The 243,793-nt window shown below is 41.7% G+C and overlaps 7 protein-coding genes and 1 non-coding gene across 29 annotated transcripts; 7 read left to right on the plus strand and 1 right to left on the minus strand.

Moving 5' to 3' along the window:
• Nucleotides 1-6,256: 6,256 nt before the first annotated feature.
• On the minus strand, nucleotides 6,257-21,930 carry SCD (stearoyl-CoA desaturase). Its single transcript, XM_014865738.3, has 6 exons — nucleotides 20,866-21,930; nucleotides 20,055-20,337; nucleotides 16,290-16,420; nucleotides 14,595-14,800; nucleotides 12,884-13,116; nucleotides 6,257-10,356 (listed from the first exon to the last, which is right to left on the minus strand). The coding sequence occupies exons 1-6, from the start codon at nucleotides 20,890-20,892 to the stop codon at nucleotides 10,157-10,159; spliced, it is 1,080 nt and encodes a 359-aa protein (XP_014721224.1). The 5' UTR covers nucleotides 20,893-21,930; the 3' UTR covers nucleotides 6,257-10,156.
• A 21,495-nt stretch (nucleotides 21,931-43,425) lies between these two features.
• Nucleotides 43,426-96,397, plus strand: PKD2L1 (polycystin 2 like 1, transient receptor potential cation channel). Its single transcript, XM_044752615.2, has 17 exons — nucleotides 43,426-43,437; nucleotides 43,933-43,973; nucleotides 46,282-46,535; nucleotides 47,075-47,188; nucleotides 78,528-78,655; nucleotides 79,100-79,353; nucleotides 80,601-80,825; nucleotides 90,037-90,265; nucleotides 90,940-91,110; nucleotides 91,291-91,472; nucleotides 91,792-91,912; nucleotides 92,774-92,872; nucleotides 93,085-93,206; nucleotides 94,459-94,582; nucleotides 95,360-95,478; nucleotides 95,730-95,853; nucleotides 96,160-96,397. Exons 1-17 carry the CDS (start codon nucleotides 43,426-43,428, stop codon nucleotides 96,259-96,261), a joined length of 2,421 nt encoding a protein of 806 aa, XP_044608550.2. The 3' UTR covers nucleotides 96,262-96,397.
• Nucleotides 96,398-97,974: 1,577 nt separating this feature from the next.
• Nucleotides 97,975-104,674, plus strand: BLOC1S2 (biogenesis of lysosomal organelles complex 1 subunit 2). Its single transcript, XM_014865667.3, has 5 exons — nucleotides 97,975-98,309; nucleotides 98,673-98,789; nucleotides 101,890-102,009; nucleotides 102,716-102,820; nucleotides 104,186-104,674. Exons 1-5 carry the CDS (start codon nucleotides 98,213-98,215, stop codon nucleotides 104,215-104,217), a joined length of 471 nt encoding a protein of 156 aa, XP_014721153.1. The 5' UTR covers nucleotides 97,975-98,212; the 3' UTR covers nucleotides 104,218-104,674.
• A 2,400-nt stretch (nucleotides 104,675-107,074) lies between these two features.
• On the plus strand, nucleotides 107,075-133,762 carry CWF19L1 (CWF19 like cell cycle control factor 1). 14 transcript variants are annotated; one of them, XR_011494548.1, is made up of 15 exons: nucleotides 107,141-107,277; nucleotides 110,402-110,486; nucleotides 111,846-111,924; nucleotides 112,452-112,553; nucleotides 115,555-115,769; nucleotides 117,970-118,088; nucleotides 121,651-121,735; nucleotides 123,186-123,326; nucleotides 124,214-124,328; nucleotides 125,089-125,168; nucleotides 129,105-129,314; nucleotides 129,480-129,555; nucleotides 130,110-130,229; nucleotides 130,693-130,790; nucleotides 133,332-133,762. XR_011494548.1 is itself a non-coding variant. In XM_014865660.3 (14 exons), exons 1-14 carry the CDS (start codon nucleotides 107,255-107,257, stop codon nucleotides 133,474-133,476), a joined length of 1,617 nt encoding a protein of 538 aa, XP_014721146.2. In that variant the 5' UTR covers nucleotides 107,075-107,254; the 3' UTR covers nucleotides 133,477-133,762. The 14 variants fall into 14 exon arrangements, 13 of the variants coding, with proteins under 13 accessions (XP_014721146.2, XP_014721148.2, XP_044608506.1 ...); XM_014865660.3 differs by lacking the exon at nucleotides 129,480-129,555 and having other exon boundaries at nucleotides 107,075-107,277; XM_070485543.1 differs by lacking the exon at nucleotides 129,480-129,555 and having other exon boundaries at nucleotides 107,154-107,277; nucleotides 111,862-111,924.
• LOC123283643 (small nucleolar RNA SNORA12) lies at nucleotides 129,762-129,907 on the plus strand. Its single transcript, XR_006524319.1, has one exon. It is a non-coding gene; the product is annotated as a small nucleolar RNA SNORA12 (small nucleolar RNA).
• A 3,138-nt stretch (nucleotides 133,763-136,900) lies between the features above and the next one.
• CHUK (component of inhibitor of nuclear factor kappa B kinase complex) lies at nucleotides 136,901-173,206 on the plus strand. Of its 3 annotated transcripts, XR_011494415.1 has the most exons (22): nucleotides 136,912-137,097; nucleotides 141,086-141,180; nucleotides 143,146-143,260; nucleotides 144,156-144,225; nucleotides 145,052-145,140; nucleotides 146,336-146,425; nucleotides 146,565-146,689; nucleotides 146,851-146,958; nucleotides 147,557-147,692; nucleotides 152,404-152,598; nucleotides 153,580-153,682; nucleotides 156,552-156,675; nucleotides 157,077-157,228; nucleotides 158,901-158,962; nucleotides 160,265-160,374; nucleotides 161,072-161,121; nucleotides 167,775-167,871; nucleotides 168,165-168,312; nucleotides 168,867-169,000; nucleotides 169,603-169,837; nucleotides 171,219-171,318; nucleotides 172,063-173,206. XR_011494415.1 is itself a non-coding variant. In XM_014865658.3 (21 exons), exons 1-21 carry the CDS (start codon nucleotides 136,993-136,995, stop codon nucleotides 172,090-172,092), a joined length of 2,238 nt encoding a protein of 745 aa, XP_014721144.1. In that variant the 5' UTR covers nucleotides 136,901-136,992; the 3' UTR covers nucleotides 172,093-173,206. The 3 variants fall into 3 exon arrangements, 2 of the variants coding, with proteins under 2 accessions (XP_014721144.1, XP_014721145.1); XM_014865658.3 differs by lacking the exon at nucleotides 169,603-169,837 and having other exon boundaries at nucleotides 136,901-137,097; XM_014865659.3 differs by lacking the exon at nucleotides 169,603-169,837 and having other exon boundaries at nucleotides 168,867-168,983.
• A 2,992-nt stretch (nucleotides 173,207-176,198) lies between these two features.
• ERLIN1 (ER lipid raft associated 1) lies at nucleotides 176,199-210,830 on the plus strand. 7 transcript variants are annotated; one of them, XM_014865655.3, is made up of 12 exons: nucleotides 176,199-176,313; nucleotides 176,635-176,758; nucleotides 178,546-178,627; nucleotides 182,610-182,656; nucleotides 184,543-184,604; nucleotides 187,182-187,307; nucleotides 189,271-189,344; nucleotides 195,368-195,426; nucleotides 197,328-197,419; nucleotides 205,229-205,318; nucleotides 206,247-206,326; nucleotides 208,546-210,830. In XM_014865655.3, the coding sequence occupies exons 2-12, from the start codon at nucleotides 176,646-176,648 to the stop codon at nucleotides 208,765-208,767; spliced, it is 1,047 nt and encodes a 348-aa protein (XP_014721141.1). In that variant the 5' UTR covers nucleotides 176,199-176,313; nucleotides 176,635-176,645; the 3' UTR covers nucleotides 208,768-210,830. The 7 variants fall into 7 exon arrangements, with proteins under 7 accessions (XP_014721141.1, XP_044608591.1, XP_070341486.1 ...); XM_014865656.3 differs by having other exon boundaries at nucleotides 176,252-176,371; XM_014865657.3 differs by having other exon boundaries at nucleotides 176,256-176,496.
• Nucleotides 210,831-218,727: 7,897 nt separating this feature from the next.
• On the plus strand, nucleotides 218,728-243,464 carry LOC106846703 (cytochrome P450 2C23-like). The gene is made up of 9 exons (XM_014865653.3): nucleotides 218,728-218,955; nucleotides 223,986-224,148; nucleotides 230,044-230,193; nucleotides 230,809-230,969; nucleotides 231,464-231,640; nucleotides 236,656-236,797; nucleotides 237,762-237,949; nucleotides 241,436-241,577; nucleotides 242,856-243,464. Exons 1-9 carry the CDS (start codon nucleotides 218,773-218,775, stop codon nucleotides 243,035-243,037), a joined length of 1,488 nt encoding a protein of 495 aa, XP_014721139.1. The 5' UTR covers nucleotides 218,728-218,772; the 3' UTR covers nucleotides 243,038-243,464.
• The last annotated feature ends 329 nt before the right edge of the window (nucleotides 243,465-243,793 follow it).

Raw genomic sequence — 243,793 nt, forward strand, 5'->3', positions numbered from 1 at the left:
GGCTGGCAGCTTCCACATAGAGCTGCCTCCTTTCTGCACTCGGCTGTTTAAGTGGGTTTAATGGAATGCTCTGTGCGAGGACGGAGGTACCGGCGAGCGCTAGGAGGGTAGTTTTATCAGGTAACATAAATGGCTGTAGAGGGTGTGCCCCAGGTCGATAGGAGCCTGTCCTCGCCTGTTCCTGGTCACAGGATCTTATTTGTAGACAAGGCAGGAATGGTTGCACAGGATAAGGCCAGAGGGATCCCTGCTGCTCAGCTTGGCCTGAGGATAGTCTTTCCACCAGAGGTGCAACTTCTCCCACCCTCTGCTCCAGGGGAAAGGGGATTCTGGGACTGGCTTTCTCAGAAATAGGGAGAAGGAAAGGAACAAATGAGGCGTGTTAAGAATAAACGGTGACCCTCACACACTGCTGGTGGGCATGTAAAATACTGCAGCCACTGTGGAAAACAGTTTGGTGGTTCCACAAAAAGTTAAACATGGAATTGCCATATGTTCCAGCAACTGCACTCCTAGGTATAGACCCAAATGGACTGAAAAAAGGTTCTCAAATACTTCTACACCAGTGTTCACAGCAACACTATTCACAGTAGCCAAGAGGGGGAAATAACTCAAATGTTCATCAACAGATGAAGAGAAAAACCAGTTGTGGTATATACATTCAGGGAATATAATTCATTCAGCCAAAAAAAAAAAAGGAATGAAGTACTGCTACGTGCTACCATGTGGATGACCCTTGAAAGCTTTATGCTAAGAATAGGAAGCCACAGAAGGTCCCATATTGTAGGATTCCATGTATATGAAATATCCTGAACAGGTAGATCCCTAGAGACAGAAAGCAGACTGGTGGGTGCCAGGGGCTGGGGGCAGGGAGAAGATGGAGAGTGACTGTTTAACAAGTACAATGTCTCCTTTTGGGGTGATGAAAAGGTTTTGGAACCAGATAGAGGTCCTGGTTGCACAACATTGTGAATGGACTAAATGCCACCAAACGTTCACTTTAAAATGGTTAATTTTATGTTATGCAAATTTTAGTTCGATTAAATATCTGTATATATGTGAAACAAACAAACAAACAAACAAAAAGACTAAGGGGTGAATCCTTAACTGCCGACCAGAATGCTCTAAGAAGGGCATAGGACTACAGTAATGAGCAATTCTGTACCCTCTGTTGCCTTTCATTTTCACTCTCCTCTCATTACTTATTTCCTCTAGTGATTTACAAAGTTTTTGAAAGCCTGACATGGGCCTGGCTACTCACTGCCCCTATGGGAAATGGCCAGGAAGGAGAAGGCCCCTTTGGCCCCTCTGAGACAGCGCTAGCCCGGACCGGGAACCTCTGTGAGTCAGCACAGCAGACACTTGGCCTTTGTGAGCTCTCTGTGGCCTGGGTGTAGCAGGCTGGGCAGGACTGGGTGGGGGAGGGGCAGGCCTGGGTCTTGAAAAGAGGAAGGCTCTCCTCCAGCAACCCCAGTATAGAATCTCAGCTCCTTGGAGCCTGCAATTAAGGCCTGTGGCATTTGCCCCGAAGTCAGCATACAAGAATCAGCGCTTTGCTTGTAGCGTAGAAAGTTAACTACCGGTCACAGACTACCACTCCCTCCCTGTGACATTTCACACAGTTTGTCACAGAGACAGAATTTAAAACAAAACATGAGATCTTTCAATAATTTTATCAAGCACTGATTGTTTAGGTGCAGAGGACATTCTTAAAAGAAGATGCCCTTAAGGATCTCAAAATCTGACAAGAGAAGAGAGTGGAGTAGGGTTTAGAAAAGTAAGGAGGAAGTGTCAGGTATGTTTCCACGGTTTGAAAAGAGAACTTAAAACTCACGTGTGGTTGAATGTTAAAATGGGTCACGAGGTGGAGTGAGTTGGGTTCTTCTGGAACAAAGGATGTGCCTACAGTTTAACTTTGTATAAATTCAGCTTCCTGCATTGCAATGAGGCTTTGCCTCTGAGGATAACTCAGTTATCACCGGGCATATACTTGAATACATGAGAGATTACACACACTCTGGGCTTATCTAGTTTGTCATGTATTCCACACCCAATATAGAAAGTAGTTAATAACCATAGTTCTGGAGCTGGATCATGGCACCATTACTCACACTTTCACCACTTACTTTCTCTCCAAGTGAACTCAGTTATCTCATCAGTAAAATCGGGGTAATGATAGCATTGGCTTCCAATCCAATGAGACAATGCTCTGTCAAGCGCTCAGGACAGTGCTTGGCTAGAGTCAATGTTGTTGTGGTTGTTATTGCATCCACAGGTCTGGTGGACTCAGAACTTGGATTTCCTGCATTAAAATGTTGTTAGATTTGTGTTTATGCAGTGGCCTTAACCCCGTTTAACTAATGTAGAACATGGTATATAGATTTTTCCAAGGCGTTTGGTGTTGCAAGAATATCATCCCAGAGCCTCTTGTTTACAGCAGCTGCCTTTTCTCATGTGGCTGGTGTCTTTGTCTCCTTGTAGTTTGAGAACGGAGACCACATCACTATATAATTAAAGCATATGGAGTGCTTCTTTTCATTCTATTTGTATTTGAATCTCCGCTATTTACAATTAATGGTAAAAACATTAAAACAGAGGACAATTTTTTCTCACGCATTTTTTATTGAGATATAATTCATCTACCATAAAATCGCCCTTTAAAGTGTGTGATTCAGTGGTTTTACCATGTTCAGGGTTGTGCAACCATCACCATGATCTAACTTTAGAACATTTTCCTCCTCACCCAAAAAGCCCATACCCACTAGCAGTCACTTCTCATTACCTGCTCCCATCCCCTGGCAACCGCTAATCTGCTTTCTGTCTCTGGATTTGCCTGTTCTGGATGTTTCATATAAATGGAATGACACGATATGTGGTCTTTTGTGTCTGGCTTCCTTCCCTTAGAATGTTTTCCAAGTTCATCCATGTTGTGGACATACCAGTACTTCATTCTTTTTTGTGGCTGAATAATATTCCATTATATGGCTATACCACATTGTGTTTATCTAGTCATCTCTTGATGGACATTTGGGTTGTTTCTATCTCTTGGCTATTACATTATATAGTATATAATGCTGCTATGAACTTTCATGTGCAAGTTTCTGTGTGGACATATGTTTTCAATTCTCTTGGGTATATACCTAGGAGTGGAATTGCTGGGTCTTATGGTAACTCTAGGTTTTAACCTTTTAAGGAACTGCCAAACTATTTCCCAAAGCAGCTGCATAATTTTAGACTCCCCTCAGCAACGTATGAGGGTTCCGATTTCTCTACCTCCTCCTCAACACTTGTTATTAGCTATCTTTTTGATTGGAGCCATCCTAGTGAGTGTGAAGTGGTATCTCATCGTGGTTCTAATTGGCATTTCCTTGAGAACTAATAACATTAAGCATCTTTTCATATGCTTATTGGTCATTTGTGTATCTTCTTTGGAGAAATGTCTATTCAAATACTTTGGCTATTTTAAAATTGGGCTATTTATCTTTTTATTGTTAAGTTGTAAAAGTTCCTTTTATATTCTGTACTAATCTCTTATCAGATACATGATTTGAAAATATTTTCTCTCATTCTATGGGTTGTCTTTTTACTTTCTTAAATTTTTTTTTTTTCCTGCGGAATATTCACCCTGAGCTAACATCTGTGCCAATCTTCCTCTGTTTTGTATGTGGGTCACCACCACAACGTGGGTGCTGACGAGTGGTGTACGTCCATGCCCTCGAACTGGGCCCAGGCTGCCGAAGTGGAGCATGCTGAACTTAACCACTAGGCCATGGGGCTGGCCCCTTTACTTTCTTGATAGTATCTTTTAGAGCCTAAATTTTTAAATTTTGATGAAGTCCAATGTATTTTTTTCTTTTGTTGCTTACACTTTTGGTGTCATATGTAAGAAACCATTGCCTAGTCCAAGGTTATGGAGATTTACACCTCTGTGTTTTCCTAAGAGTTTTATAGTTTTAGTTGATCTATTTTGAGTTAATATTTGTATATGATGTGAGGTAGTGGGCCAACTTCATTCTTTTGCATGTGGATATCCAGTTGTCCAATACCATTTGTTGAAAAACTATTCTTTCCTTATTGAATTGTCTAGACATCTTTGTCAAAATCAATTGATGGGTTTATTTCTACATTCTCAGTTCTATTCCATCAATGTATATGTCTGTCCTTATGCCAGTACTACGCTGTCTTGATTACTGATGCTTTGAAGTAATTTTGAAATCAGGAAATGTGAGTCCTCCAACTTTGTGCTTCTTTTTCAGGTTTCTTTTGGCTATTCTGGGTCCCTTGAATTTTCAAATGAATTTTAGGATCAGCTTGTCAATTTCTGTAAAAAGATATGGCAGCTGGAATTTTGATAAGGGTTACATTGAATCTATAGATGAGTTTGGGGAGTATTACCAACTTAAGTCTCCCGATCCATAAACATCAGATTTCTTTCCATTTATTTAGGCCTTCTTTAATCTTTTTCAATAATATTTTGTAGCTTAAAATGTACCATTTTTATGCACTTCTCTTGTTAGATTTGTCCCTCTTTATCTATTCTTTTAGACGCTGTTATAAATGGAATTCTTTTCTAAACTTCGTTTGCATATTGTTCATTGCTAGTTTATAGAAATATAATTGATTTTTGTATGTTGATCTTGCATCCTGCAACTTTGCTGAATTTATTAGCTCTAAAGTTTTCTGTGTGAATTCTTTAGGATTTTTTTATATACAAAATCATGTCACCTGCATACAGAGAGAGTTTTACGTCTTCCTTTCCTGTCTGGATGCCTTTTATTTCATTTTCTACCCTGACGGACAGTTTTAGGAACTAGGCTGTTTCTTCCTTTAGGGAAGAGGGAGCAAACTGATGGCCACTGGACATCAGGAATTTTATTTCTATGCTCTTCTCCATTATTATCTTGTTACTTTTTATCTTTTTGTCCCATGGTTAAATCTTGATTATTAAATAGAGCCTTAACCTCTTTATACCTCCCTATACAAAGCATGGCAAAAACAAGGGTTCATTTATTTTGCCCCCCAGCTCTTGTTTTACAGCTCCCCCTTGCAGGTATGCTCACTACTTATTCCCGTTCTCTTTCAATCTTAAATTCAACTGAACCTATTGGTCAAGCTCTGAGAGCTCTCCCCTTTCCTCTTCCTTCTTGAAACTTTTGCAGATAAGAATAAGAAAACAGCCCCAGGAGAAAATAATATACAAAATACAAATTGTCTGGTGGAAGCATAGAAGTATATTTAATCCGAGGGAGGGCAGCCAGGCATAAGACAGGAGGAAATGAAAAGGAGCAGAGCTGAGTGAGGAACAATTGTTTAAAGTGGATGCCAGTTAATGGGAAACAAAGCAGAAACCTGCAAAGAGAGTGCAGTTATAGAACTGAAAAAATAGTCCAGCTTGAACATTTTAAATAAAACAGTGGGAACAGGGTGAAAAGCCAGATATTAATCGATGAAGAAAAGGCTGCCATCAACTTACATTACTGTCTGGCAAGACCTCAGTAAATATAGACCTGACTTTGGATGCTCAGATATCTTCCAAGAGAATCTTGCTTTTTGTCCAAGGTGAGGGCAACTTTACACTAGAAAGTGAAGTGAGCTGGTTCCAGGGAACTCTTAGAAACCTCACATTGTCAAGGTGGCCCCTGTGGAAGATGGAGTTTCTTCCAACTGTAAAAAGTCCACCTTCTCTTTTCCACATGAGGATTCTCAGTAAAGCCTTTCCTGCCTTCTGATCATGAGACCCTCTCTAGTCCAGGAATTTACAAATGTTCCCTGGGATTGTTTTTCCTATCTTTCCACTGTTGTTAATCAGCATCTTCAGAAAGCTCTTTTATTGCCAGGAGGGACTACATTTTGGAGGAATGACCTGGACTGAACAGCCTTGGGGGCAAGGTAAAGAACTGCTTTCTCAGAGTGTTTCTCCTGCTGCTCTCTTCCTCTCAGGATCTCTCTTGTGGGTCCATGTGACCATGTGACATACAAGAGACCTGGCATCTCCCCAGGGCCAGGGTGCCAGCTGGTGTAAATGTTTGATTTAATGGCAGCAGACTCCTGGTTTCCTGCTGCCAAGGCTGAGTTTAACCTAAAGTTACCCTTAGGAAGGGCAGGGCGGGTCACTGGGGTATGAGTCAGGCATGGGAGCTTTGACTTCTTTTTCACTCTTAAAGGTAGAGGAACAGGTCATAGATAGGGTGGTGGACCAGAGAGATAAGTCCCAGGAGACTGAATCACAGCCAAAAAACTCCCAGACAGAGTGCAATCAGATTCACTTCACTTTTATTATGAACAAACACAATCTCAGATCAGTATAACTAGCTTCAGAGTTGATATTAATAGAAATTATTCCAAAATTATTCTTAGGTCACAAATAACTACTATCCCACATAAAAAGGGAAAAATCCCACCCAATCAAGGAAAAAGTATCCTGTGTAAGCTTCCGTGACAAAGAGTTTATGCATTCTTGAATTTTGTCTGGCTGGTTATCCACCACTTATCCAATGGATTTACTCAATCTCTCAGAGAGAACCATATAGATTAATGATAGCATCCAAGACACATGGTTCATGGTGGACACAAGCTCGTGGTGGATACTGCTTCTATAAAAATACTCAGGACTTAAGAGAATTCCTCTGCTGAAGAATCCCAAAATGCTTTATAAAAAGCATTAGTCATGCCTCAAAACTGCCCTTTGAGGTAGGTCAGTATTATTATTCCCATTTTAACAGAAGGAAAACCGAGGCACATGATAGTTAAGTGACTTGCCCAGGGTCACATAGCAAGTCAGTGGCACAGTGGTAGGAGAGGCCCTGGCCTTAACCACCCACGTAACATTGACATCTTGCTTTCTTTAACCTTTCACGCTGACCCATTTGAGCTACACTTACAGAGAATACACTCAGGATACTAGCAAACCAAGGAGAAAAAGATTCCACTTAAAATGCTACAACCAGTTTTTAATCTAAAAAATTATAAATCAAATACATTCAAATTATTTCCACCCTCAATCAAATGTGGGCACTTAATAAAAACAGCCTGAAGTTTCCAAAATGAAGCCCAGAAGAGACTCCAGCAAATAGCTATACTGATAATTCTCCAGCCAGGGCCCCCTTTCTACCACCCACTTCTGTAGGCTCTCAGGTGCAAAGGAGCTCCACAGAGGGAGCAAGAGCAGGCTCATAGGCAACACCAATTCGGAAAGATGAAAGGCACCCACATAAGTTGTCAGCATATCCACAAAGCAAGGACTGTTAGAAATTCTGACTTATCAGATCTGAGTTTCTGGATCATTAGTGTATCAATTGAATTTGGCTTTGGAATCTTGAAGAGTGTTCCCTACTCAGCAGACATGCCCCTACCTACACATCCACACAAACCCTGGGGCCCTCAGCCTGCCGACCCCATCCAGTGTAGGGTCATGGTATGGATCAGATCCATGGAACACTATTAGAATAGAAAGATAAAGTCGTTTTTGCTCATAATTTATAAAGCAGGTATCTGATGACCTGTGGAATTAAAACTACCTGACAGGCATGTCCAAGGGGTAGGTACACAGGTCAACAGATCTAAACTACAGAGCTCTTCCACTGGATTCTTTTCTACTGAGAGCAACAGCTCAGAAGACAAGCATGCCTTTAGTGCAACCTAACCCCTGTAGCCTCTATTCAATTAATACAGGAAGAAAGGCCACCCCCCCTTCCACCACTGGGGCTCAACAGTGGACAGAGCATTTGGTATTGTGCATTTCCAGTCTGAATAGAGTAAAGCCAGGCTTCCACCCTGATGACTGAGGTACAGGGACAGGAATGGTCCAAGGTTCTCAAAACACTGATGTTGTCTTTTTTCATACCTCTTCTACACTATTGTCTGCCCCAGGCTGTGTGGTAGGGAATGCTGGTTAGTTTACTAAACAGAGACGCTGTTCAGCAAAGTTCATGGCATCTCAGATCCTAAGTCACAGCCAAAGCTCTGCAGTGTACCCTGGCTCCAGGGAACGGGGCCTCCTTCCGCATGAGGCACTTTGGGACCTGCCTTTGCTTCTTGTGCTTCCCAGTAAAGACTTGGCTCCCTCCTACTTCTACAAGCATTGCACTGTCAGTTGGGAGCACTGACTCAGGCTGGGCAGGCTGAGTGAGTAAGCAGAGGGCATCCAGCATGCTCTCTAGTTCTGACTCAGGCAAAGGAGATCAAAAACAAATCTTTTGCTCTGTGGCCGGCTCACCAGCACAACGCAAGCATTTGGCTTGGCTGTGCCTCACAAGTGAGAGCACCTGTGCCAGGGATGTTTCCAGTAGGCTTTGCCAGCCTTGTCTTGAGTCATCAGTGTGCCTGGGGAGCACAGGGGTGTAGGTGGAGAGACTCTGGAGGCCAAGTGAAAGTGGCAGCTAGCTCAACTTTATAAAGAGAAACAGTGGTTCAATGACCCTGAGCATTCTGTCTGCAGGAGAGGGAGTTGCCTGGACGATGGCAGTAGCCATCACTGCCTCTGAATACACACAAAGGAGGCTGCCTGTCCAGAGAAAGAAGAAAACACCAGGGAGGAGATAGAACCAGTAGGAGAAAAAGGGTAGAGCCAGGAATCAATAATCAGGGTAGTGAAGAGATTCCTACCTCACCCCCGCAGGCAGTCCTATACTTTAGACTAGATGCTAACAGAGAAGGAATGAGTGAAGGGGTTTGACACGGAGAAGGAGCCTTCTGGTTTTTACTCATTCCCAGCAGAAATTGGAATGAATGAACTTAACATCTAACTTGTTTGTGTAACCAGCTTCCATATTAGGACACCCAATAACTTACTCAGTAACCTCTGAATCCCCTGGCAATGTGTTCTCAGAGCCCTTCTTTTGTAAAGTTATCTCTTAGGAACTGCCTACAGACCCTGTCCCTCAACCTCTCCATCTCCTGACCAGCAGTGAGGGGAAAGTAAACAATCCATCTAATTCCTCCTCTTCCTCAAGCACCTCCTTTTCAGAGGGAAATACTCTAAGTGAAATATTTTAATATTCCAAGCAAAGTATATATGTATATATATTTTTAAATTTGACACAACTCCACCTCCTAAAATCCTTCCTTTTTTGGAAGGCAGCTATGCTCACCACTCTTCCCACCAAGGCATTCCTTTTTTGGATGTCTGGAAATGCTGCAGCCATCTTATTGCTATGACAGCAGCTGACCAATATCCTGAAGATGGCAGAGCAGAAAGATGAAAGAATTTTGATGATTCTGCGAGCTGCTAGATTCACCAATTCTGGAAACACCAACCTCAAGACTTCTTGTTATAGCAAATAAGAAATCTTCCTGTTATTAAAGGAAAAAAAAAAAAATCCTTCCCCACCAGAGACCACTTTTCCTACAAACTAAATGCTTCCTCTTTATCCCCAGCCTAAGCTATATTGGGACATTGAGATTTGCTTTTGTGTTCTACCCTTGCCAAGCTCCACGGCCATTCCCTACGCAGAGTCAGGAGAGAAAGGAAGCATGCTGTGCGGTGGGGCCTGAAGTCCTCAATAGGCAGGCAGCTGTGTGTCTGATCACAGCAGGAGCTTCTTGCCTTGTTTCCCACCTCACCCCATCCTTACTTAATAATACCATGCATGCTAACTCTCTCCCCTGACAATTTACCTGCCTTAGAAGCTTCGTGCCAAATAAAGTTATTTCTCCATTCCATCTAGCAAAAGCCTGGGCTGAAGATAATTAATAGGGGCCTTCCCAGAAGATTTTGTCGTATCTCTAGCTTGAGCCACCTACCTTGATGCTCAGGACAGCTCAAGGAAAGAGTTATCTGGGGCAAAGACCACTAGTTTTGGACTATAAAAAGGTAATCTAAGCTTTGGAAGCTGGATACCCACCAACGACTGGCCAGCTGCTTGCTTGGGAGGCACCGAGCGGGGAAGAGAAAGGAAGATGATAGGAACAAAGCAAAGAGAAGAACGATGGGGCTGGAAGAAAGAGAAGATACAAGAGGAAATAAGAATATCAGCTTAGCATCACAAAGGCAGGGTTGTTGGCTTTCAATACTTTTGCATTTTAAAAGAATACTGTACTGGAATGGGTTAACGTCATCACCTTTAGCATCCTGGTAGCATTATTCAGTAGTTAATAAACAGAACATTAAACCTCTGCCCAGCTGGCTCTTGGAAAAGGAATCTAACGGACCCAAAACTCAGCCACTCTTGTAGGTTTCATCTCCAGTTCTTTTAATCTTGGCCAAGATGGCAGCCTTGGATACTTTCTTCCGGTCATAAGCCAAACCGAGGACAGCCATGCAATCGATGAAGAATGTGGTAAAGTTGATGTGCCAGCGGTACTCACTGGCAGAGTAGTCATAGGGAAAGGAGTGGTGGTAGTTGTGGAAGCCCTCACCTAGAATAAAAGCAAGAAGAAAAGTTACGGCGCTACACTGTGGATTGCTGTCTTCCTGATCTTGGCACGTCAGTTACCTTAGCAAAGTACTTTAAACTTAGTAAAAACTTGCTGTTGTTGAATGAATCCAGTCTCTTCTACTCTGAACCAAATAGATTTCCCAAGAGGCATCTTAAGAAACAATCTGAAAGACCCTGGTCACCCATGGCTCTCTGGGGGCCTTTGTGGGAGGACTGCAGTTTCTCTCAGAGGATGACTAGAGAGAAAGAGCCATGTCTGGGAATGGATTTCAGGTTGGAAAACTCTGGAACTTTAATAAATATTGATCTGAGACCCTAAAGGCTCTGTGTGTATGTGTGCTTGCATCAGTTAGGGTGGGGAGAGGAGAGTCCAGAATGAAGAACTTTTGCTGTGTTTCTTATGAAGGTGAGCGAAGGAGTACACTTTTCCCCACTGCACTGGTACTGTCTTCTGAGGGTGGAAGGTACCAAGAGAACTGGGCAGCAACAGCCAGCAGTCAGAAGAATGGAGGCCCAGCCCAGGGCCTGAGTTCCTCAGCCACTGCTGGTTCAGTGTGGACTGCTCTGGCTTCAAATTCCTCGAGCTTGGACCCTGGTGTGGGGGGTGATGCTGATAAAACAGAAGCTCTCTGAGGGAAAAGGAATCAAAATGCTTAGATATTCCCTCTAACCTCTGAGATGAGCAGTTCACTTTGCTGGATAGAGGAAAGACCAAGAAACTCTGGATTCAGGATAATTTCTATAATGGGTAAAGCTCTGTCAGCTCCACAGACAGAGTTCTCCAACCCTTGGCAGAACTCATCTTTCTGAACTGCATTCAACAACAACCATCCTGACCCTTATGAGGCTGGGGAAAGTTGGGTAAAGAACAGCTAATAAAAGAGTGCGTTGAAATACAGGGCCAGTGGTGCAATGGATCATGCATCTGACTATGGGTCAGAAGAGTGCGTTGAGCCCTTTGAAGATAAAAGAACCCTAGTAGAGTAGTAATGATATTAATAACAAGCAAGTGAAGGGAGTCCTGCAAACTAAATGACACCATCCAGAGCACGGCAAAGTATGTCCTCTCTCTGCCAACACCTGATTATCCAATGTGAATTGAGTAGGAGGATGGCATATCCCCAAGGCGAAAGGTACTGACAGAGGATTGCTAATTTCCATAAGTGGCTTTTCTCTGTACAAGTACTACGCTTATCAGATTTAAAACTGAATCAGATACACACATAGCCAAGAGAGAAAAGAACAGGAGGAAGGTGAATGGGTTGAAGGACAAGACGTTGCAACCAGGGCGAGATAACAGCTCTGGAAAGGCTCAAGGGAGGAGATCAGCTCCGGCAGACAGAAGATGAGCATGTGACTGTGGGGGAGGTAATTCAAGAAGAAAAAGATTAGAATGGCCGGGGAGAGAGCTGCAGGAGAACAAAGGGTGAGGTGAGAAGGGAGCGGAGCAGCCAGGAAGGAGAAATGACTGAAACACAGTCAAACATTGGCAGCCACTCTGAACTGATGGTCACAAACAGGCTGGAGCTGGGAAGCCCACTATAGATCCATTGGCAGGAACAAGACAAATCTCATTCCAGAAATTTCCATTTCTATGAAAATCTCAGACTTCTACAGCCTAGGTGATTTGTTTCAAACATGGTTCAGAGTAAGAATGTGCACAGTGGTAGAAGGTGCCTGAAAGGAGGGGGAGACGCGTGAAAGTTAAGAGATGGGAAAATTGCCTTTAGTACAGATAGCAAAGATGGTCAGGGTTGAGAATATAAAGGAAGATTTTAACGAGAATAAAGTGAGTGTTAGGTCATGGTGCGCAGAAATATGTGGAGCGGTGAGGCTGCCTGCATGTACTGCATGAGCGATAGCACTGCTCGCTGGTGAGGAAGAAGATGCCACTGCGTCTGCTTAAGGAAAACTAATTCCAGATCTTCATCAAAGTCTACAGTTAGTTGAAGAGTGACAAAAAAAAAAGAGACAGATGGTAGAACCCTGTTGTCTTAGACTCTGCCTGTTGGGACCAGAAAGAGAGAGAGAAATAAATTTGGAAATAATCAGTGTTAGATCAGTGAGCAGGTACTTGGAACGAAAGTGTTTTATTGGGGGTTCCCTGAGCCACATTAGGAGTGCGGGTGTTCCTCACACAGAATAGAGGTGGAAGAGAGAAAAACAGGGGACAAAAAACAAGAGTGGTAGGTGGTAGTAAAGGGCCACCAACAGTTGCTTTGATGTCCTTCCTATTGGCATCACCAAGCAATAAGGCTTGGCGTACAACTCAAGTATGGCCCATCTGAATATAGTGAGGAGATAAAGGCATTGCTAGTTTTCACCCTTCCGTTTTTACGTAATACTTGTTGCCTGACTCTCAAAGACTTTCTTATATTGCCCCTTAGTTTTAGAGTGGGAACAGATAGAGGTCATAAAAACAGGTTAATCTGGTTTTTCTGGCTGCTAGCTTAATACGCTAACCAGCAGACCACTAGATGTGGTCTTGCTGTGGACTGCTGACTTACCCACAGCTCCCAGTGAAACCAGGATATTCTCTCGGGGGTTAATGGTCTTGTCGTAAGGACGATATCCGTAGAGGTGGGCAGCACTGTTCACCAGCCAAGTGACATTGAGCACAAGAGCGTAACGCAACAAAGTGGCGACAAATAAGCTGTGTGGAAAAGTTTCACCCCAGAAATACCAGGGCACAAGTGTGGGCAGGATGAAGCACAGCAACACGACACCGGGTTTGTAGTACCTGCACGGAGAGACGACAGGCTGAAGTCAACGGAGAGAGCTTTCAGAACTACCTGATTTTCCGCCATCACAGGGTTGGGCTGTCTTTTTCCTTCTACAATGAGTACAGTGTGGTAGACAACAGAGCAAGAGGGATTGGGATGGGAAATCTTTTGAGAATGTAGTATTATTATCTCACTTTTTAGTTGAGATCATGAGGGGTGAAATGACTTTTCTAGGATCATACCACGAGGAACGGGTGGAGCAAGGATTGGACTGCTTGTCTCCTGACTCTAAACCCATCGCTCTTTTTTACTATAGCATCATACCCTCTTGGTAAGACAGACGAGGTCCAAATTACAAAATAATAACTGAGTTGTCCTTCCCAGGCTGTTATTCCATTCTGCCTCCGGGCTCCGTTCTCTTTCCCGCCAGTGCTCTTTGCAGAATTGATGTTTAGGGTCTTGCCTCCATGTCCTGCCAGCCACCGTCTAATCCTTCCTCTTCTTCCTCAGAGGTACGGGGCCTTGAAGCCTGCAGGTCTCCGTCTCTCTGGAGGCCCTATCCCGTCCTTCATTCTCCCAAATGTAGACCAGGCCAATGTCTTTCTAAGGAAACTGATTTCCTACATCCCTTCAGCGGTCAAGTCTTATACTCTTATCTCATTGGTTTTCCCTGCATCCAACTCCTTTCCCTTCTCGCCACTGCTTTCCTAGCATGGAGTCTCATTACTTCCCAACTTGTGGCCCTGCCTCTCATCTCTTTGGATGATGGTTTCTTTCACCTGATCTGAGAACGACCTTTTAAAGCACACCTCTGACTATGCCACATTCCTGCTCAAAAAACTTTCAATGTTTCCTATTGCCTATCGAATTAAATCCTAAGACTGCTTTTAAGACTCCACAAGAATGGCATCAATCTCTGTTTCTTGTCTTACTGCCCACCACACCCTATACTTCGAGCAAAAGTACTCTGCTCCTAGGACGTGCTTCATGCTTTAGCTCATTCTCTTCTTTCTGTTTGCACAGTCCCTCCCCACACACACCTGTGAAAATCTCCATCCAACAGTGGATTCCAAAGCTTCTTTCTTCATAAGTCCTTCCTTGATGTTCCCCACTATGCAATCTCCCTCCCCATTGTGCCTCTCATTGGCACAGAAAATATTTTGCCTTGTATCATAGTTATTCAGATACTTGGCTTTTCCCTCCACCCAACAGGCTACAAACTATTGAAGGTAAGGACTATGACACATTCATCTTTGTATCCATGACTGTCTTAGGTCAATAAACATTTGTTGAATTTAATTGGTTTAATTAAAGATAGCTCAGAGAGAAAGAAAGAGCAATAGTCTATGGCTATGGGCTGTTAAAAATTAAGGTTTTAAATTATGATTTTGAACACGCAAACCCAGTAAGTTCTCAGCTTATGTTTCTAAGTCCCAGGAGAATAAAGGGGGCTCCCCAGACCCCAAGTGCCCAGCTCCATCATCACTTCACTCACCTCCTCTGGAACATCACCAGCTTCTCGGCTTTTAGGTCAGATAACTCTAGCAAAGCACCTTTCTCTTTGACTGCTGGGTGTTTGCGCACAAGCAGCCAACCCACGTGAGAGAAGAAAAAGCCACGTCGGGCATTGTGGGGATCAGCATCTGTTTCTGAAAACTTGTGGTGGACACGGTGATCTCGGGCCCATTCAAAAACGTCATTCTGGAGGGAGAGAGAAAGGAAATGGAGGCTTGAGGAGACACCCTCTTAAGGGAATTCCAATGGATAGGTAGCTTCAAGCGTCCAGGACTCTCAGCCCAACCTCACAAAACACCCAGGAGCCAGGGCTCCAAAGGAGGAGTCAGGGAGTTGCCTCCTCTCCCCTCAACTTGCCACTGAAGCTTAAGTGGGAAAGCAACTTAAAGTCCCAGGACCACATGAAGGCTGCCTCTTGAAGTTTATATGGCGGACAGAATAGAAGCAGATCACACAGAGCTCAGATAGTTTTATTAGGAAAGAACATTTCAATTCTTCAAGTAAGAAATGCTGGAAAAGGTCCTCATGGGATGCCTAACCCCTGGGCATGGAGAACATGAGGCAGGCAGCTTTGTGTCCTAGGGTCCTAGTCGTGGATGAAGCTGCAGGGAGCTCCATTCCAATGCCTCAGTAAAAGACACACAACTCAAGGCCAGGCATATAAAGCATGATCTTGACCACATTTCCAAATGACCTCTGGGTTCCTCTGGGACCGATTCCATCCCTTAAAGGACATGCCAATATCTTTTCTTTCCCTTTGCCCCACAGGGACATCAGGAGGCTTGAAGGTATAAAGTACTATAACACAGATGATATGCAACTGTGGGAAGTACCTGGGATCGTGCCATGAAAATGGAGACCAGTTTGGTTTTCTTCTTTTTGCTTCCTGCTCCAAGCTAAGCCCCACCCCAAATGCTATCCTTTGCTCATTGCTACCACTTAACTATGAATTCTTTTTCTCCAATTCCCTTCATTCTATCTCTGCTATAAACTTTCTGCCTCAATAAACCTCAGTACTTGACTTAGCCAGTCTGGCAGCCCAATATAGGACCCCAGTGTTGGTCTACTTAACCTCTCAGTGACATAATTTCTTCATCTTAAAATGGGGGAAATCATAGTACCTACCTCCTAAGACTCTCCTGAGGAATTAGGGAGGTACTCTGTGTCAAGTGCTTAGAACAGTGCCTGGCACATAGTCAGCACCATAAAAGTGTTTGCTCTTATTACCTGAAAGCAGCAGAGTTCATGAATCTGTGAAACATCAGCTTCAATCCCACTGTGGTCGAGTCCTAAGATATTCACCCAAAATAGTGAATTTATTGTCCATTGTCTGCCTAGGAAACCAAGGGCAGTTCCTGGCTTATGCACTGTGGCCCCTTGTGATGAAAGACCAAAACAGCCAGACTGCATGATAACAGAGGGACCTTAGGAGCAAAATAATCCTCTACATGGAAAGTATTTCCTATTTATCTCCTATTTCCCTTTTCCAGTGACTCAGAAGTCTCCTCATGCTTTGTGGACTTAAGCCCTGAGCCCGCACTTGAAGTGACCATAGTGGGAGGGGACAGTAAAATGGCCGTCCAGGTATTGCTGCTCTGCAGGCGCTGATCCCCATTCTGCCCCCGGATCATCGATAGAGTGGAGAAAAAAGAGCTGAGCAGAGCTGGCTTCTTACCTGGAAGGCCATCGTGTTGGCAATGATCAGGAAGAGCCGCAGGGGCAGCCGAGCTTTGTAAGTCCGGTGGCTCCACAGGCGATGCGCTCCTGCCGTTATGCCAAGGGCACTGGCGAAATAGTAGAAAGCCACTGCCAGGAGAAGACAGGTGGGGGAGTCACTAATCTGGGAAAGTGTTCACGTGACGTTCTCTAGTCTGCGTTCTTTAGGCTTCAGGGGAGGATCTGCTTTACCCTGAACTCCAGGGATACCCTGGTCTCTTAGGCCTCTTCGATTTTACCACTTGAAAAAGACCATTGCCTCTCATCCTCTCCACCTAGGAGCTGAAATAAGCTAAGGAGAGCCAGGAGCTTCAGAAAGGTAGGCTGCGGTAGAGGGCTCTCACCACCCAGCCAGTTGTCGTTTCTGATTGTGAGGGACGTTACTCCAGGTCCCACCTTCTTGGACCGTCAGCTAACCATCCGCAAGGTTTTAAGGACCACAGACTACTCCTGCAGAGCTCAGCACCCATAAGCAAGGGTGGTAGTCAAATATTTAACAGCCAGGCTGTCATTGGGCACTGACCAGTTCAAAGAGCCTTAGGCTCTAGGAAATACTCCGTGGGGCTTGGAACTGTGGCTTTTTTCCAACTGGTACAAAAGCATTTCAATATTTTAACAGGCAGTGTGGCCATATCAAGGGAAAATTCGCCCTGTACCTAAGACCTAACTATACAATGTCTTCAGCTTTGACAAGTTCCTGTGTCCCTCCTTTCCACGTCCCTGTCAGCCCATACTCCCTCCGGCAAGGCTAATTCTAGACAATGGCGGGATGTGCTCAGACCCGTCGGTGGAACACCCTGACATGTCCTGCCTTGCCTTCCTGGAAGCCCGCAGGCTCAGGAGGTGCCAGATCTAATCTCTAACCGGGAAGTGGGCTGAGGAGCGGGCTCCTTGTCCTCTATTCAGCAGCTCTAGGAGGCCGGGCTGAGGCCTTGGTAAAGCGGTGACTGTTGACAATGTTTCAATCCTAGGGAAACAGCTAGAAACAAAGGATCCTCAGTGGCCACAGAACTTAGTTGCAGTTGGAGGCACTACACATTGTAACAAATTGTCCTGTGTTCTTCTCCAGCCATAGACACCAGTTTCCTAACAGCCCCCTCCTCTGCCTACCCTGTCTTCCTCTTCCCTATCCTCTTCCTCTAAGGATCCCGAGGAGAGCCATGTGGCCAGAGTCTGTTCCAATGAGAGTTCTATCCGTAATGCCTCTGCACTGTGATTACAGCTCAGGTGACTTACTGGCCTCAAGTCATGTGGTGACATCTTCCCAGATGCAGTATCTGTCCATATCTGCACCTGGAAACATGACAGTTGAGCCATAGCCCATCAATCACCAGGAAGGAAGAAAAATGGCTTTGGGCATGAAAGCAGAAGTTCTCAGCTCAGAACCAAGGAAGCTCCTGAGGTTGTTTCATGCCACAGATGTCTCTGGCAAGGGGACTCAGAAAGCACACAATATTCTAGTGTTAACAGGGAATTGCGCAAAGAACCCAGGCACTCTGATGCCTTTTTCTATCAGCTCTTCCAAGTCTGTCACATGGGAGGCCTTCTGTCAGTTGGAGATTCATTCTCTATTAATGTCCAAATTGATGGGTAAGAAAATCTCATCGCTGTGGCCCTAAGAGACTTGAGAAGTTTTGTCCCCTGGCTCTCAGTGGTGCCAGAGATCTCTCTTCAACCTTCCCCTAAGGGCTCTTCTGAGAGGCTCTCAAAATTGCTCAGAGGCATGAGAAATGCTGGAATCACAACCAGTTGCTAACTTAACACTGTCCTTAGGAATAAAACAGGAAAAGGTGAAGCTAAGCTCCTAAACTCTGAAGGTGGAGCCTCTGATCCTCCCCCCACCTGTCTTGTTCCTTAAGACAGAGGAGTTCTGATAACCCCACATCAAGCTGATCATTCGGTCAGCTAAGCCATCCACCACAGGGCCTGGGGACAGGAGTAAAACAAGTCACCATCCAGTCTCTGGGTGCCTTGTTTCTCTGTCCAAAGGCACAGCACACACCCATGGGCAGGACATCAAAAAGGTATGGGTGAGCCTCGGTTTGGGGATAGCATTCTGCCCCTGCACTAGCAGCCAAGGGTGAGGAGCAAGCAGCTGCCGCCTGGCCAAACTCCACGCTTCACGAGGCCTACAGGGAGTACTGAGGCTGGGGGGGAGGGGGCCACTCGCAGGTGACAAAACTACCCATGACACTCGTCTATTTGGGAGAAGGGCTGGAGAGAGGAGCCCACAGCCTCCCTGGGGAATCCTTATCCCCGCTCTGGATTCTGCATGATGCAGCTGAGTTTTTGCTGGGTTCTCAGACAGGTGAGAGAACAGAGGAACTGACTTCCTGCACCTGGCTGCCCACAGCAACGACACACATGTAACCTAATGAGCACTAACTTTGTTGTAATCCTGAAAAAGTCCTGTTGTCCTCAGTTTGTACCAGGAAAAAATTGAGATCACAAGAGAGGAGGTCCACCCAGTTGCGTTTCTCCGTCTGTGGCACCAAAGGGATTTCCGAAGACAAAGCTCCAGGCACCAGATCCCACCACCTTTAGACCAAAGAGGTCCAGGGGGAATCAGCTAGAACTTGGCCTACCAGCTCTTCTTCATAACTACCCTCCAAGAGTGTAGCTGTCAGCACGCACCCCACACCTGAGACTGCTCTGAAAACCCTAAAGTTGTTTTCTGGAGAGGGAGTTCTGGCTCATCACCCTCAGAGAGTGGCAATGTGGGGCCCCTGGGGCTTTAGAGCTCCCTGTTCCCCCCTTCCCAAGCCAGGATTATGGTGGCAGAGGTGCAAATGCCTGCAAAGCGCATGTGTGTATCCAGGGGGCAGGGCCCTGCTATCAGCCCATACCCATGGATCCCTGAAAGAGCTGAGCTAAGGGCAGGCAAGGGACAAACTGGGGACTCTCTCCTTCACTGCAGCAGCTTCAAGCCCACGGCTGTTCAGGTCTCTCTTTTCTGGCCTGGCCTGGCTGTCCCTGGCAAGTAGAGACTTCTTGGCATCAGGAGAGAAGAGCTGGAGCAGGCTAGATGTGGAGTGAGACATGAAACATTTCTTCAACCATATTTCATTCTAAGGACATTTCATTGAGTGGCATGTACAGTTCCCTGGAGACCTACGTGGGGTCATAGGGTAGTACATCTGTGTAACTTTGGTTGTCCAGGAGCCTTCATCATTCTGTACAATAAGGGAGCCAAGGGTCAGGGCAGAATAATTTTGTGGATAAGCATCTCTCCATTCCTCCCTCTTCCACCAACTCTCTTCCGGAGCAGTTTCTCCAGCGAACCCACGACTGTGCTCAGCATGTCCCCCCTAAGCCACTGGTCTAGTCCCATGATCCCATGACTCCCAGGTAAGAGTCTTGATTCCCTGGGGGCTAGCAGGGCTGGGACAAGCTGACAAGCAAATGACTTGAAACAGAAAATCTCCTTCAGGCAACGCTGACTCTCTGACACAGGTCTACTCACTTCAAAGCCCAGAGCACATGGTTTCAGGGCTCCTTCCTCAACACCCAGATTAAAGGACCCTCAGAATTGACAGTCCTGCATCCCAATCCCCGCAGGCTGTGTTCCCAGCCCACTCAGCCTCTCAGGCCATGGCAGAGGAATGGCTAGGAAAACTTGGGCCCGGAGGGGCTCGTGGGTGCCTCTGCTCTATGTAAGATGCTACCTTATTAAAAGAGCGGAAGACCTGGGCTACTGGGTGAGGAGGACAAGGGGACCTCTTACCCCAGAGGTAGGTGTAGATCTTGCAGCTGGGGAACAGTAGGATCCCATACAGGGCTCCCACGTGTAGCAGAGACATAAGGATGATGTTTCTCCAAACATACTGAAACTTGGGCTTTGGGCCCTCCTTATCCCGGTAGCTCGGGTCATAGAGGTCTTCTTTCATTTCAGGGCGGATGTCTTCTTCCAAGTATGGGGAAGTCTTCTCCAACTTGCCTCCTCCATTCTGCAGGACCCTGGAGGGAGGCGCTGTGATGGTGGTGGTGGTAGTGTAGGAGCTAGAGATCTGGGGGGGAGAGGAAGCGGGAGTGAGGAGAGAGGAGGCTGGAGAGGACACGTGGAGATAGCAGGGGCCACTTCACTCCCCACTGAAGCTGGGGGAAGGGTGGAGTATGGGCAAAGACCCTGCCCGAATACCCAGGCTACCTGGGGGCTGTCTACCCCAGACGGCAGAGAGAGAAGTTCCCAGGAACTGTGCAGATAGACTGGGGAGGCGGGGGAAACCTCAAGGTGACGGAACAACGGGAAGAAGGAGTAAAACACTGGCACCCTTACCACCACACAAAGCAAAACCCACATGCACACATCAAGGTCTTGGCACGACCAGATTTTTCCTTAAAGCTTAAGAAACAAAAGTTGGGGAACCCAGTCCCCAAATTAAAATCCACATTCCCAACAAACGGAAGGCAGTACAACTCGCAAAACACGGCTATGTCCTCCGCGGTGCTCTCAACTCTCTCCCGCACCGAGTCATCGCGAAGCCCAGCCAGAGCCGGCGAGACCGCGGTCTGGGGGCCATTGCTGGGACGCTCACCTCCTCTTGCAGCAAATGGGCCGGCATCTGGGCTCTCTGAAGCTGGGATCACTTTCCCAGGGCTGAGGCTGCGGAGCAGAGTTCGGGACAGCCCGGACACAGGGAAGACTTCGGTCCCCAAGCCCGCTTTTGCGCGGGGATCCGCGGCGCTGCGGTCGGAAGCTTCCCTCGCGGTGTGCGCTGGATCTGTGTCCAGACCCGACCCGCTGTGCGGGATCTTCGCAGGCTGGGAATTTAAATACTAGAGCTGGAGTGGGTGACTGTGTCACGTATTTCCTCAGACCCCTTTTATCCGCTGCCAACAAGGGGCAAAGTGCACGGAGTTGGCTCGCCGTGGTGGCCCCGCAAGGGAGGGAGAGGGGAGGGGACAGAGAGGCGAGGCGTGCTGGAGCCGGAGACGCAAAAACTGGATGCTGCAGACACACAGCGGCTCCCCTGCCCCTGCCCCTGCCTCTGGGGAAATGCTAATGGGCTTCTGTAGACTCTGGCGCGTCATTGGCCAAAGGGAATTTGGTGCCACCTCGTCCTGCCGTTACCATTGGCTCGGCGCAATCTGCTGTTCCCTCTGCCGCGAGCTCCTCGCTCCCCCTCCCCTCCCTCTCTCCCGCTCGGCTTCTCTTCCACCGGACGCTGGGCCTGTGCCCGGCACTCTACGGCCTCGGAGGTGCTCGGGATCTGTCTCTCCGGAAGAGGGAGAGGACTCGGGCCGGGAATGGAGGCTGGGTCCCAGCCCAGGACTGGTCTCGGCGCTTTGCGAATGGATGGGCACTGGGGAAGTTTCGCAGGAAACCGTGGGGAAGCCACGGGGGCGATCACTAAGCACAACTCGGTCCTGCCTCCCCGTTCCCAGAGACGCGTGGGAGGGGAGACGTGCCTTCAAACCCGGGGTCGGGAACAAAGGGGCCTGATGAAGCCCCGCCTCCGTCCCCGGCGAGCGCTGGGGGCTTGGTCCCCTAAGGAACAATGGCTCTGCCTCGCCCACAGCTGCGCGGCGCTAACCTGAGCCCGCTGAACTCGCTGGGCCTCCCGGCGGGCGGTCGCGCACACGCACGTAGATCCTCCTATGTGTGGTCCTGCACGCGCGCACGAGGTTCAGCCGCTGGGCTCGCCCAGCGCGCGACGTTCACTGCCAGGCGCCACTGGGTGATCCCATGCCTATGCCCACTCCTCCAGAACGTGTGAGGGATGTTTTGGATATTCTTCAGATTGTCAGGTTGTAATTTTGGAATCTCCTTCATGGAAAAATGCAGGAAGCACAGACATGTACTTTCACCCAGAGGCAGGAGAAAGGATTGTACGTGGAACAAGAATAGCTAAGAAGCATTGAATTTATTACTGCAAGCCATTTCACAAGAATCATTTGTTTTATCCTTCCCGTGATCCTATGAAATAGGTAGTCCATTATTCCCTTTTAAAGGTGAGGCAAGTGAGATATGGAGAAATTAAAAAACTTGACTCTGGTCACGCAGCCAGTAAGTGGCAGAGCTACAAGTTGAGCCCAGAAATGTGATGCTAGAGCCCAAACTCTTAACCCTGCTCAGAACCAGGCATCCTCGACGTGCTCCGACCTCACCGACCTGTCTCTAATGCCCCCTGCTTTTCTGGGCCTGTGGGAGCCTCACCATGAGAGTAAGCTTGAAACCAGGCAGGCTATGCTTCCTCCCAGCCTCCTTCCACGTCTTTGCCTCCTCAAATACCATCCCAGGAACCTTCCTCTGGGAAGAGGAGAAGATAGAAACTTCTGTACCAACGATCAGCTTCTCAGGAAGGCAGGCACCTGGGATCGCCTGGGTGGAGGACTACGGAGCTCCCTTGTCGGCCACTGGTCTCAGGGTCAGTCCAACCCCCTGGCCAGTCACCAGGCACTTCCATTCCAGTCCTGGCTCCCTGTCCAGTGCAAAAATTTGGAATGGGACTAGATGTTTTCAGATATGGACAACTTGTCTCGTCATGGCTCAGAGGTGCCCTGCATGTGGAAGAGAAGTCTGCCCATGCTGCAGCTCTTCAGGGTCTCTCTACAATGTCGGATTTGCTTAATTCCTCTACCAACTGCGAGTTTACTCTTCAAGGGGGAAGATTCAGAGTTCCTTTTGGGGTGTGCCCTTAATTGTGATCAAAGGTAGCTCTACCACAGAGACCAGCTTTCTTTCTCTGTAACTGCCTGAGTATATTTGACCTTGTTTCCTCCAGATCCTGGACTTCATCAGGGAGCAATCTGAAAAATCAGGGTCCCCTGGAGACTGCCTTCCCCCTCACTCTTACTGCTGGTATTACTTAGTGCTGGCCAGGTGCTAGATCATTCATTTTTCTGCCAGAGAAAGGAGAGGGTTGCTAAGACAAAAATGTAGAGCTGGAGTATTTTATTTTTCTCTAAAGACAAGATGCTACCCTGTGGAGGAATATTTGGGAATTTAGGGAAGGTCTGGATTAGGGAGAAAGTTTTAGGGAGAAATGATCAGAGCTCATCTTGTTGATAACTACATAGAAAAGTGACTGGTTCCCTAGCTTGGGCTTCCTCCCTGAAATTCGTCCAGGGTGTGTCACGTGGCTATGAGAGTGTCACCCACTACATTAAAACTCTCAGTAGTTTTCTACTGCCCACAAAACATGGCTGCATGATAGGAGTAATATTATGGGGAAAGCATGAGCTTTGGTATCAAGAAGTATTAGGTCTTGGGGCCGGACCCCTGATATAGTGGCTGAGTTTGGGCACACTCTGCTTCAGTGGCCTGGGTTTGCAGGTCTGGATCCTGGTCTCAGACCTACACCGCTCATCAGCTGTGCTGTGGCAGAAAATCACATATAAAGTGGAGGAAAGATTGGCAGAAGTTAGCTCAGGGCTAATCTTCCTCAGCAAAAAAAAAAAGAAAAAACACCAAAAAACAAACACTTATTAGGTCAGTGGCAAATGAGAAGTTATAAATAAGTATGTGATCAATATTTGTATACAATGGAATTTATCTATTGATTAAAATCATTGATATTTTAGCATGTAAGAGGAAAGTACACAGTATGCTTAGAAGATGGAGATTGGAGCTATAAACCCTCCTCTAAGAAAAGGGGCACAAGATACCATCGCAGTTTTTAAACTTCATTCTGATTCTTCAACTCAAGAGAGTGAGAAGAAACAGACTCCCTTTAGCCACTTCAGGTAATAAGGCGTCAATAGCAAGAAGTCACAGAACACAGTTTCCCTGTTCCCTCAGTCCTTCTCAGGTGTTCCTGAATCTGGTTGTGATAGGCAAGGAATTGTTCATATTCAGCACAGGGTCAAGAAAGCAAATCTGTGCTTGGAAAGGCTCTGGTTTACCCCCATTTCACTGGGTGTCCTGGTATTCTAAGCCTGGAAATCCTCAGGTCCTCTGACTCAGCACAGCCAGGTAACATAATGGACCCAAAGGGATATTTCAATGCAACAATTTTCCGGAATTGTAATTGTCCCTCAGCCATGCCCTTGGGAAATTGTCGCTGCTTTTGACATGACCCTGATGAGAACCTAACTTAGAATTGAATGATACAGTGTTGGGTCTGTTTCAGCCACAGCTCTGTTCTCCTTTGTTAGCATAAAAATTTAGAGTTGCTTACACTGGAAAAAGAAAAAAAAAAAACCTACCTCAAATCCTCTGAGAATATTTTTACTCTATTTCCCTAACTGAAAATTTATTTCCCCTTGGAGCAGAGATCACCTCTACTCCTGACCCTGGTCACACTATGGCTGTCAAGTGACAATGGCCAAACCAATACACTGACGTGGGTTCTAAATGTATTTCTTGGTCAAGGGGCCCTAGGGCAACAAAAGAAACAAATTGTCCCAGCAATTATGACAGCAAAAAGTTAACAGCCTTTGTATACAAAGGGCTCATACAGACTGATAAACTTAATTGAAACTCAAAATGAGAAAGGAGCAAAGGAAACGAAAGGTGTTTCGTAAGAGAAGACATACGGACGGCAAACAAACTCTTGAAAAATGTTAAACTTTACTAAAGATTTGGTACAAAATAACAGTGATATGCAATTTGTCACTACCAAAGACCTAAGGATAAATTGATTCACAAACATATTCACCACAGCATTATTTGTAATATCAAAAGTTGGGGCCGGCTCCGTGGCCGAGTGGTTAAGTTCGCGCGCTCTGCTGCGGCGGCCCAGGGTTGGGATCCTGGGCGCGGACATGGCACCGCTCGTCAGGCTATGTTGAGGCGGCGTCCCACATCCCACAACTAGAAGGACCTGCAACTAAGATATACAACTGTGTACAGAGGGGGGTTTGGGGAGATAAAGCAGAAAAAAATGAAAAAGATTAGCAACAGTTGTTAGCCCAGGTGCCAATCCTTAAAAAAAAAAAAAGATTGGCAACAGTTGTTAGCCCAGGTGCCAATCTTTAAAAAAATTAAAAAATAATGTTACAATACATAGTATTACAAAAACTGTAAACTGTGATACAGTTTCATGCAGCCAACACCGATAAAAATATAATGTAAGAGGCGTTTCTAATGACGTGGGAAAATGTTCATGCTATAATGTTAACAAGATAGAACAAAAACATATATTTATGTGATCACAACTGTGTAAAACAATACTATAAAAGGGAGGAAAAAAAGAAGTAGTAGGCCAAGGTCTTTGTTCTGAAGTTAATTGAGACAATAGTTTACTTGGCTCTGTGAGCTTCAGTTTCATCATTTGCGTAATGGAGATAACAGTGTTTGTTTTGCAAATTTTTTGTGCATAGTAAATAAGGTATGAAGGTGATTAATACGCTATCGGACACATAGTATGTTACTATTAGAATATTTAAAGTGCTCTGTGATTTGACTCTGAACTTCCCGTTCCACTTTAATTCTCACTCCCTGCTTTGTATAATGTACAGCTCACCAAACTGCATTCTTGCTGATTTCTAAACATGCTGCATCTCCCCGACGTTTTCTCCCTGTCCCCTCTGCCTGTCAAAATATTACTCACTCTTCAAGGCCAAATTCAAGCTCCAGCCCTTCTGTAAAGCCTCTCCTGACCTTCACCACTGCTGGAAATGTTCTCTCTCTCACCTGGGGCCTCTGGAGAGCTTACCCTGTCATTTACGGACTTCTTCCACGGACTTAATAACTACCTCCATATATCTTATTTCTCTTATCAAACTGCAGGCTGCGGGAGATGGGGCCCCTGCTGCCTTCTTCCATGGGGCCTCGGAGGAGGTAATTGTACCGGAAACCTTTGACTTTGAGCTGGCTCCTAAGAGTAAGGGCAGTAACTGTGCATCTGGGTGGTACAGTGATATGGCGGCAGGAAACACTAAGGGGCTCGAGACTGTTGTTGTAGCCTAGGGGGCGAAATCTCTCAGATACAAACTAGAAATATCTTGGAAAACTAGGAATTGAAAGAAACCTCCCTAACCTGACAAAGAACATCTACAAAAAGCCTGCAGCTAATATTATACTTAATGGTAGTAAATCCCTTTTCCCTAAGGTAAAGGAACAGGCAAGCCGGTCTGCTCTTACCACTTCTATTCAACACTGTGCTAAAAATTCTGGGTAGTGCAATAGGCCTGAAAAATAAATGAAAGGCATAAAGATAGGAAAAGAAGAGGTAAAACTGCCATGATTTGCAGCAGACATAATTGTGTATATGGAAAATCCTATGGAAGCCATCAAAAAAAAAAAAAAAAAAGCCAAAATTGGTAAGTAAACTTGGAAAGGTCAAGGATACAAAATCAATATAAAAATTATTTTGTTCTATATATCATTAAAGAACAATTTGAGAATGAAATTTAAAATATACTGTTCGAAATAGCATCAAAAATATCACATACAGGGGCTGGCCCCGTGGCCAAATGGTTAAGTTTGTGCACTCCGCTGTGGCAGCCCAAGGTTTTGCTGGTTTGAATCCGGGGCGCGGACATGGCACCGCTCATCAAGCCATGCTGAGGCAGCATCCCACATGCCACAGCTAGAAGGACCCACAGCCGAAAATATACAACTATGTACCAGGGGGCTTTGGGGAGAAAAAGGGAAAATAAAATCTTTTAAAAAAGAAAATCACACACAGAGGAATAAATCTAACACAATTTTGCAAGTCTCCACATTGAGAACTACCAAAGCATTGCTAAGAGAAATTTAAAAATTCTTAAAGAAATGGAGATAAACTATGTTCTTGGATGGGAAGACCCCATATTGATCTACAGGTTAATTTAAGCCTTATAAAAATCCAACAGGTTTTCTTTTGAGGAAATAGACAAACTGATTCTAAAATTTAAATGAAAATGCAAAGGGTCTAGACTAGCTAAAAACAATCTTGAAAAAGAAGAACAAAATTGGAAGAATGAAACCATTTTATTTCAGGACTTACTATAAAGCTATAGCAGACAAGACAGTGTGGTGTGAGGAAAAGCAGACACAAATAGATCAATGAAACAAATTAGAAATTTCGGAAATGCACCAACACATATACGATTAACTGATTTTTTACAAAATTCCCAGGTCAGTACAATGTGGAGAGGAAAGTCTCTTTAACAAATGTTGCTAGAACAACTGGAAATCCATATAGAATAAATGAACCTCAACCTTTAGCTCACTCTATACCCCAAAGTTAATTTGAGAGGGATCATAGAGCTAAATGTAAAACCCACAACCATAAAGCTTATATATAAAACCAGAGGAAAGAATCTTTGCGACCTTGAGGTAGCCAAGGATCTTTGGACAGGACACAAAAAGCAATAATCACAAGAAAAAAATGGATAAATTAGACTTCATAAAAGTTAAAATTTTCTCCTATCAAAAGGAACAATTAAGAAAACAAATACATAAGCCTGAGAATGGGAACATAGCTTACAGCATGTAAAAAGATAAACTCAATAAAAACTGGCAGTAGATTTCAACGGACATTTCACAAAAGAAAATATAAAAGTGGCCAATAAGCACACAAAAAATTGTTCAGCTTTGCTAGCCTTAGATATTGACACCCAAAGCATAAGTAGCTAAAGAAAAAATAGATAAACTGGACTTCATCAAAATAAAAATTTTTGTGTTTCAGAGGATATTATCAAGAAAGTAAAAAGACCAGACACAGAATGAGAGAAAATGTTTGCATATCAAATATCTGATAAGGGACGTATATCTAGAACATGCAAAGAAGTCTTATAACTCAATAATAAAAAGACAAATAACCCAATTAAAAATTTAGTAGATATTTCTCCAAAGAAGATTCACAAAGCACATGAAAAGATGCTCAACATCTGTAGCCATCAGGGAAATGCAAGTTAAAACCAAAATAAAATACTTCATACCCATTAGGATGGCTATATATATATTTTTTAAAAACAGATAATAACAAGTGTTGGCGACGATATGGAGAAATTGGAACCCTCCTACACTGTTGGTGGGAATGTAACATGGTGCAGCCACTTCTGAAAACAGTTTGGCAGCTCCTTAAAAGGTTAAACATGGAGTTACCATCTGATCCAGCCATTCCACTCCCAGGTATATACCCAAGAGAAATGAAAACACAAACACATGTCCACACAAAAACTTGTACACAAGTATTCATAGCAACATTATTCATAATAGCCAAAAAGTGGAAACAACCCAAATATCCATCAACTGACTAATGGATAAATAAGATGTTCTCTATTTTTACCAAGGAATATTATTCAGTAATAAAAAAGAATGAAGCACTGGTATACAATGACATAAATGAACCTTGAAAATATAATGCTAAGTGAAAGAAGCCAGTCACAAAACACCACATATTGGGGCTGCCCCATGGCATACTGGTTAAGTTTGGCATGGTCTGCTTCGGCAGCCCAAGTTCATGGCTTCAGAGCCTGGGGCGGACCTATACCACCTGTCAGCCATGCTGTGGTGACAACCCACATATAGAGTGGAGGAAGATTGGCACAGATGTTAGCTCAGGGCTAATCTTCCTCAGAAAAAAAAAAGGCCACATATTGTATGATTCCATGTATATGGAATGTCCAGAATAGGGGACTCTATAGAGACAGAAAGTAGACTAGTGGTTGCCTAAGGCTTGGAGGAGGTCAGGGGGAGGTTGGGGGGGTTGGTGATGGCTAAGGAGTGCAGGGTTTCTTTTTGGGGTAATGAAAATGCTCTAAAATTGACTGTGATGATGGAGGCAGAACTTTGTGACTATAGTAAAAGCCACTGAATTGTACAATTTAAACAGATAAATTGCATGGTATATAAATTATATCTCAATAAAGCTATTTTTAAAAACTACAATGAGATACAGTACACACTTACTAGAATGACTAAGTTTAAAAAGACTGAGAATACTTTGAGCCAGCCCTAACAGCCTAGCAGTTAAAATTCGGTATGCTCTGCTTCAGCGACCGGGGCCTGGTTCCCGAGCCCCAAACCACACCACTCCTCTGTCAGTAGCTGTGCTGTGGCAGCAGCTCCCGTAGAAGAATTAGAAGAATTTACAGTTATACACAACTATGTCCTGGGGCTTTGCGGGGCCGGAGAGGAAGATAAAAGGAGGAAGATTGGCAGCAGGTGAATCTTCCCCTGCCAAAAAAAAAAAAAAAAAAAAAGAAAGAGCAAAGGCAAGGCCAGAGGGCAAGCACCACCTAGCTTTAAAAAAAAAAAAAGGCTGAGAACACTAAATGTTGGTGGGTGTGTGGAACAACTGAAACTCTCACACAATGCTAGTGGAAGCATGAAAGGGTACGACTATTTTGGAAACAGTTTGGCAGTTTCTTATAACCTTGAACATTTCTCTATCCTAAGATCCAGTAATTCTACTCCTAGAAATTTCCTCCCGTGAAGTTAAAATGGATGTCCACAAAAAGACTTGTACAAGAAAATTCATCACATCTTCATTCATCGTAGCCTCAAATGGGAGAAATTCCCAAAAGTTCACCAATAGAAGGACAGATAAACAATTTACGGATTATTCATACAACGGACACTCAGAATCGAAAAGAATGAACCACAAATACAGGCAAAAACATGTGTGATTCTCGAAAACATGCTCACCAAAGAAGACAGACACCAAAAGTACATACTGACTGATTCCCTTTAAAAGAAAGCCAGTAACAGGAAAAACTATAGTGAGAGAAGTCAGAACGTTGCCGCCCAGGAGAGGGGGTTTGATTTGGAAAGGGGTCCGACGGAAGATTTTTGGTGATTGAAATGTTCTCTTTCTTGTTTTGGGTGCTGGTTACTGAGTAGATACAGTTGTCAAGATTCATCAAACTGAACCCTTGTGATCTGCACATTTTACTGTATGCTAACTATACTTCAGCTTAACTAGGAAGGGTTGGGAGCCAGAATAGGAGCCCAGGAGAGGGAGTCCTAAAATTTACTTCATTCATTCCTTCCTCCCTTCATTCAAAATGTAATCAGTATTTCTCGAGCCCCTATCAGAGAGCAGGCACTGTCCTGGGAGCTGGGACACTGGTGAACAAGCTCCATGTTCTTGACTTCATGGAGCTTACATTCTGCTGGGAGAGACTATTAACAAAATAAACAGATTTGTAATGTCAGGTACAGAAGAAAAAGGGTAAGGGGATTTAGAGCAAATTGTTCTGCTAAATGCAGGAACTTTGGAGATTCTGGGCATCATCTTTGCTCAAGAAGAACCCAAAGTTCATTTCTTCTTTTTTTTTTTTCTTTTTTCCCTTTTTTTAAAATTGCTGTCCATTTGCTCTATAAGCGTGATACTTCAGTGTTTGTGCCTAATAATTTTCCTAGCTGAATTCTCACTTGGTAATGATTTTTCTGGCTCCCTTTTGGGTCATACACATTGTAATCAGGACTTGCTGCCATGGATGTTTCCAGGGCCGGACCCAGAGCAGGCAGAATCTCTCTCTGGTGAGAGGTTGGTTTCTAGACTGCAGGTAGTTGCAGGTGGGGGACAGCGTGGGGACAGAGCTCGCCGGAGGGGCCAGTGTCTCTTCACCTGGCCTTTCCTCCCTTCCTGACCTCTGCCGGGGGTGAAGGTCTTTCCTAGGAATTCCGAGCCCTGCCTCTTATTTGGTTTTGCTTCCCCTCAGAGTCCTGGCAGCTGAACCACCCCCAGCTGTTGCATTTATCTGACCTTCGTCTCACAGGAACACAGGTGGGAGGGAAGACAGTTTAGAGGATTTCTCTGCCTCTTCCCACAGCTGAGAGGGCAAAGATGTTGACTGTCCTGTCAAAATTTCCTTCTACCCACAAAGAAAGGACATGACCCCAAGCAGGTCACTGTTGCTTCTCCCTTTTCAACCTCCCTGGGGCTGTGAGTCGTTGTTGGCTGCAAAATGAGCATTCGCTTCTGTTGAGACAGTCCCTCCATTGATTTTGACTTGGCTTGGGAAAGTGTTTTGAAATGTATGGGCACACTCAGGGTGCTGGTTCTTCTGACAGTTATTAACCTCTCTCTGCTTCCCAGATTCACATGGAAGAGCCCAGAGCCCTGGGCATTATGTTACTGACGCTGTAGTGTGGCGGATCACATCACACTCTTTGTAGGTTTTAGTTTCTTTCCCTACGTTACAGTCAGCAAGAGGGTGACACCATAGCCCACGGTGCTCAGAAAATAATCTGACATGGGAGGATGGAAGATAACAAGATTCCAGAGCTTGTTTCTCTTCCAACTCTAGTCCCAGCTTCATCTCTGACTTAATGTTTTAATGCTTTGTGCCTCAGTTTCTCTTCTGTGAAATGGGGGCAAGCAGACGTAAAATATCGTGTATCTAGCTCTGATACCCCGAGTTCTGGTCTCCCAGGTAGTTGGGAAATGGCTGAGGGTCCCTGTGACAGGCTTTCTGCACACGAGTGACCTTTATCCCAGGAAATCATGTGATTCTCATGAATGCCTACTTATGACATGGACAGACCCTAGCCCTGGGGACAGTTTTGGCCTCCCTTTTGTCTTTTCTTGATGTGTTTAGGGAGAGGGAGCTTGGGGACACACACCTGGGATTATGGCACATTAGCCTGGAGGAAAAAAGAGGGAGATGGATTTGTAGCTCAGAGCTGGGGGCTGGTCAGTGGGTAACAGCTATCTTGAGGGTCTGTGACTCTCCTCTGCCAGAGGTGAAACAGGCGTTAGGAGATGGAGAGGGGAGATGTGTTTGTAAAGTTTCACGCAGCCTAGACAGCCCACCTGACGTTCCCTTCCTTTTGCCCTCTGGGCTCCCTGCAAGGAGAGGCCAGCGACGTCCATGAGGCTCTGAGCCTGGCAAGGCAAGGCTTACACAAAGACTGGCTGGGAGCCCCATAGTGCTCAGGGACCTCAGGACTGTCTCCTGCCCCAGCTGCCCTCAAACTCTATCCTTCCTTACTATCACTTTCCTCACTCTTCTATACTTCTTAACACAGGTCTAAGCCAAACTTTGGGTGTACATAAGTAAAGATAATATATTTTCTTGACCTAAATCCCTACTCCATGAGTGACAGAAACTAGACCAGTCGCCTCCCTCATGATTGACGGGTACTGAACCCAACTCTTCCCCCAGCCGCTCTTGCTTCAGCCCCTCCAGATGCTGAGATTAAAGTGTCAGTTTTCCCAAATAAACGAGCGCACTTAGGCAAGTTGTGATCCAACAAGCCCCATATATCTATCTATTCACATTGCCCATGCATCCTGGCATCAGGGCGAGAGGCCAGAGCTGTATAAACTGTCCACATAACCCTTTCTTCAGGCCTTCACATGGGACACAGGCAAAGTGGAGAAGGGACAGAAGCCAGCTCTCACCTCCGGCCCAGAGTTTGGTCCCAGCCAATTCTCTGTGCCGAGAGAAGATGGCAGTCGTCTCCTGGGAGGTAGGCTCCTCCCTGTCCCATGGTCCAAGCTGAGTCACAGGCAGCAGACAGCCAGGAGAGCTGGCATGAGTGGGCTCTCTTTCTCCTGCCCAGAGAGGGGATGAGGCTGGTCTGCTCTTCTGGAGCCTGTCTGGACACCACTGGCTTCTAGAGGAGATTGAATGAAGCAAGGGATGGGGCCCCCACACCTCCCTTCCAGGAGTGTACTGCTTTACTCATTCAGCAAACACTTCTGGAACACCACATGGCCCCAGGCACAGTGGTAAGGGCTGAGGCATAAGGAGGTCCTGACCTTGGGCCGTTCACCATAGTGGAGGAGATCCTTATGACTCTGGATGATGGAGCTTAGCACAAAGTGCTATGGACTCCAGAGGACAGGCACACACAAGACCAGCTTGGGAGAGTCAGGGAAGACTTCCTGGAGGAGATGGTAGTCTAAATCCCAAGAGGCCATTAGGGGTGGATGTGGAGAAGGGCAGTTGACAAGTTTAGAGGTCCAGAAGAGACTCTAAACTGATGTTCCTCTGACTGAGACCTTTGAACATGGCTCTTCCTGGGCCCCAGGCCAGAGAGATGGTTCTGTAGGTCTTCCGCTCAGTGACCCTGGTGGAGAAGAGGCCAGTGCACTTGTGCAGCCAGCTCCCTGTGTTACCAGACGTCCATGTCCACATTATCCAGGATCTAGCTCTCTCTCCAGCCCTTCTCCCCCAGGTTCTCCCCTGTTAAGCATGGAGCAGAGGGAGTGTGTGTGCCTGTGTGGGTGTGCGCATGTGCACACATGCTTGTGTGCACAGGCGTGTGTACCAGAGAAGGGACCTCTACCAGGTTATTGCTACCTCTCTCTGGGACCTGGAGGTATGTCATCAGATCAGATGGTTGGTGTGGCTGGGAACAGTTAATGCCTCGGGGCACAGCGTATGACCGGGGACTGATAGTCTAGGCAGGTGAGACCTGGGGACAAAGGTCTCAGGACCAGGGCCAGGGCCAGGGCCAGGGCCAGGGATTTCACTGACAGCCTGACTAGGTGAGTCCTAGGGACAGAGATCACAGACCAGGGCCAGGCTGGAGATTTCTGTGGTGCCTGACCCCCTGCAGGGGATCTTTCCCCAGCCTGGGAAGGCGGCCCCACACCCGAGCATTCCATCTAGGATGGACAGCAAAGAGGACAGGCAGATCCAGGCCCGGGGCCTCCACAAGCAAATGAGCTAAAGGGAAAGTCTTCCTTCTTCTTCTTTTTTTCTTTCTTTCTTTCTTTTTTTTTTTTTGATGAGGAAGATAGAGCCTGAGCCAATATGTGTTGCCAACCTTCCTGTTTTTGCTTGAGGAAGACTGTCACTGAGCTGACATCTGTGCCAATCTTCCTCTGTTTTGTATGTGGGACACAGCATGGCTTGATGAGAGGTGTATAGGTCCACATCCAGGATCCGAGCCCGTGAACCCCAGGCTGCCAAAGTGGAGCACATGAACTTAATCAGTATGCCACCGGGCCGGCCCCGGAAAGTCTTACCCTGACTCTGCTCTGAGCCAAAGTGGGGAGAGGAGCCCTGCCCCAGCCTTGCTTTTGTAGTCAGAGACGTATGCTCCTATTTACTGCCTGTCTTTGCTAAGAATGCCCTGAAGGAGGTCACAGCTGTTTTCCAGAATTCCAAACAAGGGCCTCCATCTCTCCCACAGGGGAAAGGTACGGGACATTAGCCATTCCTAGCCCCTCAACCCTTTCTTGCTTCTCTCCTCCCTTCTTCCCTCCCTCCCTACCTGCTGTTCCCCACAGGCCCTGCCAGAACTCCGCCCCAACAAGGCAATCTTTCCCCAGTGCATCTAGCCACCTCGTGATGGGAGCACAGGCAGTCAGCCCACCCTCCCCTGACCTTCCCTTTGCCTGATAGTAACCTGTTCCACAGCTGATGTCACCCCTGCTTTCCACTGACATAGCAGCTGAGTGGGCACAGCAGGGCTGCAAGGTCCAGAGGGCAGCTGGCTGTGTCCAGAGCCAAGCTTCCCTCTGTGCATGTCCCCCCACCCCCAGCCCTTCCCAGCCAAATCTGCTGCTCTCCCATTAAGTCCCTCTGAGCCAGTGTGTCCACCTGGGGATTGAGTGCTGACTGAGCTTCCCCATGCCCACCAGAACGCCCATTTCTGCACTGTGGCGGGGAGAATGGAGCCAGAGTTTTGGTTCTGCCCTGGAAGACTCATAGTTTTCTAAGAGAAACAGGACAAAGCACAATAGCTAACTGGGCAGGATAGTGTCTGATGATGGTAGAGTGTAAACATAGCATATTAAGTGGGGTATGGGTTCCGGGAAGGGAGAGGGGCCCTTCCTGATAGAGGCACCCCTAGAATTGGTTAGGAAAGAGGATGGGCTTCAAACAGACTCATTTAGCATTTTTTTAGCACCTACTTACATGCATTAGGGTAGGTGCTTTGGCAATCTATTAATAATTACCCACATATTTAACCTTATTTTGCAAGGCTTAGAAAAGTCGTGCTAGCCTGGGCTTATGGGATGGGAGATGATGTAGTGGCGATATATCAGGCACATCTGCTAGGTGTGTCGTAGGTAGTTCACCGAATTTGTCTAGCAAGTACTTCTTTCCAAGCATGGAACAAACATGCTAAGCAGAGAGCGGGCAGGAGACTGGCTGGGCCCTGCTCCTCCTGTCCTCCTACCACCCACCACTGCCCTCACGGTCCCATCCAGGCTCCAGAAATCCTGGCACCCAGGGTCCTGGCCTCTGTGGAAGTTACGGTCTTGAAGGCCACCTGGGTCACCTTCCTTCTCCTGCACTCCCAAACTCCACCTTTCTTCTCCATCTCTCCCTGCCCGAGAGGGAAAAGGGAAAATCCCACACTTGCCCTCAGCTTCGTGTTTGACATCAAAGTATGAAATAATGTAATCTTGGTGGATTTCCAGGCTATTTCTCTGCTGCTCCCATGCCAGGGGTTGACTGGATTCCTTCTAAAGCCCAGAGTTATTTCCTTCTATTTCTCTTGGGGACTCTGGGTTTGCAATGTCATCTGGCCCAGACATGCTCTTGCAGAATCCGTGGTTTCCCTACGTCCTCCTTCAAGCAGCAACCCAGAGAGCCAACTGTATTCATCCCAAGCCTGTCTTTCTGCTGAGAACCAGCCAAGGGGAGAGAGGAGCCAAACCCAGGGCCCCATACCCAGTGGGAGTATGGGAGGCCCACAGGGGTATTGACATGGTCAGTCCCTGTTATGCCAGGCACCCAGCAGTCTTCTCCCCTAACACCCTCCTTACCAAACCTCTGCTTTCTCCAGACAAATGCCAGCTTCTCCTTCTTAACCCCTAAGGGCTCACCCTCTGGACCACGTGGCAAAGCTATGGCTGCCCTATTGCGTACTTGGCTTTAGCTGAGGCCAGAATCACACCACAGACTCTGGTGCCAGGGAAGGGTCACCTGAGATAGCAAGACACAAGGAAAGGGATGGGGCCTGGTGCTGGCCAGCTAGCTTCCTGCCAGGGCAGATGGGCACCTGGGCCTGCGGGTGGGGCTGACGCCAACACCCAGCTATTCCCATTACCTCCTTCATGTTTCAGGGTTTATAAGAAGGAGCCCAGAGGCAGAGGCATGGAAAAAGTAAGGCTTGCTTGGGAAGGTGCTCATGCCTGGATTCATCCAGGAGACGAGGAACACAGTCAGATGCACGGGAGGGGAGGAGCCTCTTCTCGGTCACTGGGGAGGGCTCGGGGAGAGGGGAGTGAAATCAGCACAGGAAGTGAAAAATGGGCATTGAATTGTCCCCCTCAGAGGTGGGGAAAACCCATGGCACTTGGCAGAGACTCCTGAGGACTGAGGCTATCCCTTTTCCAAATGAAGGTTTGGAGGCCATGAGAATGGACCTCATAGATCTCCAACTACTGGTGGAATAATTGACCAAGAGCATTCACCCGGGCCACACTTCCAGGCGAGCAGTCTCTGAACTTCTGCTTCCTAGGAGTGGCCCAGCCAATACTTGAGCTTAGCAGGGATACTAAGGCAGGCCCCTTCCTGGGAGACAGAACTTCCCTCATGGTTTATTTTGGCTTCTCGAAGGTCTTGGCAAATTTTTCTCAGACTAACTACACCCAGAAATCCACCCGACCTTCCTACTGAGTCTCCTTCACTCAGGGTCACACTTACATCGTGGTCTGACAGCTCTCCCGGCCTTCCTTGGCTCCCTCCCTATTTCCTCTCGCAGGTGTACCCCTTCTTCCCCCTAAAACTCTTGCACCATTATCCAGTTTCCTTCTCAGAAGATCTAGATTGACACAGAAGGCTACTAGGCCTCCAGAATAAGCCCCGGTGATTAGGACTTGTTAGCAGGGACAGACATGAACCTTTAGAGTTACCCAGAAGAAACGATTAAGAAACAAGAAGGAGCTAGGGAGAGAAACGGGTCCTAAATTGGGGACTCTCTGAGCTCACGGTCCTCCTAACTGGTTTGTCTGCTTATAGGGCAAGGGTCCTGCTGCCACCTGGTGGCCATTGTAGGCAAAGCACCGTTGGTCGCTTCCCACTCTGTTCTGTGATTCTATTCAAAAGAGCAGGAGTGGAAAATTTATGCTGATCTTTGGGGTCCTCTCTCTCCGTCATTTATAGCATAAATTATAGGAATTGATTTCCAAACTTTACACCCAAACATTCCTCCTTTAAAGTCAACACAATAGTTGCACATATCTGTGAATATATTAAAAACTATTGAATTGTACACTTCAAATGTCTAAATTACATGGTGTGTGAAGTCTCTCTCAGTACATCTGTTTTAAAAAATCAGCACCATAAGAGGAGGTGGAATGAACTGAGGCTTTTAGAACATGAAGATGAGGATGGTTGGTTTCAGTTTCCTGGGGCGTCTTCAAACAGATATGCAAGGAGGTCACACAGTAGGTGTTCGATAAATACTCACTAAATTCCTTATGCAGTTAAATGGAGCCACTTCTTTCATTGCCTCACCACCCACCCTTTAACCCTTACACCCCACTCCTCCAAATCAGCTGTCTATAGCCTTCTCACTTTCCAAGGTCACCTGAGAGATTCCAGTCTAAACATCCAAAGGCTTTTATCAGAACCCTGGACCTTTCAGCACTATTTGATACTGTTGATCACCACCCCTTCTTAACACACTCCTCCTCTGACTTTTGTGCCTTGAAAAATCCTTGGTTCTCTTCCTACTTCTTATGATTCTTTCTCTCCCTTTCCAGTTCCTCTTCCTTCTCCCAACTCCTTAAGCTCTTTTCTCCCTTCATTCAATCCTTTGACAATCTCAACTGTTCCTCTGGCTCCAATAAACACCATGTGATCCCCACATCGCTCTCCCAGCCTTTATTACTCTCTCAAGCTCCAGCCCAAATCGTCTGACAGCCTCTTAGATTTCATTGTCTAAGTGTCTCATTAACGCTCTAGACTCAAACATACCCAAAGCTGAATTCATCACCTTCCTGCTGAAACTTACTCCTTTTAATCTTTCTCCCCCTCTCCCCTTTTAGTAGCATCACTATCCTTCCAGTTGTCCAGGTTTGAGACTTTAGCTCTACCTTTGACTTCTCTCCCCCTTGTACCCTACGTCAAATCAGGTGGTAATCCTGGCAGGTTGTGTCTATGAAATGTCTCATGCATCTTTCCATTCCTTTCTCTTCTTAGTTCACCACCATAATTCAGGCTTTCATTATCTGTCCGTAACTAGCACAGCAACCTTCCAACTGATTTCCTTGCTTCCAATTCCCCCCCAAACCAATCCATCCTATTGTTAGACTATTTTTCATAAAATATAGCTTTGGTATTTTTACTCTGTTCAGAAGCCTTCTCTGTCTTTCTATTGCCTAATGAATTAAATGCCTGGCATTTGAGGCCTTCCATATTTGTTCCCAACCTTCTTTCCAGACTTACTTCCTATTCTCCAGCCAAAGTGGGATTGTTCTTCCAAAAGAGTGTACAATGTTCCCATCTGCCTGCCTTTGCACATGCTGTTCCTGCATGGATGATGCTGAGGAAGTCATTATCACTGTAGTCAGACAGACCTGATTCTGAAGCCTGATTCCACCATAAGTTATCGCTCTGCTCCTCAGTATCCTCGCCTGTAAAATGGAAATAATAAAAACCTACCCCATGGGATTGTGTGAGAATTAACTGAGATAATGCAATCTACAGTGTCTGGCATGTGGGTGGTTAATAAATTGTAGCTCTACTTTATTTCTGTCTCTTAAAATATAACCCATGCTTCAAAGTCCTTCTCAATGCCATTCCCTTCAGAATTACTTTCTTGAACTTCCCACCTCCAAACCCAATCACCTTCTCTCCCTGAACTGCTGTTACGTGCTATGCTTCTCATCACATTACTTCTCATTGTAGCTATTTTTGTACTTGTCACACATTTCACCCATCTTCTTTCCCAAATTTAACCTCCAAGGAACTAGCGATTAATACAATACAAAGTCTAGTGTGGGGTCTTGAATTGGCCACCCAAGATACCTCTCTTTGGCATGAGGATTATTTTGGGCTGGTTACTTTCAAAAAACTGCAGACATCAGAGAAACTCTGAGAAGTAGAAGTTACCGTTTGTAAGAGACATTTATATTTGTAAAGGAAATTTCCATCTGTAAAGGTGTCTCCCTCTCTGTACCGCTAAGAAGGGGGGATGACCTTATCTCTAGAAACTCTTATCAGTGCAGAAGTCAAGGACTTAAATCTGCATAATAACCTTACTCTTGTTTACTGTACTTTTCTGGTCATCTCCCATAACTGACTCCCCCTACCCCCAACATCCTCCTTTGCCTTTAGCTGAGGGTGGTATTTAAGATGAGAACTTCTGCCGTTTTGGCAAGTTGCTTAGTTTGCTTGAGTCTCTCCCATGTATGCATGTTATAAAGCTTTTTCAATTTTCTCCTCTTATTCCATCCCATGTCAATTTAATTCGTTGTCCAGCCAGAAGGACCGAGAGTGGGTAGAGGAAATGTCTCCCTCCACTACACTAGGAACAAGCAGGTGATAAGCAAATCTATTGCATGGATGACTCCCATGTCAAGAAATGAACATAACTATTTCTTGCTAACATGGAGAGCCAGCGTGGTGAACGTAATCAGCCAAGAGGTGCTCTGAGTCTGAGATGAAAATGAACCTCAAGCCTGTTTGGACATGACTACTGACTACTGGATTTTTCAAATAATTATTTTTATGAATATTAAAGTGCTTATAATTATTGTAGAAAAAAATTAACATTTAAGATTTAGCATTTAAGGGGCTGGCCTTGAAGTGGTTGAGTTCATGTGCTCCGCTTCAGTGGCCCAGGGTTTCGCCGGTTTGGATTCTAGATGTGGACATGGCACCACTCAGGCCATGCTGAGGCAGCATCCACATGCCACAACTACAAGGACCCACAGCTAAAATATACAACTGTGTACCAGGGGATTTTGGGAGGAAAAGCAGAAAAGAAAAAAAGGTTGGCAACAGTTGTTAGCTCAGGTGCCAATCTTAAAAAAAAATTGGCATTTAATAACGTAAAAGTTTTTGTAGAAAAATCATCTGTAATCACATCACCCAGAGGTTCCACTACTAATCTTTTACTCTTTAATGTTAGTCTTTTTTCTGTGCATCTATCTAAGTATAATATACACATAAAATTTGGATTGTGTGGATGTACATGCCAGAATTTTTCACATAACGTGGTCAGCATTTTCTCATGAGATTTAATATTATTCAAAAATGTTCATTTCTGAGGCTGGCCCCGTGGCCAAGTGGTTAGATTCACACACTCCGAATTCGGTAGCCCAGGGTTTTGCCCGTTCGGATTCTGGGCACAGACATGGCACTGCTCATCAGGCCATGTCGAGGCAGCATCCCACATGCCACAGGTAGAAGGACCCACAACTAAAATATACAACTATGTACTGGGGGGTGGGGTGGGCGGGCTGGGGAGAAAAAGCAATTAAAAAAATATTTTTTAAGAAAGTTAATTTCTGCACAACATACTAGTTTATTTAATCTTGTTTTCTTTTAATTTTCCTATTTTTCAGCTTTTTGTTTTTTTAACTATTATCAGTTATGCAGATAGAAATATCAGAATAGGTTTCTAGATTTCAGATTAAAGGGCCAACAGAATAAAAGAAAATAAAGCTCTTGGTTCTGAGTTCCTGTTCAGGAAATTTTTAGAAGTTTTTTTGAAATATGGTTGACCTTTATTGATTGATATTGATTAACATACAAAAAGCTGTACATATTTAATGTATATGACTTGGCGAGTTTGGAGATAAGTATGCGCTTGTAAAACTATCACCTCTGGAAATTTTTAATCAATTTGTAGTTTCACCAGCTACTCCAGCTCTCTTATTAATTTGTGTCTTTTTCAGGTTTTGAGGAAATAACCAATTTCGGGAGTGAAAAACTGGTTGGGTTCCATGTCTCTGGAAAGAAGCTAATGCAAGAGTTCAAGCTTAGCTCAAGTCATACTCCAGTGACCATGAAGGACAAAGATTACTGTAATCTTAACATTTCTTGCAGTGTTACAACTTTCTGCTTGTTTTGTCTTTTAAATTGGTCTTTTTCCTTGCATATTAGTGGTAAAATATTTTTGAATCTCAGAAAAGCTCATTTGCTGCAAGGACAAGAAGGGGGAAGAGAGATAGAAATCATCATTCCATTCCTCATTAGCCTCAGAAAGTCAGATCTCCTGCCGTATATCCTCATAGCACCCGTGCTTCTCCCTTGCAGCACTTTTTATCGTTATAAATCATAAATCATTTGTGCATTGTTTAATCCTATCTTCTTCTTCTTCGCAAGATTGTCAGTTTTATTTGGTATGGGTCCAGGCGGTCTTCACTGCTGCTTGATCCCTAGAGTTAAGCATAGGCTCCACCATGTAGGTGGTGCTCAGTAAATATTTATGGAATGAATTACGACTGGAATGAGGACTCAGGGTGGAAGAATATGTGCCTCCTGTAGTGGAGCCCTCAGAGTCTGGAACAAGAAGCTGTCTTGGGTGATTTCCCTGAGACCCTGAAATGATGCTAGAAGAGCAAGCACCAGGGGGTTCTGCCAGTTGTGGGACATTCAGCCAATTGTGTGTCATGTGAAATTTGGTGAGTGGCTCTGAGGGAAAGAAGAATTGTGTCCTCTCAGGTCCTCTTCCTCAAGCCACTCTGTCATACATCCCCCTTTTCTCTCATGCCTTTCTTTCTCCTTCTTTCCCCTTTCTTTCTAGCCTAGGGTCTCAAACTCACATGGAGTTCTTTTCTTCCCCACTCCACCCCCTCCTGCAGGTGGCCTAACACTCAATGTTAGCTATAGAACCTTGCCTGCCACAGCTGGAGCTTGACCTAGAAGTGATATGCTGATGGATTATTTCAGGACCACATGAGCATTCGACATTTGGACTACAGTGAGCAAGGGGACATGACCATGGCCTCAGACCCAAAAGTCCAGGGGCTTAGGAAACTGAAAATCAACTTCCTTATTTTTGTTGATGGCATCATCTGTCTCCTACCACCATCTGTCCAATCTTCTATAGAAGGCATGGACAAAAATGGGCATAGATGTCCAGGAGGATCCTCTAGAAATGGGAGGAAGGCTGAGGGTGTCATTCAAAAAGGTTCTCTTTGGAGAGATGGAAGATGCAAAATGTATTTCAGCAGGACTTGTGAAATCATGGAGTGATAGGAAGGAAGTAAAAGACTAAAGTGGGTCATTTTGATGAGGAAGTAGGTCACCTCCAGTCTCTCTGTGAGTCCCAGATGAAATAGAACAACAACTATTTTCTTGGTTTCCTGGGCAAGGAGAGCTACAGCAGGACGTCGTGTACCTGAACCTTCCAATGGATCTGGCTTGTCTATTCTGATGTATTGAAAAGCTTGTAGTGGTCTCTGGTACAGCGCTGTGGTGTTTGTTACATAACAGCAGGGAGGAGAGGACAACCCTGGGCTTAACCTGCTCAGGTCCGCTTGCTTGGTCCACCACGTTTGTTACTGAAAACTCAGGCTACTCAAATTTCAATATTTTTGCCACGCAGATGATTCCGGTGGCATATTGGTGAAGGTTAAACTCTCGTACCTAGGGTTCTTTCTTATAGATAAGTAATTTCCAATGTCTTTCATTGAGAATCATTGCCACAGTGAGCCACTGTTACTTCTGGAGTGTGTCCTACTATCCACGTTTATTGGGGTGAAAAAGTTGAGAATCACTATGTACAACACAGAAGGTGATTTGCAGCTTGCTTCGTAGACTGTACGTCACCTCAGGGTTCCTTCCTCTAGAATATGGAAAGTGACATCCTAGGGGAACTTATGTGGAGAACTTATAAGGAGATGGGCCACAATTTTCCATCCCATAGACTTTGATGTCCCTGGGCTCTTTGTCAAGGCCTAGTACATCTGGGTAGCACTGAAGAAGCTGGCTGGGATGGGCATGATGTGAAAAGGGAGCACATTGGTGGCAGAAATAGAGTAACCCTCTTCCTGGTGCCTGCCCTAGGATAGCATGTGACCAAAAAATTTATCCCAGTGAAGAAATGGGATCAATTAACCAAGTGGCTAAGAGGCATCATGATGAAGAGGTGCTTTTGGTTTTGATGAAAAACAAGGCTTGTTATGTGGTTATAAAACTCTTCTAAGAGATGTATTCATTCAAAGACTACGGTTATAACACTCTCCAGTTGAAATGCCATCATTCCGTTTTGGTGTCAGCCGAAGTGGAATGGGTATAGACATGGAGAGTTCTGGGACCCATGTCCCTCAGGGGCAATGCCAGTAGAGTGCTGGCTGAAGGGATCTATCTTAACCGTGAAGTGCTATGGATGAGCAGAGTGCACAAAGATGGATGCTATGGTAAGATAATTAAGTTTGTTTTGTGCTTTATAGTACACAGTTTATAAAGACTTCTATATTCTACTATTTTAATCCTAAAACAGTCCTTAAGATCAGCAGGGCAGGACTTATTATCAACACTTTGCAGCTAGGTAAACAAGGTCTCAAAGGGACCCAGAACCATACAGTTAGTAAGTTGCTAGCCAAGAGTTAAACCCGGAAGTTTTGGATTCAAGTTCAAGCCTCTTGGGTTTTGCTGAACTGGTAAGAGGCAGCCTGAGCGAGAGGATTCCCCTGAAATTAGTTGCCCTTTTTAACAGGGTACGGTCACTCAGGAGAAGTCAAAGGCCAGTAGAAGCTTGAGGACATGGAGAACTCTTGGACACAAAAATCATCAGGAGATCCCACTTGATTACTATATTTGCAACTCCTCAAGTAAGATTAAACATCCTAGGAATGCAGAGTACCTTTTGAGAACATTCCTCAAGCTGTGTTGTATAACCTGTGCTTCCGTAGGCAGTGCTCAAGACTGAGCATGGAAAAGCAATGTTGTCCAGGTAGGTGACCATGATTAAAGCAGTCCAGCTCTGATGCCTCGCATGGCTGTGGGACCTATCACATGATGAACCTCCTAGAGGCCATCAAACCCCTGCTGATAACAGGCCACCCTCAGAATACACAGTTACCCCTAAGGAATCAGAGGCTAGCTCCTGTTCCTCTCCCCACTTCTCTGGACTATATTGCTAGCTTCTTCTTTTTTTTTTAAAGATTGGCTCCTGAGCTAACATCTGTTGCCAATCTTCTTTTTCTTCTCCGCAAAGCTCCCCACCCCCAGTACGTGGTTGTATATTCTGGTGGTAAGTGCCTCTGGTTGTGCTATGTGGGACACCACCTCAGTGTGGCTTGATGAGCGGTGCCATGTCCATGCCCAGGATCCCAACCGGCGAAACCCCGGGCCCCCGAAGCAGAGCCTGTGAACTTAACCACTCGCCACGGGGCTGGCCCTGACCGCTGGCTTCTTGTTCATCATTTCTGTCTTAGTGTTCAGTTTTGCAACCCAGCAGTCTTTTTGCAACTGTTTGGAAAGCTTGTGGGTGAGAGACAGCAGCTCCTGTTCCTTCACTATCAGATGATTTCACACAAAATGGTCAATAGTGGCACAGTTCCTTCCTATTCTTTGTCTTCCCAAAGAAAACAAGCATCTTGGAAATGTGTCTCACTAGCCAATAAAATGGAAAGATGTGAACTCCTCCAACTAGGAAGGCTCACAGAAAGGCCTTAGCTCCAGCACAGACAGAGAGTTAATTCTCTTAACAATATCTGGGACTGGGGCAGGAGATCCATGCAGCAGACCCATGGGTAGGACAGCTGTCACTGTTTCAACCGTGTCTCAGATGTTGGGGTATGCCTATTTATCAGGGGGCTCAGTCCCACCCTGGGCTGTCTGGGATCAAGATCTCTTTATGGGGACACTCAAGACTGGTGACTTCCACTAGGCTGATGTTTTACTGAGCATGAAGGTGGGCTTCAGGCCAATGCAGCAATAGAGTAGCCCGGATGGGGAGCCAGGAGATGGAGAGAAGGCAGCTCCCACTCCTGCCATCATGGAGGATGTAACCACTTGCACTTGTGGGGCCAGCCCAACTCTGGGCCATAGCACATGCCTATAGGTGAGCCAGGACAGGTGATCAGAGGCTGGAACTGGGCATAGGCAGGGATGAGCTTAGAGGCTCATGCCAGGGTTTTAATTCAGAGACCTGAGGTTGGAAAGAAGCAAATCAGTCTTGATATCTCTCATATTTTCGTTTTGTGCTTACACTTTCAGTTTTAGGTCAGGTACTAAGCAGACCCATAAGATAAGGTTGTCAGCTGAGCTGGGTCCAGATATCCACTTCCCTTAGGAGTCCCGAGTTACACTGTCTCGCCCTTTGCTCTGATGCATCCTCCCAATTGGAGGGTTAGCATTTCCCCAAGGCTGAGCCCCATACCCTTAAGGAACACCTTTCTTTCAGTATAGCTCACCCATAAGCCATGAGAGGGCCAGTCTCAGAAAAAAGGATACAGACAATCTGGAACTCTGCATTTCTTCTCCCCTCTTCATTAGTGGTTAGAGACCCTGTCCCTTAAGTATCTGAAACAGAGCTTCTCCTGTCACTATCCTCCCCCAGCTGAGGGGGTGGAGTGAGAGAGGGGAGCCTCCTTCTCCACCCCACCAGGTGACAGCTCAAGGTGAGACATTAAAGGAGCCTCAGACACCATTGGGTGAGCCTGGTAGGGAGGCAGCACTCTTCAACCTCCGTCCCTGCCTTTGGTCCCTACCCCAATCCCTGTCGGCCCGGAGCTTTTAGTGGAAGTTAGCTCAGACTTGCAATGAAGTCCCCCAGCCTCCCTCTTCTCCCAGCTCCTCCCATTGCTCTTTCATCGCCTCCTCTGTCCGACTCAGGACCATCCCTCCACCAGGTGCCATAAGCAAGCAGCCCTCCTCTCCCCGCAGCATCTGCCTCTTTCGCTCACGCCTCCTTCCTTCCACCCCCAATCTCCACATCTTCCTCATACTCAGTTCTCTCCCCTCCTCAAACTGCTGCCTCCCAGTTCCCTCCCACCCCCATCTTTCTTGTCCCCTGAGACTTGCAGCAAGTGGGAGAGAGAGAGCTCCTGGCAGAACTGACGGCAGTTCCCCATGCCCCTCCTCCTCATCTGCTCCCTCCCCAGTGCAGGCACAGATTTCCCCCTACAAAAGGCAGGAGGAGAGGCTGTTGAGACCAGCTGCTCTCAGGCTCACTTTCCTTTGCCTTCAGCTGGCTAGGCTGGGCTGCGCTTTTGCTCCGTCTTTCTCCAGGTGAGAGTGGGTACCTGAGGTGCCAGGTCCCCCACCTCATTCCCTCTGAATGCTATGGAAAGTCCCAAGGGGCAGGAGCTGCAAAATCTGGGGAGTGGAGCCTGGGACAACCCTGCCTACAGTGGTCCCTCCTCCCCACATGGGACGCTGAGGATCTGCACCATCTCCAGTGCGGTACCATCCAAGCCCCAACCCAAGAAGCCTGAAGATGGACCCCAGGAGAAATCACACAGGACCCTGGTTTCCAGCTGCTGCCTCCAGATCTGTCGTGGTATCAGAGGTACCTGTTGCGGGGAGGGTTCTCCTGGGATACTGGAGTCAGGAGAAGGGGTCACCAAAAGCTTTGGGTGGGGGGAAACGTGATCTGAAGAAGAGGAATCTCAGTGTGTCTTTGGGGTTTGTGAATTGCCTGTTAGAACTGACTGCCCCAGAATGCAGAGGCCAGTCTAGTGATCTCCCAGAGGGAGGGCCTGGCGCAGTCATCTCTTGGGGACCTAGAAGGGTGTGTGGGAGCTAGTTTGAGGGAGGACATGGATGTGATGATACCTGGTACTGCCCCCCTGCAACAGGGACCTCCTTTCCATGCATGCCTTCATTCTGTGTGACCCAAAGCCTTCACCCCTTTCTACCTCAGGTTGTTTGATGGGAGAGGACAGCCATGGGTATGGTTAGAGTAGCCAGATTCAGCAGAGGGATAAGGTGATGCATGAGGAGAGGGGCTGAGTTGGAAATGAGAATAAAGTCCAGGGACTGATGGGTGGGGTACCTGGGAGGAATCTTGCTATGGGGGATCCTGGGCATCTCTCCAATGCCCCTTAGGACTCTGGGGAACAACCCTGACTGAGAACACAGCTGAGAACCGGGAACTTTACATCAAGACCACCCTGCGGGAGCTTTTGGTGTACATCGTGTTCCTGGTGGACATCTGTCTTTGTGAGTAACATCTGTCTCTGTGTACATCTGTCTGTCAGAGGCATCTATGTGTACAACATCTGTGTACACATCTCTGCGGGTAACATCTGTGGGGACAGCATCCATCTGTGTGAGCAGGCTGTGTCCTGGGATCTTTCAATATCAATAATAAAATTCTGTTTATTACCTTTCCAGCTTAAGATATTTTGATTAAAAAGAACTTGTCACTGAGTTTAGAGAAGAAGGCAGATTGTTAGAAAGCTGTTAATAAAAGTTGTTTTGTCAACAGTTACAAGGGGAATCCAGTTTTTAAGTTCAAGTTCTTGACACCCACTCAGCAGCTACTATTTTCTATTGGCAAGTTGGAGAGCGGAAGACCCCTCTTTTCTGTTCTAAAGAAAATAGTTTGGTGGGTTTCACATAGTTATTATGTAATGTATGATTCACATTTCTTTAGAGTCAGGAATAAAAGGTTCAGCAGGTCTTAGAGCTCAGATCCCTGATAAACTGGTTAAAGAAGCGAATGGTGAGATCGTGGTCAACGCAGCTCTGTTTCTCCCATGTGAGTGGTCACATACCACAGGCATTGAGGGAAGCTTATCTGAAGCTCTAGCTATAGACACAAACTGGGAAGGTTTGGCCTCTAAGTTGAGAGAAGCAAGTGAAAAGACAGACCAGTGAATCATGGAGGGATGGAGTCAAAGAATTGTAGATAATAATAAAGGGGGCCCACACAGATGCTCTAAGGCCACTAGATAAGAGCGCCTTGTACTTAGCTAATTGCCTCTTTAAAAACTTGCACAAAAGTGAATTTTGGCTAGTTTCACAGAACTGTGTGTGTATGTGTGTTTTGATTAAAGCTCCAGCTTGGACCCTACAACTAAAGATGTGGCCTTAGAGGGGGCATTATTAGGTGGCATTGTACCACACAGAAAGCTCTGTTCTTTTTAGGATGCATGAATCTTTCGAAAGTGGAATCTGAAGGTCTGATAACACAAATGTTGATGGAAAATTTTATCATCTTTGTGAGCCACCCACATTTGTGTGAGCCCTCTAGGAAAGCTGAACAGAAGGCACTTGCTTTGGCTGTACTCGGCCAGGAGTCATTCTGCGGGGATAGAAGGAGAACTTCTGAATGTTTACCACGGGCCATGAGCATGGAGTGAAAACAGACAGGGAGTGTGGGGAACAACAGTTGACCCAGTGTATGTTCTGTGAGGCCCATTTGATTCCTTTCAGCAAATTACTGTCAGAAATTCATTTGTTGACATATTGGTTTTCTGTCTTAAACATCTGCTAGGAAGGACTGTTCCTCTCCTTTTTCAGATCCCTTGATAGCCACAGAAACTCGCAGGCAGAGCCTTTCTCTATAAATGACTCGAATGTCTCTTTTTTTCCACATTAGCCTTTGGAGCAAGGTTGGGAGACTTTCAGCTCCCCAGAGTTATGGGTTTCAATTTCCTCACCTGTAACTACCCAATCCAATAGGATTATGTTAGATTTACATGAAATAATATCCATAAAGCCATTACCTCAATGCCTGGCATATAGTAAAAAATATTCCACAATGCTCACCATCCTGGTTACCTGTCTCCAGAACTGATCTATATCATGCCCAGTACTGGACAAAATACTCCATGGGTGATCTGACCAGTACAGAGCTCCATGATGCTATTACTTCAGTTGTATCCACATTTGGGGAATCATTGAGGACACGCAGAGGAAGTGATGTCTGAACTGAAACCTGAAAGATGAGGAGGATTTAACTCCTTGAAAGGGAGGTGAAGAGAAGGGAAGTTTCTAGGAAGAGGGAACATGTGCCAAGCCCCAAGAGGTTACTGAGGGCCCAGTTTAGTGAGAGCGCATCCGTGCAGCTGAAGCAGAGAGTTTGAAGAGCAAAGTGAAAAAGACGATGAGGCTGGCCATATAAGCATAGTCACATCACGAAGGGCCTTATAAGGCATAATAAGGAATTTGGATGTCATCCTGAGGGCTCTACAGGGAGCCATTGTAGGCTTATAAGCATAGGACTGACACGATAAGTTGTGGGGTTTTTTTTCACTTTTTATTGAGATTATGTTAGTTTACAATCTTGTGAAAGTTCAGTTGTACATCATTGTTTGTCATTCATGTTGTAGGTGCACACTTCACCCTTTGTGCCCACCCCCCCCCCCCGGTAACCACTAATCTGTTCTCTTTGACATGATAAGTTTTGAGGTCTTCTAATTCTGGGAAGAGGACAAAAGCCTGGATCTTGGGCCAGAGAATATCTCTGAGAAAGTTGAATTGAGAAGATGATAGTCCTGTCTCGAGCATATTAATGAAACATTTTATTTAACCCTCACAACCACCTTATCAGGGCCACTGAGTCAATTTAGTGGCAGTATAGCATACTGGTTAGGAGCTAGGTCTCTGAAGCCCTAGTGGGTTCAAGGCCTGGCACTTCTAATTATCAGCTGTGTGAGCTGGGTCAAGTTTGCTCACCTCTCTTAGTCTTGGATAATTATCATACCCACATGATAAGGTTGTTATGAAAGTTAAATAAAATGGCCCACTAATATGCTTAGCACAGTGCCTAGCACATGACGAGTAATACATATTATTATTTTCAACTGACAACAGACACTACCAGGCTGTACTGCAGTGCCATGAACCCAACCAACAACGGATGGTGAGGGGGAATTCACTTGATACCTTCAAACCTCTGGAAACCTCCAGCTCCTATGGAGTTGGGCTCTTAGTGAAGACCTTGAAATCGTTAAACTACCTGAAGATGTGCCATTAACTGCCTTTGACTCTGCAAATTGAAGTCCCTGTCCACAAAGTGCCAGCCCCCTCAAGAACTTCCTTATGAAAGAGAATTTGGAGGCCTTCACATTCTGATGGTTCCTACAACATGCAGTAAACTAGTACTACTGCTAGCTTCCTAGGCCCCATCCTCTCCTAGCCTCTTCCTTCTTTCAGGCAAAGCTTCAGGCAGCATTGAACCTTGGATGTTGCCTCAGGAGGGCTGCTTTGGTGCTCTCCAAGGTCCTGACCTCGCCTCCCTGGCGTCTCAGCTCCCTATCAGCCTCCCTGAGCTCTGGCCATCTGCAACCAGACTACGTATTCTCATTGGGGATGATACAGCCCTCAAAGGGGTGGAAATAGTTTCTTGAAGGGCAAAAGAACCCATTAGATGTTGCAATAGCTTTTGACCTTCCAAAAGGCCACAGTACATAAGCAAATATAGAGTATATATGTGGTATTAAAATTTAATTGGGGGCGGGGTGATTAGGAAGAAAATGTCTAAAGAGGTTTCTGGGTTGGGGGATAATGCAAAAAAAAGATTAAGAAACACCAAACCAGACCTACCTAATTTTGCTGTTCAGTGTGCTGACTAAGCTCTCCTGGCTAAGGACGGGGATGCAAGTCCTGGCCATAGAATCTAGTACAAAGCAGAATGGCTGTTTGCTGTTCTATCAGGATATTGTCTTCTAAGAGCTGCAGTGAGGTGTGGTTAGATATGCACCTTTTTGTTATTAGTACCACTGAGTCTATTCCAACTCCTAGCAAACCTGTGAACAGCAGAGCAGAACCCTGCCTTGTCTTTTTGTGCCATCCACTCACCCTCCAGTGCTAGGTCAGACAATGCTCTGCTGCTATTCATAGGTTTTCATGGCCGCTTTTTTCAGAAGTGGGTGGCCAGATCCTTCTTCCTAGTCTGTCTAGTCTGGGAGCTATGCTGAAACCTGCCCACCACGAGTGACCTGCTGGTATTTGAAATACTGGTGGCATAGCTTTCATCATCACAGCAAAGTGCAGTATGACAATCAAGAGATGAGTAGTGTGGTTTTCCTGACCAGGAAACAAACCCAGGCCAAGGCAACAAGAGCACCGAATCTTAACCACTAGACCACTAGTCTGGATATGCACATTTACCAGTATGCTCTTCCTTGTCAGTTCCTGTAGCTGGGTTCAGATGCTCCAGAACCCAGATTTGGCATTGGGCTGAACACTGTGGCATAATGGAAAGATATGACCATTGCAGTCAGACAAACTGGGTTCAAATACCAGCTCTGCCACTTACTGGTTTTGTGATCTTGGGCACTTCCTTGCTGGAAGGAAGGATAATAATACTTATCTTATGGAGATAACATGTGTAAATGTCGGTGTCGCAATCCAATGTACACATCAGTATAGATGCGGAGAGGGCTAATGGCCACTCTGAGTTTATTATAACCAGCGTTTCAATATATACGTAGCTTACATCTGTTAAACACACACAGGTGTTCTGGATGAAGTAATTAGCGAATGCCAAGAATTCTTAGTGATTTCTCAAGGAGCCCTCCCTTGGCCTCTGTTTTGATATTATCATGTTATTGCTGTGCTCCTATATTTTTATCTCGGAGCAGGCAAGGTCTCTTAGGCAACAGTCCCTCCTGCTCCTGATATCGATATCGTTTCTCCATCTGTGCCCCTGGGGGGCCGCCGCCTGGCTTAGGTTTCCCCCCCCCCCCGGGGGGTCTTACCTGTCATTGGCTAACCGGCCTTCTCACCTCCGGGTCACAGTTTGTTGGCAAGCTTTTTCCAGTGATTATTAACCCTTCCTGTGTCAGGGGCGGCTGCATTTCCCTGCCTTTTGTTTTTTAAAGCAAGGAAGGCGTCATGTTGTGCTGAGGCCAGAAGGCCCATCATAACCAATGCTTGCTCTTGTTGACTTTGTTGTTTTTTCAGGGAGCACAGCAGACGTAAAACATAAACTATTAACATGGATAATATCAAAATCACACCAGCATTAACAAATATGCGTAAATTGAGGCCCGAGAACCAATTGGAGGGCTCTAGCCAGTGTAACCCATTTTCAATGTCTTGAAATATTTTTTGAGAGAACACCTTATGTACTTCTTGTAACTGCCTCTCTAACCGAGCTTGTAGCCCAGTGATGTCATTGGCAAGGGAGGTATTAAATGCCCCCTGTAAATGTTTTTTTATTTCTTGCCAAGATGTCAGCGAGCTATTGTACAGTAGGGGGGTAACGCATTGCATGGTAAACTGCCAGTCACATTTTAGTTTCATATGCACATATAATGCATTTTGCTGCTCTCCCAGCCACTCTACTGCTGCCTCTAATGCCTGCAATCCTGACATTAGCCCTTTATCAATATCCACCTGTGTCTGTAATTCTTGAGTGACATTCACCAAGACGGATTCCACCTTATGGGCTGTTTGAACACTGTTAACCAAGGCAGTAGTAGCTGTAGCGGCTGATGCAATGATAATCACCACGGACACAATGAACGTGATTAGCGTAGCCAAAAACCGCTTAGGGCCTAATTTTCTCATGGACTCAAGGAGGATATGTAGAGCATGCTCTTCGGACCATGTCCAATTTAGAGAAACAGGTAACCAAATATGTGCTCTTCTTTTGACACCATTACATAGGTCACATTCAATGAGGTTACATTACAATGTGTTAAACAATCAGAATACCAATATGGGGGAGAAATATTAACCACATACATACCAGAAGATTCTTGGATAGCAGGGACACTGTTTCCCCATAATAACACACAAGGATGGGTGGTACAAATCATAACGGTATGAGAAACATTTTTGACCAATATTAGTAAATAATTGCCAGTTTCATTCGCATACTTGCCATGGGACAATTGTCGTGATATAAAAGGCAACCCGATCCTCCATATTCCTTTGTGAGGGGGCTGCACACTGTCTCATTGTAAGATAGTTGTAAAAGGGGTCCAGACAGGCTCTGTTCGCTCCATGTTATAGGTTTCTGACTTGATCTGTTGAAGGCCCAAGTATGATTGTCACTCAAAAGATGTCCATGAGGTCCCTAATCCAGCACGTTGGCCCCAAAGATGTTGCCCCGCCTTGGATATGCTGTACGGCAAGGGGACCACTGTGCTGAGTAATGTTGGTAACACCAATCAGTTTTTGGATGGCAAATTGGGATGGAAGGAACTTGTGTGACATTACTTTTGTCTTCGTAAGATGTTGATATAGCAGTAATGTATGTCACATTGGCTGCCTGTTGTCCTTTCTTAGGTTGGTAATAAAATACATTTGTTCCTGAAAGGCAACACATGTTGTGCTTTTGTTTTAATAAACCATACAAAAAGGTGAATTGTTAGCATACATCACCAGAGGTTCTTCTTCCTTTTGGTGCAGGCCTGTATGTTGTTGTCGGGGTACCCCGGTTCCTCCTGTCCAATCAGAATCATTAGAGGACAAAGGGGGATTGGCATGCCACCAAGTAACCGGAGTAGAGAGAGGAGGATTAGGAATAAAGGCCCAATATGTGAGATTCTCATGCTCTGAAATCACCTCAACATGTATTAGAGAAGAAAAGAGGAAAAAGAAAAAAACTGATTTACTTATCCGTTTGTCCATTTTCCGGTTATTCCAGAGCAGGCTGCATGCGTTTTGATGGAATGCACTCAATGCCTTTATCTGTCAAAACACAAAGAGCTCCTCTCTTTCCATATTTAACCATAAAAGGGCCCTCCCAGATATCCGTATAAGGATGTTTTAATCCACAGTTTGCCAAGATATTGTGTCAAAACAGATGTGTGTAATGCGGCCTTTGTTGGGCCATATGGTTCTGAGTTTGACCCATATATCTTTCTGCAGCTGATGTGCCATCCTCTGCTAGATTCAAAAAATTTGAAGTAAATAAGGCGAGATTGAGAATACCTTGCAGATCATTCTTATAATACTCATTTCCTCCTTTCATTTTTTGTAAAGCAGCCTTCAGTGTTCTATGACATCGCTCAATAATAGCTTGTCCCGTAGAATTATAGGGGATGCCAGTTTTATGGATAATATTCCAATTTGCACAAAATTGGCGGAAAATTTGCGCTGAGAACTCAGGACCATTATCAGTTTTAATGCATGTAGGAGACCCCACGAAAGCAAATATAGCAAGCCAATGACGAATGACTCATTTAGCGCTATTTTTTGTATGTGCCGATGCGAAAAGAAATCGAGAGTGAGTGTCAACAGAAGCGATAACAGAAGGAAATGTGCACAGCTGCCTATTCTGCAATTTGAGTAGTTGGATGTCCATGAGAGACTTTGGTCTGCCAGTCATTATTAGCAAGCCAAGCTATACCGGCTTTTCCGGAGCCGTCAGTGAACACGGTTAAGGCATCAGGAATAGGTTGGGAAGAGATAACCGAGGAGATGATCAAATTGAGAAGATGTGCAAGGTTAAAAAATGGTCTGAGGGTCAGCGCCTCGCAATTGTAAACACCGCAAACATCCCCTTTGATAACCTCTGCTATTCCATCAAAATATGTATAGAGTACCTTAGCTGGTGTGTGGGGCAAGTATATCCACTCCAAGCATTTTATAACCTTGCCCGCTTTTTGAAAGACAATAACAGTAGGACTCTTAGGTGTGTTTATCACATAAAGGCATAAGGGAATTTCTGGATCAAAGCGATTTAAAAATTGGGAGGTCAGAGCCTTGTTTACTAGGCTTAGTTCTTGTTTTGTCTCAGGGGTAAGAGTGCGCGTAGAAGAGGGGGAAGAGTCACCATGTAGCAGGAAAACAAGTGACTCAGAGAATGTGTCGGGATGCCAGGAAAAGGACGTATCCAATTGATATTTCCTAAAAGCTGTTGCAATGTAACTAATGTTAAAGTATTGGGTATGGAAATAGAGGGAATGCATGGCTTTACCAGGTGTCTATCAATCATTAATCCTAGAAATTTCCAGGGGGAGGTAAACTGTACCTTATCTTGAGCCATAAGCAGGCCTTTGCCTTTTAGCAATTCAATTAATTGTTGGTATGCTGTTAATGAAAAATTTTTAGTTGGCGCTGCTAATAAAATATCATCCATATAATGGTAAAGTTGTATAGCAGGGTATTTGCTTCGAAAAGTTAATAACACATCTCCTACTAATTGTTAGCATATGGTAGGACTGTTTTTTATGCCCTGAGGCAAGACCTTCCACTGATATCTCTGGGGGACCTCTTGATTGTTATAAACTTGGACAGTGAATGCGAGCTTTTCCCTATCAGCGGCGCACAAAGGTAGAGAAAAGAAATAGTCTCTAATGTCAATAACAACAATTTGCCAACTCTCAGCTATTAAAGAAGGGTTTGGCACTCCCTTCTGTGAAGCCCCCATAGGTTGCATGACAGCATTAATTGCCCTTAAGTCCTGGAGTAATCTCCATTTTTCAGATTTCTTTTTTATCACAAATACTGGGGTGTTTGAGGGTACAATATGGCCTAATTTTAGTTGCTCCTGTACTAGCATCTTTAAAGCTTGTAATTTTTTTTTTGGAAGGGGTCACTGATCTATCCATACAGGCGTGGCAGTTTTCCATTGAATAGGTACGGAAGGAATGTTAATAACATCAGCGGCCCCTAGGAAAAAGGCTTAACGTTTAGAGATCGTTTCCATTGAGAAAGCAAATCTCACCCCTGTCGAGGAAAATAATCCATAACCAATCTACAAATGAAAATTTGGGTGAGTTTATTCTGAGCTTAAATCTGAGGATTATAACCCAGGAGAGTCTTTCCACAAAGGAACAGAGCACTCCAAAGAAGTGGGGGTACACAGGGTGGTTATATACCCTCAAAGAGTATGTTTCACATATGATTGAAATGTCCCTTTTACAATAGTCACGAGGCTGCTCTGTCAGCACAGCCATTGATGGAAATGGCAGATAGGTCTGCTGTTTCAGTGGACCTCGCAGGCTGGCAGGTCTGTTGCCTCGAGCTGGGCGGTCTCGGATGAGCGCTACAGTCAGTTCCCAGCCTAAAGAAAGATGCTTAATCTTTAAGGAGATGCCAACGTTGGGAGGGGGAGGGAAGTTGCACCTTTATCTCAAAATGTCTAAGCAGATATAGAATGCATGCTCAATGGCCACAGTCAGGCCTTTTGGAAAAACAAAGTCAAGCCGAATTAGGTTTATACCAAATGGCTTCCTCATATACTCCAATATATCCTATTGCTTGCCATTTTTATTTGTCACTCCCATAGGGAGTATGGAGTTGGAAGAACGTAGGGTGTAATTAAGGCAATTCTGTTTTCAGGTCCTCTGACTTTGAGTACGTGATCACTTCCCTCAGGTGTCATAAGCCCCCCTACACCTTGTACAGATGCAGAGGTTTGCTTTTTAGGCCAATGGGGAGGCCAAGTGGGCGAGGCTATAAAGCACCGTCGCCAGTGTGGCCGAAGCCACTGGCCCCCCTCTTGGCAGCAGAGCTCCCCAAACTTCGTTTTTCGGGGCACTGGGGAGTGTACCCCGTTTCGAGTTTCCCGACGCCAAGTCACGGTTGATTAGATTACCATCTACATTAATTTTAGAGCAACATTGATTCGCCCAATGGTATCCCCTTCAGCACTGAGGACATGGTTTAGAAGGCAGCTTTTTAATATCGGCTGGCCCTCCTTTACCAGGGATATCTTTTGGACCGGAGTTGCATTGTTTTGCACGGTGTCCAGGTCTTCCGCACTTAAAACAGGCATTATCAAAAAACACCTCTGGGCAGCTACGAAAACGCTGCTGCCATTACTTTGGCCACATGACTATGAGTTCCTACTTCCTAACACGCTCCAGCATATCCCCTCAGGTGTGAGTTCGCCCTTTAAGGTGAGACATAGCAGACTGGCGATCAGCATTAGCATTTTCAAAGGCTATTTTCAACAGGATAATTTGAGCCGCTTCGGGATGAGCTATTTGTCTCTCAATTACCTGCTGGAGACTGTCAATAAATTCTATGTATGGCTCGTTTGGCCCTTGTCAGACATTCACAAAGGAATTGGTGGCTTTGTCTGCCCCTGAACGGGGAGTTGCCTTCCAGGCTGCTAATGCCACCTCTGAACATTGTCTATGCAACATTCCATTTGCCTCAGCCTGTGCTTGAGGCGTCACATATTGGCCGACCCCCTGTAACATGTTGGCACTGATTGGGAGAGGGGGGTTTAAAGATAGATTATCCATAGATCGGGATACAGATATCTCGTTATACTCAGACCTGAAAAGAGTATATTCAGCATGCGACAAAAGAGTCTTTGCGAGCAAAAGCCAATCACAGGGTAGCATACGATAAGTGGCTCCCAGTGCCTCTATCATCCCGACAGTGAAAGGTGGCTGCACTCCATTCTCTCTAATGCTCTTTTTCAGCTCCTTAAACACGCCAAAAAGAAGCGATTCATGTTTTCTTCGCCCATGATTGACCATCACAGGGAAGGCACAGGAAAAAAGATCAGGATCTCCACGATTTAATCCTTCCCGGAGGCAATTATGAACCACACTATACTGCCTGGAATCAACATACGGGGCTGGTGGAGCACAAGGAGGAGCAGCAGGCAAGACAGGAGGGTTCTTGAAGGCGAAACGCCTCTCTAAAAGAGGGGGGAATGGTAAATCATCATCGTCTGAGGACTTTTGTTCAAAATTTGTCTGAGACTTACTAACAGACTTTTTAAAAGAGTCTCTTGGCGGCGAGCAAGGCGGAGGAGGCAGTGGCGGCGCCTCCTCAGCTTTGCCTGAAGGGCGCTCGGGTAAAGAGGCCGAGTTTTCCTCATCCGATAGATCCCACAAAAGGAACAGTGCAGTACGTACTGTTCCCCAAGTCGTTAAGATATGTACATCCTTTAAAAGACCATGATCAAAGCGAGACTTTAGTGCCTTGCCAGCCCTTTCCCACAACTCAATGTCCAAGGTGCCATCCTCAGGGAACCAGGGACAATGTGTAGATATTGCAATATCCTCTGTAACTAGGCGGGAGAAACCGAAACTGAAATCGAGGCATGAGCAGGGGACAAGTAAGGTATTAATATCAACTGAGCTATCCTCGTAAAAGCTTCTATCACATAATAACTAGATAAACAGAACATGATTTTTATTTCACCTTGATAGTCAGCATCAATTACCCCGGGAATGTTGTTTAAGCCCATCAAAGCTGAGCTAGAGCGTCCTATTAATAGCCTAAAATATCCTGATTGTAAAGGTCCCCATACATTGGTAGGAACAAGAAAGGTTTTGTCAACACAATCTGTGACGACTGTCTCTGAGGCCATGAGATCCACTGCGGCACTTCCTGACGAGGCCGCCACTAAATCATTCACATAGAGTCGGCCTGCTGATTGAGAGCTCCCCAAATTTGGTTTTTCGGGGCACTGGGGAGTGTGCCCCGTTTTGAGTTTCCCGACGCCAAGTCACGGTTGCTTAGAGATATTGCCAGCAATATCCTCTGCGACTCGGCGGGAGAAACCGAAACTGAAATCGCCTTCAGCAGCCATGAAGTGTCTTAAAGCATAATTTCTGCTGAATCGCCAATTGTTGGCCCATCATTCTCACGGCGGACCGTCAAAAGGCGGTTAAAATTCCCCCATATCGTTACTCACCAATAATGCCGCCGATCTTGGATCACGTCGGGGTCACCATATGTCGGTGTCGCAATCCAAAGTACACATCAGGATAGATGCGGAGAGGGCTGATGGCCACTGTGAGTTTATTATAACCAGCGTTTCAATATATACGTAGCTTACGTCTGTTAAACACACACAGGTGTTCTGGATGAAGTAATTAGCGAATGCCAAGAATTCTTAGTGATTTCTCAAGGAGCCCTCCCTTGGCCTCTGTTTTGATATTATCATGTTATTGCTGTGCTCCTATATTTTTATCTCGGAGCAGGCAAGGTCTCTTAGGCAACGGTCCCTCCTGCTCCCGATATCGATATCGTTTCTCCATCTGTGCCCCCGGGGAGCCGCCGCCTGGCTTAGGTTGCCCCCCCCCCCCCCGGGGGGTCTTACCCTCAATTGGCTAACCGGCCTTCTCACCTCCGGGTCACAGTTTGTTGGCAAGCTTTTTCCAGTGATTATTAACCCTTCCTGTGTCAGGGGCGGCTACAGTAAAGAATCTAACACAAAATCACTAGTAGTAATTGCCTTCGTATTATCTAGCGGAGTTTCAAAATACTCACTTTGTTCTCTAGATTGGTTGCAAAAAATACCTTTCAAGAAGGAAGCAAATCTGAAAAGGCTACATACTGCATGATTATGTAACTATATGACATTCTGGACAAAGCATTCTGGAGCTAGTAAAAGGACCAGTGGTTGCCTGGGTTTTGGGGAGAGGGGAAGATGAATAGGTGGAGCACAGAGAATGTTTAGGGCAGTGAAACTACTCTGTATGACACTATTGTGGTAGACAGATGTCATTATATATTTGTCCAAAGTCATAGAATGTATACCAAGAGTGCACCCTATTGTAAAGTATGGACTTTGGATGATACTGATGTGTCAATGTGGGTTCATTGGTTATAACAAACGTACCACTCTGGTGAGGTATTTTGATAGTTGGGGAAGCTGTGCATATGTGGACGCAGGTGATACATGGGAAACCTCGGTACCTTCCACTCAATTTTGCTTTGAACCTAAAACTGCTCTAACAAAGTAAAGTCTATTCTTTTAAATGAGTCTATTAAAAAATAGCTTTCAAGGTTTGTAGTTGGAGCCACATATAGAGATAGTATCATTTGAGCAGCATCTACTGCTGATGCTAAACCTTTAAGCTAAGGCGTTTTCTCCACACCTCAGTCTACCACTACCACCACAACCACCATCATTATTATTAACAGCAAAAACAACAAAACTGTATCGAATGACTTTTCAATGTGTCTAACACTACACTATGTACATTATCTCATTGACTACTCCCAATGATTCTATGAAATTGGTTGTATTATCACTTCCATTTTACAGATCAGGGAAGGTTTAGATATGTCAAATAGCTTGCCCATGGCCACGCAGCAAGTAAGTGGCAGAAGCAGGAATCCAATTCAATGACTGTTGGCCTAACTCAAATTCTGAGGCTTTCATCCACTGGAGTCTACTACAGCCTCAACATGCAAATGTGTTACACATTAATTTATTCACAGTCATCAACATCTTCACAAGGATAACTCCCTACCCTACCCTGAGAGAAGCAAAATCTTGAAAGAATTCTACCAGTTGATTAGTTTTCTTCCTTTTTATTGCTGTATTTAAAAAATGATATTAAAACATTTTGAAATGTAGGGGCCAGCCCAGTGGCACAGCAGTTAAGTTCACATGCTCAGCTTTGGCGGCCCAGGGTTTCCTGGTTCAGATCCCTGGTGCAGACTTACACACCGCTTGTTAAGCCATGCTGTGGCAGGCGTCCCACACATAAAGTAGAGGAAGATGGGCATGAATATTAGCTCAGGACCAATCTTCCTCAGCAAAAAAAGAGGAGGATTGCTGGCAGATGTTAGCTCAGGGCTAATCTTCCTCAAAAAACAAAGCAAAATATTTTGAAATATAATTCACCACAACACCAAAGATATTTTCACATCATCAGTCCTTACTCATATATTTATATATTTTACCCAGTTGTATCATATGGTGCATTTTCACTTAGAATAACATCATACACATTTCCTCATGTTTTAAGTAGTTTTTATATTTTCATTTTAGTGACTACGGTCACACCACAATTAACTGAAACATTTCTCTTGTTATTTCAATATTTGTCTATTATAGGTAAATATGTCTATATTTGCTGCTTTTTTTCACTTCTGTTGAATTATTTTCTTGGGAATGTCCAGGGAGAGAGATTACTAGGCCAAAAGATAGGAATATCATTTTAGTACTTACTATGTGTTGTCATTTTAACTTTGTAAAGGATCATGCAAATTTATTATGCCTCTAGTACTGTAAGATCACACCAATTTTGTCACAACTTCACCAACATTGGATATTCTCATTTGTAATTTTTATTATTAAATAGGCATAAATGGTACAATTTACCTTAATTTGTCTTTGATCACTAGTGAGGATAGACAGTTTTCTCATGTTTTGTTATGTGTATTTATTTTTGTATAAATCGCACAAGAAAGATATGTTTTAAGAAGGACAAGAGAGAGGATGGGGTGGTGAAGTTTCCAGTGTTAGACCCTAGGGAGGGACGAACCACCAGGGGCCTCATTTCCAGAATCTGGGTTCCTGGGCCTGGAAAGAAAAGTCAACAAAATTAGGCATCACCAGCCCAGCAATTTGGCCTGGGATGGGCCCTAGAAAACTACAGTGGTCATCCATACTGACCACATTTCTTCTCCCATATGCTTTATTCTAGGAAGTGGGTGGAACTAGACACTGGGCTATTTGGAGTCTCATGTGGCTAAAATAGAGCTATCTTTTTTACACAGGCAATGGAGCAAACCATCAATCTTCTCATAATAACCATATCAGTTGCACAGCCCTTTAAACCTCACAAAGAGCTTTCACACCTATTATCTCATTTGATCCTGACAGCCATCCTGTAAGGGACAGATATTATTATTTTCATTCCACAGATTAGGAAGCCATTATTATTGTTATTATGAATAGTTCAGGAATGGTCAGTAACTCAGAAGGGTTCCTGTCCCTGATGAGTGGTGTTGGTCTTATTCATCAGCAGAGAAAGTGCTGGAGAATGATCTTCCTGCCTTCACCCCCTCCTCCACCATCATGATATTTATGAAAGGGCTTCCAGCCCTTTGTCTTCTTGGCAGGATGGCTGTAGCCTTTTGTTGATGGAGGAAACATTGAAGGTCTTTGTGTGGAAATAATGGCTGTTTGTTTTAGGAGACAGTATTGTTATCTCAAAGGTGCACCTGGAACCAGCCCTGTATAGGAGTGGCTCTGAGCCAGACCAAGGCTGAGTCTGGTCACCATGGAGTTGGGGAGGAGGGCAAAGACCCTCGGCTTTGGTGATTTGTGTCTTACATGCCAAATAATATCAATTGGATGCCCTTTATCCATCACTAGTTGTAAAGAATTGCATGCCTCTGTTCACTCTGTTTTCTTTTAGTGGATGTCAAGGTTCTGTCAATAGATTGGTGAAATCTTGCATTAACAGGAGAAATTGGAGTAAACTTGGAGATTGGGAAAAAGATGGCTTTCCTTTTTTTTTTTAATTGAGATATAATTGACATATAGCATTGTATTAGTTTTAGGTGTACAACATAATGATTTGATATATGTATATATTGCAAAATGATTACCGCAGTAAGTTTAGTCCACATCCATCACCACACAGTTACAATTTTTTTTCTTGTGATAAGAACTTTTAAGATTTACTCTCTTAGCAACTTTCAAATATGCAATACAATATTGTTAACTATAGTCACCATGCTATACAGTACATCCCCAGGACTTATTTATCTTATAATTGGAATTTTGTACCTTTTGACCACCTTCATTAATTTCACCCACCCTCTCATTCCCTCACATCTGGCAACGACCAATCTGTTTTCTGTATCTATGAGTTCGGTGTTTTTTGCTTTAGATTTCACATGTAAGTGAGATCATACAGTATTTGTCTCTCTCTGTCTGACTTATTTCACCTAGCATGATGCCTTCAAGTTGCATCCATGTTGTTGCAAATGGCAGGCTTTCCTTTTTTATGACTGAATAATATTCCAGTGTGTGTGAGTGTATGTGTGTGTGTGTGTGTGTACATATATATGTGTGTGTATATATACACCACATTTGCTTTATCCATTTATTTGTTGATGGACACTCAGTTTGTTTCCATGTCTTGGCTATTGTAAATAATACCGTAATGAACATAGACATGCAGATATCTTTTCAAGATAGTGATTTCATTTTCTTCAGATAAATACTCAGAAGTGGAATTGCTGGATCATGTGGTAGTTCTATTTTTAATATTTTGAGGAACATTCACAGAAGACATCTTTCTTGACTGAGCATTCCTAGATTTGACAAGGAAAGGAACAGAAATATATTGGAGGTTCAGTAAATGTCTGTGGAAATGTATGTGGCTATAGTGATGGCAGAAGATAACTGGTCACATAGAACCTTGACATTAGTGAAGGCACAGCAGTAATGGAGAGAGCATGGGACCTGGAATAAGACAAGCTGGTTCAAATGATGGTGTAATCAGTTAACAGCCGTGTGCCTTTGGCAAGATAGGTCAAGATACTTAAATCTCGGGGCTGGCCCCGTGGCCGAGTGGTGAAGTTCGCTCGCTCCACTGCAGGCTGCCCAGTGTTTCGTTGGTTCGAATCCTAGGCGCGGACATGGCACTGCTCATCAAACCACGCTGAGGCAGCATCCCACATACCACAACTAGAAGGACCCACACAAAGAGTATACAACTATGTACTGGGGGGCTTTGGGGAGAAAAAGGAAAAAAATAAAATCTTAAAAAAAAAAAGGATACTTAAATCTCTAGGAGTATTGATTTCCTTGTGTGCCAAATGTGGATAATGTCTGCCTTTGTTAAATTGGTGGAAACAAATAAGGTACTTAGTATAGTGCCTGACAAATAGTGGGCTTTCGGTAAATATCAGTTTTCATTCCATGTTAAGGTATAAATCAGGGAAATATTGAAATGTAAAGTTTAACCCACTGCAAGCCTGAGATCTGTTTAAGAACATCAGGATAATGCTTATCAAGGATCAGAAAGATCGGCTCCTCTAGAAGCTATTGCCAGGGATTAAGAAAGGCCATGGGGGGCCAGGCCGGTGGCCAAGTGGTTAAGTTTGTGTGCTCTGCTTCAGAGGCCTAGGGTTCGCCGGTTTGGATCCTGGGTGTGGGCTCACATACTGCTCATCAAGCCATGCTGTGGCAGCCTCCCACATGGAAGAACTAGAAGGACTTACAACTAGGATATACAACTATGTACTGGGGCTCTGGGGAGAAAACAAAGAATGGCCATGGTATGCTGATTTTATGCCTTTCCAAGCATGCTCAGTTACCTACGGCTCATCCTGACACAGAGAGTAACAAAGTCCTTTGAGTACTAGGGTGAGGTGATCTGAGCCAGCTCAACCTAAATAATAGGGATTTAGGCCCCACCAGCAGCTTTTGGCCTGTATTTGCTGTGCGGAATTCCCTGGTGCTCTAGAAGTCCCAGGGCCTGGATGTGTCCTGTTGTCCAATGCTGAGTGACAGCCTGTCACTTAGTTTTTCCCCTTGTGGGGCTGTCATTGGTCTCTAGGGATATAGCAGTACAGTTAAGTGTCTATCTCGGGATGAAGGAAAAGCTTTTTACCGGTAATCATACTTCGATCAAGTACAGAACAGCAGGTAGCACTGATTGATGAAACCTAGATACTGTAGATTTTTGTAAATAACACCAGGCAAAGGCACTGTTTCTGTAAACAGCCAGAGAAAGAACGCGTAGCTTGTGTTCATAAGGCATGAATCTGAGTCCTGACTCTGCCTCTTGCCAGCTGAATGCCTCAGAGCAAATCATGTAAACTGAACTTCATTATTCACGGGTAACTGCTCATGGATAAGGTGAAATAATCAGACCGTGTCTGACAGGTTATTGGGAAACATGGCACAGGAAAGCTCTTTGAAAACAATGAAATTTGGTACACTGGCAAGGGATCATGATGATATTGATAATAATCTCTTTAATGCTGTTGGCTGATGGTAGCGGAAGTCTAGGGTTTTACGCTCAGGCAGATGTTCAGGACTGGATGGAGGTTCTAGTCACGGAAATAAGGCACAGAGTAATGTTCTCAAAGGTATGCTCTAAGGTTCCCTGGAGTTTCCTGAGACCCTGTCAGGGAGTTTGTGAGGTCCTCTACGACCCAATTACCTGTTGTGAGAGGTCATATTTTCTTCATATACTTCAACCAAAACAACATGCAACAGCAAGTATGAGAATCCAGCCGTCTTTTTTAAGCCAGACACTAGAGACACTTGCAAAAATGTAAAACAATGCCACTTTTCTCACTAAAAGTTTCGTTTCGTTTTAGAAAGTATAGTTATTTTTCATTAAAATATGTTATTTATGTTTACGTATATTGGGTTTGTTATCATTATATCTAAATGAATGAAGTAATAAATGTTTAAATTCTTCCTCAGTGTTAATTTCTATAAGGTAATTTTTATAGATATAACCCAAATAAACAAAACCTTTTTGGAGTCCTCAATAATTTTTAAGAGTTACAGAGGGGTCCTGAGCACAAAATGTTTGAGAACCACTGGCTTGGAGAATGAGTCTGAGCAGGTCAAATCAGATTATTTCATAGCGTGGAGGAAAACGTCAAACGAAACGTCAAGAGCTTCTTAGCAAAAGGTCCAAACAAAGGACAAAATCCTGGGTATTCACACATTCATTCATTCAAACATCTATAAGTCCTCCTCTGTGTCAGAGTCTACTCCAACTGTTAAAGGCTTTAGAATACATGAGACGTGTCCTCTACCTTCAAGGATCAAAGGAGGCTGACGTAAACAAACAGTGACATCAGCTGTGATGAGAGCTATGGTGGAGGGGTGCTCTGGGACCATGGCAAGATGCAGGGAGCAAAATGGTCCGAGAGACCTGGGAACTTTTGTAGGTCCCTGAGGCAGGTGGCCATTCAAGTCTGAGGAGGTCCAAAGTCATTGCTGTATGCTTGCTTTTTTGTTTTAACACTATTCGCTCTCAGCCTGGAGGAGGTAGGGGTTGGAGGAGGTAGCAAGGGCCAGCTAAGGTCTCAGGCTGTGAATATGCAAAAGCTTTGCCATAGTCAGAGTTGGGGGGCGGGCCAAGTAGGAGAGGAAAATGTAAAACAGTGTTTCTCCTTATTCTATGGCAAAAGAATTCTATCCCCTCCCTCCTCAACCCTGAGAATATCTTTATTAAAATTTTGACTAATACATAGTCCTTGTTAAAAAAAAAAAAAGTCAAATAATTTCGAGAATGTTAAAGGCCACTGTTATTAGCCACTGTTTACAGTTTGGTGTATCATTTCAGCCACTTTCTAGGCACATATAAATATCTATGAATTTTAGATAAGAAGCTTTGGTTGGTTTACACTAGAAGGCGGTGTGAAGTCATACAAATGCTGTCTGAGATGAAATGTCTGCTGCTGACTAAGCCAGTATAGGAGGCTCTTTTGATGCACTCTCTGGAAAAAACTCATACTTGAAAATAGCCACAAGGACCTGCCAGCTTGTGATGAAGGCCGGCATCAGGAACAGCACTTCTTGCTGGGTGTTTCTGTGTCCTGGACTGCCTCTCCCAGCACCTCCTTTCTTTTCTCTCTTCTCTCTCCCCGGGAACTGGTCCCCTTTGCTTTCTTCTCCTCTACATCTGCCCACAGCTTTTGACTCTTCTTCTTTACTCCTTGGGCCACTGTCTCCAAGCCTTTTCCCTGTCCCCCAGTTCCTGACACAGATTCTTGAGATTTTTTTTTTTATGGGCTCTCCCTGCTGGGAACTTCAGGGAAACATTTTCCACTTTTTGAACCCCAGGGAAAGTTAGATAATGTGTTTCAAGGAGTTCTTGCCCTTTAAAGTGGTAATGACATCGTTTCTATTTAAGTTATTTAAAAATCAATCAATATGTTGTTCAAAAACAAAATTCAACCGAGTGAATGTAAAGATCTGATTGGCTTTATTCAATGCCTCATGAATGGGGCAGCATCCCACCTAGCAAAGGTGCTAGGAGCTCTGAAGAGCTGTACAAAATGGAAGACTTTTCTAAGCACAAGGAGGCGGGACAAGAAAGTTATTCTAGAAAGGAGCTGACTGTTTCAGGAAAGACCACCTTTGAGGGATGGCAGCGGTCTATGCAGAGGGTTGTGCAGAGCAGGAGACTCTAGGCTAACTGGTTCAGATTACATCCCAGGGCGAGGCTGACTTTGCACTTAGGTTAGGGATTAAGTTTTGGTTTGGTGACTCTATTTTGGGCCTATTGTCTCCTTTTTTTTAACAATGTTAATTACTTAAATAGGTCTTTCCTATATAGAGAACGATTTGAGAGCCTCCTGTTGTGTGTTGAGTGAGCATGCCCTGTAGTAAAGGAGGTGATGCATTTATTTAGGTGACTAATGCTGTCTTCATACATTCTTCCTGGACTGCCTTTATTTTGCAGTATCTCATGAGCCAATCAATGATGAGGCTACCCTTAACAGACCCTGTAACTCCAGAGAGAATCAGTTCTCGGCTTTGGATGAACACGTAGTTTGGTTATGCTATTGATGATTCTGTAATCTTCACAGAATCATTGATGCATGTAGCTTGGGCAAAATTACAGGTAAAGTCCAGGCCTTCTACATAGTAAAATCACTTGTTACCAATTCTACTACTTTAGTCACTTTCTCTGATCATTTTTTAAGACAGTGCATGAAATGGTGGCATCATACTTGGGTAATCCCTATATATATATGTGGTTTTAGGTCTGACTTGCCTGGTTTCCTATCTTTTCTGGGTCTACATTTTCAAGGACTCTAGCTAGGGCACTCTGTAATATCAAAAGCTTTTCTTCTAATGCTTCCTTAGTTTCTAGTATTAAATATCTCTTTGGTGCAGCTAGATATAGGCAGCAAAAGTCTTTAAACCTTAGCTCTAAACTACTCTCTAGGACCTTAGTTTTTCCAAGACGATTCATCTGGGAAGATCTCAGGCAAATCATTCAAGGAAACTCACAAAGAACAAGTGTGGTCTTTCTCTGTAACCTTCTACAGGAACATGTGTAGAACCACTTCTGACTCATCAGCCAGGAAAATCCCCATCCTGAGGCAGATCTCTTACGTTACATTCCAGTTGGCATCTCCAGCTATTTTGAAACAGTGTGCCCTTTTTCTTAGAGACCAAGGCTATATACTATGTCTCATATATCTCTCCTGACATTGGCTGAAGTTCATGCTATGTCTTGAGGTTTGAGACCACATAAGAACTAAGCTATTTGAGGGGTAGTATTTTTCTTTCCAGGATGTCTCTGAAGAAGACCATCCGTTTTCCTCAGACCTTTGACTTCCTGGTTTGACTGCTGTCTTAATAAACTCTTCAAAGGTCTGAAACCATGTAATAGTTTATAAACCATCAGCTAAGGTTATACTAAATCTATAAGGAACAATCGCTTTGCTCTTTTTTGCATCTGCACTAAGAATTGAATAGAACAGAGAATTCCAGCAGCTAATCACAAGTGCATTCTTGTGGCCAGTTCTCTTATACATTTGGTAACTGATTTCAGTATTTTCTCCCCTGAGATAGTCTGTTACATTGACTCAGCATGGACAAGTATTTATAGGCCTTTTCTTCCCTCTGTCCTAAGATCTCAGATCTACCACAAACTTTAAGGGGATCACTAATCAGTTCTTGGATTCATTTTCTCTTTCCCAAGAGTAATCACCTTTAGCCTGATTGAATTCCCTTCAATAGCAACTCAAAACTCTTTGGCCCTGAATCTGATTTCCTAAGAAGAAACTGGTCACTTATAGTCATATATGTGGTTTTCTATAATCCTCCAGTGAACGCTCTGAGAATTTAACTTTTCCCTTGTTTCATGTCTCAACTTTCTTCTGCGAGTTATCCGCCTTAAGAAACGTGAGGTATGTGGAATCCAACTTTGAATGACTCAATAGCATTAATCAGAATGTGTGAGGGCAATAGCAAGGAAAGAAGAGATTGGAAGAAGAAATTACCCAAGAAGAAGAAGAAAAACAAAAGAATTTCTTAATAGGGAACTTTCTACTAAGAAAAGGAAAAATGTTCTGTGTATCCAGTAAATGGTTTTAACCCAGAGATCTGTGATTACACTTGACTTTTCTTAGGGTAGGAATTCTGTGTTATCAATTTGTTGACTTCAACTCTGTCTTTTTTTCCCTCAACGACTATCCTAATTTTCTTAGAAAAGTTCCTTTTGCAAAGTACCTATCTGACATGGATGTCTTCATATGAAATGCTTCAGTTGGGATATTGATTTAGTTGCAATAATGGTGTCTTAAATAAGACAATTTATTTCTCTCTCACATAACAATCTGAGGTGTAAGCAGCCCTGGAATAAGACAGGGCTCTACAATCATGTGGGGTCCAGGCTCCTTCTACCTTATTGCTTTGCCATCCTCAACATATGGCTTCTGTCACATGCTCCAGCTCCTGCTGTTATGTCCATCCTCCAGCTAGCAGGAAGTAGGAAAGCAGAAAGGGAAAGTAGCTTCCTTCCTTTTAAGGGCGTGAGCCAGAAGTTGTAAGTGGAAGCATATCACTCCACTCATATTCCATTGGCCAGAACTTACTCAAATGGTCACCATACCTAACTGCAAGGGAGGCTGGGTAATGTGGTGTTTAGTTGGGCAGCCTAGATAAAGTTACATTAGTATGTAACAAAGGCGGGGCAAAGGTATTGGGATATAGTTAGCAGTCTATGCCAGACAGGGAAGCAGATAGTTTGGCATGGGAGTACCAACAATTAGTGGAATCTGGAGAAATCAAGGTACTTACAATCTCCTTGATACAAAATCATTGGGGAGGCTGATGAGATCTGATTCTTTTCCACCAGGAGTGGGTGTATTGAAGTGTTTAGCTAAGCTTTTATAAAACTAGTATCAGAATTTGTTGGGGAGGCATAAGAAGGGACAGTTTCAGGATATTGTATTTTATTTCACAAGAAAGTAGAATTACCATGTAGGGATAACCATAGAACTTCCCTTCCCCCCAAATTATTTATATGACCAAAGCCAAACTGGCTCCAGTGTGCCAAGAAATAGGTAGTGATGTTTCAAAGATGTTTCAGCAAGTCAGGTGATAAGAGGGGCTCAGGAAGAGGCCATAAGAGGAGCTGCAGGGTAAATTCATAGAATTGGTAAAGCCCAAGGAACTCCCAACTCTTCAACGGTTGAAGGACTGATGGAACAGTGGAAGTTCTATCCACATAATGACAGTCAGGGCTGGGAGTGGGGCTGGAAGAGACCCCTACATTTCTAGAGAAGCATCTTCAATGCTTTTCTCCAGAGCTATCCAGCTTAGGAAGAAGCAGTTGGCTTTTGAGTGTCAAAAACTGGAAGGCACAGTTTCCAAGAGAGGAGTAGTGTAGACATGTAAAGGAATTAAACACTTGCTGGCAAAAGCACCCCAGCTCTTCAAGGCTCTTTGTCAATTAGTTGAGAGAAGGGATCTCATCCCTGCCCAAGGAGAGTGCTGTTAGAAAAGGACAGCTCAATTTCCTTAAAAAGTAATTAGGAATAGGGAAGGAGCTCAGCAGCATATGATGGCTTATATGGCAATCCCCTGGGAAAGGGGAAGCACAAAGCAACCGCCGACTTCCTGTTATTACTCCGAGCTGGGGAGGTCTTCCAGCAGTTCAAAAGAGAGGACAAGAATATTCAGTCTCTACCATAAACAATGGAATAGATAAAATCAAGTTATTATCCAAGCTCATGATGATGATGATTAATAATTACTATTACAGTCATGCTTCTTTAATAACAAAATATTTATGCCCCACCTATGTCTAAAAGGGATCTGAGGTAGCTTACATTAGAAAGTGCAGATACAATAAAACACAGCCCATTAAAATTATAATAAAAAAAACTTAGCCAAAGAAGTGGGAAAATATAGGGGAAGAGGATAACTTGCATCAGAAAACTTAAGACAAACAAAAGCACCACAAATGAGAACAAAACCTGAGGTTCCTGGCAGCCAAAGCGAAAAAGAAAACACAAGTAGATTGCATAGTTCTCATTGTTGAGTAAGAAAAAGTACACCAGTTAGTAAGGCGAGGCTAACTCTGGGAAGAATTGGCTTTGTTAGATTTTATTTGAGACATGGAATATCATAATGGGTAATGTTAAAAATTGAAGTTACTTTTTTTTTTTGACTGTTTCTTGTATCTATCTCCCTTAAAATCCATATTAAGGGGCCGGCCCCGTTGCGGAGTGGTTGGATTCTCGCGCTCCGCTTTGGTGGCCCAGGGTTTTGCTGGTTCCGATCCTGGGCACGGACATGGCACTGGTCATCAAGCCATGCTGAGGCGGCATCCCACATGCCACAACTAGAAGGACCCACAACTAAAAAACAATACACAACTATGTACTGGGGGGCTTTGGGGAGAAAAAGGAAAAATAAAATCTTAAAAAAAAAAATCTTTTAAAAAAATCCCTATTAAATTCTCATTCTACAAGGGTAATTTATAGGAGTAAGGATATATGTGTGTGTGAATATACGTACATATATACCTATACGTGTGTCTATAAATACAAAATTACACATATGTGTGCATATATATACATATATGAATGTTTATAAACATATATATGTGTGTATGTACATATATAAATTTTCATTATATTCTAGAGATCTGGCTTTACCTGGAAATACAGCTTGGACAGCCTCCAGAAATTAATGGTAGGTATGTTCTTAGAATATCATCATCAGTTGGCTTGGTCAGCAAGCCCCCTTTAATATAAGATAATAATGTATTTTAATTAATGTAAACTTTGGCACAGATATACTAAAGCCATCCACTGCCCTGTAGAGACATTCAGACAACAGTAGAGCTTTTCTAGTTCCATTTTCCTCAGAGATAATGCAATCTTTTTGAAAATGTCATGGTTTTCGTATAACTAAGGACCATGTTACCATGAAGCAAAACCCAATGACAACTGGCTTAAAACATAATGGGAATTATTGTCTAGGTAATGAAAGTCCAAAGGAGGGCAGGGTTCAGGGCTGATCAATCCGGTGGCTTAATGACATCTTCAAAAACCCATCTGTTTCTGTTGTTCAGTTCTGCCAGCTGCACACAATCGGTTTCATCCTGATGCTGGATCCTCTGGGGCTTTCTCACTTATATCTAGCATGACAGAGAACATCCTAATATGTTCCAGAAATCTCTCTTCATGACTCCTTGGTCTGAAATGGGTTAAATGTTCACCTCTGAACTTTCAGTGGTGCCAAGGGTGGGGCATTTGTGGATTAGTTTAGGTCTAAGCTTCCTGCCTAAGTCCTAGAGCCAAGGCTGGATTCAGCTTCTAGCAACATATGTGAGATGACCCAGGGAGTCATGATATCTCAAATAAAATCATGGCTCTAACCAAGAGAGGATCTTAGGGAAGCAGTCACAAAATCCAGTATGGCATCCAGCACCTGGAAATTTCAGCCTATAACTCAGACACAAAGAGGTGGAAAGATTTTTTAAACGATTTTATTATTTTTATTTAATTTAATTAATTTATTTATTTTTTGAGGAAGATTAGCCCTGAGCTAACTACTGCCAATCCTCCTCTTTTTGCCGAGGAAGGCTGGCCCTGAGCTAGCATCCGTGCCCATCTTCCTCTACTTTATGTGTGGGATGCCTACCACAGCATGGCGTGCCAAACTGTGCCATGTCCGCACCCGGGATCCGAACTGGAAAACCCTGGCCGAGGAGAAGCAGAACATGCGAGCTTAACCGCTGCGCCACTGGGTCGGCCCCGATTTTATTATTTTTATATTCTATTATTATTATAGCATTAATTGAACTCCATGGGAATGAAGAGAAATGAAACTCACCTATTATACTACTCATTCATTAAAAAGTCAATTTTTTCTTCAAGTTTTTACATACTTAGTATTTTTAAAAAATATTTAATTGTAATAGCGTAGAAACAATTTTGTGTTCTGTTTTTATTACCATTTCAACGGCTGTATTATGCTCCATTAAATGACTCAATGATATAATTTACTTAACCCTTGCCTCTCTGTAGGACATTTAGGTTGTCTGCAATTTTTCAGTATTATAAATAACCCAGGTAACATTTTTGTGCAGGTGATTTCTGCTTTCTTTGGGACTCATCTATGTCAGAATATAATTCTTGATACAGATTTATATACAACTCCCCATTTACACCTGCATGAAGAAATCTGAAGCTGCTTTCAAGGCACTGATCTTTTGAGTTTATCAAGGGCTTTTGCACTTCACCTCCTAACTCAGATGTTAACCTCTTCAAATAGAGTTTTCTTATAAGGACACCTTACAAACTTGCACAATCCTAATCATTTGGATTAATTTTTGGAAGGAGACTCAGAGTCCCTCATCAGAAGGATTTGGAGTGGGAGAGCGATCATTGGTATAATGTAGAGTGGCGGCCAAATCCCTGGTCTTTGGACTCCGGCAGATCTGAGTTCAAATCCAAGTTCTACTTGCTTGCTATGTGATCTTTGGACAAGTTATTTAATGACATTCTGGATCTCAGTTATTTGCATAAAATGAAGATGGTAGTTCCCACTTTACGAGGTTTTTTCTGGAGTATAGCAGACAGTGTATGCAAAGCCTGGTGAATAATAAGTGTCAGTAATGGTGGTGGTTGTTATTATTCAGCAACTGTGAATTTGATCTGAGGACAAGGTTAAAAGGCATAGCATAGTATGTGTAGGAGAACTTAATTTCCGTCCAAGAGAAAAAAAATCAGATATTCTGTTTTGGACAGTGAAGCCATCACCTGGTCTCTGAATCCCCTTCAGAACATTCTTATGTAGTCATTATTCGCATGTCTGAAAATTTCCTGGGATGAGGCCCTCACTCCATCAAAAAGATACGAACTTCTGACATCCTGACATTTGCTATACTGACTCAAATTCTGGCTCCTTCCAGCTCCCAAACATCCTCTGGTCTAATGTACCTTTTGAAACACACAGAGCACTTTCACGCCTTGACTAGATCTTAAAGGAAGGCCAGCCACTGCCCAGAGCTGGATTGCCACGTGATCCTCAGCTGGAAGACCTTTGCTGACACTCTCAGAGGTGAAAGGGATGTTTGTGAAATGATCCGTTTCATAAGTGAAAGCACTAGTGGGTAGAAAGCTCTGCCTTTTATGGAGCTTAACTTTTCCCTCCTGTAACTTCGACCCCTTGGATATAGTTCTGTCCTTGGAGCTGAACAGAATTAGTTTACTGTGGAGGCCAACAGATTTCCATTTGAATCCTGGCTCCGTTAGTTGTTTACCTTGGGCAAGTTACTTCAGCTCTCTGAGACTGGAAAATAGGGTTAATAATAGCACTGAACAAATAGGGTGGTTGTAGGATTAAATAGAATTGGCATATCAAACACTTAGCACAGGGCATATAATAGGTGTTCTGAGGTAAGAAATGGCTCCACTGGTCGTTTCTTTCTCCTGCTACGGAGAAGGCTGATGGTGGAATGGATATGCTGAGTCTCCGTCATTCAGAAATCTCTAAGCCAGGTGTTCCCGTTCTTCCTGGTAACGTCCAACAGTGATCCTGAATACCTAAAAAGAAATTAATAGGGTGAAATGAGGGGAGGAAGACACCAGGAAAGACCAACAAGTTGTTTTCAATCTTCTTCCACCATAATACACCTGAGGGATGTGAGCCCCTCCAAGACTGTCAGTGGTTCACAAGGGCAATGAATTCAATGGTTTTCCCCTGGGGTGAGCAGGAGCGCTCTAAGAGGTCTGTATAGTTTGTAAAGCTCTCCCAATCCCAGGGAGGTTCTGAGACCCACTTGGGAGAGAGATCATTCCTTCTTCCCCACTCCTGATCTTGAGAATCACTGAAATAGACACTGAGAAATCCCCTGCCTTCTTGACAACTTTATCAAAGACAGGTGGGATTATATTGCAACAGGTCAAGGCAGGGTTCTAAGTGTGGTCCCAGGACAAATAGCAACCACAGTACGTGGGAACTGATTAGAAATGCAAATTATTGAGCCTCATCTAGACCTACCACAACGTGTTTTAACAAGCCTTCCAGGTGATTCTGATGCATGCTGAAGTTTGCGTATCAGTGGGTTTATGAAAAGAGAGAGACACAGGAGCTGGAATCATCACCTCATCTAGAATCCTGGGTTTCCCCTGCCTCTCTTTTAGATTCAGACTGCAGCAGCCTCCAAGCCTGATACCCATCTGGTGATCTGGAAAGAGGCCTTGTTAGGGAGATTGAGGTCTGCCAGCACCATTTCTACCCTCACATTGTGTAAGGGTTACTGGTCGACTGTGCTTGCTCCTTAGGCCAGCCAAGGACTGGCGTTTTTTCTCTTACCCAAGACCTATTAAAAACTTGTTGTTCTCCTCTTTGGACTAGAATGTTCCAGCCTCTTTCCAACATCTACTAAGCAGAAGTTGTCCTTGACTATTTTGATGACATTGCTGTTATGGAGTCATACCACTTTACTCAGTTTGAAAATGATTCACTTATTTCATTCTACCCTGTATTACAGTTTATTATTTTTCCACTTTTGGTTCAGCCCAACAAACGCTCAGTGAGAACCTATTAAATACCAGGCACTATGCTAAATGAATAAAACACAGTCCCTGTCCCCTGAGGAGCATACAGTGGGGTGACTAGAACTACTTGTTGAGCACCTACTGTTTTCAATGCATCATAAAGACATCATCTTTAATCTTCACAATATTACAAGAAAGGTATTGTATTTTCCACTTAACAGATGAGAAATCAGAGACTCAGAGCCCAAGTCTACACTGTAAGTGGCAGAGCTGGGATTTGAAGCTAGGTCAGTCTGGCTCCAAAGCCCACGCTCATTCTACAACAATATGTCTATTCTGGGACATCTCTTCCTCAATAGAAGTTTTTGAGAATAGAAACCAATGACACCTAGGAAGGTATTTTGCACATAATAGCCTTTGAGTAATGTTTACTTAATGAATATAAAATTTGTCTTTAGAATAATCAGGTTGATGGACTGATAATATGGTCTACTAAGAATCATTTTGGGATATGAGATATAGTTGATTTACATAGAGTGGCGGAGGAAAGCACCCTTCATCTCATGAGACAAAGTATAAAATTTGCAGAAGTAAGAATTAAAAAGGAAGAGAGGGTATTTGGATCTAGAGAAGGTATTAAATAGGTACTAAACCAGTTTTAGACCCTAATTTAGAAGGTTTTTAAGGTGGCTCCTTGGTTTTTCTGTATGTATGTACTTCAATTAAAAAGTTACAAAGAACAGTGAATACTGAATTTCTGAGTGTCAGCAGGCATTTGAACAGGTGAAGCCATTTCTCAGAATACATAGTCCTTACTGTCTTGGAAAATAATCAGAGATGTTATGCCTCCATAAAGGGTTGCCAACCAGTTCAGAGCAATGGTAATTCTGGACAGCAATTTAGAATTGGAGAAGAGAGAAAGCTATAGCAACAAGTACCACCTAGTGGCCATTCAGAAGTTGTAACAATTTAGTCAGCCTGTGATTAAGAAAAGTTCAGCTCACTGGCTATCAGTTCTAACTGTGTGATAGGCTCTCAGCAGAGAAAAGTTTGATTTCTAGCCCATTTTCCAGATCTAGAAAAGTTGAACCTGAGACCTCCAGACTAAGGATAGGTAATTACAGATTTGAGTTAGAGAGAAGTAAAGTCATTTCTTGGACTTAAGAGAGTGGAATGGGGAAATGTAAAGTAATATGCTTCCTTCTTTGCTGACTTCCCTCCTGGAAAAGCATGATGTTGCTTATGCCTAATATGGGACCACTCATTGACCCCTCTTTCCTCTAAGACCATGGATGTGCTCTACTCTACCCCAAGCCATTCCCTTTCCAGATGGGTGGTGGGAGAAAATATGGCCCAAGACATGAAAATGAAAAAAAATTTTTTTAATGCTTTTTGGTGAGAAAGATTGGCCCTGAGCTAACACCTGTTGCCAATCTTCCTTCCCCCCCCCCCCAAATCCCAAGCACATAGTTGTCTACCCTAGTTGTAAATCATTCTAATTCTTCTATGTGGGAACGCCACCCCAGCATGGCTTGATGAGTGGTGCTGGGTCCGTACCCAGGATCCAAACTTGCAAACCCTGAGCTGCCAAAGTGGAGCACATGAACTTCACCACTAGGCCATGGGGCTGGCCCCTGAAAATGAAAATTCTTAAAGGGAATTTCTCAGAAGAGGTAGACAAATCCTACTTAAAACTTTTTTGATGTAATTACAGACTTACAGAAAAGTTGCAAGAATGATACAAATAATTCTTATATACATTTTACTCAGATTTCCCAAATATGAACATTTTGCCATGCTTGCTTTTTTCCTTTATCATTCTCTCCCTCTCTCTCCACACACACACACTACTGTTCGAGAGGAAATTGTCGACATCATGCCCCTTTACTCTTAAACAGTTTAACGTGTATTTTCTAAAAACAAGGACAAGGACTCTTATCAAAGTCAGGAAACTATCATTGGGATCTGGTAGAACAAACAGAACTTATTGCAGTTTCACCAATTATTCCACTGAAAACCTTTACAGCAAAAGAAAGAAATTATAGTCCAGGATTCAATCCTAACTAACTGCACAGATTGCTTTGAGTTTTCATGTTTCTTTAGTCTCTTTTAATCTGGAACAATTCTTTAATCTTTGTTTGTTTTTCATGAACTGGCAAAAATTTTGAGTAGCAAAATAAATCATAATATTAACAAGTTATAACCTATAGAAAAAACCAAGAATTCATGAGTTCATACTGATACACATAAATTAATAAATAAATGAGAAAAAAGGGGGAGCTCTTTCAGAAGAGAAGGTCAACTAATAAATGCAGAAGAAATAATGCAATGAGAAAAACAACCGTTTGATAACCATAATAGTAATAATCAGGCAAAAGTCATCAATGGATGCTAAAACTAGTAGGTGAAAGTTTGATGAGTAAGAGGATATTTACATAGCTTCAAAGTATCTCCCCACAAAATACATATTAATTACAAAGAGAAAAACAATAATTTTACATCGAAGAAAGCTAGAAGACACCACCTTAATAAGAAATCAAAGTTAACATCACAAGTAATGATGCGATTAGACAGTATGTGCCTCCTGATAGGATGTCCTGAAAAGGACACACATCACATCTTTGATATTCCTTGCCAAAGTGCATAATCTGAATTTAAAACAAGAAAACATCAGGCAAATCTAAATTGAGGGATAATCTACAAAATAAATGGCTTATACTCCTCAGATTCTGCCTTTTAACCAGAAAACGTATAGCTTCCCTTGACAGCCCTACTTTAGACCAGCTGTGTGTGTTAGAGTGGTTGACAGAGATCCAGTTCTTCAGGGCAAAGGCCACATCTTTTTTCATCTGGAGATGCTCTGAGTTCCTCTCTCAGGAGACAATAGTGCCCATCAAGAAGCACCAGGGCCAGAGATACTACACCTCCCTCCTACACCCGTGGCTGCAGAGTCACTGACTCCAGGGTCCAAGAGATCACATCTCCATTGTAAGTTGTTTGGCCAGGGCCTTGGAGCACTCTAGAATTTGGAGGCATTTTCCCAAAGGCATAAACATAGGACAAATAAAAGGTAGCACTTCCTGATGCAGAAGGCAGGTATTTCTTGCCTCTGGGGAATAAGAACTAAGAAGTTAAGCTGGTTCAGGAGAAGAAAGTGAATTTTCAGAATGAGAATGTCAAGAGACAATTACTGAGTGGACTTCAGTCTTTCCAAGGTGAGTCGGGAGGAGAGGAGACCTTGTAGCCACAATTCCTAGATTCCCCAATACCACCATCAGCCTCCCCAGCAAACTCTAGGGGGTAGGTCTAATGGACTCTCATCTAGGTAGCATCTCTGGCCCTAGGGCAGTGGGCTTTCCTGTCTCCTCTGGAGAATGGAGATGGGAACTGTGAACAGGACACAGCCTCTTGGGTTGGTTTCTAGTGACCTATGGAATGACAAGCTCCAGTGCCTATTACTACACCAAAGTGATGTCTGAGCTCTTCTTACATACTCCATCAGACACCGGAGTCTCCTTCCAGTCCATCAACAGCATGGCGGACTTCTGGGATGTGAGTATCAGATCTCCTCAACCCCTCCCCTCTCCTCAATGGCCTGAAGCCACAGGCCAGGGTTCAGCGATGTCAGACAGCAGATCAGGCCATATCCAGAGACAAGTTCAGTCTTGGATCAGGCTGAATCAAAGGGTCCAGCAAAAACTAATGGGTCAGACTAGAGTTCAAGTGGAGGAAGTTGAAGGATCAGGATTTTGATCAGGGAGTCAAGCCAGTAGTTAGACTAGTATTGGGAGTCAGAGTTAAGGCTGAACTTCAAAATGTATTTTAAATAAAGCGGTCAAGATCAAGATCAGGTCAATGTTCATGGGTCATCTGAGGAATCCAAAAGAAACAGACTGGAGTTAGGCTGGGGGGTGGTCAGGGAGTGAGGGCAAAGATCATTCTAAAGATAAGGGTCAGGATCAGGCTGGGTCAGGCTCAACCCAGCTCGTGGTCCAGTTTGCCCAGGGCCCACTACTGGATGGTTTGTATTGGACCAAATGGTACAACAACCAGAGCCTAGGCCATGGCTCCCACTCCTTCATCTACTATGAGAACCTGCTACTGGGGGTTCCGAGGCTGCGGCAGCTGAGGGTCCGCAATGACTCCTGCACGGTGCATGAGGACTTCCGCGATGACATTATGAACTGCTATGACGTCTACTCTCCAGAAAAGGAAGAGCAGCTCCCCTTTGGGCTCCTCAATGGCACAGCGTGAGTGAGTCCCCTGAGCAATGTCACAGGGCTTGCACCCCCAAGCCTGACATCATCCCAATGTTTGGGAACCACTTCCACTGAGCCTTAAAGAGCTGTAGATGTACTCAGGAGGTTGGGTGGGGACATCTCTCTGAGTCTTATCTATGACTGTTTGGAGATCTTGGTCGGGATCACTCAGGAGCAGAGAAGGTACAGAGCCATAGCCTCTGGACTTATTTCCACACATAGGTCACAGGCACATTTGCCCTACTCTGGAGGTAGTCCTGCCAGAGAAAGCATTCTTTCTTGCCCAGAAGTCCCTCAGGAGTATGGAGAATGGAAGAAGCATTAACACTGACACATGAGTCATGGTTGGAAGAGCCTGACCCTTGGAACTGACTTGGGAAGGAGCAAGGGTCAAGGATGGATGAGAAATTAGGGAAGAAAGAGAAAAAAGGTGGAGAGGACAGGAAATAAGCGTCCAGGGAGGAAAGTGTATGGTCAGAACAGAGAATCAAGGGTTTACAGCGGCCAGGTGCACGACCACAAGAGCAGAAAGGGTCTTTTCTGGATTGTATGGGTCAAGTGCTTCCCTTATGGGGACTACTCAGGCTGGGGTCAAAAGTGGGGCTTGGGGGGCTGTCCCCATGGCCTAGTGGTTAAGTTTGGCATGCTCCACTTCCACGGCCTGGATTCAGTTCCTGGGCGTGGACCTATACCACACATCAGCAGCCATGCTGTGGCAGTGACCCACATACAAAATAAAGAAAGATTGTCACAGATGTTAGCTCAGGGAGAATCTTCCTCAAGCAAAAAGAGGAAGATTGGCAATAGATGCTAGCTCAGGGCAAATCTTCCTCAGCAAAAATAAAATAAAATAAAATAAAATAAAATAAAATAAAATAAAATAAAATAAAATAAAAGTGAGGCTTGGGTTTCTCATCCATAGTCTTGGGTGACATCATGAAAAATTAGGAGATTGACATTCGAGTTTCAGTTCTGCCACTAACTAGCTGGATTATCTCAGACAGCTAAATCTTAGTTTCCTCATCTGCAAAATGTGGATAATATTTACTCTCTCTTCTCAAACAGTTAGTAGTATCAAACAGGACAATATATGTGAAATGTATATTATGTGTGATACATATATATAATATATGTGAAACTGTAAAGTCCAGACAATCATAAAGTGTTGCCATTGCCTTGGGAGATCAGCTTTTGGGTTGACACAGACCTCTCTGCTCAGATGGCTTCTTCCATGGCAGGTGGACATACCACTCAGAAGATGAGCTGGGGGGCTCCTCTCACTGGGGCCGGCTCACAAGCTACGGTGGAGGTGGCTACTACCTGGACCTTCCGGGATCCCGACAGGCCAGTGCAGAGGCACTCCGGGACCTTCAGGAGGGCCTGTGGCTAGACAGGGGCACTCGGGTGGTCTTCATTGACTTCTCCGTCTACAATGCTAACATCAATCTTTTCTGTATTTTGAGGTGGGTCTCCTTTCTTTTTTTTTTTTTATTGAGTTAATGATAGGTTACAATCTTGTGAAATTTCAGTTGTACATTAATGTTGGTCATTCGTGTTGCAGGTGCACCACTTCACCCTTTGTGCCCACCCCCGACCCCACCTTTCCCCTGGTAGTCACTAATCTGTTCTCTTTGTCCACATTTTTAAATTCCTCATATGAGTGTAGTCATACAGAGATTATCCTTCTCTAACTGGCTTATTTCACTTAACATAATTCCTTCAAGGTCCATCCATGTTACTGCAAATGGAATGATTTTGTTCTGTTTTGCAGCTGAGTAGTATTCCATTGTATATATGTACCACATCTTCTTTATCCATTTGTCTGTTGATGGGCACTTAGGTTGCTTCCATGTCTTGGCTATTGTAAATAATGCTGCAATGAACATTGGGGTGCATAGGACTTTTGGAATTGCTGACTTCAAGCTCTTTGGATAGATACCCAGTAGTGGAATGGCTGGATCGTATGGTAGTTCTATTTGTAATTTTTTGAGGAATCTCCATACTGTTTTCCATAGTGGCTGCACCAGTTTGCATTCCCACCAGCAGTGTATGAGGGTTCCTTTTTCTCCGCAACCTCTCCAACATTTGTTACTATTAGTTTTAGATATTTTTGTCATTCTAATGCGTGTAAAGTGATATCTTAGTGTAGTTTTGATTTGCATTTCCCTGATGATCAGCGATGATGAGCATCTTTTCATGTGCCTATTGGCCATCAGTATATCTTCTTTGGAGAAATGTCTGTTCATGTCTCCAGCCCGTTTTTTATTTTTCGGTTTTCTTCAATTTCCTTTGTTTTTTGTCCCATGGTTTAATCTGATGAAGAGCTGCTACTCTCTGTTGTTGTCCTTCTACTTATCTCCTCTGCTCTTGGTTTTGTAGGCCCTTTCCTTTTTTTGATTTTTCAGGAATGAGGGTTTTCCTGAGGATCTCCTGAAGAGGAGGTTTTGTGGCAGTGAACTCCCTTAATTTTTGTTTATCTGGGAAAGTTTTTATTTCTCCATCATATTTGAAGGATATTTTCACTGGGTAGAGAATTCTCGGCTGTAGGTTTTTGTCCTTCAGATTTTTGAATATATCATTCCACTCTCTTCTAGCCTGTAAAGTTTCTGCTGAGAAATCTGCTGATAGCCTGATGGGGGTTCCTTTGTAGGTTAGTTTCTTTTGCCTGGCTGTCCTTAGTATTTTCTCCTTGTCGTTGACTTTTGCTAGCTTCACTACTATACGCCATGGGGTTGGTCTTCTTGCATTGATAAAGTTTGGAGATCTATTGGCTTCTGTCACCTGAAGATCCATCTCTCTCACCAGATTTGGGAAGTTCTCAGCCATTATTTCTTTGAACAGGCTTTCTGCCCCTTTCTCCTTCTCTTCTCCCTCTGATAAACCTATAATCCTTACATTGCATCTCCTAGTTGTGTCTGATAATTCTCGGAGAGTTTCTTCATTTCTTTTTTTTTTTTTTTTTCCTTTTTCTCCCCAAAGCCCCCCGGTACATAGTTGTGTATTCTTCGTTGTGGGTTCTTCTAGTTGTGGCATGTGGGACGCTGCCTCAGCGTGGTCTGATGAGCAGTGCCATGTCCGCGCCCAGGATTCGAACCAAGGAAACACTGGGCCGCCTGCAGCGGAGCGCGCGAAATTAACCACTCGGCCACGGGGCCAGCCCCCTCTTAATTTCTTTCTAGTCTTACTTCTCTCTCCTCCTCTGCCTGCAGCATTTCTATATTCCCATCTTCCAAATTGCTAATTCTTTCCTCCATATTATTGGCCCTACTGTTCAGTGCATCTAGATTTTTCTTAATCTCCTCTATTGTGTTCTTCATTTCCAGTATTTCTGTTTGGTTCTTCTTTATTGTATCAAACTCTTTTGTGACATAGCTCCTGAACTCGTTGAGTTGTCTATCTGAATTCTCTCTTAACTCATTGAGTATTTTAATGATGGCTGTTTTGAAGTCATCGTCATTTAGGTTATATATTTCATTTTCTTTGGGATTGTTGTCTGTGTATTTGTTGTTTTCCTTCTGTTCTGGAGATTTAATGTATTTTTTCATATTGCTTGATGTAGATTTGTGCCTCCGCATAGAGATAGAGATTAGTTGCTCCTTCCACTTGTTTCTGCTGGTGTGGTGGGGGAGCAGCTGTTTATACTGCACCAACCAGGAACCCTATCCGCAGTTGCTAACTGGGGCTGGGCCCCTCCTCGTAGTCACAGTGATCCTTTGGATTCCCTCTTCTGCCGTGGGGGCCATCACGGGGGGGCTTCAGGCTGCTGGTGCCTACTGTTGCAGCCCACCTAGACGTGCTCCCTCCTTGGGGTCTGCAATGGTGTTGTGGGCTTTTCCAGCGGCCAGGGGTAGGATCATTTATATTTGCTGCTCCGTCACTGTTGGCACTCACAAAATCTCACTTGTCCACTATGGGTTGCAGCAGAGCTATTGGCATCTTCTACAGTCTGTGGTTAGCTCACCTAGCTATGCTACTTTTGTCCCGGGGTCTTCCAGCCTTGTGGCTGCCCGATGGGTGCTCTCTACTAGTGCTGTGCAGAGGCTTTCGCTGAGGCTGCTGTGAGCCTGTAGGGTTTCCCCCTAGGCTACGGAGCCGGGTCACTGGAACTCCACCCAGCCCCAGTCCTGTTCCCCAGGAACTTGGGGAGCCCTTTGCCCTGACTGGGGGATAGCCAGAGATCCTGATTTCAGTGGTAGCTGGTCAGCTGCTGCCCTGCCTGATATTCTTCTCTCCGGGACCCTCCCGGTGTTGTGGATGCTGGGAGTGGCCCCTCTGCTAATGACAGACAGAGAGTTTTGTCTGCTGCCCGGGCGGAACTCTGGAGCTTCCCCCCCAGGCCGTGGAGCCGGCCTCTGGAGCTCCAACCAGCCCCAGTCCTCTCTGAGATCTCGGGCAATCCTTTGCCCCACAGGGCGAGCAATGGCAGCTGGGGGTCGCCTCGCCCTCTGGGATTCTCTCCGGGACTTTCCTGGAGTTGTGAATGCTGGGTGTGGCCCCTCCGCTAATGGCAGACAGAGAGTTTTGTCTGCTGCCCAGGCGGAACCCTGGAGCTTCCACTCCGGGCCGCAGAGCCGGCCCCTGGAGCTTCACCCAGCCCCAGTCCTCTCGGAGATCTCCGGCAATCCCTTGCCCGGCCGTGCAGGCAGTGGCAGCTGGGGGGCCGCAAGGCCCTCTGTGATTCTCTCTGGGACCCTCCGGGTGCTGTGGACACCAGGCGGGATCTCCCCGCCAATAGCGGGGCGAGACTCTCCCCGTGGGCTCAAGTGTGTAACTCTAGAGTTTCCCTCTGCGTTTAGGAGTAATTGCGGGGGGTTTAGGTAGGGTTCTGGTCACCTGTTTCCACCGTCGCTCCTCTGGTGTGTGCTTGCTCCTGCCCTAGGTGTGTGTTGATCTTCTGGGAGCGTCCGTTGGAAGAAAGCCGCTTGCAGGTACTAGGCTGTTTGGTCGGGGTCGGAGAGTTTTCACCTATCTCCACCTCCTCCCGGAGGGAAGTCCGTCCGCCTTCCGATGTATAGTTGCGTGGGTCTCTCAGAAGTCCTGAGATGCTATCTGGATATCCTTTGGTAAGTGATGAGTGTCCAAATAATTGTAGACTCGAAGGGGGAGAGACAAAGAGGACTACTTATGGTGCCATCTTGGCTCTCCAGCCCATTTTTTTATCGGGTTGTTGGATTTTTTGTTGTTGAGTTGTGAGAGTTCTTTATATATTATGGATATTAAGCCTTTGTCAGATATATGACTTGCAAATATTTTTTCCCAGTTAGTGGGTTGTTTTTTTGTTTCAATCCTGTTTTCATTTGCCTTGAAGAAGCTCTTTAGTCTGATAAAGTCCCATTTGTTTATTCTTTCAATTGTTTCCTTCTCTGAGAAGACATGGTATCCGAAAAGATCCTTTTAATACTGAAGTCAAAGAGTGTACTGCCTACGTTTTCTTCTAGAAGCCTTATGGTTTCAGGTCTCACCTTTAGGTCTTTGATCCATTTTGAGTTTATTTTGGTGAATGGTGAAAAAGAATGGTCAATTTTCATTCTTTTACATATGGCTTTCCAGTTTTCCCAGCACCATTTGTTGAAAAGACTTTTTCTCCATTGTATGCCCTCAGCTCCTTTGTCAAAGATAAGCTGTCCATAGATGTGTGGTTTTATTTCTGGTTTTCAACTCTGTTCCATTGATCTGTGCACCTGTTTTTGTACCAGTGCCATGCTGTTTTGATTACTGTAGCTTTGTAGTATGTTTTGAAGTCAGGGATTGTGATGCCTCCTGTTTTGTTCTTTTTTCTCAGGATTGCTTTAGAAATTCGGGGTCTTTTGTTGCCCCATGTGAATTTTAGGATTCTTTGTTCTAATTCTGTAAAGAATGTCATTGGGATTCTGATTGGGATGGCGTTGAATCTGTAGATTGCTTTAGGTAGAATGGGCATTTTAACTATGTTTATTCTTCCAATCCATGTACATGGAATGTCTTTCCATCTCCTTATGTCGTCATCCAATTCTCTCAGAAAGGCCTTGTAATTTTCATTATATAGGTCCTTCACTTCCTTGGTTAAATTTACCCCAAGGTATTTTATTCTTTTTGTTGCGATTGTGAATGGTATTGTATTCTTGAGTTCTTTTTCTGTTAGTTCGTTATTAGAATATAGAAATGCTACTGATTTATGCAAATTGATTTTGTACCCTGCAACTTTGTTGTAGTTGTTGATTACTTCTAACAGTTTTCCAATGGATTCTTTGGGGTTTTCTATATATAAGATCATGTCGTCTGCAAACAGCGAGAGTTTCACTTCTTCCCTCCCTATTTGGATTCCTTTTTCTTGCCTGATTGCTCTGGCCAGGAACTCCAGTACTATGCTAAATAAGAGTGGGATAGAGGGCATCCTTGTCTCATTCCTGTTTTCAGGGGGATGGCCCTCAGTTTTTGCCCATTGAGTATGATGTTGGATGTGGGTTTGTCATATATGGCCTTTATTATGTTGAGGTATTTCCCTTCTATCCCCATTTTGTTCAGAGTTTTTATCATAAATGGCTGTTGGATCTTGTCAAATGCCTTCTCTGCATCTATTGAGATGATCATGTGGTTTTTATTCCTCTGTTTGTTGATGTGGTGTGTCACATTGATTGATTTGCGGATGTTGAACCATCCCTGTATCCCTGGTATGAATCCCACCTGATCATGATGTATGATCCTTTTAATGAATTGCTGAATTCTGGTTGCCAAAATTTTGTTTAGAATTTTTGCATCTATGTTCATCAGTGATATTGGCCTGTAGTTCTCTTTTTTCGTGATGTCCTTGTCAGGTTTTGGTATCAGCGTGATGTTGGCCTCATAGAATGTGTTAGGAAGTGTTCCATCCTCCCTAATTTTTTGGAATAGCTTGAAAAGGATAGGTATTAAATCCTCTCTGAAAGTTTGGTAGAATTCCCCAGGGAAGCCATGTGATCCTGGGGTTTTATTCTTTGGGATGTTTTTGATTGCTGTTTCAATCTCTTTCCTTGTGATCGGTCTGTTCAAATTCTCTGCTTCTTCTTGAGTGAGCTTTGGGAGATTGTAGGAGTCCAAGAATTTATCCATTTCCTCTAGGTTATCCATTCTGTTAGCATAGACTTTTTTGTAGCATTCTCTTATAATCCGTTGTATTTCTGTAGAGTCTGTTGTTATTTCTCCTCTTTCAGTTCTGATTTTGTTTATTTGAGCTTACTCCCTTTTTTCTTGTAAGTCTGGCTAGGGGTTTGTCAATTTTATTTATCTTCTCAAAGAACCAGCTCTTTGTTTAATTGATCCTTTCTACTGCCTTTTTCATTTCAATAGTATTTATTTCCTCTCTGATTTTTATTATTTCTCTCCTTCTGCTGACTTTGGGCTTTATTTGTTCTTCTTTCTCCAGTCCAGTTAGGTGTAGTTTAAGATTGCTTATTTGGGATTTTTCTTGTTTGTTAAGATGTGCCTGTATTGTGATGAATTTTCCTCTTAATACAGCTTTTGCTGTATCCCATATGAGTTGGTATGGCATGTTATCATTTTCATTTGTTTCCAGGTATTTTTTAATTTCTTCTTTAATTTCTTCAATGATGCATTGCTTGTTCAGTAGTGTATTGTTTAGTCTCCCCATCTTTGTGCCTTTCTCAGCTTTTTTCTTGTAATTAATTTCTAGCCTTATAGCATTATGATTGGAGAAGATGCTTGTTATTATTTCAATTTTTTTTAAATTTGTAGAGGCTTGCCTTATTTCCCAACATATGGTGTATCCTTGAAAATGTTCCATGTGCACTTGAGAAGAATGTGTATTCTGCTGTTTTAGGATGAAGTGATATATCTATTAAGTCCAATTGTTTTAGTTTTTCATTCAGCTCCACTATTTCCTTGTTGATTTTCTGTCTGGATGATCTGTCCATTGATATGAGTGGGGTGTTGAGGTCTCCGACTATTACTGTGTTGTTTTTAACATCTTCCTTTAGGTCTGTTAATAGTTGCTTTATGAACCTTGGTGCTCCTATGTTGGGTGCATAGATATTTATAAGCGTTATTTCTTCTTGGTGAAGTGTCACTTCGATCATTATATATTGTCCCTCTGTGTCTCTCTTTATCTGTCTTATTTTGAAATCCGCTTTGTCTGATATAAGAACTGCAACACCTGCTTTTGTTTTCTTGCTATTAGTTTGAAGTATTGTCCTCCACCCCTTCACTCTGAGCCTGTGTTTGTCCTTGGGGCTGAGGTGTGTTTCCTGGAGGCAACAAATTGTTGGATCTTGTTCTTTAATCCATTTTGCCACTCTGTGTCTTTTTACTGGAGAGTTCAATCCGTTTACACTGAGAGTGATTATTGATGCATGTGGACTTAATGCTGTCAATCTGTTGCTCGTTATCTGGTTTTCCTGCGTTTCTCTTCCTGTGTGCTTTAGCCTACCCATTTAATACTGCAATTTCTTATGGTGGGTTTCTTAGATTTTTCCGTATTTATGTTTTGTGGCTCTATTCTGTTTTTCAGTTTAGTGGCTACCCTGAAGTTTGTATTTAGAATCTCATGTACAATATAGTCTATTATCTGGTGGTCTCTTACTCACTTGGCCTAGACTGATTTAGTCACTTTGCTCTTCCCTTCCTAAATTATTATTTTCATTTCTTATTCCAACTCGTGTTATGAGTTTGTAGTTAGAGTGATAAGATAGTCTTTGCTTTGGTAGTTTCCTTACCTTTATCCTAATGCTATAGTTGAATATTTGCTATCCTATTCTGGTTCTATTTATCTGTCTCCCTACTCTGTGGTTTGTGACCCCTTTCTCCCTTTTTTCTTTTTTCAGGTTTGAGAGCCTTCTTGAGGATTTCTTGTAGTGGAGGACTTTTGGTTACAAATTCTCTTAACTTTTGTTTGTCTGGAAAAGATTTAATTTCTCTCTCATATCTGAAGGATATTCTTGCTGGATAGAGTATTCTTGGCTGAAGATTTTTATCTTTCAAAGTTTTGAATATGTCACTCCATTCTGTCCTAGCTTGTAAGGTTTCTGTAAAGAAATCCGCTGAAAGTCTGATAGGAGTTCCTTTGTAGGTTATTTTCTTCTGTCTTGCTGCCCTGAGTATTCTTTCTTTTTCTTTCATTTTTGCCATTTCTACTACTATATGCCTTGCAGTAGGTCTTTTTTACATTGACAAATCTAGGAGATCTGAAAGCTTCCTCTACACACATTTCTCCATCGATCCCTAGATTTGGGAAGTTCTCTTCTATAATTTCATTAAGCACACTTTCTGCTCCATTTTCCTTTTCCACGTTCTCGGGAATTCCTATGATCCTTAAATTCTTTCTCCTCATTGAATCTGCTATCTCTCGGAGATTTTCCTCATTTTTTTTAACTCTTAGTTCTCTTTCTTCCTCTGTCTGGAGCCATTCAGCCCGTCTATCTTCGATTATGCTAATTTTCTCCTCTATGGTGTCAACATGGGCATTCAGGGAATCCGTCTTCTGGTCCATTGTGTTTTTCATCTCTAGTAATTCTGTTTGATTTTTCTTTTATTTATTTATTTATTTATTAAGATTTTATTTTTTTCCATTTTCTCCCCAAAGCCTCCTGGTACATAGTTGTATATTCTTTGTTGGGGGTCCTTCTAGTTGTGGCATGGGGGAGGCTGCCTCAGCATGGTTTGATGAGCAGTGCCATGTCCGTGCCCAGGATTCGAACCAACAAAACACTGGGCTGCCTGCAGCGGAGCGTGCGAACTTAACCACTCGGCCACAGGGCCAGCCCCCTTGATTCTTCTTTATAACTTCAATCTGTTTTGTGAAGTAACTCCAGAACTTGTTGGCTTGCTTCTCTATCTTTCTCTCTACCTCATTGAGTTTTTTGATTATAGCTACTCTGAACTCATTTTCACTTAGTTGACCTATTTCCAAGTCCTCAGGACTTAATTCTGTGTTTTTATTGTTTTCCTTCTGGTCTGGAGCTTTTATAAATTGGTGGATGGTAGAGGAGCAGTTTTTTCACATAATGGTAGGATTCGGTTGCAGTTACAGCCTGTCGCCACTAGATGGGGGTCAAGAGCCATGTGTTCTGAGCTCTCCCCCTTTGGGCAAGATGGCGGTGCCCAGCGCGGTTTGCCTGGGGGAGGGGCTGTTTTTCTCACGTGCCGATCTGGATTCGGATCAGTTCTGTTCTCTGGTCTCCCGGGGCCCTGGGTTTATGGGGTCCTCGTGCACGGACGCTTTCCCCTGTCAGTGGGTTTCCACTACACCGGCGGTGGGAGTCCTGGACCATCCCCCGGTTGTGCGGCCCCTCCCCTGCTCCTTCCTGCACCGGCGGCAGCGATCCCAGACTCTAGGGGAGGGAGTGAAGTTCTCTCCTACCCCGTTCCAGCCCCTTCGAGGCCAGCAGCAGGGTCTCCATCCTCTGTCTTTTGGATACTGTAGGTCTCTGACGTCCTGGCATTAGGTTTATTAGCTGAAATTCAGGTTTTTTTCAGTCCTTTGTTGTAGTTTGGAGGGGAGAGAGTCCTGGGTCAGCTCACCCCACCATTTTGCTCCCTGGGTCTCCTTTCTTTACTGCATCCCTCCATCCATGGTTCCTAGTTCCCTTCTCCTCTGCTTGAGACTTCCCTAAACTCGTACCCAATGGTGGGGGTGGGGAGGGGAGGGAATGGGAGGAATTGTTCCAGCCTAACCCCACCAGATATCTCTCCCTCCTCCCACAGACTGGTGGTGGAGTTTCCAGCTACAGGAGGTGCCATCCCATCCTGGCAAATCCGCACAGTTAAGCTGATCCGCTATGTCAGCAACTGGGACTTCTTTATCATTGGCTGTGAGATCATCTTCTGCATCTTCATCTTCTACTATGTGGTGGAGGAGATCCTGGAGCTCCACATCCACCGGATTCACTACCTCAGCAGCATCTGGAACATTCTGGACCTGGTGGTCATCTTGGTGAGGGACAGATATCTTAGACTTCGGACATTTGGGGAGGAGGAGGGGGATCCATACTGATAGGGGCTCCACATTCTTCCTTTTGGAGTCCCAAGGCCTCCTTACAACTTCTGGTCAAATCACTGTGTAACAGCTCCATAAGTAAGAGGCTATGTTCCCCTGGCTCAGTCGTGGGAAAACCCTGTCTCCCAAAGCCCCTCTCCCTCTGGCCTATAATCCAGGTCCTGCTCTTTTCTTTATGAACTTGACATTCTGTTCCTCTTCTGTCTCTTATCTTTATGACCTGTCGCCTTGAAACTCTTCCCCTTTCTCCTTTCTTCTGCTAAAATATTCTGCCTCTTCATCAGTGTCTCTTTCCTATTAACAGGACACATTAATTTCCTTACCAAGGCTGGAAGTGGCGAGGGAAAGAAAATTACCTGGCTCCAGTTCTCTACGGTCCCTTACAACCTACATATTTACCACTGACCTCAAAGCCCTCTTTTGGGCTTTAAGGCATTCCCCAATCATCCTATCCAGTTCCATTTGAATCTGAGATAGTCAACAACTCAGCAGGGAAGGATTTTGTTTCCCCATTGTCTTACCTGCCCCAGCTTTCCCCTGGGACCTCATTGTTGAACTTCCCTTGAGATCTCCTTGATTTCTCTGACACCCCATCACCCCTGTGATGACAGCTCTCCATTGTGGCTGTGGGCTTCCACATATTTCGAACCCTCGAGGTGAATCGGCTGATGGGGAAGCTCCTGCAACAACCAGACATGTATGCTGACTTCGAGTTCCTTGCCTTCTGGCAGACACAGTACAACAACATGAATGCCGTCAACCTCTTTTTTGCCTGGATCAAGGTACCCTGGGACTCCTCACCCCCAGCTCCACCTCAGGGCACTCATTCTCCCTTCCTCAATACTTGTCTCATTTTCCTTGCCTGGTCTGGCAACTCCTGTGGCCTCTAGGATCCTGGAGTGGACTGTTCAAAGCTTTTCTTTTTTCTTCCTCCATCATTTCGTTCAACTTGACCCTTTCAGATATTCAAGTACATCAGCTTCAACAAAACCATGACCCAGCTCTCCTCCACACTGGCCCGCTGTGCCAAGGACATCCTGGGCTTTGCCGTCATGTTCTTCATCGTTTTTTTTGCCTACGCCCAGCTCGGCTATCTGCTTTTCGGGACCCAAGTGGAAAACTTCAGCACTTTCATCAAGTGCATGTGTGTGTCCTGTCCCCTTTACTCCTCCCTGGTCCCTCACCCTCCAGCTCCATGGGTTTATGTATCCTTAGGGAGGCTGGGTATATGTGTGTGGGCATGTCTGTACTTAAAGCATCTGTGTGAGTCTCCTGAAACCCTGGTGTGTGCGCTCAAGTATCCATGCACCCCACTCTCTGTCTCTATCAGATTGGGTTGAAGGTGCAGTGAGGGGACTACTTGAGTTCACTGAAGAGTGGTAGTTAGGAAAGCGGGGTGGGGTGTGGACTGGGGTCAGGGTTATGGCTAGGCTCTGGGGGAAGCCCAGATCCTGGTCTCTCAGTTTCACTCAGTTCCGGATCATCCTTGGGGACTTTGACTACAATGCTATCGACAACGCCAACCGCATCCTGGGACCTGTCTACTTTGTCACCTACGTCTTCTTCGTCTTCTTTGTGCTCCTGGTGAGGGTCCCTCTGAGGGGTGGAAATTTAAGAACTTGAGGGGTGGCGACGTGGAGGGCCTGAAAGGGAGGGGTTTGACCCCCCACCTCATGTTCTGCACTCAGGATTATGATGGTTTTCTCAAATCAAAGATGGAGAGTGAGCAGGGGAGCTTCTAGATCTTCTGAGAGCTGGCTAATGTGGTCAGTGTGGTCAGCATAGTCAGGCCATTTTCAGAGTATAAGGGAATCTGTATTTCCCTCACTGAAATCAAACCCCTATCCTCCAAGGATGGAAAAGGAGAGAAAAGTGCGCCATGAAAAGTGGCTGCACCTGGAAGCTTCTGCACCTATTCTCCAAGACTCTCCTTCCTCTGGGATCTCTGGCGATTTCTACTACCACTGCTTTGTATTTGCTGTCTCCCCTTGCCAACCATGAGAGACCTGGGTTTGATTTTTATTAACAAAGCCAGCACGTTTATTTATTTGATCAGTGGATGGAGTTACAGACATGGATGAGGGATTGATGGTAAAGAGAGCAGAATTACACTCTCACCTTGAAAAGTTTCTGGCTTCAGTGATTGCTGGGCCCCTATATGAAGGAGATCTGTGGGATATGTTGGGGTATCTTTGTGGTCAAGTTACTGTGGCAATTGAGTGAGGACACCACGTTGATGAGGGAGCAGGACCCATCCCTAACAGGATTTTGCTGAAAGCCTGGACTCTGGGGACGCTGAGATGTGGGGGAATCATGGGCTGAAGAGCTGGGGTTGAAAGCATTGGCCCCTTTAGAACATGTGTCTGGGACATTAATGGGGTCAGTGGGCTCAATGCTGTCAGTGGGTCTGAGGATAAGGACCCAGGCCCTTGCTTTATCCTCCAGAACATGTTCCTGGCCATCATCAATGACACATACTCAGAAGTCAAGGAGGAGTTGGCTGGACAGAAGGATGAGCTGCAGCTTTCTGACCTCCTGAAACAGGTGACTACCCAGTCTCCTTGAGCTGTACATCTGCATCAGGGCCCAGGTCTAAGGCTCTGTGCCCTAGTCTGTTCCTGTCTGGCAGAGAGATCTGTGCCCTTGTGTGTGAATTCAACTTACCCGTGGACACCCTGTTCCATGTGTGTGGTGGTAGAGGCAAGAGATGATAAGGAGTCTGTGGCAACTGCTGCCTGTTTCCTTTTTCCTTCCAGAGCTACAACAAGACCCTACTGAGACTGCGTCTGAGGAAGGAGCGGGTTTCAGATGTGCAGAGGGTCCTGCAGGGTGGGGAGCAGGAGATCCAGTTCGAGGATTTCACCAACAGCTTGAGGGAGTGAGAAATCAGAGCTCCAACTTTCTGACATTGGTCTCTAAGTCCTTGACTCTCAACCATACACCATTTTCCCATAAGCCTCTGATCTTGGCCTGTAGGTCTCTGATTCTGACCTTCAGAATTGCACCCTTGGTTTAAAGGTCTCTGACCATGTTCTATAACCTTCTGGACCTTGTTGAACAACTCTTAGGACTAATGAAACAATCTAATTCCTTGATTATTGTATACATCCCTCACTCCCACAAAACTCTGATCTTGGTTCTATGCTCCCCCATAAACACTGGTCTATTCCCTTAACCTTTCTCTCCTTTTTTCCAAGTTAAACATATTAACAAATACTGAACAAATATATTGTGATAGCAGCTGTGGGCCAGGCACTGAGCAGGGCACACAATTAAATGAGACAAGATCTTTGTCCTCCAAGAGTGCATAGACATACAAACAAATAAACTGAATCATAGTGCAAGTTCAACAACAGAAGTGACTAGAAGAGTGGGAGCATGGAGTAAAGAGAGTGATCAATTCTATCTTTGAGCTTAAGGGAAGGCTTCCTGGAAGAGGTGATGTCTGAATAGGGTTTTGGAAGATGATAACTTACACACAGAGGAGCAGTGAAAGTCCATTCCAAGAAGAGATAAAAGCATACACAATTTTGGACATAAAGTCCAAAATCAAGCAACATATACAAGAGTAATAAGTAGTTGGTCATCACTAAGGTTTTAAATGAAAGGTGGGGCATAGTAGGAGATGAGGCCAGAGAAATGGGCAAAGATCGTACTGGGAAAGACCTCAAACACCACTACTCTATCCAAAGAATAGGGTGCCCAGGAGGAATTTTAAGCAGGTATTTAAGGGGTGTCTTTAGATCTGCTCTCTAGAAAGTTTAATTACTCTAGTTGCGTTAGGCAGTATAGCTTTCAGGGGGAGGAAGTGAAAGGGAAGCTGGGAGGGGGGTCGGGGGCAGGTTATTTAGGGCCAAAGAGATTTTGTAATAATCCCTGCAGGAGATCATGAGGGCCTGAACCTAGTCAACAGGAGTCAGGGCAGGGAAGAAATGGATTCAAGTGATTTCTTGGGGGTAAAATTGCTAGGCCTTGGAGATTCTGACTTTCGCATGTGGTCCCCTCCTTTCCCAGAGAGCAAAACTCTTCCTGAGTCTGGCAAAAGAGTGAAGGGTGGTGAAGGGGGGTTCCATAATCGAGAGCACAGCCATGGCATGCCAGAAGTCATTTCATCATCCTCTTCTCCCCAGACTAGTGCACGCAGAGCACATCACTGAGCTCACAGCCGCCTTCACCAGGTTTGACCAAGATGGGAATCACACGCTGGATGAGAAGGAGCAGGAACAAATGCGACAGGACGTGGAGGAGGAGAGGGTGAGCCCAGCTGGTTGGTGGAGAGGCAGTGTAAGGAAACCGCTCACCCTCCCCTCCCTGCCAACACACCCAGAACCCAAACTGCAAAGCCTCTGATAGATGGGCAGGAAAGAGCTCTCCAGAGCAGTGGTTCTAAAACTGCTGCACATTAGAATACCCTGGTGGGGTTTTAAAAAATCCTCACACTCAAGCCACACACCCTAGACTTGAACTGCTGGGGGGCTGGGGAGTCCAGAGAGCAGTACTTTAAAAAACTCCCCAGGTGATTCCAATGCATAGCCAAGGTGGAGAACCACTGTTCTGAAACAGTCTTGGGGGGAAAGGATCAATTGCCCAAGAATCCTTGACAATTCCTTCTGAGGACTTACCTTCTTTGAATTTTTAACTCTGAGCCTTAGCTGCCCTTGCTATGCCTGCTTCATCCGTATCCAGTGTAGACCAAGAAGTTAAGGGCAGGAGGAAAAGTGCCAGGAATTCCGGTATCGTCCCTCTTCTCCCAAACCGAGCTGGCTTCTAGTGAGCGCCTCATTAATCAAGTCTTCAAGAGGCTCGTGCTTTGTTTCTTCGGGGGGTGATTCCCTCCCAGAGGCTGGGCCAGCTTTGTGTCCAACATCACCACTTGGATCCCATTGTCTCCTGAGTTTCAGAGGGAAGGGGAATAGCAAGACCTGGAGCCCAGGGCCTAGACTTGAGAGCTCATTAGAGCAGGTGATGGAACAGGAGCTGATGGCTTCCCAGAGTCATCTTCTCCTTTCTGACTTCTGCCTGCCTGATCAGGTGGCCCTCAACACTGAGATCGAGAACCTGGGCCAGTCCATTGTGAGCAGCCCACCAGGCAAGTTGGGTGCAGAGGCTGCCAGAGCAGGTGGTTGTGTTTCAGGAGAAGAATTCTACACGTATGTTTCACCAGGGGCCCAGGGTTGACTGTGTTTATAATACCCTACCTTGAGCTTTTTCCCACAATCTTTCAATTCTCCATCCTTATCCCAGGGAGAACCTCTGCCACCCTTTTAATACGTGCAAGGCTGGGCCTTCCCTTCCCTTCTGTGCTCCAGACACACATCATTCTATCCTCCCTGTCCCTATAGATACCTAGCCCTTCAGACACCTATTTCTGCTCCCTCAGTCTCTCTCAAATCCTGCACAGGCTCGCAAGGAGAGTTCTGCAGCTGGAGACTGCCTTGGAAGGAGTCGTGTCCCAGGTTGATGCTGTGAGCTCAAAGCTGAAGATGCTGGAGAGGAAGGGACAGGTGGCTCCTTCCTCAAGCATGGTGACTAGTCCTTCACCTGGGTCCTCTTGGTTCCCCACAGCTGAACTCTACCATCTTTTCCCCTCCTTGGGTAGAGAGAAACATTCCTGAAAGACCTATGTTTTCAGGCTCCTGAGGCAACACGTTCTTCACAGTAGTCAGTGTATCAGGGGAGATGGGGGGGTGGTGGGAAGGCCTGGGGTTGCCTTGGCCTCTAGGAGCTCTGGGAGGTCTGAGGTTGGCAAGTCAGATCCAGATTTTCCAGATAAAAGGAAAGTGGGACACAAACTCTTCCTTCAAATGATCTGTCCCTTTTTCTTCCAACAGGGGGAACAAAGTATTTGGGAGCACCTGCAGCCAGCTCCAGCTGTGATTCCAGCCCACTGGAGAGTCCAGGGTGGGCAGGAGAGTGGTAGGGAGGGGTCCTAAAGCATCAGACAGCTGACTCCTCTCTCACTGCCGCTCCAGAAACTCCCTTGGCACATGCCCTCCACTTCTAGGGTAGCAGTTCCCACCACTGCTGCTGTTGAGTCCCACCCTGTGTCTGGCGTTTTGAGCCAATGTTTCTGTGTGTAGCTGGGCATCATGCTTAGGGTTGTGACTCAGTGTTTCTGTGTGTAGCCATGTAGCTCTGTGAAATAACATTTCCCACTGGGCCTCTCACTCCCTGTGCTCCTAGCTCTGCTGTGATATTTAAAAATAATAATAATTAAAAAGGTCAATAACAAACAGAATAAAGGATGGAAAGGAGGAAATGACTTTCTCTAAGCACCTGGATAGCCATGATTTCTGAAAAAAGTAGAAGCTGAGGGAGTGGCAATATCTAGACGTGTTCCTACTTGCCAGTGAAACATCCTTTGTGCATGTAGAGATCTTCTATTAGCACTGGTGGGTTCTTGTCTTCCCCACAGAGTTCTGCTGTGAAAGAGAAGGGGAAGCCTTAGAGGACACTTTCTCATGTGGGGTGATTACAACGTTGCAGAGAAGTTGGAGCAACACCCCCCCTCCACCCCCCTGCCCCCGGGGGAAAGTTCACGAAGGCTCAGTGGAGGAGCCTGCTTCCGACATCCCACTGAACATTGGGAATTCAGGGGGCTGTAAACTAGGAGACGAAGATGGAGCCTGAGGAGAATCCAGCAAAGAAATGACCACAGGATTCAGAAAGTTTTGGTGGTCTCTGAATCTATCCTTCCAAATGAAAATGTGGGTTTCCTTGGTGACTATCAATAAAAATCCTTGGGAAAACCAGGACTTTGCACTTGCTTCTGGGATTGTAGGGGGAAAAAGAGAGGCTGGAACAGTGAGCCACCCTTGTACTTGGGCTGGGAAAAGCTCCTCCCTGCTAGGAGGTGTACAGTGGGGGCAGTGACAATGTGAAGGAGCTGGGCTGCCCCAGGAGACTGAAATGACAATTTCTGGCTGGTGGGAATGGTTTGAAATGGTGGGTGCTGTGATTGTACCATTGGAGAGTGTGGAGACAGTCACCTAGGGAGATCTGGCCTTCAGGGTGAAGAGAGTAAGATAGTCCTTACTCTGTGGTGGCAGGGAGCTGTTGTGTGTGTGTGTGTGTGGTGTAGGGTGTGGGAGGTGAGAGAGTGCAGGTGGAGGATAACTGGAGATAAGTCAAAAAACTCCTACCCCGAGATTTTGGGTGGACAGGCCTACATCCGGACTCCTGCTATATATACCACTCTCCTTTCCCCTGTGACCTTTTATCCATTCCTCATTTTGCACCTTCCATTGCTCCCCAGTCGCTTTTTCTCCTCCATTCCCTTCACCCACCCTGTTCTCCCATTCCATGAAGTACACTCTATACACCTAGGGGACTTGTGAAACAGCTGAGTGCATTAAAGATGACCAGAATGTATCCTAGCCCTAAAAACAAAGGCTGTATCAATCAAGAGAAGTAGATGCCAGCCTACAGTTTAAGCAAAAAGGGCCAATATGTTGGTCTTAACCCACGACATTGGAAAGGAGAGTATTTCGGCTCAGAGATCAATGTCTCAAGGTTTCCCAAAGCCTAGCTGAGACTACTTTCAAAAGCACGGATTCCGTCAGCAGTCTTTTAGCCACTTTGACTTACCTGCCGGGGTGCGGATTCTCTGAGGAGGATGTAAGCTGTTTCCGGTGACTTTGGTCAGCAGACAACCCCAGGCTCAACCCAGACAAGTCGTGGGTCTTCCTAGGCTAGTGACCCCTCCAGTGAATGGCTGCAGGAGTGAGCGTATTCTCAGTTTCAGACGTCGCTATCTTAGCTTCGATTTCGGCTTCGTGCTCACACTTTATTACTCAGTATCTAAGACCCAACGTAGCCTAGAGGCGGAGGAGGATCCCGGGCTTGGGAGCCCAGGGCGGGGAGGGCGAGGCACGCCCGGTGCGCATGCGCAGGCATCCCAGAACCGGAAGCCGCGCGGTACCCGGCATGGCGGCCGCAGCCGAGGGTGTCCTCGCGACCCAACGGGAGGAGCCGGTTCGAGGTACGCTGAGTGGGTGGGGATGAAGGGTCCAGTGGGAAGCCTGGGGCCCCGGGATGCCGGGCTCACCTGGCAGGAGCGGGCGGATCAGAGAGGCACACGTGTGTGTGCGCGAGTGTGTGTCCTATCAGGACGACTGAGATGGTTTGGCCGCGGGATCCGGTGCGAGCCTGGGTCAGTGCAAGGGAGCAGAGTTGGCGTGTCAGGTGGGGCAAGGACGAAGTAAGGGACTTGAAATTATGGTACATGGAGAATGGAGCCGACTTGATGGAATGAGGACAGGTGGAGGGAAGTGGGGAGAGGCTCCTGTGGCTGTATTAGGACCGGGTGTAGGGCAGGACATTTACTCGTTTTCCCTTGACCCAGACGATGCCGCGGTGGAGACAGCTGAGGAAGCAAAGGAGCCGGCTGAGGCTGACATCACTGAGCTCTGCCGGGACATGTTCTCCAAAATGGCAACTTACTTGACTGGGGAACTGACGGGTGAGGATTCGGGTAGTGCTGTGAACCACTCGCTGGAGCTCCGGGAGATCCGTCTGCGGCTCCCTCCCCAACCCCACATACCCTGAAACAGGCCTCTTAGAAGTTTGGGGAGGTCATGAATGGGAAGGAAACAAGTCCATTCCTTCTCTGGAGAAATTCGCGAACCGCTTTCAGAAACGCCTAAGAGTACTTAATACAACTCTGCAGGCCTCCGTAGTGGAGACTAATGCGGAGAAAACAACAAAGAATTCATCAAGAAGTAATTCCCTGGGAGAGGTGTATTTTGAGCAGGGTTGTGAAGCGAATGATTGGCCAAAAAGGGGGAAAGGACTAGTGAGTGAGGTGGTATAAGGAAGCAGTTTGGCTAAAGAAGATGTGTTTGAGGCAAAGAGAAATGAAATTGGGGAATGGGGAGTGACCTGCAGATTTAGGGACGTATTAGGTTGGTCTGAGGATTTGGTGACCCATCCTTTGGGACATGATAAATTTTATGGTCTAGTGTTTGTTTCCAGGTGAGCACTTGACCCATGTGTGGAGAAGGGTCCAAAAAGTGAAGTCTGGTCCAGTGTGGCCTCTTAGAAGCATTTATTGCATTGTTTCACTTCCCCAGGAAATTGCTGTGAGCTAAATTTGGGAACCAGAATCTATAAGAAAAGGCTTGACGCAGAGCAGGAGGGGTTGTCAGTCTCTAATTTATTTGTTTATTTACTTATTTATTTCTGAGCAAGAGAAACCAAGTAACAAAATCCAGATTTTTGTCTTCTCTTTAAAAATTCCAAAGATTTGACAATACTGGTCCCCCATTCTTGCGAGGCTATAATTGACTAGAGCTGAGCAGCTATCTCTTTTAAATGGACTAGTGCTACACAGTTTGTCCCCAGCACTCCCTGTTTTCTCCCTTTTACTTAGACCTGGTGTCAGTTGCCATTTATCACTGTTCTTATACTGTTGTGTTTTTAGTAGTGGTACAGAAATGGTTTTCTGTACCAATATCTGAAAATTGGTAAAGTAAATAATAGATTAAGAGGACTGCATGTGCCAAGAAATGGGAAAGAGCATATTTCTTTGTGGAAGTGAATAATTTTCTTATGTGTCTAATAGTAAGTATACTTCTGGCTTGCCTCACTCATGTACGTTGTCTTGCTGGCTCCTAGGTGTTTGAGTGTGTGACTTTTGTTTTAGAGAGATCAGTTTGATAGCAATGAGAGTTTGGATATGGAGGAGAGAGACCAGCGACAAATGAGCAATATTTCAGATGAAAAGTAGTCAAAGTCTGTGACAGAGAAATGATGAAAGGAGTGGAAAGGAGAGTGTGGGTGCAAGAACATTATAGATGTGGAATTTACAGGACTTGTTGAAGTGGATGTTGAGTGATGGGAGCAGCCTAAGATGTGTCTGAGGTTTTAACCCTGGGTGGTGCCATCAGCTAAAATAGGGAAGTTGGAAAGAGGAACCAGGTTTAGTGTGAAAATAATAGTTTCAGTTTTGGCTTGGCTGATTTTAGAGATTACCAGAACATGTGACTTGGACATGTGAGTCCAGAACTCAGAGAGGGATCGGAGTAGGAGAAACAGATTTGGGAGTCCCTGCATGGTGGCGTGAGTTGAGGCTGTGCAGGATGAGATTGCCAAGAGAGAGCTTAGAGGTAGGTAATTGGGCTAAACTAAAATCTCAGGGAATGCCTGTATAGGACAAATTAATTTTTCTTTAATAACTGTAAAGTACCTAGGCTTACAAATGATTTATTTATTATAAAATTGATTTCAAGCAGATTGTAATTTCCCTATGCTTGTCAATCTTACTTGCACAGATGTTTTTTTGAGTTTGAGAGAAAGCTAGCATAACCCTGGGAATGCGGACGGGAATGTGCCACCTAGGTGAACATCGGTCATGTGTCACAGCTGAAGAAAAGTTGAGAACTGATGGTTAAGGGCGTTGGGTGAGAAAGAATCTGGCATAGAAACTTAAAAAGATCAGTTAGAGAGAGATTAGAAAATGCTATAGCAGCTAAGGGAAATGAGCATTTTGTGAAGAGAGGGAGATCAGTAGTGTCAGATACAATGGAGAGGTTCGAGAGGATAGAAACTGAGAAAATGCCGTGGATTTGGTGGTTAAGAGAGCACTGATCATTTTGGAGCATATGGTTTCTCTGGATGGCGAGGGCAGAGGCCAGACTGCCAGGGTTTACATGAGTTAATGGGGAGGGAGAGGGAGGAGTGAGTGTAAGCTGCTCTTCCAGAAGGGTTAGCAGGGGAGCTCCTTCGTTTTACTGAGCAACAGTGGAGGTGTAGCAGAATAGAGGGAGTGCTTTGGGGCTGGAGGAAACCTGAATATGTTTCTAGATAGAGAGGAAGGTGCCAGGATGGAGAAGGTTTGGAAATGCAAGAGAAAGGAGATGATTGAAGAGAGGCCCTGAAGAGGTAGAAGGGTTTGGGATCCAAAGCACAGGAGGAGGAGTTGTCTTGGCAAGAATAGGAACACTTCTGCCTCTTGGGAAGATATGAAGGCACAGACAAGTTTACAAGTGAGGCAGAAAGATTGATGCAGCCTACGTAAGTGGGCTTGGGCTTCAGGAAAATTGGAGTAGGGGCCATTTGCTTTGAGTAGGGATAGGGAAAGGAACTGAGGATATGAGAAGAAGGCAAATGGTTTGGAAAAATCAGTGCATAAAATGCAGTATAGAATCAGGCAATAATACATGAGATACTAAGAAGTGGTGAGGGCCGAGTTGATTCTATATATATATATAGGACATATATCTATTTATGATGCCATCTCCCAAATTACATGTTTTCATGCTGTAGAGGTACCAAGACTGTTTCGCCTCCCTTTTCTTGGGACATGACTTCATCATTTCCCTTTCTAACTAAGATCCTGATGCTTCTGGATCTTATTTGGTTTAAATAGTTTGCTAATCATTGCCTGAGTTTCTCCTTACACATTCAGAGTACACAGGCTGAGTATAAATGTCATAGATCAAAAGTGGCCTGCTCCTTTACATTCCCTAGGTCCTGCCTTGAACTGCCATTTGCCTATAGTTCTATATTCCAACGATTTAAGACAAATCTTAAAGGCATCACATCTTCTGTTTGTTTTAAAGCTACCAGCGAAGACTATAAGCTCCTGGAAAATATGAATAAACTAACCAGCCTGAAGTATCTTGAAATGAAAGATATTGCTATAAACATTAGTAGAAACTTAAAGGACTTAAACCAGAAGTGTAAGTAATAATTTTTGTAATTAGACATGTTTGTATTTAATGTTCTTTTGTGCTTGGGGCTGTGGAGAAGGGAAGGGAACATGGCTCCTGTCCTCAGCAAACTCACTTTCTGAAAGTGAATTACAAAGTTAAGGTGAATTTCTTCCATTCTGAGGATTAGCATGCTTTGGTGGTATGGGTATTTCTGCTTCTGAATCTTGATTTGATCCATTTATTCCTGGAAAGACAGGAGGCCGAGGAATGGTGGCCAGATTCTAGTGAATTGATTTAACCATGAAATCCATAAAGGACTACTCTATAAAAAGAAAACCAGAACATCTGTAAATGGAAAATGCTAATTTAGACTGGTAGAATATATTTTTCCATTGACTTATATTTGTATTCCTTGTCTCAAGGGGCCCTGTTGCTCGGTCTGGAAGTACCCAAGAAACTGAATCAGTAATGGAAAGATTGCTTGAGGAGCAAGGAATTTAAAAGAGAGGAAAATTAGTAGAAGAGAGAGACTTCACTTTGTTTAGGTCACAGTCAAGCCTGACCAGCTAGCTCCTGTCCTTTAAAGCGTCTGCCCTGTTGGTGATCAGAATCATGTTATCCCACCTAGTCTGTCTTAGGCAGAGCTGGAGAGACACTAGCGTTCTTACTTTTCCACTGTTCCGTGCTCCTTGTTGATGCCATATAAACCTGCGGTCTGTCTTTGTTTTTAAAGATGCTGGACTGCAGCCTTATCTGGATCAGATCAATGTAATTGAGGAGCAGGTAGCAGCTCTTGAGCAGGCGGCCTACAAGTTGGATGCATATTCAAAAAAACTGGGTAACCATTTTTATTTCTTTTTGATTTGATAAGAGCACCCCCCCCCCCGCCAATATGACCTTATCTAATATGATGGTTAACATTTACGGTGTGCCTACAGTGATCTATTTTAATCTTCACAAAAACCTCTTGAGAGTAATTTTTTATTAGTGGTAGTAATAAAAATGACATTTCCTGAGTACTTAAAGATATTTCAGGCACTGTGATAGTATGTTTTTTTATCCTCCCAATAAGCTATGAAGTAGGTACACAATTTTTATCCTCATTCTGTAGAAGAGGAAACTGGATGAACGGGTTAAGTAATTTGCTTAAGGACACAAAACTAGTATGTGGAAGAGCTGTATTCCAAACCAGGTCTGATTGATTACAAAACTCAAGCTCATAACTGTGGTTCAGCAGACTGAAGCATCCTTAATAAGGTAGATGCATGTCTTGAAAAACAGAATAGTCAGTCAAGGGTTTTCTTGAAGGATTACTTTTCCTTTAAGAAGGAAACTGGTACTTTTAGTGTTGATGCCTTGCTAACTGGCTCTGGCTTTTATATTCATGAATAAAAATCATGAATAATAATAATAAAAATATTAAAAATAATATCCTAGATGTAATTTACAGATTATTTTCATCACTGACGGTTGTTGACTACTTCAAGAGAGTGGTTTGCAGCACACTGAGATTTGACTTGAGTGGTGATGAACAGTTTCATCATCCGTGCTTAAATTCACTAAATGGTGACCGTGAACCTTATGTAGAAGTCATTGTACCAGGTGCCTTCAAAGTTTTAAAGAAAAAGGGAATCTATAACATTAAGAGGCTTATCTGATGGTTTTTAAAATTTCTGTATCTTTCAAAATTGCTTTCCTAGAGTGAGGGGTAGGGATAAGAAAATAAAAGGTAAAACATACATTTATGCTTCCTGAGAGTTCCAGTGTGCCTCCCAGAGGGTGCCTGGGACGGTGCCTGGAGAGGCAATTTCCTGTGCTTAATAGGGCTTCTGGTGGCTCAAGTGCCGGTAATCTACTTACCTGGTGGAGCCATCTGAGCAGGTGCTGATGATAGGGTTAGAACTTAGTGAACTTGTGTTGGGTTCTCAATTCTGTGTGTGTGTGTTTGACTCCTTATCTTAAGTTGTATCCATTGATGATATTTAGACAGAGATTCAAATATCTGTTAGCTGATACGATAGTTAACATTTATGGTGTGCGTACAATTTGGACACAATTTGAACACCTCATGAGATTGAAGTGAATAGATTTTTTTTTTAACATAATAGACATTTTTAAATTTGCCTGGAAATGCTGACTGAAAAGTATCTTTGCAAGAGCCAGTTTTAAAAAATATAACTTCCTCTTCCTCTCCTCCTGGCAGAAGCCAAGTACAAGAAGCTGGAGAAGCGATGAAAAATTTATTGCTGTGAGACAAAGTCTTTTTTTAAAGTGGAAGAATGTTTTTATAGGACCTGAATCCTGAGGCTGATGAATTTTCAGAACTCCTCAAAAGGGAACTGTGCTGGTCGTCCCAGAAACATCCCAACGTTGGAGTAAACTGGAGGACTGTGGCTATTCCTGAACTTCTTTTGAGGCAGTATCCCCCAGAAACTCACAGTTACAACTCCTTATCTTTTACTTGAATACTTCATCATCCATTTAGGACGGAGAGTCTCTCAAAGTTCAGGATAAACCTGGGCTTGCCAGTAGAAGCAAATGAGAGGACCTATTTTCTCTGGGAGTAGTTGATCACTACATTATTTCCTTAAATGGCTGGATTTTGAGTTACTGTATAAATGGTTGTTTTTTTATTGATGACACTAATGTATTGCTAACAAGATTAAAAATTAAAAAAGGAAAACAAAACAAACTTGTTCTTTACAGTTTATCACCTTGTGAATGTCAGTTATTTACTTTTCCATAACATTGCAAATTACAGAAAATCTTAATAATTTCAGGGCAAATCTTCTAGACTGAGCAAAAACAGAGAAAGGAGTGTTGCGAAAGCTTAGTGTATGTGATGGGCCTTCCCTGTCTCTTCTTTGTGTGAGTCAGATGTCTGGGGATGGATGACATTGTGACATGTGCTCCCTTTTGGAAATGTGCTAAAAACAAAGACAGGATGTGTACGTCTGTGTATGTGTTAGGTGGGGAGGTAGGGCTGCCACTCAAAGCATTTTATAAAATATCTTCCTACTTGGGTCTGCAGGGTCAGGGGGGCTCCTGGGGACATGATCTCCTTCCTTTCATACTAAAGACATCGGTGGATGGAAGATACTGACTGATCAGTCTAGTTTGGAAGACAGGCAACCTTATCCAGAGTTGGGTGTTAACAGCTAGGAAAGTGCCTGAGGTCCCCAATTCATCTCCAAAACAGTTCTTTACTCTGTTTCTGTCATTTCCCACCATCTCTTTCGGACCACCATTGTTTATCCTCTGCTGCTCTGGACTATTGCTGTGGTCGCTCTCATCTTAACTATTCCTCCATCCCACCCTCCACACTGCTGCCAGAGTAATCTTTCTGAAATGTAAACTGGCCATGTTACTCCTACTTAGAATCCTTTAGTGCCTTCTCATGGCGTCTTTGAAAAAGCCAGACTCTTTTTTTTTTCCTTAGAAACTAAAATTTTAATGAAATACTTCAATTCACTTTTGTGTTTCTGAGGATGAACTACTCTAATGTAATCCCCTTTGGTACTTTATTAAACTTTCTATAACTGTTTTTCATACAAGATTTGAAACATTTGGCCAGATATACATCTTGATACAGAAACTAGCATTTTGAAATTGACACACACACATATATAGCCGACAACTTCCCCAATTATATTTAGGATGTAGGGTTCTCCCAAGGCAGAGCTGAAAATACCATAGTTTTTTCTGTGTGTATGTCTGGGGAGGGGTGGGTAGTTCTTACTTTATCTTTTTTCCGGCTTTATTGAAATATAACATTGTAAAAGTTTAAGGTATATAATGTGATGATTTGATATATATTATGAAATGATTACTATGGTAAGGTTAGTTAACACAGCCATCAACTCACATAGTTACCTTTTGTGAGGGTGTGCGGTAAGGACATTGAAGATTTATTATCCTAGCAACTTTCAAGTATAAAATACAATGTTGTTAAGTATAGTCACATGCTGTACATTAGATCCCCAGAACTTATTCATCTTATGACTGGAAGTTTGCACTTTTCAACCAGCATCTCCCCATTTTCCCCACCCCTTCACCCCCTGGCAACCACCAATCTGCTCTCTGTTTCTGTAAGTTCAGCTTTTTTAGATTCCACATACAAGTGAGATCACATAGTATTTGTTTTTCTCTGTCTGATTTATTCTACTTAGCATATTGCCCTTAAGGTTCATCCATGTTGTTGCAAATGGTAGGATTTCCTTATTTTTTATGGCTGAATGATATTCCATTGTATATATACACACCACCTTTTATTTATCCATTTATCTGTCTGTGGAAACTTAGGTTATTTCCATGTGTTGGCTACTGTGAATAATGCTGGAATGAACATGGGGGTGCAGAAACCTCTTTGAGATAGTGATTTCATTTCCTTTGGCTGTATACCCTGAGTAGGATTGCTGGATCATATGGTTGTTCTATTTTTAATTTTTTGAGGAATCTCCTTACTGTTTTTCATAGTGGCTATCCCAATTTACATTCCCACTAACAGTTCCCTTTTCTCCACATCCTCACCAGCACTTGTTACCTCGTCTGTTTGCTAATAGCCATTCTAATAGGTGTGAGGTGATGACTCATTTTGGTTTTGATTTGCATTTCCCTGATGATTAGTGATGTTGAGCACATTTTTATGTACTTATTGGCCAATTGTATGACTTCTTTGGAAAAATGTGTATTCAAGTCCTTTGCCCATTTTTCAACTGGATTATTTGCTTTTTTGCTATTGAGTTGTTTGAGTTCCTTGTATATTTTGGATATTAACCCTTTATTAGATAGATGCTTGTGCACCTTGAAAGAGACACAAAGAGCGCAGGAGTAAATTTGGCAACATGCTGATACTTACTGAATCCAAGTGATGGCCACTTTTCCTTTAATTTTTTGATAGGTTAAAAACTGATGGAATATATGTATGGAGGAGTCGGTCTTGGCCACTAGAGTGTTAGGTTAGGTTAGGGCCGAACGTTGTGCCGGGAACTTTCTAGCATCTCGTTAACTTCAATTGCCCCGAAATAAAAAATCATAATTGGAATCCTTTTTGTCATTTCCTCTTTTCTCTACTGCTGTCCTTCCTTGATTCATCCTTGAGGCCAAACGACCTGAGGGTGGCTTCTGTCCCTCGGCGCTCTCCGTAGAAAAGTGAGCCCTCATTGGCTGGCGTGCGCTGACGTCTTATTGTAGTGCGGCCGCAGTTTTCTGAGGAGCGCGGGTTCGGAGTCCTTATATTTGGTGGTCGTCACAACCCAGGCTGTTGGGACGGATGGCTCAGAAACCGCTGCGCCTGTGAGTGAGCCCGAATCGCAGGTCTCCCTTCCTGTCCCTCCCTCTCTCTTTCTCTCTCCGCGAGTGCGCTGGCGGGGGTCTTTCTCCGGACTGGAAGGGAAGAGGAAAGGCGGGGGTGGGGGTGGGGGTGGGAGCAGGGGCGGCGGCGGCTGAGCTCCGATCACGTCTTTGCCTGGCCGGTCCGGCCTCTTTCGCTTCTGAGCGACCCTCGCTGGGAGAGGCGGAAACTCCCAGCATCAGACCTCCATTTTAGGCCGTCCTGGCCTCTGACACATAATTTCCTCTTTATTTCTCCCCACACCACACACTTAATTATTAACAAACATTTCCATGCATGGGGCTCATTGATTGGTCCTGGTCAGTGGTGGACTGGATGGCTTGGTAGGGCTCCTGCCTTGGCGCACTTTTTTGGGAGAAGGGGGCGCTGGGGTGGTGAAGAGAGGACTTCCATTCGTTTCATTCAACAAATATTTATTGAACAGTTGCAGTGTGCCAGGCCCCGTGCTAGGCGTTGCATAGATGGAGTTCCTGCCTTAATGGAGTTTTAGCCTAGAGAAACAGGTACTAATCGAAGAATCCAGATCAATGTAAAATTACGGTAGTGATGAATGTTGGAATAAAAAGTTCACGGGTCTGAGAGGGTGTATAATAGAGGTATTTGGCTTAATGTGAGGAATCAGGGGAGTGAGGATTGTGCCTTGAATAATATTTTTGTCTTTATCCTAAAAAGTCATCCAGGAGCCGGCCTAGTGATGTAGTGGTTAAGTTCGCGTGCTCCTCTTCCTCGGCCTGCCGGGGTTCCGGCTTCAGATGCTGGGCGTGGACCTACATGCCGCCAGTGAAGCCCTGCTGTGGTGGCATCTCACATACAAAATAGAGGAAGTTTGGCACAGTTGTTAGCTAAAGGACAATCTTCTTCACCAAAATTTTCTTTGAAAGGTCATTGAAATGTTTAAGAAGGCTTTGGCATGATCAAAATTCGTTTTGGGAGGTGATTGTGGCTGCAATGTGAACAAATTAGAGCCAAATAGAGGACAACTAGAATTAGGTAGTCTAATGACAGAAGAAAAGACCAGGAACTCGAGGTTTGTTAAGGAGATAAAATCAACAGGGCTTGGAGATGGTTTGGTCGTGAGTGAGAAGGATTTGACATTGTTGGGGTCCTATATTTCTGTGTTTCTTCAGTGGGATAGGAAACACTGGAAAAGGGCCCATATTAGGAGGAAATGAATTTTGAGCTGTCCCATGAAGTGCAAACTGGACGATGGCTCTCCCAGAAATGATGAAAACTACATGTGACAACTTCTATGATAGAGAAAGTGCAGGATCCTGTGGGGGCACCAGGAATCATGACTGATAGGGCCTGGAGAGCTTCCTAGAAGATGTGGTGCTCAGAAGATAAATAAAAATGCCTAAAAGTTTATTACCGAGCTTGCTCTGAAATGCTATATGGGTTTCTGAAGTTTTGAGAAGAGAGTGACTTTCTGAACCAATCAGGGAAACTTTAGAGATATGCTAGGCTTTTAAGGATGTGAAAAATTTAGACTCAGGATGGATAGAGTGGGATTGTTAGAAGTAACTACCCAGGGAATAGCAGAGGCAAGAAGTGATCAGATTGACAGTGGAGAAGGCTTCTGTTAGGGAAACTTGGAGAAAGCAGTGGGAAGAGAGATGAGGGATTTGTGGCGAGTTCTGCAGGTAGTAGAGTTCTCTTAATGTTTTTGAGGAAAGAAGATTAAACTGTTGGCTTTATGTAGGATGGATAGAAGAAGAGAAGGCATTAGAGGAAATTTAAGTGTGCTGTCTACTTTGTATCCAATATCAGATTCATTACATTTCTCTCTGATTCTGCCTCTGCCATATCACAGGACCCTCAGTTGCTCAGCCTTGCAGCTATCCTCCATTCCTCCTTCTCCATCATTTCCCGTCCTATTTCTCTACTCCAATTTGTGTTTGTGTTCGGAATTCTGAATTTCTCATCTGTTTCTCTCCTCCTTCATTTGGCGTTGCTCTTTTTGCTCATAGTCATTTGTTCCTCCAGACCATCTTTCACTCTGTTACTAAAATAATCTTTCTAAAACAGATATGATCATGTCACTCCCCAGCTTGAAAATCTTCAGTGATATGAATGACAACAGAACTCCAGAGAGACATGCTGACGAAACAATAAGAACTAGAATATTTCAAGATGAGTTAAAAGACATTAAGAAAATGATATGAGGGGCCGGCCTGGTGGCACAGCAGTTAAGTGTGCATGCTCTGCTTCAGTGGCCTGGGATTCACTGGTTCGGATCCCAGGTGCGGATGTATGCACTGCTTATCAAGCCATGCTGTGGCAGGCATTCCACATGTAAAGTAGAGGAAGATGGGCCTGGATGTTAGCTCAGGGCCAATCTTGTTCAGCAAAAAAAAAACCAAAAAACTCAGAAGTAAGAGAATGGAAGAAATTACTACAAGTTAGGGCCAGTCTGTCTTACGAATCTTGGCTCTTGGCACTTTCTCTTTGCCCCATAACACTTTATGTGTATCTCCTGTTGTAGCCCTTTTCATATATATTTATAACTGTCAGAGTATCTCTCCTTCCCTGATTGTGAACTTTTTGAGGCTTGAACTGAGTCTTCCTCTTCTTTGTGCTCCTACTGTGTACTTTGCATAGGACTCGGCATATTGCCCCTGGCATATTGTAGGTGTCCAGTATGTGTTTGTTGAATGGGTGATTGAAGCCCTATACTAAGAGAATGACAGTGGGAATAACAAGCATGGAATGGATGTGTAAGATGTTTGGATTGATGGGACTTAGAGACCGGATGGGAGATTTTTGACTCTTGGTGACTAAGTTGGTGATAGACCTATCCACAACACTTGGGAATTGAGGAGAAGAAGCTCGTTCAGTTTTGGAGGAAATGATAAGCTGAATTTTAGGTATGGTGAGTTGAAGGTGTTGGTAAGACCTTTAGGGGGAGCTGCCCAGTGGTCAGACATAGTTTATGTGCACTGAACCTCTCAGGTAACCTCAGAGAGATGGACCACACATCTTCCTGATCCAGGAACACTAGTATAAACCAAACCTGGCAGGCTGGTTCGTGTTTCCTGAATTGCCTCAACGCTTGTCTCTTGTTTGCAGCTTGGCTTGTGGAGATGTTGAAGGAAAGTTTGACGTTTTGTTCAATCGAGTTCGAGCAATTCAGAAGAAAAGTGGAAACTTTGATGTAAGATGTTTCTTTTTACTAAATTTAATTTTACTGTTGTAGTCAAACATACTAAAATAGAGTTGTGGCTCCTTTATTCATTCCTTGGTTGAACACGTCCTCTCCTTTTTTGTTAGGTTGAGTTCCTTTTGTGAGCCTGGGAACTTAGTCGCTGCTGAGTGCTGGGGGAAGGGAGACCTGTTTACCTTTTTATACTTCTTTTTTTTAAGGTTGGCACTTGAGCTAATAACTGTTGCCAGTCTTCTTTTTTCTTCTTCTTCTTCTTCTTCTCCCCAAAGCCCACCAGCACACAGCTATACATTCTAGCTGTAGGTCCTTTTGGTTGTGCTATGTGGGATGACTCCTCAGCATGGCTCGACAAGCAGTGCCATGTCCGTGCCTGGGATCCAAATGGGCAAAACCCTAGGCCGCCGAAGCAGAATGTGCGTGCAAACCCAACCACTCAGCTACCAGGCCAGCCCCAGTCTTTTTATGCTTTTTGAATTTGAATCTTGTTACTTTATTGCTGTAGCCAAAATTGAAAACAGACTAGCAAAACCTCCGTGAGTGATTCTGACCACTGGCTTTGGGAAGTGCAGATCTATTTCATGGGTGTATGGTATGGATTAAATCAGATAACGTGCAAATGCTTCACAAACTAAAGAGCTCTATATAAATGTTATGTGTGGTTGCCAAGTAGACTGTAAACTCCTAGAATACAGAAGAGTATTCTAGGTGTGGGGATAATCTGTTTATTGGGTTAAAGGTTAAGTAAAGGGGCCGGCTTGGTGGCGCAGTGGTTAAGTGCGCACGTTCTGCTTCAGTGGCCTGGGGTTCACTGGTTCGGATCCCGGGTGCGGATGTGGCACCACTTGGCAAGCCATGCTGTGGTAGGCCACATATAAAGTAGAGGAAGATGGGCACAGATGTTAGTTCAGGGCCAGCCTTCCTCGGCGAAAATAGGAGGATTGGCAGCAGTTAGCTCAGGGCTGATCTTCCTCAAAAAACAAAAAAGGTTGAGTAAAGACAATAGGCAGGAAATGTGTCTTTTATGTCCTGTATCTCTCAGGGTATCTACTATTTAAAGTTTTATATTTCACAGAGGGATTCTCTAAGGTCCATTTCTCCATCTTTCCCTGACTCCCTCTTCCCAAACCCCAATATGAATTTGACAGCCAATGAGCCAAAATTTAGTAATTTATAGAATCAGAGTAACTACAATTGCTGCTAAAGAATTATGTATTGAAATTCTGTAAATTGATTAAGGGAAACACCTGGTTTGAGACCTCTAAGTAGGATAATTAGCTGAATAATGTTGCTATCAATTATGTACGACTTGATATTAAAAAAACTCATATCTGTTTAAAAAACTCATTTTAGCTGCTGTTGTGTGTAGGAAATTTCTTTGGCTCCACTCCGGATGCTGAATGGGAGGAGTATAAAACTGGCATCAAGAAAGGTATAGATACTATTTTTATTTAACAAATAATGACATCTAACAAAGTTTCAAGGCTACACAGTTCTTGCTGGGTTGTTTTTTACATGTGTTAGTTATTTAAGACTTTTCTCTTTTAGCTCTACATTGAGCTGGGCAGAATGCCAGTGCATCTAAATGTTCACTTTTTGAATTTGGTTGGATTTAGTTCCAGAAAAATAGTTCTAAGTAGGCAGGAATTGAATAAATGCAACCATATGTTCCCTTTCCTTTTTCCAGTTTTAGTGTTCTCTTTATCAAGTTCTTTAGGGTCTATGTTTTCGTAATTATACATTGACTGTTCTCTCTAAGATGTCAGTTCATCAGCCTTAGTGATATCAGTTGATAGGCCACAAAGTTGGGTATAGGATATCCTATGTGGTGAGCATATTCCACATATAGGATTGTAGACTCTTTACTTTGGCTTGAGTATTTTTCTTATGAGGAAGCATTTTTCAAGTTCCAAAGCAGATCTGGTAACTATGTGGTGTCATGTATGTTTCTCTCACTAGCTCCTATTCAGACATATGTGCTGGGTGCAAATAACCAGGAAACAGTAAAATATTTCCAAGATGCTGATGGGTGTGAATTAGCTGAAAACATTACTTATCTGGGTAAGTTGATATTTTTTGTGTTTGTAATGAACATAATAAAGTGTCCCCAGGAATTAGTCTCCCTGGAGATTTCTGGCTGGATTCTTCTGCCATTACTGCCTGAGAGAATGGGGGTCAAGGGGTTCTTTACTAAAGTCTGTCTATACCCTTAAGACTATGGCATTTTTTCCTTTGTTGTGTCTCGCACCTCTTCTCCAATCTTGTATTCCCACAACCAAATATATACTCTTTCAGCCAACTAGAGGATAAACTACTTGACTACAGTGTATGGAGTACTTAAAGTATAAATTATGATAAAAAAAAATTCCATGTATGTGTTCTCACCATATAACATTGCTAGATACATACAACTTACTTGTTAGTTAGACTCCTAACTAGCTATAGCTCTAGGTTTCACTAAGGTTTTGGAAACTCATTTTTAGTACTGATCCTTGAATTTTTCACTCCCGTTGTCCTTTTCTGGTTCCAGATCCACTTTCCAATTCCAGGTTAAAGTTGTTACCTCCACAATCCCCTGAATCTCTTTTAGTGGTTCTTTCAATGTCCGGCCATTTTGAAAACCAGTATCAAATTGTGCTTTTGTTGCCCAGCCACCCCCTGTTGTCGGTCTCCTGCATCTTGGATCATTCAACTTACTCTTTTCTAAAATGGCTCTTCTGCTGGGCACATTTCCTCTCTCTTGTTCTTTCATTTCTCTAGGAAGCTTCTGCATTTCCTTTGCTGTAAATGCCCTCCCATTGCCTCCTTACCTTAGTCCATCTTGGCCTTTATTCTCTACATCTGGCTGTGGCCCTCATGTAAGCAGTCTCATCTCATCTTACTTCACTCATATGAGGCCCTTTAGGCAAAAAACTGAGGGATGGATTTTTGTTGTTTTTAACCACAGTTGTGAACTATAAATTTTGAAATTCTCTTCTTATAGATGGGCCTGACTTATGTCAATTCTCAGTGTAGTTAATAAATTTGGATTATGACCACTACTGTAGATATTTGAGAGCCATTTTACCATATGAATTTAGTGTCAGGAGTGGAAAGAGCAGCCAAGGTATTGGGGTTGTTTCTGTGGAAGATTTTTTGAGATCCAATAGGAGGCGCAATGAACTTGATAGTAAATGTGATAGTGAGCTTGTAGTGCCAGCAGAACATCCGCCTTATAGATGGAAGTGATAGTTCTTTCTAGAATATGTAAACAAGATTGTTTGAATCTTGTGTTGAAGAGTGTGTGTTTTGGGGACTTGGTCCCATAAAGATGAAATATAAAGCTGGGGATCGAATTGTTAAGGAAGAAATATGAGAAGGGAAGCAGGCAGATTATAGTTCCCTGTGGTGGGGGCATGTATATCTTCATCTAGAGGCTGTGCAGAGGGAGGTGAAAGTGATTAGAGGTGTGTTTGGGGAGGTAAAAAGATACTGTCAAGTTCATAGAATCTAAGTGAAGAGAGCGTAGTTTCAGGAGAAGAGACCTTTGGCAAGTATATAGGGTGATTAATGACCTTAAGAGAATAGTGGCAGAGGGAAACTAGGTTGCAGTGGGTTAAGGAACTAATTAAGAGGTAAACACTTAGCGTGGACTGCTCTTTTGAGAAACTTGAAACTGAAGAGGACGTTTCTTTATTAGTTAGTATGTGTATGACTCCACTGCTCTTCATAGTTTCTCTGTCTTCATCTTTCATTGCTCTAGAAAGCTACATTTCCTTTGCAGTAAATGCTCCTTTATTAGTTTTTTATTAGTATATGTGTCTCTCTTTTTTTTTTTTTGAGGAAGATTATCCCTGAGCTAACATCTGCTGCCAATCGTCCTCTTTTTGCTGAGGAAGACTGGCCCTGAGCTAACATCCATGCCCATCTTCCTCCACTTCACACGTGGGACGCCCGCCACAGCATGGTCTGCCAAGCAGTGCCATGTCTGCACCTGGGACCTAAACTGGTGAACCTCAGGCCGCCGAAGCAGAACATGTGCACTTAACCGCTGTGCCACCGACCCGGCCCTTATGTGTCTCTTTTTATTAGTTAGTCTGGACATTCCTTTATTACTTTATTTTTTTATTTTTATTTTTAAAGTCTATTTTTTTTTTAAAGATTTTATTTTTCCTTCTTCTCCCAAAGCCCCCCCGGTACATCGTTGTGTATTTTTAGTTGTGGGTCCTTCTAGTTGTGGCATGTGGGACGCTGCCTCAGTATGGCCTGATGAGCGGTGCCATGTCTGCGCCCAGGATCCCAACCAGCGAAACCCTGGGCCGCCAAAGCAGAGCACACGCACTTAACCACTCGGCCATGGGGCTAGCCCCGCCTTTATTACTTTATTCTTTGTTAGTATACGTCTTCCTTTGTTAGTTAGTCTGTGTGGTTATTAGTTAGTATGTGGAAAGAGTCATTTGAGAAGAAGAGACTCACTAGATGAAAAGGAGGTGAAAACTGATGGAGCAAGGTATTGGAGGCAGCCAGAAGGAACAGAATAAAGGGCACAAGCCAGGAGTAAATTTAGAAGAGGGTCAAGTCTCTCAATTTTTCCCAAGCAGTTGCTCTTTCCAAATGTTTTCCATTTGGAAGCTGCTGCCTGCCTGAAGGGTACATCTTTCTAGACTATAGCTTTCTTAGAACTGCTGTTTTTTTTTCCTCATTACCTCTTCCTGTGTTCAGGTGTCTGGATTTCTTTTAGTCCATGTAGAGTCTCTAGAAGGCAGAAAGCCTTTTTCTTAATCAGTGCTTCCCAACTTTTTTCATTTGTAAGGCACCTGGGGTAAACAGACTGGCCTGTGTGCTCCAGCAGCCTCCACATATGGGCTGCTCTTACTGAACAGGAGTACTGTTGTAGCCATCCAACACTGAGACCTAGTAGCCAGAAGTGGGGCTTGAGGAGGGTTTTCACTCATCCAGACACGTAGAATGGCTGGGACATAGGAGAGTCATGGCATGGGGGGAGAGAGAGATTCATCACCATAACAACATTTCATCATTCTGCAGTTTTAACTACAACTTATCCATTTTTCTTTGAACCTAGGTCGTAAAGGTATCTTCACTGGAAGCTCGGGGCTGCAGATTGTGTACCTCAGTGGGACAGAGTCCTTAGATGAGCCGGTCCCAGGTTACAGTTTTAGTCCCAAGGATGTGTCTTCCCTGAGAACAATGCTCTGTTCAACATCCCAGTTTAAAGGTGTTGATATCTTGCTCACATCCCCGTGGCCCAAGTATGTGGGGAACTTTGGGAATTTTTCTGTGAGTAGTGCTTGTTCAGTTGGAATTTCTAAAAGTAAATTGCACTGGCTTAATCTGGGCTTTCTTTCTTCTTTATATTGAGTATTTTAGTTCTTAATACCTTTCAGTAGACGTCTTTTGTAAATTTCTTCAGAATACTTAAAGCTGTATCAACTGACCAAAGCAAAAGTTGATCTTAAGAAAGCACAATTCACAAAGGAGATTGCTAAAATTTTAATTATAAATGAATGGTAATTTAAATTATATTCTCTGCTTCAAGTGGCCTCTCTCAAGTTTCCTCTTAATATGTTTTGACTGTTCACTAATTTTCAGTGCAAAGATTTATATCTAGTGGCAGCTCTGCAATTGTATTTCCCCCTTTTCATTCCAGATTATAGCTTTTTGGATCAAAATGTTTTTTTTATGGAATCATTATGGGATCAAAGATAGTGATCTAAAGATGTAAAGATGAGAAATGAGATGTTGAAAACTTGGTACTTCTCTAATATGAAAGGTTTAGTATGAATGCATTGGAGCTCACCATTGCACTTGATCTGAATATTTTTATAAGCTGTCTAGACGAGGATGTACACCAGGTTGATGAGTGATGGCTATCATGGGTTGTGAAATGCTACACTGGTGGTAATAAGGCTAATGAAACTTGAAAGGTTGCATGTGAGGGCAGAAAGCGTCAGGTGAGCTTCAGTGAAGGGAAATGGAAGAATGCATTTAGGGACAAATATCAATTAATAGATGTAGAAGTATCAGCAATGATCCAGAAAAAGGCCTTTTAGACCACTCTCTGTCAACTTCAGCACAATGACTAAAATGGCCAAGAAGATACCAGGCATTGTCAGGGAGGATGTTGAAAGGAAAAGTGCTCTCTTCTCCTTCCACAAACCCGTGGTTCTTCACCCAGAATACAATGGGCAGTGCTGGTTACAGAATAGAGAAGATATAGCAAAGCAAGGGGAGATCCAGAGGACTATTAAAGTGATGATGGAAGGGAGAAAGACACTGATGCTCTGTAAGGAAGGATGAGAAGAATGAGGCCCCTTCATTTTGGGGGTCTAAAAGAGGATTTTGATTAAAGTTTATAAATAACCATACAAGATATTTGTAGGGGAGAAAACAGTATAGTTCACCACTCCGTTTGGTACTACAGCTGACCTCAAGGCCAATTCTCTGCCCTTCAGCAGAAACCTGAAGGAGGCACGCATAAGACAAAAGGAAGTTCTTGCTTTACTTAGTGGGAAGTTAACTTTGGTAATTTCTTTATTTCCAGCTAATACCTTCTTTTAGAATAAAGTACATAAATAACGTTATGGAGGGGCTGGCCCCGTGGCCGAGTGGTTAAGTTCATGCACTCCGTTTCAGCGGTCCAGGGTTTCGCCGGTTCAGATCCTGGGTGCGGACATGGCACCTCTCATCAGGCCACACTGAGGTGGCGTTCCCACATAGCACAAGTAGAAGGACTCACAACTAAAAATACATAACTATGTACTTGGGGGACCTTGGGGAGAAAAAGGAAAAATAAGATCTTTAAAAAAAATAATAATGTCATGGATGAGAGAGCGCGTAATTTGTTGTTAATGGAAGCTGGGGATGTTCTGGGAACAAGCCTAACTTTTGACAAACTATGTTACAGACTTTGTAACAAGGGTGTGATTGTGCCCTTCAACAAACCACACTTTTCTTGACTGAAGCAAAATAAAAGATTGCATGCTTACGTGAGGAAGCCCTTGAATATTCCATACAAAATAGTCTGTGGATCCTAGAGGCCCTGAAAGCTAGCTTTTAATGGTTATTTTCCACATTGTCTTTGACTGTCTGCATTGTCAGAACTGCAGGTGCACAATAGGGCAAATTCTAGAAGCACAGTTTGCGGGCTCCTGAGAGGGAGCTTACTTTCCAAAAACGATTTTAATAAACCCTATTTTGGGTATTAGTATGGAAAACTTACCTTTTAACCTCTGGCTTCCAGCAACTGTTCCTATTTCAGCATTCATAACAACCCAGTTCCCCTTATGTGTTTGTGCTTTCTCTGACTGCCGTAAGTGTGGAATTCACTATGTAAATCCTACTACCCACATCTGTATCCACATATAAATTTCAGTTGATATATTTTAGGGACAAATATCAGTTCAAAGTGTCTTGTTATTTCTTTGCATTTCTTGATAGCTCTTACATCTCGTGTGGTGACTGAGTTTCTGTTTACTAGGGAGAAGTGGATACCAAAAAATGTGGCTCTGCTTTGGTCTCCAGTCTTGCCACAGGCTTGAAACCAAGATACCATTTTGCTGCTTTAGAAAAGACCTATTATGAGAGGCTTCCATATCGGTGAGTAGCATTTTGTTCTTTTGGCTTTTTAAAGAGTTTAACTGGGATCTTCTGTGTAAACTGCTCATGTTCATTTTAGCCATATAACATCTTGGTTCCTTTTAGTTACTCAGGCACTGAAATTAGTGACTCTCAAATCATTCAGCTTCTCTGAATTTGTTTCCTAATTTGGAATACAAGGTATTGGACTATAAAGAACCCCTTAGAGGTTTGAGCTTCTGAGGTAACAATATTGTTTAATCATCATAGCTCAATGTAGCACAGTAAGTGCTGTTTTGATCAGGCCAAACAGTACTCTTTGTAAACTCTTAAACTCAGTATATGGGCCGGCCCCGTGGCCAAGTGGTTAAGTTCATGCTCTCCGCTTCCGTGGCCCAGGGTTTTGCCGGTTTGGATCCTGGACATAGACACAGCACGACTCATCAGGCCATGCTGAAGCGGCATCCCACACGCCACAACTAGAAGGACCTACAACTACAATATACAACTGTGTACTGCTGAGCTTTGGGGAGGAGAAGAAGAAAAAAGAAAATACTGGCAACAGATGTTAGCTCAGGTGCCAATCTTTAAAAAGAAAAAAAAGAAAACTTAGTATAATCACTTTAGAAGTATTTCAATTTGGGAATCAAGAACTCGTATCAGGGGGCCGGCCCCGTGGTTGAGTGGTTAAGTTCACACTCTACACTTTGGCGGCCCCCAGGGTTTTGCCGGTTTGGATCCTGGGCGCGGACATGGCACCGCTCATCAAGCCACACTGAGGCAGCGTCCCACATGCCACAACTAGAGGGACCCACAACTAAAATATGTACAACTATGTACTGGGGGGATTTGGGGGAGAAAAATCAGGGAAGGAAAAAAGGAAGATTGGCAACAGTTGTTAGCTCAGGTGCCAATCTTTAAAAAAAAAGAAAGAACTCATATCAATTTTTTTTCTTTTGTATGAGTTTGGAGGTGGAAGTTTTAAAGGATGTATTGCAGAGAAAAAGAGAAAATAAAACGAGTGTTTTGTAAATGGTAGAGTTAACTGAATTATCTTCGCTGATAAAGGGCATGAATAATCTTTAAAATAATGGGTAAAAACTTTTTTTTTAACACAGACGTAGTAGATGTAGATGTTGAAAGTTCCAAAAATATAGGCGAGCGAAAAGAAGAAAATAGCTTGCCCTTCCCTCACAATCCCATGGCCTCAGGTATAACCACAGGTAATGCAGACTCTTCTGTTATGTCTCCGTGTGTGCATTCCAGAAAAACCTCTTGCACTAAAACCATGCACTAAAAACAGAGGTTAGAGAAACATTCCACTCAAAACCTGTTTAACTTTTAGGGATCTGCATACATACTTCTCTGAAGAACATATACCAGTGACCAATAGGCACATGAGAAGATGCTCTTTCTCTAGCATGATCATTATTAGCCGTTAGGGTAATCCAAATCAAAACCACAATGAGAGACCACTTCATACCCACTAGGATGGCTGTCATCAGAAAGACAAATTATAATACGTGTTGGCAAGAATATGAAGGAATTAGATCCTCATGTGTTGCTGGTGGGAATATAAAATGGTGCAGCTGCTTGCACAACTGTTTGGCAGTTCCTCAAAAGGTTAAACATAGTTACCATATGACCCAGCATTGCCACTCCTATTCCAAGTGAAATGAAAACATAGCTCCCCCCAAAACTTGTACACAAATGATCATAATAGCATTATTCATAATAGCCAGAAAGTGGAAACAACCCAAATGTCCATCAGCTGATGAATGGATAAATAAAAAGTGTCCTATCCATACTATGGAATGTGACTCAGCAAGAAAAAGGAAGTACTGATACCTGCTACAACATGGGTGACCCTTTAAAACATTGTGCTGAATGAAAGAAGCCGGACCAAAGGACTATATACTGTGTGATTCCATTTGTATGAAATGTTCAGAATAAGCAAATCCATAGAAATAGAAAGTAGATTAATGTTTGCCGGGGGCTAGTTAGAAGGAAATGGGGAGTGACTGCTAATAGGTATAGGGTTTCTTTTTCAGCTGACGAAAATTTTCTAAAATTAGATTGTGGTGATGGTTGCACAACTGTGAATGTACTAAAAACTATTGAATTGTATGGTTTAAATGAGTGAATTGTATGGTATTTGAATTAGAGCTTAATAAAACTTAAATAAAACAAAAAACCCTCTGCAACTTTTTAACTAGAGCTGTAACAAAAATTCTATCATAGGGGCAAGCCCGGTGGCGCAGTAGTTAAGTGTGCACGTTCCGCTTTGGCGGCCCGGGGTTGGCTGGTTCAGATCCCGGGTGCGGACATGGCATCGCTTGGCAAGCCATGCTGTGGCAGGCGTCCCACATAGAAAGTAGAGGAAGATGGGCATGGATATTAGCTCAGGGCCAGTCTTCCTCAGCAAAAAGAGGAGGATTGGCAGCACTTAGCTCAGGGCTAGTCTTCCTTTAAATAAATAAATAAATAAATAAATAAAAATAAAAGAATAGGTTGTAGCAGACAGAGTGTATTTTGGTTTATTTCCTTTCAATATGAATATAAAATATATATGTGTATATTTATATAAAATGGTATTAGACTAGATTTTGTGAAAATAAAATAGTATTTTGTGACAGATTCAGGAAATTTTTGTAGCATGAGGAAAGTAAAGGACTTAAGGATTAGCATCTGTATTAATAGTCAACTCACTAAAAACGAAAAATATATATAATGCCACGACTTTTTTTTCTTTTAATTACAAATAATAGTTGCTCAATGTAGAATACTTGTAAAACACAGAAAAGCTCAAAAAAGTATTTTGGTATATGTAGTTACCATATCTTTTCCTATGAAATAGAGACACTCATGTATTTTTATATTTTTCTTAGAAATATGAAATCATACTATATATTATTATTTGAAACTTGTTTTTCTGCTTAAAACTAATTTCTTTTTTGTTTTCATTATTTTAGATTTTTATTATACAAGAGAGAATAGTATAATGAACCCTCCTATATACCCATCCCCTAGCTTCAGCAATTGTCAACATTTTGCAAATCTTTTTTTTTTTTAAAGACTGGCCCTGAGCTAACATCTCTTGCCAGTCTTTTTCTTTTCTTCTTCTTCTCCCCAAAGCCCCCCAGTACATAGTTGTGTATTCTAGGTGTAGGTCCTTCTAGTTGTGCTATGTGGGACGCCGCCTCGGTGTGGCTTGATGAATGGTGCTAGGTCCACACCCAGGACCAAAGCGGAGAAACCCTGGGCCACCGAAGCAGAGCACACAAACTCAACCACTTGGACGGGGACCGGCCCCAACATTTTGCAAATCTTGCAGCTCTTTTAAAACTGAAAGTTGAAGTTTTTGTGCTTTTTGGATATGTGATCTCGTTTTTTCCTAACAACAGCCCTGTGAGGTAGGGATGATTGTCTTACTAGACAGACAGGTAATATCTGAGATTGTTACTTGTGGTGATGGACTCAGGATCTGTGCTTTTTTTGTGGTCGCATGGAGTCTGCATATTTCATAATTGTAAATTAAAAGTAAAGTTTATTGGTAACCCATTATCTCTCAAATATGTTACAGAAACCACATCGTTCTGCAGGAAAATGCACAGCATGCCACCAGGTTCATAGCTCTGGCAAATGTTGGAAATCCAGAAAAGAAAAAGGTAAAGATCTGAGTATTTGGTGGTAGGTTAATATTTATCTTCCTGATACGTATTTCTCTTGCCCAGTTTAACATTCAGATCTTCTCTTTTCCGTAACTGCAAGGTTTTAGCACCTCAGTGACTTTTTGGTAAAGGTATGGTAATGAAAGCTCAAGTTTCCTTGGGTCCTTTTTAGGAAGTTTTAGAGAAGGGTTTGGTTTGGCAAAATAGGCCCAGTGGAACAAAGGCAGAATTTCAAATGAATGATTTTCCTTTCTTCCTACATCCATGTGGTTGCCTCTGGGTACGCATGAGTTTGCCCTCAGATGGTATTCTTGCTTTCCTTCTTAGCAACTTGATTTAGCAGAAATAACAAAATCCTCCCAAGGATTTGCCTAAGCCCTCCTTGGCTTTGGGAAATTTTAGCGATACCTGGAATCTATCTTTGTACTGGAAGACAGTGCAGCTGCATGAGAGAGAACATATCAGAAAAGTACATTAATTTTCTCACTTCCCTGAGAGCATTTCTTATTCCCTAGGGCCAAAAGCAGGATGTTGTGGATTGAGACAGCTAAAATCCGAACAATCAGTCAAGTGGGAAAATAGATACATAATCTGAAGATTATTCTACTATAACGTGCCATAAACAATGTACATACTATGTACGTTGTTAGCCTCAGCCCTAACCAACTCATACTTCAGTCAAAGAGTATGCACATTTTTAAATGTGGCAAGCACTGTTAATTCTTCTCAAAGTTTTGTTCTGATTTACACCCCCTCCAGCAGTGTATATGTCTAAGTTTTTTTTTCTATCCACATTTTCACTAAATAGTGTCACATTTTTATTAAAGTTTTTGCCAATCTGATAGATGAAAGATGGTATATCATTGTTGATTAGTTGCATTTCCCTGATCAGTAGTGAGGTTAAGCATTATTCATATTTCATCTGAAGTTTTCAATATTTGTGCCATTAGTCCAAGATTCTGGATGCTTTATGAATATTTACTTCTTTGCTACTAGTCCCTAAGAAAATTTATCAGCATGTACAGCAGAAATTGTATAATATCAGAGGGTAGCCCTAAGTTGTCCAGTTTAGTTTTCATTAGGAAAAAAAGAATGGCAGTGCCATGATTGACAGAGTCCACAAAGATAAAAGACCCAGAGACAGAAGCAGTTTGTGTTCAAGGGTTAAGGGCCTTGTAGTGATGGTTGTTTGGTGTAAGGACTGATTTTTGTGAGGGCTGGGCCTTTGATCTCTTGCTCGTTACTTCGTCAGCCCTTGGTTAGCCCCGCAGAGATCACTGAATTGGCATTTGATTTACTGTGTATTCTCTGAGCATAGATGGGCCAAGTTGCTGCTCTTTTAATTTTACTCTATTTCTGAAGCTTTCTGTGAAATTGCAATAAAATAGGTTGATTACGTTTGGATAAACAGTATTTCCCCTAATGTTATGTTGTTTTTCTCCCAAAGTACCTTTATGCATTCAGTATTGTTCCTATGAAACTAATGGATACAGCAGAACTGGTAAAACAGCCTCCAGATGTCACTGAAAACCCATACAGAAAATCTGGGAAGGAAGCATCCATAGGAAAGCAAATTCCTGCCCCTGAGGTATGTTCTGATTGAGAGGTGGAATTTTCTGGGCAAGATTGCCCATTACAGGTATCCCTTTCCTGGTTATAGTTTAGTTCATAAGACAAGTTTAATCCTTTGCATCTAGATCTTTTTTTTTCCTTGGGAAATCATGGTGGTATTTAGAAAGCCTTCGTAGATTTCAGGTAATCTGTGGGGTTACCAGTTTCACATGTTCAGTTTTGCTTTGACTAAACTTGATTCATATGTTAGGGTTATTGTATCATAGTGTTAAATCTTTCCTTGTCTGAAGTTGATTATCTGTTCTTAACTTTTCAGGCAAGGCTCCAACTATTTGGTGGCAGTGTAGTTTGTGATTTTATAATGAGTGCTAATAGGTAAATAAGACTCATTCTGAAGAACTTTCTTAATAGTAGACTTTTCTGAAATTAATTTTTCCCTCACTAAAGTGATGACTGTCGGATTCCCTTACTAGTGTGCATGGTCTGCCTTCTCAGGCTTTTTTTCTTTATGAGCAACCTGCTCATCTTTTTAATTAAAGTTCAGTTAGACTTGTTTGACCTGTGAAATTGTAGGACTGTGCTATGGGCCTATTGAGAGAGAAAGGAAAAAGAATTTGAGTGAGTTCATATTGTTCTGTTTTAGGCAAGAATTGCTCTATAACTTGCATTTTAACTTTCTTTTCCAAAGAGATGAATTTGGTAGCTTGGAAAATATTGAGAAGTAAGACTGGGAATCCAGGCTTCAGGACTGGAAAGATGTTTTTCTTCTCTAGAATAGGCAGAAAGGGCTGGGAGGAAAGATAGACATTACCTGGCAGCAGTGTTCCCTTGTGTGTGAATTGTGGGCTGCTTGTCTAAAGGTTAGTTTAATAACCTTTGCTCTTCTACCTTTGGCCATTCCAGGAAGAAACAGCCTGTCAATTTTTCTTTGATTTAAATGAAAAGCAGGGAAGGAAGCGTTCATCTACAGGCAGAGATAGCAAGTCATCTCCTCACCCAAAGCAGCCTCGCAAACCTCGTAAGTACCTTGATTCTAGAGGTCTCCTGTGTGAGCAATAGCTGTTATTTCAGGTCTTGTTTGGGAAGCAGCATTGCTAAGACAGCCTCTTTTGGCAGAGGGAAATTGTACAATGAGTCATTAGGACCAATAATAAAAATACAATATTACAATGATGGCCTGACTTTAAGGCTGTCTGAACCTGTTCCTGTAAGAACTATGGAAAAATCTCCATTCCTTCATGTCAGATAAACATATGAGTTAAAGAGCCTTCAAAACTAATGTGGGTTTATAAAATAATAGAAAAATCAAACTGGTGGAAGTGACCTTAAGGCTATTTCGTTGAGATCCTCTTTTCCCATCCCCTTGTTTCCAAGATGAGGAAGCTGACCTTGGGAAGGTAAACTTCTTACCCAGGGTCAGTTGGCTAGCTAGTGGCATAGCTGGGACTATTATTAGGGTTCCTGACACCCAGTTCAGTGTTCTCTCATTGCAGCCTGTTGCTAGTTACATACTGCTTTAGTCAATATGTGGTTATCCACTTGTGGATCACCTACCTGTGGATTGGTTACAAATTCAGAACTTTGAGAATAGAGGTTCATTGATAGTGGTGGTTTTGGGCGGGGGGGTTCATCGTGGGAGCACAACGGCCCAGCCCGTTGTGGCAGTGCTGTATACCAGTCCTTGCAGGATATAAATATCAAACTAGACTGAGTTCTGTTCGGTGATTATATGCTAGAGTGCTTGGACCACAGTAACATCTACTTTCTTCCACATGAAGCTCAGCCTCCAGGACCCTGCTGGTTTTGCCTTGCCAGCCCTGAAGTGGAAAAGCACTTGGTGGTCAACATTGGCACACATGTGAGTTACTTCCATGGACCTTTTACAGAGAAGGAGATATCTGTTTGTTTTTTATTAACTTTATTGAGTCATAATTTACATATCATAAAATTTACCCACTTTAATTATGCAATTCAGTGATTTACTGAGTTGTACAACCATCACATAATGCAATTTAGAACGTGTCCGCCACTCCAGTAAGATCCCTTGTGCCCATTTACAATTAATCCCTCTTCCCACCCTCAGCCCCAGGCAACCACTAGTCTCCTTTCTGTCTCCATAGGTTTGCCTTTTCTGGATATTTCATTTAAATGGAGTCATACAACATGTGGTCTTTTGTGTCTGGCTTCTTTTACTTAGCATAATCTTGAGGCTCATCTGTGTAGTAGCATGTATCAATATTTCATTCCTTTTTATTGTCAGATAGTATTCCATTGTGTGGATATGCCACATTTTGTCTATACATTCATCAGTTGATGGACATTTAGGTCGTTTCCGCTTTATGGCTGTTAGGAATAGTGGTGCTGTGAACATTTGCATGCAAGTCTTTGTGTGGACGTATGTTTTCATTTGTTTTGAATAGATACCTAGAAATGGAATTGCTGGTAAATTTATGTTTAACTTTTTAAGAAGGTGCCAAACTATTTTCCAATGTGGCTGTGTCGTATTGTATTTCCACTAGCAATGTATGAAGGTTCCTGTTTTTCCACGTCCTCACCAACATTTGTTATTGTCTGTCTTTTTGATTGTAGCAACTCTCCTCTGGTTTTGCAGAGCCAGTTTCATAAGATCACTCCCTCCTTTTCTCCCTCTTTGACAAATAGTTATGGATCTCCTAGGGTGATGCTTTTATGTACTTCTTGAACTCTGTATTTTTAGTTCATACTTCTTGGGGGTGATGAATTGCTTTTATTAATTGCTCACTATTTAAAACAGGGATTTTCTTTGTCCTAAAAAGGGAGTCCTTTGTTGGCTGTGTACCCATGTTGGGTTAAAGATGTTGATATTCTTTTTTTATATCTTTAGATTCAGAAACTTGAGCTTATTAATTTTTATGGGGAATTTTGTAATGCTGGGAACTGATTCACACAAATTATATAAAAAACTACCATGACAGATTCTCAGTTTTGCCTAGTAGTAGAGGATATTGCTTCCTAATGACAGGAATACCCATATCCACATTTCTGGCGTGGGTATCTGGGAACCCAAGATGATAATTATAAAGTTGCTTGGTAAGCGCTGAATCAGACTATGAGAACTAGATGATGTTGAGGGTGATTTTATTTAGGCTGTGGAAAACCGTGACGAACTCTCTGTGTCTCACAGTAAAGTCATCCTATTCCAGATTTCCCCAGATACTTTCCTTGGGCAAGGCTCAGTTAGGCATTAAATAATACTGTTCTTTGATCTTCATTTTTTTGAGCTCCCTATAGACCGTTATCCTTCTTTTTCACTCACTTAGAATGAAAAAAGCTTCGTTTTCAGGGTTACAGTTTTACCCTAGCCACGTGTGGCTAGAACTAGCTGTTTCCCAAGGCTCCTGAGGGAAATATTTATAAACTATTTCCTAGTGTGTGGTGCTTCTGCAGACAGATACTTTCATCCATTTCCATTGATTTGTTCTAATTTTGGTTTCTAAGGGTGACCTTTTCCTCAGCTTCTCTTGACAATCTGAGGGCCCTTTATTGTGGCCTCCGATGGACTGACTAGAGTCTCACTTTTGTCTTACAGTTTAAGTGACATCCCTCTCCTGTCTTTGTTGTTTCAGACTGAAGCGTCCCAGTCTTTTACATTTATTGTTATGTCTTGATTTTTTGGCACAGTCCTGTCTCTAGGGGGAGCTCTCCTGTCTCTAACGGGGTCAAGGCCTGTGACACAACTGGGACATGGAGCCTGTAGATGAACTCTTCAGAGGGAAGAAGAGCAAACTTGAAAAGCCCTTGCTTTTACAGGAATGCCCTTTTTGGATTCTCTCTCTTGGACCTTGTTTTCCTCTTTGGGTTAGTTTATGCCGTTCTTCTCTCCCATGCAACTTGTATGGTGAGGCAGACTTTGGACTGCCATCTGTTTGGGAAGCTTCAGTAGGTTCAAGATGCCATGCAGGGGAGAAGAGATTTGGAATGGTTGACTTAGCTCAGTGCTGCTCTAGGCCTCTGGGAGAAATGACCTTTTCTTTCTGTTCACCTTTCTATTGCCCACGGTATGTAGCTCAGGGTATGGACTTAGAGGATAATGAGGAAACCTGTTTGCTTCTCATCTAGGCCTGAAGCTAGAAGGGCAAAAAGCATCTCGGGTCTTGTTTATGGCCCAACCCAGCACCCCAAGTAGGAGGGCACGTGAGGATTTTAGCCTGGAGCCTACCTAGTAATCAAGTCTGTGCTTACTCGTGCTGTCCTTTGTCTGGTAGAAACCTCATAGCAACCTCTGGTGTCTGGCAAAGGGTTTGGAATCCTCTCCCTGCAACCATTCCTCTTGATCTCCTTTCATTACCTTTTTTCCCCAGCTTTCTCTGTCTTTGCCATGCCTTCCTCAAGGGATATACATAGAACTATGCTGACAGCCCATGGCCACAAATTGGTAAAAGCAGGGAAAGGCTGCTAAGAGTCCAAAATAACTTGCAAAATCCGTGAATTTTACTTAAGGGGGAAACATTCATTCTGGTCCTTTTCATGCATTGTTAGAGATAATTCAAGTATAGAACAGGTTAAAAGATGAGAGTTTGAAAGGGAGGGAGGAGATTAGGCAAGTGGATTTGGGCAGTTCCACAAGAACCAGAAGGTGCTGCATTGGGGGTGCTGTTTAGTCCAGACTAGAAACCTTCAGTAGCCTCAGTGCAGATCACAGTATAAAAATTGATGTTTATGGTGGCGACTCTGCCATAAAGGAAAGGCTAGAAGACTCAGGCTTCTAGAGTAACCTTTTAAAACAAATACAATCAAGAATGGTTATTGTAAAAAAAAAAAAAAAAGGCTTATTGTCAAAATTAAAAAAATGTTTTGGTGCTTTACACCAAGTAAATGAAGGATGATCATCCTTTAGTTTGTTTCTAAAACCTATCCTGTCATTCTGTTGGGCTTTCTCGTTGTAGATGAGACATAAATGACTCCTCCTTCACCCTTAACTTTGAACCTACAACACTACAAGTATACTTTGGATTGTGTTTTCTAAAGCTCTCATACCTTCATCATTTGCTTGCATTTGATATTCATTGGCCCTTTGTCTACACACTCAGTGTTTTCCCTTCAAAGAGTGTCTGAGTGTTGAGCAGTCTTGCGTGTTTTGGTTTTGACAGAAATATTTTTGGCTGCTCTTTAGCTGCTGACCTCCACTGTTGGGAACCCTAGTTTTCCACCGCTTTGAATGTATCTGAGTTTGAGATTTCTCCTCCTTCCTTCCACCCCATTAGGTTTTATGGTTGCTTTGATGTTGTAGAGGTTAGTCAGCAGCTTAGGGCTGTAGGAACATTGGATGCTAATGAGGTCGTCTTAGCCGTTTTTTGTGAACCCACGGAGTGTATTTAGCAGTGAGATTAGATGTTACTATAGGGAAAGTGGTCGTTTTGAAATCAGAAGTGGGATCTTTCTGTGGCTGAAAGTGATAGTAACTAAAAAATTGTTCTCAAGTTGGGAGCCTGGAAGGGAAAGCCAACTGTTAGTCCAGTCTCCCTCATTTCCAGTGCGTTTGAAGCCAAAAGGCTGTTTGTATGCTGCTCATTTGCTGCCAGTTCATTTGATACTTGCATAGAAATTTGTTGCATCTGATCTTATTCTTCAGCAGGTACTTGAGAACATTGTCGTTATAACTTCTAAAATCAGATTTTTAAAAGTTGAAGAATGTCTCTTGATAGGCTCTTGAGCACTTTTTCCACCCTGTCAGGCTCACCGTTGTGGAAGCTTTTCTCCCTGAAGAACCATGCATGCGGTATTGGTGTCTCGGTTCTGTGTGCTTCCTCTTCAGTGCTACCTTGCCCTGGCCAAAGGAGGCTTGTGTGATGACCATGTCCTCATCCTGCCCATTGGACACTACCAGTCAGTGGTGGAGCTTTCAGCAGAGGTGGTGGAAGAGGTGGAGAAGTATAAGGCTACATTGAGGCGGTTCTTTAAGAGTCGAGGGGAACGGTGTGTTCTATTTGAGAGAAATTATAAGAGCCATCACCTGCAGTTACAGGTAGGTGGTTTCTGCTCAAGAACTTGGAGGGGTCCAATGGGAACCTGGATATTGATATTTAAATAATGTTAATTTTAATTAATATTTAAATATATTATTCTAATATAAAATTAAATATTTAATATGAACTTTCATATTAATATTTGAATAATGTTCATTTGAAAGGTTAAAGAGTCTCTGGTGATAACTCTAGAGAGTGCACAGGGAAGTGCGTGGTCAGTGCAAGTGAACAGCACAGACAGTAAGTACCTTGTTTAGAAAAGGAATGGATAGTTGAGGAAGGTTCCAAGAAAGATTTGGGCCTTCATCGGTAGAGTTTGGAAGAGAGTGGGTATTTTGTGTGAAGGCCCAGTGTGAGTGAAGGCTCAGAGGTAGGAAATAGTCCCAGAACCTGCATGGAGCTAGCAGCTCAGAAATTCCAAGGTTGTTTATGGTTAATTTGTTTGTAGTTGTGGTGGCTTTCTTTCTGGCGCATTTGTTAAGTTTTCAGATGGGCCTGACTCTGCCACATACATTATTTAGGAGCTGGCAAAGGCTTGATGACAGAGCTATCTCTCTAGCCTTTCCTGCATCAGCAATTGGCTCTCACATGTGGCAGGCCATCTCATAAGTTTAAGTCCTTACAGACAGACTGACATAGGTCTGTCTGGCCTGAGGAGAATGTCTGCTGAGGGGTGTTTCTCCACCCCTGTGATGGATTTGCTTCTTCTCAGGAACTGTGCAGGAGGCATGACCTCTCTGGCACCTGCACAAAGAATTTCTCCTATCTCCCTATCCCCTACCCCTACCCCCCAGGTTATTCCTGTGCCACTCAGCTGCTGCACTACTGATGACATTAAAGATGCCTTCATTACCCAGGCACAGGAGCAGCAGATAGAGCTGTTGGAAATCCCAGAGCACTCTGACATCAAGCAGGTAAAACAGGAGTAGAAGGTGATATAAAACAGGAGTAGAAGGTGATATACAGGGAGAAGTAAAGACCTGGTTTCTCACATGGTGAGCCTGAGGTACTGTCAAGGCATTCCAGAAATGTTAAATAGGCAGGTGACAATTTGGAACTAGAACATGGGGTATTGATTAGACTGCAGATGAAGATGGCATTACAGCAATGCCTTAGTGCTTTCCTGGGAAGAGCAAGAAATTAGAGATTTCCTAGGGCAGGAACTTAGAAAGATGGGTGCCACAGGGAGGATCTTTGTGTTATCTGCCAGTTTGGCTTTTTAAACTCTAATTCCACTAAGTGGCTTGGTATAGCTGCTCACATCCTTTTTCTTGTACTTCTAGACTGAATTCTTTGCCAAATTAATGTAGAGCTGAGCTAGGATTTTAGATTTTTAAAGCACTATTGTTTGTCCTCATAAAATTCTGTTTACTTTAGATTGCACAGCCAGGAGCAGCATATTTTTATGTTGAACTTGACACAGGAGAGAAGCTTTTCCATAGAATTAAAAAGAATTTTCCTTTGCAATTTGGAAGGTTTGTATGTATTTCTTATTTTAAATGTATTTTCACTAGACCTACTGTGAACAAAGTAGAGAGCTGCATGGATAGTTGAATAAAAAGCCAAATAAGAAACAGTCCTTCGTCCAAGGAACCAGTACTCTTAGGGCAAGGCAGATATTTATGTATATGACAGTAATGTAATGCAGAATGTGAAAAGTACTGTAACAAGGTTTTGAGGAACAATGTACTTTAGAAGTTCAGAGAAGGGAGAGCTCATTTCTCCTTAGTGAAAGGCTTCATGAAGGGGTTGAAGTTGAGCTCGAGAGAGAGATTAGAGGGCAAGCATTGGGGTGTGGACATTCTAGCTCAAGGGAGTAAAGTGCTGCCAGTAATTGAACATATGCTTAGTGCCAGGCACTTTGCCAAGTGCTTCACATGTGTTGCCTCATTTAATCTTCCCCACTTTGTAAGGTAGGTACTGTCATCCCAATTTACCACTGTGGAGAATGAGGCTCTAGAGCAACTTTCCATGATGACAGAAATGCTGTATAAATCTGCACTGTCCTGTTCAGGTAATCACTAGCCACATGTGGCTACTGAGCACTAGAAATGTGGCTAATGTGACTGATGCACTGAATTTTTAAATTTAATTTAATTTTAATTAGGGTTAAAATTTAAATAGCTGTATCTGGCTAGAAGTTCCTAGAGTGGACAGCATGGCTCTAGAGGGGTTAGGTAGTTTGTCCGTGGTCACACAGTAGTAGGTTCAAACTCAGCTCTGTTGGACCCCAAGATGTGAAGTCTTAACCTCATTATTCTGTAGTATCCTAAAGGTCTGGATAAGGTTTCATTTCTGCTCCTCATATCAGGCAGAACATGACTACAAAAGCATACAGTGATTAAGTAAAGACTGAAGACAGGAAGTTACTAGCAAGAAGAGATAAGAGTACGGAGAAGAGTTGAAAATATGTAGAACAGATTATCTGATGCTGTGTCTGTGATTTGCAGCTGTTTTTTTCCCTAGTTAGAACAGAGCTTTGAGGCAACCTTGAACTCTTCTTGGACTAAATTGGAAAGCCTGCCAAGAGATTGCTACTGTTGGATAAGTCCAGTTGTCTACATTTTCAAGAAGATAATTGATAAATGAGAACACGTGTGTGAGGAGCTTCAAAAATCTGACATTATCTTTTTGTTGTTGTCTTAGCAACAGATTCACATGTGGACAGTGATGACATGTAGGCACATGATTGCACATACACACAGGCACATAAGCCCAAAAAAGATTCTCTGAATGCTTTTGTGCTCCTGATAGTTGTATTTTCAACATTGAGAATTTTTCAAAATACAAATTTATAGTTATATAGTATTTTATAGTTAACAAAATACTTGAAAAGTATTTTTGAAGTACTTGAAAAGACATATTTTTCCCCATTGTTCAAGAAAGGTGGTTCTGGGGCTGGCCCGATGACTGGTTGGGTTCGCGCGCTCTGCTTCGGCAGCCCAGGGTTTCGCCGGTTTGAATCCTGGGTGCGGACACAGCACTGCTCATTGGGCCATGTTGGGGTGGTGTCCCACATGCCACAATTGAAAAAATGCACAACTATCTACCGGGGGGGCTTGGGGAGGAAAAAGGAAAAAAATAAAATTAAAAAAAAAAGGTGGTTCTATCTTCATTATATGGATGAAGAAGTAGGCTCAACGTTTGCCCAGTGAGCCAGAATTTGAGCTCAGGTCCTCTGACTTTTAGAAGACTCATGTGATTTGTTTTCAACTTTTCCATTTATTGTAGCTTCAAAGTGGAAAATGAACCATATATTACGGATAGTTATTTCTAATATATCAAAATAAGTAAAAATAAAAATATAAAGCAGAAGCAATCAGAAGGTAGCTTGTGTGTGTGTGTATGTCTGTCTGTAGTTCTGAGAGCTAAGTTGTTTTGTTGACACTGAGCTTGTGATGTTGTGCCTGTGTAGGCCTGAGTCCCCTTGAAGGAGAGAGGACTTTTAAGTCAGAGTGGTGCATGACTCTGTAAACCTCAGCAAACTCATGGTCTAGTTGGGATGACAAAGCTACATTTTAAGGTAGGATGTAATCACAGCTAGTTCGGTGCTTTGATTGTGTTATCCATACCTCGCAAAATCTTTACTTTGCATTTCATAGGTGAGAAGATCAAGATTTGTAGATGAAGTAATCTGTTCAGGTTGTAGACAGCAAGTGGCAGAGCTAGGGATGGAATTCAGTCTCTGATCTTTCTGACATCAGGACCTGCCCTCTTTCTACTATGCCATGTTGCTTCTCTGAGTACCAGTAAGTTCCAGGTTGTTCAAGAGAGAGAGAAGAAATGGGCTTTGAGGGGTTAGGAAAGAGGTAGGACCTGAGCTGGTCACTTAAAATGGGTATGATTTTGGCAGAGATGGCACTCAGGGCAAGAGAGAATGGTATGAGCAAAGTCGGAAGAATTTGCATTTCTTCTTTGTTGATGCTGAGGAGAGAGCTCTCTGGCCGGAGAGTAATAGAGGGAGGGAGAGGCTTTGGGGCTGATACTGTGCATTTTGACTTGTGTTCTTTCTGCAGGGAGGTCCTGGCCAGTGAAGCCATCCTTAATATTCCTGACAAGTCTGACTGGAGGCAGTGTCAGATCAGCAAGGAAGAGGAGGAGACCCTGGCTTGCCGCTTCCGGAAAGACTTTGAGCCCTTTGACTTCACTCTGGATGACTAAGCAAAGGGAAAAACACTTTATGAACATCACAGGAATTAGTAACAGCCTGTTTTTTAAGAAACTACAGTCTCCCATGGGGACTGTTTTCCTGCCCCTTTTTTTGTGCATTCGCATGGAAGCTGCCTGCAGCAAGAGGCCTCAGATTGAATATTTTTTGGAAAAAGTCACAATCTAGGATGAAAATCCTATGTTAGAAGCACGTCTGTCAGCTCCAAGTACAGCTTGTGTTTATCAATATTTTCAAAAACACTTAAACTATCAAATAAAATCCAAGTGCTTTTCCATGGTTGCGGAAGTATCTTGTGTTCATGTTACCTGTAACCATTAAAATGAAATAGTATATGTGTGTAATAGGAGGGGCCAGGGCTTTAGGCCCAGCAGTTATCCCAGGATCTCACAGGTGACTTCTCCCTGAGCAAGGCCCAGGTGGTGCCATTTCTCTCTTATAGCATTCATTTTATTGATAGAGCTCATTCAGTCCTTCAGCAAATACTTAACTCCTGTGTGCCAGGCGTTTTTCTAGGCTCCAGGACTATAGCTATGTTCCAAATGGTCCCTCTTGTCCCAGAATTTACAGTTTAATTGGGAAGAGAACAGCCAGATCTAAGAAAAGATGAGTTCTGCTTTGGATCTGTTGAGTTTTAGCGTGCTGTTAGATAGTTCCAAACTCATGGAGATGTGGGTTGGTGATAGGGCTTCAGGGAGCATCAGGGTATAGGCCAGAGGTGAGATTATGAGAATGGATGAAAATAAGGGTGAATACAGCCCTAAACTGGAGATAACTACCTGAGAAATCTCAATATTTAAGGAGTGCTTGGAAAGAGAGTGATCCATCAAGTACATGGAGAAGGAACAGAGAGAAAGCTCACAGGAGAATGCTGTATCTTGGAAGCCAAAATAAAAAATTACATGTTGGGCATTCATGGCATAGACACTGTTTCACTTAATCCTCACAAAATGTTTATGAGGTAGGTATTGCCTCCATTTTACACATGAAAAAACCCTAGACTGGGGCCCAGTCCAGTGGCTTAATGGTTAAGTTTGGGTGCTCCACTTCAGCGGCCTGGGGTTTGCCGGTTCAGATCCCTGGCACTGACCTACTCACCGCTGATCAATCCCTGCTGTGGCACACGTCCCACATATAAGGTAGAGGAAGATGGGCACGAGTGTTAGGTCAGGGCCAGTCTTCCTCAGCAAAAAAAGAGGAGGATTGGCGACAGATGTTAGCTCAGAGCTAATCTTCCTCAAAAATACCCAAAAGACTGGCAAACTTGAAAATAGTGGAGCCTGAGGTCAAGTGGCCCTGGATTTTTTTTTTTTATTTTTATTAAGATTATGATAGTTAACCTTGTGAAATTACAGTTGTATATCATTATTAGTCATGTTGTAGGTACACTACTTCACCCCTAGTGCCCTCCCCCAACCCCTCCCACCCCCTTTCCCCTGGTAACCACCAATCAGTTCTCTTTGTCTATATGTTAACTACCTCCTATGAGTGGAGTCATGCAGAGTTCTTTCTCTGTCTGGCTTATTTCACTCAACATAATACCCTCAAGGTCTGTCCATGTTGTTGTGAATGGGACAACTTTGTCCTTTTTTATGGCTGAGTAGTATTCCATTGTGTGTGTGTGTGTGTGTGTGTGTGTGTGTGTGTGTGTGTGTGTGTGTATATATATATATACACACCATATCTTCTTTATCCAATGATCAGTTGCTGGGCACTTAGGTTGGTTCCATGACTTGGCTATTGTGAATAATGCTGCAATGAATATAGGGGTGCATGGGACTTTTGTAATTGCTGATTTCAGGTTCTTAGGATAGATACCCAGTTGTGGGATGGCTGGATCATAAGATCTGGCCCTGGATTTTTAAAAAAGGAGCTACACAGCATCCCTGAAAATGGGAATGTTCAAAGAGTGAACTATGGGAAACAACTCAATTCCTGCAAAGATGGTTACTTCGGTGCCAGCCCAATCATCAGTATCCTCAGGTCTTCAGCATCCTTCCCAAACTCTTCCAAGTGAGAATTAGGAGACTGCAGCCCCATGTGTGGAGATCAGACCCATTCCAGTGCCAGCTATGCTGTACACCTAGCAAACAAGAGGGCTTCATCCTATTGGGACAGTCTGTCCCACAATCGGTACAGTCTGCCCAGCTCTAAGAGACGTGTTCTTACAGGGACTATTTGCCATCACCTCCAAGTCTGATACTCCAGCTCCATGGCTACCAAGCACACATCAAATCAGAATCGCTGATACCACACATACATCACTGAACCTACAACACGACCTGGTTTGTATCATGCAGTGGGTCTACCTTCTGGTTGAACTGTTCAGCGATTCTGGTAACAATAGACACGTTTGCTCTGCCAAAGGCTGATGGAATGCTTTCAAAGCAGTTAGCAACATTGCTGTGGTGTACATGCCATATCCACCTTTAGACATCTCAGCATGTTATATCTGCCATGGCACAACTAGGTGTCACAAAGGGTTGGTTGGAATTCTAAGTCAACACAACTGACATATTTCTTTAGGGATTTTGACTTTAGCTGATTGTTACACCTGGAGTGATTGACAAGATCCCGCAGTTCCGCATAGCGTCTGACAGACTCAAAGGGAAAACTGGGAGCTGGTTTCCCTACGCTAAGGCAATCCGCCACTTGGAAGCACTTCTTGTTGCAGCAACAGCATTCCCAAAGCTTGCCTCTGTAGCCCCGCAACGCACATCAGAAACAATCCCCAGAATGAAGAACTACTGCACTGGCAAGCCCCCTAACTGAAGGACTGCTTGACCGCAAGCTCCGTGGTAAATTTAGGAAAAACTCCCAAGGTCAGGAGGAACATTCTTTATTCCGGAACAGCGTCACTTCCTTCAGCCGTTTGATTACACACAGGGGAGATCCTGGAACAGGTGTATAGGAAGTCAAGCAAGAGAAGAGCTGAGCCTGACTCGTCTATGCAAGATGATTAATCGTTTAAAAAAAAAAAGTGAACTATGAAGGCTAATGTATCAGCGGGCCTGTTAGCGCAGGATTCTTTCTAGTTCTTTGGATTCCTCAATATTTAAATCACTGGTGGCCTGTGCCAGTGCCAGCTCAGCGGGTGATGAGGTTGGAGGATAGATGGCAGAGGTCTGAAAGGTGAAGTGTAGACAGGGGTGGAGACGATGTGAAGTTTAGAAAAGACGAATACTGGAGAGACTGGTTTGGAAAGTAATTTGAAGGGAATGCAGGATGTGGAGAGAGCTTATATTTTTGAAGACTGAAAAATCACACGACTGGATCTCTCAGCCAGGAAAAGGCCCAGAGAACCTGGCAGCTTGAAAGCGCCCTCTTCCCCCTATCCTTCCACCGGCTGGTCCCCTGCGGAGCCCCCGAGACTCGGGGCGGAGCTTTTCCTGCGGCAGTTGCCGGAAGTGACGCATACCTCTCGCGAGAGGGAAGACGCGCGAGCCGCGGCGGCCCGGAACCGGCCTTGGAACGGTGGCGGAAGCTGAGGCCGCTTGCCCTCCCGCCCCATGGAGCGGCCCCCGGGGCTGCGGCCGGGCGCGGGCGGGCCCTGGGAGATGCGGGAGCGGCTGGGCACCGGCGGCTTCGGGAACGTCTGCCTGTACCAGCATCGGGTGAGGCGGGGCGCGCGAGGGAGCGGCTGTGGGTGTTTGTCAGAGCGTCTGTGGAACACAGTGACTGTCAGTGTGTGAGAGATTGTCACTGGGACCTTGGGCAGTATTGTGGGCCACTGAGCTTCTGTGTGTGTGTGAGAGAGAGAGAGACAGACAGTCAGATTGTGCCTGTGAGCCTGGGGAGTGAGTCCGAGGTTGCCTGAGGTTCTGGGTCAGGTTCTGGTGAGAGCCCTTAGGGAGAACTCTTGCTATGGGTGTCAAGATGTGACAAAGTGGGTGACAGTGCGTGTGTCTTTTTGCATGTAGAGTGTCAGGGTGTGTGAGGCAGATGCACATCAGAGAGTGTATGTGTGAGCACCAATGGGTGAGAAAATGGGGCTGAAGAGGGGGCTGCCTGTTGGAAGGGGTGTGCGCTTGGAGGCCATATGATATTAGTAGGGGCTGGAGTAGGGGAAGAAGGTTTTATGGTGGGTCCACCGTTAAGCTTTTGGAAGCAATAGTAGGCTTTGGAGTTGGGGATACGTTCCAGGTGGGGAACAGTGTGAGGATCAGCTGGTGAAGTGATCATGACTTCACAGGGGAAGGAGATAGCCTGGGGTGAGGTGCTCTAACCGGTGGAAGACAGCTAACATCCGAGTCGGGAGTTTTGCTTTGATTTAATTGAGAACGTTTAACCGTCCTAGCAGCAGTTAATAATCGTGTTCGAGCTCTGTCTTTTGATATACCAATAAAAGCTGTGAACCCTTTCCCCAGAAAAATGCACAGATGCACATCCATACAGCCTTATGCATTGTCATTTGAGGGAGTTCATGCTCTCCTGAAGGACATCCGCAGCCTTTTACGTATATAGACCCTGGACTAATAATCCCTGCAGTATAGCCTTTGTTTTGTCATCTGTAAAATGGTTATATTAATGTATATACATCATGGGTCTGTTTGACAATTCAGTAAGGTAATTGTGTAAAGCTAAGAACAGTAACTGGCCCATGGTCAGCCCTCAGTTGTTAGCTCCTGCTACTGCTGTGTTGTTGTTGCTGTTATCATCATCTTCTTCATCATTAATTGACCTTAAAAAAGGAAATATTGAGATGTATGTGTTATTCTAGGAAGATGTTTTGTAAGAGATAAATCTGAGTGGAAAAACATATGGGACAAAATGAGCAGTTAAGATATTCCTAAAATGCTTGCAATTGGCCTGTGAATGGAGAAATGAATTCAAGAGGGAAAATCATGATTTGCTGTCCTATGGAATATGGGTGTGGGTAGAGAGCCCATAATGTAGGGTGGGAGGTAGGGGAGATGGGACTCTACCTGGGAGCAATAGGCATGTTTGTGTGGCAGTTACAAAGACAAATATCACTGAGGAAATTTTGTGAAGCAGGTTTCTAGATAGAGCATAGGAGGAAATCTTGGAGAGAGGGGGAGTGGAAGGTGAAGGACTAAGGCATTAAGTACTGTGACAGCCAGACAAGTAGTAAATTTAATAGTTCCTACAATAAGAGAGGACATAAGGCACTCAGAAATGAGAGGGAGCCAGGTACTTACAGGAGAATATTGCCTGTGGCCTTGTTATCTAAGCCTGCCCATCAGCCTGTCAGAAGAAAACAGTATGCATGCTGGCATGCTTTTGTGACCAGTATTCTTGGTCCCTGGCCGGAGATGGATGAATACATCACTTTTTTTTTAAAATTGTGGTAAAGTATGTATATCATAAAATTTACCATTTTAACCATTTTTAAGTGTATGTCAGTGGCATGAAGTACATTCATATTGTTTTGCAACCATCACCATCATCCATTTCCAGAACTTTTCATCTTCCCAAACAGGCGGTCTGTACCCAGTAAACAATAACTTCCCATTTCCTCCTCTCTCAGCCTCTGGCAACCACTGTTCTACTTTCTCTCTCTATGGAATTTGTCATTTTTTAAATGGAAGAGATTTGGGCTCCTTTAGAATCTTAGAAATCTCTCGGGAACTTTCCAGTTGTCCAGAGTGGCCCTTCTCCAAAACTGGGACATTTGACAACTGGGCCCGTAGTGAGAAGAGAAGAAATAGTCTGTCATAAGACTTGGAAACAGCATCATTCCTTTTCCAAGCTTGACTTAGGGTTTGCATTTACAGCTTTCATGATCCTTGTGTTTTGGTGGAAGCCAGGTCCCAGTATTTCATTTACACTTCTTAAAGCACAGTGAGGAAGAGAAAAGGATGTGAGATAGTTTATTTAGCTGGTTATTGTGCTGGGTGCTGGTGGTGCCCAAATCAACAAAAAAAGTATTTTCTGCCCTCAAGGAGACTTCAGGTGAAGTGAGAGAGTAGACACAGAAACACTTTAAGTACGGTGTGTTACCGATATAACAAAGTTATTTGTAAAGTGATGTGGAAGCATGGCAAAATAACCAAAGACCTCTTCCTAGGGAACAGGGTAGCACTTCTCAAAGTGTGTTTGGAAAAACGATTCCCATGAAATGCTTCGAAAACAAGGATACTATGGTCAAATACAATGGGTGATGCTGCATATAATATTCCTTCATTTGGAGATTCATAACCCATGTAGTATGTTACAAGCCCTGAGCAGTCCTATAGTAAAGAAGTTAACTTAGTATTTTCCAGTTTTTAAAATTGTGGTAAAATATACATAACATTTACCATTTTAACCATTGTTAAGCGTATAGTTCTGTGGCGTTAAGTACATTCACATTGTTGTGCAACCATCACCACTATCCATCTCCAGAATATTATCATTTTTTTAAACACGGAACTCGTCTTTTTGGCCAGACTTGTATGAACTTTCTACAGAACGTTCTTTTTGAAAAGGTAGAATGAGGAAGGCCTTCACAGAGTAGGTGAAATATAAACTGGAGTGTTGAAGGGTCTTATAGAGTGGGATCTTTTTGAAATAGATAGCTTCCTGCCTCATTCATATGAGAATTTAGGACTTAAAGTTGTTTATGGTTGTACCAGGTTGTCTCCATGGTGGTAAAAGCTTACATGGGACCTAGGTAAAACCAGGTATCTGCTGAAAACAAAAGAAGGGTTGAAGGGAGTGAGGACTGTGGTTAGGCTGGATTGTAGTCTATCCTTTCTTCTCTCTCTGTACGTCTGCTATCTTATTTATCTCTAGCTGTTTCCCCCTGCCCCCATTTAGAGTTCCATACAAGTTGTGTCTTGCGTCCTCATCTATATATTTTTTTTCCTTCTCTTTGGTCCTGACTGCTGTTCCTGAGCTGCATTATTACTGTTGCCAGAATGCGATGAGGTCTGGCTATTTCCTGTAATGTGCGTCAGGTTGTGTTTAATTTCAGTCAGAACTGGCTAAATTACTAGTCATAGGCAAGAGCTATTAGGTTCATTTTGTAGATATGGAATCATTGTTAGGATTTTTTTTTTTTATGTCACTTGAAATGCAAAGATTAGGAACTAGTTTTGGAGTTTTTTGCATTAGAATAGGGCTCTTGTTAGCTTCTTAACTAAGCTCAAAAAGAAGTTTGTTGGGGAGATATTTTTCTAGCGGTATATATGAGACTGTTCTAAAGAGACCTGTTATAGGATCAGCCTCAGTCACTTTTTGCCTGTGTGCTTTGGTGTATTTGAAGGTTAGTTTTAAAGCATTGGTTTAATAGTGTCATGGTTTATCTAGCAAAACTCTGGCTCGAGAGAGCTGAGGGTGAATACAGTCGTGTGCCACATAAACATTTTGATCAGTGACAGACTGCATATACAATGGTGGTCCCCTAGGATTAGTATCATATAACCCATGTGTGTAGTAGGCTGTCCCATCTAAGTTTGTGTAAGTACACTCTATGATGTTTGCACAACGGCGAAATCACCTAACCATGGATTTGTCGGAATGAGTCCCTTGTTAAAATGACACATGACTGTGTTTAATTAGTAAAGCTAAAGAGTTTTGTTTCCCCATTTCTTTGATAGTAAGTAAATCTGCACAAGAACCTAATTTATGTTTTTTTCTGTTGATTTTCTATTTTGGCAGGAACTTGATCTCAAAATAGCAATTAAGTCTTGTCGCCTAGAGCTAAGTACGAAAAACAGAGAACGGTGGTGCCATGAAATCCAGATCATGAAGAAGTAAGTGTGCTTGATGACATATTTCCCCAGTTCTGTAGCCTAGCCAGATGTCATCATAGGGAAGGAGGCCAGGAATCCATTCTTATGAAGATCTTTTTGGGAGCGTGTTTTTCTCTTTCTCATTAAATGTAAGTTCTATTTCAAATAACATCACATTAAGTAAGTCTAGTTTAAAAAGTCAGCTAGGTATTATCAGACTCAGCTCTCTGAGGGCAGAATCTATTTCTTGTGGATCTTGGGCAATGCTCATCTTGTTATACTTTCTAGTTAACAATCACTACTCTCATTTCTTTGCTCTCAGCTACTGTTGTTAAATAATGTATCTATTGCTAAATAAAAAATTACCCCAAAACTTAGTGGCTTAAAACAACGAACATTTAATATCTCACATTTTCTGTGGTTTAGGAATTTGGGAGTGGCGTAGCTGGGTGGTTCTGACTCGGGAGCTCCCTCCTGAAACATCTCAAAATGTTAACTGGAGCTGCAGTCATCCAAAGGGTTGAGTGGGGCTGGAGTATCCACTTCAAGAGGAGTGCATTTATATGGCTTTTGGCTCGAGGCATCAGTTCCTCACCATGTGGACCCCTCCATAGGGAAGCTTGAATGTCTTCATGACACGGCAGCTGGCTTTCCCCAGAATGGGTGATCTGAGAGAGAGAGCAGGATGAAAGCTGACATATCTTTTATGATCTTTCCTCGGAAGTCACACTCCATCCTTTCTATCACGTTCTGTTTGTTAGAAATGAGTCACTAAGTACAGCCTACACTGAAGGGGAGGAGAATTAAGCTCTTGAAGGGAGAAGTGGACATATTTTAAAATCTCTACAGGTAGTGTGCTAAGTGCTTTGCAAGTAATTCTTCTAGTTGTCACAACGACCCTGTATTTATGTATTATCCCTATTTTATAAATGAGGAAGTTGAAGCTCATAGTCATACAACTGATAGGTAATAGAGTCTGGATTTGAAATAAACACTTTCTGACTGCAGTGTCTGTTTCAGTTCACTTTAATGGTTTTCAAACTTGGCTGTGTGGAGAAATCACCAGGAAAGCTTGTTAACAGTATAAATTCTCAAGCCCTGCACATGAAGATTCTGTTTCTTTAGGTCCCTAACACCTGGGAATCTATTCCAGTTTTGAGAACCACTGAGCATAATGATGATGATGATGATAATGTCTGGGATGATATATTGTTAAGTTAAAAAAAGATATTAGAGAACAATGGATAGTGAGATTCAGTATTTATCGAGAAAATCTATTTGTGCTCAGATTAAAAACTGGAAGGAATTATGCCAAAATTTTAATGGTGTTCACTTCTGGGTGACATCGTGAGTGATTATGGGAGAGGCAGTATGATACGGACTTTGGAGCCAGACTGCCAGATTTGTATCTTTACTTGACCACCTTCTTGCTGTGTAATCTTATGTTACTTAACCAGTTTGTGCTTCAGTTATCTCCTATGTAAATCTACCTATAGTAGGATTATTGTGACAAGTAAATGAGTTAATGTATGTAAATTGCTTGCTACTTGGCACATAGAAATGTAATGGTAGTAATAATGATAGTGTTTTTATCTATATCTTCTTTTTAAAAATTATTAATTTTTAGTTATACAGGTGAGACATTAGAATATTATAAATAATGCCAGCTTTTCTTCCCCACACTGCCCCCCAATTAACTACCCTTTCAAACCCAGTTTCTTTTCATTGTAAAAAAATTTTTTCTTCTTCTTCTTCTCCCCAAAACCCCCTAGTATGTAGTTGTATATTCTAGTTGTAGGTCCTTCTAGTTGTGGCATGTGGGACGCCACCTCAGCGTGGCTTGATGAGGGGTGCTAGGTCTGTGCCCAGGATCCAAACCAGCGAAACGCTGAGCTGCTGAAGCAGAGTGTGTGAACTTAACCACTTGGCCACAGGGCCGGCCCCGGAAAACAATTTTTGATTATGGTATTTTCCCCTTCTCGTTAGGTTGAACCACGCCAATGTTGTAAAGGCCTGTGATGTTCCTGAGGAATTGAATTTTTTGATTAATGATGTGCCTCTTCTAGCAATGGAATACTGTTCTGGAGGAGATCTTCGGAAGGTAGTGTGGTTGTCTTGAGATGATGAGATAGCATATCATGAACTTTAGCAGTGTTTGAATCACATTCAATATGATAATCTTGAATAAGGGTTAGTAAACTATGGCCCTGTTACCTGTTTTTATGGATGCTTTCTTACTATAGCAGAGTTGAGTAGTTGTGACAAAGACCATATGGCCTGCAAAGCCTGAAGTATTTACTATCTGGTCCTTTACCGGGAATGTTTGCTGATTTGTTGTTATTGGTAGTGTTTGCAGGATGGGACTATACTGATCGTGTTAGATCAAAATATCAATGTTGAAGATGTTTATAAAAAAGTTTTTTTCTCTATTTCAAATCTTTCTTTCCTATCTCATTTTAAATCTGCCATATGGCTATTTTTTAATATATCTGTGAGATTTTTCAACTTCAAATACTTTCCCCCTTTATCTTTACTTGAATAAGCCTTTTCATGAAATTTACATGTCCTCAGTATGGATTTGGTAATTTTTCCCCTCTTATATTTTCTTTCTTTCTTTCTTTTTTTGGTGAGGAAGATTTGCTCTGAGCTGACATCTGTTGCCAATCTTCCTTTTTTTTTTGGCCTGAAGAACATTAGCTCTGAGCTAACATCTGTGCCGGTCTTCCTCTATTTTGTATATGGGTTGCTGCTACAGCATGGCTTCATGAGTGGTGTAGGTCCACTCCCAGGATCCAGACCTATGAACCAAGGCCACTGAAGCAGAGCACACCAGCCTTAACCACTACGCCATGAGGCCAGCCCCTCTTATATTTTCTTAATCATGACTTATTTTCTTATTTGAATATTCTCTTAGAATACAGTGATTAATGTGTCTCCATTACTGCCCGGCAATATTGGCAGTGTACATTTTTAGACTTCTTTTTTTTTTCCTTTAGCTACTCAACAAACCAGAAAATTGCTGTGGACTTAAAGAAAGCCAGATACTTTCTTTACTGAGTGATATAGGTATGTAATCAATATGAAAATACCGTCATAATTTAATGCCCTTTTGGTCTATAAAAGATTCTGTATACTACTTGGGAATTAAGGAGAATTGTTAATGTACCATTCAAAGCGTAGATTTTTAACATCTATAAGAAATTATTGAAAAATTTAACTATTACTGTTGATGTCAAGTTAAACCTAGGATATTTTGTTATTTATTTTTTGGTTTTGGGTAGGAGTCCATTTTTGACTAATAGGTGTTCCATTTGCTGACAAAAAATGATGTGAAATGACCTTATTTGATTTTACTTCCCCTCCCTCCCTGATTAACATAGTAATTTTATTTAACAGTGGCATTGCATCTCATGGACATAGGTTCTCAAGTCAACTCTTAGGGTGAAAATCTCTTTTTAATCAGAATTACTCCTAAAAAATCCCTAAAATAACCACTACGTAGGCCTTTGGAGGAAGCTCAAAAGCCATAATATGCATTTTAATTTTGCTTCTTTTCCTAGGTTGTGGAGGCGAAAGTCTAGTTGAAGAGGGTGATTTAGGTGGGAGGGAAACGATACTAGGGTAAATATAGGGGTTTTCTCAGTTGCTTGTTCCATTGCTTTAATACTAATTCTCCTGTTACTTGAGCATGTATTATAATACTACAGTATTTGTTCAATGTTACTGGATTTTCTGTGAAGAAAATATGAACTGCTATAATATCATTAATCGTAGAGTTATGATGGTTCATATAACTTTGAGCATCAGGGCAGATCTGTACAAAATGTGAGGATGAATTTTTTAAAATTTAGTGTTTTCCATTACCTCAAAATACATTTTAAACTTTATTTAGGGTCTGGGATCCGATATTTGCATGAAAACAAAATTATACATCGTGATCTAAAACCTGAAAACATAGTTCTTCAGGATGTTGGTGGAAAGGTAGGTGAAACCTGAAGAAATGTTCCATGCCCTTGAGTCCAGCCTCCCTGATGTAGTTAGTCTTTGAGGTTTGGTGCCTTTCCTGTACACTCACAGCACTCTATACTTTTTCTATCCTGGCCCTCACTACACTGAATGGTGGTTTTGTGTTTAGTTATTTATCTCCTCTGCTAACACAGTAGCTCCATTAGAGAAGGAACTGCACCTGTCTGGTTCACTTCTGTTTTTCTAGCACAATATCTAGCAGAGAGAGTAGGCAGTGAGTAAATAATTTGTTGATCCTTATGAAGCATATCCAAAAAACATACACATCCTGGATCTGCTTTACTTCAAGAAAAAAAAGTATGTTTACTTAAGTATGTTTCTTATTTAAGAAAAAAAAGAAAAACTCCTTCTCTTCCCCAAAGTCCTAAGTTCTATATTTAATTAAAATTCAAAACCTTGATTTCTCAGATTCCTCGATGAGTCATCTTGAGAAGAACCAGAATTGTGAACTGACTGCTGAAATATTTGTTTTTATCAGAATAATTTGAGTAGTTTTCTTGCTTCTAGCACCCAAGTTGCGTTCCAATAAAGTTGTAAAGCCAAGAGTCTGACCCTTAAACTGGGTTGCGTCCTGTTTAGTTAGTGAAGATGGTGGTCAGTTGGAGGTGATGAAACCCTGATGATGATACTTCTCTTAGGAGCTCTTCATGTGTGCTTGGCACCAACTGTCTCTGCTTTTTTTGTGTGTCCAAAGGCTTCAGGATGTTCTTGAAGTTAGATAGGTATTTACTCGCATTGATTTACTTTAAGATGGTGTGATGCTTCTTCAAGTTTGCAAGTCACCCTTACCTTTGCCTGATCCTTAATGGATCAAGCTTATTCTGAATATACCAAAATAAAAATTAATAGTCAATCTGTATTTAGTTTTTACCTTGTCCTTAGCGCTGTGTTAAATTCTTTCCTTTCAGTATTTCATTGAATGGCAATAACAATTCTGTGAAGTAGGGATTGGTAGTAATCCTGTTATATAGGAAACTGAGAGAAGTTAAATAACTTGATCAAGATCACATGGTTAGTAAAGTGGTGGAGCTCAGGCTTGAAATACGTTTGTGTCATTCCAGAGCCCAGGTTCTTCACCACCAGCATTAGAAGGACATTGTTGCCTTTCGTTTTCAAGTTTCTCAACCATTTAATACTTATTATTTTGCAGATTATGCATAAAATAATTGATCTGGGATATGCCAAAGATGTTGATCAAGGAAGTCTATGTACATCTTTTGTGGGAACATTGCAGTATCTGGTAAGACATGTATTATTTCTTTGAATTTAAGTGTGCAAGATACTCGTTCTTATTTCTGAAGGTCATAAATATACTAGTTCAAAAATAAAGTAGCTTTTCTCTTATAGTATTGACATTTAAAGCATTTTTCCTTTTTAAGGCCCCAGAGCTCTTTGAGAATAAGCCTTACACAGCCACTGTTGATTATTGGAGCTTTGGGACCATGGTGTTTGAATGTATTGCTGGATATAGGCCTTTTTTGCATCATCTGCAGCCATTTACCTGGTAAGAAATGAAAGAGAATTTTGGTGTGCTTAATGGGATACCTCTCTTTAAATGTTATAATTGCTTTTTAAACACATAATTGAATAAAATTAAATGGCAAATATCTTAGAATGTTTATGACAATCAGGTTGTCAACTGAGGTCGTTTTTGTTTTTATATAGGCATGAGAAGATTAAGAAGAAGGATCCAAAGTGTATATTTGCGTGTGAAGAGATGACAGGAGAAGTTCGGTTTAGTAGCCATTTACCTCAACCAAATAGCCTTTGTAGGTAAGTATATTTTAGTTGAGGAAGTTCACCTCAGCTTCTTTACGGTTGTAAAAGTAACAGTAGGGTTGTCTGTTCCAAGTAGCATTATTCAGTAGGACTTTCTGTGATGATAGAAACGTTCTATACCTGCATTGGCTGTGTGAAGCTACTGAGCACTTGAAAGATGGGTAGTGTGACTGATTAACTGAATTTTAAATTTTAATTAACTTAAGTGCAAATGCAAATAGCCACTTGTGATTAGTGGCTGCCACATTGGACAGCACAGGTCTGGTGGAAACAAGAACTGCTACCATTTAACTGATTGGCTTAGGTGCTGAGAAGACTCTTGGGATAATGAAGTAAATGGGTTCCTTGGAGAAGGGAACTGGACTCGCCTGTTGGAGTTGCCAGTAACTAATGTATATATGTGGATTTTGGATTGTTTTTATGGAAGAAAGTTTGTCCCCTGTCATTTTATAAATTATTTGAAAGTAAGATACAAAATGGTACAGACAAGTAATGAGAAAGGAAATGGACAACCTATAAAATTACCTTTTTTACACTGCTGAAGGAAAATTGGAACATAATGATTTTCACCCTATTTTTGTATGCTTTCTAGTTTAATAGTAGAACCCATGGAACACTGGCTACAGTTGATGCTGAATTGGGATCCTCAGCAGAGAGGAGGACCTGTTGATCTAACTTTGAAGCAGCCAAGATGTTTTGTGTTAATGGATCACATTCTGAATTTGAAGGTTAGTTTGAATGGGATCTACTTCGTAAGATTTGCATTGAAGTTAACAAATTTATTTGGGAAATGAGCATAAATATGTTTTAATAATCTTTTCCTGATGCTTATTTGAAAAAGAAAATAATATTCTTAGAGCTGATGCATTTTTATTTCTTTAGTAAGCCTTCTCAGTTTTGTTTCTAAGTGGTCTTTGTTGACTACTCATTTGAAGCATCTTTAGGGTTTTCCCTTTCCTCATATTCCTGCCATTATCACCTCACAAATTTAAGTTGAATCATACTGGATTTGGTTTGGTGAGGAAGGTTCCTACCTGGCTTTCATGCCTCTATACTTCCTCCCTATTCTACAGTCCATGCAGCGTGAACTACCCATCTCATGTTCTGAAAATGCTTTTTCATTCTTCTGTCTAAGAAACTAACATAGTTCTTTCTTGCCAACCAAGTTACTTCTAAACTGATCTGCTTGGCTTTTTTTGGGCTTTCCTAAAGCTGGTCCACCACAACCAAGTGCTTGCCTTGAACCTGCTTCTCTTACCCTTTACTTCACTGAGGACCAACTTGTCACTGCTTCTTATGCCATCAAGCCCAGTATCTTTTTTGTTCTTTGACAAATGCTATCTTTCTACCCAGAATGATCTCTATCTCTGTGTGTCTCCTCACCTACACTGGCACATATTCAACTTTCCTTTTCTCTGAATGGTCTCTGCCAGTCTGTCATTTAGTCATATTTACTATATTCCCTAATTGTTTTTCGTCTTCCACTCATCGTCTCCATGTCGATTATCTTCTTCAATGCTGGGTTTGTTTTTACTACTTTTATAAACAATCGCCCACCCTGCTACCTTGCCATGCCTATCCCTTTGTACAGCATTCTGTACAAAGCAGGGCATGTACCAGGTTCTCAGTAAATATTCACTGCTATGAATGAGAGGTTCTCTTACACTGTATACCCAGAAACAGCTCTCATCTGTGGTCTTTCCATATTGATTGCTTGTAGTAGATATGGTTTCCGAAATTGAAATGAGAAAGTATAATCATAGAAGATTTTACTCTAATCTTGGCATACTTTATTAAATAGGAACTTGAGGCTGTATTGATGTCATTCTTGGCTAACATTGAAAAGATACCTGACTTCTTGAATTTGTTTTCTTCTACTGTGCCAAGGAATAAATCATCCCTTAATGTGTCAGCCAAGCAGGACTTGGTGATGCCTTCTAGTTCTTTGTTGCCTCCAAAAAGTTTTGGTTGTTTATCTGAGATTTTTTTTCAGACTTGTCTTGGTAATCATAGTATCATTTCTACTTTGAAGAAGTCTGTGAGCATCTGCTTGTCATAGGGTATGGGGAAAGAGTCCTCCTTATGTGTTTTGTGGTCTGTACAGTTTGCAGCACCACTGTTTACTTCTGTGAATCTGGGCAAATGTATGTATTTATTTATTTATTTAATGTCAAGTACAATAATATATTCTTGAAAGGATCAATATTATTATGAGGTAGTGGAGCATAAGGTATGCATAGGGTACTATTCATAGTAGTTCAGGGATGCTTCGTGGACATGATAATAGGACTGAATTTTAAAGGATAAGTAAGAGTTAATGAGGGGAATGGGTGGGGGAAAGATTGACAGGCAGGGACTATCATGAACACAGAAGCATAAACTGCAAAGCTTGGTATTATTGTAGGGCATTTTTCTAAGGTGTTTATTTTATTGTTCAGGGAGGGAATGATGTCTGTTTGATTTTCATTTAAAAAAGAAATCAACAAAACAGTTACTGAAATATTTCTTTCCCCTAAAAAAAAAACAGTTGAGAGAGTCTGATTGCGTATTTTTCCAGTTGTTTATTAGGAAAAACTTTAAATATGTGGAAAAGTTGAAAAAGTATACTGAACTTGCCACTGAAGATAATGGTGAAACAGGAGTATTTAATTATTCCTTCTTTGCCTCGTTTTTCATGCCCCTATGTGTAACTGTATCCTGAAAGTCTCTCCTTGGTTTTCTCTTTTTCCGTAATAGTTTTTCTTCCTTTTCTTTGGCAGTCTCTTCAGTTGTATAACTTTAACTGTAACTGAATATGGATAACTCCCAAATTTATCTCTCCATTGTGACTTTTATGCAGAGTATTTATAACTGGTATGTAACTACATCTGGTGGTCCTACTGGCACCCAAGACTCAATTTATTAAAAACTGAACACATTTGCTCCATTAAATCTACTTCTGCAGCTTTTCCTGTGTCTCTTACTTGCACTGTCACCTTTCCAGTTACCTAGGTAGGAAACTAGCTATCTGACTATTCCTTCTCCTTCAATCTGCATATCCAATTATTTTGTCAGATTTATCTTTTGATTTTTTTTTTTTTTGGTGAGTAAGATTCACCCTGAGCTAGCATCTATTGCCAATCTTCCTCTTGTTTTGCTTAAGGAAGATTAGCCCTGAGCTAACATCTGTGCCAGTCTTCCTCTGTTTTGTATATGGGATGCCGCCACAGTATGGCTGAGGAGTGGTGTAGGTCCGTGCCTGGGATCCAAACCCACAAACCTGGGCTGCTGAAGTGGAGCACACGTGTGGACTTAAACACTACACCACAGGGCCAGCCCCTCTTTTGAATGTTTTAACAATGCAGGTTCTCAAGTTAGAAAGCCTTCCATATTTCCTTTTTGCTTACTGAATAAAGTCCAAACTGTTGCGTTGGTATTCAGAATCTATCTTGTTCTCATTTCATCCTACACTTCCTGCCTTATCTCCTATTATGCCCTAAGGGGACATCATTTTGTGTATGTTTGAACTGGATTGCTTATATTCTCTGATTATGCTCATTTCTTTCTACTTCTCTCCCTCTGCCTACCTTGTTTTCTGCCTAAAAGAACCTTTCTTCTTTCATTCTTTTCTTGTTCTAATCCTTCTTCCTTTTCAAAGTTTAGCTCAAATAGTGCCTCCTTATAAAGCACCTTTTTCCTCCCGCCAAGTAATCTCCTTTGGAACCTGCACAATACTTTACGTTATTATTGTACCTATCGCATTTTGCCTTATATTTTAGTTCTCTTAATGTTTCTTAGTATCTTCTATTTGGCTATGATCCTTTGGAGGGCAAGGATCATAAGTTACTCAATTTGCATACCCACTACCACGACAACACACTTAATAGTATGTACCATAGTAGGCACTCATTAAATATTTGAGTGAACAAAAGAAGAAATTTCAGTTGTATTTCCTCTCCCTTTCTTTTGCTCCCTTCTGGCTCAGCTTTGGTAGTGTGATCACTTACCCTGGTTTGACATATACCCGGTGTAAAAGTAAATGTCCACCTTAGGATTTTCATCCTAAGTTTCTGCTGTTGTTCTTAGAGGCAGCTGTCATAGTGTGAAATCTGCCTAGGCTGGGAAGGAATGGAAGTTCTCAGTGGGTTTACTTGTATTGTAAATCTGTGTCAACTTAAAGATCCCCTTCTCATCCCTCCCCCTTTTTTAAACATAAAAGATTGTTATATGTTAAAGGAAAGTTAATGCTTTACCTATTTTTTTTTTTTGAGGAAGATTAGCCCTGAGCTAACTGCTGCCAATCCTCTTTTTTGCTGAGGAAGACTGGCCCCGAGCTAACATCTGTGCCCATCTTCCTCTACTTTATATGTGGGACACCTACCACAGCATGGCTTGCCGAGTGGTGCCTTGTCTGCACCTGGGATCCAAACCAGCGAACCCCGGGCCACCAAAGCGGAACGTGCGCACTTAACCGCTGCACCACTGGGCCAGCCCCAATGCTTTACCTTTGTAATAAGCATTTCCAGCAGAGATAATTTTAATTATTTGCATATACTAGTCGATGTAAGGCATTGGAGAAACATAGGTATTAATTTTGTATGGCTTATCTAAGGACAATGGAAGGAAGAGGATTTAAAATCATGTTGTGTTCAAAAGACCTTTAACTCTGTGGCTGTCCTTAGTTACCTGGGTAGAGCCCCACCCAAGTCAGTCTCAGACTCCCTTGGCCTGTATCAGACTGCTTTCAGTGGGGCTTTATGTGAGAATATGAACACTGTTTTCTTATCTAACTTTGGGTCCTTAGGCAGATCACTGCTCTGGGATTTGGTTGCCTTATCTGAAAAATGAGAATAACAGTATGTTTTTCTGTTTAAAGAGAGGCCTTGCTCTTCTATCCATTGATTATTTCTTGAGACAGTGTGGGGAGTCAGATAGATATGAGTTCAAATCTAAGCTCTCCCAGTTATCAGCTGTGTGATCCCTAACGAGTTAACTTCTCAGAGCTCTGATTTCTCTCCTTGCCAAAATGGAGATTAGAAAATCTAATTAACGGGATGTTATGTGAAAGCACTTAACTCTGTGGTTGGCATGTTATTAAGCACTTGATAAATGGGAACATTTCCTTCCAGATCTATGATATGTTTCTCAGAATAAATAAGTGTTGCCTTTTTAAATGGGGGTTTTTATTTCTTGATTTTCTGCATCCTTAGAACTAGAAAGAATAAACTTTGGAACTCTATTCCTTGGAACTAACATCTGTTGTGGTAGAAAAGTAAACACTCCTTTTTCAGTTTTCAGAATGTCATTTTATAATTATAGAAGATCTCACTTTGGAAAATGTTTGAACCTTGTTTAGTGCAGAGATAATGCCTTTTGCTCATATACCCTTTAGTATCTAGCACTGAATCTTTTATGTAACAAATGATCCATAACCATTTCTCTTTTTTCCTATTTATCCAGATAGTACACATCCTAAATATGACTTCTGCAAAGATAATTTCTTTTCTTTTACCACCTGATGAAAGTCTTCATTCACTGCAGTCTCGTATTGAGCGTGAAACTGGAATAAATACTGGTTCTCAAGAACTTCTTTCAGAGACGGGAATTTCTCTCGATCCTCGAAAACCAGCCTCTCAGTGTGTTCTAGATGGAGTGGTAAGAGAATTCTCATATACCTAGAGTATAAGAAATCTGTTTACATAGAGGGATTGCATGCCTGCATTTTCTGATGCATCCTTGGAATCCCTTGGAGGGTGGTGCACATCTTATAGTTCTTTTAGTTTTATCCTAGTCATTACTCTTAGCAACGTGAACAAGGAAGAGATGAAAGATTTGTTGTTTTGAACTTTGTATGACTTTCTCTTCGGTGCCAGTTCTCTCCTGCCTCTTTCTTTCCCTTTTGGTTCTTGAAGCCTAGAACCTTGAAATTAGACCAGCAGTCTCATAGGTCCTACCAGAGGATAGATGCATGGTAAAATATGATTGTGGTCATGCCTCTTTTTTTCTTTTTTTTTGATTGTATTGAGGCATATTTTATGTATCATATAGTTTACTCATTTCAATTGTACAAATTGGCGGGTTTTTTTTTTAGTAATTTACCTAATTGTGCAGCCATCACCATAAATCAGTTTTAAAACATTTTCCTCTCAGTAAAATCGTTCGTGTCCATTAACTATTAATCTCCATTCTGCTCGCCTTAGGCAGCCGCAAATTTACTTTCTATTTCTAGATTTCCTTTTTCTGAACATTTTATGTGTAGGGAATCATACAATCTGTAGTCTCTTGTGTCTGACTTCTCTCACTTAGTGTTATGTTTTTGAAGTTCATTCATGTCATAGCATGTATCAGTACTTCATTCCTTTTGATTACTGAATAGTATTCCCATTGTATGGATATGTCTTATTATGACTTTTTGCTTTTGTCCTTTTGGGTCTGGTGATTGGTTTTCACTTTAGCTCATACTACAGTTATTTATTTATTTTTCCTAAACAAAAGTTTAGACCTTAAATCTATAAGATGTATGCTAATGAATAGTAACTTTATTCATTTGCATTTCGTAGTAGGAAATCTGGTGCTTAAGTGCTTAGAGAACCTAGAATTTTTAAGGATCTTTTTTTTTAATTGTTTCTTTTTCAGCGAGGCTGTGATAGCTATATGGTTTATTTGTTTGATAAAAGTAAGACTGTATATGAAGGACCATTTGCTTCCAGAAGTTTATCTGACTGTGTAAATTATATTGGTAAGTATAGTCCATTTATTGACTGAGCTTTAAGCCTCAAATAATTTTGTCTTAATATGTTTAGTGGAAATGGTCTTTTGGTGTTTCTGTTCTGTATCTCATACTTCAGGTTTCTATATGTGGTAAAAATGGATTTATATAGTTTGGAAAGTGAAAAGGTAGATTTTAAATCACTACCAGATCCCTCATTTGGGAGAAGACTTACTTTCCTAAGGGTCAGGCGCTCTCAGATAGAAGAATGAATCTCCACTCTTAATTAAGTCTATATTTTAGTTGCTTACTCATTATTTAAGCATGTTCAAATATTTCATTTTATCCTATGAATACTGCTTAATGTTCAAATCTTTTCATTTATTCTGTGAGAATTATTCTTTTTTTTAAAGATTGGCACTCTGAGCTAACAACTGTTGCCAATCTTCTTTTTTTTTTTCTCCCCAAATCCCCCCAGTACATAGTTGAATATTTTAGTTGTGGGTCCTTCTAGTTGTGGCATGTGGGACGCCACCTCAGCATGGCCTAATAAGCAGTGCCATGTCTGCACCCAGGATCCGAACCAGTGAAACCCTGGGTTGCCGAAGCGGAATGCGCAAACTTAACCACTCAGCCATGGGGCTGGCCCCTATTCTTTTCTTTTGAAGAAGTTAAGTGATCAGTTTCTATCTACCCAAAACTAAAATCAAGCACAAAATTGTATAATCAAGAACAGAATTGAACATAAGGACTAAAATTATATAATCTTTCCTCTCTGTTACCTTTTTATTAGTTTTTTTAGAAATATTTTAGATTTACAGAAAAATTGAGCAGATAGTACAGAATTCTCATGTTACTCCTTTGCCCCATACATATAGTTTCCCTTCTTGTTAACATCTTACATTAGTATGGTACATTTGTTGCAATTAATGAACCAATATATTACTATTAACTAATGTCCATACTTTATTCAAATTTCCTTAGTTTTTATCTGGTATCCTTTTTCTGCTTCAGGATCCCATCCAGAATTCCACATTACATTTAGTTGTCATGTCTCCTTAGGCTCCTCTTGGCTTTGACAGTTTCTCAGACTTTCATGAAGGGTTTTTGATGACCTTGACAGTTTTGAGGAGTACTGGTCAAGTATTTTGTAGGATGCCCCTCTGTTGCAATTTGTCTGATTTTTTTCTGCCTCATGATTAGATTAGGATTATAGGTTTTGAGAGAAAGATTGCAGAAGTAAAGTGCCATTTTCATCACAGTATATAAAAGGTACATACTGTCAACATGATTTATGACTGTTGGTGTTGACCTTGATCACCTGGCTGAAGTGGTGTTTGTCAGGTTTCTCCACTGTAAATTTTTGTCTCCCCCTCTTTCCATACTGTCCTCTTTGGAAGGAAGTTGCTATGCAGAACCCACACTTCACAAGGAGTAGGGAGTTATGCTCTCACTTCTTTAGGGTAGAGTATCTGTATAATTTGTTTGGAATTCTTTTGCACATGAGATTTATCTCTTCTCTCTCATTTATTAATTTATTCAATCATTATATCAATATGGATTCATAGACATTTATACTTTGGATTATAGTCCAATACTAGTTTATTTTGTTGTTCAAATTGCTTCAGCTTTGGCCATCAGGAGCTCTTTCATTTGGCTTCCTGTGCTGCTTGTACTTGCTCCGTCATTGAGAGGTTTTTGTTTTGTTTTTAGCACTTCCTTAACTTTCTGGCACTACAAGGGGCTTCAGGCCCATCTTGTATATTTCCTGGTCCAGTCCTAGAATCAGCCATTTCTCCAAGGAGCCCTGGTTCCTTTAATTGGAGAATAGTATTGGAAACCAAGATCTGGACACTAGGTGTGCTTCTTGCTATGGGGGTATCATTTCTTAGGACTTTTCAGACTTTATTTTTTAAAGTATATGATTTTTCTTTTTTTGATCAGGCTGCTCTTCCCCAGATTCTTTTTCTAAAAGAGTTTGGGTTTTTTAAATTTTTATTTGGTTTGGTTTTTCGGTCTGTTGTAGGAAGCCTCTGGAGTAAGTGTGGATATATAAGAATAGAAGAAAGGTTAATTGAAGCTATTAATAATTATTAGGGGAGGCAAAGATTTTTCCAGATACAAAGCTTTATTTTTTAAAAAATCTGCTTCAGATCATGTGTGTTCTCAATATGAACCCTAATGTAAGCAACCTTTCTCTGAAGGTTTTCATTGGAAAAAAGTAACAGAGAATATAATTGCCACCTTACAATGTAGAATGAATCTCTTTAAATCTTGGAGAATTTCATAATGTTAAAATGGGATTTCACTGCAGTTAATACATGCCTGCCATGGTTTTAGAAAGTAGCATTCCATTTATCAAAGAAAAGGTAAGAGAGAATCATAAATAGATAATTTCATGAGTCTGGCATTGAAGAAAGCATATCTTATTAGGATGTCACTTACCGTGTATGGTTTCCTGAAGCTGGTTGTAGTTCAGGAGATGAAACTTATTATTCAGAGGCAGGAAAGACTGGGAGATTGTGAAGGAGATGGGACTTGATTTAGAACTTGAAAGAAATAAAGAATTTGGATTATTGTAAAGAAAAAAAGTATTCTGAGTTGGAGAGAAGCAAGGAAAAAAAGACAAGATATAGGAATAATTGCAAGCTTCGTGCTTATGTAGTAATTACATCTTATTCATTTTTATTTCCCCTTGCATCTGGAGCAGGGCTTGTGTAGTGCAAGTGCTCCATAAATGTATATTGAACTGAAACAGTAACAAGTGGTTCTTTTTAGCATCAGTTTCTAACATCTATAAGAATGATATTTGTATGGACAGGAAATCACGAAGAATGATAAATGAACTGTAAAAATCTTCAAAAGTAACTCCCCTGTCCTTTTCCCCATCATCTTACAGTACAGGACAGCAAAATACAGCTCCCAATTATACAGCTGCGTAAAGTATGGGCCGAAGCAGTGCACTACGTATCTGGGCTAAAAGAAGACTACAGCAGGCTCTTTCAGGGACAAAGAGCAGCAATGTAAGTGGATTCTATTGTTTATAGGCACAATATCCTATGCATTAATGCTCAAGAATTAATCTTGCCAGTTTTCACTAATCAATATTCCATGCAATGCTAAAATATTGGGCCAATTTGGAATGTAATATTGTGATCAGACTTATAGAATTCTCACTAATGGTCTGAAACTATCCAGTTGCAATGACTTGAGAGTAGTTCCTGAACGGTCTTAGAATAAGAAGATTGTTTTATCGTAGAATATCACAGGCAGGAAGTCTTTAGAGACCAGATCCTAGAGATCAGCTATGTCTCATAGATTGATAATAGAAACTTAGGCTTTGGGCTTATGGCAATTTAAGATTTTAAATTTTTGTTCAATATTTCTGAAATGCTAATATCTTTTTTTTGTTGTTATGGTTTAGGTTAAGTCTTCTTAGATATAATGCTAACTTGACAAAAATGAAGAACACTTTGATCTCAGCATCTCAGCAACTGAAAGCTAAACTGGAGTTTTTTCACAAAAGCATTCAGCTTGACTTGGAAAGATATAGTGAGCAGATGACTTATGGGATATGTAAGTGTTTGAGTGATGTATTTGAAAGAAGCATCTAGTCTCTTGACACTATCTGCTATTTTCCCTTCTTGTCTCATAGCCAGATGTTTCACTTATATTCATATTAGAACATTGGACACCTCAAATCATCATAAACCATCTTTGTTTTGAATGTTAGCTCTTTTTTTTTTTAACCTTTAGTTGAGCCACTTTACAGGGATTTCCCCCCACACGCACACAATTGGGCTAAAATTTGTTCAGCTCCAGAAAAATATAGAAGTGTTATAAGAATTTGTGATTTTCAAACCTCATTTTTAAAATATATACACTCTGTATTGGAGTAACTTCTTACCCAGGGAAGTCTTAAGCTACTTTCTGTAAATAATAACACAAATAATTCCACAGTGTTTTTTTCTAAACCACCTACTGTGGAGTCCCACTGTTTTTTTGTTGTATACAGCCTCCGATTTTTCAGTATTTGACTGCAAGCTTATCCCCCTTCGGATATACTAAGGAAATATAAAAAGCAGAGTTAAAATTCAAATAATAAGCTGAAGGGGTCCCCATCAGCATTTCTGTTTTCTTTCATGAAACAAATCCTTTTTTGGGAAACAAATCCTCTTTGTATACCTGTCTGAGCAAGGTATGTATATCTCAGAATAAATGATCACTAGTGTCCAGTTGGGTGAATAAGTTTACACACTAGAGCTGGTTCTATGATTGATGTTTTATTTCTTTTTGTGTATTACAGGCATTCTGGTGAATAGCAAAACATAATTATTTCATCAAATTGTCTTTGGTTTGGCTTGTCAGTTTTATATCTTATATAACTGTTAAAAAAGAATGAGGTATATGATTTTTGTGTGCTGATATTCAAAGATCACCTGGGTCTTTAATGGCAGCAATGTTTTAAGTTGGGGAAAAAGCAAAAAAAAGTATGGATAGATGGTCTCTCTTGTGAGGGAAAAGGATATGTGTCCATGTAACAAATGATTAATAATAAGATCCCTTAGGGTGGAGGGGAGGAAGAGAGAGTCTGTTCTTTTTATATCCTTTCATAGTGTTTGATTTTTTTTAAAAAAAATCATATTCCTGTATTACTTAAAAAAAATGTTTTTTTAAGAGAAAAACCATCTGTAATAGTTTCCTAGGGCTGCCATAACAAATTAACATAAACTGGGTGGCTTAAAACAACAGAAATTTATTATCTTACAGTTCCAAAAGCTAAAATTCCAAAATCAAGGTGTCGGCAGGGCCATGATCCCTCTGAAGCCTGTGGAGAAGAATCCTCCTTGCCTCTTCTAGCTTCTGGCGGTTTGCCAGCCGTCCTTGGCGCTCCTTGGCTTGCAGCTGCAGCACTTTAATCTCTGCCTCCGTCGTCAAATGGTGCTCTCCCCTTATATGTCTGTGTCTCTGTGTCTCTTCTCTTCTTGTAAGGACACTAGTCATACTAGATTAAGGAGCCATCCTACTCTAGTATGACCTCATCTTAACTTAGCTAATTGCATCTGCAATGACCCTATTTCCAAATCAGGTCTCATTTTGAGGTACTGTGGGTTAGGAACTCAGCATATCTTTTAGGGGGACAATTCGATTGATAACATTTTTGATGTTGATAAGGCAAGGAGGTGGGCATGTTAGTAATTAAAGCTGTGGCTATTTCTGAGATAACCCATTTAGACTTTTTTTTTAGCCTCAGAAAAAATGTTAAAAGCATGGAAGGAAATGGAAGAAAAGGCTATCCACTATGCTGAGGTAAGATCACTGAGCTCATTCTGTGTGCTTATTCATCCCTGAGGTCTCCCTTAGGAATTATCTCTGGTTTTGGTACGTAGAGTATTTTTCATGTCATGCCTGAATGTCAGACAATATCTAGTAGGAGCTTTGTGTATATAGAGGACGGTACCATAGTGGATAAAAACAAGGGCTTTGGGCAAATGAGAGTAAACTGAAGCCTCACTAAGTTTCAATTTCCATATTATATTATGGGACTATTCCTTTTTTAATAGGATTATGCACATTAAATGGATATAAATAATAAATGGTAGTTATTGTTATTTCTGTGACTGGTTTATTTATTTATTTATTTTTTAAAGGTATGGTTTGTTTTTTGGTGAGAAAGATTGGCCTTGAGCTAACATTTATTACCAATCTCCCCCTTTTTTTTCTCTCCCCAAAGTCCCAGTACATAGTTGTATATCCTAGTTGTAAGTCATTCTAGTTCTTCTATGTGGGGTGCCACCACAGCATGGCTTGATGAGTGGCGCTAGGTCTGTGCCCAGCATTGGAACTCGTGAACCCCAGGCCACCAATGTGGAATGTGTGAACTTAACCACTTAACCACAGGACTGGCCCCCTGTGACTGGTTTAGATAGGATGGCTGCACATCTTGGTTTACCTGGGGCAGTCTCAGTTTATCTCTGTCTTGCCATAATTATCAATAGTATTCCCTTTCACTCTCAAAATTATGCTATTTTGGACAGTAAATTATATGGTCACTGTGGGTATAGATCATTCTCTAGGTGGCAGATTCTTGCCTTACCCTGTACGTCTGTCTGTGGTCCCACTAAATGGTTGCTCTCGTTGATACCAGTACTTACCCTGAGGATAGGGGTAGGGCAGTTGGTATCCTGGGGTGGGAAATCCAGTGCCTGTCTTTCTGCGTCCTTATTCAAGGCACTCCAGAACAAGAGGCAATGAAAACCAGAGAACTGAAAACCACAGGGCAATGAAAACCATACCAATGGTTTTGGTGGCCACTTTTTCTCTGTCTTATTACTGACACTTCTATCTTTTTGCTTCTCAGGAGGAGAAAGTGAATGCTAGTAGTTTACTCTTGTCAGGAGAGAAGAGAGAGAGGCATAGGAATCAGGATGTTCTTATGGGAAAGATGGTGTCAGAATCTGAAAGATAAAAAGGCTTGAACGAGATTAGTGTTTCATATTAAATCATTTAGTTCTCCTACCATAGCAGCAAGTCATTCTCTAAAGTCTGAGTTCTTTTCTGTGTTGTCTGGTGGTCAGCTTGTCATTTCCTTTGTGTTTCATCATATTTTAGGTGGGTGTCATTGGAAACCTGGAGGAGCAGATCATGTCTTTGCACACTGAAATCATGGAGCTACAAAAGAGCCCCTATGGAAGACGTCAGGGAGACCTGATGGAATCTCTGTAAGGATGTGCTCATGTTGGTATTGGCGTCTAATGTTTTGCAGCAGATTGTTCCTTCTGTGTACAACAGGCTGTAGTGCACTGTAGTGTAGGCTGCAGGTTAAGCCTGTATGTGATTTTTTCCCTATAGTTTTCCTTTCCCCAAATACACTGGTATCATATTTAAAAAAGAAGTTTTCTCTTAGTCACAGGAAATTTTTGAAATAACTCTTTCGCTTGACTTTTGGTTTGTTAATCAAAGCATCTTTTCATGTGAGTGTTAAAAAGAATTTTTAAAGTATTCTAAGTTATAGGCGATTTCCCTACTTACCATACTTCTGGTCCAACGTATTGTCTATTAAATGCTCCAACTGAGGTTAACTTCCTAAGTGTTTGGATTAGAAACTTCAGATTTTTTTTGTCTAGTCACAGGCCATCATTTTTGCCCATTTAAGTGTTTCTGGTACAAAGATGTTGTATACGTGGTGATAGATCAGAGCAGACATGAAGTATATTCAACTTTGCATTTTAAGATCTTTCTTATTACTCAGTGTAATGCTCTGTAAAGTATTCGTTGGCAACATGTACTTGCTTTAAAATGGGACCATTACTCTATTCAAACGATGTCGTTCATTTCAAGTTGTGGAAATGACTAATAATTTCGATTATTAGTCATTAAATTATCTTCACATATGGAAGCATGTTTTCTGTTTCCTAGGGAACAGCGTGCTATCGATCTTTATAAGCAGTTAAAGCACAGACCTTCAGGTAAGACACTTTTATCACAGTATACAAAGTCATTTTAGGAAACCATCACTAGCTTAAGAAATCCAAGGGATTGAATTTTAAACAAGCTGCAGAATAAATTCCAGTTTTGGTATAACCATTGAGATGTTTATGGTACAACAGCTGTTAAGTTTGTGAGACTTGAAGAGATTAGAAAGGCAAAGTAACAAGAAAATTGAGATGGAAAAATTTTAAAAGGGAAATGAAAGAAAGGAATGAAAGAGAAAAAAGGAACTCAAAGAAGGGGAAAAGGAAGCAAGAAAATGTTTGGAAAGATGGAAAAAATAAGATTAAGATTAAAGAGGTTGGAAAGAATTTGCTGCTTGGGTTCAGGTGTGGAATGGTCAGAGGGAAGGCCCATGTGCTAGGCCGGAGCAGTTTACCTTGAAAATGATGCTTTCATCTGCACTGGTCACTGATGGCTTGTCCTCTGCAAAACATTTCCTGTTGAACATCTGCTAAGTACAGAGTGTGACCTGCTGGAAAGAGCACTGGATTGGGAATTGGAAGGCTTGAATTCTAGACTGTGCACTTTACTGACCAAGTGACCTTGGGCAAATCACCTAATCTCCCTGTATCTCATTTCCCTCTTCTGCAGAATGGGGGTGAAACCTAGCTTTCCTAACTCAGTGAGTGTGCTTGGCAGTGTATTTGAGAGGATGTTTGTGAAAATGCTTTGAAAACTATGAAATAGTATGTACCTGCAAGATATTATCCTTCAGCTAAAAATTGATTTGTTTTGAAGGGTTACAGAAAAAATAAAAGGTGAAGTCTGTGCCCTAATTTGCTATATACCTAAACTGTAAAAAAAAAAAGACGTAAGTTTTGCACTTTAAAATTTGCAAACATATGCAAATTAATGTAAGTGTGAAATTGTTTTTAACAAGTAATGTGATCTCTTCTACATTGGTTTTTATTGTAGTTGAGTTTGTTCAGTTTATTTCTACAAACATTTATGAGGTACATATAAGATAGGCACCTAACTCTGACTAGGGGTCAGGGATGGCTAGGGGAGGTTTCCTAGGAGATGACATCTGAGATGAGCCTTAAAGACTAAGTAGCAGTAGCTAGGAGAAAAGAGATGGCCTCTTATGTATATGAGTATATTTGGTAAAGACATGTACATGGAGCACTTAGCATGTTTGAGGAAGTTCACTGTGACTGGAGTGTAGAGTTTCAGGAGGAAAGAGATGTGGCTGGATCATAAAGGATCTGGTATGTCATGGTAATGAGTTTGAATTTCATCATGATGGCAAGGAGAAACCCTAAAAAGTTTTAAGCACGGGAATGGCATGATCAGATTAGCATTTTTGGAATACTGCTCTGGTCGCATTGTGCATAATGAATTAAAGTGTGGCTAGGCTAGAGACGGGCATTAGTCATGAGGTTGTTGAAATAATCATAGCTCAGTACAGGGTGAGCCATGAGCTAAGGCAGAGAGACTGAACTGTGGCAGTGGGGTGAAGAGGAGGGTAAGGGCAAGAGAGAGATTTGGGAGGTAAAACTGATAGTGTTGAATGTGAGTGGCTGGAGATGGAATAGGGAGTCGTGGATGCCTCCCAAGTTTGTAGCTAGGGCAGCTGGGTGCATTGTACTTTTCACTACCATGCATTCATAGTTTTAAAAAAGCCAGTTTTATTTAAGAGTCCTAGATAAAGCAGTAGAAATTGTATTTAGATCTCTACATATTTTTCGTATTCTGTGTGATGAAATGGAAGTACTTATAAAGTGCTTCTGCTACCTGCTGCAGTATGATGGTTGTCTTAAGGAAAATCACTTCAGCAATTGTTTACCTTGCTTATTGACTGGCCTCTTCTTTAATGGAACACCATTTTTACTTGAAAGAAAGACCGTCAGACAAACTGTGGTTATTGAGATTTGGGTATGTGGCAGATATTTTCTCAAAAATTAATGAAGCCTGCCTGTCACTTTAAGGAAGAAACCAACAATATTTGTTGTCAGTGATAAAATTCCATGTTTCAAGCAAAAAATTACAATTTAGGAAAACTTGTATTCATCAACTGAAATTTGTCAGCTTCTCAATCCTTAAAGACTTTCCTGATGAGAGCAGTGGTGATGTTAAAAAGATTTGCAAAAATGTAAAACAATGCCAGTTTTCTCACTAAAATTTTTTTGTTTTGGAAAATAACAGTTATTTTTAATAAAAGTATGTTAACAGGTAATGAGGGTTTTTTTTCAGTTTATTTTTTTATTGTGGTCAATCGTTTGTGACGTTGTGAAATTTCAGTTGTACATCATCATTTGTCAGACACCATATAAGTGTGCCCCTTCACCCCTTGTGCCCACCCCACAGCCCCCTTCCCCTTGGTAACCACTAAACTGTTCTCTTTGCCTGTAAGTTTGTTTATGTTCCACAAATAAGTGAAATCATATCGTGTTTGTCTTTCTCTGTCTGGCTTATTTCACTTAACATAATACCCTCAGGGTTCATCCTTGTGATTGCAAATCGGACAGTTTTGTCTTTTTTTTCTTTTTTTTGAGGAAGATTAGCCCTAAGCTAACATCTGCTGCGAATCCTTCTCTTTTTGCTGAGGAAGACTGGCCCTGAGCTAACATCTATGCCCATCTTCCTCTACTTTATATGTGGGACACCTGCCACAGCATGGCTCTACAAGTGGTGTGTAGGTCCACACCCAGGATCCAAACCAGCAAACCCTGGGCCACCGAAGCAGAACATGCGAACTTAACTGCTGCACCAGTGGGCCAGCCCCTAATTTTGTCTTTTTTTATGGCTGAGTAGTATTCCATTGTGTATATATATATATACACCACGTATATATATGTATACACCACATCTTCTTTATCCAATCATCGTTTGTTGGGCACTTGGGTTGCTTCCACATCTTTGCTATTGTGAATAATGCTGCAGTGAACATAGGGATGCATAAGCCTCTTTGTATTGTTTATTTCAAGTTCTTTGGGTAAATATCCAGTAGTGGGATGGCTGGGTGATATGGTATTTCTGTTTTTAATTTTTTGAGAAATCTCCATACTGTTTTCTATAGTGGCTGTACCAGTTTACATTCCCACCAGCAGTGTATGAGGGTCTTCTTTTCTCCACAACCTCTCCAACATTTGTTATTTTTTGTCTTGGTGATTATAGCCATTCTAACGGGCATAAGGTGATATCTAAGTGTAGTTTTATTTGCATTTCCCTGATGATTAGTGATGTTGAGCCTCTTTTCTTGTGCCTATTGGCCATCTGTATATCATCTTTGGAAAAATGTCTGTTCATATCCTCTGCCCATTTTTGATTGGGGTTTTTTTAGTTCAGTTGTATGAGTTCTATGGAAATTAACCCTTTGTTGGATATATGATTTGTAAATATTTTCTCCCAGTTAGTGGGTTGTTGTTTCATTTTGATCCTGATTTCCTTTGCCTTCCAGAAGCTCTTTAGTCTGATGATGTCCCACTTGTTTATTTTTTCTTTTGTTTCCCTTGTCCGAGTAGACATGGTATTCGAAAAGATCCTTTTAAGGCTGATGTCAAAGAGTGTACTGCCTATATTTTCATCCAGAAGTTTTATGGTTTCAGGTCTTACCTTCAAATCTTTGGTCCATTTTTAGTCTATTTTTGTGTATGGAGAAAGATAATGGTCTACTTTCATTCTTTTGCATGTGGCTGTCCAGTTTTCTCAGCACCATTTTTTGAAGAGGCTTTCCTTTCTCCATTGTATGTTCTCGGCTCCTTTGTTGAAGATTAGCTGTCCGTAGATGTCTGGTTTTATTTCTGGGCTTTCAATTCTGTTCCATTAATCTGTGTGCCTGTTTTTGTACCAGTGCCATGCTGGTTTGACTACTATAGCTTTATAATATATTTTGAAGTCTGGGATTGCAATGCCACCAGCTTTGTTCTTGTTTCTCAGGATTGCTTTGGCTATTTGGGGTCTTTTCTTGCCCCATATGAATTTTAAGATTCTTTGTTCTGTTTCTGTGAAGAATGTCATTGGGATTCTGATTGCGATTGCATTGAATCTGTAGATAGCTTTAGGTAGTGTGGACATTTTAATTATGTTTATTCTTCTGATCCAGGTGCATGGAAAATCTTTCCAGTTTTTTTTTTTAATATTTTATTTTTCCTTTTTCTCCCAAAGCCCTGGGTACATAGTTGTATATTTTTATTTGGGGGTCCTTCTAGTTGTGGCATGTGGGATGCCGCCTCAGCATGGCTTGATGGGTGGTGCCATGACCGCGCCCAGGATTTGAACCAGTGAAACACATTCTACGAGGCCAACATCACCCTGATACCAAAGCCAGACATTTATTTATTTATTTATTCTAGTTTGTTTGTTTTGAGGAAGATTAGCCCTGAGCTAACATCTGCCACCAATTCTCCTCTTTTTTGCTGAGGAAGACTGGCCCTGAGCTAACATCCATGCCCATCTTCCTCTATTTTATATGTGGGACATCTGCCACCGTATGGCTTGAGAAGTGGTGTGTGGGTCCACACTCGGGATCCGAACCAACAAACCCCAGGCTGCTGAAGCGGAGTGTGGGAACTTAACTGCTATGCCACTGGGCTGGCCCCTGACCCAGAACATTTATTACGAATCCAGAGCAGGGGCCGGCCCCGTGGCTGAGTGGTTAAGTATGCGGGCTCCGCTTCGGAGGCCCAGGGTCTCACTAGTTCTGATCCTGGGTGCGGACATGGCACTGCTCATCAGGCCATGCTGAGGCAGCATCCCACATAACACAACCAGAGGCACTCACAACTAGAATATACAACTATGTTCCTGGCGGTGGGGGGGTGGGGGGGGGTGCTGGACTTTGGAGAGAAAACGAAGGTTGGCAACAGATGTTAGCTCAGGTGCCAATCTTAAAAAAAAAAAAAAAAAAGAATCCAGAGCAGAAGTGAAAACCTGTGAATCAGTAGTGACAAGAGAGCACATGGTCATATAATTTTTTTTGTTGGTAGTGTTTAGTAGCTTGGATTACAGGAACTGATAGAGCAGATGGTTAGACTGATCCAGGGTTAGGATTTTGCTGATAGAATAAGAGGACAAAGAAGTTGAAGATAATGATAAAAAGTGATAGAAGTGATAGAAGTTGTGGTTAGAGTAAAATATTAAAATTTTAGATTTCAAATAGAGCAAGTCTAATTCTTTTTTTTTTTCTTTAATCAATATTCGTTACTCCAAGTCTTCTGGCCAGTGAATCAGATACTGCAGATGAAGATACACAAAATTCCATCCATTGCCTCAGTCAAATTAACTTTCCACAGTCAATGATAGCATTTGTTTGCAGTATCCAGGTCAGCATATCAGCATATCATAGGGCCTAGAAATAAATTTTCTAGCCAGTAAACTTCTCTGAACTGAGAGTCACCTTGAATGACAAACTAGTTGTAACAAGAAATTTTGTCTATTGTTACAGGTTATATAATTACACTTGATATATAGTCTCTAGTGTCGTTTCTAGCTTATTGTTGACTTGAGACTCTTGTTCAGCTGAAAACAGTGAAAACCAACTTTCTTCATTCTCTGTGTTGGAGTAGGTTAAAGTTCTGAAGGCTTTGACCATCTAAAAGACCTGGTTATGTGGGAAAGCTGTGGGGCCTGGTCTGTGGGATTGAGGAAGGGGAGTGCTGTTTGGAGAGGAGCCTCTGTATCTGGTTGTTGGTGAAGAAGTGACAAAGAGAGAGCTGTGTGGGGAAGAAAGTTGAGCTACGGGGGAGGTCTTTGCGGTGATAACAAAGAACACTGAAATTTTTTTAAATCTCTTTTGATACTCTTTTCATAGTAAAATGTAACAATAGTAGCCATCTCATAGGACCCCTGTAAGGGCTAAATGAGAAAATTGTAAGCAAGTAATAGCAAATAATAATAGTATTTTTGCATTTGAGATTAATTATTTTCCAAGGAAATACCAGCGTGATCCATGAGCAGTCTTCCAGTTTTTTAAAAGTTAAGTAGCCATTTTCTGAAATGTAACAGTTAATGTTAATTTTTTTTTTTTTATTAAGGTAGCATCTGGTATAAACTGAAGAACTCACTCACTGTGACCACACAATTATCCCATTTGACAACCTATGTCAGCTGCCAGTTTGCTTTAAGATGTCATACCACCCTCAAAGTGAACTTTCAGGGTGTCTAGAGGTCCTTTTATTAGTGCCTCAGTCAACTTTTTCAGTTTTCATGGGCTATAAACAGATAGATAAACATGAGATTCCAAGCAACCTAGTTGGGGCAAGGGCCTCCTTCCTTTGAGGCAGTCCAAGTTTGATGAATTGTCCTACAGTTTCTGAATAAGTGATGTTAATCATCTAAAAAAAGTGGATCTCTTGGCCAGAAGGCTGCATATGTGTCTGGGGCTTGGGTTAGTATGGGTTACAGATAGCCAAGACTACTCTTCTCAAAAACAGGCAACGAAGGTCTCCAAAGATACAGTGATAAATTTATGTATACATTATACACACATAACATTGTTTTTAGATATATAATTATAATTTATTTGTATATATCATATCTTAAAATCTTTTATCTTAATCTAATTTTGAATTTAAATGGAGATGTGTATTAATTAAAACTAGTTTCAGATTTTTAGGAATTTTTTGTTTGGAGGCTGATATGTTCATGCAGAAGAGAGGTTCTACCTATTGACTGAGGTCTTTTATAGATCACTCCTACAGCGACAGCACGGAGATGGTCAAGATCATTGTGCATACTGTGCAGAGTCAGGACCGGGTTCTCAAGGAGCTGTTTGGTCATCTGAGGTAGAAAAATTGTTTTATTTCCTATTGAAAAGCCAGGGCACTTTTGTCATGTTCCTTTCAAAGTGTAATAGCCCTTTTTGGTAAATATCCTAGACCCGGGAAGAGTTCTGGCAATATCCTGGGCAGCTTGACCACAGTTGCATGTGTGTCTGTGTCCTATTTGTGTACACTGCTTTGGAGATCAGTCATTAAATCTGAAGCTGATTGTGGTTCCTTTTCCCAGCTGGGTTTGGGAGTATGGTGTACAGTCTTGGGGGATGTTTAAGGGTCTGACACTGATTTAATCTCTCCAGCAAGTTGTTGGGCTGTAAGCAGAAGATTATTGATCTACTGCCCAAGGTGGAAATGGCCCTCAGTAACATCAGAGAAGCTGACAATACTGTCATGTTTATGCAGGGAAAGAGGCAGAAAGAAATATGGCATCTCCTTAAAATTGCCTGCGTAAGTAACTATTAATGAATTATTTATGTAACATTAATTTGCTGTTATTCCCTGCAAAAAGGATTTTTATCAGCATGATCTGGATCCTCTTGAAGACGTGTATTTTGTGTTGGATTGACACTCATGTTCTTTACTTGGTGTCTGACTAGCACTTCAGATGCAGGACTTCTTGATCATCTTTCATTACCACTCTCCTTTTCAGCCTCCTGTTTTTATATTCCTCCGGCCCTAGACCTCTATGGTATCCCAACCTGATTTGGGGATTGATGTACCTGACTAGTTAATGAAACCAACTGTTTGTTCAGCTGTTTTTTTTTTCTCCAATCAAAGTGGAATTGGATGGGTAGATACATTTGGTTTTAGCCAATAAAGAAAGGGGCCACAGACAGGATAGTTAGTTGTGGTGTGTAAAGGTGGGGATAGTCTTATACAGAAGTAGTCTGATTGTGCATATAAGTAGTGATAAAAATAGAAGTCCTAGGAATGTGGTAGGAAATTGTATGAATCAGTAGAGGTGCTTGCCTATAATCGTTTGGCTTTTTTTTTTCCTTCAGACACAGAGTTCTGCCCGGTCTCTTGTAGGATCCAGTCTAGAAGGTGCAGTAACTCCTCAGGCATCAGCGTGGCTACCCCCGACTTCAGCAGAACGTGAACACCCTCTGTCATGCGTGGTAACTCCTCAAGATGGGTGGGTTCACTTTGTAACAATAGATAGTTGTGTTTTCAAGAACAGTGTTAGGAATGAGGCAGGAGAGTATAATGGTTAAGGCATAGTCCTCAGTGCCTTATAGACCAGGGTTGAGTTCTGGACTGTTCCTTTGTAATAACCTTCTGTAATTAACTTGACTTTTTTAATGTTCACATTTCTTCATCTGTAAAATGGGAACTGTGAAAATTGAATTAGACAATGTATGTAAAGTGCTTGGGAAGTAAATATTCATCAAATGTTACTTACTATTAGCTCAATCCAAGTTCTAAGTCCTTTCTCTGTTACTGGCTTATTAATTCTTTTTCTCAAACTTTACTTCTCCCTCAAACATTTATGTCTATGAGAAATTATGCTGTCTTTTTTGCATTTATCATTTTGGGGCCCTTGATTATCCGTCTAATGAACTGTTGAGTTTAACTTACTCTTTTTTATAACTTAGTATTTCTAAAATCAGACTTTTTTCAATGCCTTAAATCAGTTTTGCAAATAAGAACTCAAGTTTGAAGCCCTATATTTTCTTTTATTAATTCCTACTCTTCTGCTAAAAGCTGAATGACTATCCATTTTTGTTATTTTCTCAGCATAAGATGTGCCGTATCCAGAGCCAGTGGCTCTTTGCTAGCTTGTATACTGTTGCTTTTCTCACAACTCATGGAGACCTCTACAGCACCAGCATTTCCTGGAAGCTCTGCCCATAATTAGTTTTGCAGAATTGCAGCCCTGTTACATCACTGCTCAGGAGGTCATGCAGCTGCACATTCTGTACTCTACTTTTATGAGAGAAAAGCACATGGCAGGAAGGCAAGCTGATATCAGGTATTTTATTTTTTCAAAGAAAGCAAATTATAGGGTATATCTTAGGGTCAGTATAGATTTGGCCCAGTGTAATACATCCACAGCTATAGTACAGGCTAATTATATAGATTTGAGGAAATATTTCATTAGTCAGAGTTGAAGCAAATAAAATTTAATACATTACTAACCTTTTTGCTTTCATTAAAGGCATTTAGGTTTGTTAGGGGATGCTAATGGTTGCAAATATCACCTCTATACAGGTAATTTCCAATTTGAGGTTATGGTTGTTTGCAAAAGCATATCTGACAGGAATTTTAAATATATTTTCTAGTAGGAATACATTATAAAGGAAAACTGATTTCAATTATAATGTACCTGTGGTACTTCACCACCAAGGATTGGGAACTCTTGGACTCAATTTTTCCATCTGTTGAATAAGAGCTGAATTAGAATTTAGTTCTAATACAGTCATGTGTTGCTTAACAATGGGGATACATTCTAAAAAATGTGTCATTAGGTGATTTCGTCATTATGCGAACATCGTACACAAACCTAGATGGTATAGCCTACTCCACACCTAGGCTATATGGTACTAATCTTAGGGGACCACTGTCATAGATGTGGTCCATCATTGACTGAAACTTTGTTATGCAGCACGTGACTATAGTGGCTATCATCCATAGGCTAGAACTGATTCTAATAGGGTAGGGACTGAGGGTTGGTAAAAGGTGAGGATCTAGGTTATATGGAAAAGGAAAGCATGGAAGGCGGAAACCAGAATCAGGAGTTCCTTCAAATACAAACTTCCAGGGATACTTCTAGGTTCTGGGCAGCTCCCAGTCACATTGTTTTCTTCTGCTGTCCTCAGGAATCAGCTTGCTTGTTTTCTTTTTCATTGCTATCATCTGTAGTTTCCAACCAGAGTTTCTTACCTTCCCTGATCCTTGCAGAACAGATTGTACTTTTGTGTCTTCTCCCCTACATTTGTGTCTCTGAAGTAAGCATGCTGGTGTTTTTATACTTGTAAGGAAAAGGAAATAATCCAGAAACAAAAAGAGATCTTTCATCTGTCTATGCCACAAGGATTCCCCTCCCTTGCCAGTTAGCATTTCAGGGGAAAAAAGTTGTGTATAAGTGCCATTTATATTTAAGAGGAAAATCAGATTGGAGTTACGGTAGACTTCTTATCATTAGGGCTGGGTAGAGACAACAGCTTGGAGTAACAAGCAGGACTCTGCCTCTGGGCGGGAGGGATGAGGAAACTGAAGCACAGGAGTCAGCTGCATTGGGGTGCTGGGTTGCAGGAAGGGCAGTGATCGTGTTGACCCTGAAGACCAGAAAGTAGAGGAAATTCATATGCCCCTTTGCTGAATTTGAAAAGGCTTATTTTTTCATCCCACAGGGAGACTTTAGCACAAATGATAGAAGAAAATTTGAACTGTCTTGGCCATTTAGGCACTATTATTCGTGAAGCAAATGAGGAACAGGGCAGTAGGATGATGGTAAGTTTTATATGGCTATGGGTGTGTATTTTAGGCATGTTGGCTGCTAGCCTTATGTGGCATTTGGGATGCATATGGGGAATAGAAGAACTCAAGAAAGAGCATTTGAGGAATATCTTCCACCTCAAATCCCCATCTTCTCTTATAGACATATCAGGGATATACTAGGATTATGTTATCAGTAATCTTCAACAGTAGCACTTTTGGTCAAATTAAATGAATGATGAGCTTTCTTTGCAATGTGACTACTGAAATTGAATGGTTTATGCCTTTTTGCTTCAGCAGTTAATTTTCTCCCATAAGATGGGGCAGGATTTGTACTATAATTCAAATGTAGTAACTGCTGTATGTAAAATAAATAATGTTATTATAGTTGTATTTAACAGAAGTGTTTATATTAAAATTTGGTTACTGTGAATTATTGATTTGTTAAAATTTGGAGAAACTATAATAAAATGTTTACGAATTAACTTTTACTACATTTAGTCTCAATGCCAACTCTTTGTATTTCATCTTTCATTAACAACAATTGCTTCAAATATTTATGAAAACTCTTGGAAATATTTTTTTAATTAGCAAAAAGTAAGGTAAACTAAATTCTCTAATTGTAACTTATTTATACTTTTGATTTTCCAACTTTTTTTGGATTATAAAATGTCCAAACATAATTTGCAAAAATGAACACCCATAGACCTGCTACTTATAGACAGCATCTAATTATAACTTTTTCATGCCTGGTTTTAGAATCTTGATTGGAGTTGGTTAACAGAATGACTTGCCACTTGTTCACTGTCCCTAAACCTATGGAAGTTGTTGCTGCACATGTTGGAAATTTTTCTCCCATGAAACTATTCTTCAGATACCAGTCAATGGAAGAAATGGCCATGATCAGAAATTATGCATGATTTTACAAACACAATATTTTGATTTGGGGTAATTTTAACTTCTGTACAGATTTGCAATCCATTTGTTTTCAAACTTGGTAAAACATTACTTATTTAACTGACTAAAAATATCTTAACATTTAACTTTTGGGCATAAGGCCAAAAGTAATATATGCAGAGAAGAAACCTCAACTAACATGTGTTCTAAGTAAAAGCTGTCTGCTTATATTTTTATGGAAGATACTGTTCTTAACTAAAATTACTTGTTGAAGAATAAACCCTACCTCCTTGTGTTGCACTCAACAGTGCTCTTCCTGGCATCATAAGGAGGTGGCTCAGACCTGCACATTTGACAATATCCCTTTCCTACAGAAGGGATTGTGCATCTGGGCCTTTAATACCAGTTTAGACTCATGAGTCTTAAGTGTGCTATGTGAATACATATTTAAGATGTACATTTAATAATATCCAAGAGAAGTCACCTGTTAATTTATAATGTATTTGAAAGCTTATTTGTTTTTTCATTTGTAAAAATGGGTTAAGGTATATTTCATGTGTTGTCATACAAATTTATAAAGGTCTGCACTCCCTTATCTGTAATTCCAAACTCCAAATGTTCTGAAAACAACATTTTTCATAAGCTTGGTGACAAAACTTATTTGCTTGCAAATCTAACCTGAACTGACATTGAATCTGTTTATCCCATTTAGTGTGACTATTCATGTATTTTGTTGCAGAACTATGAACATGTTTGATTAGGGGGGAGGGGTGCTGCCAAAGACCCTGCTGGGGGTTTACGTAGTATGGTATATGCACTGAATTACCTTTCTAAAATCTGAAAACTTCATAATTCTGAAACATGTGGCGCTAAGGGTTTCAGATAAAGGATTGTGGATCTCTATCTGTTAAGTAATTTAGAAGGAATTATTTGTTAAAAAAAAATGTGAAATGCTTTTGTATTCTAGACAGTTTTTAACTTTGTGTATTAAATGATTTTTAAATTACTTTTGAATCTCTATTTATTAAAATCAGATTATAATAGAACAGTTGAATATGGTTTGGGAAAAAGTAAAGGTTCCATGAAGTGGATTTGGAGCACAGTATAAGATTAATGGGCTCTCAGTGTACTTTCTTTAGGAATTAAACAGGACTTATGGTAAAGACAGAATTGGGTTTCTTTAATATGGTCTTTTCTCCTGAGATGCCCTATCACCACTGTCCATGTCTAAAAATCATGCTCATATCTTGCCCTATAAACTGATGGCTTAGTCACAGCATCGCCATTTTGCAGTAATCCCCAGCATTCCCATTTTGCCAGTCATCTAAGTTTGAAAGCTTGAGATTATCTTTTTAGTCATCCAGTGGTACTGTTTCTCTAAATAGGGAAATTCTGACTGTCACCTGTTACAACAGGCAGTCTCTCTCTCCTCTAGGTCTAGGTTTTCATCAATAAACATTTATTTGGGTACCTGTTGCTTGGAAGATAGTGAGCTAGATAGTAAGATCAGAAACAGTTAACAAAGGTAGTACAGAAAGAATGCTTACCTGGGACTCTGAACACTGTAAGCCATTCAAGCAATGAAATTATTGTTAAAGGATTTTATAAATGATCGTGCATTTTCTAAATATCATTTTTTTAATTTAAAGATTTTATTTTTCCTTTTTCTCCGCAAAGCCCCCCAGTACATAGTTGTGTATTTTTAGTTGTGGGTCCTTCTACTTGTGGCATGTGGGATGCTGCCTCAGCATGGCCTGATGAGCGGTGCCATGTCTGCACCCAGAATCTGAACCGGTGAAACCCTGGGCCGCTGATGTGGAGCGCACGAACTTAACCACTCGGCCACGGGTTCGGCCCCCTTAATATCAGTGTAATAACTGATAGAAGATCTGCTATAGGGTCAGTGTATTGCTGCAGTGATGTCAGAGTAGCCTGATCTACATGATATGGGCAGGTGATGTGAGTCAGAACAGACTATTATAGTGAGATCACCTCAGACATGCTTTTGATGCATGGGTTGACCACTCTATTTTTTGTTGGGTGACATCTTTTCAGAGTTGAATGGCAGTTGTGAATTGTATACATTTCATTGTCTAATTCAAGCAATATGAAAAACTAAGAGAATCCATCCAGAAAAGAGGCTCTGGAACAAGTTATTTTTTATTCTTTTTGCTTTTTGGAAGTTCAAGTAGCTAAGCTCTACAAATATCATTTAACTGGAACAGACAAGGTCCCAGACATTCCTAGGTAATAAAAGTCAAATGAATGATATGGTAAGTGCATTTATTGAAGGAAGAGGGTAGAGTATCTGGGAGGACTTGCTTTAATGAAGACTTGAATTGGTTCTATTTACTCCTCCCATTTCCACTGTTACTACCATTGTAACCTTGGGCCTGCAGTTTCCTAACTAGTTGGCTTCCCTGCCTCCAATCTGTCTCCACTCTAAGCCATTTTGCAGACTCACTGGCCCTAAAGCAATACTTTCCCATATTTTCCTGCCCAAGAGGTTACAGGGCCCTCCAACTCTAGTCTACCTTGTCCAGTTGTGATCCCACTGCTAGCTTTTCATGGCTTACACCATTACTGTCCAACCTATTCTATATGCTGCCTTTATTTCCCTTGTATTCATCCATCTCACTCCCACCTCTACTCTGTAACTTTGTCCTTTTTGGTTTTGGTAGTATATGCACATAATGCATATTTTAAAAAAATAACAGAAGAATATGCAATGAAAATAAAGTCTGTCTCTCGTCTCTAGCCATTCAGCTCCCCCTTCCTACAGAAAAAGTGCATTGGAGCCTTTCAAAATCTGGGCCTATTCTAGCCTACCATCCCACTCCTTTCCATCACATTGGCTTCAGGGAAGCTCAAATGCTCACAGTTCTTTTTAGTCTTCCTGGAGGACACCCCAACACATACACACACACACAGATACACACATGGTTAGCTCATTCTGTTCCTATTGCTTGAATGGCCTTCATAATGCCCTCACTAGATCAACATTCTGGCACATACTAGAGGCTCAGAAAAATACTTGGTGAGTGAATGATGCAGTTAGAGTATCTTCCTCTTTTGAACTTCCACAACACTTTACTTGCAACAAGTCTAGTTGCTCCTGTAGGGGAGGAAGAACTATTCCTCTACCCTCTAGGTCCTTCTGGCTGGTCTAAGAAATTGACAGACAATAACAGGAGAAAATCAAACCAGGTTTAATAACATGTATACATGGGAGAACCCCAGAAAAACTGAGTAACTCACCATTGGAAGCCACTGCCTTAATACCTCTTCAGCTAAAAATAAAGGAAGATGTTGGGGGTAGTGGTTTGGGACTTCAAAGGGGAGGAAGGCAATTCAAGTGGAGATGGAAAGGGAACATTTGGTAAACAAACGTTGAGGGTGCCTTGTAAAGACAAGGAGAGACGGAGAGGACTTTGATTAAATGGCCCTTGCTAGATTCCTCCTTGTCTATCACACCAGTTTATATTATACTATAGTTATCTTATGGTATTAGCTCCTTCCTGAAACAGGGCTTCTATCTTAAATTCTATTAGGCAGTTAGGGATAAGGTCGAAGTTTCGTCTGAGTGTTTTGTTATTAAAAAGTATTCAAGCCAAAGAGAGACATTTTGGGGTGGCAAATTCTGGTCCCCCACACTGCTGTATTCAGTGTAGGATCCGTACCTGAAGCACGTGCTTGCTACACAGCAGGGTTCACTATAAACCACAAAAGGACAAATTAACTACCACCACACTGAGAGTGAGGGAGTGGGTCTCTGCACAAGAACAAACTGACCAGGCCCTTGTCCAGAAGCCCTCTCCTTTCCTCTGCATCCTTGCTTACTCTAGATTGCCGATTTCCTTCTCTTCCGGAGCAGGGAACCAGTGGCGCACAGAGACGAAACCAGGTTCCTTCGCGGGAGATTGTGCGGCAGGCGGCTGGGGGAATTTTGTCCCCTCCGCTCCCCGTCTGTCCAGTCGCGCAGCGAGCGCTGCGTCGGCGTGCGTGCCCGCGCAGCCGCAGTGCTGGGCGAGTGGGCGGGGCCGGCTGTTGGCGGCGATTGGCGCGGCCGGGAGGCGACTGCACGTGCGGGCGGGGGCGATGCGTCACTGATCGGTGAGGCTCGGCGGAGGGGTCGGCCTCCCTTCGGCGTCTGTGACTGGCCGCTTTCTCAGTTAGTGCCTGCCACCGGGGGTCAGCGGCCGTTGAGAGAGGGGGTGTCACGACGCTCCCCCACAGGAGCGACCCGCGGGCCGTCTTGGGCGGAGGGGTTGGCGAGGGGAAAGCGGGCTCTACGAGGTGGGAAGAATGAGAAACGGCACAGGACTCCCCGCTCGGCCGGCGGGAGGGCGCCAGGTCTCCGGAGGGAGAGGGTGCAAACTGGCGGCGGTGGGCCTGTCACTTACGGGGCTGGGGGTCCTTTCATCCCTCATCCAGGAGGAACAAGGATGAATATGACTCAAGCCCGGGTTCTGGTGGCTGCAGTGGTGGGTCTGGTGGTTGTCCTCCTCTACGCTTCCATCCACAAGATCGAGGAAGGACACCTGGCTGTGTACTACAGGTGAGCGGCACGTGGCTCAGGTTCTAGAGCAGGGAGAAAGGGGACTCCCGTTAGAGTGCAGTCTAGGAAGTTGTTCCCCCTGCAGCGTCCGGGGAAGCTTTCTCCAGTCCTGGGAAGTGGTTTTCCTCCCAGCCCTTGGGAGAGTATGGGGGCCGAGGCGGGCTTTTGCAGGGCACCCTCCGGGTACTTGACAGTTTTAGTGCAACGTACATTTTGTGCAGAGGTTAAGACTCCCTACAGTTATTCCTGGTAGACAGCAAACTCAGTTATTTGTAGAAAAAATGAAGGCAGGCAGGCACTGGTCTCTCCACTTGGAACTGAATAGAAAGATAAATCATTGTTTTATTCCATATAACTACACAGGCTTTTAGTTTGCAGCTATAGATGCTATTTAGAAACTCTGGTTGTGTTTATGGTTGTTCCGTAAATATTTTCCTTTAAAAACTACAAACTCTGGTGTCTGGTTTTGACTTAGAAGGCCGTGATGATGACCAGGACGGTTGTTATATACCTGGAAATTGAGAGACAGAAACACAGCATGGATAGGCCACCCTGCTCCCACTTTATCCTTTCTTTTCAAGTTGAGGAAAAGAATGGTGTGGAATGTGTTGTTCTCTAGTTGAGCTCGAATAATTTTTCCCTGAACATAGTTGCCACCAATTCCTTTTGATATAGACAAAGAGGGGACAGTTTGGAGAAATTGTGGTAATGATGTATTTGAAAGAGCTTCAACTTTTTGTTTGTTTCTATCATTCCTCCCATCTGATGTTTCTACTTTTAGATCCATCCTGAGTCTTACAAACAGTCTTCCCTGTGAAGCGCCCGTTTCACATAAGTTTTACTGGTGTGTCTTAGCAGATGGAAGTCTAGCATAAATAATAAATGACAGATTAATCCATATTTCCATCTAGCTCAGCATTGTTTCCTGACAGTAAAATCAAGGAAAGAAGATTTCAAGGCATGGCTTTCAAAGAACTTAGGGATGGACCTCAAACAGTTCATCTTTCCCTAGTTTTTTTATGAATTCTTTGCAAGCCTATTTGTATTTTCAAGATAGGAAGCTAAGTTCTATGAATTTACTATTCACTATGTAAAATAGGAGTTCTTTTTTATATTTGCCCCCAAATGCCTCCTTTTTATAATTTCCAAGATGTGCTTTCATATTTCTCACATTCCAGAATTTGGTGAACAAGTCCACTCTTATATCCTATCTGTAAATAGTCTTATCCCCCAACCCTTCATCTTTCCATGCTAAATTGTTGTTGTTGTTGTTGTTGTTATAGATACTTTATGCCCCAAGGATTTTAATGGCCCTGTAAGTAGATTAAAAGAATCTTGAGCCTCCGAAATTTTCTCCTTCCTTCAGTTGGTGTTATCTTCTTTTTTAAACCTGGTGACTAAATGTATTGTGTTTTGATCTGGCTCGTGTTATGTACAGTTAAAGTACAGCAACTGAGAGCCATTAGAATTTTTTTCACAAGTGTTTCTCAGAAGGTTAAAGACCAAGGAGAATCCTTTGTACCTGAGAGCAGTGCTGGAGACCCAGAGGTGTGGTTGGTTGAGCTTATGAAACAAGATGTAACATCGGCAGTTTAATTTGATCTTTTCACCTTTTGAGGTGTGGCAGATATTTTAGGGACTGGCACTTGTTTGTCTTGAGTAACTCATATTAGGGAGGCCTTATTAGGTCAATAGCATGAGTAAGAGTGAATATTTATTACACCATTTTAGATTTGGGAAGAGAATTTCTCTCGATAATCTTGTCAAATTGAAACATCTTTTTGCAGGGGCGGAGCTTTACTAACTAGCCCCAGTGGACCAGGCTATCATATCATGTTGCCTTTCATTACTACGTTCAGATCTGTGCAGGTGAGTGATTCCTAGGGAAGCCCCACACTGGATAGACAGGTATGACAGGAACAGTTACCACATTCTTGGGTGGAGATGGATTTCCTTATCGGTTAAGCAAATGATGGTATTTACTTAAATGCAAAAGTTAAAGTGCAGAGTACAATTGTCAGAGCACAAGTTATGATTTTGAACCACCTCCCTCTCTTGAAGTGTATTAGAGGTATGAGCTAGGCAGCTTGGAAAGACTGACTTCTCCCATCTGGATAGTGGTGTGCAGCACGTTTTCTGTTGCTATCGTCACAATAAAAGCAGAACTTCAGAACATAACTAGAAATACACACCAGTGATTGCTTGGTTTAGAACGATGTTTGGTTTCCATAGAGGCAGGCTCCTGGGCTACTGTTAACGTGGAGGATCTGAGTTTTATACACAGCTTTGTTGCCTCACATTTTTGCCTGGGACATTAAGCACAATTTTATGTGGAACCTTAGTGAATGTTCTATTTTGACAGCATCCCAGAATATTTGAAATAAGCATCTGGTCATTGAGAACGATGTCTTGGCCATAGGAGACACTTAGTAAATATCTTCTGACATAACAAGATGACAAAACAGGATTAGATTGTGACTACTTTTGCAGGTCTAGTATGATCGTAAATCTTTGGATTCAGAAGTTTGTGTGCGATTTGATGCTAATTTTTCAGAACTCAGGAAAATTCGGTGTATTTAATCTTGTAATTTAAGTCTTGGCTTCCTGCTAAGTGAGAATTTCATTATGAATATTTAAATCCTTCAGCTTTCCTTCTAATTCCCTTTTAGATGGCTTAGAGCAAGAATTGTGTCTGTTGAAGTGAAATGTCGTGTTCTTCCTTTAGTCAGACTGATTTCCATATTATTTTCCCATATTTATTTTATTCACTCTCGCCTTGATTCATGCTCTTACGTCTTCTCTCACCATCTCTCCCTTCATTCCTTCTCTCCTGTCTGAATCTTGCCAGCTTTTTAAAGGCTCATTGCAAATCCCTCTTCTTTTAATATAGAGCTCTTAAAGTCTGTATTATGAACTTTGGCCCTTGGTCTTATTTCCTTTGATAATGTTGTCTTACATTGTTTTCTAAGTTTTTGTGTGTATTTTCTTTCCAGAAAGTCTCCGAGCTTCCTGAAGGCAGGACTTGTAACACATTTATATTTCCGACCTGTCTATTTGTGGTGAAAGTTGTTAAATTGAGCTGATTTCTCAGGAAGCAGTATAGTGTGGTGAACATGAGGCCAGAGACCTGGAGACTTAGGTTCTGACTCTGGCTCTGCCACCGGTTGCTTACATGACTTTGCAAAAGTCAGTTAACCGTTGTAGACTTCAGATATTCCTCCATAAAAGAAGGTTTTAGTTACATCAGCTCACTAACAGCTCAGTCTATAATGATATTATCAATGGCATCATCAGACTGTTAGAGACCAAGGGCTTTTTAGATCTTGTTCAAAGCCACGCAAATCGGTCTCTGCCTTCTTGGAGCTTAGTATGTTGAGTCATGTTGATGCACAGATATAGAAAAGATACAAGCAATAAACATTAAATAGATTTTAGAGTTTAATTGCATATATAACAAATGCACGGTGTAATATATAGTAGTGTATATCATAGTATATATGTAGTAATAAGCTATCATAAGAAAAATTAAATTAGTAGAAAGATTTTGGTGTAAACTAATATACCTTGCATGTATAAAAAATTAAGTGCTAGAGCCAGTGTGACTAAATAGGAATGTTCTTTCTTTCTATGTGAAATAGTAACATTCTAGGAAAGAGTTATATTAATAAAACCCTTTTAAGAAATTGTCCTTATAAGAATGAGACATAAAGAAATTTGTTTTTAGGAATTTTTGGAACACATTAGAAGACGTAGCCTGTCTAAACAAATGGCTTAACAAACTTGGCAGTTGAAAGGAATATATAAGAAGCATCTTGGGAAATGTAAGCTCCCATGTATGATGTAAGGAAAAAAACCTGTGCTTAGAGAAATATGAGCATCTTCAGCCTTTAAAGTATATATGACATAACCAAAGACTTACTTTAAAAAAAAATTCTTGGGGCCAGCCTGGTGGCACAGATCAAGCCATGCTCTGGCAGGCATCCCACATATAAAATAGAGGAAGATGTTAGCTCACGGCCAGTCTTCCTCAGCAAAAAGAGAATTGCTGGTGGATGTTAGCTCAGGGCTAATCTTCCTTAAAAAATAAATTTAAAAATTAAATATTCATACTGGGAAAATGATTTTTGAGGTAATATAAAAGAGGTATAAAAGTACATGAGGATGGGATTTTAAATTGAAGAGTTAACATTTCAGCTCTTTCCTAGTTTTTCTTGGTTTGAAAATTGGGTAGAGAATATCCTGTAGGTTTAGATAGGAATGTATGTTTTATTTAAAGTTAACTTGAAATATGGAAATTGAATTTGGTTAATGTTTTGAAGGAGATAAAATAAATTGAACTTGTCTCTTCATCAGGTTACCTCACTTTATCTAGAACCTATCACGAATGTTTACCATTGTCCTAGTCTCTCAACCATAGAGTTATAATCTCTTCTTTTTCTTCCTAGAATTTTATATACAATCAGTTATCAGATCCTTCCTCTATTATTAGATTGACAGCTTTCAGTTTGAGTGGTCTTTACTAAATTAACCTAAATAAATTAATACTTTGGCTTCCCAGCTGGTTTTCTTGCCTCCAGATATGATGAATGATGTGAACCGCATCATATAAGAGCCAAGGGAATAAGGAAAAAACATTTTGAAAGGTTTATTTTGTGGCTGTATGTAGGACCAACTAGGGAGAGCCCAGGTTCCCCAGCAAATGTTCAGGGCCCTCTACCTAATATCACCATGTTCTCTTCTCAGAATTTCCACTCTCGTCCATATCGCCCCTTCTGTCTGCCTATCTCTGCTCCAAGCAAGCCAGTCTACTTCCTGTCACCTACACACACAGTTTGTCCTCAACTTTGTGTATTTGAATAGGATATTAATTGAACCTAAGGTGTTCCTCTGCCTCATCTGTTCTTATCTCTCCGCCTCTAGACCTGGTTTATAAATACTTCACCTCAGAGAGCTTTTCAAACTATTATTTTACTGTCTGTTACTTGATGTGTAACAATTCAGTTTATACTTTGTTATTTTGTACCTGTTATGGATTGCTTTGTATGGGTTTTATCTCTTGTGTTGGATTGTGAGCTCTTCAGAAACAAGGAGCATGCTGCCTTTTCCCTTTGTAGTCCATAAAGTAAGATGTTGCTATCTGCTTAATAATTAATAAAGTGTAGTGTGTCCAGAATACACTCATTAGCTGCTCACCTCTTGGAAGCCTTAGAGTGCAGTAGAGAGTCACTGTGGATGGGAACAAAGACATGACAGGGCAAGGCAACTAAGCACCGGATTATTGTTTCACTAGGAGGGAGCAGTGCTGGTGGTGGCCCTTCTGTTAAAAAGGAAATGGAGTAGGCCATTCGAGAGACCGCTAGGGCCTGAACTAAATATTGACTATAGCTCTGGAGAAAAAGGTTGCCGGTGAGTTCAGTGGCACCTTTGAGTTGTAGACTACTCATATGAATATAATAGGTATCTGTTACCTTCATTGTAAACAATAATATTAGCAATGGCATCCAAGTGTAGAACACAAGTCCTTGCAGTAGTATCCTCTTGGGTCAACCATATAGTTTGCAATTCCAGGCCAGCTCCAGATAAATAAGGGATTCTTATTGAGAGATTGAACACTAGAACTTTCCTAGTGCATGTTGATTCAAACATTAGCTATAAAATATTTTGTCTCAAGTCTTTCCTATCTGTTAGGATGTAAAAAGAAATTACTCTGATAGGTAATCTTTGGGGACTTAAATTGTAGTAGAGCTCTCCCATACTTACCTCTCAGCAGTTCTCTAGAGATTTTCCTCTGGGACCAGTGGTACTTTGATGATATGTGTCCTGAGTATTGATGAGATTTTTTTCCCCCCAGACAACACTGCAAACCGATGAAGTTAAAAATGTGCCGTGTGGAACAAGGTAAGCTTTCCCCTTGCTTACCAGCCTCCCTTTAGTTCAGATGGAGTTTCTGTTCATAAGGATCACTTAAACATCTTTCAGATAGGCAAATAGGGGGATTTCTCTTCTGAGCATTATTTGAGTAAAGCCCTTTCTCCAAATAGGACCTTTCCATCTTAGGAGCCATTAGGATGTTATTGAAAAATAGGGTTTTAGAGCCAGCAGACCTAACTTCATACATCAGCACTGCTACATCTGCTTTATTGATTTTTTTTAAAAATAGACTTGATTTTTTAGAGCACTTTTAGGTTCGTAGCTACCTTGAACAGAAAGCACAGAGAGTTCCCGTATGTTCCTTGCCCTGACAGATGCCTTTATTGACTTTTCTAAGCTTAGTTTCCTCACTGTAAAAATCAGGTAATAAGACCTCCCTTGCAGAGTTACTGTAAGGGTTAGAATTAGTGTATGTAAAATGCCTAACCCCGGCACTTGACTCGGAGTAGGTGCTCAGTACCAGTTACAATGAAATCATCTCACCTTCTTGTCGTCTCTACTATTAAATGCCATCTAGTTTAGAGTTTCTGATTCAGTGGGTCTGGAATGAGGCTCCAGAATTTGCATTTTTAGCAACAGTTCCCAGGTGATGCTTATGCTACTGGTCTGAGGACCTTAGTTTGAAAATCACTGCCCTTAAGAGTTTTAGGGAGGGAGAGGCAAACAAGGCCCAAATATCGCTACTACAAGCCTATAAAAGAGGCTTTGACATCTATGGAAGGACAGAAATGCTTTTAAAAATGAAGCAAATTCCCTGTTTTAAGTTAACATATTTAATATCAAGTTCTCTCTAAGTCTATCTGTAACTCTCTTTTATGGATTCCCTTTAGAGATGACTCAAAATTGGCAGCTAGTGAGATTTGGGGTAAATTTTATTTTCATCTTCATGCTTTTCTATGTTTCCAGATTTTTTTTCATGAGCAAGTATTACCCTTTTTTTATCAGGAAAAATGTCATTGTAAGTTGGTAGGATGGTTTAGTTGTTTAGTTTCAAAATCTCTAACTTCATGTATCTTAAATTGAGGTTCACATACCCTTCAGGGTCTGTGCTGGTAGACCAGCAAGCCTGGGAGACCATTCATTAACAAGCCTGTCTTTCTGGAGTGTCAGTTTTACTCGAATGTTTGGGGGAGTATTCTTTTTTCCTATTAGAATAAATACAGATAAAAAGTGGATTGAAGGGGCTGGCCCCGTGGCCGAGTGGTTAAGTTCGCGCACTCCGCTGCAGGAGGCCCAGTGTTTCGTCAGTTCGAATCCTGGGCGCGGACATGGCACTGCTCATCAAACCACGCTGAGGCAGCGTCCCACATGCCACAACTAGAAGAACCCACCACGAAGAATACACAATTATGTACCGGGGGGCTTTGGGGAGAAAAAGGAAAAAATAAAATTAAAAAAAAAAAAAAAAAAGTGGATTGAAAATCTTGATGAATTATTAAGGTAAGGCAGGAAACCGAAAGAATTTCAGCCTGTGGCTGACCTCCATACCTCTTGGGGAACCATTTTACTTGGTTTCTTGAAGGCAAAGTTTGAGAACTGCACTGCTTTAGCTGTTGGCTTTGGTTACTAAGGGTGAAGTGCTGAGTGACTCTCGGTGGTAGGTTTGGTCTTCATGTGAGCTCGTTGGATCACAGTAGTTACGGAGGTGAGCCTTTGCTTATGAGTCGTCAGGTGAGTGTGTGTAGGGTCATTTGAGTAGTGATTTAGTGGGGTCGTTTTAATCAGTAGTATATGTCTTTAGACTTTCCTTCTAAATTTGTATCAGGTGGGATATGTTTGATGCTGTGGGATTAATCTGAGATTATAAAAGATTTTTTATTTGGCTCACACTTTTTCCGTTTCTTTGCTTTTAGTGGTGGGGTCATGATCTATATTGACCGAATAGAAGTGGTTAATATGTTGGCCCCTTGTGCAGGTATGGTACCCATCTATTCTGTTGTTTTTATAGTTATAATCAGAGTGTTTATACGTGAAAGATTCCCTGAGGAATAGAAAGGTACTTTTAAAGCCTTATGCCGTCATTCCTTTCTGATACATATAAAAAAATAATCACTGAAATATTTTCCATTTCTAGGGAATAGTGGCAGAAATATGTCACAAGTCCTGGAAAGACTTGGCTTTCTGCAATTGTATGGGTTACTCTTCTCTGTTTCGAAGAACATTGATTGTTTCTAGAATTTCTAGAAAGTTGCACTTTATCCAGTCAGGATGAGAGAAAATTTCTTTGCATGTTAAAAATCTATTACTGATCAATTCCTGGGCCACATTGATTTGTGACCATAGAAAAATCTTTTTTAGTTGAGATATGCTGTAACTTGCAGAACAGTCTGAAAGTCCTCAGTGTGGGGAAAACATTTTCTTGGTAAAAGATGAAAACCCACAGAAGTGGAGTGGGTACTGTTCAAATCAAAAACTTAATTAGAAGTTCTGAGGAAAGATTTGTGTTTTTTTTAACATTTGATTTTTTTTTCCCCCAACTTTTGTTTATTGTGGTAAAATACACATAATATAAAATTTACCATCTTGACTTTTTTTTTTTGGTGAGGAAGGTTGGCCCTGAGCTAACATCTGTGCCAGTCTTCCTCTGTTTTGTATGTGGACGCTGCCTCTGCATGGCTTGATGAGCAGTGTGTAGGTCTGTGCCCAGGATCTGAACCCGTGAACCCGGGCCACTGAAGCAGAGCATGTGAACTTAACTACTGTGCCACCGGGCTGGCCCCCAGTCTTAACCATTTTTAACTGTATGGTTCAGTGGTATTAAATACATTCACAGTGTTATGCAACCATCACCAACGTCGTCTCCAGAACTCTTTTTATCTTGCAAAACTGAAACTCTGTACTCTTTAAACAATAACTCCTCATTCCTCACTCCCCCCAGCCCCTGACAACCACCAGTCTTCCTTCCATCTCTGATTTTGACTATTCTAAGTGCCTTATATAAGTGGAATCATGTAATGTTTGTCTTTTTGTGACTGGCTTATTTCACTTAGTGTAATGTTCTCAAGGTTCATCTATGTTGTAGCATTATGTCAAAATTTCCTTCATTTTTAAGGCTGAATAGTATTCCATTGTATGTATATCCCACACTTTGTTTATCCATTCATGTCTCGATGGACACTTGAATTGCTTCTGCATTTTAGCTAAATTGTGAATAATGCTGCTAAGAACATGGTGTATGTGGATCTCTTTGAGACCCTGCTTTCACTTGAAAGATCTGCCATTTTGTCTTTATCCTTATTATTAAAATTGGCATGTTTAGTATGTATAGGATGCTGAGCTCCGCAAAAATAATTCGGAAATGTAAAGTTAGAGCCTTGCCCTAAGGGGTTGTTATTTTGTTTGAAAAAGACTTGATACCAACCAGAAAAAATGTGTATTGGAATGTAAGGTCATACTGAATTTCATTTCATTGGTACAGGCACAAATAGCAAAAGGATTTCAGAGCAGAGAGCAAGCGGTGCTATTGTCAGGTGGATTTGCATTATATTTTTCAGTGATTAAGTATTTCTCTTGTCCTTTTTCATCTGCTTTTCCTGGTCACAAATCAGTAGGATGGATTATGATTGGAAAAATAGAAGAAGGGGAGAGATTGTTGGTTTTCTAGCCAGAGATAAAGAGAAACTACTGGACCATCAGTTCATTTGGAAATAATCAAGCAAATGAGTTAGTCAACAAGTATTTATGATGGCCTGTCCATCAGCTGAGATCTGGAATCCAGTTACATCTAGTATCCTCTGTGGAAGGCCAGTGGAGCAAGTCCTGGGGTCTGAAAGGAGAAAGTGGTATGCTTTAATCGGTAGAGGACATGTTTTTAGGTAGAGCACAGGTTCTGGCGTGATCTAGTATGTGCCCTTAGGCACATATCTGAAATTCTCTGTTTCTCACTTTCTTATTCTGCAAAATTAGGAGATTTTCTCTGAAAATTAAGCGCCTGTATATGTAAATTGTCTGACATAAAGCCTGGCCCAGTAAAGGTTAGCTTCTTTCGCTTCTAGCTTGGTGTCGTTTTTTTTTACAGTCTTTTAAATTTGCCTTTTTGAAAGTGGTCTTTTTGCAGCTGCTTCCTTCTTTTATTCCCACTGTTCCTCAGTTAGTTCAGGCCCTCTTCACCTTTTGGCTAAACTTCTGCTTTGCGGTAATTGCCTTACACCTTCCTACCTCTGGTCTCTGTGCCTCACAGTTTACCTTTACATTGCTGCCAAAGTACCAATCTGATTGTGTCATGACCTTGCTTGAACACTTTGAGAGTTCTTTATTACCTCGAAGATAATGTAAACTCTCCTTAGTATGGAATTTGAAGTTTGCCCATTAGAATTGCAGCTGCAGTAATATCTGGGAAATTAAGCATGAGGAGCACGTCAAGGTCTGTGAGTTGTGTTTCATGTTTTCACTATTTCGTTGGCACTTTTCCTCACGTATATTATATCACTGTCACTTTTACTTGGCTGGATTAGAAGGTACACCGGTAAACATGGATTGTCTTCTCCTTCAGTGTTTGATATCGTGAGGAACTACACAGCAGATTATGACAAGACCTTAATCTTCAATAAAATCCACCATGAACTGAACCAGTTTTGCAGTGCCCACACACTTCAAGAAGTTTACATTGAATTGTTTGGTAAGTGTCTTATTTGTTTTAAATATGTAAATAACCACTGTATTGTAAATTACTGTAGTGTCCATAAACAACTCTGCAGTAATATTAGTAAACATGGTGCCATTTGAGCATTTCTTCTGAATTTATAATAGAGCAATTGTCTTTAAAGTATTTTTATCCTATGTTTTTATATTTCTTATGATTAAATTAAGCAAATATTTACTCAGACAAGATATTTTAAGAATGTTAACCATTTTCTGAAATGCATAATATGTAACTTGGTAGAGAGATTGGGAAAAGATCATTACTTACTATATTCTGTTTTTACTACCATAACTTACTGAAAATTAGCTTTGTTGCTATTTTAATAGATAATTTTGGGAAATTTAGAAGTCTGCGTCTTGGAGTTTCCCAAGACCCACCTCCATGATTGATGATTTGCTAGGAGGACTGACAGGACTCAGTATACAGTTTTACTCACAGCTAAGATGTGTTACAGCAAAAGGATATAAAGCAAAATCAGCAAAAGGAAAAGGCACATGGGTGAAGTCCAAAGGTAGCCAGGCACAAGCTTCCGGGAGTCTTCTCCCAGGGGAGTCATGCAGGATACACTTAATTACTCCAACGTTGAACTGTGACAACACATGTGAAGTGTTTCCTACTAGGGAAGCTCATTTAGAGACTTGCTGCCCAGGGTTTTACTGGGGACTGGTCATGTAGGCACACTCTGCCTAGCACATACCAAAATTCCAGACTCCCAGAAGGAAAGCAGGTGTTCGGCATCAACCACATTGTTGTATAAACAGTTTAGGCCCAGTGAGTCATTCTTACCAGTTCTGGGGATAGTGGGAATCCTGTCCAAGTTTCCAAGTGACAGCGAGGGCCAGCTTGCAAACAGGCCTTTCTGAGGATCGCAGCTTCAAGCCTGCTGTGTTAACTCTTCTGCACAAGTTACTTTTCATTTGTAATAGTGAAAGTTCTGACCAAGGAAGGTTGTTGCTATTGGTTGCTCACTTCTCCCTCCGGAATTCTTAGTGAATTTCTTAAAGGCAGGCATAGGGTTGGCTAATCAATTTAGAAATCTACCAGTTGATGCCTTATTGATGATTGACAGCTGCTGAGATGGTGCATGAGAAAACTGATCTGTCCTGATTTATTATATCACCGGTCATTTTAATAATGGTGAAATTACTGTTGAGGCAGATAGAAAATTCATGAGTTACAAGGCCAACTGAAGTGACATCTTTATTGTCCATTCTGGTTTGTTTCAAAGACTCTCCCATGAGCCTTTTTTTTTCTCCCTTCTCTCTCTCTTTAAATCCAAAATAATAGGCTGAGGTCCATGAAAATGAAATTTAGTTATTTGGGGATTTGGATAAAGATTGAAGATAGGAATTTGTTTTTTTATGAGAATCAGGACACATTTTAACTAACAACACTGAATTAAGGTATTAGAGACCTACATTCTCCATTTATTGGATAAACTTAGCTTGGCTAGTTGTCATCTTTCTTAATTTCTTTGATAATTCCTCACATTTGTTCTCATACAAAAGGAAGATTATATATACATTTGTTTTCATATATATGTGAAGTAATGCAAGTTGTATAAAAGAATAGTACCATGGAAACTTTAGGTCTAATAATGATTGATTATGTTTCAGTATTAATACAATGTAGAAAAAATCTTTTGAGGGGCTGGCCCTGTGGCATAGTGGTTAAGTTCAGCACACTCCACTTTGGTGGCCTGGGTTTTCAGGTTCAGATCCCAATTGTGGACCTACACAGCTGATCAGCCATGCTGTGGCAGTGACCCACATACAAAATAGAGAAAGATTGGCACAGATGTTAGCTTAGGACTAATCTTCCTCAAGCAAAAAAAAAAGAGGAAGATTGGCAACAGACGTTAGCACAGGGTGAATCTTCCTCAGGGGGAAAAAAAATTTTTGAGTATCATGAGAGCTGTTGTTCTTGGCTTCAAAAACAGATCAAATAGATGAAAACCTGAAGCAAGCTCTGCAGAAGGATTTAAACATCATGGCCCCAGGCCTCACCATACAGGTAAGCCCTTTTCCTACAGAAATTCTCTGGGAATTTTGAGAGCTTTGAATTTAATTGTCATTTCATTGGACTGTTACTTCAGCAATTATTAAAGTGCTGTGATGATTGATAGAATACCTTTCTCAGTTTGACTTAAGTCTCTGCCAAAATAGAGTACTCTCGTAGCTTATCATGGGTGACATTTTCTTCTGAGCTGTTAGAGGGAACAGGTAAGCTGAGGCTCTTACAAGGAAATAAAATCCATGTACTGCTATGTATGAGGCATTATTAAGATACAGTAATGGTTATAAATCAGTGTAAGAATAATCCTCCCCTTCAGTAAGATTATGAAAAAAGATTTCAAGCATAAGATTTGAACAATAGTTCTAGACAAAATAGATGTCACAGAGTATTAATTGACAGATGAATTGGTTGGATGATTATTGCTGTAAGAGTTTAGAGTTAGAGAAAATTTCAAGAGAGTCTGCTGAAAATGACTGATTTGGGCTTTTAGGTAGGTCTGGAAGAATTAATAGGATTTATATGTGGGAAAGGAGTAGGGAAGGTATTTCAAGTGGATGGAATGGCCTAAGTAAAAAGCAAGGCAGCAGATGAATTTATAGTGGTGGTGGCGGCATTGGGAGATAGAAGGGTGAGAGGTTTTACGCCTGCTTTTTTGGGTCACTATTTTTTCAGATTGGGATGAAGTTCATTAGCGGCTTCTAAAATCAATTTTAGTGGGTCATGACCAGCATTTTAAATAAAATGAATAGGAAAAGAAATCAGAGTGCATGGCATGTAGTAAGTTTAAGTATTATTCTATGAAACTTTGTTTTCGTGAGTGTGTGGAGTAGTGTGGAGTATGTTGGGTGTGACTGTAAAATGCATTTCCTACTGTGGCTGTGGTCACTAAAATTTGAAAGCCGTGGCTCTGGATCTGGATTACCTGAGAAGTGATAATATGGCTTCTGTAGTGTCTTTCTCAGAACTTCCAGATCAGTTGATTAATGTGATGAATGTTACTGCAGCTAAAGATAAAGCTTTCTTTGGTGTCACCTGTCTCAAGTGTTGCACTACTCCTGAGAATGTGGATTCACTGTGAGTGGTCATGTGTGATCTCAAACAAGACGGGAAGGATGGCGAGGGTTTTCCTCTGTCCTTGTTCGTGCTGTGCCATTCTCTCTGACTGGTGCCAAAGTTAAGTGGTCATTTGAAATGTTCGGAGCTGACTTTGTAAAATCCTCTGGATTGTCCATTCAGTTGTGGCTGGAGTAGCTTTTCAGTTTTAAAGATAATAAATGCGAATGTCAGAGATTCTTAGATTCTGCCCAGGTTGTTACTTGGAGATCTAGCTCATTCTTCTTCACAACTGCCTAGAATTCCTTGCTTTATATATATTTAATATATGGTTATATTATACAACCATTTCCCTATTGTTTATAATTTTTTACTATTAATAAGCAATAGTTAGTGAACATTCCTGACGCATCTCCTTGTCTGTGCAAATTATCTTTCAAAGTGGCTGTACAAATCTACATTCTTACCAGGAGTATATGTGAATACTTGTTTCTCTACAACCTCCCCGGCATTTGAAGCAATCATACATGCTAATTTTTGCCATATGGATGGCTGTGAAGTTATAGCTCTCTTTGATTTGCATTTCCTTAGTTATTAATGAGATTGAGCATCTTTTGATTTTTTTTTGGCAATTTGTACTCTCTTCTGCCAATTGCCTATTCATATCCTTTGCCCATTTTTCTGTTGGATTGTTTTTCTTACTGATTTATAGTAGTACTTTGTATATCCTGGATATTTTTATACACACACGTGTTATATATGTTGTTACAAAAATTAGATATTAGAAAAAAGATGGATAACAAAGTGAAATTCACCAGGAATCTTACTATGCAGAGATAACATAGTTTATTGTATCTTTCCAAACTCTTCTTAATGTACAGGAACATATGTTTGTTTGTAGATATAAATAATGCAAACTAAAGTGGAATCATACCATAGCTGCTTTTTTCACTAACAGTATATATAGGAATCTTTTCAAGTCAAAAATATAGATTTGCTGTGTCATCACTTTTAATGGTTTTATTTAATTAATCTCTATGGCTTCCAGTTTTTCCTATTACATACATGTTGCAGTGACCAAGCTTATACAGGCATCCTTTAAAATCCTTCCCTTAGGATCCATTCTTAAATGTAGGATTGATGAGTCAAAGCGTATGCTCTGTTGGGGCGCTTTTTGATACATATTTCGAAATTGCATTTCAGAGAAGTTTTAGCAGCTTATGCTCTCTCATCAGCAGTGTTGGTGAGCTGTCGTTTGTACACACTTGATGTGTGATTGTACCCAAATAACTAGCAGATGCCAGCCTGCTCTCCCAGTCCTTTTGGAGAAAATTAATTATTTTGTATTAATTATTGAAGTTGAATGCCCTAGGATATTTATTGGCCATTTGTATTTCGCTTGTGAATTATTTATTGTTTGTTCTTTTTTTAGTTGTTTATCTGTGTTTTTCTAATTGATTTAAATAAGTTATTATTTAATATGTTAATTATTGCAACTCTTTTAAATGCATAGGAAACATTTTCTCCTGGTTTTTTCTTTGCCATTTAACTCCCCCACTCCCCCCGCCACCCACCCCCAACAATTCTGAAGTTTTAAATTTTTATGTAGTGATTTTAGTATTTTTTCTTTATGGTGTTTTGTTGTGCTGGCATGCTTCAAGAGGCTTTCACCACTTTAAAATACAGAAATTTAGGTTAAATCAGAAATTACATTTTTTCCTACTTTTACAGTTGTATTTCTAGATTTAAATCTTTAATTCACCTGGAATCTATTTTGATGTCAGTTGTGAGGTAGGGCTCCAGTTTGGTAGCAACAATTTCAAACAGTGCCCTTTGTTTTGTATGCCAAATTCCATTATATAGTAGAGTCTTTTGGAGTTTTCTGTTCCATTGATCTGTTTCCTATTCTTTCATTAGTTGTTGAGCCCTTGGTCTTTGCCCATCAAATGTACTTCTCTGCTGTTTTTTCCTTCTTGTTAGTAAATGGCACCTCCTCCTCCTGGGACCAGTCTAGATCTGCGAGAGGCATCTTCAATAGCCCCTCACCCTTAACATTTAATCAGTGCCCATATCCTGCTGATTGTAGCACCAAAATCCAGCTGAAACTGTCCATGCCTCCATGTTCACTGCCATCTCCTTAAGCCAAACCACCGTCTCGTACCTGGACTGACTTCCACTGTCTTGTTTCTCCGCTTCAGCTTTTACCCTTGTTCACATCATTTCTGCACAGCAACAAGAAGGATCTTTTAAATTTAGTTATATTTATTTGTTCTTTTTGTAAAAAGTTATTGAATAAAAAAAGTCCCTTTATAATATGTTTTTAAACTGATAGATCAAGACCTCCATTGTTTTGGTTTCATAAGTCTTGTTATAAAATAGTTTCTTACAATAGTTGGGAGGCATTTTTAGAACTTCATGTCTATTTTTCAGCCTTCCTATTTTCATATTGCCATACGGTTATGATAATTCAACTTTTTATTCACTTTTAAAATCTAGTAAGACATCTTTTCAAAACTAATGACCTTTGATATTTCTGCCAGCATATTCTTTCAGATGAGTTTTCATTATTGATATTTTTAAGCTATATCAGGTACCTAAATTGGCATATAAGTTTTAAAATTAGGAACATAGTTTATGGCTTAACTTAATCATATCGTCATGATTTTTGTTTCTTTTAGAATTTCTGACCTAGGTGAGAAACTCATATCCTACATTAAATTAATACCCATCAATTTAATACGTTTTAATGCTGTTAAATGTATAGTCTTTTTTTTTAAGCATTGAGGAATGCAAATGATTTTGGGCAAATTTATTGTATATTTACAAGTTTGCTGAATTCACTGTCTCTAGTAATTTTTTTGGTTAATTTCCTTAAATTTTTGTATGTGTATGGTAAAAACACTTAACGTGATATCTACCCTCTTAACAAACTTTAAAGTGTGCAATACATTATTTTGACTACAGGTACAATGTTGCACAGCAGATCTCTAGAGCTATCTATCTTGCTTGACTGAAACTTTATGAATTTCCTTAGATTTTTTAGTTATATAATTATATCAAAATAAAAATCTTGATTTCTCCCTCCACATCCTAGTATTTCCCAGTCCCCAAATCATCCTATTTTAATTCTTCACATAACACTTAATAACTATCTGAAATTCTCTTGTTCATATTTTTGCTTTTTGTTGTCCCTTGTCTATTTTATCCCTTTAAAATTTTAGATTCCTTGAGAGCACTCTTGCCTTGTTCATTGCTGTGTCCACAGTGCCTAGAACAAACAGCACTTGGCTCAGACTAGGTACCCAAGTAATAGTTGTTGTTGAATGAACATTCTCTGTAACAATCAGTGTTTTGATTTTTCCATTCTCTATATTTATGCCCCATTTTTCCTCTTGAACAACTACTATGGCAAATCAGAGTGGTGAAAATAAGCATCCTTTTAAGGGAGTGACTGTATTATATGCTGGGTTTTCTGGTTTAAAATATATGCTTATAACCCAGGGGTCAGTTTCAACAGATATAGTCGTTTCATCTTTATTTTTCTCTTTCTCCACTCACTCTGTGTGTGTGTGTGTGTTGGCCATTGTTTTTGGATATATGTTTTGTCATTTTATTTCTTAAATCTCTTATGTGCACCTTACTCATGGTATCTGTTACAGTGGCGTTTATATTTTCACATACAGCAAGGTAGAAGCCTTAAGAAGACAGACCTGTTTTATGTTTCTTTTTATAAGACTAAAAAGATATGACTAGTCTAATTAAATGCAATATGACAGTGCTTCCCTTTGAATCATATTAAAAAGTGTTGGAAGTCATCTATATTTCTGGTAGTCACATAATGAAATCTGGCATCTCTCAGAAATTTCTGGTTCTGAGTTTTTGTCTTCCGGCTAGCTCCATGAGTTGTTCCGTTTGGCCTCACGTGCCTCACCTTCAACATGTAATGAGTTTTTCACCACAGTTCCCCAACTTCTCATTCCATTCCACTCTAATTCTGGTAGGTAGTTATGATAGTTCTCAAAATGACATACAGATCTGAGTGTTCCCTTTCACATAGGGAAGGCTATGTCCCTTAAAAGTTGTAGAAGTCTTCTTCAAGCCCTAAAAGAAGGCTATTTGTGTAAAGGCTTTGTGGCTTAAAATTTAGCCAGTTTGCAGAGAGAAATTGTAACTTTCTTCAGATCAGCAACGTGTTTTATGTGCTTTTGCAGTGCAGGTTGGTGGTGAGGGATGTTTAGTAAAATCAAAAGCTTTTGAGCAATCGAGTGCTTGATTTAGAAAAGTCAGCCTTCAAAAAACTACACTTTCCAAGTAGATAATCTTAATTATGTCAGAGTACACTGTGGTTAGGGAAACAAAGTGTCTAGTAAACAACATCTACAAAGACAAGTAGACTTTGTTCTCAGTGAGATTTTAGGAAGAAAGAATGTAAACTGTTTTCCTTCAGCGTTAGTTAGTTCAGCGTTAGGCTGATTATTTACAGCCAGTACTGAGTGATTGCAGGTTTGGGAAGTGGTAAATTCAATTACTGCCCACTGTAGTAAGTTGCATGTACTGACCTGGGTTTTTTGTTTTTGTTTTTGTTCTTAACTGTTTCCTACTTTACAAGTTAAATCTGGGAATTTTGCCTTCCTTCTGTTTCTTTGGTTTGCAGGTTTGAAAAGGAAATGAAAATATCCAAGTAAAGAGCTTTGTGAAAGGTCGTTTAAGGGAGAACCTTGGAGTTTATTTCCTCAGTGGGTAGAGTGGTTTTTCCTGTAGCCACGCATTTTTTAAGGAAACAGGAAGCAGCTTGATTCCTGGTGTGGTGGCATGACAAGTAGATCTTCTGGTGGAATCCCCACGTGTGTTGTTAGGCAGCCGTGTCGTGGTTGTTGTATTAGTTTCATTTGAGGAGCTCTTCTGTAGATTTAGTTTGAAGATTTGTTTTTCAAATATACTTTGGCTTTTTCATTTTTATTTTTTAGGCTGTGCGTGTTACAAAACCCAAAATCCCAGAAGCCATAAGAAGAAATTTTGAGTTAATGTGAGTAATATGCATGGGATCCCAATACATGTATTTAGGGCTGTCTACATATTAATATACAGCCTAGAGGAAACTTATACATGGGATACTACACTCGGGAGTGGAGTCTATGTCTATATTCCATACTTTAATTGTAGTAATATTGCCTATTCTGGTATCTTAATTCCCGTTACACGCTTTATTAGTTTTCTCTTTATGTATGGACATTTCAGGAGCAGCTTCAGGCGCTAAAGGTACAGTTTGCTGTAGAACTATTGTTGGAAGCCTAAGGAGCTGTAATTTGGATGTGAATAATACCTTGACTTAAATATTAGTTGAGGAAAGAGAGTCCTAGTTGTTAAGGTTGTAGAGCGTGCCTCTATTCTCTTACTGTGTTATAATGGTTAGAATAGACACCTTATTAGTATACAGTTTGCTTTTCCATTGTATGTGACTGTATATCTAAAATTAGACCTGGATCTTTGTAATTTGCCTCTGGCGAAGCTTTGCCTGAATTGACTCCTGGTAGTCTTCTCTTTTATGTGTCCAGGACTGACTGGGACTGAGAAGTTACTTGCTTGACATGAAATTAGTTTCCAAGTATTTTAGAAGATCCCTTTTAGGGGAGTGCCTATTGCAGATGAAATGGCAATATTATTCTCATAGGACAGGTACTGAAAAGTAGAAACAAAAATCCTTAGGAAATTTGGGTGATATGTTAAGAGGAAAATTATGAAATGCTGGAGAAATAACTTAGCAAATGTCAAAAATACAACAGATGTATAAACACAGGGGGCCCAAGAAGTAATAATAATACTTCTTTATAGAGTGATATACTTTTGAGTCTTTATTGTTCCTAAGTCTGTATCTTCTATTATGCAGAGTTTTATTTTCTCTTTTTCATTGTAGAAAAGGAACTCTTCTCTTAAAACTATAAAGCACAGAGTGCCAGGCTGGATAGATCATGGGTCTGATCCATTTATAGAAAAAAAATTTTTATTGAAAGCTCAGGATGTCGTACACTTTAAATATGATAGCTTCCGGTGATGGAAAGATGAATACTATGTATTCTCTGCCCTTAACTTATAGTATCCAAAATATCATTTTATGTCTTTATCAGTGTTGGCAGGAGGAAAAGGGGAGAGTTTGGGGAGAAATGTTTTGGGGAAACTATTGGAGTTACTTTTCAGATAATTCTGGATCTTTGCTAATTTTATAGACTATTGGAATTTCACAATTAAAAGCCACCTTGGGATCATCCAATCTAACCTCCCACTTAATAGTAATCTTTTTTTTGTACCATTTCTGCCATGTGGTCCCCTAGCCACCATTTGTACATGCTTAGTGATAGACCAGCCATTTTCATTATTAGAAAGCTCAGATTCTTAGAAAATTCTTCCTGACATTGAATCCCATTCCACCACCTAATAACTGCCACCTAGTTATATCTTCCATACCACAAATAGAGCCACTACACGAGAGTGTCTACCTGAAGAGGGGCTGAAATCCAGCTCCATTCTCATTGCCAAACCATGCACCTGAGGGACTGCAGCTTCCCAGAGGCTGGTGCTTTTTGCTGATCGGTCTAGAGGTACTGTATGGGCTAGCTGGAGGCCCAACAGCAAAGGATGCGTTTATATACTCCAGATACTTCCAGATCACAGCCTTTCGATGATACAGTTAGAGGAAAAGGCCAGACTAAAATTCAAATGTACTAAATTTAATTCCTTTGTCTGGGTGACGTTGGGAAAATCATGTAATCTTTCAACCTCAGATTCATTATAAGTAAAATAGAGTAACACTTCTCTTGTCTACCTTAATGGGTCAGAAAGTTCTTACTGAAAATGGTTTTCTGACTCACTATAAAATTACTGCCTATGACTGCACATCGTTTCTAATTTTTATGATATTTTGCTCCACAGGGAGGCTGAGAAGACAAAACTTCTTATAGCTGCACAGAAACAAAAGGTTGTGGAGAAAGAAGCTGAGACAGAGAGGAAAAAGGCTGTTATAGGTACTTGAATTTCTTTCTGAAATGGATGTCTCTAAGTACATGTGTTTGGAGTTTGTCCTGTTCTTGGTCAGTCTCGTGTTGGATATTGAAGGGACTCAAAGAAGATTGCATCACACGTAGTGGAGAATTCTGGAAACTCCTTGGTACATTCAGATGTCCTAAAGCCTTTAAAAGTAGATGAGGCTAAGATGGAGAAAGGCAAATGCCAGGTGATTTCACTCATATGTGGAAGATAAACATACACATGGGCAAAGAGAACAGGTCAGTGGTTCCCGGGGGAAGGGGCTGGGGGTGGGCACAGGAGGTGAAGGGGAGCACTTAAATGGTGATGAACAAGTAATAATGTACAACTGAAATCTCACAATGTTGTAAACTATTATGAACTCAATAAAAAAAAAGTAGATGAGGCTAGTCCTTAATGAAGTGCTTTGGTTCTCCACCATGTTATTGGCTCCCACTGTTGTCTTTTTCAAGGACAAGGAGAGTGGATAGGGTTTTTGGGCAGCTCTATCCTCTGTGGAATAGGGTTTTTGTTTATACAGATTAAGAATAGGAAGTTTTTTGGCCAAAGCCTAGGATTATGGTGCGCATCCTTGCTATTGACATGCACCTGGTTTTATCTGGATAGACACATGTTGCGGTCTTGGAAAATGCAGCAGGATTGCTTAACAGGTCATTTTGAATCACGATGACTTCCCTAACACTCCAGATACTGTATATTAGACTGCCATCTTGGGCTCTCAGTTGTTTGTTTCTTGGGATACTGAAAGTTTAAGAAGTTTTTTATTAAATATTTCAAATATGAAGGAATGTACAGAGAACAGTATAATGAAAGCTTAACATTTTCCCATATTTCCTTCAGATCATATTTTCTTTTAAGAAAAAGTTTATATATCTGTTTGAAGCCTCTTTCATACTCTTCTCTTGTCTTATTTCTTACCTGTCTTCTCACAGTAGCTTCTATTCTAAAGTTGATATATATCTTTTCTGTCCATATTTTATACCTTTACTATCAGTATGTAGCAATAAACAATTCATAGAATTGTTTTAAACTCCAAAAATGGTGTCAAACTCTACTTTTTATTTTACAACTTGCCTTTTTTACTGACACTGTTTGAGTTTTGCTTACACTGATGTATGTAGATGTAGTTTGTTTGTACCTGCTGTGTGTTTCGTTCTATGAGCGAACCTCAGTTCATTCTGATGGATTACTGGTGAAGAGTTAGGAGGTTTCTAGTTTTTCCTTACTGTGGACAGCGCTGTAGTCAAGCCCTTATTCGTGCCTTTTTGTGTACATGCAAGAGTTTTCCTAGACTAGTGCTACTCAGTATGTGGTGTGGCTTGGTGCTCTGTCACCAGCTTTTTGTTTCTCATCCACAAGATGAGTACAGAAATTGAGAATAAGTCTTTAGAAGTTCTTAAAGTGTTTTAACACAGTAATTTTATGTCACTTGAATCTAATAATGAAAAACTGGAGCTTATATTTTTGTTTTTTAATATTTTTCCTAGTAATTAATTTTTATTATAATTTACAAAATATTAGTTCCTAACAGATTGAAATAGAAGGAAAAAAATGCTTTCCCACAGGTAGTTTGAGAAGCACCCCTCTAGAATGCATATCTCAAAGTAGAGTTGCTGGGTCATAAGGTGCACATGTTTTCAAATTTACAGCATATTGCCAGATTGCTCTCCACAGTTTTCTTCCATTTTACCCTCTCTTCAGCAGTGTTTGAGTTCCAGTTTCTCTGTTGCCATATTCAGTTTCCATTTTTACACATCCCCCTCAACCCTTGGAGTTATCACACTTTTAAAAATTTATGCCGGTTTCATGGTGGATGTGGTATCACATAATTTCAGTTTGAATTTCCGTGATTACTAGTAAAGTTGAATGCTGTTCATCGGTCAGTAAAGTTTCCTTTTTTCATACGTGAATTGCCTGTTGATGTCCTTAACCCATTATTTGATTACTTTTTTTGAACTGATTTGTAGAAGTTCTGTATATCTTCTGGATCTTAATCCTTTCCCAGGTATATGCATTGCAAAGTCTTCTCTCTATTTGTAGCTTGTCTGAACTTTATGATGTCTTTGACATACATATATATAGTCGTGTGTCACTGAGACACATGTCTGAGACATGCGCATGTTCTGAGAAATGTGTCGTTAGGCAATTTCACTCTTGTGCGAATGTCATGGAGTGTACTTAGACAAACCTAGATCACATAGCCTACTACACACATAGGCTGTGTGGTACTAATTTTGTGGACGAATGTTATATACGCACTCTTTCATTGACTGAAATGTCATTAGATGGTGCATGACTGTATTTAATTTTCATGTAATCAAATTCATCAGTGTTTTCCTTTCTGGTTTGTACCGTTCCTATCTTGTTTAAGAATTCTTTCCCAACTCCAAAATAGTAACTTTTATTCTAAAAGGTTTAAAGTTTTGCTTTTCATATTTAGGTCTTAAATCCATCTGGAATTTATTTTAGTGTTTAGTGTGACATAGGAGTCCAGTTTTATTTTTTCCAAATGGCAAACCAGTTGTCTTAGACTATTTGTTGACTGGTTCATTATTTCCTTTACTTATTTCTAATGCCACATCTGTCATATAACAAGATCCTATGTATAATTTGTTTGTGGCTAGAGCCTCTATTTTGTTTAAATTTCTTGGTCTCTCCTTCCCCAGGATTACCTTGTTTGAATTACTGTAGCTTTTAGGTTGTCTTCGTATCTGGGAGAGCAAATTTCTCCTTAACTTTTCCTCTTAACTGTTCTAACTGTTCCTAAAATTGTTTTGGATTATCCTATAATCCAAATAAATTCCTCCATATAAATTTTAGAACTAGCTCTTGTCAAGTTCTGTAAAATACTGTGTTGGGGTTTTGATTGGAATTGCTTTACTTGTTTACATGAATTTGGAGAGAATTAGAATATTTATGATAATGAGTCTTATAAATCTGTTATATTTCTCCATTTATGAGAAATGTCTTTCCAAAAAGGATCATAATTTTCTTCTTAAAGTCCTTGCACATTCTTTGTTAGAGATTTATTCCTATATACTCCTCAAGTCTTTTGCTATTATAAATAGGCTCTTTTTTGAAAGCACATTTTCTAACTGGTTTTTGCTTTTGTATAGGTATGCAGTTGAATTTTTTTTTTTTTAGCAATCTTCCTGAAAATGTTATTTCTGATAGTCTCTTGGATTTCCTCTGTGCGCAATCATCTCGTCTTCAGATCAGCACAGTTCTGGTTTTTTCTTTGTAGTCCCACGCCTTTTAGTTCTTCTTATCTTTTTGCTTTAGGCTGTGAAAAAGTGCAGTGTTGGAAAGAAAGATGGTGACAGGCATTCTTGTCTCGTTGCTGACTTTAATAGTCCTGATGATGTTTGCTGTACAGAACTTTCATCAGGTTAATGAAGTTTTTTTCTTTCTTGCTTGCCAAGAGTTTTTATCATAGAATTATTATAGAGTTTTTTTCTGTGTCTGTTGAGATGACCATGTCATTTTTCCTTTTAAAGCTGTTAATGTGGTGAATTATATTAATAGATTATCTTTTACTGAATTACTTTGTCTTCCTGGGCTACACCAACTGGGTCATGATGAAGGAGGTTCACCCTGATACATTTCTCTAGATGGCTTGCTGATAATTTATTCAAAATTTTTACTTTTATTTTCATAAATCAGATCAGCTGTAACTTTTTTTTCTTATACTCTTACTGTCAGGTTGGGTTTTTTTGGTATTGTGGTTACCCTAGCCTCAAAGTGAGTTGGAGAGCGTTTCTTCTTTTTCTGTGTTCTGGAACATTTTATATAAAATATGTTTTATCTCTTCTTAGTAGGTCTGGTGGAACTCACTTCTAAAAACCATCGTGGTCTACTGGAATTTGTGCTTTTTTGTATCCTTGTTTGTTTTTGTGGTAACATTTAACCTACTGATTTAATTTTTATATTAAGTATAGGTCTGTTCAGGTATTTATTTCTAAGTCAGTTTGGTAGTTATGTTTTTCTAGAAGATTGTTTCATCTGATATTTCAAATTTGGGGGCATAAATTTGTAGAATTGTCTTATGATTTTTAAAACCGTCTACCAAGCCTCTATGCCCCCTTTTCATTTCTCATATCATTTATTTGTGCCTTCTGTTTTGCTGGATCAGTTTTGCCAGAGGTCTGTCTTATTTTATTCACTTTTTCAGAGCACTGGATCTTGATTTGGTTGATTCTATTGTCAATTTCTTTTCAATTGTATTGTTTACACTTATTTTTATTATTTCTTATACCTTTTTTGAGTTTACTCATTGGTTCTTTTCTAACTTTTTGAGTTATTTCTTTAGTTTTCAGTCTTTTCTAATGGAAATGTGTAAGATTATAAGTTTTCTTCTAAATTCTGCTTTAGTTAACATCTCACAAGTTTTGAAATGTAGTCCATTGAGGTTCAGTTTTAATTTTTTAAGAAACATTTCTGTTATGATTTCTTCTTTGCTTATTAATTATTAAAAGTGTATTTTTCAATTTCTGATGGAATTGGTTTTCAAAGGGCTACCTGTTGTTGATTTCCAACGTTATTGCACTGTAGTCAGAAAATAGGATCTGTTACATGGATTCTTAAATATTGAAATTTGCTTTGTGGCCTATCAGTACATGGTCCTTTTTTGGTAGATATTCTATGTGTGCTTGGAAAGATTGAATGTATGTTCTCTATTTGTTGGATGCAGGTTTCTCTATATATCCATTAGATCAGGCCTATGAATTGTGTTGTTCACATCTTCTGTATTCTTCTAATTTTTGCCTTCTTGAGCTATCAATTATTGAGAGAGGTGTGTTAAAATCTCTCACTATGACCATGCATTTGTTGACTTGTACTGTTTTCTCTTTGTATGTCTTGCAGCTATATCATTAAGAGCATTCAAGTTCATGATTGTTATATCACCCTGGAGAATTCTCCTGTTATATAAAAACCCTCCTTATCCCAAACATACTTTTTGGCTTAAGGTGTGTTTTGTCTAATGATAATATAGCTATGCCAGATTTCTCTTGGTTAGTTATTTTCTTGATGTATCTTTTTCCCATCCTTTTACTTTCAACTTTTCTATGTCATTATGTTTTAGGTGTGTCTCTTGTAAACAGCATATAGCTGGATTTTGTTATCTTATCCAATGTGAGAATCTGTCTTTTAACTGGTGAGTTTAGTCTTTTTATATTTATTATGGTTACTGCTATATTTGGATTTGTTTGTATCATTTAATTTTGTGCTACTTACCATGCATTTATTTTTTTGCTTCTTTTTCCCTTCTTTTCTGATTGGTATTGAATTGATTGAATTTCTTTTATTCTTTTCTTCCTTTTACTTGATCGGAAGTTTTACATTCTGTTTCTAGAATGTATAACTAGTCATTACCTGTAAAATGTTAACAAGCATTCCTGACTTGACAAAGTCTAAAGTTAATCGTTCTTTCCATCTTCTTCTTGAAAAATACCTTAGAATGCTTTAATTGTTATCACTGTTCCCCAATTTTACATAGTATTGTTGCCGAGTACTTTACTTTCATGTTGTTTTTATTCCCTCATTGATTATCATCATCATTGATTCTTATAGTAAACATTTATTTTGATTTACATGTTTTATGTAATTTCTTCCTCTCCATTGCTTCTGGCAATTCCTTCTTTTTTCTGCTAGTTTTTTTCAGTGAAGGCTAAGGAATGGGAGACTTACTGTCTTCCTTGGTCTGAAATGCTTTTATTTCGTTCTTGAGTGGTAATTTAACCTACGGTTATAAGCCCAAATAAAGTTAGTTTTGTCATTTGGCAGTATTATTTCATTTTTGTTTGGCATCGTCTTTTCTTTTTTTTTTAAGATTTTTCTCTTTGTCTTTGGGTGTTCTCCAGTTTCACTCTGTTGTGACTAGGTAGAGAAAAGCTTACTTCTCACTGGCCTGGTGGGGAGAGTGTTTTAGTGTCATTGGAGTTAAACAACCCTTTAGCTGTCTTGGTTTTATACAGCCGTCTCCATTCTAACATCTCAAGGCCTCATCTCCTGGCCTGTGTGAGCAGTAACCCAAGTCCCTCCCCCTTGTCTAATGACCATGTCCAGGGCTGCTGCCATAGAGGCTCTCAGCTCTCCCTGTGTTTACATCTCTTGAGGATCTCCCATTCTTCTTATGATCTCAGCCATGCATTAAAAGACAAATTTGTTATGTTTTATCTTGCACTTTAAGGTGCTGTTAACTAATGGGTTTCTTGTTAGCCTGCTCCACCATTTTTCTAGAACTAGACATCTGATCCTGCTCTTTATTGGTTTATCCCCATACATCAGAGAGCAGTGTTACCTGGAATTACCTCAGCCGTTCCCCTATGTCGAGACACCATTCTCTGGATTCTAGCTCCACGCTTTGGATCCCTCACCTTTTATTCAAGTTCTATCTTGAGTTTCTGCTTATAGCTAAATTTCCAGCCCAGTTGAACATAGTAGTCTATTTTTAGGATGGTACAATATAGATTGATTTTAATCTGATGGAGAACTGGGAAGTTTGCCCTGGGGTAGTTGATAAAGAATACTGTCTTCTGGATGGAAGAAACCACTTGAAAATTTTCTTTCCATTATGCACTTCCCCCAGGGATGTGTTAAAATACTCATCTTCGGGGCCGGCCCTGTGGCCGAGTGGTTAAGTTCGCGCGCTCTGCTTCAGCGGCCCAGGGTTTCACCGGTTCGAATCCTGGGTGCAGACATGGCACCACTTATCAGGTCACGCTGAGGCAGCATCCCACATGCTACAACTAGAAGGACCCACAACTAAAAATACACATCTATGTACTGGGGGGCTTTGGGAGAAAAAGGAAAAATAAAATCTTTAAAAAAAAAATACTCATCTTCTTTAGCTGAAAAGGAAAATTGAGAATGTTCTTCAAGAATTGCAGTGATTGAATTGAAAGTGTAATTGGAGTCTTTCTTCCCTGGTCCTGGATCCTTGGGTTAGGCCAAAGATTTATGAACAGTGTTTTGTTTTCCCTACCTGTAACTGCCTGCTGCCACTTACTCGTTCAGTCCCAACACGTGTTTTCACGTTCTCAGGTGACTTGTCCTGCTTTCTCTTCTATCTTCTACAGCAGTTAGAGCACTCCTCCTGTGATAGCATTTTCATTGCGTCATTTCCCTGATGGGAAATAAATGTTAACTTAACAATTAATCCTGAGTATATCAAAGCTAAATTCCTTAGCCTGTCCCACAAGACGGGGGTCTTCTAACCCTCTTTCTATTATTTTTTGTTGTCTTGTCGTCTGGCTTCCTATCACCTCTTTCTGGTGACTTGCTCATCCGTACCTTCTTATCTTTGTTTGTGCTTTCTACCATGTCCTCCTCTGTCATGTCCGTTATTTTCTTTAAGATTTCTTCTAGAAGGCCTTCCTCTGTTTAAATTATCGTCCTTAGTCTTCTTTCTCCTGCCACGTTATATAAATTGTCCTGTGTTGCCATGCATTTATTTTGCTCTGTTTTTGTTCTGAGTACTTTCCTGAAGAATCTTTTTTTCCCTTTAGCTTGTGAACCGTTGCTGTTTAATCCCATGAAGGACTGGAACTGTTACCTTTTGTATTCCCCATTCCCACAAAGCTAGCACTGTCAAGATAGAACTGTGAAGTAGGAAATAAATTCCCTTGTTTCTGTTAAGTTGTTTACAGTCTGGATAGATAAAACTTAATGAAACAATTAGCCCCTAAAATCTTATATAGTTAAACATTAGACTGTGTGCTGCTGATTCTAAGTAGCTCCAGAACTAGAGAAATGTTTTTGAATATGTCTTTTGTGTATAATTATAGAAGCAGAGAAGATTGCACAAGTGGCAAAAATTCGGTTTCAGCAGAAGGTGATGGAGAAAGAAACTGAAAAGCGCATATCTGAAATTGAAGGTACAGCAGGGAGAAGGGGGCTCCAACAGTCCTGGGCTGCCTCTGCCTCTGGGCCCAGGCCCCTGCGTGTCAGGGTGGGAAGGCCCGAGACAGAATAATCTAGTCTGGAGGAAGTAGCTGGCCTGATATTCCAGCCAAGTTTTTTAAAAATTGCCGTTACATATCTAGCTCTTGGTTTGGTTTGTGACTATGGGTAACTCAACCTTTGTTTTCTGTCCTTAAATTGGTGTTTTTTTGCTACCACTTTTTTCTCAGGCAAAGTATGAGAATTACCCATAATCAGTTATAAAGAATGTACAAGGAAAGAAACCCCACCCCCACCAGTTTCTTTTCTACCTGTCAGCCAACAAAATAACCAAAACATTAGCTGGGAAAAAAGAAGCCCCAGTTTTCACAGAGGTTCTCAAAGTCCTTGATTTCACATAGTGAGATGTTGGCGTTCTTAGCTCACGGTCTTGAAGACCAAACATTCAACCTCTTCTGCTTATTTACTGCTGCTTTCTATTATTCTGCATTAACTGGTTCTGTGTCAAGTTTGGAGGCGATGAGGACAGTGCAGTGAATAGAGTAGAGCTTTCAGATGAGTCTGGACCTAGTTCTTTTACTCGAAGCCTAGAGCCTGGGTGAGGTGTGAGGCTTTGGGTGATGGGGTGGTGGAAAGAAGGAACAACTTTAGGTGGGAAACGAAGTGAGCTGAGAGTTACTCAACATTGGCAAGAGTTTCCCCTTTAAGAAAGAGCTGTCTGGGGACTGGGATTTGAAAACTGCTAATGTTATATGCCTTTAATAAGTAAAGTAAGTGATCGAAATACCAGGCAATGGAGAAAGGGACTCCTACTTAAGGTAGAGTCTGAATTCTTATCCAGCTGAGGAAATGGATTGCAACTTTCCTTTGTTTTAAACACCCTGACTCTTTTTTGCTTTCTAGATGCTGCATTCCTGGCCCGAGAGAAGGCAAAAGCAGATGCTGAATATTATGCTGCACACAAATATGCCACCTCAAACAAGGTGACTGGCTCTCCATGCCACTCTCCTAGTAATACACTTGGGGGTTTTTCTTTCCCTGGTAAGGGGCTCTAATGTGATAGAGGTGGTTTTATCCAGCGTCAAGGAAGGGTAGTTGCCATCACGCCCTCTAGAATCAGTCACTTAGCAAGACATACTGCACACTCATTGGGTAGGGAACTTTGTATAGTTCCTCAGAAAAGTGGAGAGCTGGGACAAAGGCAGGCAGATATACAGACAAAGGCCAAATGCCATTTGTGCATGCGTTTGTACTGCTGTGTGAGGGCTCGATAATCAGGAAAGTTGAGGGTCTTCTCCTGAAATGACAAGAGTGACAGAAGAGTAAAGTTCATTTAGAATTGCTTCCCACATAAGGGAGCTCTTCTGGATAGATGCTAAGCTTGTTTAGGGCAGTGTTTCTCATCAGAGACATTCTTGGCATTTTGGGGTGAGACACTTTTTCATTGTTGAGGACTGTCTCTTGCATTATGGGATATTTTGATATAAATGTTGATAGTGCTCACCAATTATTTTAACAATCAACAGCCCATCCCAACATACATTCCCAAATGTCCCCAGTTGAGTACTGCTCATTTATTGGATTTAAAAAATGTTCTGGTCATGAGGAATTTCATGTGTCATAACTTGAGAAAGGAGATTTGGTGATGTATGGGTGAAGAGTTTTTGTGTAGTGACTAGAGTAAGTTTAGGTCTAGAGAGTACAGGCCTGGTTAGTAGGAATTATTTAATTAAGAGGCAGCTAGAACCCCTATGGTATTTTGAGAAGGGAAGAATCTGAACAAGATTCATAAGGTTATCAGTTGTAGAGTAGATTGGAACAGAGAAGAGTTGAGAAAGAGATTGCTAAGGTGTATGATGCAGCTTGAAGGATTAGAGTCAAGATTTAAGGTATAGACAGTGCTTAAACTCTTTTGATTTAGAAAGAAACAACATAATCTGTATTCAGAAGAAATGATAAGACATGATAGGTAAAAGAATGAGAGTTGTCAGTACTTTGAAATCCAGTGTAAATTTAGAAATAAACTTAACATATTGGAGGACACAGCTTTATACAAACAGAATGGAATTTGGTCAAGATGAAGGCAAGATGAGAAATTGCACTTTACAAAATTAGCAATCCAGGTCTGTCATGGGAGAAGCTGGCTAGGCATAAGTGTCAAGACTTTGTCATCGAGGTCTGCCTTATGCTGAAAGGGGCAAGTAGTTTTATGCCATTTTGAAAAATGCTCTTCAGATATTAAGCTATATTAATAAGGCTTTAGGAAGTAATTTGGTCATGCACTGTTACCAGATTTGATGGCAGTGTTTCAGCAGAGGGTATGAATCACCTGGAGAGGGTGGGTCCAGGGAGTGAAAGATAGCAGAGGGCTGCAAAGACGAGATGGGCTTTTGCCTGGAGGAGATGCTGGGACTTGAGATGAGGAGAGGACACTAAGGAAGGTTCTGAGGGGCTTATGGAGGAGTGTATTCCGGGGAACATTGGAGGTGAGTTTTAATCAAACCCAAAGAGATTTTGGTTGAGTATGTCTTGGCATCATGATTTAAACAAACAAAACCCTGTAACAGGTTGAGAGATCTGATGACTGACAAACATGTGTCCATCACAAACAGTTTAAACATCCAGCTTCTGGGTAGAAGCAAGAGACCACACCAGGTGATGTCTTGAGATCTTTTCCAGTTCTAGAATGTGGTCAAGAAGAGCAGAATCACAGATGGTTGATTATAAGGTTATAGCCGGGGCCCTTCCTTCGAACCTCTGCCGCTTTCATCCATTGACCTGCTCACCTCTCAAGAGAACCAGCAGAAGTTCCAGGCTGATTCCAGGTTGCATTCAGCTAGATGAAATGAGAAAGCATGTGGGAAACTATAAGCCCCAAGTCACTATAGAAATGTTAGTTATTATCATTACTTAGTGAGTTATCATTTATTGTTCCCCAAAACCCCCCTCCCCAATCCTTTTTTTATTGAAAAATGAACAGCTGCTCCTTCTTTAAGACAGGTGCTTGTTGAACGAACTTCAAGTCTGGAATATAGCGGTTAATGTGATAGCCACACTTCCAAATGAGAGAGGGTCACTGGCAATGATTCAGAGTTGAGTAATGCTATTCAGGAGAGCAATAGGGAAAATACGTGTAAAGAAACAGAGATGACTATTGCACCAAAGTGTCTTGATCCCTTTGCTCTTGTTTGCCCCCACACAGCACAAATTGACCCCGGAATATCTGGAGCTCAAAAGGTACCAGGCCATTGCTTCCAACAGTAAGATCTACTTTGGCAGCAACATCCCTAGCATGTTCGTGGACTCCTCTTGTGCTTTGAAATATTCAGATGTTAGGACTGCAAGAAAAAGCTCTCTCCCCTCTAAGGAGGCTCTTGAATCCTCTGGAGAGAGCACCATCCAGAACAAGGAGAGCACAGGTTGATGCAAGAGGTGGAAACGTTCTCCCATATCAAGACGTGGCCCAAGGGGTTAAGTGGGAACAATGGTTATACGACTCTTCAGATTTACAGAGAACTCGTGCTCCGTCTGTTCTGCCTCTCCTGTGATAGTCCTGGTTTATCAGCTGTTTGCAGGATAGAGCCAGCTGTCTGGCTCTCAAATGGTCTTTTCAGCCGCAGTTTGATCAAGTATCCTGTGTTCCTTCTGAAACTGGTCCTCATGAATGAGGGAAAGTCTGATGCTAAGATACTGCCTGCACTGGAATGTTAAACACTAAATACATAACAAGCTGTGTTTTTCTAAGCTGAGATCTATTGAATAATGTTTACACTGGTCCCCGGGGAAATGTGTGCTCAACCATTCAAGAGATGGGAGGCCAGAGAGAAGACATCCAGGATGTGGTAAGTATAAAGAAGACTGATTACACCTGGGACCCAGGCTCTCTCTTGGGGTCCAATGCCAGCGTTCATCTGTGTGATTAGCATCCAGTCCACTGAAGTTCCCCAGGAAATGATCTGCCACTTGAGCAACCCTTTACTTGATATGATTGCACCTTTTTGTTTTTCCTACAGTGGAGTTGGTGGCCTACTGGGACATGCACCTTGCCACCCAACCAGAGATTCCTAATCACTAGTTTTTTGCATTAGAAGGCTCAGAGATAGAGCTTGGTTTGAAGTTTTGGATGAGATGAAACCTCTGCTTTGAACCAAAGCTCTAGGGCCCTGCATGCCCTTCCATTGGGTGATGACTGTCTGTGTCACTGCCCCAGGCCGTGTGTGACTAAGATGCCTGGTTTTTAGCCACAGACAGCTCATGTCACCTCTGAGCTCTGGCTGGCCAAGAGCAGGACAGGGCTTTAACCAGAAATAGGAGCAGCATACAATTCCTTGCTGTTTACTGCACAGTATTGTATCATAACTGCAGGAAGTTTTTATTTTTAAAACTGGATTTGGGGTACATTCATTTGCCCCAGTACCTCTGCCTGAGGGCCAAATGCTAGGGCTGCCTTGGTTACTAGCACACTGATTCTCCTTGATATTGTTCACCAGGAGCCTACATTCTTAAGAGTAACTTAGAAAGCATCCTATGTCATCTTTGTCTCCTTCTCTCCTGGCCCTGAGATGCTGAAATCAAAGTTGTTCTCCAACTTTTATCTTCCCTGGGAGATAGGATTCCACTGAGTTCCTGAGCAGCCAGTGGATTTAATCTTCCCTGAGAGGATGACAGAGTTAGCCTATGGCTGTGGGAGACCTGTTTCCTCTGGACCTTTTTTCCCTTGAGATTAACTCTGCTGAAACAGTGTGCCCCATAGTTAAGCCTGAGTTTGTGCAGCTTGTTAAGACCCCTTTTCAACACACTATGTTCAAGCCAGACAGAGGAGTCATGGGACCACTTCCAGAAACCTTTCAGCCGACTGTCAGTCCGGTCAGTCTCATGACAGCTTGTAGATTGTGCCAAATACTTTATATGGGAAAGAAATCCCAGATTTGGGTGGGTCTTTTCCTTGGGCCTTATACTGTAGAGGCATTTGTAATATCAAGAGAATCATTTTTTCATTTTTACTCATTTAATGATTTACATTCTCTTTATGAATGAATTTTGTGTTCTCCAGCCCTCCTGAGAAGAACTTCTGAACTATAAAAATCAACTCTTCACCTGTCATATTGTTGCTGCAGATAAATAATGATTATTATGGGAACCTGGATCATTGACCTTTGTGCTTTCATTCCTAGAGATGTTTCCTATTCCCATGAGCTAAAAGCTGTTGCCCCAAAGTGATGGATGTGAGTTTTCTTAGAAGCCACAGGCCCTGGTGGCAGAGTTGAGAAGCAAGGAAATAGTGTTGTGACGTTTTAAAGAAAGTACTTCCAGTTAAACTCCCCACGGAGTGTGCTTCCCTGTGCTCTCTCGAGCTCTAAGTCTGTCCCTCCTTCAGGGATGTTCCTTTTGGCAAATATACACTGTAATCTTGAGGTCTAAATTTATATGTGAAATGCTACCTTTTTTTAAAAAAGAAGCTAAATAAAATTATTTTACTATCAGTGATTTCTGTTTTTTCCATATGTCTCTGTTCTTTTCTGTTGTTTTACCATGCTCCTAAGACTCGTGCCCATTTCAACTAGGCAGCCAGTTCATTTAGTTTAACATAACTATAGAGGCTTTCCTCATACACTTCCCAGAATACTGCCTCCTCGGTATAAGAATTTTAAAAGCAGGGTTCCCACTCTTTCCTGACTCTCAGAATTTAACAAGGGACGTTCTGCTTCTTTGGGATGTAGCCAGCTGCAGAGGAGGGAAGGGAGCGAATGGGGCATTGTGCCTGCTGAAGACGGCCTGAGAGCTGAAATACTTAGCCTGAGGAAGGAGGGAGGCGGTTATCCCAAGGCAGAGCAAGGACAAATTGTATAAATTAGAACTGACAACGAATGCTATGATGTAACTGCCTTCACTGATTCAGATGTTAGCCCAAGAGCCGGAGTTGGATCTGCTCTTCCCAAGCTCTCATCGTTCTATCCTGGGGATGATTTCACAGTGATGTCGGGGCAGCAGGGCCTGATAATTGGGAGTTTTGGGGAAGCAGCCCTTTACTCAGGTTCCTTGGGATCCAATCCCATAGTATCCTACATCTGCTGCTGCAGGCCAGGGAAATTTAGCTCATTCAAACCAATTATCCTGTAGGATTTTGGTAGGTATTAAAATGAAATAATTTAGGGGCTGACCCAGTGGCCTAGTGGTTAAGTTCACATGCTCCACTTCAGCGGGATCTGAGGCATGGACCTACATGCTTTTCATGAAGCCATGCTGTGGTGGTGTCCCACATACCAAATAGCGGAAGATTGGCACAGACGTTAGCTAAGGGACAATCTTCCTCAAGCAAAAAGAGGAGGATTGGCAACAGATGATAGCTCAGGGTTAATCTTCCTCACCAAGACCTAAATAAATGATTTAGGATTAGGTGATTTCTGCTTCTTGCTGTGGGGAAGGAATTTTGTGAATTAGAAGTTGTGGCTTCTAATTGCTTTAGGATTAAGTCCAAAGTGTGTACGTAGAAGGCCCTTCGTGATCTGGCCCTCACTGACCTCTCCAGTGCAGGTCCTTCAATGTACCTTCTCTGTTTCTTTGCATGTACTGTTCCATCTGCCTGGCTCGCTTTCCCTCGCTTATAGCTCCAAATTCCCTTTGCTAACTCCTAATGAGTCTTCACCTCCTCAGTGAGGTCACCCTGAACTGTTTGCTCAGGTCAGCACCCCACGTTTCTCCCTTTGTAACACTCCACACACCTCACATTACCTGCCTGATGTCTGTTCTCACAAACGTTCAGCGCTTTGGGGTCAGGCAGTGTAACTGCTCTCCTCTGGGGTGGTATCTACTGCTCATGCCTGCCGGTGCCCAGCCCATGTGAGTTGGTCAGTTTTTTTACATGAAAGAACAAAAGGATGCATGTGAAAAGCAGGTAAGTGAGTAGTGGAGGGAAAAAGGACAGAGAAGTTAGACTGGAATGTCCATGTCAGGACTTAATGTGTAACCGTGGAAAGTTACCTAACGTCTCTGAACCTGTTGACGCATCCTTGCAGGGCTCTTCAGGGAGTTCCGCAAGATACGTTTATGCACCTAATGCTCTGTGTGTGGTCATTGTTGGGGTGCGTTAGTTCACCTAGTCTGTAGGAGTCAATGTATGTCTCTCTGAGTAGACTAAGTTCCTGCAGTGGAGAGTGGGCACAGTGCCTGATACATACAAGTGCATCATAAAACACTGAATTATGTCTTCAGCAGCTATGAGCTAAGCTAGTTGGATTTTAAACCTCAACCACAGCCTTCCCGGAATATCTCAACAAACTGGGCCAGCTTCTCAGCTTTCTCCTGGTCTCTTATCTTTGTATAAGCATTTAGAACTAAATTACTGTTAATTCATTGCTCACTCCGAGTTTCCATTATTACATGGACCATAACTCAGAATCACATTTTACTTGTTTTCCTTAGCATGTTTTTTGGAGTTAGTACCTTTCTTTCCTTCTTTTTTTCCTATTTTCTCTTTTTATTCATTTTTCTACTTTCCATCAGCTGCAAACTAAATGTATCCCTCTAAAGTTCGTATGTTGAAGTCCTAATCCCCAGTGTGGTGGTATTTGGAGGTGAGGCCTTTGGAAAGTAATTAGGTCATGAGGATGGAGCCCTCGTGAATGGAATCAGTGCCCTTAGAAGAAGAGACATGAGAAAGATGCCTCAGCCATGTGAGGACCCAGCAAGAAGGCAGGCATCTGCAAAGCAGGAAGAGGGCCCCCCCGCCAGGCACCGAATCTGCTAGTACCTTGTTCTTGGTCTTCCCAGCCTCCAAAACTGAGAGAAATGTTTAAAACACACAGTTTATGGTATTTTGTTATGGAAGCCCAAGCAGACTAAGACACCATCTATTTTTTTATCTTCCTTTCTTCCTATATTTATTGGGCAGCCAGTATGTGCTAGTTGCTGAGGCAATGAAAAGGCTTATAGCCTTATGTGGAGGGTGGGGTGATATAGCAAATAATAGGCAAGTATAATAGCGTGGTAAGTACCACAGCAGAGTGGACTGTGGCCCGAGGGGCACAAATGAGGGTCAGCCCAGTCCTGGTGGTTTCTAGGAGGCAACGTCAGATCTGAGCCAAATTTTTAAGGATGGGCGGGAGGCAGCCAGCCAGATGAAGAGAGTGATGGTGATGGTGGAATGTGTTCCAGGTAGTGGGAGCACCAGGTGCTATTGCATTTTAAAATGCAGTTCCCTGGGTCCCTTGCCTCAACAGTGCTGTGCGTACACTTCACATGTTGTTTTTCCCTGCAGGGATCCTGGCATGCTATGGAAGCTGCAGTCATTCTGCACGTGTGCTCAACTCAGATATGCACAAGAATTAATATCCCCAGGGACAACCCTCAACCAGGGGGAGACAGGAGCACAAATGGTCAGAGAATGTGACTCCTAAAACCTTTTAAGTCGAGACAGCAACCCTCCTGACACAACAGGAGAAACAACGTGAACATCAAATAAATACAATTCAACAAACATTCCAGGAAACCTAACGTGTAAAGTATTGGACCAACAGTGAACAAAACAATAGTGAATATGACAGGTGTAGTCCCTGCTCTCTTAGAATCAACAGTCTCATGAGCAGGTGGCCTTAATCAAAGAATTCCAACTATAATAAGACTATATAATGGGAGAAATGTAGTGCTAGGAGTGTGTAAAAAAAGAAGGGGAAAATAAAGAGTGAGAAAGTGTGCTAGCTATTAAAGATCAGGGGATAACAACAATACAAAGAAAGCCCAATTTTAAAATAGACAAAAGATCTCAATAGACATTTCTTCAGAGACGATATAGAAATGGCCAAGAAGAACATGAAAGATGTTCAATATCATTAGTCATTAGGGAAATGCCAATCAAAACCACAATGAGATATCACTTATACCCATGAGAACGGCTATGACAAAGACAGACAGTAAGTGTTGGCAAGGATATGGAGAAATTGGAATCCTCAGACATTGCCAGTAGGAATGTAAAATGATGCAGCCACTTTGGAATACATTTTGACAGTTCCTCAAAATGTTAAACATAGAGTTACCATATAACCCAGCAATTCCACTTTTAGGTATCTACCCAAAAGAGTTAAAACATGTCCACACAAACTGAACCGTATACTTAAAAGGGTGAATTGTGTGGTATGTGAATTATATCTTAATAAAGCTGTTATGAAAGAACAAAGTCTTGGGAGATAGTGTGAAGACCTCAGTCCAAGAACATTCTAGGAATGGAACAAAGCTTAATATAGGCACAACATTATTAGTAAGAATGGGAGCACCAAAAGATGAGACTGGTGAGGTAGGTATCAAGAGAGGGAAAAGTAGAGGGACATCATAGTGGATCTTTAAGTCTTGTTACATATCAGTAACTTTTTTCCCAAAGGCTAGAAACAAATCTTTTGAGCAAGACCTTTCAGAATTTAAAATTAAAAACACAATACCATTTATATTACCACCCAAAAACATGAAATACTTAGGTATAAATCTAACAAAATATGTACAAGATCTATATGAGAAAAAAATGCAAAACTTTGATGAAAGAAATCAACTAAATAAATGGAGAGAAATTCCATGTACACGGATAGGAAGACTCAATATTGTCAACATGTTACTTCGTTCCAACTTGATCTATAGGTCCAATGCAATCCCAATCAAAATCCCAACAAGTTATTTTGTGGATATTGACACACTGATTCTGAAGTGTATGTGGAGAGGCAAAAGATCCAGAATAGCCAACACAATAGTAAAGGAGAAGAACGAAGTTGGAGGACTGACATGACCTTACTTCAAGACTTAATATAAAACTACAGTAATCGAGACAGTGTGGTATTGGCAACAGAATAGACAAACATATCAGTGGGACAAAATAGCCCAGAAATAGACCCACATAAATATAGTCAACTGATCTTTGACGAAGGAGCAAAGGCAATACAATGGAGAAAAGATAGTCCTTTCATCAAATAATAGTAGAACAATGGGACATCCACATGCAAAAAAATGAATCTAGACACAGCCCTTACACCCTTCACAAATATTAACTCATAGTGGATCATAGACCTAAATGCAAAACGCAAAACTATAAAACTCCTAGAAGCTAACAGAGGAGAAAACCCGGATGAGTTTTTAGATACAACACCAAACGCACAACCTATGAGAGAATTGATAAGCTGAACTTCATTAAAATTAAATTTTTCTGCTCTGCAAAGACAATGTCAAGAGAATAAAAAGACAAACCACAGACTGCGAGAAAATATTTACAAAAGACACAGCTGATAAAGGATTGTTATCCAAATATACAAAAGACTCTTAAAGCTTAACAATAGGAAAAATAAACAACGCAATTAAAAAGCTAAAGGGGCCGGCCTAGTGGCATAGTGGTTAAGTTCGTGCTTCGCTTGGGCGGCCCAGGCTTCGCAGGTTCGGATCCGAGGCACAGAACTAGCACCACTCATCCAGCCACGTTGTGGCAGCATCCCACACAAAGTAGAGGAAGATTGGTACAGATCTTAGGTCCGTGACAATCTTCCTCAAGCAAAAAGAGGAAGATTAGCAACAGATGTTAGCTCAGGGCCAATCTTCCTCACACACACACAATGAGCCAAAGACCTTAGCAGACACCTCACGAAAGATGGTATATGGTGGCAAATGGAAAAATGTTCCACATCATACGTCATCAAAGCAATGCAAATTAAAGCAACAATGAGATACCACCATACACCTATTAGAATGGCCAAAATCCAGAACTCTGACAACACCAAATGCTCGTGAGGATGTGGAGCAACAGGAACTCTCATTCGTTGCTGACTGGAATGCAAAATGGTATAGCCGCCTTTGCAAGACAGTTTTGTCTTACAAAACTAAACATACTCTTGCCATATGATCCAGTAATTGCACTCCTTGGTATTTGCTCACATAAGTGAAAACTTATGCCCACACAAAAACCTGCACACAGATGTTTATAGCAGCTTTATTCATATTTGCTCAAACTTGGAAGCAACCAAGATGTCCTTCAGTAGGTGAATGGATGAGTAAACTGTGGTACATCCAGACAATGGAATGTAATTCAGTTCTAAAAAGAAATGAGCTGGCAAGCCAAGAAGAAGTATGGAGAAAACTTAAATGCATATCACTAAGTGAAAAAAGCCAATTTGAAAAGCCTACATACTGTATGAGTCCAACTCTATAACGTTCGGGAAAAGGCAAAACTATGGCGACAGGGCTGGCCCCGTGGCCGAGTGGTTAAGTTCGCGCGCTCCGCTGCAGGCGGCCCAGTGTTTCGTCGGTTCGAATCCTGGGTGCGGACATGGCACTGCTCGTCAGACCACGCTGAGGCAGCGTCCCACATGCCACAACTAGAGGAACCCACAACGAAGAATACACAACTATGTACCGGGGGGCTTTGGGGAGAAAAAGGAAAAAATAAAATCTTTAAAAAAAAAATAAATTAATTAAAAAAAAAAACAAAAAAAACTATGGCGACAGTTAAAAGATCAGTGGTTGCCAGAGGTTAGAGGGAAGGAGGGATGAATAGGCATGGCACAGGGCACTGTTAGGGCGGTGGAAACACTCTGAATGATACTATAATGGTGGATATATGACATTACACATTTGTTAAAACAACACCAGGAGTGAACAGTAATGTCACCTGTGGACTTGGATCGTAGTGATGTGTCATTGGTTCATCGCTTGTGACAAACATACCACTCTGCTGTGCAATCTCGATGGTGGGCGACGGGGAGCGTATGGAACTCTGTACCTTCCACTCAATTTTACTGTGAACCTAAAACTACTCTAAAAACATTGTCTTAATAATAAAAGAAAAAGTCTATTAAAAAGCAAAAGCTTTCAAGATTTTTAAGCAGGGGAATAATATGATTAGGTAGTTATAAAACCGCCCTTCCCTGGTATGTTTACCAACGCATTCTATTTATTCACTTGCTTTCAACATTCAAAACATTATGGTTCTAACTTTTCAAATATTTCAAAGTCAATCATTTACCTCTCTGTGAAATGTCTGCAAATGCATACTTGCAAACAACCCAGCAAAAGCATCAGTGGAGCTGTTTCCACAGAAGGTGCTGGAAGGAATACAGAACCATACGTGAGGTCCCTAAGCTGATTGCTTCTATCTCGGTTCTTCTCCATGCACAAACCCATCATTGACGGTGGCTCCATCCCCGTGTCCTGGCCTGAGGTTACTGAATACATGAATGTAGGCTAACTAATAATTTTGTTTAATGGAAGTAAATGGTCTGCTGTAGAAAATACAGAGAGGTGGCTCTGAAATGGGTGAAAATAGTAAAGTTGAAACCATTTAATGAAGAATTTTAGTGCTTAATAGAGTTTTAGTTTGCTATAACAAGTAATAGGAAACCACAGTAGACTTTTTTTTTAGATTTTTAAAAAGATTTATTATAGTAAAAATTCTCCCCAAAATAATGTATAGACTGAGACATTACTATTAATAGTAGGATTTATCCCAAAGAATAAATCGATAAGAGCCTTAATTATTTTAAATGCAAATACAAATGAGATAATATTTTTAAAACACCAACTCAATAAAATTTCCTTTTTCTTTATTGTAAAATATACATAAAATTTACCATTTTAACCATTTATAGTGTACACTTTAGTGGCATTAGGTATATTCAAAATTTTGTACAATCATCACCATTATCCATTTCCAGAACTTTTTCAATGTCCCAAACGGAAACTCTGTACTCACTAAACATTAACTTCCCATTTCCTTCTGGCGCCTGGTCACATCTGTTCTGCTCTCCATAACTATGAATTTGACTACCTAGAGTGCTCCATATAAGCGGAATCATACAATGATTGTACTTTGGTGTCTCACTTAATTCACTTTGTATAATGTTTTCAGTGTTTCATTCGTGTTGTAGCAAATATTAGAATTTCATTCCTTTTAAAAGTAACTAATTCTCTTGTATGCACACACTACATTTCGTTTATGCATCACTTTGTCCATGGCCACAGTAGACGTTTAGCTGATGAGAGACGTGATAAAAATGATGTAGCAGGAGCACTGCTCTGACAGCCGTATTTTTCCAAATCAGATCGCAGGATATAGGATTTACTTTTTTTTTCAAGTTTGTGAACTTAATTATTTGAATGTTTTCAGAAAGTTATGAAAAATAAAATGCAGCTTCATATTTAATGAATCAGTCCTGAAAGGAAAAAGTACATGTCATAGAGAGGCTTAGCAAATCAAAAGTTGCAGATTTTGTGAATGAGAGGGAGGAAAGATGTGAATCCTTCTTAATCTCAAATTTCAGCAAAGTAGTTAAAGCCACAACCAATGCCAGTTTTTGTCCCAAATCCAAGAACTCAGACCAACCTTTGGCTGGTACGTCACATTCCCTGCATAGGACTTTGTTTTCTCACAAGCAATCCAGAGAGTTCCCAACATCGGGTAGCTGAGATGGAGCTTCTGGGGATCTCTACTACTCTTCCTCTTGTGATTTGTGTCACTTGCCTGGTTTTCCTTTTTGTGTGGAGGAAAAGTTATGGATGGGGAAAGCTCCCTCCTGGCCCAACTCCCCTTCCCATCATTGGAAATCTGATGCAACTAAACCTCAAGAACCTCCCTGCCTCTCTCTCCAAGGTAAAGGGGTTTCATTCTGGGGCTGGGCATCTCCAGGTAAGTGGGATCATCTTCAGGCTGTTCAAGTCATCTTCAGTCTTTCTTAGTTTTACTCACCACTGAGGCACTTTTGGGCATCTATTTCTGTATTACAAGAGAGATAGCCTCTTTCTTTCCAGACTGGATCACTTTAGAACAGGCAGTGAGTGTGTTGACTTGATCTGAGATATATGTTGAATTCTAGTGAATGGGAGAATTCTGGGGTCAGAATATATTTCAGTTAGAAGGCTTCCAATCCTCTCTACATATAGCACTTACCAAAAGGCCAGCCCGTCAAATGTAATAAATGTCCTTTTATGATGTTATTATTATTATTGATATTGTACACTAAATGGCCTGTGGGATGCTTCGTGATCCTCTTTCTGAAGAGTGATCCCCACATCTTACTCTGACACAGCCCAGCTCTGCTACCCTGACTGACCTTCACTCCTTTGGAAATACTCTTTGGGGAAAAGATGAATTCATTGTGTCAGAATATATTCTCCAGAACAACCTAAATGTCCATCAATGGATGAACAGATAAAGAAAATTTGATACACACACACAAACACACACACACAGGAATATTATTTCACCTTTAGAAAGGAGATTCTGCCATTTACAACAACAAGGATGAACCTGGAGGATATTATCCTAAGTGATGTAAGCCAGACACAGAAGGCCACATACCGCCATGATTTCATTTACATGTGGAATCTAAAATAGGCAAACTTATAGAAGTAGAGAGTAGACTGGTGATTGCCAGGGACTGAGGGGAGGGGAAATGGGTGATGTTGGTCAATTTTGCTGTAAAGAGGAATGTCATGTCACAGTAGCTGGAAGGGAATAGAAACCAGCAGACAAGTTGGGGAGTTGGATCTTTTTTAGGAACACAGAGAGTCATTTATATTAACAGAAAACTGTGTACATGGGCACAGATGCATGTAAATGAGTAGATACTATGGTAGAAGCACATGGAAATTCTCTTCCGATTATTTCTGCTATCTCTGTGAAGTAGGGAGCAAAGTCATCAGCTGAGGGGGAGATGGGGAGAGGAGGACCTGTCAGTTTGTACCCCAAGTATAGAGACACTCTCATTCAGAGTAACAAAGGAAGTAAGTTTCATTTTTCTCGGATAGAGAAAAGAGGTACAAAGTGGCAAAATTCTCCACCATTAAAGTGGAAGTAAAAAAAAAAAAAAAGGAAAGCCAGAAAGAAAAAAGAATAGGTAGTGAGTTCAATAAGTTTTGCCTCTTAGAAATAATCATCATAAAAAATGAGGGAATCATAATATACAAATGGATTTTTTATGAATGGATTTTTAAATTTTATTTTTCAAAAATTTATTTAAAACTTGAACATGTTTCCACACCATTACATATCCTCCTATGACTAATTTCAAATGGCTGCTTTGAATCCAATTGCATGTATGTAAAATAAGCTTGAAAACCAGCTCCCAATTGTTAGCTGTTTTACACGTCCAAGGGTCTTATGTTTGCAAGTTTTACAGATGGGTGAGTGGTGAGAAGAATCTCAAAGGGGCCCGTCCATTTGGGTGACAACTGGTTTTCGGGCCCTGGTCTCTCCAAGTTTTCAGCAAAACATGATCACCAGGCAGGAAGGTATGTAGAGGGACGTCAGACGGATATGCAGACCTATACGTCAGACGGATATGCAGACCTATGAGATGCAAAGTCATGGACAGAAGTTAATACAGAGTTTAAAGATTTAACATCATTAGCAATCGTGACATTCCTTAAAAAGTCCAGAGGTTCAGTCCCAGGGGAAGATGCCTGAAAGGGTCTCCCATATAGAATTTTGAAAGGACTCAATTTAAGTCCACTTCACGGAGCTACTCTGACCCGTAGCAGGGCAAGGGGCGGTGCCTTATCCCAAGTTGGTTGTGTTGCCTGGTAGATTTTGGCAATGGTCTTCTTTAAGGTGCAGTTTGTTTTCTCCATGTCTCCAGTCAATGGAGGTCTCCAAGCTGAGTACAGTCTCCATGGGATGTCTAAGCTTTTGACACTTGTTGGGTTATTTGGGAGACAGAAGCTGGTCCATTATCACTCTGCAAGGTATTGGGCAGACAAACCTGGGATGATTTCTCAGCAATATGCGAGTGACTTCTGATGCTTTCTCAGTCTGAGTGGGAAAAGCTTCCACCCACCTGGTGAAGGTGTCTACAAACACTAACAAAAACCTAAAACTCCCAGCTGCCTGGGGAATGTGGGTAACGTCTATTTGCCAGTCTTCATTAGGCCAGATTTTTTTATGTTGGGCCCCCACATGTGGGGGACTGGAAGCGGCCTTGGGATTGTTCTTTGCACAGATTATGCAATTTTTAGCGACCTATTGTATCGTCTTTTGCAGGTGGGGCCCTGTGATGTACTTCTGGACCCATTAGATTCTCCCTCTGGTAGCCAGGGCAATGCGTGATAGCTACCTGAGCAGGCTCATTAATAGCACCAAAGAGTTTTAAGAGTTTAGGGCCATATCTGATTTCCTTTTTTCCTGCTGTTAAGAGTCCCCTTTCTTTTCAGATTTTCCCATGAGCATGAACTACAGCAAAGGCATAACAGGAATCTGTGTATATATTTACTGTCTTCCCTTGAGCTAGATTTGGAGCCCAAGTGAGGGCGATGATTTTCGCTTTTTGAGCCTATGTCCCTGGGAGTAGGGCTTTGACCTCTTGTAAAGTTATGACCGCGTACCCCGCGTGTCTCTTACCTTGATCCACGAAGCTGCTGCCATCTGTCAAGAGTTACGAGTCCGGTTCTTCCAGTGGACAGTCCAACAAAACATGTCAGCTAGAACACACTGTCTCCATCTCTAGTAAGCAGTCAGGTTTTAAGGCTTCTGATGTCTGATTAGGGAGCAAGGTGGCTGAGTTTAGGGGGACTTGCGCCTGTACATTTGGATTGTCCAAAAGGATGGCTACTATTTGTCCATCCTTCCTGAAGTGAGCCAGTATCTTTTTCATTCTAATAATGTGAGTACTTGATGTGGAAATTAACTTTGTCTTGATGGTATCAAGGGCCACCTGAGATTCCTTTGTCCCACTTAGTGGCCCCTGGTCTAGCCCTTTTAGAGCCTCATAGGTTTTACTATGAAGCAGTCACGTTATAGCTTTCTTTTGGTCTGGCAGCAGTTCCTTCTGGCCTTTTGATAAGGTAAATCCTAAGTATGTAATTTTTTGTTTGCAGATCTATGCTTTCTTTCATGAGACCTTATACCCACATTCAACCAAATGATTCAAGGTCTTGATTGTGTTGGCCATGCACTGCTCGTAAGTGGGGCTCACTGTCAGCAAGACATCCACATACTCTAACAGCAATCCTTCTTGCACTTGTAAGCAGCTCAGGTCTTTAGCTAGGGCCTCCCCAGAAAGCATAGGGGAGTTTTGAAAGCCCTGGGGGAGCACTGTCTAACTACTGTCGAGTGGCCTCAGTATCAGGGTCACACCATTCAAAGGCAAAACGTTGTTGCGATTCTCCTACGAGTGGTATGCAGAGGAATGCATCCTTTAAGTCCCCAAACTGAAAGCCAGCCAAATTCACCTGGCATGTTGGTTAGCAAGGTGTGAGGTCTGGGCCCCACAGGGTGCAGGTCCTGAACCACCTCATTTATGCTGCGAAGGTCCGGAACAAAGCAATATTCCTCTGAATTGAGTTTCCCAATCACTGAAGTGTTAGAGGCAGTTGGCAAGTGAGGGAGCCACAAGGGGAGTTCCCCTGGTGGAAAAAGCCGCCCTGCAGCTGCAGGGAAAAGTCCCAAAACAGCCCCCTCCAAGTCGACTAGCTATGGGCAGAGGCTATGGTCCCATCTGGGTCGCCAGAATTTGATACTGAGCAATGGGCTAGCTCTGCGCCCTGTGATCTGAGCCAATTAATCACAATGAATTAGAGACCGAGAAAAGAAGTTTAATTAGATTAGCCGGCTAATTGGAAGATGGGTGACTAATGTCTCAAAAACCCATCTTCCAGGATTACAGAATCTTGAGGCAGTTATATAGGGGAAATGGGCAGTGAGGAGGGAGCTGACTGTTCTGTCAGCTGTGATGGATGCCTTGTAGGTGTGTTTCCCGCCTGTGGTCAGCCTGTTCCTGGAGAGAAACTCATAGAACAAAGTTTTAACTTTTCAAGCTATCAGGAGGTACATACATAAGTGGAGGCCATAAATCAGGAGAGCATGTGAATTTTTTAGAGTATGTGCAGAGCAGTGAGTAGTCACACAGAGGAGGAGCTGGGACCCTTTAGCATAACAAGATGGCCTCACTTATGCTCACTTACAGTCTCGGTTGTGCTGAGTCCAAAAGCTCCTTATTGTGGTAAAGCTCTCCCGCTCAGGTGCCCTGCTCCTCCAGGAAAAGCTTCATATCTTCAGATTGTTCCAGGCCACCAAGCCCTGCAGCTAAAATGTGCCTTTTTCCTCCCCAGAAAGGAATTTCGGCCTCTTCCATCTCACTCAGCACTGTCCCTTGTTGTGAGGGTCCTTTTTATCCAGTTTTCAGTTTTCTCTCAGGGGTAGTTTCTTCAAGAGTAGTTGTAAGTTTGTTGTGTCCATGGGAGGAGATGAGCTCAGAGTCCTCCTGTGCTGCCATCTTGACACTGGATCTCCCTCATAGATTCTTGAACATTCTATTTTATTAAATTCTCCCATTATCATCCAACACTGTCTTTATCACTTTCATGGAATTATGCTTAATTAGTATTGCAAATGTAGTTTGTTTTGCTGTTTACCGTTAACTGTCACTTTAGACTCTAAGTTCCATGAGGGCTCCTGGGCTGTGCACAGTGTCTGATGCAATATAGGTATTTAGTAAATATTTGTTCAGTGATTGCCTATGTAAATAAAGTAAACTGAATCCATGACTACACCCCAAGTTAAATTCCTAAAGTGGACTTGATGGAGCAAAGGCTAAGCCACATGTAAACTGTTGCTTAATTTCTACCCAAGCTTCCAAAGGAGAGATTTCACAATAGTACTTACACAACTGCTGCATCTCTTTCCAGATGGCCAAAGAGTATGGCCCTGTTTACACTCTGTACTTTGGATCCAAGCCGACTGTGGTCTTACACGGTTATGAGGTGGTGAAGGAAGCTCTGATTGATCAGGGTGATGAATTCCTTGGCAGAGGACGTTTTCCAATTATTGAAGATAACCAGAAAGGACATGGTATGTTCCAAATCAAAATATAGGTTAATTTTCTTTGGCAAAAAAATCCGATTAACTAACTTAATATGTCTGTTCTGCACCAAGCAACTAATGTTAGTTAGTTAGTTAGTTAGTTAGTTAGTTAGTTAGTTAGTTAGTTTAGATAGTGCAGACTCCATAGGTTAAGGGCATTGTCCCCAACAAGACTGCCCTCATTTGCTGGAATGACTCACAGAACTCAGGAACGTTCTGTACTTATAAGTAAAGTTTTATTATATAAAGGGTGTATTTTATACAAAAATACAAGTGAAGAGTCATATAGGGTGAGGTCTTGGAGGGTCCTCAATGCAGAGCTGTATCCTCCCCCTAGGAATCATAGTGTGTTACCCTCTTGGCACATTGATGTGTTCACCAACCAGGAAGCTCACCTGAGCTTTCGTGTCCAGAGTTTTTAATTGGAGCTTCATTACATGGGCATGATTGATTGAGCCATTGACCACCTGATGGAACTCAAGCTCAATCTCAATCTCTACCACCTGAGGTCAGGCTGATATCTGTTGGCTGAAAGTCCCAACCCTCTAAATACACAGTTGGTCTTTCTGGCATGGCCAGCCCTGTCTTGAAACTGTCTAGGGGCCCACAATGAGTCACATGAGTCCTCGTTATTGTAAACTCAAGCATGATCCCAGGGGCTCATCATAAATAACAAAGATACTTTCAACACTTGAAAGATCCCAAGGGTATAGAAGCTCCCTCCCAGGAACCAGGGACAAAGACCAGACATTCTTTTACTATACAACCGATGCTCTGAGAACTCTATTGAGATGGACATCAAAAACAGACTCCAGGTTCCCTGTAAGGTAAATCTGCAAATATGATGCAGTGGAAACAATCTGGGAACCTCTAGAAACAAAAATTGTTACCCACAGGTCTTAGGGTTGAGGGAGCTGGAGAAGGGACTCTTGTGGTGTTGTCACTACAGTGGCACAGTGGCAGCAACAATAAACAAATCACTAGATCTAGGAATTACTGTTTTCAATGACAGCCTGGTTTGGGTCGGGGAGGGTTGGTAGGATCAGGGAGGCAATGCAGAGGGAGCTACAATGGTACTTGTCATTTTCTACATCTTCAGTTGGACAATAGGCTCACAGATAATTCATTTTATTATTGTTTCAAAACTTAGACCATCAAAAAACCTAGGACAGCTGTGGGAGAGATGCCATCTGAGGTGGGGCAGTGGGCAGGGCAGGGAATCTCTGGCTTCTCCTTTCTTTCTCCTCTCCAACCTCTTGCCACAGCCTCCATTTGGCTTACCCCAGTCAGAGCCAGCTGCCAAGCGTGGGAGCACGGGAAATTTAGCCTGCAGCATCTATAACACTGTGGATCAGGGCCAATAACGGAAGAAGGAGGGCTCTCGGGACAAGCACAGAGAGAAATGGGTAATCCAGGGTGGAGAAGGCTTTACCAAAGAAGTAAAACCCTTGGGAAGGTGAGATGCTATAGGATCCAGGGCACATGTGGAAATTTTCCCTCTCAAGAGAAGGAACACATTTTCAATTGCAACAGGCTGTAACTGCAACCGAATTCTACCACCATGCGAAAAAACCGCTCCTCTACCATCCAGCAATTTATAAAAGCCCCAGACCAGAAGGAAAACAATAAAAACATAGAATTAAGTCCTAAGGACTTGGAATTAGGTAAACTAAGTGATACTGAGTTCAGAGCAGCTATAATAAAAAAACTCAATGAGGTAGAGAGAAAGATAGAGAAACAAGCCGAGTTCTGGAGTTACTTCACAAAAGAGATTGAAATCATAAAGAAGAACCAAACAGAATTACTAGAGATGAAAAACACAATGGACCAGATAAAACAGAATACGGATTCCCTGAATGCCCGTGTAGACACCATAGAAGAGCAAATTAACATAATTGAAGAAAGACAAGCTGAATGGCTCCAGACAGAGGAAGAAAGATAACTAAGAATTTAAAAAAATGAGGAAAATCTCCGAGAGATAATGGATTCAATGAGGAGTAAGAACATAAGGATCATAGGAATTCCTGAGAATGTGGAAAAGGAAAATGGAGCAGAAAGTGTGCTTAACGAAATTATTGAAGAGAACTTCCCAAATCTAGGGATCGATGGAGAAATGTGTGTAGAGGAGGGTTTTAGATCTCCTAGATTTGTCAATGTAAAAAGACCTACTGCAAGGCACATAGTAGTAAAATTGGCAAAAAGGAAAGATAAGGAAAGAATACTCAGGGAAGTAAGAAAAAAGAAGAGAATAACCTATAAAGGAGCCCCTATCAGAGTGTCAGTGGATTTATCTACAGAAACCTTACAAGCTAGGAGAGAATGGAGTGACATATTCAAAGCTTTAAAAGATAAAAATCTTCAGCCAAGAATACTCTATCTAGCAAGAATTTCCTTCAGATATGAGGGAGAAATTAAATCTTTTCCAGACAAACAAAAGTTAAGGGAATTTGTAACTAAAAGCCCTCCATTACAAGAAATCCTCAAGAAGGCTCTCAAACCTGAAAAAAGAAAAAAGGGAGAAAGGGGACACAATCCACAGACTAGGGAGACTGATGGATAGAACCAGAACAGGATAGCAAATATTCAACTATAGCATTAGGGTAAAGGTAAGGAAACTACCAAAGCAAGGACGATCTTATCACTCTAACTACAAATTAATGAGACGAGTTGGAATAAAAAATGAAAATAATTATTTAGGAGGGGAAGAGCAAAGGGTCTAAATCAGTATTGGCCAAGTAAGTAAGAGACCACCAGAGAATAGACTATATTATACACGAGATTCTAAATACAAACTTCAAGGTAGACACTAAAATAAAGTACAAAACAGAGTCAAAAATCATAAATAAGGAAAAATCTAAGAAACCCAGCATAAGAAATTGCAGTATTAAATGGGTAGGCTAAAGGAAACAGGAAAAGAAATGCAGGAAAACAAGATAATGAGCGACAGATTGACAGCATCAAGTCCACATGCATCAATAATCACTCTCAATGTAAACGGATTGAACTCTCCAGTAAAAAGACACAGAGTGGCAAAATGGATTAAAGAACAAGATCCAACAATTTGTTGCCTCCAGGAAACACACCTCAGCCCCAAGGACAAACACAGACTCAGGGTGAAGGGGTGGAGGACAATACTTCAAGCAAATAGCAAGGAAAAAAAGGCAGGTGTTGCAATTCTTATATCAGACCAAGTGGATTTCAAAATAAGACAGGTAAAGAGAGACACAGAGGGACAATATATAATGATCAAAGGGGCACTTCATCAAGAAGAAATAACGCTTATAAATATCTATGCACCCAACACAGGAGCACCAAGATTCATAAAGCAACTATTAACAGACCTAAAGGAAGATGTTAAAAACAACACAATAATAGTAGGGGACCTCAACACCCCACTCACATCAATAGACAGATCATCCAGACAGAAAATCAACAAGGAAATAGCGGAGCTGAATGAAAAACTAAAACAATTGGACTTAATAGACATATATAGATCACTCCACCCTGAAAGAGCTGAATACACATTCTTCTCAAGTACACATGGAACATTCTCAAGGATAGACCATATGTTGGGAAACAAGGCAAGCCTCTACAAATTTAAAAAAATTGAAATAATAACAAGCATCTTCTCTGATCTTAGTGCTATAAGGCTAGAAATTAATTACAAGAAAAAAGCTGAGAAAGGCACAAAGGTGGAGACTAAACAACACACTACTGAACAAGCAATGGATCATTGAAGAAATTAAAGAAGAAATAAAAAAATACCTGGAAACTAATGAAAATGATAGCATGCCATACCAACTCATATGGGATACAGCAAAAGCTGTATTAAGAGGAAAATTCATCACAATACAGGCACATCTTAACAAACAAGAGAAATCCCAAATAAGCAACCTTAAAGTACACCACAATCCCTGACTTCAAAACATACTACAAAGCTACAGTAATCAAAACAGCATGGTACTGGTACAAAAACAGGTGCACAGATCAATGGAACAGAATTGGAAGCCCAGAAATAAAACCAACATCTATGGACAGCTTATCTTTGACAAACGAGCTGAGGGCATACAATGGAGAAAAGAAAGTCTTTTCAACAAATGGTGCTGGGAAAACTGGAAAGCCACATGTAAAAGAATGAAAATTGACCATTCTTTTTCACCATTCACCAAAATAAACTCAAAATGGATCAAAGACCTAAAGGTGAGACCTGAAACCATAAGGCTTCTGGAAGAAAACGTAGGCAGTACGCTCTTTGACATCAGTATTAAAAGGATCTTTTCAGACACCATGCCTTCTCAGAGAAGGGAAACAATAGAAAGGGACTTCATCAGACTAAAGAGCTTCTTCAAGGCAAATGAAAACAGGATTGAAACAAAAAAACAACCCACTAACTGGGAAAAAATATTTGCAAGTCATATATCTGACAAAGGCTTAATATCCATAATATATAAAGAACTCTTGCAACTCAACAACAAAACATCAAACAACCCAATCAAAAAATGGGCTGGAGACATGTACAGACATTTCTCCAAAGAAGATATACGGATGGCCAATAGGCACATGAAAAGATGCTCATCATCGCTGATCATCAGGGAAATGCAAATCAAAACTACACTAATATATCACCTTACACCCGTTAGAATGACAAAAATATGTAAAACTAATAGTAACAAATGTTGGAGAGGTTGTGGAGAAAAAGGAACCCTCATACACTGCTGGTGGGAATGCAAACTGGTGCAGCCACTATGGAAAACAGTATGGAGATTCCTCAAAAAATTAAAAATAGAACTACCATACGATCCAGCCATCCCACTACTGGGTATTTATCCAAAGAGCTTGACGTCAGCAATCCCAAAAGTCCTATGCACCCGAATGTTCATTGCAGCACTGTTTACAATAGCTAAGACGTGGAAGCAACCTAAGTGCCCAGCAACAGACGAATGGATAAAGAAGATGTGGTACATATGTACAATGGAATACTACTCAGCTGCAAAACAGAACAAAATCATTCCATTTGCAATAACATGGATGGACTTGAGGGAATTATGTTAAGTGAAATAAGCCAGCGAGAGAAGGATAATCTGTGTATGACTCCACTCATATGAGGAATTTCAAATTATGGACTAAAAACAGTTTAGTGGCTACCAGGGGAAAGGTGGGGTGGGGGGTGGGCACAAAGGGTGAAGTGGTGCACCTGCAACACGAATGACAAACATTAATGTACAACTGAAATTTCACAAGATTGCAACCTATCATTAACTCAATAAGAAAAAAAAGAAAAAAAAAAAGAGCAACAGGAAATTCAGAATCCATAGCTGGTTTTGTACAGAGGAAGAAGTTAAAAAGCATTGGCATGGATCACACCGAGTTCCTTTGCTCCTTAGTTTCTTCTTCTTCAGATTAGGCTAACATTAGCTGTAGTAAATTCAGAGGAGAATAGAAACATAGATCCCATTGATCTGCTCTGAAGTTGCTTACAGGTTATCCTCTAATAGAGGAAATCACATAGAGGAAATAAACCACAAGTTAGAGGGATATTAAGTGTAAAAACAGACCCTTGGGAAAGGGGTTTGTGAGAACACATGCCATTTTGACCATTTGTAACAAAACCACACAGAGGGCCCTTCCCATTCTTGGGAATATTCTCCAGCTGCCGATGATTCCCCCTGCCCAATTCCACCATCTCTAGCCCCTTGGGTTTTATTTTCTTTGTGACAAATTTTTCACCCAAACTACAGAATATGTTGTGCTCTTAACTTGCCAGTTGCTGAATCCCCATAAGGGGCCCTGGAAACAGTTCAGGGTACACACAAGTGATCAGCTTGAGGGAAAATCCGACTCCGTGATGCAAGATACTTTCCTGCTCTTTGCTTCGTTCCCTAGGAATCCTCTTCAGCAATGGAGAGACATGGAAGCAAATGCGGCGCTTCTCCCTCATGACCCTGAGGAACTTTGGGATGGGGAAGAGAAGCATCGAGGAGAGGGTCCAGGAGGAAGCCCGGTGCCTGGTGGAGGAGCTCAGAAAAATGGAGGGTGAATTCCATTAACCATCCCTTTGGGGGCGGGGATGTCCTGCACACACCACCCCCAATCAAAGCTCCTCCTTTGGGAGTCTCTCTATGATCCACGATCTGCTCTATTAATCAGAGAGTCGAGTAGGAAAAAGGGGTTGAGAAAAAAATGACCCAAAGCTACTAGTTATGACTCTCAAATCCTTTCACTTGGATTCTTTTCCCAACTTCTGCATTTACTGGGTGTGTAAATTTGCATAAGTGACAACTTCTCTAAGATGCAGTTTCCTCTTCTGAAAAATGAGGCTAAAAATCAAACCTCAACTTGAGGGGTAAATAATACATTTTGCAAAACATTTACACAGTATTCAGCATGTCATAAATACTCCATAACATTACTTGCTGCTCTTTTGATTATTATAGTGTTCATATAATAACATATTATTAGGAGCATAGTATAATACTATATAGCATGTAGTATTAGTATTATTAGAAGATGCCCACATCCTAATTTGGGGAAGTTTAGAGGAAATAAACTATATGCATGAATCTGAGCAGGAGGGAGGCCCTGTTCTTGAAATCCTGATGCAGGCTGAGGAGAAGTCTAAATGTTAGAGCTGTTCTGTTCTCACATCAGCTCAGCCCTTTGACCCTGTCTTCGTCTTCGCCTGTGCTCCCTGCAATGTGATCTGCTCCATCCTCTTCAATGAGCGTTTCCACTACAAGAATGAGACATTCCTCTCCCTGATGTATTTGCTGACTGAAAATTTTAAGCAAATAAGCTCTCCATGGAACCAGGTATGGCCATCTGCACTCGCCGTTGATCTCGTTGGTCCGCTGGTAGCCTGCAGGTAAGGTAACGGGCTATGAGCGCCCCAGACCTACTCTGTCAGCAAAGTGCCCGCATGAGCAATATCACCTTGCTTCCACGTCTGCCGAGTGAATGAGTGCAATGCCACTTATCCCAGCACCTATGGAAGGTTGCCTTCTGCTTGCCTCCATGGGTTGAGTCACACAAAACAAGACAGAACATCCTCAGTTGCCTGCATTTCTTTTAAGGCCCTTACACACATTTCTCCCTCTCTGACTCCAGGCTGGCTGAAGTCAGGATGAGCAAGGAGATGGAAAGGGGATGCTCTCCTGTATGTGATGATCATACTCCCTTCTCTTCTGTTTGGAAGCTGGAGGAAGCGTTTCTCCCTGGCCAGACCACACAGAGATTAGGTGCCCCACTCAGAACTCTGGTCTCTCTTCACAAACTAATTTCCAGTGTATTTTTGCCTCATATTTAGATATACAATCTATGGCCAACACTCATAAGACATCTCCCTGGAGAGCACAAAGCATTTTCCAACAGGCTTGATGGTGTTAAAAATTTCATTCTGGAAAAAGTGAAGGCGCATCAAGAGTCCCTGGACCCTAATAACCCTCGAGACTACATTGACTGTTTCCTCAGCAAGATGGAGCAGGTACTGTGTGCGACATCTTTCCCTGAACCTACATTTTATCATTCCACAGAAGTGTGTGAAAGCAGGATCACACCATGTAGGTAATTCTTGATATGTTACGGCAATGGGGTACACTATTAGCAATAGAAATTCAAAAATAGTCCAAAGACCTCTTTTTCCTTTGTATTTCTATTTACTTCCTACACTTGGACATTAACATTTAAATATTCTCGCTACATATTTAAGATGAGCTACATCTGGGGCTGGCCCCGTGGCCAAGTGGTTAAGTTCATGCGCTCTGCTTCGGCGGCCCAGGGTTTCACCGGTTTGGATCCTGGTTGTGGACGTGGCACCACTCTTCAGGCCACGCTGAGGCGGCGTGCCATATGCCACAACTAGAAGGACCCACGACTAAAAATACACAACTTTGTGCCAGGGGGCTTTGGGAGAAAAAAGGGAAAAATAAAATCTTTTTTTAAAAAAAAGAGCTACGTGATATTACATATGTAAATTCCTGGGTTTTTTTTTTTTTTGAGGAAGATCAACCCTGAGCCAGCATCTGATACCAATCCTCCTCTTTTTGCTAACATCCATGCCCATCTTCCTCTACATTATATGTGGGATGCCTGCCACAGCATGGCTTGATGCGCAGTGCCATGTCCACACCCGGGATCCCGGCCGGCGAACCCCTTGCCACCAAAGTGAAACGTGTGCACTTTACCGCTGCACCATTGGGCTGGCCCATAAATTCCTGTTTTTGAACACATATTTATCTTGGGGTGGATAAAACACACATGCATTTTTGTCTACCCATCATTTACACGTATGTCATCAGCCATTTTTGCCACAATGCTTCCCAGATAGTACGTCATTAGACCAATACATTATAAAAAGCTGATTGTATTTTCCCATAGAAACAATTTTTGTTATTTGAAACTGGTGGTGGATAAAGATTCTAAAGGAAATACATTATACATTAACCATGGGTAGTATTAAAAATATTGAATAGCACATACTCACACAGCCACAAATCCTCAGAATGTCACTGAACAGAAATAGCAGCATGACTGTCCATGAGCACATCTGTAGAAAAACCGTCACGACTGTGACCAGCAATAGATTGTAAAAAAGATGTTTAAATGTAAGCACATATATAACAACTTAGAATATGAAGATTGTTCTTTGAGCGCTGTAAAATTAACATTGTTTATGCAAAGGTCCCCCAAATATATATAAATGAAAGAAAAATATTGCTCAACTAAATGTACAAATTATAGCAAACATTTAATTAATAATAACTTGCTTAGTCTTCTTAAGCCCTAGGAAGGCTGATTTGGATAGCCTGGTTTCCTTAGAAAACACATCTAAAGAAGGCATGTTGATGCCCCTTTTCCCGCTCAGAAACTTCCCTGGGATAGTAGAGGCATTTAAACTCATTCCACTTACCAAGGATGTGCACCAAAATATCCTCTGCATTCTGAAGGAAAAGTTTGTTGTTGACTTTCAGTGGGCTAGATGATCGTCTGGGAAAAAGAAAGAAAACAGAGCCAGGCTATTAATTCAATCTTTTGAAAATATTATTTAGTACTAACTATGTATCAGACATGGTGATCAGGCTTGGTGAAGGGAATAAAAGGAGGAATCAGATAATATCCTGCAATTTGCTTTCATAGCATTTGTGACAGTTTAAGGAAATACTTATTTAATTGACTTCTACATTCTCCACTGCACGTATACCCCAAGAGGGCGGGGTCAGTGTTGATTTTCCACACTTTGTATCACCAGCAACTAGCATGATGCTTAGCATAGGATAGGTGCACAATAAATACTTGTTGAATAACTTTACTAATTGATTAATAAAGATATAGTCCTTGACTTAATGGAGCTTACAGTCTAGTGCAAAGATCATCAAAACCAACAGCAACAATGAAGTGGTAATAGGGAAGTACGAGTTGCTATAGGAAAGAGTGGCAGGAACACTAATGCCAGTCTGATGTGAGTGAATAAGGGACCGCCAACCCAAGGCCCACTGGGTACGTCCCTGCACACACAGGTGACAATTGAACTGAGAGCTGAAGGGTAAGTAGGGATTACCTGTGTAAAGGCAATAGAGAAAAATATACTAAGCAGAAAAACAAGATGTGCAAAAGCCCTGAGGCAGAAGGAAGCTTAGAAATATGAGGGGTAGAATGAAAGCCAGTGTGACTGGCAGGGAAGGAGTGGGGGAGAGTGGTGGGAGAGAAGCTGAAGCACCAGAACATTGACCATTCACGCAGGGCGTGGCAGGCCATATTACTTAGTTTAGTTTCTATCCTAATATCAATAACATTAGGATAAGATTTGCAGGGTTGAAGCACCATGTCAAGAATGATCATATTTGTAATGTGGAGGACGGATTGGTGAGGTTAACAGTAGATACAGAGAGAACAGCTAGAAGTTGACTGAGGGTAAGTTTCCTGGTAGCAGAGCCTATAAAATAGGGATTTGTATGAAAGTGATTTATGAAAGGAGCACCATCAGGAGAAATTTGTATGTGAAGGATAGGGAAGGGGAAAAAGTTAAACATCGGTGTGGTTTCACATAAGGTCTAGTCTCTGCTGGATCCTACAGAGGGCTGTAGAGTATCAATTGCAGTGTGGAGTTTGTCATGCCCTGAAGCAAGGAAGCTGGAGTTTTGTACCCCTGTGCCCGTTAGTCATCGGCTATAGGCAGCCCCTGAGGGTGGTGCAGCAGCTAGCTCCCATGCATCTCTTGGCAATGTGGCTCCAGTGCCCAAGGGACTCCTCCAGAGAAAGCTGCAGGTTGGGCCATAGCAGCTGGGACATAGGGGACCTGAACCAGTAAAAGGTATCTGGGCAGGGCACCAACAGCATCTTCTACATAAGACTATTGCAGTAGCCCAAGGCAGAGATGGTAGCCATAGGTGCTGGTGGTGGAAATGAAGAGAAATGGATAGATTTAAGAGATATTTAGGAGGTAAAATTAATAGTATTGGTGACGAGTTGGGAAATGCAAGAGATGAGGTGCTAGGTTCCTGGTTTGCCTAACTGGATGGAGGTTGGGGCCATTTACCAATACAGGAAACACTGGCAGGGCACCATGGGCAGTTGTTAACACATATACGAAAGCCTTGAGATCCACTGAACAGGGCCAGAGGAAGGAACAAAAGGAAAGTTGCTATGCCAATGTCTGGATTTCAACCATTCCTCCTTCTCCTCTCCATGTCTATTTTCCTGTAAGATAGCTATCAATAGATGATGGGTAGAAACGTCTGAAGTGTTTCTGCTTTCCTATTAGTTTCGTTCCATTCTGTTTTAATATTAAATCTCTACAACCTTACTAGATAATAGATTTGGGTTGTGTTAAGAATTAACAAAATGGTGTTGTCCATCCTTAGTTAAATTACAGAGTTAGAACATAAATAAAATATATGTTAACATTTCCATTTTCTTCCTAACTCTCTTCACCAGCAAAAGACTTTTGAAAACTAACTAGACGTTCTGTTGTGAGAGAGTTATTTAAAATGCTCAGTATTCTTGATTCCATATAAATGCAGTAAGGACTATAGGTAGGAAATGACAATGTGCCTAAAAACTTGGACATCTATACACAGAAATCATCCCATTTTGAAATGAACAGGAGATACATGGTATAAAGAACCCGAGTGAAGAAAAGTTTGATTCACGGCTTTAAAAATGAAGCTAATTTTAAAAACAAGCACCCTAATGCTTTCCTCAAATTTAAAAACCAATGGTATTAAAAGCCTACCAAAAAATAATCAGCAATGAAAATAATTTGAATATAGCGAAATATAGAACTTAACTAGTGGGGGCTGGCCTCGTGGCCGAGTGGCTAATTTCACGCGCTCTGCTCCAGCGGCCCAGGGTTTCACCGGTTAGAATCCTGGGCACAGACACGGCACCGCTCATCAGGCCATGCTGAGGCGGCATCCCACATGCCACAACTAGAAGGATCCACAACTAAAAATACACAACTATGTACCAGGGGACTTTGGGAGAAAAAGGAAAAATAAAATCTTATTTTTTATTTATTTATTGAGGAAGATTAGCCCTGAGCTAACATCCATGCCCATCTTCCTCTACTTTATATGTGGGATGCCTACCACAGCATGGTGTGCCAAGTGGTGCCACATCCACAACCGGGATCCAAACCGGCGAACCCGGGACCGCTGAGAAGCAGAACGTGAGAACCTAACCACTGCGCCAGCAGGCTGGCCCCAAAATCTTAAAAAAAAAAAAAAGAACTTAACTAGTGTTATTTCATTAAACGTTCATTTATTCAACAAATTCTTAGTGCCAGTTATTATACCAAGGGCTGGGGATGCATCAACAGAGAAGACTTAATCTCTATTACTTTTGGTATAATTATTTTGTAATAGAAAGCTCACTCACTATTTTTAAGCCCTGGATCGATTTATTTTCTAAACACTTTGTCAATTCCATGTAAACAATTTTGAGTTAAAACATCCTACATCTACAAATACAGTCTTCATATTAGGAATGACATTAATAATGAGGAATGTCATATGTGAGTGAGTGGGGCCGGGAGTGTCTAAGTCTGCATAAGTGAAGGAAACAGACCCTCATGAACCAATGATTTCTCTACATTGTGCTCACCTAGAGTTGATCATCTAGTCGTTTCCCCTAAATGTAATAAAAGAAGATACCATTCACTGAGTATTTGTATATATGAAGCATTGTTCCAAGAGCTTCCACCCATTCACTCTTTTAATCTATATAATAACCTTATGGGGTATGTTCTATCTTTTTTATCCCAATTTCACAGATGATGAAACCGAGTAAAGAGGTACAGTAACTTGCCAAAGGCACACATCTGTTCATTGACTAACCTGGGATTTGGACCCAGAAGTTTTGATTCCATGACCGATTTTTTTATCCACTACACTACAGTGCACAAAATGAAGCCTGTTACTAGTGAAGCAGTGTGACTGTGGAGCTCTGATGAGGCACTGCCTTCTTTTTAACTCATCTAGCTATTAACTCTACCATTTGCAGGAGAAGCACAAACCAGAGTCTGAATTTAACTTGGAGAACTTGGCTGTCTGTGGATCAAATTTGTTTACAGCAGGAACAGAGACAACCAGTAGCACCCTAAGATGGGGACTCCTGCTCCTAATGAAACACCCAGAAGTGGAAGGTACAGCAAACATCCTAGTGACCGAATCAAAGATGAGATCCTGGCTTTAGATGAGGGTGGGAAGATCCTGCTGACAGTGACTGCTTCGCTTTCTCTGGGCCGCCTTGTACAGCATCATGCAAAGGGCCATCCATGTGGTTTTGTTTTTGTAGGTCAGAATTATATCTAATGACGCTGATAAGGAAGAGAGATCTTTAAGAATTCAAGGGCTGTCATTTACATTTAAAAACAGAGAAGTTTCTGAATCCCAATTCACATATGAGATGCAATGCCAAAGGGCGAGTCCTATTTAGATGAGGGTCACGTGCGTTCCCATGTTGAATTCTCATCCTGGGCCAATACCTTGCTGTGTGACCTCAAACAAGTTATTTCATCTTGCTGGCCTCTGTTTTCCCATCTTGAAAATGGACTAAACTCTCCAAAGGGAATTTTTAGCTCCGGTATAATTTAAAATTCAAAAATGAAATTGTACTAGCTCCATTTTCTCAAGCACATTCTTAGAGGATAGGCCTTAATAAGCCAGTGTTTATATTGCTCAACAAAATGGTGTTTGCCTTTCCCGCAAAACATGCAGGCGAGTGGATGAAGTTGACAAAGGAGATGCTCCCACTAGAGTGAGGACTAAACATTTTTTCTCCACAGCTCCTTTGCCAGGAATCATGGGATAAGCCATAATCCCTGCCACAAAGGTCCTCTCCTCACCTGTACACGAGAACAAACCAATTAAGGCGGGAGGCTGAGGACATACTTTATGTTCCCTGCAGCAAAATCTCTAGTATTTGCAGCAAAGGGGAAAATAGAAATGCCATCAGGAGCAGGGCAAGGGGCTGTTTAGTGACATGTCTTTGATCTCGGAAGTCTTTTCTAGGCCACTTTCTTTTGCACATTACAAGCATTTCAGGTCATCTTCAGCTCTCCAGGGAACACATCTCTTGAGTAGCATTCATGATTCGTGTCTCTGCAGCCAAAGTGCATGAAGAAATTGACCGTGTGATCGGACGCAACCAAAGCCCCTGCATGAAAGACAAGATGAGGCTGCCCTACACAGAGGCCGTGTTGCACGAGATACAAAGATACATCACCCTCCTGCCTTCTGATCTACCCCATGCTGTGACCCGGGACACAAAATTCAGAAACTGTGTCATCCCCAAGGTTAGATGCATCTGGGAAAGCTGGCTGAGACAGAAGGGGTGGCATGATACCTCGGTGGGGCCTGTGAGAGCCTTCTCAGTTCTGTTGCAGGAAGAGAGGTGGAAAGAGTTGAGGAAAGAACACAAGGTTAGAGTCACATGGGCTGGGTTTGAAATCTGTCACTGCCATGCAGTGCACACTCAGGTCATTTGGTACCTCTGTGACCCTGTCTCTGCCTTCCTAGAACTTCTGGGAGGCTGAGCTGGGCTTCCAAGGCCTCCTCTCACTCTCATATAGAATGTATTAAGGGAGCAGTGATTTCCATTGGTGAGAATCCTGTAGGAACTGAAATTTGATTTTTCATGATGAATTAAAAAAAGGAAGAAGAGATGGAAAATGTGTCTGCAGCTGTAAGGTAAGCAAGCCAAATGTCAACCTTCTTTAACCCCAATTCTCCCTTCCCAGGACCTCATGTACCAGGAAATTTGGGATATTGCTGCCCCTAACAGTTGACATTTGTAGAGCCTTTAGCATTTACCAAAACGTTTACTGGGGATGCAGTCAGTCTTCTGTAGTGATTAAGGGCTTGAGTTTTACATTTAAACAGTTTCAGGGGCCGGCCCAGTGGCGCAGCCGTTGAGTGTGCACGTTCCGCTTCAGCGGCCCAGGGTTCACCAGTTCGGATCCTGGGTGCGGACCTACACACCGCTTGTCAAGCCATGCTGTGGCAGGCATCCCACATATAAAGTAGCAGAAGATAGGCATGGATGTTAGCTCAGGGCCAGTCTTCCTCAGCTAAAAGAGGAGGATTGGCAGCAGATGTTAGCTCAGGGCTAATCTTCCACAAAAAATAAAATAAAATAAAACGTTAGTGAGGGATATAAAATTTTTGAATAAATTAAAAGACTTATTCTGTGTTTGGGTAGGAAAATAGCAATTATCCCCAAATCAATTTATACATTTATGAGATCTCAATGAAAATATCAACCAGATTTTTTTGGAACTATACTAACAGATCCCAAATTTGATATGGAAAATTAAAAAATAAAGGATAGTCAGGGACAGGTCCTAACAAATATTAAAATAATAATAATATATAAATAATGTAATAAAAATATATAAAATATATATATAAATAATAATAAAATATATAAAAGTCACAGTTATTATAGTAGTGTAATACAGCTTCTTAAATAGATGGATCAATTGAATAAAGCCTAGAAATAAACTTAATTATACATGGAAACTTGGTACATGATAAATGTGCCTTTTTCCTTGTAACCCAGAGGGAAAACATGGACTATTCAATTGAGATTGGAAAACTCCCAGAGAAGTTGGAAAAAAATCATAATAGATCCCTACCTCACACTTTACATGAAAATTTATTCTTTGTGGTTCAAATATATACACATAGAATGTTAAACTAAAAGCACTAGGGATAAAAGCAATAATTTTTTTGAGAATTTCAAAGTGACAAAAGATTTTCTAACAATGACCAAAGAAAAGAGGAACAAGAGGGCCATAAATTTGAAAATAGATAAATTTTGTTACATGCAAATAAGAAAAATCTGCCTAGAAAAAGAAACGAGGTCAAATGACAAACTGAGAGGAAATTTTGCACAGCTCATTAGAGCAAAAGACTAATTACTGAAAAATAAAATGAACTCCTACAGTCAGTATGAACAAACCCAAAACTCAACAGATACGTGCAAGGGAAACAAAACTAAAATTTAAGTAAAAGTAATACAAATGGTTCTTAAATCTATAAAAATATACTCACAAAATAAAATATGTTGAAAATAAAAACTATAAAGAAACATATTTTTACTCATCATAATATGTTGGCAGGATGTAAAAAAGCATATATTTTTGTTAGCAATATAAATTGATGTAACCTCTATGGCAGGAGATGTGACAATACCTATCAAAATTTTAAAAAATATGTACAATTTGAAGAGCAGTTCCACTATTAGGAATTTATGTATATTTTCCAAAAATAAGAACATTCGTTTCTTTGTGATATTTGAAGGTTGGAAAATCCATAGATCTTCATTTAAAAAGGACTTTAATATTTAAATTTTATTTATTAAATTTATTTAAAAAAGGAATTTCTAAAATTCTTTTATTCCTATAAAGTGGAATACTAAGCAAGCTACAGAACACTATAGGATGCTACTATTTGTGTTACAATAGTGGGGGATATGTATGTGTCTTTTTTTCTCAGTCCCTAAGGTATTTCCTCAAGGATATAGCATAAGTTGGTAACAGTGATTACATTAAGAAGGGAACCAGGGTACCTGAATATAGGGAGAGGATATTTTCACTTTCACCTTTCTGTATTTTCTGTATATCTTGCCTACTCCAATAATCGTAAAATAATGTTTAAGGAAATACAAAATAAAGTAAAAATGGAAAAAGGAAGCTTTCACTTAAACAGGAATGCTTTATGGTCAGAAAGAACTTGAGTCAAATTCTAACCACACCACTTGCTAACAGTATAAGCTCAAGTAAGTCATTTCTCCTCTCCGAATGGCAGTTTCCTCCTTACTCAATGTACACACAGTGCGATGCATAATGAGGAACAGAAAGAGAGCTTACTGGGTGTGGCTGAAGCGAGAATTAAGCGAGATTTGTAAACAACTAAGCAGAGCATGAGGCAAACGTGAAGCGTCCGACATAAACGCTGGTTATCCATATTACTCTGTCATTTAAACCTCACAAAAATCTTTTGTGAAAAAGGAGAAAATATTGTGTTTTTGTTACCCCACCCAATTTTACAAGTGAGGGAAGTGGGTTTTGATTCAACAGATTCAAGTTTTCACATCTCATTTTCTTCCATTCATACCTGAATTCAGAAAGAAAAAAATTGTGACAAAGTAGGCTCTTCCAGTTTGAGGCAGCAATTCCAGTAAAGCTCATGTCTAGAGAAATGGGTTGCAAACCCCAGTTTATCAACAACCATTGATTACTGCACATTGACCATAACATTGCTCTTCCCAGAGAACCATCTTATTATTCAATAAAAGATTTTGTATGAAATACAATATATAAAATAGCCATAAAGTAGCCATATAAATATATGTGTGTGTATAAAATAGCCCTAACTCGACACTATCACTCACCAGACAAACTTAAGAGTGCTCAGTCCTGGGGCCAGCCCCGTTGTTGAGTGGTTAAGTTTGAGCGCTCCGCTTCAGCGGCCCAGGGTTTCGCTGGTTCAGATCCTGGACGTGGACATGGCACTGCTTATCAGGCCATGCTGAGGCGGCCTCCCACATGCTACAATTAGAAGGACCCACAACTAAAATATACAACTATGTACTGGAGGGATTTGGGGAGAAAAAGCAGAAGAAGAAAAAAAGATTGGCAACAGTTGTTAGCTCGGGTGCCAATCTTTAGAAGAAAAGAGTGCTCAGTCCCATTCAATCCACTATAGTTGCTAGACTTGGTTATGAACAAGGATAAGTGTGCTAAAGTACCACTCCACTCTCCATTTCTTGGTTCCAGGGCACTACTGTATTGCCATTACTGTCTTCAGTCTTATTCGATTGCAAGGAGTTTCCCAACCCAGAGAAGTTTGACCCTGGCCACTTTTTGGATAAAAATGGCAGCTTCAGGAAAACAGAATACTTTGTGCCTTTTTCCCTTGGTAAGTGCAAATAAATCCATCCAAACCATACTCACGCACATTTTGGACAACTTTTAGCTTCAGTGAATTCATAGCATTACTAATCCGCTAATGATAACAAAGTCAATCATATCAAACCGTCACAACCCCCCAAATCTGGACGGAGCCATTTAAGTCTGTACACCAGTAGGATCAGGTAAGTTATCCAAGGACAATTTTGTTGTTTGCTGATTGAGTATAATGCCAGTTTTTAAAGAAACCAAAGCAAGTCAATCCAATTCAGATGTCATGTGTTGCCAGACCACAAGCGGACTTGTTTTTGCAAACTTTTGTCTATTGATCTCCCCTTTGTAATATTGACTTTTCCAAAACAAATATACAAGTTTCTTTCTTCTTCTTGAATTATTAACCATTATTAATTTTCTGACTCTTAGAGCCAGAGGCCATCAAAGAGACCTCGGCCACTTCTTCCTCTTTCTTCCCGTCTGAAATTCACACCCCACACACCCTACACACTCTTGCCTCTGTGCAGGAGCTTCTTGGCTCCCAGTGGCTATTTCCTATAAGGTCATAAAGACAACTTAGGAAGGGTCAGACACATTCTTTTTCCTTGTTATCCTTTCCAATCATTTGATTATTCTTTTCAAAAATAACAATGTGTTTTGTTTCTAAGGACAATGGTAATAAGTGTTCCACATAAAAATGCAGAAAAGCAGAAAAAGAAAACAAAGTAAAAGTTATTAGCAATTTTACCCTACAGAGATAATCACTGTTGATATTTTGCTGTATACACTTCAAACAATTGTCTAGGTATACATGATAGATGTGTTTATTAAAATTTGGTTCATTTTGTACAATCTGTTTGATAACCTGCTTTCACTTGGTATGTTGTGATAGAAAACACATGTGGTATTAAATAATCTTCCATAGAAACATGTTTAGGTTGCATTGTATGATAGATGCATGAGGATTTATTTAATTAATCCATTCTAGATGGATGTTTAGTTTTCATCTAACTCGTCTGTGTGGTAAATAACGATGCAAGTGACATCCTCATAGGTGAGTCTCTAATTTCTACAGATAAATCCCCAGAAGGTGAATTCCTGAATTAAATAGTGAAAATTTCTTTAGAGAATTTTGACTTGTATTCACAAATATCCCTCTAGAAAAGCCATACCGTTTTATTGTCCTCTGGCAGTTTATGAGCATTCCCTCTTCTGCTCAGCGTTCTCCATGGCTTTTAGGGGCACATGGTGTTTGGCCGTGGAGCGAGCTAACGGAAGTGTCTCCTCCCTCCAGGGAAGCGGGCCTGTGCTGGAGAGGGCCTGGCGCGCATGGAGCTCTTCCTGTTTTTCACCACCATTCTGCAGAACTTCTGCCTGAAGCCCCTGGTGGAGCCGAAGGAAATTGACACCACACCTGTTGTTACCGGGCTTCTCAATATCCCACCACCCTACAAACTATGCCTCATCCCTAGATAAAAGAAGACCTTCTCTCTTTCAAAATTTAAACCAAAGTAATTGCTTTTTCCTCACTACCCCCCCACCCACCCCCATCGTCTCTCTCTTAATTTTAAATACTGCCTAAGACAGAAACATACTCACTAAAATCTTTTATAGGGGTCACTAAAACTTGATTTGTGTTAATCTACAAATCCCTTGACAAAAAGGAACTGGGTCCTGGGGCCAGCCCGGTGGCCCAGTGGTTAAGTTTGCACGCTCCACTTTGGCTGCCCAGGGTTTCACTGGTTCGGATCCTGGGCGCGGACATGGCACCAATCATCAAGCCATGCTGAGGCGGCATCCCACATGCCACAACAGGAAGGACCCATGACTAAAAATACACAACTATGTACCAGGGGGCTTTAGGGAGAAAAAGGAAAAATAAAATCTTTAAAAAAAAAAAAAAGAAAGAGAACTCGGTCTGAAAATTCCTAGGGTACAAACAATATACCCTTTATAGTACTTTCTAAGCCATGCTGCAGCAGAACCAAGCTCAGGCCCACAGAAGGCCTTTATCAGGACAATCAGCAAATAGTAGAGACTTTACGTTCTGTGGTTTGGGATATAGGCTGATTTTCTGTAGTTTCTCAAAATAAAGGCACTAATATAATGCCTTATGCATATTTTTTCTATTTCTAATTGAAAGCACTTATACGATTTCTGCCACCTTCACAAAATAAATCCTTATTTCCACAATAGATTTTCTTTGTATGTTTTACTTTATTTCAAATCTCA

This window comes from Equus asinus, chromosome 2, assembly GCF_041296235.1.
Source record: "Equus asinus isolate D_3611 breed Donkey chromosome 2, EquAss-T2T_v2, whole genome shotgun sequence".
In the NCBI taxonomy this organism is placed as follows: domain Eukaryota; kingdom Metazoa; phylum Chordata; class Mammalia; order Perissodactyla; family Equidae; genus Equus; species Equus asinus.

Bases quoted from the DNA above. Each gene is read 5' to 3' on its own strand.
- PKD2L1 (XM_044752615.2), top strand. The intron at 78,656-79,099 runs GTGAGTATCAGA...CTCGTGGTCCAG, and splicing joins GCATGGCGGACTTCTGGGAT to TTTGCCCAGGGCCCACTACT. The intron at 91,913-92,773 runs GTGAGGGTCCCT...TTTATCCTCCAG, and splicing joins TCGTCTTCTTTGTGCTCCTG to AACATGTTCCTGGCCATCAT.
- LOC106846703 (XM_014865653.3), top strand. From the start codon at position 218,773: ATGGAGCTTCTGGGGATCTCTACTACTCTTCCTCTTGTGATTTGTGTC. The intron at 218,956-223,985 runs GTAAAGGGGTTT...ATCTCTTTCCAG, and splicing joins TCCCTGCCTCTCTCTCCAAG to ATGGCCAAAGAGTATGGCCC. The intron at 230,194-230,808 runs GTGAATTCCATT...TTCTCACATCAG, and splicing joins GGAGCTCAGAAAAATGGAGG to CTCAGCCCTTTGACCCTGTC.
- ERLIN1 (XM_014865655.3), top strand. From the start codon at position 176,646: ATGAATATGACTCAAGCCCGGGTTCTGGTGGCTGCAGTGGTGGGTCTG. The intron at 178,628-182,609 runs GTGAGTGATTCC...TTTTCCCCCCAG, and splicing joins CTACGTTCAGATCTGTGCAG to ACAACACTGCAAACCGATGA. The intron at 205,319-206,246 runs GTACAGCAGGGA...TTTGCTTTCTAG, and splicing joins GCGCATATCTGAAATTGAAG to ATGCTGCATTCCTGGCCCGA.
- BLOC1S2 (XM_014865667.3), top strand. From the start codon at position 98,213: ATGCGCAGGCATCCCAGAACCGGAAGCCGCGCGGTACCCGGCATGGCG. The intron at 98,790-101,889 runs GTGAGGATTCGG...TTTGTTTTAAAG, and splicing joins CTTGACTGGGGAACTGACGG to CTACCAGCGAAGACTATAAG. The intron at 102,010-102,715 runs GTAAGTAATAAT...TTGTTTTTAAAG, and splicing joins AAAGGACTTAAACCAGAAGT to ATGCTGGACTGCAGCCTTAT.
- CHUK (XM_014865658.3), top strand. From the start codon at position 136,993: ATGGAGCGGCCCCCGGGGCTGCGGCCGGGCGCGGGCGGGCCCTGGGAG. The intron at 147,693-152,403 runs GTTAGTTTGAAT...CTATTTATCCAG, and splicing joins ATCACATTCTGAATTTGAAG to ATAGTACACATCCTAAATAT. The intron at 153,683-156,551 runs GTAAGTATAGTC...ATCATCTTACAG, and splicing joins TGACTGTGTAAATTATATTG to TACAGGACAGCAAAATACAG.
- SCD (XM_014865738.3), bottom strand. From the start codon at position 20,892: ATGCCGGCCCATTTGCTGCAAGAGGAG. The intron at 20,338-20,865 runs GTGAGCGTCCCA...TCTCCCCCCCAG, and splicing joins CCCATTTGCTGCAAGAGGAG to ATCTCTAGCTCCTACACTAC. The intron at 13,117-14,594 runs GTGAGTGAAGTG...CTCTCCGTGCAG, and splicing joins CTGGTGATGTTCCAGAGGAG to GTACTACAAACCCGGTGTCG.
- CWF19L1 (XM_014865660.3), top strand. From the start codon at position 107,255: ATGGCTCAGAAACCGCTGCGCCT. The intron at 110,487-111,845 runs GTAAGATGTTTC...AACTCATTTTAG, and splicing joins AGAAAAGTGGAAACTTTGAT to CTGCTGTTGTGTGTAGGAAA. The intron at 129,315-130,109 runs GTAGGTGGTTTC...CCTACCCCCCAG, and splicing joins GCCATCACCTGCAGTTACAG to GTTATTCCTGTGCCACTCAG.